Source organism: Parasteatoda tepidariorum, chromosome 8 (genome assembly GCF_982258835.1).
Source record: "Parasteatoda tepidariorum strain Cologne lab strain chromosome 8, Ptep-v5.0, whole genome shotgun sequence".
Lineage (NCBI taxonomy): Eukaryota > Metazoa > Arthropoda > Arachnida > Araneae > Theridiidae > Parasteatoda > Parasteatoda tepidariorum.
Window position 1 is genome coordinate 55,038,390 of NC_141762.1, and position 282,612 is coordinate 55,321,001.

Below are 282,612 nucleotides of genomic sequence, written 5' to 3' on the forward strand. Positions count from 1 at the left end.
TTGCCTATGACAAGCACATTACCTGGCCTGCCAATTACTACGCTTTTTGCAAAAATCTTCATAGAGTGCAAGACTTTATAAAAAAAAATAACTTTCAAAATTTTTGTCTATTTTGCCAACATTTTAAAAGCCTAACCATTAGAGATCTGTAACCAAGTGGCGTTACATATATTCTTTTAAATCATTTATATGTAGTGGGGTGAAAAATAAGTTAAAATGAATAAAAAAAATAATACATTAAAACGGGAGCATAGCTACCGCTAGAATAAATTTTTACAAAAAGCGTAGAAAGTAGGCAGCCCTGCATTACTCACTGCTAATGAAAAATATTGTCAGTGATAGATGAACATAAGTTTTAATCTCATTGCTGTAGCTGGTTTAAACCTCTCCATCAGACGCAACTGCAGATATGTTTCACTATCAAAGTTGAATGTGAGTTTATTGCGGTGCTTTGTCCAGAACTTTTTTTTATCCACTGGATTTGATTTATTAGGGTTCGAACGCTCAGGTACTTTTTATTTACGTCGAACTAGAGCTGCACAATAGGCTATTGGCGATGGTCTGGAATACATCCCTGAGGATGATCCGGTGACAACATACATACGCTACATCCCATTTTGTTAAAGAGGACATTTTCACACACCACCCATCCATCCGTTTACAGTAATTTTTATCTGAACCAGAGCACGATCAATCTTCGACCCAGTATCCCCAGAGGTATTGATTTGTTATGGGAACTTGGAGGATTTTGTGAGCCCGACAGAGCTAGTGTACACCAGTCACCATTTTGTACACGAGGATTCTTCGGCTGCTAGAGATCGTACTCCTGATCTTTCGAACATCCTGGCCCCGCACACTTTTAAAGGGATATCCCTTGTGTTATGAAGAAGCTTAAAAAATTTTCGAACTATCTTTCATTTTAGAATTAAAAATTCAAACACTTAGTAGTACTTTATTTACGTAACACAAGATATGCACAATGGCGGCCGTCTGTAAAACGTTCCCCGAGGATGATTAGAAGACAGGCCATCCCGATTTTGATCCTCTGCAGAGGAGATAGCTCCCTCGCTTTGGTGGCCCGACGACCTGCGCTTGAAATCGAGGACTTAACTGTAGAACAGGTAGATTCTTATTTTGTACGAATGTTTTTAATGAATCGCCTAACTCGAATGGTAAAATTAAGTGAGTATTTAATAAAGTGATCTGTGCGATTAATTTTAAAAAGAAATCGCAACTCTGTGGTTACAAATTAAAATTAGAAACTTTATAATACTGAAATATCACCATGCACCAGTTTTTTATCCAGATAAATACTCTTAAGGATGTAATTGTTCTACCTTAGTTTTTAAGTTTACTGTAAAAAGAACAGTTAAGTTTTCGTATCAAGTGGTTGTAATAGTTAAGAGTACATGTACGAGTTTTGTTTCTCCAAGATAAAGTCAAGAATGAAATGATTGAATCGATGACTCCGAAAACCAGTCATCTCCACTTATTTTCAAAATGGAGATTCTTGCATTTTTAAGTTTAACCGACATAGATGCATAGCTTAGGATATACAAAATTCATGCCCACTTTCTTGGTATTGTCTATTTTGTGCAATAAAAAAAGCTCTATATATATATGAAGGAGATTTCAAACTATTCAGTTTTTTGTCTCTCCTGCAAAATTAGTTTTGTTGGAGATTACCGGTTTTCGAACTCATTGATTTAATTGTATATGCTAATTGTACTGATTCAACGTGAGAAAGTTTCTATGTCTTAAAATTTGATGTCAAATAAGTGTAAGGTAAAAACCCCTCCAACAACTACGTAATTTTTATACTTTCTGAAAATATTTTTCCTACTGATAGAAGTTATACACTATTTAATGAAATCAAAGTTTTAAAAAAAATTATCTACCACTACACATAAAATAGTTTTAAAAATTGGTTGCAGTTTTAAAACCATTCCTTGCCAAAGAAACAGAAATGTTCCTCTTTCTATTGATGTGAGAAGTACCTTAATGAAAAAAGTAGTAAGATACTTATGCTTAATTTGCAGCCTTAGTTTTTAAAAGTTCGCTTGTTTCTTTCATTCAATTAATTCAACTTCATTAAGCCTAATGAGTCGGCAAACCACCACATAATTACTGGGTTCTTACCTCGTTCTTAGTTTCCGCAGTAAGTAATATTCATCTTAAAAGCATAATGCAATTAATCAAAATTTATTTCTCAGCTACAATTTTTAAGAAATTCAACTTACCAATCTTTATTAGTTGGAAAGAAAGAGTTGGTCCCAAAATATGAGACTGGGTGCTTAAAGGGTTAATTCTGACAAAAGTTTAATAAAAATTTGATTTGTTTTAAAAGCTTTTGCTTTAGTTCACTACCACTGGAAAAAAATATTTCGCAGAAACCTCAAATGTTGGAGATTGACAGATTATCATCATAAAAACATACTTTTCTGTTTTCACAAAAAAATGCAGCCATTTTTGTAAATAAAGAAGATTTTATTAATAAATATAAAAACGATCAAACATTAAAACAAAGTGTTTACATTTTAACAAACAAACTATGAATGGTAAACATTTGAAGCTCGTTTATTTTATAGCTCATCGGCGAAAGTCTTTTTTTTTTTAATCGTGACATCTGAAAATAGGCATGATTTTTTTTCTTCTTTTTAATGGAAAGAAAAAAAGAGGACGGCATTTAACCCTGTTTTTCCTCCATGTTTATAGTTCTTTCGGTCCAAAATTTAGACGAGCACTTGTAAGAGCATTTTGTTAGACTAGTCTTACAAAATGCTCTTTTTCTCACAATTTAGATATTAGTTTGGAGACTAATGTCCTTTCGATATTCGTTTGTAATTTATTGACTCATTATGTTCTGCCAAATCGTGCCAAAGACATTTTAATGTTACAATAGCTGGTTTACAATAGCTGGTTAATGTTACAATAGAAGTTAATAATCAAATCTGAAAAGAAAAAAAACTGATGCTTTTTTGCGAAAAATCCAGCCAATTAGAAGAGTTACACACCCGGCATAATATGTCAGTTGAATTTCACAACAACAAGCTTGAAGTAAAGCAACAGTTGCGTTGCTATCAAAAACATTTTCAATGTTTATCAAAGTGCATTAGAAAATCGTAAATGCCACATATTAATAAATTTGGATATTCACACAGTATTGCACTAATGGATCGCCACAACATTTTTAAAGTAGTAAAAAATTTGAAAATGTGGCTGGTGTCGAAAATGTTTTTTATATATTTTGCTCAAAAACCAATCAATTTTTATCGATCCGTCATTGAAAAATTGCACAGTTGATTGGCTAAAGGTCGTTGATAACGAGGGTGTTATCATTTATAAAAATTAAATGGTTGTTAAAACTTTATCTTTTATTATATGAAATGCTTATTCGGTATGATTTTAATATATAAAAACGACATTACTTACTGGTTCCCCTAATATAAATACAACATAAGACATTTTTTCAGTCAAGATCTAATACTGGATTCTAAAACATTTGTGTGATACTAAACTGATAAATACTAAAGTTTAACGTATTAAACTTACACTTAAAAACCAAACAAAAGGGAATTCCAAAAAAAAATTTATCCTACAAAAATCTTTCTCTCACGCCAGGTAAAAATGAGAAACATCAAAATCTGCAAATGATTATAAGGTTGATAACATTGAAGGTGGGATTAAAACTACAGAAATAAGTTTGTGTCAGGCATGAGGCAAATTTCACAATTCTTCCTTTTTTTCGATTAATAAACTCGTTCATATTATTTTAATTCCACCTACACAGTGAATCGTTCTTGGCATAGTTTTTAACTTTTATTTTTTGAATATTAATTTGCGATGTGCAGATTAAAAAAACTTCATTTAGACAAAAGTTTTGAACTTAAAACACTTAATAACCATTAATTTACATAAATACTTTTTTTTAATTCTCACATACTAGAGCGTAATTTAATAAATAAAACAATTTTATCTACGATTTTAAAAATGTTTTGCCGACAACTTGTTCACTTATTTCAAACAGCCGTTTCGCTTGCGACTTGTCCTTAGCATCCTTGCTGATTTTGGCTTCTTTACAATCAGAGAAATATTTCCCATTTGTTTTTTCCAACTTGGGATCAACAGCTAGGCGAATTGTTGTCTGTGCACCTTCTTCAGAATTCTGTAGAATAGGATATATTTCAAATAAATACATAACTAACTAAAAGTCAAACATAGAGAATATAGAGTATATATAAATATAAAATATATAAACAAAAATATAGAGAAAACATAGAAAAAATATATATTTTAAAAAAAAGAAAATATTTTTAAATTATTTTAATAGTGTGAGGAGTACCAAAAAAATTTTGAAACGAATAAAGAACAAATTAAACAAAAAAATGCAAAATAAATACAACAAGCAAAAAATAGAAAATAAAAATTCAAGAAAATACAGAATAAAACACAAAATGTAATGTATACAGCGAGTAACGAATTCATATGCACTTCCAAAATGATTAAAATATTTTCGTAACATGTTTTCCAGATCACAAAATATGAAAATAGAAGCGTAAATAGAGGATAATGGGGTCGTTTTACGGTGCGTTCTTATGAAGTACAGGAGAGCGTTTGATTTGGTTGTTACCTTGGATTGGCCCGAAACACATTTTCGATTTAAAAATTTTTGGTGCTCCTCACATTATTTCACTGATATATTTTGCTTTGGCTATATTATTACAATATTAGAAAGCACTCTTTTTGCCAATATAATCGTGAGAGCTGATGACGAGATTATATCGCTTATTTATTTTCTTTTCCGGCTTTTTTTAATTTCTTAAATTTTAGATTTTTTAACTATATTTTATTTAATAATATTATATTTAAATATATTATATTTTATTAATATATTTTATTTAATTGCTCTTTTAAAAAAATCTTTATTTTTTCATATTTTCGCTGTATTAACTGATTTTAACAGTTCTATGTACTTGCCGCTTATGCGCAGTAAATAAATTATAAATTATATTTCTTAATTTTATTCGTTAATCTCTCTTTTATACTTTGTCTTTTTTGTGTTTATATATATATATATGATACAAATTCAAAGAAAACAAGGAAAGAGATCGTTCAATCGTTTCATTTTCTTTATTTGGTACTCCTCACATTACTGGATTGATATATTTTGCTTTGGTTAAATTAGTACAATGTAAAAAAATACTATTTTGTGTATATAATCAGTTGCGCTAATAAAAAAAATTTATTTTTTCGTAGTTGTGTTCTCTGTCTTTTTTTATAAATTTTTAAAATTTTTATTTTCTAAGAAATTTTAATTATTTTTAAAAATAAATTTCCTTTTTTAAAAAATTTCCTTTTCTCCTTTTTTTCCTTGTTTTCTTTGTATTTTTATTTCATAATTTGGATTCAAAACATTTGCAACTTATGCACAATTAATAAAACGTAAATTCGTTTTTTTTTAAATTCACTATAGTTATTCTTTAATTTATGATAAAAAATGTCTTTGTCTACAGAACTATTTATTTATAACATAAAAGATCCTCCTAAGCTGAGAAACTTACAGGGGTTTAAACATCAAAGAACATATGAAATATAGTTGGAACTTATAAATTCGGATAGTTGATCAGATTTAAGAGAAATAACAAGTATAACCTAGATCAGTGTTTCCCAAACTTATGACTTTTGTGTACCCTTTCTAAATTTTTTGCAACGCTGTGTACCACTAATAAAAAAATGAATGTATTTTTTACTAGAAAAAAATTGCACAAAAGTTAAAAATCACAACTAGCTGTTGACACCACTAATTATTAACCGTTGACTCAGCAAAAAATAGCCAATAGAAAAATACGTAATCGTAACTTTTCATGGCTAGCTTTTTTTAAATAAAATTTTTTGAAATTTTCGTTTGTTGCAAGATATTTCGCATAAGAACGCGTACCCCCGATAAACTGTTCCCGTACCCCTGGGGGTACGCGTACCACACTTTGGGAAACACTGACCTAGATCATGTTTCATGTTCCTCCAAAATACTACAGGCTTCAAGGGCCCATCATATCATTTACAGGTGAGATAATGTATCTGTTACGACTAAAGCTCGGAAGCCGTTCCTGTGTACATTATCTGAAAATTAACTAGATTGATCTGTTAAAGAGCAGAATCAAAAAATTTTCACAATTTATTTAGATAATGTACCCATTAATGGTTTCAGTATCAAATTAAGTTTAAAAATTTGTTTCTCTCATTGTATGAACTAGTTAATTGATTATCTGATTGCATAGACTTGATTTTTTAGATATTGAAAAATAAATAAATGACATTATGTTAATTTCCGTAACTGTAATGATATATTAAACCGTTCAATTCTTTGAATTATAGTTTTAAAGTGGCTTTGTTTTATTGTAGTAACTTGATTTTGTTTAGATATTTAGATTTTTTTTTTAATAAATAAATGTTAATTTAAGCATACAGGAACGAGGCTGTTGTTCCAGCAAAAACGTACTTTAACGCGTTCACAATGAGTATCCAAAGGTTATGTGCTGACTATCTAGGTAGTGTGCAGATTACCGAGGTAATCTTTGGCACTTTAACGAATCACTCTAGTAAACTAGCTAGATAATCAGAAAAATAACTAATTCCTACATTCTAGTGGTAACATATGCAACCTTGTAGGGATTTTGCTTCCAATGACAACTTATTATATGACAACTTACATACTGGGTAGTTGTAGTTGTAATTCATTTACGTCGCACTAGAGCTGCACAATGGGCTATTGGCGACGGTCTGGGAAACATCCCTGAGGATGATCCGAAGACATGCCATCACAATTTTGATCCTCTGCAGAGGAGATGGCACCCCTTCTTCTGTAGCCCAACGACCAGCACGTAAAGTCGAGCACTTTGCGGTAGAACAGTTTAACGAGGACCAATATCGCACACCCTCGGTCCCTACGCAGACTGATACAAGTGGACTTATATACTGGGATCACGTCCAATGACAACTATATTTAACAGAAAAGAAATCTTTTCATAAGTTGAACTTGAAGCAAAACGTGTTTTAATAATTTAAAATAGTCAGTGAGGATACTTTTTTGGTTTGTATAAATTAAATATTAAGGGTGGACTTTACGGGACACCCTGTACATATGTGTTTGAACTATTGATGATAAATAAAACAATTTTTAAATTAAGATTTATACAACAAAATATAAATGTTGCCTGCACTAAGAAACGTGTGCCTCAACCATTTGGCAACTATAAGCAAATCTAAAACCAAAATCACAGAAGATATTAGCCATTTATGCAGTTATGACGCATTACGTTAAAACTACAATAAAATTAGATCAGATTTAGTCTCACTATATATACTTTGTCAAGAGTTTGTCTTCAGCGCATGACATCGAATTTGGCATGGAAAACAATAGTACGTTAAGTGCTCCTTGAAAGCAATAGCTAATGGCAAAATATTTTCATTCGCTAATTAGTTTGTAGGAGAAATACTGACATAAATCCAAATCAAGACTTCCACAAAATATTTTAAATGGAAAATAATTTAGGTTTAAAAAATATTCAGCATGATCTAATTTGAAAAAAAAATGACATAAATCTTAAAAATATTGAAAAGAAAAAGAATTAATCCACTGCCCTTAACAAAACATTTGTAGTACTTATATCGATATCCTCCATTTCTTTATTAATATAATTGTTTCATAGCACAACTCAATTTTTAGTTCTTTAATTATTTTTAAAATATTTATCAAAAAAAAATTTTAATTAATTTATGAACGAACATTTCTAGAATTTTTTATCATAACAGATGTTCCAAAAATGACTGGCGATAGGAAAAATTAATTCAAGAAAAACGGAACAAGATAGAAATGCACGATTTGTGGCGTGCTGCTAATAAGGAAATTCATTCTCAGCAAATTTCAAAACCAGTAACGAGATGCCAGCGGTGAAAAACTGTAAGACAAACATGTTTTCAAGGTCGCAGCATGGGAGCAAAATTAACAGACGTTCCTAAAAATAAATAAGACTGAATCGTTTGCATGCAGCTGAAACATCGTTTTAGTTTCTACAACACCATATGTAGACAAACTTCGAAACTAATATTGAAACTTGCTGAAAGGATTGCTTATGAACATACCTTTCCTACAATAAAAAAGAGAAACTTGCTGAGAAGAGATATAATATCAGTCTTCCCTCTGAAAATTGATGTCTTAACACATCCTGGATGCAAAGCGTTCACAGTTACTCCTGAAAAATAAAAACTTATCAACAAAAATAGTACTTCTACTGATAAACAAATACAATGAAATTAATAAAATTTTCAAATAGAAGACGTTAAAAATATTTTATTTATGTGCAAAGAAGTGATTGTAATGCAAAAGTGGGAAAACAGATGTCTTGAAGTTCATTCTTAATCACTATTTTTCTGAAAAGAATTGTCTACATATATTTCAAGATCTTAAAATGCTACAGCAAAACAATTAAAGTGCGTCAAAAATTCCTCATGTATTCTATTTTACTATGCAATAATTTTTAAAAAATGTATAAATTTGATGCAGTAGATAAAGAAAAATGTTCATTGTTAATAATGATTGTCTTTATAAATCTTCTATTTTTTAAAAATTCATATTGATACATTTTTTTTCTTATTAATGCTGCAAAACAATTAAAAGATAGTATAAGCTTTTAATACGAACAAGCTAATCTTTGGAATTTGCATTTGCTAAAATCTGCACTAAAAGTTTAGTAAATTTTACCTCTTTTTCTTAGTTAGCACTTAATTTGGCATAAAAATTCACGAAAGTTAACCATTTTTAAATGCAATTCTTCATTTATATTTCGAAGTTGATTTTTAAAATTAAATTCAAGATGATAATACTGAGCGTGGGAGCTCTTCCTAATATAAAGAGTAGCGAAAATAATGATAAATTACAATAAAAAAGAGAATTATACGATCATTATGGTATAAATAAATAATGCTCATATAGTGGTTTTGAAATCATGGTAAAAATAAATTTAAAAAAAATAATAACTCTGTGTGACCTAATTATTTCAAAAAAATTTAACAGAAAATCTAATCTTGACCTATTCAAACGTTAGCTATTAAGTAACAGTCAATTATTGATAATAATTCAGTTGTAATATAGCCAGTGGTTTAATAATTATTATATTCATGAGAGTATTTTATTCATTTTCATTGCTAACCACTTTAAACTGCCCAGAAATAAAAATGAATAAAATACACTCATGAATATAATAATTATTAAATCACTGGCTATATTACAATTTAAGACTTATCAAGACTTAAACGTTAAATAAAACAAAAATCTAATCTCAAGAAAAATGTGTTTAAAGTTTTAAATAATAATCATACATGGATGTCAAATTAGCATTCAAATATCATACCTGTTCCATCTAACCTTTCAGCTAACTCTCTTGTAAATAAAATATTCACCAATTTCGAATTGCAATAAACTAAACCTGGTCTCAATTGTTGCCTATTCGTCAAATCATCCAGATTTAATCTTGCAAAAAGATGAGCTTCTGAAGACACATTAATAATTCTACTTGGAGTGCATTTTTTTAAAAGATCTATCCAAAATAGAACAAAAAAATTATTTTCAATTAATTATAACAATTAATTATAATAAGTTCCGTACATAAGGTGGATTAATTAATATTAACTTACCTAAAAGCAATAATGTGAGCAGAAAATGACCAAAATGATTAGTCTGCATGAGAACTTCGCACCCATCTTCTGACAGACGTCGGGGAATCCCTAAAATATAAGATGGTCATTTGTAGATAGAATCATGCATTGATATATCAAGTAATAATAAAGTTCAAGCAAACAAACCTCACAACAAGCAGATTTTAACGTACTTATGGTTCTCTACTATCTTGATAGTCGGATGACTAACTTTGAATATGCTAATAACTTTGAATATGCTAATTAATCAATACACACGATATATTAAATTAGAAAATCAGTAAAAAAATGGCCTTTCTCTTAATATACATCACAGTTTCAATCTGCAAAATATCATCACCGTTGTTAACCCTTAAAATTAATTTCTTTTTTTCTATATCTCTGGAACTAATGCAGCGAGTAGAACACAGATAAAAACTAGTGTATCCAAAGAAAATTCCGCTTAAAAATTATTTTTTTTAATTATTTATAGTAATAATACTAATACTATAGTAAGTTGATTATTATAGTATTGTTCAGCAAATCAATTTCGAATTCATTTGTGTAAGTCAGGCAAATCTTTTCGTCTTCTAGTAGATTTACTAAAGTTTAATGAAAATAATAATTTCAATATAAAGTAAAAAATTAAAATATTTAAAATATTAAAGAGCATTAGTTACTTAAATAATAACTATTTTAATCTAGAGACTTGTGGAAATAAATTATAATATTAGCTGCCTTATAGACTGTTTCATTTATTTTACTAATAATTATGTTATACATAACAAAAGTTTGTCTGTATTTACGCGAAGTTTTGGTCTTTTAATTGTAGGGGTTATTCATCAAAACAGTTGAAAGAATTATTCTTCATTCTTTTGTAAAAAATGGAAAGCAATAATCTAAATCTTCTCTAAACTATAATCTCTTATTTAACTTACTAATTGTTGAAAATACTTTGAAGTTAAAAAATACAAAAAATTTTACATTAATTTTAATCTGTATAATTTAAAAAGAATTGAAGGAAATCGGTCATACAGTTCCTGAGAAATCGAATTTTAAAAGAGTTATAGTTTTAAATTTGATTTCTCAGGAACTATTCGACTGATTTCACTCAATGTTTTATTTTTCCATGCAAAATTGCCATGAAATGATGTAAAAAATTGTATACCTTATGTACAATATTCTTTCAACTATTATTAATTAAAATAATAATGAAAAATAATAAATATTTACTAAAAGTTATTTTTTGTTTGGAATTATGGTTGAATAAACGAATTTCATAATTATGTGCAAAAAAATCTTCAATTCGCTTAACAAGTTCGAGATATGGTGAAATACGCAAAAAGTAAAATTAACATTAAGGGGTCCAAACTTTAGACCACTCTCCTGACCAAACAATTGGAACCATATTTCCCAGATTGAGGGAAATATATTTAGTGGGGTCAGAAATCTGAATCCTTCGGAAAAAAAAGGTGAGCATATTCCGTATATGCGCTTATTCAGTATTATGTGTCTACTTTTTAAATCAAAATATTGTTTACACTAATAAATTAGCTTATTTGAGATCACCCTCTCGAACTATTAAGATTGAGTGCTGGAAAGTGAAGATCCAATAATTAGCCATTTAGGGTGGTCCGTTTTCTTTTTTTTCCGCATTACACTTTCTCTTAATATACATCACAGTAGTCTCAATCTGCAAAATATAGTCCACAGTAGCTTAGTATAATCATTAAAATTAATTATTGTACTTGTTTGTGTTTACGTAATTTTTTAATTTGATAATAGCCGAAAAACCTTTGAGTTGTTAGATACAAAAAAATATATACACCATTTTAATCTGCATAATTTTAAAAGGAAAAGTCGAAAATTTAAAGGGTATCGGTCGGATAGCTCTTGAGAAATGAAAGTTTAAAAAAATCGAGCTTATTGAAACAGCGAAATCCGCAGAAAATAAAATTAACAAACTTTCCACACTTTCGATCGCTGTCCTGACCAAACTATTGATATCGTATTTTTCAGATTGAGGCTAATGTCCCCACCAACTAATTTGAAGGTCAAGAAGTCAATTACCGAGTAGGTACGTTTTTATGCCTTATTTTGTAACTTCGTGAAGACCCGATCGTTAGATCAAAAGTTATTCAGGGTAGTCAATTTTTTTATTTTTTTATTGCGTTTTGGACATGCATAATAAAAATAAAGGTCCTTCAGAAAATAAAATAAAAATGTAACAGAAAAGAATAAAGGATTCTTGTTCACTACAAAATAACAGTTATGGAACCGTGATGGCTCATGGGATAAAGCGTTCGCATTCCAATGAGGTAACCGGGTTCGAATCCCAGCAATGGCTGGTGGATACGAATTCAGCATTCAGCTTGCATCGACCACAGTGCTGAAGTGAAATATCCTCAGTGGTAGAACATGGATTAAAATCCCTTGGCCGTCAGGCTAACCGTGGGAACTTCTGGTGGTTTACTCTCCATGTAACGCAAATGCGGGTTAGTTCCATCAAAAAGTTCTCCACGACGGCAAATTCTCCCAATACTTGATCCAGGAGTTCCCTTGTCTTCTGGACTGGGTTCAAAATTACAATGCTACGAAATTGAATATTAGTAGCCGTAAACCCTAAATTGGGTCGGCTATTCAACGACGATTATAAAATATAAAATGACAGTTATGAGTTTTTATTATACATTATGAGTTAGACATAATTTTTTTTAATGTCCATACCAAATTTAGTAATTAGTATTTTTTGTCCATTTTTATAATAATTATTCTTGGTTACTATTGTAGAGCCTTCCTTTTGGTGTCAGCTATTCTTAATTGTCTCAAATAAAGAATTAATTTTGAAATAGAAAATAAGGAAATGCGCTGAACCTTCAGATTGGCATAGATTTATCTGTTCGTATTCTTATGTCACTTATCATTAAAAGAACTTGTCACTGATTCCCACAGTTGGTCTCTCAGAAAGAAAAACATTTTGTTAACAAAAAAACGACAGCAATAAACATAGTGTAGTCTAAAAAACAGAAAGGGTACTTCAACTTTTTCAAATGATTTCTGCATTTTATGCAACTTATTATTTCACTACTAAGGATAATGTCATAGTTTTATATACATAAAAAAAAAAATCCGGAAAAATATGTTTCAACAATTATATTTTCTTTGTGTTTGTTTTATCTTACATTTTATAGTTCCCAACGGATTAGATATGATTAAATTGAAAGTATTATTAATAGATCATACACAATGAAACTCCGACTTGAAAACTTCAACAGTTATAGCCAGAGATTTTTTTACAAATGAATTAACTTTTGAACAGATCTCAGTGAATAGTGAAATAATATTCTAATACATTAAGGAGGGGAGAGAAACGCTAACCTGAGAAGTCCAAAATCGTTGGAATTGGAAGTAAATTTTATCGTTTAAACTTTTGAACAGGCCTCTGTGAATAGTAAAATCATAGTCTGATGTACGAAAGGGGGGAAAAAAGAGAAACGATGAACTGGGGTGCATCGCGGTCGTGGGGCCATGCTTACAGAATGAAAAGAACACTGCCTGAGGGGAATTAAACTAACAAAGCAATGACTAAAAAAAAAAAAATCCAATTAAAAATATCATACCTGATATTCCTGCATTATTAATTAATACATGTAGCTCCTTTTCATTCTTTAGAACTTCTTCAGCACACTTTCTAACCGATGCAAAGGAACTCAGCTCGAGATGATAGAGGACCACGTTGTGATTACCTGATGCTTTTTTTATTTCTTCTACAACTTTTCCAGCTTTTTCAAGATTTCTACAAGCCATTAACACTCGCGCATTTCGTTTCGCTAGATCAAGAGCAGTAGATTTACCTATACCTATATGTAGAAAATAAATCGTTTAAATACTTACTAGTATTGGGATAATGCATAATAATTAACTCTTCTACCTTAGTTTCTTCCCATCTTAACAATTTTTAAATAGAGAAATTTTTAAAGTTTACTAAAGCTGAATTTAGCGCTTACAAGGGGGAATTATTAGGAGGCAAATCAGGGTAGAGTAGATTTACCAGTAGTATAAAGAAGTGTGGAACTGATATCATTAAATAGGCAATTTATATTCATATGAAAGAAACAAGTCTTAATAGTATGAAGATAAGTTGATGAGACAGGTATGAAAAGAATTTTGGCGTTATCAAGTTTAATTAGTGACCCAACAATGTACGACAATAGATGATTTGTCGAATTATTGACGACTGGTTTGTCCAATGTGGCCAAAGGTGGATTGACATGGTGCAAAATAAATGCCCACATAGAATATCGATACTGGTGGAATGTATAAAAGATTAAAAATTATTTTTATTAAAATGCCAGGGAATGACTTTAAACAAAAAAAAATGGGGCAGGATATTAGCAATTTCGTAACGAATGAAGAAGAATAGTGGTGTATTAACTAGTCCACAATACGGATTAGAAGAAGAGGTGGGTTTAGGTCTAGTAAGTTCAGAAAAAAGCTGAATCAAGTATGAAAGAGTTATATCCATGATTAGCAACAAGTGAGAGAAGGAAGTTAAGTTCAGAATTCTAAGAGGAAGTCACAGCAGGGGTTAAATGAGCGGAAGAAGAGAGTATGAAATTCGGTAATATTTTGGTAATTAGGGTGATCAGAATAAAATATTTTGGTAGAGGAAAGGTGAAGAAAAGACAAAATGTTTAAACAGAGGTGGAAAATGATCAGGTTGTTCAGTTACTAGAACATCTAAAAAATAGCATGGTAAAATTAACTTCCGCATCTTCTAAAGCAAATTATTTATAAGCTAACTATTGTCAACCGAAATTAAAACAGAGAGAAACCCTTGAAGTTCAACATCATTGTCTACTAAGACAAACGTATCGTCAGCATATCTCTTTTACTTGATGTTTAAATGTTTTCTTATAAATTTTACAAACCTTAAAACAATGTTTTTTGCTCATGTCGGACCATTTAAATTCAATTTTCATGGGCGTCTGTTAGTTCTGATCTCTTAACATTATAACATGTTATTTACGCCGTGTTGTTGGTACTGGCAAATGGTGATTACATTGAAAACATAGTTTTGTGTTTTTCCAAGTTAAAAGTACAATCTGACATCTTTTGACGAACTGAGTAACTAACTTTGAATTTAATTTTGTGACTAATTTTGAAATTAAATTTCTGGTTTCCTAAGTTAAGCAGTAAATTGTTTTTATTCTTCAGTTTTTTTTTCCTCCAAAATTTCAGGGTTTTGGAGAAACTCGGTAACACATCTCCATTCCATTCACATAAAAGCTGCCAAAGTCATATTCGTCTCAAATAGTATCATCGCCGATTTCTAAGGAAGCATTGATTAAAGTATGCCTCACAAGAAAATAAATTAAGAAACTTATTTCCGGAAGAGAGCCATGCAAATGAATTAAATTGCTATGCACATGCGTATTTATTTCAATCAATCGTTTCAGAAGTTTCCCATGTAATTTTTGAGCCCCCTGTATACTCATATACCAGAACTAACGTAACAGACAGATTATTAAATGCATTATATAATTGTTAAATAAGATATTCTGTTATGTTCTATTTGTTTTGTCGGTAGCTAGCTACTGTTTGAAATTAGGATTAATGCTATGTTTAAAACGTGGCGTAGTTGCCAAAATTGTACCTCGTGTGAGATCCTTAACTGTACCGCACGATTTAGAAGAAAATTCAAGACTGATATATAGATTATTAAGATTATTATTATATAAGATTATTACGTTGTAGTGTTTAGTATGTTCAATATGTTCGAAAACTTTAGCTAAGAATAAAAAAAATAATCGCATCATTTGCGTACGATTTTTACATGATGTCGTGTTGTCCTTTTGAATGTTTGAGAAAATACAATTCTGCCAACCTGTTCGCGTGACGAAAAGGGTTTTTAATAGACATAAATCTGTACATTCAGGTAAGTAATCATAGTTGCAACACAGAATCTCTAAAATCTCTCAGCTCAGGTTTATATTATTCAGATGTTTACTCTAAACGTTGCGTTTTCTCTTAGGAATATTTACGCAAAACTTTTACTTGAGTAAAAAAAAAAGGAATTCATTAATGAGCAAAAAAAGTGTTACAGTAATGCAGTTATCTAAAATCTGATCTAGTAATACATCGTTATGCGAAAACTTTTGGTCATTACTGCACAAATATTGGTACGAAAAAAAATAATTTAAGTAATTGAATAACCATATTTCAAAACTAGAATATTTCAATAACTTCAAGTGTATTACGATTTATAAAATTTAAATGTAAAAAAATGGTAAAATTTATTCAATTTTCCCCCATTTATTAACCTTTTCGGAACGTATTTTATTAATTACTCAATAGGAATTGGCGGTTGAGAACTGCCATCCATAAAATATAGTGACCAAAACATAAAAGTTTCGTTCAAGTTTAAGAAAATTCTATCAACAAATTCATTTGAAATAAGATAAGTCTTCTTGATACTATAAAAATCTTATTTGCTTCATAGTTCCCACGGGCCGTGGTAGCTCCGGGGATAGAGCGCTATAAATGAGCAGACAAGAGTTCGAAACACAGCGATGGCTGGTCGATACGAATCTCGCCCCGATCGTAGTGTTGACGTAAAAAGTCAACAGTGGTAGACTGATTGTGGATTGAAGTCCCTTTGCTGACAGGCTAACAGTAGGAGGCTTATAAAAAAAAATTTAAATATTCACAAATTTTTAAAAAAAAATAAAATTCAAATTCAAAAAATAAAATTTTAATTAAATAAAGTAAGGAAATTATATAATCTCGTCATCAGCTCACACTATAATGTCGGAAAAATAGTGTTTTCTAATATTGCATTAATATAGCTGAAATAAATCATATTAAAATACTAGTAAAATAAAACTTATTATTTTTCTCAATTTATTATCTAATTACGTTAATCTGTCTTTCTTTTCTTTTGTGCAAAGAGTATTTATATATTGAGTAAGTATATATATATATTATAAGTATATATACATATATATGGGTCATTCTCACGAAAACTGTCATTTTTCAGTTCATAATATCCCAAAAAAGTAAAGTGAATAAAAAGCTCTGAAACTTTTTATATTAATAGAAATATGTAATGGCATTATAAAGAAAGTATATAGCCTATAAATTATACTTAATATTCAAATTAATTAATTTTTTAAATAATTAATTTATAATTAATTAATTTATAATAATTAATAATTAATTAATTTAATAAATTAATTAATTAAATTAATTAATTAATATAATAAATTAATTTATTAATTTATTTTTCAAATTAATTAATAAGTAAATTAATTATTTTCACTATTCAAAAAGTGAGGGAATGACACTAATAGTGAGGGAATGATATTTTATTTTAATACATGTTTTTATCTAAGTTACATCTACCTAAAGTTTGAAAATTATAACATACTAAGTATATCTAATATTTATTATAATTTAGTCTTATATATTTAATAGTTTTTACAGGTTTGGGAAATAAAATTGGCTGGCACGATTGAACAAAAAAAAAGTTTGATAATATACTCATCTTGAATCATTCCCTCACTTCAGCGTCATTCCCTCACTTTATACACTAGTGAGGGAATGACGAATTCAATAAAATTTAAAAATAACAGTTAGGCCTAATTAATTTCTGAAGTCAATCGCATACAATTATATTCATACAAGAAAGCAACATATAATTATCCACTTTCTCGATGAAGTTGTATTTTATTTTACTCTAAAAAATTACATGAGGGAATGACGAATGTAAAAAATTTTACCTGATTTGATTCATTCAAATTTATTCCACAGCAAAGCTTCTTTAAGTTGAAGATGTTGTTGTTGTTGTTAATTTACGTCGCACTAGAGCTGCACAATGGGCTATTGGCGACGGTCTGGGAAACATCCCGGAGGATGATCCGAAGAGATGCCATCACAATTTTGATCCTCTGCGGAGAGGATGGCACCCCCGCTTCGGTAGCCCGACGACCTGCGCGCGAAGTCGAGCACTCTACGGTAGCACAGTTTAACGAGGACCAATACCGCACACCCTCGGTTCCTACGCAGACTGATCCAAGTGGTCACCCACCCGCACACTGACCGTAGCCAGTGATGCTTGACTTCGGTGATCTGCTGGGAACCGTGTCTTAACGATCAGTCCACTGCGGGACTTAAGTTGAAGATGGAAACATACTGCAATTTTGTTCTATGATGCCAGTTGTTAACTTCTGAAGTTTTTATTAAAATATTTTTATTCTAAGAAGATTGCAGGTGATAAGAACATTGCTGTGAGGGAATGACGCGAAACACTGGGGACAAAGTTTAAAATAGTGCTGTGTTAACATTTTTATCAGAAATTAAATTTAAAATTGATTTCCTGAATTCTATATTTCAGTATTCTGAAATAAAAAACACGAATTTGTAAAAAAAAAAATTTTATTTCAGAAACAATTTTTTTGTTTTTTTAAATCAGCAGTGGGGACAAGTGAGGGAATGACATTTTGGTATATTTTAATTACCTAAAATAAATAATAAATAAAAATTGATAATTTTATTTCTATTCTTTTGTTAGCTTGCATTCTGAAGGACACTTTCCCTGAATTTTTTTTCTTCGTAAGCTGTAAAACAAACATAAAATATACTGGGGACATGAAAATGACTGTTTTTGTGAGACTGACCCATATATAAGAGTATTATATATATTAGCAAATTTGAGGGGATGTCCCCAGAGTTGGATGGATGAGTACCCCTGCTTCAAAAACTTAGGAAGGTGATAAAAGTCGATATGTTTCGAGAGCTCAAAAATATGGTAGACGTGGGTGAGAAAAACAAAAGCAATTTGAAACAGATCCTAGAAAAAACCGAGGTAATGCAATGTGGATCAGAAAACGTAAAGTATCCAACGAAAGATAAAAAGTAAATAAAAGAGAAGGGAAAAAAAAATTTTTTTTTTCATTTTTCGTTGGCTACTTTACGTTTTCTATTTTATTCTTGGCTACAGCGGTTTTTCCAGTTATGTTTTTCATATTTAATTATTTTCATTTTCGTTGGTAACTTTAAGTTCTGTCTCAAATCTCTTATGCTTTCCTAATTCATGCCAAGATAGCGCCTAATTTTGAGTGCTCGAAAATTTTACCGCTCTCACCACCGTTTTTGAAGCAAAAGAAGTTGTTTTATCATCAAGTATACTTTTTCCGTATCAGTTTTTTGGGATCATTCATTTATAGAAAATCTTTTTTCATAGGTGTACGATTCACTAGTAACCTTAAATTCCGGAAATTTAAGGTTACCTTAATTCTGGGAATTAAGGAATAAAATTTTTCGGAATTTAACATTAAATTCCGAGTAATTCAATTCTTGAATTTAACTCTTTATTTGTATAAGAAAACCTACAGATAATTGTACTTAAAAAGAAGAAAAACTCAAACAAATTATACAATTCATTTCAACTTTGAACATATAATAAACGATTTAAACCATTTTACATAATCTCTGCATTAAAAAATATTACCGTCTGAGGCTCCAGTAATGAGAACTGTTTTTCCATCCATGGACTGATCATCTTCGAATCGTCCCAAAGTCAGTCGGCAATAAAACCTCAGTAGTATTCCAAATAATATGACACTCGCAATTAACGAATAGAGAGGATATTGGACAAGAATGTAAGAGAGATCTTTTGTTATCATGAGTAACAAGTCCATGACTGTTACTACATTATACTTCAAAATATCGTCTCAAACGTACAAGGTCTATTTTCACTTTCTTCAAAATTATCTGTAAATGAAATACATTTTATTTAAATCGTATCAAAAATTATCTGCATATTAAGCGCATTTATTTTTCTTAAATCGTATTATAAATTACATACACATTCTTCCATTTTTATTATTAATTGAGGTTGCATGTATTAAACCCTGTAACGAACCATTCTAACTAGTTTTGATATATTATGGAAAAACTATTTCTTTTGGGAGAATATGCCTAACAGATTATTCTACAGAGTTTTCAAACTCTAAGATTTCAAAAACATTATTAAGGACATATAAAAAGCATCTTAGAAATTTGGAATACGATCAACAAACTCAAAAGTTATTTATTCCTTTTGAAACTACTGTATACATTCAGTTTTGGATCAAACGGTTTTTATATATTAAAACCACGAATTTTTATATATTAAAACCACGAAACACACGAATAACACGATAAGGTTAATATAAGGTAAACACGAATTTTTAAATAAAAAAGGAACTTCTTTGCACTTCCATGAAATGTAAAACAAAAGAAATAATTTTAAAAAAAGCAACTTTGTTAATTTAATTTTTTATATGAATTGGAAATTTTTAAAATTAATTTCAGAACTTCGATTCGTAAGTAAATTTTCGAAAGTTAAGTAGTTAAGTAAAATATTTTTAAAAATAAATCATAGCGATGTATTTGAAACTTTATTACTACATAAAAGCTGCTTCATCGTAATACGAAAAATTACACATTTAGCCTAAATTTATTGAGTTATTTTTCTTACAACACTTTAAGTGAAAAAAGTAAATAAAACAAATTAAGTTGCCTCATATATAATGATAAGTAAACAATCACTTTAATTGCAGTTGGACAAATATTGTACTATGGCATAATTTAACCATTTATTAAAAAATTCATCCTATAAGAAAAAGTTATCTCAATTTAATCACTTACAAAGAATTTTCGATACGATATAAGGCTTTCTTTTTATTATTGTTTAAATTTAAAAATTCAGAAATATATTTGTAATACTATATTTCTGAATATGGTTTTGAAGATTGCTTTTTAAAACCAAGAATCGGTATTTTTTTCCTCATAATACTTTATATAGGAAACTCCATATTCAATTTAAGAATTTTTTATAGAAAGGTATAGTGAAGTTAAGTTAATAATACCAAATGTGGCATAAATACCAGGAGTAATATTATTTGTGTGTATTTCATGTATTGTATCACGTATTAGACTTATCTAACTATCGATTTAAAAAAATTATTAATTTTTTTACTTTCCCCTTTATTGGCATTCTGAAACATGCGAATAGATTTTTAAAATGCCATTTTTAAATGGTGAAATTCATTACCCGCAAAAGATCACTTAATACTTTGGGGGCAATGATTGGGCAATAATTTAGCCAATTGAAATTTACTAATACAACAATAAGCATTCGCTTCCTATTAAGAAGCCTAAGTTCGAATCTCAGTTGAGTCTGGTTGATACGGATTCCGCTCCCGATTCGCACCGACCACAGTGCTGACATAAAATATTCTCAGTAGTAGACGGATCATGTGATAGAATCTCCTTGCCGTCAAACTAACAGTGGGAGAATTTCGTAGTCTTCCTCTTCATTAAACATAAATGTTGGTTAGTTCCATCAAAAAGTACTCCACGAAGGGTGGTTTGTCCAGATGCTTAATCCCTTGTTTTCTGGGTTGGATTAAAATTACGAGTCTACGGATTTGAACATTGGTAGCCATAAACTCAGAATTGGGAAGGCTGTTCAACACCGGTTATAAAATAAAAATAAACATTAAGTTAAAAAAAAAAAAAATTTAAAAAAAAAAAAGCAATATTTGAAATGCTTTTTTAAAATCTATTGATTTTAGTCCTTTTCTTTAAAGCAGTTGATTTAAACGAATAAACCCTGTTTTAAATTTGGGAAGACCGTGACAAGTCTCATTATGTGCTGTCAGGTCATTACAATAAGATAGCCTTAATTATAGCTCGTTCACCAGGAGTTGGCACTTGGCTCCGCCTTCATTACATGGTATGCGACGATATTATTTCGCTATTTTTGGGAGAAAGTCGTGAACAATCCTGAGCAAGGTTATTTGGCGATCGTATGGCAAAAATATTTATTTCGCGAACTTCATCTGCATTTTTTTAACATTAAATATTTCATAAATTTGATAATATTTCGCGCAATTTTTTATGATATTTCTCTCTTTAAAGTGAATATTTTGTCCTTTTTAAGATATTTTGCCGGGAAAACAGCAGTTTTTAAGTTTAAAATATATTTAATTATCTAGAGAACGAAAGGTATTGTAGCAGATGATAAAGAGAAGTAAGTGACTGAAAAAGAAGTCACTGTTTGTGTTTGGCTCGCATTAAGGGTTGTCTCCATTTTAAGCGCGGAGATGTTTTTCTTACTCCCACGCTAAAATGAACTCTGCGTCGGAGGAGGTGGAGTCAAGTGCCAACTCCTGGTGAACGAACTATAGTAGGACACTAATTAGATAACGTAACATTATTTTTAATAGAATAAGCATATTAAATACTTTTATTTAATTTCTCTTTACACATAAAAGCGTTATTGCATAAAACAGTAATTCATTGTTGACGGTTCATTCATATAGGCAAGAAAATCACCTCATAATCCAGTTTTCCCACATGAATTTCCAGATTTCTTTGGTTATCATCGGCATTAAATTAATAAAAGTTATAAAGGTGATTTTTGCCTATAATATATTTCTGCATCCCTTATTTAAAGGTAGTTACCTGAAATATTCCTTTCTCTTATTCCATACTGATTGCGTTTTTAATTATTATTCTAAATTGAAAGTTAAAAACTAAAAGCAGTGTTACTTTAATATAAAGTAATTGCAGGATATTACCTTATAACGCATCACAATCAACAAACAACACCGTACCTTATCTAAGTATGCAACATTTTGATATATTAACATATTTAAATCGGAATCTAAATTTATTAACTGTTTTAAAATTTATTGTGTTATTTTAAAGTAAATTACAATATTATATTATTATAAATTAGAATAAAAGAGAGTTCTTAAACAGTTAAGAACATAAGAAGCTTCATGCACAATATGATGTAAGCTGTAATTAATATTTAAGTCACCAAATGCTAAGTCACCAAATTTGTTATGACAATAAACAGTTCATTTAAAATGTAATTTTAATAAATTGATTAAATAGAAGATTATTTTTACTAAATAGTTTTAATAGATTCATAAGGAAATTATTCGTCGGAGAGCTTTTTATTATTGCGTATTTAAGAAAATTAACACGACTTTGACACTTTTTAAACACGCATTTCGAGTTGTGTTCATTTTCTTAAATACGCATTTAGAGCTGTGTCAATTTTCTTAAATACGCATTTAGATCGCTATCCATTTTCCTAAATACGCATTTAGAACTGTGTCCATTTTTTAAAATACTCATTTCGAGCTGAATCCATTTTTCTAAATACGCATTTAAAGCTTTATAATTTTTTATATACGCATTTCGAGCTATGTCCATTTTCTTAAATACGCATTTCGAGCTATGTCCATTTTTTAAAATACTCATTTCGAGCTGTGTCCATTTTCTTAAATACGCGTTTTGAGCTGTGCGTCCTGAGTAAAAAGCTCTCCGACGTGTTTTTACATGGAAAGTGAGAAGCACGAGCAAACAGATTTTTTTTAAAAAAACATGCATTTTAAGTTTATAATTTAAACTTATGAAGAAAATATTATTTTTTGTGAAGAAACCAAAGTTATTGTAAGCGGGATAGGATCGAGTGTTCAGCCGATATTATTTAACATATTTTCAAAGTTTAGTTATAGTATAATTTTTTAATTAGTAATATGTACTCTAGTCATATGAGATAAACATTGGAATTAATCGTAAAAGAAAAATTAACGCTTGGAAATCCAATAACGATCGTTGTAACCATGACAATTTCTAGATATAAACATGTACATTTTTTTTATATTGGTTGATTTTAGAAAACTATATTTCTCACAAAAAGAAATGAAATATTTTTATTTCATGCGAAAACCAGTTTAAAATTTCACAAACAAATGATCAAATGAATATTTCATTGTTTGTCAAATGCAACAAAAGAAAAAGAAAACAATATTACCTTGATTAGATTAAAACCTACACTGATAAAATGAATATTGTTGCGAAAAGTAAAACAAACACATAAAAAAAATAATTCTCCACTTTAAAATATAAACTCGGAATATTTTTTGCTTTGTTAGATTTAATGTATTCGCTTTAAAGTACATAAATGTGTATTTTTCAACATTTTTATGTTTTATAAAATTTAAAGCAAGATACCAGATAATCATTTAAAATATTACTCAAAATATAGTCCCTTGAAATATAACTAACTATAAATAATAATTGCTATTATTTTACTTAAAATATTGCAGTTCAGCAGAAATTATTGCTTTAAAATAACTTATGATGCAATAAATTTTTAAGAATATGACTTTAACAGGCTATAATATTAATAATTTTATCTTTTAAAATTTGTTTAAAAACTCTTTTTTTAAATACTGCTTTTCTTTTTTGTCTAAATATAAAAATTCTTAATTTTTAATGGATACGAAGCAAAAATAAAGGGTACTCCTCGGTTAGCCGGTTGCAAGTAGCTTCAACTATTTTTTTTTATTGATTATTTTTATTTATTTACTTTTTCAAATGGTTATAGCCTAAAAATAAATAATCGCTGAATTTATTTACAATTGGCTGGCTAATCGAAAAGTAGCTAATAATCATTTATGGTTTATTTATTTTGCAATGAAAATTAATTTCTTTGAGTATTTTATTTATTTATTAATTTTTTTAAATGGCTATAACCCAAAAATAAATAATCGCTGAATTTGTTTAAGATTGGCTAATCGAAAAGTAGCTAATAATGATTTATGGTTTATTTATTTTGCAATGAAAATTTATCTCTTAGTATTTATGCTTTACAATTAACAAAAAAAAGGTTGCATCTTTCCTTTTTACTCATTAAAAAAAAACACTTTATTTAGTACATAAATAATCATAACTGATTTCAAATATAATCATAAATAAAATTTTAAAATTAATTTTGAATTTCCAAAAAAAACTTTGACACATTATATTTTTAAAAAAATGATTTTGCAACACTTTACGCCAATGAAAAGATGCACTAAAGGTTAAAATTAGCTTGTCAAAATAGAATGATTAATTTTTTACAAGTATACAATTACTAGGTATTAAGTTTATTGAATAGAAGCCATAGAATTTTGTACAGTTGAAAAGCCGGTAAATTTGTTTGAATCAGACTGCATGTAGTATTAAAAATGTCACTCACCTCAATTATTTTAGAAGTAACCTTGAACTTTCTAAGTAAATAAAAGTAACGTCCTCAGAGTAAGAGTAGCTTTCAATTTAGCTCTTATCAACGCCAACGTTAACTCTGAGACCTTCAAGCGATAAGTAAACCGACATTTTTTGTTTCAGAAGCCAACAGCTTTGATCGATTGCACTGCCATCTATGTGCGAAGCTGTTGTAGTTTCCATGGCAACGAGTATTTTTCTTGTTTATCTCTCTAATGAATTAAATATGAAAATGCAGAAAATGGCAGAAGAAGAAACCACCTTCAATTTTAATCTCGATATCAAGGCTCAAGGGCAAATCTCTAATTTCGCTGTCTCATGCTTATAGTAAAATGATCTTTGTTAACACATGTACCCAACTAATCGTTCTCTTGCCTTAAACTTGATTTTTTTAGTGAGTGAAAATGAAATCTTAAGGGGTTTTAACCACTTGTATACAGAACAAAGTTTCCACCTACCTACCTCTACCCGATCTCCATCTCTTCCGTTAAAAACGCATCTCATGTGCATTTCATTTTTCTTATTAAAAAAAAATATATATATATATATATATATATATATATATATATATATATATATATATATATATAAAAAATTTTTTTCATTTTGAAAATGCCTTGTATTAACAGTTTTTGTAATCGCTTAAAATTTTATTTATAATTTTTTTTTTTTAAATGTAATCACTGTTAAAATTAATCAAACTGACAGCTGAACAGTATCAAAATTTCCTAATTTTACTTTATGCTTTTTAAATGCTACGTGGCTCGGATATTTCTTTATAGGCGTGCGTGTACTTTTGATAAAAATCATGTATTTTGTTATAAGAGCAAAATTATTTATTCTCATAATTAATTTTATTTATTATTTCTTTTTATTTCTTTACATGTTTATTTATTCTTCTTTTTATTTGTTTATTTTTTTTTTATTTTTTTTTTTTTTTTTTGAAAAATTAAAAGCTTAAATAAAGCCCATTTTAAAGACTAAAAATGTCTAGTTTTGTTTTTACGTAATTGAAAAAGCCTCAAAAGTTAATTTTTCTTGCATTTAACAAATTACACGGTCATAATTATTAGAATTTTGTTTCACGTTGTTATAATTATAAATATACAAACATAATTATAAATATGTTTGTATTTTTTATAGTGGTCGGTAAATTTTTTTAAAATGATATTTATTCAAATTTAAAGAAAAAAAACATAAAACTTTACATTTTGTATTTATTTGGTAAAAAAAATCTTTTTCAAAAAGCATAAAAGTTGACTGTTCTGGCTAATATATGGACAGCGAAAGCAACCTTTTCCCCCCAGTACTATAGATACCGTTAAAAGGCTTTTCCAAAACTTCAAGGAATTCAAAGAGCTTTCCAAAGATAAGGAGATTATCTCTTTACTTAAAATCACCATTTTCTAAAAGCAGTGATTAACATACCAGTTCTTTTGCCAAGCAATAAAAGCTTTCAGAAATTGATAACGGTAACACGTTGGATGCTGGATCACGCGATTTTGCATGACAAAATTCTTCTCTCGGATTTGTGTCAATAAAACAGATCAAATGGTAGAAAGATGCACATTACCATTCAACTACTTTTTGCATAAAATATAATGTTTTCTCATAATAGAAACATGTTGTTCATTAAAAAATAGAAACTAAAATGGTTTCTAAAATAAGAAAATTTATCATTGATTTTATCTTTCTAGATTACCTTTCTTCAATGATAGATATTGTAGCATATAATCGATTGACAATGGTGAGGTTCTAAAAAACTAAGAAGATAATACCAATCATGCTGACATTATCGATCAGGGAAAATTGTTATGGAATGGTCATAAAATTGAACTTCAAATTCAAGAAGATTCCCTTTCTTGGGAAGATCAAGACATGTGCAACTCAACTTTCTGCTGATGAACTGTTGAACATATTTTCATAATCTTTCTATTATTTTCAATCACAATTATTCCTGAGTGCTGTAATTAAAATAATTAATCAGAGACTTAAGTATAGAACGTCAGGTACTTCATAAATTAGATATAAGGGGCAGTATATTAATGGTATATCGCTTGGAGGGGGAGAGGGGTCCTGAAATTGAGTCAGTTCATGAAAAAGGGGATTGAGTGGGTAACAAGGAGTGTAACACCACCCATTAAAAAGAAAAATCTAAATGTTTCTGTATTTTTTTCCAACGTTCGTTAAGTTTAAAAGGGTAAAAAACTTTATCCAAATAATTTTATTTTTTATTTTTATTGATTTATTTTTGTATCAAAAAACAAACGATACTAATTAAGGCTTAGATTAAGCCCTAATTTAAAAAATCTACTTCATTATATACATTTTTTACTTATCATACCTACAAATAATTTATATTCGAAACATAAATTTATAAATGTTAAGATAAATTAATGTAATAAATAAAATGAGCTGGCAATTTGATTAATATAATTAATATTGAGACTTCTTTTTAAAAAAAAAATTAAATATTTCTAAAAGCACTCATACTGTAGCAATAAGATTTAAAGCAAAACGTGTCAAAATTCCAAAATGCCCTCGTTTCCTTATGAATATTTTATTGGTACTGTATATAAATTATGTTTCTTGTTGTAAACCTTATTCCTAGTTCGATCAAAATAACAACACATGTAATCAATATTATTGTTAGACTCACAAATATCTTAAGCACATAGTTAAAGTTTAATAACAAAACATTAAGGATGATCTAAAACGTTGTGTTCTATTTGAACTAAAGCCCTGGATTACCTAGTTTAGAGTTAGTTGCTAAGTATCCAGGGCTTTTATTTGAACTACAAGATTATCACACAATGTAATGTTATTATGCAATGCTATTATTATGCCATGTTATGCAATGTATATGAAGGGGGTCCAAAATATTGAAAAATATTCTGACACCATTTATGGGGAGCCCCTAATTGTTATTTCAAGTACGTGGAAATCTTTAGAAATTTTAATATTGGAGAGGTTTGAAAATTGAAATGTCCCTTAAGAAATAACAATTGTATGAAAATTATCCTCAAAAATGACAACTGAATGGAATATCTAATCATAAGTACCAAAAACTATTTTTTTTTGGGGGGGGAGGAATTCAACTTTTTAGGGTTCGTCTAACGAAAATGGTCTTTTACCCATGATCCTTCTACTCTTGGAGATTTTTACAGCAACACTGTAGGAAGTACAATCTGGGAACAATGTATACATCGAAGAGAAGTTATTTCTATAAAAGACAAGCACGATGCTCCTTATTTTCCCTTTTAATTTTTAATCTTAATTTCCCAACATAAAAACTTAAATTTCTTTACATCTAAAATTTCTGATATTTAGCAACTTTATAATAACTAAGATAAAATTTATTTATGTCAGAAATTTTTGATACTTGCCAACTTTGTAATAACTCTGATTAAATTCATTTACATCTGAATTTTTTAATAGTTGGCATCTTTATAATGACTTAGATTTAATTTCTTTACGTGGAAAATTTTTGATAATTGCCAATTTTATTCATCAAAATTCTTTATTTCTCGGGTTCTTGATTATTGTGCATGTTGTTTATTGATCATGTTCTTGCTTATTGTTCATGCTGCCTATATTACTTATGGATTGATTTTCGAATAACTACATCAGCAAAAAAATATTAGAATGTCCTTTTAAAAAAATATATGACATCAAATAACAACTCGTAGGCACGAGAACTGGTTTTTCAGAACTTTAAGAAGTATAAAAATCGTTTTAACTTTAGAATTTAAGAAGTATCGTTTTCATATAAAAAGACATTTTCTTGTATCTGTGTATCACACATTTTCTTACAGCTGTTTGTAAGTAGATGCAAATACCTCGATTTCACATCATTTTATTTTACTCTCATTCTTCAAAATAACACAAAAACATTTGGGACTTAAAATACATTACAATAAAATAGTATTTCTGAAAATTCGTGATAATAACTAGTTTCAAAATATAACTAATGTCAAATCAATAATTTAGTTGATAAGTTAATTATTTCCCTTTCACACCCACATTTATGCAAACCCGGAAGTCCTAGCACCCCGCTATGATTAAATTGGTTGTGAAATAACAATTAATATAATCCTAATTTAATTTTTCCAGCACTTGAGAACTTCTCTATCCTGTTCGCAGCTCTGATATGATAATATATTGTAGACCTCCATTATATAATCTTAAACTGATAAGATATATTAAAGGTCAAAATCATTGTAAATCAAATTTATTAAATTAGAACTAAAATTATACAATTTACTATCACAATAAATATTAAAAAATAGTATCCCATTTAAATGGAAAAATTCGACGCAGCTGTTCATTCAGAAGAAAAAAACTTCGTCGACAGCTTCCTTTCTTCTTTAAATAATTCGACGCTGTTTTATTAATAAATATTGTTCCTTTCTCTTCATTTTTTTTTTTTTTTTTTTTGTTAATCAAATATCCTGGAGATAAGATCTCCATTTTGATGGTGACAAAAATGAAGTGGAGAAATACAATATAATGTCTGATTTTATAGACGTTATATCGTCAAGTTCAGAGATGCCAACTGCTCCGGACACGCCAAAATAATTAAAAAAACGGTAAATACATTCAAAGTAAATTTTGCAAATATTTTACTATTTTTCTTGCTTTTTAAAAGGTAGCTTGACATAACTATTATAAAGTAGTGAATTATATAAGGCTACGAATTATTTAGAAATAGTGGTGGATAAAAATCTACTAAATTGAATTTATTAAACCAAGAATCACAATTGATAAACTACCACTTTAAAATATTTATTTGCTGTCCGGAGCAAGTTGGCATCTCTGCAAGTTATCTGGTAAGCACAACATTCAATTTTTTATAAAGTAATTATCCTCTCAACTGCATTTTTCATAAACCAATTATCCTCTTAACAGTATTTTTCATAACAAAATTGTGCTTTTCCATGAAGTAATTATCCTCTAATCTGAATTTTTCATAACTCAATTGTATTTTTCTAGTAATTATCCTCCCAACTGTATTTTTTTTCATAACTCAATTATATTTTTCATAAAATAATTATCCCCTTAACTGTATTTTTCATAATTTAATTATGTTTTTCTTAAAGTAATTATCGCATGGTATAATCCAGTTTCCTCACTCGTGGACCCAAAATTCTTTGGTAATCATCAATATATTAATGATAATTGTGAAAGTATTATTTGCTTACGAAATACTCCTTTAGCTCTAATTTAAAGGTACCTGTAATATTTATTTATCATCCCTTATTATTAGTATTTTCATTAGCAGCTCCTCCAAGAGAAAATATTATATGAGATTCTCATCAGCGATAGACATCCTTTATAATAATATTACCTTATTACGCAACCTTTATGATAAACATACTTAAATTCGTATCTGAACGTATTACAATTATTGAACAGCAATTAAGTTATATATACTTTTATTTTAACCTTCTAATGGGCCATTTATTTCTAGGTTACATTTAGATACTTTTTGAATTTCGATGAAAAAATTCATTTATACTAAGTTGATAAAATTTAATTTGAATTTAATAAAAAATTTTATGGTAAGTATGTTTACTGCCACCCAACAGGTGTTGTAAAAAAGTAAGAAACTTAATGACTTTCATTTCTTTTCATCCATAAAATAAATTTTATAATTACTCCAAACTGAAAAAGGAAATCATATATTATAACTAGAGCCCGTATTTTGATGACCTAAAAAATCTCAACTAATGCCCTTAAAAAGTGCAAAAAATGCCTATAAAAAGTGCAAAAAATGCCCTTAAAAACTGCTCTAAAAATGCGAAAATTTCGCTAAAAATGCCTTATGACATGACTTAAATAATGCAAAAATATTGAACTGAAACAATGTTTTGCTCTTTTAAATTATTATGAGCCATTTCAAAAAATATAAAGCAGCGCAATACTTGTTCTACGTTCATTAAAGTTTGAAAAATATGTTTTATATCCTAAAATAACAAAAAAAGGAAAATGTATTGACTCCAAAACATTTTCATTTCGTAAAGAAACTTTAATGAATATAACAACTTCCATCTCATAATGTTACTAAATATCAGAATTACATTCGATTATTAAATGATTTTTGATATTTTGAAATGTAAACGAGTTTCTCTTTCTTGAAAGTAAATTTTTATACCTGGAGAGACTTCTATCAACGTCTACTGATGTTATTGGTGCGTACTTGAAAAAGACGTTCTCACTTACGGACAATTCTTCTTCAATTTGAAAAGATGTTGCTTCACCTGTCAATATCCTAGAGATTTTCTTCATTGTTTGGAAGCCAGTTTCCTTCTCCAAAACTTTGTTCAATTTAGCTTCTACACTTTGTGCAATCTTTCCCCTTGCTTTTTGCAACACTCACTACGTCAATATAATTTATTGCATCGCAAAGCTCCAATTCTTGTTTCTCCAAGCTTGTAATTGTCGAGGACAAAATAGCAAAGTTAGACTTGATGAATGATAAGTTTCCTTCAATATTATCAGAGGCCAACACGTTTTGCGCTATCGTAATTGATGCAGCATCTTCTGAATCAAGACAAATCTTTCATTTCATGTAATAAAAATGCTCCGAAAAGTAATAAAAATTGGAAAAAATTAACAAAAAACTTAAAAAATGCTTCAAAATGCAAAGTGAGCCCCAAAATTTTGAAAAAATGTCCCATAAATCTAAAAAAATGCTCTGAAGGACAAAAAATGTCCAAAAATGCAAAATATGCAAAAAAATGCAAATTTCATCAAAATCCGGGCCTTAATTATAACATATTTCAAATTCCCTAAAAACAGGCATATTGTAACTAATTTCATTCAATAGTAATTCACCACAGCTGAAGTTAATAACAAATGGCATACCAAAGTTATAGTGGTGGTAAATATACTTACCACGGCTTTAGAAAGGGTTAAGTTTTGTGACTATACTACTAGTCCTAGTCCTAGTGTTTAGATTTTACTGGGCACCTGGGCCGCGAAGCGGCCCCTATCCCATTCATCTGGAATTTTTGAACAGTTTTGGTTGAGCAATGAGGTAAGCAGGCAATGGAGTTGCTTTTATGAATGTTTCAAGCTCTTTGCTTGAATAACTAAAAAGGAATCAAAAATAAATTGAGCAGCTTGCTCTAAACTGTGTTTGTTTGATTTTGGAGTTGTTCAGAATTGTATCAGCATGAGGAAACGTTATTTTCAGAAAGGTTGATGAAATTATTTGTTTTGATAGTTATGATATGAGGCGTCGGAGGTGAAATGTGCAGCTATTGGTCTGTAGTTTTTATCTTTGATATAATTTTCAAATTTAAAGATTTCATTAAAATTTGCTGTTTTACATTTTATGGCTTTATCGAAAAAATCTGCGTTTAGCTTGTATATATGCTGTGATAGAGTTGGTATTTTGAGGTCTGCATGTATATTGGTATTCCGGATGAACCATCTTGCACAGGTTATTTTTCTAAGGATCTTGTTTTGGCATTGGTTTAATTTCTTCAGTAGATGTTGAGGTATCGTTGTCCAGGCAGGTGAGGCATAGGTAAGTATTGTTCGGATCATTGCTGTATATAGTCGCTTCTTTAGTTTAAGTGACATATTCTGATTATATATTAATGGTTGTATGGCTATTATTGCTGCATTTGCTTTATCTATTGTGCTTTTGATGTGATCATTCCAGGTGAGTTTGCTATTGATTATAAGGCCAAGATAATTTGCTTTTTTAACTATTGGTATTGGTATGTTGAACATTTTTGGTTGAAGTTGTGGAAGTATTTTAATTCTTCTTTTTTGTATAATTAATATTTGTGATTTTTCAGCATTTACTGCAGTTTTCCATTTTAAGCACCAGTCTTCTATTTCGTCTATATGGTCTTGTAGTTTTTGAAGAGCATGATTTGGGTTTCTGGATTTAATAATAATACCGGTATCGCCTGCGTAATAGGCTGTTATGCTGTTATAATCGGCTTTGTTTATAGGAAAATCATAAGTGTATAATATGTATAATATCGGTCCCAGAATGCTGCCCTGTGGTACTCCGGCTGTGATGTTTCTCTTTGTGGATTTTTTGTTTTTGATGGTGATTTGAATGACTATACTACTAATAAAAATTTACTACTATAGCATTGCGAATAATAAAAATGTATCACTATTTTTCTCAAAAAAACGTTGAGCTTATAACTTTTGCTTATACCCGATACCAAAAATGACAAACCTAAGGCAAACGGAAACGTTCCACGCGAGAATTTACCTTAAATCACTTTTATTCACTAACATTGACTAAAACAGATTCAGGAAAAAATACTATTTTGTCTGACAATCTGAAATTTTCTAAGAAGTAAAGCTGATTATTTCCCTTCTCATTGCGGAAGTCGGTGTTTTAGAAAAGTTCTATAAAAATTATCTTCTAACATTAATTACCTCAATTTCATTTTGTTGCTAGCCACAAAAAAGGCCTGATTTAGAACGTTTCACCCTAGCGTAATATTAAACTAAAATATTTCTAAATCACTGTTTGATTTCCATTCGAGACGAGTTAATAACTAAACGGCAAATATGGTTACACATAGTAATTCTATAGTTGAAAATCAAAATAAATGGTTTACAAGTTACTTTTTAAGAAGAAAATTAACAAGCGGCATACTCAGCAAAAAATTATAAATCATGATTTGAACTGACACATCAATCGAGAGATTCGTCACCGCGACCCAATACCAATGATTTTAATATGGAAACTCTGCAGGTTTTAAGTTAATTTCAATGTTGTTTGCAAGGATGCAGCGGAGAACTACGTTTCGTTTTTTCTTTGTTTGATCTATTTAGTTATTTATTCGTAACTACCAGCATGGCTTATAAAGCGAATTATTCATATTTAAAATAATAAACTGAAAGGCTGTCAATAGTAAACTTTAAAAAAATAGGGAAGTAAAATAACTAATTTTAATTGATATCTGGTTTTTATATTTTATTGCTCATTATTTTAAAAACAAATTTAGTAGCCCGTGGCATCCCTGTGTTTGGATCCAAGCCAAAGACATACCTCCAATAAGTTAGCTAATGTTAAGCTATTCAGATTTTTTCGATAATCGTTCATCCGTCAAGGACAAAAGAAATGAAGAATGCTGCACGCAATACAGTGATTTTATTGACGGCGATTACATCTATCTGGTTCACCAGCTTGTAAGTTTTGCTAATTATGAAGTAATTTAATTATTTTATTAGGTACAGAACTACCAGTGGTCCGTAAAAACAGTTTAAGTGCCAACACTTTTATCATGAAACGTTTTCTTTCAAAGGACACTGTTACCCGTAAAACAGAAAAAATTAGTAGTAAAATCATTTCATTTCTAAATCGTTTTTAAAAAAGTAAATATTCATGACTACCACTATCTTTTTAACAATTATAGTATCTATATTTAATTTGAACTTTAATTATTAAAATGCGTGATACAATTGCAAGCCTGTCATCTCATCCGGATATTCCGACAGATTTGAATTATTCCAATTACTCGATAGTCACATTAGTGAATCCGAACTTGATTCTTGATATAATAAAATTGAATTAAAATTATTCTAATAACCGTTTCATTAAAATAGTATAAACACACAGGTGATTGAAGATTTACAACCCATCCCCATCGTTTGATGATTCGAAGAGCTGGCAAATAAAAATCCAGCTTACATTGTAAAATCAAATTTTATTTTACTACCACTAGATAAAAGCTTCTTTGAAGATCTTAAAAGTTGGGAGGTAAGCAGTTGTTAAAAACATACTACAACTTCTAAGATATTTAGGACCTAGAATACGACAAAACAGAATCGATGAATCGGTTAGTGGCGCTTCGCGCCAAACGCCGAGATAACCCCAATATCCAGCATCCAGTTGTTAAAAAATTATGCTAAGCACGGTTATTTTACTATTCCCGAAAATAATCAAAAAACGAAATGGTTTTACTTCCTGTTTTTTTTTTGGGGGGGGGGGTAATATTCTGCTGTGTTTTTGTGTAACTAAATTTGGCCTATCGGCTCCTTCCACTTTTTCTAATAATCCTAACATCAACGGCGAATCACCATAGAGTATTCGAAGTCAACAACATACAGCAGATCCCGATCAAAATCGAACGATTTCGAGGAGGTCTAGGACCTATACAATGTTACAACTGCCAAAATTATGGACATACGCAAAGCTACTGCAATGCACCTGCAAGGTGTGTGAAATGTGCTGGAAACCACAGGTCACATGAATGCAACAAAGACAAAACAACACCTCCAAAATGCTGTAATTACTACAAAAGACACACAGCCAACTATACTGGGTGCGAGACCCGCCCCAGCAGAAGGAGCCCTCGAGCAACACCAAATTTGACGCCTAAACTTGCTCACCGATTAGTGTCATTAATCAAAGAATTACAGGAATTGCTCAAAAATGAAGAAGTATTCCGCCTTCTGCGGGGAATCATCGGAGAAACATTTCAATCGCAGTGAGTTCCATTTTTATTTTCAAGACTCTAAAGTTAAATTCACTGAACTTTTCACTGCAGACTTTTACTTACGTTAAATTAAATTACATTATTTTCTGATAATATAGCCAATTTATGAATACATATTTATTAACTTATGCACGGTAAATTCTTCTGCAAATTCTATTGTATTTAAAGAGCAATATTTCTCTGATAAAATATATTTACTGCATTTTCTCCAAATATGTTAATTTATCATATATCAAGGTATGACTTACCTATATTCATCAATTGTGTCTTTCATTTTTCAAAAATCAATTATTGTACAGTTCGCAAAAAAAAAAGATATCACCCTGAATAACTTTTGTTCTAATGATCGGATTTTCACGATCTAAGCGTCGATCTTAATGGTTCCCGGGGGTGACCTCAAATATGCTAATTAATTAGTGCTAACTATTAATTAAGTTACGAAATCAGACACAAAAACGTACTTTCTCTGAATAAACATGTATTTTTTTTTTACATACATATTTGGATTTCTAAGCTTCGAAATATAGGGGGTAGCCGCAATCTGGGAAATATGGTCCCCATAGTTTGGTCAGGAGAGCGATCCAAAGTTCGTACCCGTTAATGTTAATTTCACTTTTTACGTTTTTAGTCATATTTTCAAAACTAATGAAGCAATTTGAAGAAAATTGCGCCCACTCATAAAACTCATTTACCCAAAGATAATTTCATGAAAAAAATAATTTTTAGTAATTATTAATTATTTTTTATTATTTAATTAAATTGAGGATGAAAATATTTTGAATTATAAGGTATGAATTTTTTTATACCATAATAATCTACATATTTTTCAATACAAAAATCTAAAGTTTCAACTGTTTTTATTTATTAGAAGCTGAAAAAAATTAAAATTAATTATTTTTGAAAAAATAATTTGGCGACAATAAAAAAATGATTAAATGGGGCGATTAATATTAAAATGTGATAAACTTGCGAGGAACTTGACTTCTCGCGCGTAGTGTAAAATTTCATTCATATTTTTTTCGCTAATAATCGTTTGCCAATCCTTTTATTTTTATTTCTTTCAAACTATAAAATACGATGTTTCTTTTTAGTCATTTAATAATTTATTTGTAATTTAGTAAAGAAATTATAAATAAAGCATTTTGAATAAAAAACACTTTATTCAACGAATGTCTAGTTTTATAAAGGCGTGCTTCTGATAGAATATGATTATGCACCAGATTGTGCTTACTTAATGTGATTATTTTTTAATTTTTGATTTTCTTTTTCAATAACTGATACAATTTCAATAATATACATACGTATGCATAGATTTGGAATAATATATTTATCAATTTCTTGAATATATATTTTATAATTATTAATACGAATGCGTAGTCAACATTTTTAATCATCTTAAAACTTCGCCCGGTGGCTGAGCGGTAGCGCTTCGCGCTGTCGTTCCTCGGGCCGGGCAAGGCTGACTCAGCCTTTCATCCCTTCAGTGGGTCGATAAATAAGTACCAAGCATGATTGGGAACTAAACACTGGGGGTTCCGCGTTCGGCTGACCACCTGAACGGAACATCTGCTCCTGCACCCCAGAGCCCTAGGTCCAGAAAACTGAGATGGGCACAGTAGGCCTTGGCCCTCCATGGGCTGTCGTGCAGCTGAGTTTAGAGTAGAGTTTTTTAAAACTTCTTTACATCTTATATATCGCCTTAATCTTAAAATAAATTTGTAAATTACCTGTCTGTGCGTGTTTCGCAGAATTATTTTTCTAACTTTTTTATTGAATTTTAATGCAATTTTTTTTAAATTCTATTGTGTATATTTTTGTCCAATAATATATTAATCAATCGTTTAAGTACTTTAATTTATGTTTTTCTTTAAAATAAAATTACTTTTTAAATTATTGTTAAGTTCTTATTGAAAGAAAACTTAGAATTATTGCCAGCTATCTGAGAATTAAATCTTGTTAAGAAATTAAAAATATTCTACTGATCACACACAATATCATTCGAAGCAGAACAGCTGACTATTTACTAAAAATACTATTGTTTACGAAAAATGAAGATAAATTATTAATTTTATTTTTTTTATTGCTTCTTATTTATTCGAGTAATGAAAAGTAAATGCGTATGTGCGCACAGGGGAAAAATTTAACAGATTGTTTTGTTTTTTAAATGAACAAAAAAACTATGGGCATGCAATTTTAATTCAACATTCAAAGAAAATCTTGTGCGCTAACCCTTTTGTCTTAAAAAGTTGAAAATATTTGCTTTAAAAGTTGTTTGTATGATTTCTCAACTTTTGCACAGTTCAAAAAAATATTGCTATATCAGGAAAATGTTTGATATGCCTTGTTTTGTTAAACAACTACTAAAATAAAAAATTGTAAAAAGATTAGAAAAACGTGCTATTTTTAGAATCATCATCTCAAAAGTTGTTCTTTTACTCCATTTGACTTTCTTCTTCTTAAATAACTTATAATCATTGTTTTAACACACGTTTTGAAGAAATTATGTAAACAAATTCCTAATATTTCGTAATAAAAAAACAAGAATATTAATGATTTATTTTTACAGTGAAACCTGCCAAGTTGACCACACTTGTAAGTTTTACATCTGAATAAGTTGACCTCAATTATCAAGAACGGAAATTTTCCTACATAATAAAGAAGCAAAACCTTTGTAACTTGACCACCTGTCTATCTTGTATGTTGACCACTGAAATAAGTTAATTTTGTCTAGGAGTATTATGAAATTCTATTCTAAAACCCTCATAAGTTGACCAGAAAAAAAAATTCAGAAAAGCTTCTGTCATTTTGCAATGTATGTTAATATTTCACTTGTTTGGTGAAATAGTGTAAAAAGCTAATCTAAACCCTTTTGTGAGTTGACCATCTGGGGAAACTGTAGGGACTCAGCTTTTGACCATTCATTGAAAACAGGTGTGTTAGTTGAAAAGTTGCTCTTTCAGTTGCAATAGTGAGCAAATAGGCTTATATGTGTAGTAATAACAGAATAAATTTTGAAGTGTTAAAATAATTTTGTTTTGTTAAAGTTTTCAATGTTTTCGTGTTCTGATATTTTAAGAAATTATTTTATTAAACACTTCACATGCATAACTAACAAAATAATTTTTTTTAAAAAGTTAGTTAAATATTAAAATTATTTCTGTGTAACAAATTGAAGTTCGTTTAGGTTTAAGCACATTTCTTGAGATATTCATTTGGCCATTTGCTAAATCAAATTTTTAAGTCAAGTAAAAAAAATTTTTAAATGTATAGCAACATGTAGGAAACGAAAAAGTAAACAATGTCCCACCCCTTCTATAAGTTGACCACTTGTCTACGTTGGCCACTAAAACAATGCACATGAAGTGATCAACTTACACAAGTTTTACTGTAATTGTTTCATTGAACTAGAGTAGTTAATTGTTTTCGTAATAATCGGCCTTACAACTATTTAACTTAGATTCTTTGGACTAGGCGTCACTTCATGCATGTCTTTCGAGATTGAAATTTCAAAGATAAAATGTAAAAATTACAAGAATGCGTAAGCTGGTTTCAATTAACTAAAAAAAAAGGGACAAAATCGTTGGCAAAAGAAGTTATCTCATGAAAAGAGTGTCAGAGTTGAAAAAGTATTGTAAAAACTGTAACAATTGTTACTCTTGTTTAATTAAGGGTATTATAAACCTAATTTTCTTTTAATCATGTTTTTTAAAGAACTAACGAAAGGAGTGCGTAAATAACATCAACTCGTAATTTTCTTCGTGTTTTTTTTTGTTTTTATTTATTATAATATTGATATATATATATATATATATATATATATATATATATATATATATATATATATATATATATATATATATATATATATATATATATATATATATATATATATATATATATATATATATATATCAAAATGCTTTTAAAATGCCATATAAACTTTATTAAGTTATTAAGTTTTACAATTTTATCGAAAATAAATACCGTGATTTCTATAAAATTTTGCGATTATGCATCAGAATAGCTATCTTTTTTCAGGTCCACCTTTGCTTGATCACTTTTTTTTCCTTTCCTAAGAAACTCGAAGTGAGGGGCAAAAGCATTTAACCCTACAACTCTTCATAAATTTATGATAACTTATGAAAATTGGTTTTAATTCAAAACTGTCCTACAAATTACATTAAAACAGCTTTAAAAAAATAAATAATGTCAGATAAAAAGTCAAAGATTCTATAATCTTGGAGAATCAAAAATAATTTATTAATTTATTTAAATTTCCTTTTTAAAGGAGATTTAAAAAAAAAAAAAAAAGCCCAGAAAGCAACGCGAAAAATTCTTTTGGTTGCTTAGCAACGAGAAGCACTATCTTTTCCCATCTTGTCATTCATTCCGTTTCTTTATGGTTGTTATAAATTATTTCCCCTTCTATGGCGAGGTAATTTGGCATATTTTTAAACCATCGCCAGATATATAAATCCTTATTGCGACCTAATTTACAACCCATTTTTTTCGAAATTTTGTCTACCCCCCCCCCTATTTTAAGGGTCAGGATTCCAAATATGTAAAAAAAAATGCATGTTTATTCAGAGAAAGTACGTTTTTGTGTCTGATTTCGTAACTTAATTAATAGTTAGCACTAATTAATTAGCATATTTGAGGTCACCCCCAGGAATCATTAAGATTGATACTTAAATCGTGAAAATCCGATCATTAGAACAAAAGTTATTCAGGGTGATATCTTTTTTTTTTTGCCGACTGTACATATCAAATCATATTTAATCTTTATTTTTAATTTAAGTCTACCATCAATATTTCTAGTGTTATGTATTAACGCCAATTTGTTATATTGAATTTTTTCATTGTTTTATTATTTCACAAGTAAACGGCTTGATTTTTTTATGGCTACCACAAATCATTAAAGCATGCTAGATGGCGCCACTAAGGCTTTGCAAAATTTATATAGAATCTTCATGATTTTGAATCCCGATTTTCTGTATATATGCTATCATCAATTTTTAATGCTCAATTCCAAATTTCTACTGCAATTAATGTAAATTTCACAGATTAAGCTCGTATTTCATGTATATCCATCTAATCATGGCTGTATTCATTTTTCAATGGCAATTAATGTAAATCTCCGATCAAGTTTGTACATATTTCTAATCATGATTACTTTATTATAATGTTACCACATTGTTGCATAATTCAAAATGTTTTATTCACTGTATATAATTTTCATGATGAATGGGGTAGGGGCCGCTGCGCGGCCTAGGCACCCAGTTTTGTTTAAATAAAAAAGAAAAGAAGTGTAACTAAATTTATTTTTAAAAGTTCCGGAATATCACAATAAAAATTTAACTCAAATGACCTATAAAATCTTGATTGTGTATGAAAAATAAATTTAAGTGATTGTCAAATCAGATAAATTTTCATTTGCTTTGATGAGTAAATTACATCCTCTTTTATATTTTGTATATTTAAAGTAATAATGAAAACGTAGCTCATTTATTTCATTCTTGGATTTATAAATTTAATTAGGAATGATTTTATAGCGTATAAATTAATTGAATAATATCTCCAATTCATAAAAATTTTGTGTTGGAGATATTAAGTTCTGGCAAAAACATGCAATATATATTTCTCTATGATTAATTTTTCAATTTACATTTTATAACCACTTCGCAAAATCATATTTGGAAAGTTGGCAATCGTATATTTTTGCCTTTTGAACACATTATGATTGGTGCCTTCTCGGAGTTCGACCGCACTTGAAAATTTGAAAAATATGTTGTAACATTAACCAGTTTTGTCCCGAATTTATATATTGAAATGATGCAAAAAGTGGTTTTATGGAAAAAGTGGTATAATATATTATCGAAATTAATTGGTTTTTCTACTGTTATGGCATTCAATAAGTCTTTTTGATCAAAAAGTACTTGCCCCTTATAATTCTAAATCTAATCAGAAATATTTAAAGCATAATGGTATCTGAGAATCTTTTAATTCACCCAGATAAATGAAAATGCTGAAAAAAGTTTCCCTTCACAATGAATGTCTTTAAAAAAAGGAACTGTCCTAAATGTATGACGCTGGGCGTTAACCGGTTAAGAGGAAAATTTTGGTTTTATGTATTTGCTTTCAGACTATTCTTTGACATTGGATTTAAATATTTCATTCTATGGTGAAAGCTGTTACTACAGGGTTACTGCTGGCCTTGACAATTTTGAAAAGCGGTAACAAAAATAAAACATATATGTCGACATTTTAATTTCTGAGTAACCATCACTAAAAATTGTTTTCTTAAGAATTTATACATGCACGGAAATTCTTGCTTCTTAATCATTTAACGATAAGGATAAGGTAATATATTAAAACAAAAGATACTTTCTAGCGTAAACCTAATATACTACCACTACTAAAACTTTGTTAAGGACCGCGGGAACCCTGTACTAAGAAGTTTTCAGCTTGTTTTCTTTAACCCCTTAACTTGTGCGCTCGAGTTAATTCGAGTGCAATAAACAGGCCAAACTGTGCACACTCGAGATAATTCGAGCGATGTTGTATTTTATGCTGCTATAATTTTTCACACTCGAATATAATCAAAAATTGAAAATTACAATGTGAAAGCTAAGGAAAAAAAATCGTTTTATTGATATTTATCATTTGCATAGGATTGTACGCTATAACACTTATTTATTCAAGAATAAAATACAGAGATGCCAACTTGCTCCGGACAGCAAATATATATTTTAAAGTGGTAGTTTATCAAGCGTGATTCTTGGTTTAATAAATTCAATTTAGTAGATTTTTATCCACCACTATTTCTAAATAATTCGTAGACTTATACAATTCACCACTTTATAGAACTTACCGTTAGAACTTAGTAATTTAGTATAGAACTTAGTAATTTGCCGTTTTTTTAAATCATTTTGGCATGTCCGGAGCAGTTGGCATCTCTGAATATAGCCTTTTTCCATAGAACAAAAGCACAGTAAATCAAAATTGTCCACAAAGGAAAAGACAATGTTCTAAAGTGTGTTTTTTTACAAAAAAAAAGTTTTTTTTTACCGATTTTTTTCCAAACAATCTGTGCGTTAAGGGGTTAAAATTGATACCAGTCTTTAATTTCTTTCAGAAGATATAAACCCTGCTGCCTTAAGAAAACTCAAGGTATCTACGATGAAGCAAAAACCAGCAGCACCAGCAATTTTAACTCATTCCTAGATATAGAACTAATTGACGACAACACTAAATTTAGCCCCATCACTGCCTTTTTCCTTAGGGATATGTAGCCCTAGCACACGAAATACACTCAGCCCCAGCCGACTCACACGAACCCCCTCTCGATTTTTTGGTGCTAAGCACCCCCTCTTCTTCCCATCTCCATTCCTCCTCACTACTCCTCATCATCGATTTATTACTACAGATGAATCGGTTAATGCCGTTTCGCGGCAGGGCACCGAGATTTATGTCATTTCTACCATTCTACCAAACTCAAGGTATTATAAGAAAAAATGTAAATGAAGTTTCCTTTGTTATTGAAGTTGGCTAGACACTTACTCATCGCTACAACTATGGAACGTTAGACATTTTCCTACAATATTTTCAAAGTGAATTTAAAAATTTTAAAATTCATAACCAGGCATTACAGATGTGATCTTCAATTATTCATTCATCATATATTCAATGTAGATTAAACCTCCTAAAACATTAGCATCCATAAAAAATAAATAAAACATGGAATATGCATTGGACTTAACTCAAAGCTCACTTCATGCTGCCATTTAACATCCCTTTTACTCATTTTTGGGTATTTTCATTCTTTTCTGTTTTCTGTTGCGACTGTATAGCAAGGTTACCATGGGTATCTGCACTTGCGATCAAGATATGAGTGGAAAAACAGTTCTCATCACCGGAGCATCAGCAGGTATGATGGTTTTCTAATTTATTCAATATGGTATAAATGAGAAAAAGTTATAAAACTAAATTCCAACTGCATCTTATCGCGAGTTGGAAAAATTAAACGAGTGGTAGCTCTCAAAACTAAAGAAAAAAAGTTTCAATTTAGCTAATTATTTGAGAATTAGGAAATAAGAACTGGAAGTGGAAAGAAAATTACAGAGCACTTGGCACTTTTGTGCTTATCTCCTGTAGAAAAATTGCAATTGCTTAAGGACATTAATTATCTTAAGGTAGAAGTTATTCTTGACAATTTCAATTTAAGTAATAAATTGAGTAATCAATTACATAAGCTAAACTTGACAAAGAAAAAAATTCAGTTCCAAGATCCGAGCAGTCTGCTGTCAAGCCTGGTCTGGTGAAGGACCAGGTATTAGGTGCCGCCTAAAGACCATAATCTTAACTTTAAGCCTGTAGTTTAAGGAGTACGCAAAAAAATAAATTTAATACCCAGAATAAATTTTGATCCTAATGACGTACTAGGTAATAATTTTCACGTACTAGGACTCAATCGTAGTGATTCGATAAAGTGACCTCAAATACGCTAATTAGTTAGTACAGACGATATTTTAAGTTGGAAAATCAGACTCAATAGCGTACTTTCCCTGAATAAACTTGCCTTTTTATCGACGTATTTGGATTTCTGATCCTTAAAATCTAGGGAGTACCTGCAATATGATAAACATGGTCCCGATAGCTTGGTCAAAAAAGAGGTCGAAAATTTGAACCATTTAATGTAAAGTTTATTTTATGTATATTTCGACATATCTTAAAAATTTTCGATGCGAATTTGAATATTTCTGTACACAATTATAAAATTCGTTTATCCAAAGAAAATCCCATGCAAAAAGTTAATTTTTAATAATTATTTATTATTTTATTTCATAATAAACGAAAAAATGTTGAACTGTAAGGTATAAAAATTATTACATCATTTTAAAGAATGTTATGCAGTGTGGCTAAATTTGAACGAAAACGGTCGAATAGTTCCTGAGAAATCGAATTTTAAATCTATAACTTTTTTTTAAATTCGATTTCTCAATACCGATTTCGTTCAAATGTTGTATTTTGCACTAATTAAATTGATGCATAAATTTCTGTACCTAAAAACTCCAAAATTTTTCAGCTGTTATTAAATTAAATAATAAAAAGTAATTATTCAAATTTATTTTTTATATGAAATTATTTATAAATGAACGAATGAATTTTATAATCGTGTGAAAAAATTTCTCAATTCGATCAAAAGGTTCTCGTGATATGGAAAGTTCGAGGGAAAAAATGAAATTAGCATATAGGCCACACTTTTGACCGCTCTCCTGAGCGTACTATGAGGACCATATTTTTCAGATTGAGGCTCAAAAAAAAAGCATGTTTATTCAGAGAAAGAACGTTTTTGTGTCTGTTATCGTAACTTTGAATATCATCTGGGCTAACTAATTAACATATTTTAGGTTACACCCTCAAACCATTAAGATAGAGTCGCGTAGTACGTGAAAAACCGATCATTATGATCAAAAGTTATCCAATGTGTTTAATTTAATACTTATTTATTTATTTTTTAAGCACCGTACGTCATAACTAGGACTGGGCGATATTAGAAATTATATATCGTGATATATCGTCAGTTTTGCATCGCGATATAGCGATGTATCGCGATATAGTATCTTTGAATTTCATTTACTTTAAGGCACAGAAAGTCAGATTTCTATCAAGACTTCATACGCATATTGATTTAAATCAATTTATAAATTTGAAAATATATATGTTTTGCTAAAGAAAGATACTAAATAAATTGACTAAGATGTACAAATCTTACTTAAAATATTTATTGAAAAAATGTGTGTAGATACAGAATGAAATATTTGCACTTCTTCATCGTTTATAAGGTATAAGCAATCTTAATTTAAGTTAACCCCTAAAACACTCTTAATGAAAAAAAATATTGTTATTAAACAAAAGCTGATTTTAAAATTTCAAAATATATTTTAATTAAAATAAAAGTTAGATTGACTAAAAGCCGAAGTTTAAAATTAAAAATGTTCGAATTTTAAACTAAAAAGTAAACATAAGAATTGTAATAATTTCTTAAAATTTTCGTTCTCTGAAAGATTTCTCAGTTTAAAAATAAAAAGGGAATTTTATAAAGATATCTAGCTGAAATTATTGAGAGAAAATTTAAAAAAAAGTTTGTTAAGAAATTCATTATACACTTAAAACAAAGTGTTAAAAATATTTTTTTTTTTTTAAAAAAAGAAACTTTTTTTAACAAATCAATATTTGCTTGTACTATTATGCGTAAATAATTACAGAATTATTAGGTTCGATCGTAATGTTCAAATTCTTAATGAAGAAGTAAACACAAGTTTTGTTATATTTTCTAAAAATGATCACGCAAATAACAAAAGATTTCTTAGTTTAAAAATAAAAAAATAAATAAAAGTGAAATTTATCAATATATTTACCTAACAGCATAGGAACAAAATTTAAAAAATAAGTTCGTTAAAAAATTATTTGTATGCTTAAAACAAAGAGCTAAATAAATTTTAGAAAAAAAATGCTTCTTAAACACTATTTTTATTATTATTTCATATAAATAATTAAATTAAATTAAATAATGAACGAACGAAAAACAAAGTAAGGCAAAGTTTCTTAATTAAATTCTTAAAAATAAAAACAAAAGAATTGTGATATTCGGTAATATATTTAGCTAATTAACTAATAATATAAAACGAAAATTAAAAAAAAATAATGATTTTACTCTCTAATAAAACGAAGTGGTAATTGATAAAAAAAAAAAAAAAAAGAAATGAATAAAATTCGCAAACTTTTCAAATTCTTTTGAACAAATAAAGTTTATTGACTTATGTCCAAAAAATAAGTTTTGTTTTAACTTTATTTCTAAAAATAAAAACAACTCAAGATTTATAAATTTAAAATCAGTAATAGAAGCCCATTAAATTATTAGAAGTTTTATCCGAAAGGTTTTTAATAAATTAAAAGAAAGTAAAAAAATAACCTAACAAATTTATTTACTTTGTAATTTAATTCCTTATGGGTGTCTTAAATTAGATTTCCGATAATTTTCACATTTAAAAATAAAAAAAGTTTTGTCAGAAAATAAATAAAAAACTTATCTAATTAATGAAGAAACTTTTCTTTATAAATTCTTTTCAATAATAGATTGCGTTCAGAACAAGGTTACGACGGCGATCACGAAGTTAATCCCATTGAAAATAATCTACAAGAAACGATTTCAAATCGCGAAGGTGCGAAAACGAACATGTGATATAACGATATAAAGTCTCAAAAGTGATTCTGATTCTACCGCTCATCAGTCAAGGCCGTCTCAACATAACGAAACAATATCGTCTTCCACAGCGCGAGTTGGCATCGGAACGTAAGCGAAAGTCCTTGCGTGTATCGCTATATCGTTATATCGTCTTCTTCACTCGACGGCTTAAATCAGATTTCTGATGCATCGCTTGGAATGAAAGTTGCTGTATCGGTTTGCCGATATAGGCGTTAAATCGATATGTCGCGATATATCGATTTATAGCCCAGTCCTAGTCATAACTGATCAGTTGATATAGTCTTCCATAGTTTACTCTTTTTAATAAAAAGTTAATAATGAGACATTTATGTAGAATAGTTTTTATCATCTTCTGATAAATAAAAGTAATAATTTATAATTATATTTACTATCAGCAGAAAAAATATTTTCTGAACATACGGAACTTCTGTAGGGGTTACGAGTTCGTTTGGTAAAAAAAGAAAAAAGTAGTGATGAAAAATGTTTGATGACGCTAATCGCAATTTTTTAATTTACGACTACTAATGTTCAACTCCGTATCCTTGTAATTTTGAACCCAATCCAAAAGACAAAGGAATTCATGGATCAAGTATTGGAAGAAATTTGCCTTCTAGGAGGACTGTTTGGTGGAACTAACCCGCATTTGCGTTACATGGAGAGGAAAAAACCCGAAATCCTCCTATGGTTAGCCTGACGGCAAGGGTACTCTAACCCATGATCCGTTTACCACTGAAGATATTTCACGTCACCACTGCGGTCGGTGCAAGCCGGATGCGACCAGCCATCGCCGGGATCGAACCCCGGTTCACCTCATTGGAAGGCGAGCACTCTATTCCCTGAGCCATCGCGGCTCACATACATACAGGGGATTGGACAAAAGTATGGAAACACTTCTATACTAACTCTGTGTAAACAATCTTTCTTTCAATGTTTTAGAAGATTTTACATGACAAAACTGTTAGCACAATTTGAAAGATCATGCTTGAAGTTTTTAAAAATGGTATCGTTTTTACCCATACAAAGTTCAGATGGGTAAACTGAGACGAGGAAGTTAACAACTTTTTTTTAATACTAGAAATTTTGAAATTATTATTTTAGGATTGCAATGTTTATATTTGAATGGTTTTTTAACTATAGTGGTATTGAAAAGGGAAAAAAAGCTTTCAATCTCTTGCGTTCATTTTTAACGATTCAAATTTTTCATGAATAAAAAGACCCCAAGTAGCGTATCCCTACAGTTGACATTATAATCGTTAATAAATTTAAAAATATTGTTTCGATTGGGACTAAACTATATTTAGGATGAATTTTAAATCAAAACAATGGTTCAAATTATGGTAACAAAAAACCTCTTTCAGTATTGGATATCAAACATTGTATGGAATTTTTTTTTAATGGCAGGCACTTGGAACTATTGTCCATTGGCCACAGAAAGAGCCAGAACTGCTACTCTCTTCTCGTTACCCAGTGGGCACCTGAGGCGAAGCCACGGTGGTGGAGCAGCGTCGCCCACGTCACACAACCACAAGCCCGTTTGTAGGGGGGCTCACATTCACACACAAAGGAGAAAGGACATAGAGAAAGAAACACAGAGAGAAAGAAACATCTTTGCTCTGAGCGGGATTCGAACCCGCAACCAACGGCTCCGCAGTCAGGCGCGTTAACCATTCGGCCACTGGTCGGCTTGTATGGAAAAATAACTGAACAAAAACTTCCACTGGCTTTTTGAAAGGACAGAGATCACCCGATGTGAATTTGCCCATTTCAAGCAATATACAGATCAAAATATCAGTTCCATGGACTATTAGCCTTAAGGAATAAAAAGGTAGTTTTTAGATCTAAACCCAAATCGATTGTTTGAAACTAGCTAGAAACTAACCATGTTTAGTGATAATTATGATTATTTTCCAGAGCATCAAGGAAGTATGCACTTTGAAAAATCCAGGCATGGGCCTCCAGGAACTCGAGGTGGTTCTCGAAACGCTTGTAGACCTCATGGTTCTCCATTGATCACCTGGATACGAGAACACGTTTAGGATGCCCCCCCCCCCTAACGAAACCGCGTGTAGACTGGCTAAGCAAACCGCCGATGCGGCTCGAGCTGTTCCATTTATCTCTTCCGAAGACTTGTCACATTCATCATGCTTAGACACAAACCACGAACCCAATAACCTCTGGATCAACTTGGAATACTACAAGAGGCTTTCCCTTTGGTCACCCAGTTAATAAAATTTCTCTCAATCAACTCCCTCACCAACCATACGACATTTTAATCTCGCGTCTCTGAAGTGACACAATTCAATTAAATACAATTTGGAACAAGATCGGACTCGTGCGTGGACTCCCCTTCGTGTGATCCAGAATCTTCAGTCCCCAGAATCAGTGAACCACCTCCTCTTTGAGTGCAAAAGATTCTTCTCACTGTTTACTCGTCTACTCAGCTATGACCAACGCAAAAATCTTTTAAAAAACTTAGTGTTCTTTTGGGGTTTAACTAGACGGTTCTAGTCCCCAAACTACTAATCTCACATGTTTGTAAAGGCAATAAATTTTTAATTTCATTTGCCTTCCTGATCGCTTGAGGAATTGTGTTTCCGTTAAGAGTTTTCCTCTGACGAATGCGAGTCTCTCCAAAAGTATTAAAAACACCAAATTATGATTTTGAATTGCCTTTGCATCGAATTAGTAGTCCTTCACGATAATTTTATATCTTCACTTCTTCATTATCATCCAATTTAAACTCTCCAAAAGTGTATTGGAACTACAAAATCCTGTACTTTGATTTTTAGGAAAACTGCAAATTATGCATTGAATTAGTTTAAAGTTTCTTCACTGTGATCATCTTGTACTTGCTTCTCTGTCAGCATCAACTCAACTCATCACCCTCAACTGAACTCTCCCTTACAGCACAGAGGATAAAAGCGAAGAGCAATGATCCTCTTCTTCATTCAACCCAAGAACCCTTCTATTACCCTCTTCTAAAAGCTTCTAGCATGATCTTTCGAATTGCGCCAAAAAATTTGCCTTGTAAAATAATCCGAAATAATTGCTGTTGAAAAAAAATTCGTTTCATCGAGTTAGTATGGAAGTGTTTCCATATATTCCCCTGTATTTCTCACAGTTTTCATGTATTTGTTGGCTTAAGAATTGTAAACAGGAATTATTTCACTTCCTCCAGCACTTAATATTTATAAGAAATACTGTTAGAACTTATGTATAATTAAAATTGCTTAATAGAATGATCGAAATCATTATTCATCAATTGTTAAATGAAATACATATTGAAATAATGTGTAAAAAAGTAGTAGACGTAAACATTAAAATCAAGTTTTTTTTCTTCTTTTGTATCTTAGCTATCGCTTTAATTTTTAAATGAATCATTATTAGAAATCGCTGTTGGATCAATGTCATTATTCTATCTCTGTTTATAGATATATATGCTTTGTCATATCAAGATAACAATAAATGATTGTACTACAATTATTTTTCCTTTTAAAAGAAAAAAAGAAATCTCCTCAAATGAGGTCACTAGGCATTTACGAATTATTCAAGGATAAAATTACTAATTTATTCATTTTGTCACAACTTTAAAAATAAAATCTCCTGAGAAAATCAGGAGATTCGACAGCTATATAGTTTAATAATAAAAACCAAAATTTCTTTGCTTCTTTTAAGACAACCGTGATATGCATACCTGCGAACTTTTACGCATTTGGCGTGAAATTTTATTTCTATACTTAAAGTGGTGGTAAAATGTGTGCTTTCTATATATTCCTCGCATTTATAAACTTAATTTATAATCTTTTTGACCCACCACTATTTTTTAAAAAAAATTAATTATATATATTATTATGTAATACTATTTTGTTAATTATTCATGACTTGAGCTGCTCATGCAGATACTACGAGCCGCCCACTGCCTTGTACTCCTCCCTTTATCCTTTTCAATGCCAATTATACCAGTCGCCCTAGGGCAAATTATACCAGATGAAGAGGTCAGGTGCCCGCTGACGCGGGCAGGCACCTCACCAAATCCAGATCGTCGTCGTCGACTATTTTGTTAATTCGCGAAGCTTGTTCAAAATACAACGTATGTTCCTGCCTAAAATTGTAATTTGAATTCCATTTTGCTCCCACTGAGAAAAATCATTACCGAAAGAATTAAAAGTTTGTAGGTATGGATATGTACTATCATGAACGACATCAACTAGTATGTATGTACGGCTAAAAAGCACCGGAGGACAGCAAATATCTTAAAAAGTTACACACCAGAATAAAACAGGGCGTCTACTGGTCACCCCCGTTCGATTCAGGTGTGTACGAAATTTTTCGTGACCTTTATTCCTAATTCGGTGATTTGAGGGTTAACTAGTTTTTAAGATACAATTATTCGAACGAATCTGATATTTTGGAATGGGAATTAGTTTTTAAAAAGAAGTGGTAATAGACTGCTCCACTAAAATAGGTTTTTTTTTCTGACTGTAAGATACTCTGTTAAATTATACTTTTCTAATTTTTAATTACCTATTAAATTATTTTAATTAGAGAAGGGGAATCGCAGAGGTTGAGAAATAAAAGGAAAATTATGAGAATCGACGGTATAAATAACTGGATGGTTGTACTGAAAGAAAACACAAATAATTAAGATCAAAAGGATAAAACTTCTTTGAAAAAAACGCGCTAAGAAGCAGCAGAAATTTCAGAAAAAAGTATCAATACAAAACAAATGAAATAAAATAAAAATATGACCACCGAAGCCGACGTCTTCAGGGGGTACCGGCCCCGGTAGCCATTAAAAACAAAACCATTTCTATTTGAGGGAGAAGCAAAAGCTTAAAATATCTCCCTCAGTACCCCGATGGTTTTGTATAGAGGTCCAGGAAAAACAAGATACATTCAAAAGAATAAACAAATTACGAAAAGAAAATCAATAAAAATCATCAGAAAATTAAAAACTCACAGTCACAGGTCAAGAATAAACTTCAAAAGCAAGTGGAGGAAAAGAAAACACTAAAAACTGAAAAACAACGCCCCCTATAATAATGCGCAGTAGAAGTTTAAAAATGAAATGAAAAAGGTCAGGAGAAGGAGATACGTAGATAAATTAATAGAATGCTTAACTGGGACTGCTCAGTTAAGACTAGAATTGCGCCCTGTTAAAAGAAAAAATATATAAAAACTTAAAAACCATCAATCATTTTTTTAATTAAAAAATTAACATTACAAAAATTAAAAGGAAAATCATTTTTACTCAAATTATTTAAAAAATTATCCACAGCTTCCCGAAAACTTTCAACATTATTACAAATTTTCTTGATCCTAACTAATTGCGAAAAAACAAGATTTTTGAATATTTTACTACACAAATTAGTTTTAAAGTTGCAGAAAAAAATAACATTAAAATTAAAGGCTTTTCTTTTATCAAACACACCAATTTTAATAAAATTGTTAACAATATCAATTTTAAAATCTAAATATTCAATATTAAAGCAATTTTCATTAGTTTTTTTCAGGACCAAATCACCAGGATAAATAGTATAAATAAAATTATAATCGTCACAATTAAACAAAATCAAATCATCAATGTATCGGAAAGCATTAAGTACTTTATGTTCAAGAAATTTAGCCTCGAAAAAGTGCAAAAAAATGTTGGCAAAAGCCACAGAAAAGGAATTACCTTGTGGAATTCCAATAATTTGTTTATAAAAATCTAAACCATTAACCCTTTCGCGCCGACTGTCACAAATATGTGACAGCATAAAACCGTATCAATCAGGGTAAAAATATAAAACTGGTAATCAAAGCATTTCTTTAGCAGTTTATTTGTGGGCGGAGTTATAATTTTTTGATTTATTTAATTCACCATTACTTTGTTCAAAATAAAACTATTTAGTTATACTTTGAATTAACATTGATTTTATATATGATTAAACTAACAATAATTAAAGTAAAAGCAAAGTAAGTCTGTCAAATCAGCAACGACTACATTTAAGTTACCGTTTTTTATTTAATTACAACTTGATTCTGATTTTGTACGAATGCATTTCTGAATCACCCGTCCCCAAGGGGTTAAAAAGAACATTCTCAAAAAGATTAAACTTGCATAAATCTAACCAATTAAACCTATCAATTTTTTCATCAAATAAATACTTGTCATAAATACCTTCACAAATCTCAATAATTTTTTCCTGTGGTATGCTGGTATACAAATTTTCAAAATCAAAAGTGTTAATGCTGGAAATATCATTACTTTTAATAAAATCCAGAACTTCAACATTACTTTCAATAATAATATTTTTCTCTTTTTTAATTTTAAGCAAAATAATTTTTAAAAAACAAAAAAACCTTTTACTAATTTCAGAATTATAACTATTAGTACCACATGCTATAAACCTAAATTTAATCGGATTTTTATGAAATTTAACTATTGGAAATAAATATGGAAATGTAATCCTATTTAATTTAAATTTTAATTTTTTACTAAATGCAATAATTCTTTTTTCAATAACTTTTTTTATCTTCTTTTAACTTTAAATAGGTATTATTTGCATTATATTCCCCAATAATCAATTTTTTAAAAAAATATTTACACATAATACAGAAATTATTTGAAGCTTTATCAACAACAGTAACAATGAATTTATCCTTAAGATTTTTAATTTTTCTAGATAAATCATAATCAATAAAAGTACCTTTAGGAAATGAACTAAAACTGGTATTAAATAAATTAAATTTAACCCTTTCAATAATTTTAGCTTTCCACTCAGAAAAATCTTCAACAGGCCAATGATATTTTCTGGAAATTTTTGCAATAAAAAAATCTAGATCTTTTTTAATGGATAAAATAAAATCTTCTTTTTTCATCTTAACTCTGGTTCTAAATTTTGAACCCTTACTTAAAATGCTAATTAGATCCTGATCACCCACAATTTCCAAATTTCCGGTAATAACATGTCCATAATCATTATCAATAAATTTTGAAAAACCCTCCTCATTACAATAACAATCAGATTTAGAAATACAATTAAGATTTCGACTTAAAAAATTATAATTACACACCTTTTTCCTAAGTGTAGAAGAATATTTAAAAGCAGCAGTAACCCTAATTTGTTCTAAAGGAAAGAAATCAGAAAGACCATGAATAATCTGTGGTAACTTAGCATTTTCAAAATTCTTATCATGAAAATTAATCGTACAAAAAACCCTTTCGACTTTAGAAACATTATTAAAAAGCAAATCAGTTTTATTGACACCAATTTTTGATTTAATTAAATCCAAAACTATAAATTTAACAAGTTCAGTATCAAATTAAACCTTCTCCTGACCTTTTTCATTTCATTTTTAAACTTCTACTGCGCATTATTATAGGGGGCGTTGTTTTCAGTTTTTAGTGTTTTCTTTTCCTCCACTTGCTTTTGAAGTTTATTCTTGACCTGTGACTGTGAGTTTTTAATTTTCTGATGATTTTTATTGATTTTCTTTTCGTAATTTGTTTATTCTTTTGAATGTATCTTGTTTTTCCTGGACCTCTATACAAAACCATCGGGGTACTGAGGGAGATATTTTAAGCTTTTGCTTCTCCCTCAAATAGAAATGGTTTTGTTTTTAATGGCTACCGGGGCCGGTACCCCCTGAAGACGTCGGCTTCGGTGGTCATATTTTTATTATATTTTTATTTTATTTCATTTGTTTTGTATGGATGGTTGTACGTGCGTCACGTGTATTTTTGAAAAAAAAATAAAGTTTTCAGAAAAATGCCTGCAGTAAAGAAAGTTTTTTAGAAATTGAATAACAATAAATGTATGTAAGGTAAGTTCCAAATGATTACATGCAATAAGCTTTAAAAAATCACTAAATTTAGGTTTGTGTAATTTCAATTATCTTTGGTTTAGTTTAAATTTTAATAAAAAAATCGCTGATTTATCAAGAAAATGGCGCAGCTTAATAAACCCACTTAATTTGATGTACTCAAGTTGGATATCAGTGTTTGAAATATTAGATGTATGGTTGAGAGTCAATTAAACATCTATCTGTAAACAAAATTAACTGCAACTTAAAGAGTTCTCAAAGCTTTAAAAATCAACTCTAAACTGGTTCTTTAGAAGGTATTTCTTTCCTTATTTACTTTACTCAATTCTTCATGGTATGCAAGAAAATGACAAAGCTTAGCTTTAATTATTCGTCGAAATTTATTTGTGCCTATTTCCTGAAAACTTGAATTTGTTTGACAACAATACCATAATTATATGTTGGGGGTCGAAGGTTGAGAATCTCTATGTTTACTTTATTCATTACATTAAAATTTTACATCCCCTATTTGTTGAAGACTATGATAGGTCTTTGACAACGTGATTTATAAAAGGTAAAAGAATGTCACTATTTCTAAATTGAATAGGTATCTCATTTACTTCGTTTCTTTTTCATTTTTTCAATTCCTTCTGCATTTATAATTCTCATTCTTGTATAACTATTTGTACTATTACTAATTTATGGATGACAAAACTATCTTTTTTATGCAAAATAAATTCGAATCTTAAAATACTGCTCGTACCGCTTCTTTTATTTTTTAAAAGGACGCAAACAAAAAATGCATTATTTTGTTAACGTTCGCGTATTAATTCTAAAGTCATAAATGAAGTGCTCACGATTAAAAATTTGTTACTCATTAACTAAATAAACGCTTGCTACCACCTTCAAATCAAATTTTGAAATTATGTATATAAATTTGCATTCTACCTAACTTGCATGCGTTTAAATGTAAATATAATCATAATAACGCGTGAATTTAGATATCATATGCAGGAACTATTTACTGCTTGTGAAAATCTGCATAAAAAAATATTCTTCTGTTTAAAAAAAGTTAACTAGTTATTAATTTCTTTAATTTAATTGTAAGGTGGACAAAACAAAGATTTTAGGAACTTATACATTAAAACAAAAATGTTTTGACTGCTAAGCACGCGTGCGAGTTTGATGCATTACTAGGTCTTAAGAAGTTAAATGACAAGATACATATGAAATAATTTCATATAGTTCGGCAGATTGGTAAAAACAATTGACGGTCGCACCTTTATTGATTGGAGCATAAAATTTAGTACACACATATAAAGCTTTAATTTTGGACATGAGGTTATCACAGATTTAGCCCTTAACAAATAACGGTGCACGCGTAAAATAACGTATTCTTTCAGACTAAACTGAATAAGACCAATCCAAAAAAAAAAAAAAAAAAATCTAAATTATTAATTTTATTGCCTTAAATTTTATCCCATTTGCTCAAAAGAGGGGAAAGAATACAGAAGAGAGTAGAGGAATTTTCGAGTATCATTTATAACAACATACCTAGACTTTTTGTCAACAAAAAAAAAAAAGCTTTAAAAAATAATTTTTCAGAAGTTGTAATTCTTGGCTTAATAATAAATTAAGGTAAATTACTTACTATTAATCAATTCGCAAAATTTTATTTAAATATGAATACTATTAATGAAATATGGCAAATAGTATTATATATCGAATAATACATTTAATGTGACAATTTGCTTATCACCAAAAAACCAAAATAATTGAGAAGTAATTGGGGAACGAAGCGAACAGGTGACACAGTGAGCTGCATTGATTAAAATAGAAACTTGCATACACAAAATATCAAATTCAATCATTTCTTTTATAGATATCATTCAAAATTGTCATAAAACATTTAAAAAGAACAGACCGCCATTTGACAGAGACCGCCATTTTGAACGTGCACCATTATTGTTATTGGCTAAACCAGGGATGGGGAAACTACGGCCCGCGGGCCAACTGTGGCCCGCCGGAAGGTTTTATCCGGCCCGCGGATGGAATTTTAACTTGCTGATCTTTGGCGAATATAAACAATATACATCCATTTTCTTGTCTACTTCGTTTAAAGTTATTTTTCTTTCTTTTTTAACTAAGTACTGCGGACCTTTTAACTTTCTCTATTTTTGTTCTACAAAATAATAAATTGATGGAGGCTAGCACAGACAGCTTCAATTGGTGAACTGAGCAGAAGTTCTTTATAGAATAGCCGTAGATTGGTGCCATCTGAAGCAATTGCTTCTGAATATGCCAAAAATTGAGTTTTACAAATCATTACCAAAAGCTAGTTTCCCAAATACTTCATGCCTAGAAAATCAGGTCTATGTTTGCTTCCTTTTATTTATGTGTGAACAAGTGTTTTCATCTACAAACCTGAGAAAAAATCATTTCGGAAGTAGTTACCTAGAAGTAGTTTACCCTTGTTCCTTAAAATAAGTACATCTCACTTGGAACCTTAATATAAGGAACTTTTAAAAATGAAATCGCAATTTCATTCATCTCATTAAATATTTACATTGAAAATTGCATATAGTATTTTTTTTTATTTTAGATGTTTTTATTTAGCCCACCAAAATTTTTTTTCTTCTATTTTTGGCCCTCGACCAGAAAAGTTTGCCCATCCCTGGGCTAAACCATCACCTCCATCATCAGAAGACCTCCACGCGGTTATTTATAAGTATTCTGAACGGACTATTTAAAAAATTAACCGGTTGTTCGCATGAACCCAAATTCCATTTTAGGAATAGGTCTGGTCTGTTTGGTCCAGCTGGGCTCCTGAGGTCAATAATGGCCCTTATCCCATTCATCCTGTAATGAGAACATAAGCAAAAACAATAGACGGATTACATAAAATGCAACAAATAATGGCACATGTATTGTAGTCCCTGGTTCCTCCAAACTTCCTCCAAGTGTAAGAGATGCTTATCTATTATGCTTTGCCAAGAGCACTTTTCACCCGAAAGAAACTCAAATAATATCACTTACCTCCTTTAGAGTATCTTCGAAAATAATACATTTAACAATATATATGAATATATTTAAATAAGACCAAAATAAAAACTCTCCCCGAGAAATCTTAACTTTTTAATAAATGTCACTTTCCTGCTTTTTCCACTCAGCTATTTAATACGTAACGCTAACGGGACTGAGACTCATTATTTCAGTTTTTTCAACTATTCAGTTCAACTATTTAAGTTTTTGTTAATGTTTATGTTTTCTTAAATGTTTATGTTTTCCTCATAAGGAAGATGATCCCCGCAGCAAGGTAAGAGGTTCAACCGGTTCTATTTACGCAACAAAATCTGCTGCAAAAACGGCTTTTGTTTACATTCAGAACAATGATGAGATCTTTATGAGGAAAATACTTACGTTTTGGCTTCAACCACGGTTAACAGTTAACTTATCTACGCCACAAAATAAAAATTTGTCTGATAATTCACTGTCATATCGCTAGCTCACTACCAAAATTCTTAACCAGAAAGTAATATAAACAGCCTCTATGCATTTAAAATGTGTGTTTTTGTATTCAATTATTACTTTTCTATTCATAGTCTAAGAAACACAATGCTTTACAATACCAAGATGTTTTTACGAAGGTTATTTCGCTTCCTGCTATTTATCGAATTTGTTGTTTATTTAATAGGTGTAGGGAAAGCTGCTGCTTTTGATTTGGCCAGGAGGAATGCGCGAGTCTTGCTAGCTTGCAGAAACATCGAGAAAGCTAACAAAGTAGCCGAAGAAATAAAAAAGACGACGGGCAATCAAAACATTGCAGTCAGATGGTTGGATCTGAGTTCTTTCGATTCTGTAAAAGGTTGTGCAAAAAGCGTTTTAGAAACCGAAAGCAAACTGGATGTCTTAATTAATAATGCAGGAATATTAGGTAATATATTTCTTATTAGTTATAGCTCGAGTGTTATACTTCTTGCATGCCCTCCAAACGACTACGGAATTTTCGTATTTTTGGAAAATATTTTTCTTAAAGGGTAATGAATTGATATTTTAATAAGTTAAAATAAAAAACATTTTACCTAGTACTTCAAATTAATTTTTAAAAGGTATATAAAAAGTAAGCTACACAACTGGTCACGTTCATTTGATCAGTTCTGCTCCAATGTCATCCATTCCGCTGCTTTTTACGCTAAACAGTCTCAGTCGCTTCAGGGCTCAATACAGATAAAGAAATGAGGTGCCCGTTACAGCGGAGGCATGTACTTCGTGCCAAAACATATCAAGTCAACTGGTCATAAATCTTTACCTCTGGGGGTACTGGATTGGGGATCGATTGTTCTCTGATCCAGATCAAAAAATACGATCTGTGGATGAATGAATGGGTCCGCCTTATAGACGGGTATGACGTGTGTGTGGCTGAAGATGGGCTCACTGAAAAACAAGAAGCACACCCTCTGCCTTAAATTTGCTCGGTTTCACCAAGCAGGCTTACTAGTGTGGCAAGTCGCATTAGAAACAGCAACAACAACAGTTTATCAACAGTTAGAACTCCCCCCGCCACAAAGTCTGAGGTCGTCTGCTGCTATGGAAGCAAGAATAGTACATTTTAGGGATGGTAGCTTCTCTTCACTCTAGGGCTAGACCGAAGAAAAATATTCTCTTTCTCTCAGCGATCCAGGCCAAAACATGTCCTAAACAGTGACCTCTATTTGATACAGTTATACCTCGTTACCATAGTCTTCGCCACGGGTTCAGACAAATGACATGGGGAGTTCTTACTTTAGACAAACTATATTTGAGTCCTCATAAAGTTTTGTAAAAGTTTTATTTCATTTACTTCTGCACACTAGCACTTGAAAAAATATCGCATACGAACCTTCCATGTTTAGGCCTGCCAACTACTACGCTGTTTTTCAAGATATTTTATAGAGTGGTAAACATTTTAAAGCCATGACTTTCAATATTTTTGATAATTTCGCTAACATTTTAAAAGGCTCACCACAGCAATTCTGGAACAAAGTGGCGTTGTATCGATGAATTTTTAAATCATTTATATGTAGAGGTGTGGAAAATAAGTTCAAATAAATGAAAAATAATACATTAATATACAAACTTAAGTAGTATCTTACTAGAATAAATGTTTACAAAAAGCGTGGAAAGTCGACAGCGTTGAAAGCCTATATATATGAAGACAGAAAAAAGCAAAAACTGGTACGAAAGACATTTTATTCCAGCATTTTTTTCGAGAAAAAAAAAATATCTGTAACTAACAAGATTTTTTTTTTTCAATTATAACATATATATAAAATTACTCCTTTCCCGAAAATAAGTATATATTATTAAATAGTTTAAAAAAACGAATAAGCTCACTCCTCCCTAAAACTGGCTTTAAGTAAAATGATATAACCAGCTTTTCTTTTTTTCCATATCGCGTTCAACACTGAATGATTTTAAGTATGACTCCTCGTGTTTCTTTTATTTGTCCACGTTGTGCTTTTTGCCCAGCAATAGGTATGTCAGTTAAAAAATAAATAATAACTTAACAAACTTTAATTAATAACAATGATAATAATGAAACGACGAAGAGTTAAAAATGCGCTAACTTAAGCTATACATACTAAAAAAGAACTTAACAATAAAAGTTTTAAAACTTTGGCTTTGTGTGCTTAAAAAAGTAAAGCAGTGTTAAGTCATTGAGGAAAAAAACTATAGCACGTTTGTTTAGCAACTTTTTCCCAAAGAATATCTAAGATTTGCTCTTTCTTTCAGAGGGTGTCTGAAAAGTATAGAAACTATTTAAATATCTCGAGAATAATACGCATTGGATCAAAAATCTAAAAATATATAGGTGAAATATTTTCAAAAGGTGCATTTAATGTTAAATAGAAGACCCAATTTATTTTTTATTGCAGATTTGGATTCTCCAGAAAAAAGTACCCCAATTTATCTGGCAGTTTTTTAAATTTTGGTTTTAGCAAAATATATACATTCACACTTTTCTTCTTCTTCTTTTTTTCTTTTTTTTGAATTAATACGATTTAAAAGATTTTGTTAATTAACATTTAAATAAATCAAGCATGTATATGGTAAGCCTGTTAACTTTCTGAAAATATGTTTTCAAAACTCTAAAATGGAACTCTGACTTAACGCTTACTGATCCGTCAAATCGTGACTTACAATCTCCAGTCTGATGTAGCATCTCCCCACCATTGCTAGAGATACTTAAAAGCAGGGCTCGAAAAAGCTCAGAAATTTTACCCGTCCCCGAGGACGGCTTGTCCAACAATGCACCCGTCCTCCGTTGAAACTAACCCGTCGCTTTTAAATAAATAAAAATATAATTTTTCCTAATTATTACAAACATTTATATAAATTACACAATGAATTAATCGTTACTAGGATTACATTATACAGTAATAAAAGAAATACTAGGTTACTAATATTAACCTAGTATTTCTTTTATGAAATAATTAAAACGACAAAGGTCAAGTTATCTGGAATGTCAAGTTATCCGAGGGTACTGCGTTTTTTAAATGAATCGAATATGACGTTTGCCAGTTCCACAATCAAGCCAATGATTTACAGAGGTTTCTGAACAGAAATCTGAAAGGGGTTTTCCATTTAGGTAGATGTTCATAATTGCTTTTAAAGCTTCTTGTTCAAGACCAGTACGTATTGTGTTTTTTTGTAAGTTTGTTGCTGCAAAGCCCCTTTCAACCGCTGCAGTACTCGCAGACAGAGAAAACATCAATATAAGCGCAGTATGTTGCTGTATTGTGGGTCATTTTGCTGTGTTGTAACTTACAAGACTCTTGTAAGATAACAAAAATTGAAAATGTATCACGAACATTAACGGGAAAATGGCGGTCCGCGCGGACGTCGGATTCGAGAAACTCGTTATCCGCGGAGAATTTTTGACCGTCGAGGACGGGCGGACGGGCTGTTTTTCGAGCCCTGCTTAAAAGATGTCAGAATAATATACTCGGAAAAATTCGATGCGATCACAGAGCCAATTAAATTATCGGAGTTAATAACAATTAGAATATCAACTGCAGCATCAATCACCTGCATTGTTATAAATATAATTTGTGTGTACCAATAGTTGATTAAAATAGTGAAGGATTAATTAAATTTGTGAGATACGATACCTTCATTCGTATAAAAATGTAATAGGGGCCTGCTTTTAGCCTCTTCAACTAACATTTCAGCTTTAAAAATATTGTTTTAACTAGCAGCTTAGCATTTCTTTTTTGTGTGTAAAATTGTGTATTAAGTGACACTAATGTTTCTGAAAGGATCTTTTATTTAAAATTTTTGTGTATGATAAAAGAGGGAGCTCTTCTCATTATTCTGAGTAATTTATTTTGGAATACATTAAGTTTTTTTAACATATACTTCACTAAAATTGCACCAAGCAAGGGATGCATAGCTAATTATTGGTTTGTTTTACAATAGAAAATGTATTTTTGCTTGTTTATTCACACCCACAACTTATTATTGTATTTAAACTTGTATAATTACGTTGTGACTCACTTTATTATACTTTAATGCTAAAAAGTATTTGTTTTTTCCCTTAAAATAAACATAGAGTATTTTTATTTCAGGTGTAGCAGGACAAAAAATGACACCAGATGGTTGTGAATTGATCATGCAGTTCAATCATTTTGGACATTTCCTTCTCACACGTTTGCTCTTAGGTATAAAATTACGTCATTCATTCATTTACTATTTACATTTGGGGCGAGGCCGGTATAGCCTGGACGGTCGTGAGTTCGATCCCCGCAGGCCGACGACTCCCGGCGTAGTAAAAGGTGACTGGTACACGTAAATATGCCTGATCACAAAGTCCTCCATGTTCCCATAACAGATCAATATCTCTGGAGGTACTGAATTGGAGATTGATCGGTCTCTGGTTCAGGTCAAAATTACGATCCATGGATGAATGAATGGGTCCGCCCTATAAACGGGCCGTGACGTGTGTATGGTTGAAGTCGTATTCTTGGTCATAGATGGCGCAAGAAACGCACCTACTGCCTTAAATTCGCTTGATTTCACCAAGCAAGCCTGCTGGTATTTGGGCGTTTTATACACAAGCGAATTAACTTTACCTCTGATTATTTTTGAAACAAATTTTTAATTTAAACCTTTACGCTCCGTCAACAGACCATCAAAAGACACCACTATAAAATAAAATAAAAAATTTATATCATAATTAATAACCTTAATATTTAAAAAATGTAAATGTAAATTATGTAAAAATATTGTATTGTGTATTTTAAATGATTTAGTGCTTATATTAACTCAAACAGCATTTTAAAGTTACCGGAGCAAAAAGGGTTAAAAAGCTTTCACAAACTTCAAAGATTTATATTCAGGTATATTTAGTTTTACATACATATTCCCTTTTACTCCGACTTGGAGCATAGGACTTCTATCATAGCTTTCCATCTCACTCTTTTTGTTGCCATATATCAATCTCCATGTCTTTCCTATTGTTTTTCAATTCGTTTACTATCATCTTGCGCCACGTATTTTTATGTCTTCCTCTTCTTCTTTTGCCTTGAGGGTTCAAAAGTTAAATTTTTTTATTTGGTTTTATTGTTTATTTGATTTTATAAGGTTTTATTGTTTTTTTTAAATTCTATTGTTTTTTTTCTTCTTAATTTATAAACTTTTTGACCTCGAATACCATGATTTCCGTTAATTGCTTTACGTTTCCTTGCCACTCAGAGTGAAATTATTTCTGTTTTGAATAAAACAAAATGTAAGAGAAATTCCAAATATAACTGTTCAAGCATTTGAAAGAACATTTGAAATGAACAATATCTCAAATAAAACAGATTAAGGAGATAGAGAAAACACAAATAATAAAACATATACTGTGGCATGAAAGTAAAACAGAATTTAGTAGAAATTCACGAGCCTTCAGCTCCAAAACAATTCTTTGTCTGAAGACATGAAAATAACGTTATAATTTTGTAGTGTTAAGGTCTAAAGGTCATAGCTACAAAATGTCGCTTACCCACAAAACATTGTTTTTGGATTGGGTGGGTAATATTGCAAATCTTATTATTTCGAGAATGAAAGTTGTTTCTTAAAAAAGTAGATTGCTGCTCAAATTACGCATGTACCGTCAAAGTTACAGTTAACTCAGAATTCATACCCACCTGGAAAAAATTAAAAAAGTGGTAGTAATGTAATAATTTTTTTTTAATGTTATATTTGTAGCTAACAGAATATTTTATTTTCTCTAAGTAAGATCCAAAGGTGGTAGGTAGGAAATTATATTTCCATAGTGGAAGTTAATATTAAGAAATTTTAGGTTTCTTTATAACAAAATTGATACCAGTTATTAATTTTACTAGGTGCGTACGAACCCTAAACTGATACACATTTATTGGAAATGTGATCGTAATAATCCAAAAATTTAAAATTCGACAAATTGTTCAAAAGTTATTTAATGTATTTATTTTGTTTTATTTTATTGTATATAAATATAGCTCGCCTTTTGCAGAATATTTTATAGAGTGGTAGAACTGAAGCTTTCAGAATTAATTTTGTTAACATTTTAGAAGCTTTACCACGAGAAAGTTCGAACAAAGTGACGTTATATGTCGCTCATGTCTGTGCGTTATGATGTTTTATGTCGCTAAGTGACGCACCTTTGAATCATTTACATTTTGGGGCGTGGAAAAGAACTTTAAATCAAATTTACGAAACAAAGAATCTATTAAAACATTAACTTTGCTACCACTAGAAGAAATTTTCACAAAAAGTGTAGAAAGTTGGCAGCTTTGTAATTAATATAGAAAAAAAAATATTTTCATTTTTTACTAAATTTATTCTGATTCACCCTATTTTAAGTTATATCCTGAGCTTCTACTTGTCCTGAAAAAGATCAAATTATCAGGTATTAGAAACATTTCTTCCGGGAAAAATAAACTAGCTATAATTATGACTTATTAGACGTTAATTTTTTTTAAAAAAAATTAGAAGTTATAATGCATATGCAGTTAATATAAATGTTTTACATGTTAATAAGTAGTGATGGTAGTCACGGAGGATTGACTTTTCTTGAAAAAGGGTAGAAACGAGTTGTCCTTTCTATCATTTTATCATCTCTTCCAAATGATCAGCACAGTCTTGGTTATATCCTCAGGTCTTCTACAAAATTGACTTGATTCGCTTTAGCTCTGATGTCTCATTTATTTTTTTTATAACTCTAACTGCTAAAATTTTCTATTTCTGTTCTTAGATTTGATGAAACGCAGTGCTCCGAGTAGAATTATCGTAGTGGCATCTTCGGGTCACAACTTTCACAAATTTGATATCAATGACTTAAACAACAATCGGAATTTACATTTCTTTTACGTTTACGCTAATTCCAAGCTAGCAAATATCTTATTCACTAAAGAATTAGCCTCCAGACTGGAAGGAACAGGTAAAATCTATTATTATTATTTTAGAAACATCGATAATACTTTTTTTAAAGCAAAAAAGTAATACAATTGCCATTTCATGCTAGATATATTCTTCAAATACATATATGAGGTTTCGGGTTATAAAATCTTCAGAGTCGACACCAAAGAAAAAAAAATTATCCTTTAAATCAAAATATTATACGGGTTTTATGTGAATGCGCAAAATTAGTTGTTCAGGTTATAGTTTCTGCTACAAAACTTGATGTAATTTAACACTAATACCATAACCGGTCAAAAGACCTGTTTTTGTAGATTGTCTTGTAAAGTGTTAGCATGTTAAGTGTTACAAATTCTTTAAAAAATCACACGAGTTATACTTCTGTTACAAAACTGCTGATTCTGTAAATAGACTGTGGTTTTTTTATCAACTACATCGCAGAGCCGCCAAATCTTTTTGAATTTTCCAGAACCTCTTATTTTTCACAGATATAGTTTTCCGCAATATTTTGGACTTTAGATTACGTAAAAACATTAACTGAACTACCACTGAAAGCAAGTTTCCCAAAAAACGAAAAAATTTGGCAGTCCTCTAAGTGTGTAAATAGTAAGTTATGACTTATGTCTGGGAAACATTAAATGGTTACACTAGTTCATTTAACCGTTGAATGAACCTAGAAATTAATAAAGCATCAATTGAATATTTAATTTAGATTAATTAATGTTGTGTCCTTAAACTTATTCAAAATGTACAAGTGTGTATGTAAACATTCAAAATAGCCCAAGTTTATGTAACTTACGTTGAATGATGTTGCTTAAATTCTAATCAAATTTAAATTAATATTTGTGTTTCAATGCTTTTTTACCGCACTTTTTTAAGTTTATGTTTAATTTGTATACAATACAATAAACGGGAGAAATGCAGGTACTATTTCGTTTTCGAAGGCAGGCCAAGTTACTATTGACATCTGTGATGCTTTATTAACTGTGGACTACAGTTATTGTGGTATTAGATAGCTATATAGGTATTGTGTTAATAGATTTTTACAGCCCTAGTAAATAGAACAGTATCAAAATGTATTTAAATCAAAAGTTTCATAGACTGAATATGCTTCATATTTTTAGAGGTTTATTCAAAAAGAGTATTAGCCCACATACGAAGCAGAATTACATGCATGATCCATTGAATCCAGCTTTTCCACCGTTAAGGATTTCAAGTTAATAATGCATCCTCAAATAGAAATATTTTGAATTGGTGTATGTAGTAAAAATTCCAATGAAATTATTTCAATTCCCTTTTCTTCCCTGTGATGGACAAAAGTTGAAATCAAAAACGAGTTATAAATTGAGAGTTTAACAATGAATAAAAAAATTTAACAATAAATGGACAAAAAAAAAACAAAAAAAACAAGAAATGTATGAAACATTGAAAAAATTCAATTTAGAAATAAGAAGCGATTTGTAATACATAAAAATTTGAATACCAGATTTGAAAAGAATAAACATGAAATATATTTTTGCGGGAAGAGTCATGCATATATAAATGTACTCATTACAATTTCAGAAGTTACTGTTAATGCTCTGTGTCCGGGTTCAGTAAAAACTGATATTTTTGATACAGTGGACAGTTGGTTGACCTTAGGAACGGGATTTACCCACTTAATTGTAGGCAAGGTAATTATTTTACATGTGTTGGGGATATTTCCGTATCATGATTTGTTGCACTAACTACTATCGCAACGGCACCAAATAAATGTTAAACATAATTTTTTTTTAAATTAAAAATCATGCTCATATTTGTCCGTGGGTGACTACGCGTTATACCCTTAGAGTTGGTCCCCTTCTTTGATAATTTTTTTTCTTCTCATGGGCTATTGCTTGAAAGTTGGTTGCAATTATTCTGCCACAGATCACGCAACGGAAATCTCCCAAATGTATTTTTTGTTCTTTAAATCTATTAATATTTTTGTAAAATATGCTGAAAAAATTTCTGGTCCAGTTTTCTGTTTTTTAATGACTTAACTTATAAAGACCAATGTTTTATGTTGGGAACTGAGCTGGCACCTCAATTATTTGATTCTTAAGAGGTTAGCCTGCTCGGGCAATAGGAAAAATATACATATTTTAAGAATTTCGTTATTATAGTTCCGTTATTGGTTTATAACTTATAAAGACCAATGTTTTACTTTGGGAACTGAACTTTCACCTCGATTACTTAATTCTTAAGAGGTTAGGCGGCTGCTCTGACAACAGGAAAAACATGCATATTTTAAGAATTTTGTTACAGCAAGACGATGGAATGAATTAAAATTCGAAAAAAGGTCTTTCATTATACAACTAGCGAACATTTTCTAACCTCTTTGCTAAACAAAATGGCAGCTGCAGTTTTTCTTGGATGTAGGGCTGTCCTTCCACCGGTTGAAGGATTGTTCATAGGGCTAGCAACGCCAGTAATTTTTAACAAAATTTAATTTGATTGTATACAAGAACAGATACAGAGAATATAACGCAGGAATTTGTTTTTAATATTTAGATTTTTGCAAACGGTGAAAAGCAAATTTTTTTTCCAACCCAAAATTCTTCAAGAAGCAACACGATCTCCGGAATACTGTACAAAATATTAGGCAATACAATGTAAAACTCTTAATAGATAATGCAATTTGAAATTAAAATTTGAAATCAATCAGTGAAAAAGTTTTAGAGACGAATTCAGCATATGTGAAACACATAACCAAAGCTTTCCTAAATTATTAAAGAGAGCGCAGGTTATTTTTATACTTTCACTGAATTTTCAAAATTAACCACCTTCACTTTTTATTTTCAACAGACCTGTGAAGAAGGTGCGCAAACTACCATCCACCTGGCTGTTGATCCAGCACTTGAAAAGACTACTGGTAAATATTTTGTTGATTGCAAAGAGGCAACCATTGTAAAAGAAGGCCTGGACAAAATGTTGGCTAAACGAGTGTTTGATATTAGCGAAGAAATAGTTGGCATAAAATATTGAAATACTCCTATTGTATTTTCTTAGAAGTATTAAAAACTTTTGTACAGTCTTCAAAATTAAAAATATGACTTCGCATCACTTACTTTTTATATATATTTTATATATTTACTATTTAATATATAATAAAAACAAACGTGTTTCGTAATCATCAAAATTCAATATTAATAATCTTAATAAATTTTGATGTCTGTAATAAGCCTGAATTAAGGTATTGAAATATTTTTTCCATTATAGTGTGTGCTTTTTCACTTATTTTTATAACATTTTGTTGCAAATTAGTATCACCTTAATTATTCAAGTTTTTAGTCTGAAAACTTCAACCAAAGTAAATTTTTTTTCTTTACATGTTTCTAAGTATATGTGCACTATCTTACCACAATGTAAATTGGTATATGTTGTTAGTAATCATCCATATGTATATGTTGGTAATCACACATACCCTGCACAATGCTGTCCACTTGTATTTTATTAAAAAATTCAAAAACTTATTTTGCTTAAACTAAAATACTATAGCCCAGGTTGGGCTATGGGAATATTTTATTTAAATTGAAAGCTGATTTTCATTGTCATAAGATTGCTCTAAGTTTTTACAGTGCAAGAGTAAGAAAAAAAACTTTATTATTCTTATGATTATTGTATAAATAAAATTAATAATATATATTTATTTAAATGACTTGTGAATATTTCTCTGGGTTAATTTAAAATATAGAAATTCGAAATTGTCTCTAAAATTTCAATAAATCGATGTCGTTAGAAAATGTAATTCGTGTCATGACTTAATAAGTCTATACAAATAAAATTAGTCGACTGAAAAATATAATTCAATAACATCCCCATTGTAGTAGAAAATTTTAAAAGAAAAGTGTTACGAAAACTTTAAGGGTTGGTAAACCCACGTGTTAAATGTCATGTATCTAAATGTGTTGTGTCGCCATGTAAAGATAGCTCGCCAATTTGGCGAACGCTTCTTAATGTTTGTGTTTATAATTACTTTGTTCGTTGAGGATGCGCTATAGCGAGCATCCTGTAATAAAAAACTTGGATATCAACTAAAAATATATCGTTCTTTCGTTTGTTGAGGGCATTCTATGGTGTATTGTCCTTTATTAAAACCAATCGCTAAATTTACAGTCCATTCATATATTGTCATAAAAGCAATCTTTTTTTTATAACTTGTTGACTTTTCACCTAAAATTTTTACTAGTTTTTTTTGTTCATAAAGCTTCAATAAATTTTTGCACTTATAATACATAAGTTTATCATCAAAACAGATCTCCCTCTCCTGTTAGAACTGACTCTGACATAAAGTTTAAAAAAAAAGTAACAAAAACCAAAAAATATGGTTATGTTACGTCAAACTAAAAATAAATACCTAAAAAAATAACACAACATGCACATGTCAACAAATCAAAATGGTACTAAAAACTGATGCAAAAACAAGAAGAAAAAAGAAACATCACTGGGACACTTCCGGGATTATGATATCCCAATTTATCTAGAGATGAATAATTAGTCAGGGAGTGCGAGCTATAATGAAAATAGTAATTACTATGCAATTGCTAAGAGTGAAAAAGTTCAAATTGTAGTATATCTTAGTAGCACCAACATTCTACTAGGTAATGTGAAAAACAAGGTGTAAGATCATGTTCAATCCCATGCTTAAACCTGGACTAATGGCGTAATCTTAAAAGCACTATTTGAAAGGAGCACTCTATTGGGATATTCAAAGTGCAGAAAAAATATATTTAAAAATTTTTAAACTCTTGCACCCATTTAAATAACTCTATAATAGATCACGGGTAATTTTTTTCCTACGCCCTAAGCAAGCATCTCTTCCCAGTTAGTGATTCCTATATTGTTGTAAAAGCAATGTGAGCCCCATAAATAATGAGGGTAAAGATTAAGTTGGATATTTTCTCCCTGGTGATGTTTAGAATTTTAGAACATAGCAATGTAAAAATTATTAGTAAAATAACAATGTAAAAATTATTAAAGTCAAGAACATATGGAAACTGGCATGTAGATTTTAAAACTGCAAATTGGAAAAATTAACCATGAATTTTGATTTTAAAAAAAATTATGTTGATGTATGTAAAAGTATCAAGTAAACAAGACATGCCTTTGCACTTAATTTAAATTTTATTTTCTCAAATGATGTATACAATAAAACACTGTAAGCTGCCGAAAGCACTTAAATTATATCTATATTTATAGTTTCTTTATCATTTTAAATAAAGCTATAAGCATCTTCATAAAAAAAAAGCAATTATTCAAAAATATAAACTTCACAAATAAAGAGTAATAATAAAAAATAAACCGACCTTTAAGACCAGTGCAAAACATTTAAATCACAACAGAGGAACATAAAGCTATAACAATTGACATTTTAAAAATGATTACCAGAAACTGAAAAATTTGCTTATCTGACAACTTACATTTAAAAATAGCTTTGGAAGAGAATGAGACAAGATAAAAACTGGGCAAATGCGAAAGAAAATAATTTAAAATACACCGAGTTTAGATGATCTTAACTAGAAATAACAATTAAAAAGAATAAACTACATAAATCACTAACTATTCATAAATTTTAAAACTGAACTGCAATTTTTAAATATATATTTCTTCTTTCTTAAAGTAGACTGCTATTCCAAGCAAGAAAATTGTTTCGTGTCTCTTCCACTGTATTTACAAGCAGGGTTGCCAGTATTCCATTTTTTTTTTTTTTTTTAACCGGCCACACCAGCGTGCAGACAACTGAACTCCAATGGTAATGGTTTAACAATAAACATGAGGTGAACATTGTAAATGCATAAAGCGATTCGGAATGAAAGAGTCAATTAAGAATCATAGACACTATATCATACATAAGAATTGAATGTCCAGTTCTTTTGTTTTAAGCAGAAATTTCATTGTCTACAACCTCCTCCACTTCCAACGTTATAGACAGAGAGCAGCTGGGTAGAAAGCTGCAATTAAACCAGCAGAAAACTTCGATTGCCACGAGAAGGAATGATTGCAGATGAGGAAAGTGTCTGCGTAGAGGCAGTTGTAGATAATTTTTATTTTTCTATAGATGCATTTTATTTATTTTTTTATACTTTTTTTTCATTTAAGGAAGTTGTCAGAAAGGGGATGCTGGTCCGATGCATGAATAGTCTTTCTGAACAATTGGAGTTTTCTGTAGTGGATTAATGAGTTCACTCTCTAAACACAACAACTGCTTTATTTTTTCTTGAGGGTGAAGAAGCCTTTTTTCTTGTGCTCATCCTTCTTTTCACCGGCTGGGAGGGTTTGAGAGCGTGATGGTCCCGCGGAGCCTTCACTGCCAAAAGCAGCTTGTAATCGCTGTAGCCAAGTGTTCATTTCATCCTATAGTCAGAAAAATTCAATGCAAGGGGATGAGAGTAAGAAAAATTACTTTTAAAAAGAAAGCTAAATGATATTTAAGATCAACAAATCTTTTTTTTTTTTTTTTTACAAAAATTAATATTGCGTAGTTTATTAGCCTACTTTAGTCGCTTATGATTGAGGGATTCAAAACTGTTTCAGTTATAGAAAAAACTACAAGTAAATGAAATTTATTAGTTGCTCACAGAGGACCATTACGCTACTTTACTTAACCTCTTCATTAGCTCTGTCAACATACAGGATATCTGCTAAATTTAGAGTTTTTAAATCCATGACTTCCTTCAAAAACTTTTCATCACTCGTGCAGGTTAATATTTTATTACTCAATACAGTCAAAAGAAAATCGTAATGAGTGCAACATTTTCCCGATGTGTGATCTCTTTAAATCACACAAATTTGGATCGTGATGAGGGATTTAAAAATTACATGAATGTGGATCACGATGAGTGATTTTTAAATCGTACAAATCTGGATCGCAATGTGTATTTTTTATGTGATGTGAATACAAATTGATATGTGTGATTATAAATTTGCGCAAATATGGATCACAGTGGTTGATTTTTAAATCACACAAATGCAGATTACAATATGCTATTTTTAAATCATGCAAATACAAATCGCGATGTGGTATTTTTAAATCCCCCATTAAGGGCTCTAATACCATGACGAACTGGGAGTTTCTATGATTTTTTAGCATTTATCACTGAAAATCATGACTTTCCACAATATTTTTTAATCAAGGTCGAACAATGAATTTCTATGATTTAGGTGAGTGGATACCCTGTTATATGTGGACCTTTGCTTCTAAAAACACACTATAAGAAAATTTATAGTTCTACTCTCACTGAAACATTCCTGGACGTTTTAGATTACTGGGGATTGCTTGATGCAGAACATTTAAGTCATTTGGGTAGAATTCCACTTAAACAGAAGTGATTTTCAAAAAATGACGCCAAATCTACATGCTCGAAAACATAAATAATTTCAAATATTATATAATTAGTTATTCTAAAAACAATTTTATTTCTTTTAACTTAGTAGTTCAATAACCTGTATGAAGCTTTTAAATTCATATTTACTTAGTATTTAAAAATATACTTATCAGGAACAGTCAGATAAACATATGTGTACCTTCATATGTATGGCAACGTAGTAGTCAAGTAAAAACTCATTGTATTACGAATATTTAATTTTATATCTATTTAGTATAGGTTATAGGTAATATTTTAATTAATTGCTTCATGTTAAGTCACATACATACATTTAATAACTTTGAATTTTTTTCTTTCATAATTCTGAAATTTTAATCAAAAGAAATAGATATTTCCTTATAAATGTTAGATTCTTCTCAAGTATTATTTATTTCGCGCAGTTTGCATAATTAAAGTAGTGTTAAAACTGCGATTCAATTCAGTATTACATTGTGCTTAGATAAAACTTCATATTTTTAAAAATTCATTTTCTTTTTCTAAATAATTATTATATCTATTCATCATTATATTTAAATTACCTATAATATAACAATATACATGTTTGCTCTTACTTTATGTGCAATTTAGCATTTGAAATATTTATATTCTTTCACTTAGTTAAATCAGAAAGCAATATATGTACCAAAAATAATTAGCTCCTGGCAGTATAATTCATATTTTGTTAATCTTATTATGACATAAGACAGTAAAATAGAAATTAGGAACTTTATATTTCAGTAGTGAAAAAGTTAAATTCAAATTATAACACAAAGAAAGCAAAATCTAAAATTATTTTTAATAAATAAGAAATGTAAAAAATTTCTTTCGAAATATGATATACAACTATAAAATGTGAAACAATAGATACTTACATCATCTTTAGCTTGGAAAAGATATTCAGCACCATTAGATAATCTAAAAATAAACAATTTAGTCAAAATTAGTAATATATAATTTTTCCAGCACAAAAAGTGTTCCATCTTCTTTCTTTAAAAAGGTTTTTATTTCCAATTTTAAGATTGGTCAGAACTTAAAGCAAATTTATTTTTAAATTGAACTTTTTTCTTCAAAAGGTCAGAAAGTAGAAACTTTTATTTCCTTTAAACAATTCAAATTGAATACAATATATTAATGAAAATTTTGAAATACATTTTAAAAATAAGGATATTTTCTTAACAAAAGATTTACTATTTTAAAGGTGTAAACATTAAAATTAGCACTCAATTTAGTTTACAGTTAACTTTTGAATGCAACTTAATATAATAATTCAAGTAATCTTTTCGTTAGAAAAGCATGTGTTGTCAAATCACTTAGATTATTTATACAGATAGAATAGTTTGAAAAAAATCTCACATGCAGCAACTAGCAGAATGAAACATGAAAAATTAAAAAAGTTGATTAATTTAAGAAAAAAAAAGGTTACTCATTTTTTAAAAGCAAAAAAATTAACAAGTTAAGTTTTTTTTTATTAAGTCTCTAAAGGCATTAATGCGATTTGACTGCAATTCAAGTAATAGTACAAGGGTAAATTGAAGTTGAAAAAGTTAAAATTATTGTTAACAAGTTTTATACACTCAAAACATTATCAGATTATATAGTGAAAAGTTCATAAAGAAAGAAAATCTAGATCTAGATTTGTATTCACACTCATTAGAGATCTAGATTTGCATTCACATAGATTAAGAATTTTTCCTTTCCTGACATTTTTGATCAAATCTATGATATTTCTAAGCTTAAACTGGGTCGCACTTTCTATGATTTATTGAATTAATCAAAATTTCCTGGCATTTATAATTTTTAAGAAATAACACCAGTTCGGGTTATATAATTCCTAGGGTTCAACTGTATTAAATATGTTTCAACAAAAAGCAAACATTGAAATTATGATTTTCGTATTTTTGAAACAAAACACAATATATTTAAACTATCAGATAAATTTTATTTAGAAAGTTTGTATATGAAATTATTACTTAAGTCTAAGAACGTGTTTCCTTTTAGTATAATCTGAAGGAACTTCTGCAGTGCCCCCTCTAAGATCAATGGGCTGTTCATTTCTATAGTAATTTTCAGGCTCCTGTGAGGAAAAGTAAGGAACAATTAAAGTTTACACATCATACAAGTCACTGAAATAGTTTATTTGAATAACAAGAAGGCACTCACCTGTTTGTAATGCCTTTGGTCCTTATAAGCGAATAATTTTTTGCCCTGAAGAACAATGTATATTTTGTCCCATGATCTACAATGCAAAAGTTAAACATAGTAAATTATGTTACATAAAAAATAATTGCAAGCAAATAAATACTTTTAAGACTTAATTCATAATATTATAAAACTTTAATTTTTAATAGAAGTTAAATATTCTGTATGTATATAATGACAAAACATCACACTTTAATTTTGTGTAGATAAATAGTTGATTCTCTGAAATCACTGAACATGATTTAACAACTTTGAACAACATGATTTAACTGAAATGCGAGATACACATCTTCAAGTCCAGTCTACAAGCTTTGAAAATGCAAAAGACAATAAATCTATTCAATCACAGTTTTTACTCCTTGACACGCACTTGATTCAGTAAGCACTAAACAGTCAGAATTTTTATTTTCATAACAGTATAATATTTGACTTTCACAGATTATTCTCTTTGTAGTCTAAGTCTATACATATATGCATGGTATATGCTAGGAGTTATCAAATATGTACTCTAAAGAAACTTGGATATCCAAAATAAATATGACTCCAGAGAAACGAACACAACGTTTATTCAACATAGACAGCACAAGAGGGAATAAAAATATAACAAAATATGAGGAAGAAAATAATTGGCACGGCGCCATCTATTGATATAACTTTAAACATAAATTTTAGACATTATTTAACAGTAGTGGCACAGCATAAACTTCACATTAGATACTGATCAATGATCTTCACATTAGATACTGATCAATGATCTTCACATTAGATACTGATTAATGATCTTGCTTAAAATATTTCGTCTATTATTTATCAGTTATGCACATATCTTCAAGGATACAAATCAGACAGAATGCAATATAATAATTTCAAAATATTTTTAAAAGTCTACTTTATGATAGCATTTCAAATATAAATTAATATTTGGTATACTTATAAGAGCAAAAATATCCAAATCACATTTTGAGATGGTTTAAATACAATTTATCCTTTAAGCAAGAGTATCAAAATGGAAAAATTAATTTATACTCTTACATTTTTGCAGATAATTGTAAAACTTAAATCTCATTATCTTGAGAGATTAATTTTAAATCTATCTCGCTAAAATTTTATTTTGCTAAGCACAAGGAAGTTTTTATCTAGCTATGACCCTGGTTAAACTGATATATATTTTCCCCTACTTTATTACTATCAATGAGCATCAAAAACAGTGAAACAACCAGTACTCACAATATCAAAAATTAAAAAATCATATTTGTGCTATTTTATAAGAACTTTCAGCAATGGCATGGTGTGTTATTGAAGTGACAATTCAAGAGTCATTAATTTTAAAACAATTTCTCATATAGTCTACCCAAAGAACCCTTAATAAGTTTAATTTTTATAATTGGATAAAAAAGTGGAAAATCCCATAACTGGAATCGCCAAGTCTTCGGCAAGTAGGGAAAATAAATTTTTCTAGGTAAAGTCCTTAAGGTAAACAAACATCAATTTCAATCAACCTATAAATCCGTGGTTTACCAATCGCTATTGTTGCGTCATAAAAACGTACCACTAATTCCAATCATGTATTTAAGTTAGAAATAATTTCTTGATTCACTCTATTAGCGACGATTCCACAGTGAATCTGAGCAGTTTTGTCAATCGTTTTTCTGGCAGTTACTAAAATGGATTTTCACTTGGCTTTTAAAATCTCAAAATTTTAAGGCACTGTTATTTTGTACAACAAACATCGAATCTCACATTTCGCACTCTTATTTATGATTTACCCACAATTACATTTTTGAAAAAGTAAAAATAAATTTTTTTTGATTGTTATAAAGCATCCCAAAAAAGACCCATACCCTTCTGGTACATTGACGTCCTGATATCGAACTTTTTACTGTAATAATGAAAGCCGTTGATAGCATAATTCAACTTTCTTTTCTTTATAGCTATAATTTAGTGCAATACTATGTCAATTCAAAATGCTCTATTCTTGAAAAATAATAAAAAAATGCTTTTATCTATTTATTTACTAGATAAAACACTAGGTCACCATAAAAATTGTTTTATTTAACTAAATTTTTATGATAACCAGACTTAGATAAAATGAAAAACTTTCTGGGAATACATATCAATCAAGAAGCTTTCTGCAAGCAATTTATTAACTCTTGTTACCAGTTCCAACCCTTTTGTTCCCAACTAATCGAAATTTGTTCAAAAATCACTGATTTTTTCATAAGTGTTTAAAATTTTATAATACTCTATATTAATTATTAAACATACCAGCATATATTTCTTTAAATTTAGTAGTTTTGTCAGAAATGGATCTGCAGAATTGAAAATATATGATAAATCTATCACTGCAACATCTTCCTTTGTGTTTTTTAAACTGCAACTTTAAAGCAGTCTGTTCAGACTTAATGTCTCCTAATTTCGCTCAAACCTTTTTATAAGCTCAAGAATAATATTTTTTTTTTTTTTTTTTTTGTTTCCTTTTACTGAATTTCCAATAAATAAATCAGAATTTTCCAGAATATTTTTTTTGTGGAAAATATTGACTAAGGGGTAGAATAGGAGAATTTTGACTTTTTAATACAATTGTAACAAATTTTCAATGAACAGAGTCACTCATTCATGTATAGTATTTTAAGCTTATCTGATGATAACTAATATAATCCAACCTTTCACCGCTCAAACCTTTTTATAAGCTCAAGAATAATATTATTTTTTTTTTGTTTCCTTTTACTGAATTTCCAATAAATAAATCAGAATTTTCCAGAATATTTTTTTTGTGGAAAATATTGACTAAGGGGTAGAATAGGAGAATTTTGACTTTTTAATACAATTGTAACAAATTTTCAATGAACAGAGTCACTCATTCATGTATAGTATTTTAAGCTTATCTGTTGATAACTAATATAATCCTATATGTAATAAGTTTTAAAATAAAACAATTACCTGCTGCTTGCTCTTTTGGTAGTTGATTCCCATTCTTGCTTACGTCCTAACAAGCCTTCACATTGAACCTCCTCATCAGGGGAGGTAGCTGTTGGACTGCCTTTTTCTGTAGTAGAAAAAGATTACATGAGACACTTATAATAATTACTCTATGAAAAAAACATTAATTTTATTAATTATCATACTAAATGCCTTAATCTCTCAAATGAAAATCAAACTTTAACTGTAAACAGAAGGTTTCAATTGGCTTATTATTAAGAATAGATTTGAATACTTGAGTGTTTTAAGAAGTTTTATATCGCTCTTTCAGTATTTATAGATAGATATTTTTGTGCTCATTTATTTTTTTAATCATAAATAGTAAATTCATATGCTTCTTGGAAACTCTGCATGGTTGCTAAGATTTATTTATTTTCTCATTTGTTAATTCAATTTATTTCTGTTAAAATGGCACATTTTTAATTTACTTTTTAGTATGAATTCTATGAAAATATTTTATTAGAAGTATAGACAAGATCTTTCTCACAAGGTATCTTAAATTTAAAGCATCACTAACAGTTGAGAAGTGCAAAGATAAGTAGAATTGGAAAAAAAATGGTAGTGTGGCAAATACTAGTTGAAATTATTTAAAATTATTGCCATAATGTATCACCACAAAGAATGAATTATAAAGATTTATTAGACTATGTAACACTTGATAAAACTATCTTGAGAGCCCCAAACCACTGTAACCAAAATGCCTCAAGCTTTTCATCTTTCAAAATCAAAACTCAGTCCATCACCATGATTTGAAGAATTCAGCCACCAAGGTCACCATATATAGCCACCACCTTTTACCAACCGAATAAAGCATTTACCAAAACTATCTTCATCATCACCAGTGGATTTCTTTTTTCGCCAGCTACTGAACTGTGATTTGGATCGCGACCTTTTTTTCTTGTCCTTATCAGGAGAAGGGGCTTATGAAAGGCATAAAAAATTTTGTTATTTTTGTGAAAAATCTTTTTTTTTTAAATTAAAGGCTACATTAAAAAATATTTATTGAAAAGAGTAAATTCCAACTTACTGCTTGGTGCTGATTGAGATTCATGGGGGAGACTGGATGAAGTAGTTGCTGTGACAACAGATTGAAAAGATTAACAAAGGATTATTAGCTTATCATGGAAATTAAACTTTGAACTAATAAACATAACTAGTTTTCCATAGCTAATAATTAAGAATTCAATAACATCAATTACTCAGAAATACTGGCAAAGCTAATTATTTGTAATATTTATAAATAAGTTTAATATTAACGTCCATTAAGCTCAACTCTTTCAGAACAGTGATCACATGTGTGTGGTCTCCCTTCATGGCATCATGTATGAAACAAACCTTTCTGATTCTAGAAGCCCAAGATAACATGGAAGTGATCTCAATTCCATACTCTTATATTAGTATGTAAACATACTTTTTAGTATGTATAAACTAGCATGTGAGCTAGGGATAGAACTTTTTCCTTCTGCCGTCATGAAGAGGTTAAATATGTCACGCTGTTCGAATTTACAAAAATTTTAATATACTAAAAATTTTTTTTTACAGAAGGATTATCTGATGTGATTTTTCTATTTTGTCTAGCCAAAATTATTTTATTCCTCATCTATGATGTAACCAATTGGTGGCAATACTTGATGAATGTAAAAACAAAATTACACTGGGAATGTAGGGAATTTTGGTTTAAAGAGGTTCAGACAGTCAAGTTCTCAAGCTTTTTACATAGTATTACAATTCTCAATTACTTGAAAATATATTAATCCTATGTTATAAAAATATCAATCAATTACCTCAAATAATATATATATATGCTAACTCAATTAGGAATATTTTTAAAACAATATTATGTTGTCACACATCTTAGAAAAAATTCGCACAAAATGTTTTGTTTGAAACTGAAAGAAATATTTTAAAGAAAATGTTTTCTTTTTCAAAACTAAGAACAGCAATTAAAAATTAGGAGGGTTTTCTTAGAATTTAAAATTATACTTGATGAGCGAAATAATTTTAACTTTAGCAAAAACATTAAAGCATACCAAAACTACTTCATAATTTTTATGAATCAGCCAACTAAATAATAAAGACAAATTAAAGCTTAAAAGCAAAAATGAAATTAGAATACTTTAGGGTGCATTTTTATGCTAACATGCCCGCATGCTAACAGGATATTCCTATAACTATTTTCATAAAAATAACTTGACCCTAGCAATACAAAACATGCAAATTAAATCAGGAAACCAATCTTTAAAAACAAATTCACAATTAAATACAATATTTGTTTCAATATTCTTAAATATTTACCATATACAATTCTAATATGTAGTTTAAAAAACAATTTAACAAACTAATATTAAAATTTGGACTCCACAAAACTTAAAACAAATGAAGCAATACCTGTCTTTTTCGTTTGAGCAGTACCAGAAGTAGCCTTCTTAACAATAGGAGAAGCCTTTTTCTTCACTATGTATGAAATGAAGTATAAAACACATGCACTCATGCAGAGAAAACAGAAAAACATGCACCATGCTCAAAGACAAAAAGATTTCTCAACAAAAAGATAAAGCCCATTAAGTTTATTTTATTTAGAAAAGTCATTTAATGTAACAAAAGTTTAAAAAAACTGATAAACCAAACCGAAAGAAGCTGTTAAAAAGTTTGAGAAATTCAGCTAACATAAAAGAAATTGTTAAAGAATTTCGAAAATAAAAAGTATAATATGTTAGATTTTCAAAAGAAAAGTATAGTTTACAGTCCTGAATGTGATTGCCTTCAATTTTTTTTCTAAGTATATTGGTTTTATTTGTTGCTGTTTGTTGTTTCTAACCCCCAAGAGGTCCATCCTAATTAGACCAATTCCATAAGTCCAAAAATGTCCAGAAAGTCTAAAAACAGATGAGGTTTTGAAAAAACCTCGTCGATCTTAAAATCGATGCAGTTTAGAATATGCTCGGGCGAAGCCTGAGCAGTCTTACATTTAGTGCAAAGTCCAAAAATCTTTTGCCCCTGAACATACGAGAGACACCTCAAGTGACCACTTGCAAAGCGAGACAAACAAGTCTGCTGGCTTCTAGGTCCCCCAAAAAGCAAGGCACTTCCAGGTTGTTTTCTGAAATACCAATTATGCGGAGGAGGAACCCTCCAGAGGTCCATAAACATTTTTTTGCACTCTGCAAAGACCTCATTGAAAGTGGAAGGTTAATCTGGCTGTAAAGGTTCTAAAGAAGCATCTTTAGCCAGTGAGTCCGCCATCTCGTTACTTTTGATTCCAACGTGTGATGGAATCCATTGGAAGTGTACCCCAAAGTCCGCTGAGAGTCTGAGGAGCATCCCCAAAATTGAAGCCGCAGCCCTGTCTCCAACATTCATCCAGTTCTAAGGTGTTGGATTGAAGATTTGCTATCCGTCAGTATCCATATATGCTTAAAGTCAGGCTCAACAATATTCTCAACATGTCTTAGGCCATTTTCAATCGCAATAAGCTCAGATCGGTTTTATTTCTTTATAACTTATTAAATAAAAAACAATGTTTTTTTCTTCTAGTTTTTGTTTTTTCGTAACATAAAAAAGAAAATTCTAAAATAAATCCAAATTTGACTGCTTTTTAAATAACTTAAAAATCTTGCAAAATATTAAATGCAAATAAAATTCAAAGCTGTATTATAATATAAAAATTACTACTTAAGTATTTCTGGTATCTATAATAATTTTTCTACCACTTTATATAGCGATTTTATATAAATTAAAGCTAAAGATTAATATTTGTATAGATTTCCGAAAGGATATTTTAAATAAATTCTTTGCAGGAACAAAAATTGTAAACTTACCTTCTTGCATAGTTTCTTGATCACCACTAACCGATAATGCTTCCTTTTCTGGGGATTTTTCACCATCAACTCTAAAAAATTTAAGATTTTTCTTTCAGAACAATAATTACATTAAAGGCCAGTGCAAAAATTAAACACAGGTTTTTTCCAAAAAATACAAGCCATTTTTTTTTTTTAAATCATCGATGTCATTTTTTTTTTTTCGTACCTTTACTGCAAATTTGAATTTTATGAGTTTTAAACAAATAATTTGTTGGTTTTCTAACTTTTTTAACCATTTAACTTTAAGTCTTTTTACCTAGTATCTCACAGTTTTTTCAAGCAGCCTTAATAAATAAATATTTAGGTGCATTTTTCACAACCACTAGTTTTAAGCTTTCTTTCGAAATATGTTTACTTTTTGTGCTTAAACTAGCAAATTTTGACTTTTTGAGTGTAACTCAATCTGTTGAAGTTACAAACAATTTGCTTTGTTCTTGGCGATTCAAATATATACGAAAATAGCAGCTAGAACAAATATCTTCCCTGCTGTTACTTCTGAGCAAAAAAAGTTAGATCTTAAGGGAAGAAAAAAATTCATTCAGTTAAATTAAAAATAATTTGCATATTATCGATACACTATATTTAGAACAAATGTTTTTTTTCTTCTTCAAACGAAACATAAAATCCATGAAAGACTTTAATTGATTAACATAATTTTTGATGAATATAATGTAACTGTATTTAGCACCTACTTGCTTCTTTTTTATTTCAAACAATGATAAACAATTTCAAAAAGTATCCAAAAGAATAATTAAAAATATTTAATGTGTAACAGAAAGAAAAAATACAAAAAATTCCAATTTTGAAGCAGCACTAAAACCAAACTCTATGAAAACAAACATAAAAATTGTAGCTTGTGTAATAAGACAAACAATACATTGTAAATAAAAGCAACTATCCTATTGTAAGAGACTTAAAAAATGATTTTTAAATTTACCTGTCTGCTGCAGGTGTTTCTTGTGGTGGTGGTTCTAGGGCAGCTAATCTAGCTAATTCTTCTTGCCTTAGTCTTTCAGCTTCTTCCTCCTCCTTCCTTCTGAAATCTTTCAACTCAAACTACAAAATAAAATTAAAAATTATTGAAGCAAATTTTGTCAGGGAACTATTGAATAACTATTATAAAAACTTTAACCTAGAGGTATAAGCAGTATTTTTTTACTGGATTAAGTCTCGATTTTTTCTACTTTATAAATATACAGGCAATGTTTTATAAAGAATGATAAGCTTTTACGAATCCTAGGAATACTACACAATATATATTTAAAGAAACTTACAGTTGTCATTCTTTCAAGGGCTGCAAATCTTTCTTCCTGTGCTGCAGCTGACTTTTCAAATGCTTCATGTTTTTTAATTAGCTGCTCTACATCATCAATTGTATGCTGAAAAAAATTTTACATTATAGCAGAATTTACTAACATATAACAATGTAAGAAAAATCACAGAAAAAAACTAATCCTTTTCAAACTTGTGGGAAATTTAAGTCACTTTTAGTGTTAACGAACAAACCTAAAAAATTAAGAAAAAAATTAATTCCAAGATAAATAAGTTTCCCAAAATTTTCTTACAGGAGTTATAAGAATAATAAAATCAATCCTAAATTCATAAGGAAAGAAAGTAATGTCTAAAATTGAAACAAAGTTGAAAACCCATTTAGCACATTTACTATGCATTGGTATACACTAAACTAGGGGTGCATATCCATTTTGAGTGAAGGGCCACATGCACAGCAGATTGACCAATGAAGGGTTGCATGCCAAAATTTTGGACAGACATATTGACAGCAATGGTAGGTAGTAATTGTTATATAAAAATAATTGTTCTAGGCACTAAATTCTTTTTGTCAGTTAACCTTATAGTACATTTAAATACTTTCAATTATTTAAAATTAGAATATCGAAATTTTAAAAACCAAGCGGAAATGCGTAGCAATAACTTCCGAAAAAAGGATCAAAAGTCATTAGATTTTCCATGAAATTTGCTCAAATAAAGCATTTCATAGCTTTCAAAAATCGCGATTTCAGAAACTACGTGAAAATGGGTAGCAATAAATACAGAAAAGAAATTGGATTTACGAGGAAATCGGTACACACTAAGAGCGTCAAAAGTGATAACTAAAATTTGAAATTCATATATTGTAATAATGACGTATTAAAAATATTGGGATTCTCAAAGCTATGTGTAAATCCATAGCATTAAACATCGGAAAAAAACGACCAAAAAACTGCAATGATTAATATTAGGTGAGTCAAAAACTTAAATCTGTAAATTTCTCAGTTTCAAATTTTTTTTCTTAAAATTTTTTTTTTGTTTTGTTCAGATTGCGGCCGCGGACCACACATCGAGGGTTGATGGGCCGCAGGTTGTGCACCCCTACACTAAACAGAGAAAAGAATAAAACATGTTTTCACAAGAACAGCTGATTTTAAGAACATACACAAGACTCTTAAATGACTAGCCTGAGAATTAAGGTGCGTTCATATGCATATTTGCAAAATATCTCCTAAGACTAGAAAGCCTGCACACCGCTGGAACAAGAACCAGGTGTGTTTTTTTTTTTTTTTTTTTTGCATTTGTCAACACACAAACACTAAATATAAATCAATAAAACTTTGCACTAGAGCATAAATTTATTCATCATTCATAAAAGTTTAAGACAAAAAAAACAAAAGCGTTTCAGTAATTTAACTACTGCCATTTAATCTAACATTAACTTTATATGAAAATTGCTTTATGTACTCGAATTAAAAACTCTGTAAATTGATCTTACAACTATGGATTAGTTATTTATTTCGTTTTAATATTATTAAAAAGATATTTTATTAATATTATTTATGAGAAGTATTTAATGTTCTTTAACATGATTCACAAAAATATCAAAATAAAAATTCAATTTAAGAATGATTAAGAAAAATTATTAGAATAGTTTGTAATAAATTATTTTAGAGTTTTAAAAAAGAAACCAATATAAAATTTATCACAATAGGTTTTTAATAAACACTAAATATTTTATATTTCAACAAAAAAAAAAAACATTAAATATTTTATTTAACAAAATACTAATATAATGAAAGCATGGAAACATTTTACTTACTCCTAATTCCTGACTGAGCAAATATGGTTCTTGTGCGACTAACCATGCTTCTGCAACAGCAGCATCTCTAGCAAACTGGTACACCTCCAATACTAAAACCGAAACAAATATTAGTAACAACCATATTTGGAATTTTTTTTTACAACAGCTTGATTTTAAAAGAAAAACCGATATGTATTACGATATATATTACACATAACACTTACTTAGCTGCAAGTGCTCCCAACGTTCTTCCCATCGATTCATCATTGAACTCCTTTGATTTGTCAAGGATAAGAGCCTTTCTTTGATCTAAAATAAATTAATTTTAAGTAAATCAAAAATGTTATCAAAGTGTTAAAAATAATTTTAATAAAATAGACTAACTTCATTAGATGCATAATGGTTCCTGGAAAGAAGTTCTTTTCCCAAGTTGATACAAGCTGAAATATTATCTTCTCTAGCATCTATTTCAGCCTTCAGACTCTGGTGATTGTTCATTAAGAGTTCAACACCTGATACATCTCTGAAATGGACACAAAGTGAATGAGTTTTTAAAATACAATTTTTTAGTCAAAATTTTGGAAAAGAAAAAGTAATAAAGAACTTAAAAAACTTGCCAACAATATTCTACTGCATTAAAGTATTAAGCTTCACATTAATGCATTATTTAGATTTCATTAATGTGTTCTATGTATACTTTTCAGTATTATCATTTCGCTATGCATATGAATTTGTGTTAACAAAATAGACTTAAATTGCACAAATAGGATATTTTTAAAATAATAAATAAAAGCACTAACTGCAAATTATTTCCACTTAAATATTTATTGGAAATGTAAGATTATATATGCTTTATATTAAAAGATTTATTACATATAGTTTCAAAAAGATTCATTTAAGTCGCCCATTAATAAATACTTTCTCTCAAGCCTATCTCATAAAAGGTTGAGGACAACTTCATATCAATGTAATAATATTTTCATATCACGGATATACAAAAATTAAGAATATCAGCCATCAATTTTGCATGTACCAAATTGTTTAGTCTACAAAAATCTCATAACAATAAAAATTATTTTATTTCATTTAGATTTTTGATTAGAAAACTAAACACTATTTTCAGATTCCATAGTAACTTTGTTGAATGAAATATTCCTTTCTTTAAAAACTTATATCAATTATTGCAAAAAACCATCACATTTTATAATAGAACAATTGTGAAACTAAGTAGGGGAGATTAGGGTGACTTGATCCCTTGGGAGACTTGATCCCCAGGTCTTAAATCAAAACTGATATGTAATTAAATTTTTTACACTGGCAACACTCATAAAGTTATTCTTTATCAACAAATCTGGCAACAAGATTTCATTCAGCCCTTTTTATTTTGATTGTTAAGATGGAATTTTTGATTTCTTAAAATTAAATCTTCTTTTGAGTAAGTAGTTTGATTCATTTAATTTTTGTTACATATAATTCAAATAATAATCTTACTGATATAATAGACTATCATAGTTTACTGCTTAGTTGATGCTATTTAAAACTAAAATAGTTTGCTTACTTTTGGTTTAAGAATAATTTTTAGAAAACATATGCATAAAGGGACACTTGATCCCCATAGTATGGGGAGACTTGATCCTAGGGATCATGTGTCCCCAGGATTAATGTAAAATAGTATAAATAGTTTTAAATACTTTTTCAATGATTAAGTTAAATTTAAAAGGTTTTTTAATGTAATATAATTTAATTTGGGATATTATTTTATTCTTTTTATGTTCATATTTTCTCTACAGATATGCCACGTATTTATATTCGTAAAGAGGGTGTTCAACCCAGAAAAAATATCAATGCTGGAGATTTGCAGGCAGCAGTAAATGCTGTATTAGATGGAGCCACTTTGAAAGGTGCTGCAAAAGCACATAATATAAATGTGATGACTTTAAAATGTTATGTAAATAAACAGAAAGCTCAAGAATGTGACATTTCCTACGAATCTAACTACAAACACTCCCAAATATTTTCTGATAGGGAAGAAGACCTTTTGTGTGAATATGTAAAAACATCGAGTAAATTACACCATGGACTTACTCCCATGCAGTTGAGAAAATTAGCATTTCAATATGCCATAAATATTGATAAGAAAATTCCAGAATCCTGGAAACCAGAAAAGTGTGCTGGATACGACTGGTATCGAGGCTTTATGGATCGTAATAAAACATTAGCACTTCGCACACCTGAGGCAACTAGTCTTAATCGTGCAATTAGTTTCAATAAACATAATGTTAATATATTTTTTTCAAATTTGCAAAAAATATACGAAGAAGAAAAACTGGACCCACAATGTGTGTGGAATATTGATGAAACTGGTTTTACAACTGTTCACAAGCCTCCAAAAATATTAGCTATAAAAGGGGAAAAACAAGTTGGAACTGTTACTTCAGGAGAACGAGGAGAATTAGTAACAGTTTGTGCAGCTGTAAACGCAGCTGGGAATCACATACCACCATATATGATATTTCCCAGAGTTAAGTGGCAAGACCGAATGACACAAGGTGCTCCACCAGGAACAACAGGAGTGCCACATGTAACAGGCTGGATGAATAGTGTTAATTTTGTAGGATTTTTGCAGCACTTTGTAAAAAATTTAAGATGTAATCAAAACAACAAAGTATTAATCATTATGGACAACCATGACAGTCATATAAGCATTGAGAGTTTGAACTATGCAAAAGAGAATGGAATAATTTTATTAACTATACCCCCACATACATCCCACAAGTTGCAGCCACTAGATCGTACTGTATATGGACCACTTAAAAGGTACTTTAATGTAGCAGCTCAAGACTGGATGACTAATCATCCTGCTCAAAGGATAACAATTTATCAAATATCTGAATTAATCGGAATTGCCTATCCTAAAGCCATGACACCAACTAACATAATAAATGGATTTAAAATCACAGGCATATATCCTTTGAATAGAAATATTTTCTCAGAAGATGAATTTTTATCATCTTATGTTACAGATCAACCACAAAATCCAACAAGCAGTAACACACCTACAGGTGAACCAAATATATTAACGCCAGAAGATATACAACCATTTCCTAAAGTTTCGGTTCATAGTATGAGACAATCGCGAGGAAGAAAAAAAGGCTATTCAAAAATTTTGACAAGTACACCAATTAAAAGACAGATTGAAGAAGAAATACAAGGTCGTCAGCAGAATAAAAAATCAAAATCAAGAAAAATTTGTTTTAAACCAAGTAAGATTACTAAAAAAGAAAACTCTGAATCTTCCGAAAGTTATGAGAGTTACAGTATTCATGATTCGACAGAATCGGAATCATTTAGTGGATGGTCAGATGAAACCGATGAAGATCCATTAATTGTTTCATTTGATGTAAATGATTTTGTTATTGTTCAATTTCAAGGAAAGAAGAAGATCTCTCATTTTATAGGAAAAATTGAAAAGAAAATTTCACCATCTGAATCTGAGGTTAACTTCTTAAGAAAACGAGGACTTAATTCAAATCAATTTATTTATCCTGAAAAGATTGACATTAGTGTAGTGGATAATGAAAATATTGTGAAAAAATTACCAAAACCAACTATGCTTGGTGGAACTCTTCGAACTGCTACAGTTTTAACATTTATGTTTGACTTTTCTTGCTTTGAAAATATTTCTTAATTAGAATAATTGCTTATCATCCATATAGAAAACAATTTTCATTAAATGTAGATTTTTCTTCATGAGTTTTTCCGACTTTTATTCTCATTTACAAATCATGTGACAATAAATTTGATATAAAACAATTTCTGACATTTAAATGCACCAATATTTCAAGAATTAAGTCTCCCTTGGAAAGGGATCAAGTCACCCTGTTATTAGGGAGACTTGATCCTTTTTTCAATGTTTTTTTAAAAATAAATTATTAATTTAAAAATGATTTTATAAAAGTAAAATAAAATATTACAGCATAGCAAATTGTTGAAGCTTTAATAACAACTCAACACATTTGACTAAAAACTTTTTTTTTTTCAAAATAAAAATTTAAAATTGCAAAAAAAATGTCAAGGGGATCAAGTCACCCTAATCTCCCCTACAGTTGGAAAATGATAAACACTTGAAAAATAGAGGGTAATTAAACCAAAGTTGAAGCTTTTACAAATTTAAAATTCGTCAATTGCTTTTTTAAAGCAATCGAAAATTTTAAAACATAGGCTCAAATTAAATAATAATCTAGCAAAAAAATAGGCATTGTAATGATTTTAAAACTCTATAGCAGGGGTGGCGAACCTTTATGCACCAACGTGCCATTTTTTAAAAAAATTGTTTAATGGGGTCATAGACGTGCTGTCAAATAATTTTGACTTCGTGATTATTGGGAAAATAATAATACTAAATACTATCAACTCAAAACTCTTTATTTACTATGAAAAAAAAAAAAAAAAACATTTTGCAATGTGTCAGTTATCAGCGTAATTCAACTTAAAGTAACATCAGTGTGACTTCTGTTGTTGTATATTAGATGACAAATAACTTATATTAGGTTGTAAGATGTTAGTTTAAGCAGGACTGCTAAATTTTTTTTGCCGACTATTTATTATTTATTGCTAGCTTGGTTTTTATGGTCATAAATTGTTTTTTTTGGCATTAATTGTTAATTTTTTTGTTAATAATTGTTTATTTATTTTGTTTGTTTTCTGTGAATTTATTTTAATTGTTAATACGCTTCATAGTGAACTTTGTGATCGCCGTCGTGTCCAGAATGGTGTGTTGTGTGCCATTGGTTCGACATTCCTGCTCTATAGTATGTGTCTAAACACAATTATTTTCATTACCTTGGTTTTTCAGATGTGTTCATTTGTCGAACAATATCTTCCATCCACAGCATTAGGTCTCTGACCATGTTGAGGAACCTGAAGAGATCATTGGTGTCTGCAAGCTTCAACTTTCTTCCTTCACACATGCCCAAAAGCTTCTGCCATGCACCCACAACTTCACCTTCACGATTGGTGATCTCTTTGGCTTTGTCACCAGCATAGGCACTCTGCAAGTTCTCTGATTCTTCTTGGATTTGTTGAACCTTTACAAGTGAAAGATACAGAGTTTAAGTATGCAGAAAATAAGTATCAGACAATTTTTAAGTGCTTTTACATAATCTAAATACTAATTTTAATACATAATCTAAAATTTTAATAATCTAAATACTTATATAATATATATATACTTACAGCTGCTCCAAGTGTCTGTAGGTCATTTTCAAAATTGGCATGTTTCCTTTGTAGGCTGGACACACTAACTCCATCTTTGCCAAGTTCATCTGACATGGAATTTTGTTTCTCCTGAAATAAAGAGTATTGTTACATGAAAACTTTGGTTGATATAAAAGCTCGAAGAGATTGTAAGCACTCACAAAAAAGAGCAAAGTTTGAAGAATACTACTTTTATCACATTTGAGTGATCCAAACACAAAACCTGTTAATTGCTCTTTTGGGGGGGGGAATAATGAATGTATCATTTTATTTTAAACTTTACTATTAAAACACATGTGCTTCAATTTATACCGGCTTTATAAAACTTAGTTAACTTGCTTTGTAATATTGTGTATTATGACATTTTCATAATTTTTCCTGTTATATGTCTAAAAAGCAATAAGTAGGTTTTTATCAAAATTACAATTACAAATAAATCAGTATTGCTTATTTAATGTTTCAATAATTATAGTATTGCTTATTTAATGTTTATGTAACGTTATATAATGTTATTACATTAAAGTTAATATGCAAGAGTTGTAATAGATCTTTATCATATTTTTAAATATATTAAAATAGTTGATTTAATAACTACTAGTTTATTTGAATTTTTTTTTTTTAAATATTACAGAACATTTATATGTGACTAAGATCAGCATGCTGGTATTTATTACTTATGCATTAATGTTTTTAATTATTTCAAAATATGAGTAATTTATGTGTTAAACCATACCATATTAAATAAAAATTGGTAATTCAACATGATACTTAGCTTAAAAAGTTAAGCTAAAGAAATAAAAGCTAAATTAACACTCGAAATTAAAGAAAGAAAATCAGGGAAGGGTACACTAATAAACTACTTTTAAAAAAATATAAAATTGTCAGCACCTGTTCTCAAATTAAAGATTTCAATTTTTTTAAACATTTTGTATGATGAGTAACAAAAATACCAACTATATGGTTATTTGAGCACTTCCCATCATTATTAAAACTTTAAAAACATCAAAATTTGAAAATGTAATACTAATTTTAAAAAATTCACACTATAATCAATCATAAGATATAGACTTATCACGACTTTTTTGTAATACTTCTAAATTATGAACTATAATGATTCACAAAAAGTATTACAAAAAATAAAAACTAAGGTAACATGCAAAAAAAATCCATGTTATCATAATTGTAAGTAGGTTGTACATAAAAGTTTTAACTTACTAAAATTCTTCCTAGAAGATCTTTGCAGTCATGGAAGAATCTGTGAAGCTTCCATGATGCAGCCAACATCTGTGTCCTTGTATCGATTAGTTCAAGCAAGTCTGCCCAAGCTTCATTCAAATTGTCCTTCCATTCGGCTATTGTTGCGCTATCTGAGTGACCAGATGCTATTAGCTGATCAGCACTTTCATTTACCTCCGCTACTCTCTCCGTTCCAATGACTTCAGTGTCCCTAGCGAATTCTTTGAACCGTTCTTGTAACATCTATAAAAAAATATTAAAAAATTAAATTAATTTTAGCAGATCTCATTTAAATTAAATATTTTAAACAGAGACTAAGTAGATTCTGATTAAATAAATAATCTAAGAATAATTTCGAATAATGAATAAAAACTGCAGACAAAATATTACAAAATTCTACACCTTTTCAATATTTTTCCAACATATTTAAAAGGTGAATAAAAAAAAAGCCATTTTTAGCAGATTTTATACAACACCAATAATCAGGTAATCGCTTGACTAATGGTAACAGTTAAATCTAAAAAAATAATAATTTTTAAAAATTTTTTTATTTTAACAATTTAAAGAGTATGCTTCAAATTAGCGAACATTTACCTTTTAAAATAAAACAGATATCACTTCATTTGAGTTTCCCATCAATATTGATATAGTAAAATAATAAATGTAAATTTTTTATTTCTTGTAATTTACCACACATAAAATATTTCTGATATCCAAAATTCTTATTTACCTTCATTGTAACCCAATAGGTCTTTTTTTTAATTAGAAACATTTCTTTAAAAAAAAATTTATGCTTACAATTTTCAAACTTAAAGTGTTGAATTAAAATGCAATTTTCATAAAGTAAAATAACAAATTTTAATTTAATGATAACAGCATTCCACTTAAAGAATAATCAAACTGACAAAACCATAGAACTCAAGAGCATTTTCAAAATAGTTATGTGATAATTAAATCAACAGAAAAAAGTTCATTATTTTGATAACTTATTAATTTAAACTTATTTTAGAATTATTACAAATTAAATAATATTTAACAATCGCAATTTTTTCAAAAATTATAAATTTAACAATATTTATTGCTGTCTAAAGTAATATCTTAAAATAATATCTTTATATGCGAAAAAAAAATAATATCCCTCCCTTTGTCTTTTAAATTCTTATGACAAACTGCAAGACTTAATTTAATAAACACTTATTTTATTATTTAATTTTTCAATGATATTTTCAAATTTAAAATTATATATATATATATATATATTCAATTTTTTAACCACACATTATCCATTGTATAGCCATGGAAAAATATTAGCAATGTAGAAGACTTCCATAGAAAAAAAAAATTTCCCCCCACAAACTGACAAATTTTTTTGTTTCTAATGTCACTCGCCATTACCAGCAAGAATTTAAGGCAAAGAATGCGTTTCTTGTTTTTCAGTGGCACTATCCAAGAATACGACTTCAGTCACAAGCCATCGCACAAACATCCAAAGATCGCAACTTTGACCTGAACCAAAAAACGATCAACCTCCAATTCAGTACTCCAAGACGTATAGATTTGTTATGGGAACTTGCCTGAATTTGTGACTGATTGAAAGATTTAACATGCACTAGTCACCATATACAACGCAGGGAGTCTTCAGCCGGCAGAGATCGAATTCACAACCTCGAATGCCCAACACCCTACCAACCAGGCTATACCAACCACAAATTTTCTTTGTTTATAAAATAGAATAAAATATAAATTAATAAATTCATTGTTATAAAATGTTGCGAATTATATCTGCATAAATGCAAACTACTTTGTGATTCTCATAATAAAAACACAGTGAAAAAAATCTAAACATCAAAAACTACAACTCAAATAAAAGTATACACTCACAACAACATGATCATAATCTTGTCCTAGCTCATGAGACCCAGCAACTAATTCTCGTTCTGAAATCCATTGCATTATATCGTCAACTTCTCTCTCTAGAGAAAATAGTTTCAGACCCTCATCCAATTTTGCTCTGCGTTCTAAGGCAAGATCTTTCAAACCAGCATACAACTTGTCTACTTGAGACTGTCGCACTATGATCGGGTCACTGCAAAAAATATGTGCATTGTTGTTAAATTATTAACAGTATGCTTAGTTAATTTGCAATTCACATGATTCATGACACATTTTATCTAACCTTTCAGGATGACCCTCTGAAGATAACTGTTTGGCAGTCTCACCCAACTGTCTAACCGTCTCAGCATAATCTTCCACAGCGTTCTCCAGACTCTCATGCTTCTTCTTGAGATTCTGGGTGCTGATTTCATCTTTGCCACGATCTTCTACCATCATGTACAGTTCTTGCTCACTCATCCAAGCCTCAGCTTCACTGGCATCAAAGTAATACTGTATATAAAAAGCAAAACATTGTTATCACATTCAAAAAGGCTGAACAGTTTGAATGAAGCAAAGCACTTGACTTCAATAGAAATTAACTATTATTCATGTAAGTTGAAAATTTTAGTTATCAAAAGAGTTGTAAATTTTAGTTAAAAATGTATTACAATACTTGAAACATTAATATGTATGCAAAATAAATGAGTTAAGGTTTCAAATTTGTATATACCAATTCAAAGTTTAAAAAAAAAAAAAAAAAAAAAAAGGAGAGATAGAAAAAATTAATTTTTATACTTTGACTATCAACATACTACTCTGGAGAAATAATCCTCAAAATACTGAAATATGATTCATGAAACTAGCAAATAAAAACAATTAAGATTGGAATACTAATGCCATTTTAAGCATTCAAATAAATCTAAACAAAATAATTACAAAGAATTGCAGTGGTTACCATATACACTTCAAACATTTACAAGTCAATTCTAAGAGAAGTGAGCAAAATTTCAATAACATAGATACATTAATTTATTACAAATTGCGGAAATAATTTTGAGAAAACTATTTGCACTGCAAGCTAATCAAGCCTATTATAAAAATTTTAGAAAAGATAAAGAAAAATTTAGTGTTAATGCTTAAATTTATATTACTTATTTAAATTAATGGGGAGACTAGTTTAATTTTATAATGACATATCTAAACTATAAAGTAAAAAATAGAAACCGTAGTATAATTTTCAATAAATTAGGAAAAATGTAATAACCTTCAAGTCACAAAACTTTATTTTTACCTGTTGTGCTTTTTCAGATTCTAACAATTTATCTTCCCTCTTATCAAGAGCTTTCTTCAAATTATTCCATTGTTGCAGTAAGTCGTCAATCAATCGCTGGAACTCTGCAGAATCTTCATGGTCTTCACTAATAAGTTTTTTGCCATTTTCACAGATGTTCATAATTCTTGGCTCATGATTTTCAATTTCAGTTCGCAAAGACTAATTTAAAAGAATGAATACAAAATGCATAATTATTTTAAACAAAACAAGATTAAATGTTTCAATATTGAAACAAAATGCATACTTGATTTTTCTTTTTCAGCATTTGGACACTAAAGAGACTATTTCCATAGTCACTAGATTCTGTTAGAGGCTTCTTTTCAGATATCCATAATTTCTCATCTTCAATATCTCTTCTAAATTGATATGCTTCTTTCTTCTTAAGAAGCAAGGCTTTCCTTTCAAGCAAAGGAGCTTGCAGTCGCTGAAATCTAGAAGAGAATTAATTTGCTCTAAGTGGAAACATAATACAGTGCAGACCCTCTTATCAGGAAATCAGAAAACCGGAAAACCAGATAACCGGAATGAAATTCGGAACTGGAAATTAACTTTCTTCCACTAAAAAAAAAAAATCAAGATTTTGAGCCAATTTTGTTATTTAGAGCGTACGGCGTATCGAGTTGACGAAAGAACTGATTTAGAGGATGGATCAAAAGCCGTTTGTAGACGAATCTCACATAAGCACAAATAGCTTATATATGTTATTAATGTTAATAATAACATTAATAACATACATAAGCCTGTATATAATTTTTATTTCATAATTTCTTTCCTTATTTAAACTTAAGTGTATTATTATTTATAATTTTTTATTATTTCTAAAACTATTTCAAAATAATTTGTTAGTTTCGTTTCATAAACATTAAAAAAAAATGGCATTTTGTAGCGATTCAGATAACCGGAAAAATCAGTTATCCGGAATCGCGATGGTCCCGATCGTTCCGGATAATCGGTTCTCTACTGTAATTTCTAATAACATAATAACTTCGAAACATAATAATAACATAATAACTTCTAACTTTCTATTAATGGTTATGCCTAATTCTCTTATGAAACAGGGGTTATAATAATAACATGCTTGCTTCATTTTTTTTTTTTCATAGCTCAGAATAACCATAAAAAAGAGTGCAATTTGTCGCTGAAAAAATTCTATCCATCTAAATGGGTCACTATAGACCGTGTTTACATTATAAACTATGTTTCTTAAAAGTAAGCCACTAAGTTTAAAAATTTAGAGGATCCCCGCTCTGAATTCTCATGTAAAATTTCACACTGGTCTTTGATATATTTATTCATTTGAAATATTTATTTATTATTTTCTTAAATATAAAATTTTGTATTTAAATCTGCCTTTCTAAACAAGTAAAATAAATAAAAATAGAAAAAAAATTCCGTATGCATAAACACAATGGGAAAAGTAAGGATACTAACGTGTATGCAGCCTTCAAAATCGAATGACTGCTTTTGAAAATAAAATGAAACAATGATTTACGTAGGTACAAATAAACATTGAATGTTAAATAAATAAATAATTAAATTTATTAAAAGTATGAGAAGAAAACTGTCTTTAGCCTACTAATTTTTTTTAAAAAAAGCATTACACAAATGTTAGTAGATTTAGTTTCTTACATATATTAACTTGTAAATATATTTAAAATTTGAAATATTTGTTTTTTAAAAAAAAAAACTACAATGATTGTTATACATTAATGTGACTTAGAAGGAGAGATTTTACTAAATCAATTTTTAATAATAATAATAAAAAAATATATGATTTAAAAAGGAGGACAAAAGGCTTTTACATTCAAAACTGATTTTAAAAAAATAATGCTTAAGATGCACATAATATTAGACTTTTCTCTGCAGACAAATTAAGCAGTTTAAATTTCTTATGCAGAAGGTAAAAGAATTTTATAAAAGTCTTTCTCCCTACACAAATTTATTTACACCGACTAGATCTCAATTAGCATTTTTAATATACTTTTAACTTGAATTAGACTAGTTTTATCTCAAATTATTAAAATAAAAAAAATAAAAAATTATTTTAAAAAAAATTTTAAAAATTGAAACAACTGCAAACCTATCGAAATTAAGGCTCGAATTGTTTTTAGGAATTTTCAATATCACTTAAATTGAGCAATGGAAAATTATGAATAACTTAACCACAAATTATCTTGCTGCAAAAGAGACTGAACTATGCAGTTTGAGGACAAAAAATCTATCTTCAAAATACCCATTTTCATCAAATGATTTTTAAGATTGCTTTAAATATCTTACCTATCTTCAACATAAGATTTCTTGACAACAATCTCATCTTCCTTTGCAGGATCCATTTTCTTCAGATATTCCGCTTGACTCTTGAGTTCTGTTACTTGTTGTGCTTTCACGGCCATTTGAGTTTCAATCATCTACAAAAGGAAGTGTGGATTTAAATAATGAAAAGCAAAATTGGTAAAATCTATTAAGCAAACTCAACATTGGTGTTCTATTTTTAATTTTAACAAACAAAGAAATACCTGTTGTTTCTGTAGAATAAGATTGACGCCAGTCAAACTGATAGCTTCTTGACCAGGCTCAGCAGACAATACTTGGTTTTCTAGTTCACTTATCCAGCCATCAATATCATCACAAGTCTGTTCATAAAGCACTTGCCTATTAGCATCAAACAGTTTTTCGCCCTTTTCAGTTGTTGTGTTCTCAAGGTCATCAAACTGTCGGGCAATTTCACCAAGTTGAGGTTCAACCAAAGGTGTTAACTCTGGCTTTTCGGTAACTAAATCTTTTCCAGCCTGGAAGAAATTAAAAATGGGCAATTAAAGATTTAATTGCTTAACCATTTTTGAAACTCAAATTAGCTGAAATTTCTATAATTAAAAAAAATTATCAGTATTAGTTCGAATGCCCAAAAAATATAAATCAAATTTACAACTTAAAAAAATAATAAATAAAATCATTAAAAATAGATTAAACTCTTTAAGGTTTACAATTGAAACAATAATTGTAAATATTAACCTTTAAGTATGAAAACTGAATATAACTGATTCAATAGACCCTTCAGAAAGAGTGAAAATACAAATCAAATCCTTAATGAAAACAAAAACTTCCCCATCATAAATAGTCAGGACAGTATAAGCTTTAATACCCCAAATTTCATTAAGTCTTTAATTTGTAGCACCATATTTAGCCAGCATCCAATCACTGCCATGTGAATGAGCTCAGTATTTAGCCGGCATCCATGTGAAATTGTGTGTGAGAGCCTCGGATTTAGCTGGCATTCACTTGATGTGTGTACAAGCTTCGTATTTAGCTGGTGCTCGTACACGCAGAATAGTATTGAGCGTGTTGAAAAGTAATTACTGAAATGCCAGATTCAAAATTTCCTTGTTGTAATATCATATTAAAAATTTATTGTTTAAATTATTCTTTTGCAACAACTCAGAATTTACAACAAAATTGCTACTCATTAAACCATAATTTTAAAAAAATGGAAAGAAACAATTTATATTAAGAACGATCTTTTAAATGTTTTCCATTTCAGAATTACTTTTTAAACTAACAATTTTATGCTTTTGTATTTTCCTTAGTAGTTCATGCCTTAATCTAGCCAAAGCTATTAGGGAAATTTTTTTTCTATCTTGTGTTCTCTCGAATTGCGTTTTTCTATAACAATTCTGTGTAAAAATCTATAAATAATGTCTCGTTTACGCGATTTTGCGAAAGTAACACAATTTGAATTTAAGACTAGCAGAATTCCGAGAAAACTTTGTCTGAATATAAAATGTTGATCCGGGAAAATCTGCAAATCAACAGTCTTCAGATTAGCGGAATTCCGTGAATTAACGGAAAAATCATACCCCTGATATATATTGTTATGTAACACTTAAATAAGAAACTCTGAACATCAGCTTAATGACACGAAGTGTGCACGGTGCACTGTTTAGTGGCATCATTTCAACAAGCAGTTTGTCATAATGAAAGAGTCAATTACGTATAAATGTATAAGTAAAAGTGGTAAAATATAAATGTAAAAGTAGTAAAATATATATTAAAGTAGTTTTAATGTTTACCTGCTCTACTTGATACAATCTATTTTTATTGGAAGCAACTTCAGCGGCAAAAGCTTGATGCCGCATCCATTTACTGTGAATTGTTTTAGCACTTCGATAAGTTTCATCTTGAGCAATTATAGATTTCTCCTGAATCCATTCATTCAACTATAAAAAAAATAGATAGTAAGCAACTAATCAAATTCTAAAAAACTTCTTTAAAGCACTGAGCTTTATAATTTCAGACTAAACAGTTGAAAAAAATTATGATTGTAATAGTTATTGTGACTTTATAAACTGAAATACTTTAAAAAAAACAACAAAAAAAAAACAAGATATAGTTTCAAGGTTAATTTTCTGACCTCTTCGCAGTCTTGAAGGAAGTGGTGTAACATTAATTGGTCCTTAAGTTTTTCCATCATCTCAGCAGCCTGTGCATGATTGGCATTTCGTCTATATAATTAAAATGTTTAGTAAAAATTAGTAACAAAATTCTCATAGATTCAATGTATTTTTATAATTAAAATGAAACTGTATAATAGTTCCTTCTCTACGAAATATTACAGTGCGAATTGGATTTAAAAACACAGTTAATAATAAGAAATTGAAAGCTAGATTCTAATATATATTTAATGTCATATTAAAATGTAATTTCAATTGACAAAGCTCATAGTCTGGGGAAATTTGATAAAAAGCCAAATGAGAATAAAAATTAAAAGGTGTAAAATAGAGCAAAATAATTTTATGTTCTTAAAAAATTAATATTTCAATTCATGTGTAAAGATAAAATCCATAATGCTTTTTGCATAAAAGCATGAAGTGTAAACTCAAGAAAGGATATAGAAGAGAAACTTATGCATATTTTAGCTTAGAAATTTAAGAAATAAATAATGAGCAAAAATAGATTTACACTTAACAAAGCTTTAAAAAAATAACAATACTGTTATGGTATTCAAAATTTAATTCAGGATAAAAATCACAAGTTAAATCAGCCTACCCAAAGAAAAAGAAGCAAAGGAAAATCTTTTATACATTTTTGTCAGGGCTTAAAGTTTAAATAATTTTAAAATTCAAATTTTTCTTTTAACTGAAAATAGTTATTTACCTTTCAGTAATATTTTCAGCTTTCTTGTGCACTTTATCAGCTTCAAAGTTACCCTCATCACACAGACGTTGAGCAAACATAACAACTGCGTTAATTTTTTCATCATTAGCTTCCATAGTAGCCAAATAAGTTTCATGTCTTTTAATTAAATCTTCAGCTTGTTCAAGATTAGTCTGAAATTTTTTTAAAAAAATTTATGTTATTTAAGGCATAATAATTTGAAACAAATCTTACAATCATATTTCAATAATAACGCAAATTGTGCATTAAGAAAAACTGATTTACTAATTAAATTTAAAATAAATTGTTGTTAAGCCCAAATCATAGATGAACAATCAAATCATATTTACTTAAACAATCATTTGAAAATAGGCTTTTAAAATTTGCAAAATTTACTAACAGTAAAAAGTATTCAAAATCATAAAGTATTTTATAAACAAAAAATACATCCTGATAAAAAAAAATTTATTCAATTCAAAAATAGAATTTTTTTTCTTCTTCAAACAAATGAAACTGTGGCAGTTTAGAAATTGAATTCTAATTTTTTAACTTTTGTTTCTACAATAAAATATGATATAACAAGACACATTTTGGTTTAAATTGTTTTACAGCAATGTGCAAAATTTGGAAGTTATTTCTTAGTAAAAATGTGAAGGTCATAATTTAACAAAAAAAGTAATCATAAAAAAAATTTATGTAATCATAAAAATTATGCCTGGCAAAAATAAATAAACTAATCCTGCTCGATAAATAGGTAATAAAACAAAGAGAAACTTAAACAGGAGATACATACTGGTACTTCATCTTTAGATAAGTAGTGTTCTTGTTGATTAAGTATGACCTCAGCTTGTTTAGCATCACGCATAAACATTTGTAAGTTCAAACTCTGAGACAATAGTTGCTGTCTATTCTCCCACATCTGGTGAAGTTCTGTCCATCCATCTTGCAATGACTTTAGTCTCTGTGGAAAAAATTGGTATAAAGATAATCATACATTTTCTGTTTTTATTCTTTGTTTTTGACATTAACCTTATAAACAATATTAAAATAAAAGTATAATAATTAATCTTAAAAAATAAATAATTAATGGATTTAATTATGTAATTAACTTTAAATTTAAAAGTAATTGTGAGGTTAAAGAAGATTAACTTTTATTAAAGAATGAAAAACAATTTTATGAAATTCAGAAATGAATTATCTAAATAAACGCATCGAAGGAGCTTGAACTGATTAAACTAAAAACTAGAACAACTGTAAATTATAACACATTTTCAAAGTAGTGAATACTATAATTACTCCAAGTTAATAATAAAAAAAATAAATAAACAGAAAAAGGCTGGTTTAATGCCGAAAAGCAAAAATGAGTAAAAGCAAGGATGAATTCCATTGATAAAATAAATTCAATTGAAAAAAAATACAAAAAAATACTGTATACCTCTCTCAAAAACATGTATTGAGGATCAGTCTGGTCTTGAGTGACTCTCTCTCCATATTCCATCATTTCGTCGTAATCTTTAGTGTAATTGTCAATCTCATCCCTAATCTGTTGATGTTGACTAAGAAGTCGCTCAGCTTCAGATAAGCTAGTTGGAATATCTTCAGAGGCAACATCAGTCTGAGTCTTGGTAAGCCAAGCTTGGAAGTGATCAAGATCTCGCAAAAAGCGATGGAGGTCACCAGCTTCTTCAAGTTTAGAATCACGATCTTTAAGCTGTTTTGAGACAAACGGGTTAGCCAATATTTTGGTATTTTAAATTTGAAAAAGTTGGAAAGTTTATAATATAAATATGAGCTTACCAGTTGAGTTAAGTCTGCCCAAACGGTCTTAATTTGTGTGATTTTTTCTCGGATGGCTTCAGCTTCCTGTAAAATGAAAAATTATGCTTTAAAAAATTAGATTTGCAATGCAAACAAAATATTTAACTGTTAATCATCAAGTATGTTTTTTAATCCAAAAAGTTAAAATTGTTTTATATCTAACTTATTTATAAAGTGTTAATTGATCACACAACAGTTGTTCTTATACAATTTCAACTAAATTTTTAAAAAATGTATGCATTCCACTAAAGACAAAAAAAAAATAAGAATAATGCAAAACCTTTTTTTTTTTGCTAAATAAAATTTAAAATTTCTTTAATTAAATCTTAAACTACATGCATTAATTAGAATGATAGTTAATTATACTAAATTATGGTAGACATTAATACTAAAAATAAATTTTAAAACTGCAAATTTTTCCACTTTTAATAATAGAACAATAAAGAAAAATAAGCTGGTTGAAATCTTATTGCTTTCAGTTAAAATTAAAATTTTAACTTCTCCAATAAATGTCTAAAAAATAAAATTAGCATTTAATTACCTAATTAAACAACTTAAAATGAACTGAGGAAAACAAATAATTTGATAAATTTTTTAAACTACAGCACAAAAATTAAAAAAAATAATTAAACATTTTATTACCTCAGGATGATCACCTTGTATTTTGTTTGCTTCTTTTTCTAATGAATCCAGCTAAGAAAGAGATTTATAAATCAATTCTAGGAACTTTTAAACAAATAGCATCCAAAATAAAAAATATTATCAACTTCAAATTCAGGACAAAGATGTCATCTTGGACAAGAGAACTTTTCTGATTCTCTAGTTTGCCAAATCATTTAATTTACTCGCTTTTAATGTCTTAGTTTCCTTTCCTGCCTCAAAAAATTTTGTTAAAAAGTAATCCCATCAAAATAAACAAAAAAATTGATTTTGCAAAAAAATACTTTAAGTAATAATTTTAAATGCTAGAAAAATATTGTGTAAAAAGTAATGCATAAAATTTATAATCAATTGGCTGGTTAAAGATTGAGGTGGTTAATATTTAGTCCTTAACTAAAAAATTACTTGTGGTGGAATTATTAGCAATCCAACCAAGTTTTTTATTTTCTCAGAAAGCTTTAAAATAAGCATAGCTTAATTGAAAAAAATTAATGTCAAACAGCCAATGTATTTGATCCTGATTCTCATAATGCTTTTAAACAAAAGTTTTCAAGAAAAAAAAGTCTTTTAATTGGGCAAGTTCTGATTCAAACAAAATCATTCTCCTCTTACAGCAAGTATGAGGACACACAAAATGTTGTAAATATGAAAGGATTTTTCTCTATTATCTTGATGTAAGACTATTTTCAAAAATCTGTAATAAAGGAGACTTAATACAAGATAAAATATGTGCACTTGGCCAATTGTCAAGGCATGTCCTGTGACATAAATAATCATTCAAGAGGTTTTTAAGCTGAATAAAGAAATATTTTTATATGCTTCAATTTTGATTTTAAAATATAATTTACAGATGAATTAAAATTAAATATGGCTAAAAATTAATTTAAAAGATCTATTTAATTTCACAAACTCTTTAATTAGACAAACAATAGCATCAAGGGGGAAAAAATCTTATCAAAAATTGAATTTACAAGCTAATTTAAAAAAAGGAACCTTATAAATATATTAATTAAACAAAAAATTCATTTCACCATTAAAAATATTTTACTATAAATATATCAAGAAAATTTCTATCATCAATAACAATAAAATATATTACAATAATGAATTTGTTACCTTGGCTTGAATAGCAGCCAAATCTCGTTCCATACCACTCAGTCTTCTTTGTAGCGTCATTATGCCAGTCAAATCATTACCAAGTTCCTCTGTAGCATGAAGTAGTTTAGTTTTTTCTTCAATCCAAGTCTACAAGAAAGAGTTTATGAAATATCTTAAAGTGTTGCAAATAAAGTTTTCTTTAACTAAAATTTATAATAATATAATATAAAACATTTGAACAACATTATTACAACCGAGAACAATCCAAAATACTTATTTTAAATCAATAGATTTTTTACAAATATTTTGTATAAATAACTCATCTTTAACTATCAACTTTCTGTTTTAAACAAATAACAATTAAACTAAAATAAATACTATTTAAGAAAAGTGCTACTCATTAACAGAAATACAATTAATTAGATTTTAAAATTGCCAAAACTAGTTAAATTAAACATGAAAATGGAATAATAAAAAAAGTTTAGAAAATATAAAAAACTAACAAGCTTTTCAAGTTATGAACGAAATTTTCAACTTACAATTGTCTCTTTACATTCAATATGGAATGTTTGAACCCCATGATTAGAATTAATTTCCTCTTTCTTGTGTTCAGCAACTTCTCGAAGAGAGGACCATCTACATTGAAAACATAGAATAGTTAGAAGCACTATAAACAATCTAACTGTGGTAATTAAACATTTAATATTGAAATTTTAAATTATTTTAATAGCAATAGATTTATTTATCATGAAACCTTTTAGTACAGAATAAATATCATGCACTAGTTGACAACAAAGATAATTTTATCTTATATGTTCAGAATCTTAAGTGAAAGATGGATAGCAAATATTAAATTTGTTGCACTAATCACAAAGAAGTATTATGGGAAAACTTCAAGGATGATTCTTCTTATTCTGAAATCTAACAATTGGAAAAAATCCAAATAATTACATAAAATTTTGAAAATAAATGTGATTATTTCTACTGAATAAAGATAGCTTTAAAACAAATTTTAATATCCTTAATTTTTTTTTTTTTTTAATTTTTTTTTACACTGACTCTTAAGAGTTTGTTTATATGGTTTTGTGAAACAAAATTTTATGAAAACAAAATTGGGCACCACATGTTAAATAAGAATTAACATCAAATGAAGTAAGATATTATTTTAAATGCCTAGGATAATACTTACGATATTATTTTAATTAAATTAAAATTTTATTTAAGGTAAAGCAAACTTGGGAGGAACAAACTGAGATGAGATAGTAGAAAATCCAGAAATATTAGTCATAGCAAAGCAATTGGCATATTGCTTTGCATATATTCACTGGTACATACACGTAAGATTGAAAACCAAAGTGTAGATGTTACAAGAAAATAAACATTACAGAAGCAACAGCGAGATAGATGAGAAAAAGAAACTTCCCATTTCACTTTCTCATGTAAAAACTATTTTGAATAACATTTACTTTACAGAGATTACTGACAGCCATTAAAGGAATAAGACGTCTCCTGATGATGTATTTAGATTTTGAAGAAATAATTGTCATTAATTAAAGATCAGGTTTTCAGTTTAAGATTTTTATTATTATTATTAATAGTTATTTATAAGTTGGAACCTTACACACAAACATACCACTCAGTCTTCTTTGTAGTGTCATTATGCCAGTCAAATCATTACCAAGCTCCTCTGTAGCATGTAGTAGTTAGTATATATATCAGAAGTCTGTCCAGGCCAAATTTACTACTGTTTTAGCGGTACCTTCACAAATTAAAACTTAAGAAAAAATGGTAGTTTCACAAAATACTTTCTTAAAATTTTGTTTTTCTATCTTGTAAGAAACAATAAATCCATATTATTGTGTTGATATTTTAATATAATTTTTAATTTTCACAAATTATGTCTTAATTTTCATAAAATAGGTACCTCTCAGAAAAACCTAGACAGATCCCTGCAGATATAAAGAAACTAGTACTAAGTAAAATATTTTGCTATACTGCAAATTGTGTAAAATATATTTAGCCAAAATGAATATTCATAGCATCTTAAGATAAATGTAAGCTTGCATAAAAGCAAAATCTACAGAATGTTAATGTTATGATAAAATATTAAATTTAAAATACCTTTGATTTAGTTGGTTTTGGCGAGCTAAAATTTCTTCAGAATTTGGATGTTCCACGTGCAACAACTGTCTTGCCAATTGGTTTACAACAGCCAACCTAGTAGCATTCGAGTTCATTTCCTGTTCAAATCCTTCAAATCTATGTTTCATTACTTCAATATCTTCCATGTCTCTGCTCATCACCATGCTCTCCATCATCTTGTCCTACAAAAAAAAAAAAGTTTAAATAATTAAAAAAAATGTTTTGTAATAACCAAAAATAATGAAATTACAAAAAAAAGGACATATATAACAAGCATAGAGGGAAATGAAATAACTAATTTTAAACAGGCAGAAAAATGCCAAAAAACACCTAAGATTTAGAAGAAGAAAAAGTTTGCTTGAAAAACAAGACAATTCAGTGCAGCAAATTTTTAAGTATAAATATTCTTGTCTCAGTCTTTGAATTGACTTCAAATGGTAAGCTCAATCAAATTCAATGCCATGATAATTAGAATAATTTTTTAGCGTTAAATAAAAAAAATTATAGATCATTAATATATCAATAGTTTAGAAAATCATGTTTAAAACATTTTTAAATGACATGTGATCTCAATCACACAATAAACTTCAAAATTTGATCAGTCTTTAAACATTAGGAAAAAATTTTAAAAATTATTTTAAAAAATATTTCTTGCTATTTTCAAATCTTCTCGGTACAAAAATTAGAAAATAATAAAAACTAAGAAAAAAAACCTTTTTTTTTTTTAAAAAAAAAAGGTAAAAATCAGGTCTGAATTATACATGCCTGTATTTTAATTACCTGATACATTAACAATTGATCCTTAATTCAACTGATTTAACCAACAACTATAACATTAGAAATATAAAAAACACTGATACATATATTAGTTAGATACAAAACAGTGCTTTCATCATAGAAAAAAAATGGGTGAGAATTTCTCACCCTTTCTCAAAAACAGGGTGAGATTTCAAAAAGTTAAGTGAGATTTCTAAAAACACAAAAACTCTTGAAAAAAAAATCATTTCTTTAATTATAATACATTTTTAACGTCTTCTATTTTTTAAAGCATTGAATATTTTTGGTGCATCATCATAGAAGATTTTGCCTTTACAAGGTATTTGTCCATCTTACATAAGTGCATAAAAAATTTGAACGTCTTACAAGAAGAAACCTTACCTACGGTAAACACGTGGTTGCAGAAAAATGTGTTCTGCTGTTCGGAAAGTTTCTGAACAATACTGGTAAATAGGGAGGCTAGATAATGGGGCAGATGTTGAAAATAATTAAAGATCCAGGAAGAAAAGTGAAACGGATTTTATTCTAAATGGCGTAATTTGAAGCTTTTTCCAAAATGCGAGAAAATGGCGAATTTTGAAATTGATTTATAGAATGCGCGAATTTCTCGCGGTAATCATTTTTTAATGCGAGAAAAGAAAAAAATATGCGAGATTCTCGCGTTCTCGCGCTGTAGTGAAAACACTGCAAAATCTAATGAAAAGTACCACTTTGACACTCAAAATATTTATAACCGAATAAACAGAAGAATTTAATATATGTTCTGATATGTTCAAATTTCAAACGATTTTGGTGAATTAGCAAGATACAAAGCTATGACAAAAATTCTTAAGAAAACTATTTTCACGAAGCATTATATTTAAAAATTTAAACTAATGTTTAATTCTATTCTTTAAGTTTTTGATCAGATTGCAGTAAGATTAAATTAAGAATTATTTAAGAATTTAAATGGCATTTCAAAAGTTAATTACTTCAGGGGTAAGTAATGGTAAAAAAATATATCCCAGTGGCTAAAACATTAAAAAAAAAATTTAAAAAAAAAGATCCAGATAGCAATGATATTGAGTTGACACAAAGAAAAATTTAAATTTTAAATAGCATTGAACAAAAAGATTTATATCTTTAATAATCGGTTGTATTATATTTAAAAAAAAAATATGAGCTCTTGACAATAAATTATTTAGCAGTTGGTTGAAAAATAATTAAAACTTAATTTAATAAGAAAAAAAAACATTTTTACTGTGTCTCTTTAAAATAAAGTTTATTAATACCTTTTCTTGAATCCATTGTTCTACACCATCAGCCTCATTAAAGAGTTTATACAATGAAAGGGCATCTAACAGTCGTTGCTTCCTTAATTTTGCAAGCTCCACAAGATCCTTGTATCGACGATCAATACTTGCCAATCTCTCCAGAACTTCTGGAGCTTCCCGGTCCTGAAATTGTGAACAATAGTTTTTAGACAAATTTGATTTTTAAAAAGACTTTATAAATATTTAAAAATTATAATTAATTTTTTTTTTCAATAAAGATTTAAACTTTGAATACCTTATCTCCAAGACCAGATGCTTGAGTATGCAGAGCATCAATAGTGTTTGCATAGTTCTTCAATTCATCAGTAACATCCTAATAATAGAATTTAAAGTTAAAATATATCAGGAATATACAAGAACTTTGTAAAAATTATACTTTACAATTTAGTAAAGAAAAAATTGTCACCTTAACATATTTTACAATTGTACTTTTAATGGGTTCAGACATTGAAAAATTAAGGTAGAGGAGTTACTTAGCAATAAGACACCAACCTTTTAAATTTTTAGCTAAGATCCTAGCTTATACAAATTTTTTGAATAAGTTTTTTACAAGGGACTTAAACAAATTTGTATTATTTATGATACAATCTACATTTAAATCAATAATAATTATATCAAAATGAGTGAAATCAAATAAAAATAGGCCCCATTAATAAAGTTCAAAAAGCTTAAAAGCTAGAGCATCTTTAACTGACAGCAAATTTATTATAATTTTTTCCAATTTACAACAATTCAACTATCACACTAGCCCCTTATATTTTTACTAATTTTTCTGATCAAACATTAATCTCACATTTACATTATCATTAAATCATAAAACAAAACATTTGACTAGGGTAATCTACAAACTACATATTTAATAATAACGATAATAATTACAAATATTTTAGATATATTTAAATTCCAATATTTCATAAACATGGTTATGATCATTATAACATACTATATTTTAATAGTATTAAACTTATAAAGCAATTACAACAGATATGATTTTAAAGTATTTCAGTGGAAGAAAAATTAGAGTTGTTTATTGTGAAATTCAAATAAATCCGCAATAAAAATTTTAAATCGTGTAATAGTTGGTTTAAGTTTTAAAAAAATTACTGAAAAAAATTTATTTAGTATTTTAAAAAAAAGTAAGTTTTTCTTTAAATACTATGTATTTAAAAAGTAATTTTAAAAGAAAACTACCTTGTGTTTTTTCAATAGGGACTGAACATTAGCTTCATCACAGCCAACGTCTTCACTGGAAACCAATCTAAGAGCATCCAACATCCAAGTGTCAACATCATCGGCATCAGCAAAGAACTAAAAATAAAATCAAAAAATAATTAATACAATAATAAAGACAGTATTGATTTGGAGAATAAAAACAAAATACATACTTGATGATAATCAACAGCATCGTACAGGCGTTGTTTTCGCTGAGCCAGCAATTCTTTCAAGTGGTCCCACATACTATTAACTTCACCGATTCTATCACCAATTCTATCAGAGCCAAAGTGATTAGCAGTAATTAAATCTTCACCCACTTGAATAACATCTTGCAACTGTTGCTCATGTGAAGCAATTTCATCCTCCATAGCCTAAAATTAAGATAATTCTTGTTTTAAGACCTTAAATACTATTTAAAATTGTTGCAATTTTTTAAATACTGATTATAAATATAGTGAACGATGCAATATCTGGATGAACATAAAAGAGCCTATCATGTACATTTGTTTCAACAACCTGAATAACAAATTCCTGAAGATAATGCTTTCAGAATAACAATTCTTTCAAGGTTAATAAAAACAGATATACAATAAACTGATGCTAATTAAGAATCAAAAGAATCGAAAAAGTTGACACAACTTTAAACTCTTATTTTTAACTTAAAATATGTTGAACTCTGAAACAATATAGCATAGTTGCATTCATGTAGATAATACTACTTTTTAAGAGCTAATATTTAAAATTAAAATCATAGTAGTTATTAAACATGACAAAAGTTAAGAAACGTTTGCTATAAGGTAATATCAGATAATTATAAACTGTTTTAACTATTAATATCCGTCTTCTATTCATATCCGTTCTTATAAGAATCCAAAAAATTCTGAAAAAAATTTATTTCCCAATAAAATTTATAAGGCAATTTCACTGTTTTTTACTACAAGTAATACATAAAATTTATTTAACATATTGGTCAAAAAACATTTCTAAAAAATATAAAAAAAGCTTGAAATATCATAGCCCCAGATATGAAAATAAATATAATTTTGTTTTTATTCGTAGAAACTACATAAAATTATAACTCATAATTTTCCCTCTGACACGGAATCGCCCTATTGCATTCATTATGCAGCCCATGATTTATGCAAACTGAGTAAAATAGTTATTACAAATTAAAATCTCAACTGTAAACATTACCTTGTTTTTGCTAATGAGGAGATGAACTGTAGTCAAGTCATGACCTATTTCTTCAGAAGACAAGATTTGCTCTTTTTCTTTTATGTAAGTTTCTTCTTCTGTCATATCCCAATAGAACTGCCATAATTTTCGAGACTCATCAAGCATGTTTCTTCTTTCAAGAGCTAAGTGGACCAGCTCTGAATAAGCAGCTTCTAATTGGTCAATTCGCTCAGTTACTATCTTAGGATCACATGGACGATAACCTACACACATACAATAAAGGAATAAGTCACTATAATAATTATACAAAAAAAAAAAAAAAAAAACATTTAAATTGTAATTAGATTAAATAGGGTATCTGTTACATTTTAGATTTTCAAATTCATGACTTTTCATGATTAATTCCAAGAATTTTTCATGACTAAACGAAGTTACTATTTTCTACGACAAATACACAACAATAAATTTAAAAAAGCATTATAATAACATTCATAGAAAAGACAGGTATAACCAAAACTGCTATACTCTGCATCTTCATTTCTACAGATTTTAAATTTAAAAAACAGTAAAGAAAGAGTTGAAGCAATAAAATAGCTGAAAAAAATACAAAAGCAAAAAAAATTTTTTCCCCCTACAGAATTGCATTTTAAAGATATTTTACTTGTTCATCGGAAAGGAAAGAAATACTCCTGATTTTTCTGTTCTTATTTCGGAATACAAAAAATTCGCCAATGACTGGCTTGCTTCAGCTAAAATCTTAAATTGATAAAATAAAATTAAAATAAATAATAACAGAAATTTTGAAATCACAGAAGTTTAAAAGATAATTCACTCTAGAAATGTTAGCACGATAAAAACATTTTATATTTTTTATTTCTAGAGCACAAAAAAAAAACATTTTATATTTTAATCAAATATGACTCTGAGTGGGGATATTGCAACAAATGCAGATATTTGGAACACCATGAAATTGGGGGGATTAAACATTTCATTTTAAAAATAAGATTCTTCGGCGACCTAAATCCATGACTTTTCATTATTTTTTCAAAAAAAATTGTTAAAATCATGACATTTCATGACAAATTTTGTTCAATAGTGAAATTCATGAGTTTCCAGATGTGCGGATACCCTGTTAAATTAAAAAAGGGTCACAGTAGTGCATTGATCAGTTTAAAAATACATTAAAGCTCATAAAATATTTAAAAAAAATTTTTTTTTTTAATTTCAAATTTAAGTTTTGTTAAGAACCTAACAATAACCTAAGTTACAACTATAAGCTTTATATTTCCCTCTTAACTATTTTCTTACAATCTTTAGAATTAAATCTGTGTTTAGTATGGCTAATTCCTGCTTGTAAACAATAATTGTTTAGTCTAATGATACTATACATTCTGTTACGAAAATAGTACAACAACCAAAAATAATTTGTTACTGCATCGCTTAAAATTAATAGTTACTCAAGGTTTTCTTCTCAAGAATATCAACTAAAACACTTTAAAAAAATGATTTTCACAAAAAAATTGCACTTAAAGGTTTCATGATGTTTAAAAAAAATACCTTCATTGAAAAATATTTGAATTATAAAATTATGTAGAAATTTTTTAAAATTATAACAATTTTATATAAAAAATATAAAATGGTAAAAAAGTGCAGCATTTAAATTTATTTTAAAACATACATATTTGTTCCAAATATATTTTACAATGAATATTTTTACCTCGTTTCCAACAAATATAAAGCTATAAATTCAATAAAATAATTGATTTTTCACACCCAAAAACTAAAATACACTTTTAAAATATTACATAAACAATTTCATTAAGTTTTTTAATTTATTTTTTGTATATTTTCTTTATTTTATTAAACATTTAAGCAAAGATTTTATGCAAAACCATCTTGGAATGACACATCATGGGTGCAAGTTGGAAAAAAGGCCAAGACTGAAAATATTTTGACTGAAATACCTAACATACAAAATATCCCCTCAAATAATGCAAACTAACTAAGAAAGCTTTACCATAATACATCAAGTTTAAATACTGTACAAAAAATATTTATTCATCTGTCTTTTGATAAAATAACAACAGGACAAAAGAAAGTAGACCAATAACGTAGACCTAAAAAATATTTTTACGGACAGAAAAGAAAATTCCGATTTCCGTCTTCGAGTCAGTCTTGTTTCCGTCTTACTTCCGTCCGCGGACATTTTCGAAAGACGGAAATCCGTCCTGTGGACGGAAGACTTGCACCCATGCGACACCTATAAAAGCGGTTTTGAACTCACTGCAAAACTAATTTTCCTGTATTAATAGGTAAAGGGAACCTGAACAAGATAGAAATAATCTATTAAATTTGACTAAATGCATAAAGGGCAGGGACAAATCAATTATAGACATCTCTTACCATGCTCTTCTTCGGTAACAAATTTTTGAGAATGTTGTACAACAGCTTTCACCCTCTCGCCTAAAACATTTATATCAGCTTCTACCAGACTATGCTTTTGTAATAAGTCTTCAACTCCCATGAGATGTTTGCCATAATCTTTAGATAACAATCTAGCCTATTAAAATAAATTCAAAAGCATGTAAGAAAAAAGAAACAAAAACATTAATGGCAGTTTTAAAAATTACACAATATAAGTAAATTAAAAATTTATTAATAAAGAAATAACATGTTATAAGTGGTCCTGATAATGTTTAACTCTTGTATCTTTACAACATATTAAAATTTTATACTGAATCCTTAATTTTGAAATTTTATTTATTTTGTATTCTTTCTTATATTATTGATTGCTATACATTTCTCTAAGATGCTGTTTTTAAAAATAAAACGGATGATATTGTTTTTAAATCTATTGTTAAACATGGTATTGTCAAACAAAAACATTACTAATAGCAAATTTTGAAAATTAAACAATGAAAAATATAAATTGTAATTATAAACTTTATCAATAAAAAAAAAAACATGTTATAAGTAGTTCAGACAATGTTTAACTCTTGTGTCTTTACAAAATGTTAAAATTTAATACTGAATCTTTTATTTTGAAATTTATGTTATCTTTTTGTATTCTTTGTTATACTTTTGCTTGCTAACATTCCCCTACAATGCTGTTGTAAAAAATAAAATGGAAGATGGTATTGCTTAAATTTATTTATCAACTTCTCTTGAAAAAGGTTCTGCCTAGTTATTTTACGAGTTTTTCATATTTCAATACTATATGTATACCTTTAACAGAACAAGATCATTTTAATGAATTCAAAGAACCTGTTATAATGCAAATCATGTAACTGAAGAAAACTGTAATATTTACATAATTTTTCTTGCATAAGAAAAAAAATAACTCTGATGATAGCAAAATATTTAAAAAAAATAGTTCTGTAAATAAAGTTGATCAATCAAAAACTAACTAAATAGCTAATTTTAAAAAATCAATGCTCCATATTTTTTAACTTACCTTGATTTCTTCCATAGAATCTAAAATGAATATCATTTCTTGGAATGTCTGTTGTAAAGCTATAGATTTTTCTAGTCTGCTTCTGCGAGCTCGTAGAAGTTCTAGTAAATAATTCCATAATCGCAAAACATTGTCTTTCCTAATTAGAAAAATTTAACAAACAATTAAAAATTAACCTAATAACCTTAAATTTTTGTTACAAAATTAGTCTTAAAATAAGTGAGCAACAGAAAAAAAAGATATTTTTTAAAAAAAATTAGGGCCAAGTTCAGAACATTTTTTTAGAAAAATACATACTAGACCAAGTAGGGTAAACACGCTGAATATTACACTTAGCATTTCAGTGCAAAACTAATTTAGTGGATGAACGCTCTATTCACCATTTTAAAATTAGTTTCCTTTAGAAATAAAATATTTAGCAGTAACTAAAATTTTAATAGGTTAAATAATTTACTTGAATAGTAACTAAAATTTTTTACACATTTTCAATATGATTAAGGTAGTTTTCTCTATATTCAATATATAACTAACAATTTGAGTACAATTCAATGCTACTCTAAGATATTTAAAAGCAAAAACCAAGCTTAAAATAAACAGGAAATAAAAATGCCACCAACCTGGCATTAATTCTCTCAATGTCATGATAGTTTTCAGTCTCTAGTTCTTGAGCAACAGCAACAACTGCTTGTACTCTTTCTTCATAAGCATAAATATCAGTCTCTATTGCTTCGTGTTTTTTAGCAGCTGCTTCAACTGATGCCAAATCAAAGCCGAAGTTGTCTTGTGACACAAGGCGTTGGTTTTCACTTAGCCAAGCTTCTCTCATTCCAGCCTTACGATCAAATCTGGCAGCTAATTGTTCCAATTTTTCTTGCCTAAAAAATTATTTTTTATAATTAGAAAGAATAAGTTAAAATCTTTTACATTGCATGAAATTGAGATACGAAAATTCATTAATATTGGCACTCAAAGTTTACAAACAAAATTTAGTGTTCATACACTAAGGTAGGTCATTGTTTATGGAACCAAAATTATAGTATGTCCATTTCTGCACTTTCATTTGCGCTCCATTCACCTTTTTATATTATTTAGTCTACAGACTATTTCTTTTATCCTTTAAGTAATGTTCGCTGAGACTATGTATCACTAAGCTATTCTGAAAGGTAATTGAAACACTTTTGATAGAAAATTAATCTAGAAGTTTTTTTTTCCGTTTTTTTAACTACCTTTTTTTTTTAATTTTTTGAAGACATTATTTTGTAAAACAAAATAACGAAGTTCAATATATATATACAAAAAGTAAAAAAAATCTCAAAAAATTTTTGTGAACTAAACAAAATTAAATTATTTATGAGACATAACAAAAGAACAAGTTTCAAAAAGTGAATAGAATGTTTCAAAAATCACATTTTTAACTTTACTAGTGAATTAATTCTAACAAATAAAAAAATTATTTTAGGAGGGATAAAAAGCTTCAGTTAAAGAAAAAATTTAAAATATAATGGTCAGTTGATTATGTCGAAAAAGTTACATAATTATTCTCAGTAGCTTTTTCATATTTGAAAATAATTTACCTTCGATTTCTGAATCTTGTTATTATTGAATAATACAAAAGAGAAAAAATTCAACAATTTCACAAAACGAAAAAAAAGTTTTTCCCAAATTACCTGATCAATTCTTCTCTCAATGCCAACTCTCTTTCATGTTCAGCTTTTTCAAGACGTTCCCAAGCTCTATTAATATCAGCAATCATCATACCTTCTTTTGGAGCATATGGTTTCTGGTTGTTAGCTCTCATTTTACTTACTAAAGTAAACAGAGCTATTTCAAGATTACCTTTTTCAGTGAATCTATAAAAAAATAGATATATATATATATGTAATTCATCAAAAGAAAGAACAATTTATATCAACAATGCAAAACAAAATATTCTTTACAACCATGAAATATATTTTAAAAAATATTTGAAACCTCTTGCAGGCAAGAGGTATCAAACTAGCTCAGTATATTTTAATGCATTTTTTAGCATTATATTTAATGTTTAATAGCAAAAATTCAATATATTTACTTTGGTGGTTTTTCAGCAGTTCTGTAGTTATTAAATGCAGACATTTGTTGTCTCACACCAGTTAATGAATTGGCAAACTTTCTGTCAGATAAAGCTGTTATTGTTTGCTCAATCCATTGAAGAAGATCTGATGTTAATGTTTCATATTCATCAATCAATTGGTCATTTTCCTTTGCTAAACCTATGACCTAAAATTAAAAGATTTGCAAAGTTAAAGAAATAGGTTAAACTAATGACAAAATGATGCAATCATTAACTAATAGATAAAAAGTATACAGGTAATAAAAATATGTTACTAAAACTAAAATAAAAAATTCAAATTATTTAATTTAATATTTACATCATTTCATTGTAACTCAAGAAAAACAAATATTGTAAGCTCAAAGTTACCTTTCCAATTCTTCTACCTTGAACTGTCTCTTGCTTCATTTTTGAGAAGTAATGGTAATATGTGACAACATATGTAATGATAGATTTTTCATCCGGACTCTCCACATAAACATCTAAAAATAATTAATTTCAGAATATAATGCTAACTTACTCCACTATAATTTACAAATATATCTCACTATCTTCAAACTTTATGCCTTGCTTGTAAAAAAAATATCACTTTTAAATGCAAAAAAAAAAACAGGAAATATTTAAAATGGCTTTAATTACAAGAAACTTAAATCTTAAAAAAGAAGCAAAGAAATGAAACTTGAAACATATAGTAATTCTGAAATAAGTAAATTATCAAAATTGCAGGAGAATGCACAAAATCTATCTTTAAACTTAATGCCTTGCTTGTAAAAAAAAATAAGTTCTAAATGTAAAAAAAAAGCAAGAAATATTTAAAATGGCTTTAATTACAAGAAGAAACTTAAATCTTAAAAAAGAAGCAAACAAAAGAAACTTGAAAGGTATAGTGACTCTGAAATGATAAGTAAATTATCAAAATTACAGGTGAATGCAGAAAAAGTTCCGATGTGTTCATTTTTTATAGCTAAACCTATTTGTGATAGACATTTTTTAACTTTATTTTGTATACAAAATATAGTTAACAATAAACATACGTATAAAACATACAAAAAAATTTTCTGAAACTTAATATTTTTTGCAGGCACTTCAAGACATAATCATGTAAATAGAATATATATATATGTTAATAACATTATGTTCAAATTAAATAACATAAGGTCAAGGAACATAATTTTTTTTTCCAGGTTTAAAAAACAAGCAACCATATTAAAATACAAATGTTCTTACCATTAAGAAATATTTACCGAAACAGATAAGCTGGGTATGTAAAAACATAACTAAAACAAGGAAGGGGAAAAAACTAAGTATTATGGGTCTGAGAAACAATATTAGTTGTAATATATACAAGAGTTGTTTAATAAGTGAAGATAAAGATTTTGTTCTAGAATTAATCAGACAAACAGTACAAGACATTTCAAGAATTTGAATTAATCTGGAGTTAGCCGTATTACATAATTAACTGCTGTTAGTTAATCTTAGATCGAACAAAATTTAAAAACTTCTTCGATTGCTACGAAGCAGCTTCCAAAGTTAATTTTTTAATAAAAAATGTACAATTAACAAAAAAATAGATATTAGCTGCTTACCTTCAGCATCCAACAATCTTGTAACCCCGAGATTTTGTTCAGCTGTAGTAAATGCATTATTCAAATTATGTATCGCATTAGATTTTGATAACTTATCATACTGTATCAAATCAGGTCTGAAAAAAAATTAATATAATTAAGAAACAAAATTTATCTCTATTTCAAATTAAATAAAATATAAAAGCAAGTATTGTTCTTCTGAATTTACTCAAAAAAGCCTTAAAACTAATTCAAAAATTTCCAATGTTTGAAATGATACTTATGAAGCTAAATATACCTGTGCTTATGAATAATAGCATTGAAAGCTAAACCATCTCTCCAACTTGTAGTGAAATTCCTGATATTTACATTTGGATAACCTGCTGTTTTCATTTGGCACCATAATAACAATGCATCTTTAGCAGATTTAGTTTCTTGATTATCAACTTCCTCAATTGTAATATCTTGAATCTAAAAAATGATTAGATGGTTATGATTAAAATATTAAAAGGACTTTCAATAAAAAAAAAATAATCTTACAAAGCAAATTTTTCAAATTTGCCAAAATTTATTTCATTTTGTATTCAATTCAGTAAAGCACAGAACTGAGGGGGCAGGCTTACACTTATTCTGGTCTAAATAACAAAACATTTGTATTGCTCCTTATAAAACAAAAAAAAAACTTTCAAACCCTTAAAAAAATTGATGGAAAATTTTACTCACAACACATATTCGAAAAACCATCATAAATATATATATATATATATATTTTAATAAAGCTGAAGCTAGCAAAAACCATGCAATATGTTTAATCTGGTACAAATTTCATTTATTTAATCAAAAATATAAATAAATAAAATGGTTATTTAAAAATATGTAAGGAGTGAGTTCTTAAAGCGCAGTTTATTTTAGAAACTAAAAATTTGACATTATTATTTTGTCTTAACTTGCGAAAATATTAAGTTTTCTCGTATTCCTCCATTGGAGAAGTAATTCATAGATTATGTTGAAACTTACCACCATCATTGGTGAACATACACTAAAGTTTGATGGAGTTTATTCCAACATTTTGTGACATAAGAACAGAAAATACAGTTGTTAAAGTATATTTTTACCAAATTATCTTTACATTTATTACGCATGAAATTAGAAATGAAATTTTACTTTCTTTTAATTAAGTGATAAATATTTTTCTTTTAATTTCTAGCAACTAGTTTCTGATAAATTTGCAGCAAATGCGTTGAAAATATAAGCATTAAATAAAATTTTGCTAATTAAATGCTCTAATTCAGGGATGAGATTAAACAAAATGCAAAAAAGCTGAATTTCCATGATAGTAAATTTTACGCAAGCGCAACTCTTTAATAATAAATTCCAGACAGTTTAAGGTAATAAATAATGTGTTGACATACAAATGTGTACTAATCTATTATTATATAAATGATTGCATTGATACTTAACATTTAGTGAAAATAAAAATTACCAATTGAAAAAATATAGCTGGAAATTATATTTTTCCTCAGTTCACATAAGAGACAATTATTACTTGAAAAACTACCTGGTTTAGCAAATTAAAACTACTGAGAATATACATTAATATTTCATTTCTTTTAATAAATACTGTTATGTGATTTATAGCAAATATATCAGCAATATTACTTTTTAAATTATATTGGAAAAAAAAAACTTTAACAATGGACCGAACTAGAGCTCTTTGAAACATATCAATAACAGTGAAGTAGAAATATATAGTAACTCCTTAACATACAAAAATTGCTATTTTAGCTTGAAAAATTGCATGACAATCAGCAACGGCTTAGATAATTGTTTTTATTTGATAAGAATTTTGCATTTTATAGCATAAATAACAGCAATTATAAATAAAATTTTGATGATGAGTTAATTAACTCCTTTTCCAAAACAAAAAAAAGAGAATTAAATTAAATCCCTTTTTAAGTGATTGCTTTTGTTTGCTAGATTTGGTCGTTAGTCCATCTACAAACATCTTGTGACAAATCCTATTTTTTCTTCTTTGCTAGCACAGAATGTAAGTTTTGAATATATTCACTTCCAGTTTCTCTGATGTTGTAACACTTACATATACTAATAATCGTCGTTAGAAAAACAGTCACCTTTATAGTAACTAATTTTTAAAAAAATTTACTTCTTACAAGAATCGCGATAGTTGATCTTAAAATTGCCTGAATATGAATAACAATTATGGATTTTAAAAACACATGAATATGAAACTAGATATACGATTTTGAAAATGAGGAAATACAAACTGGGATATAGAATTTTTAAAACGTGTAAATACAAATTGTGATTCATAATTTTTAGATCGCGTAAATACGAATCATGATGCGTAATTTTTAGATTACATAAATAAGAATTATGATGCATAATTTTTAGAATACGTGAATGTGAATCCCAATGCCTTATTTTAAAATTACGTAAAAATACGAAAATCAATGTTTGATATTATAAACCGCATGAGCAAATCAAGACATTAATTTTAAACTTGCGTGAATACGAATCGCTACATAGGATTTTAAAAAGGCGTAAATACGAATCACAATATCGGATTTTTAAATCTCGTAAATAAGAATGGCAACACGCAAATATGAAAAGCTATGTTTGATATTAAAATCGTGTGAATAAGAATCGAGATATTAGCAGATTCCAGGCTTGGGACCTCTAAAAGGCTTGTCAGAAGCAGCGTCGTTTGAACTACAAAAATCGGATCTATCTAGAGGGCGGGTAAAAAATTCGGAAAATCTTATCTGCTGCGAGTAAAAGGGAAGAAAATAGCTATAATAAGTAAAAATGAGAAAGGATTGGTAGCTATGAAGTTTGAATTTTCTGTTTTTTTTTTTTTGAAAATCTGTGAATTTTCTGAAAAAGCGGAATACTTATAAAAAAAAGTGAAATTTTTAGAAAAATCTGAATTTTTGATTAAAAAACTGAAATTCAAGAGATAAAAGTGAAAAAAGCGGAAATCCGCTAAAAAGCGGAAAAATCTCATCCCTGCTAATTGTATTGCCTAGGAAAAAAAGGTACAATAATTCAAATAAGATTTTTTTAATTAGAAATAATGATTTAAATTTTAAAGTAAAATAATCACATACATATTACATAAATGTAAGAAAAGAACTAACATGCTATATAATACAAGTTTAACTTTAAAAGTTAAAATATTTATGCTATATTGTGGTTAAACAATGCAGGTATGGATTTTAACAATAGTTATCAGAGAACTATATTACTTGTATTCTTGTATGATGTGTTCCTTATTATAAAGTATTCATATAATTTCCAAGATATTTTTAAAAACAACATAGTAAAATTGATTGACTCAATATTGAAGTTGATTATACCATAATATAGAAATAACTATCATAACAATTTAAAAATAACTAGACTCCAGTAATAAATTATGAAAAAAAAAATTTAGGCAAATTTTTATTCATCAAAATAGTTAAATCAGGTGTTAATTAATGTAATTAGGTGTAAATTACCTGAAATCTCAAAATGATAGTCCATATAAGGCCAAGAGTTAAGCGTGGGTTGCCATCTACAATATCATGAGAACCCAAATTTTCTAAGTGAACACGTTGGTCCTTTAAAAACTGTAGAGCTTTGTCTACATTTTCCAAACAATGTATTCTCATTTTGCCTTTAGTAGGTTTCGGCTAAAAAAAAAGATACAACAATAAGCAAAGCATAAGAAAAAATAAAACATAAAAATTAGAAAATTAATATTAAAATATGTTTTTAAACGAACCACATCGAATTGTTTATCTTTTAGATATGTACAAGCTATTTTGAAATTTCAAAATAACATAAGACTAAATTTCACTTTAAAACTCCTTGTCAGGAACAGCAATGTAAATATTGAATCTGAAAATTGTATCCTATATAAAATCTGACAACTCAAACCAAATTTTTAAAAAAAATCTGATCACTCGTTCGTCAGTTTAGATAAAACAATAATAAGCATGATTTAACTATATATGATTTGGTTTAGGCCAGTCAAAGAAATTTTACCCTTGAAAGAGTGTTCGATTCACTTTTATGTACTGCACTTAATATTAGGCAATAGGAAGTACAATGACTTACATTGGTTTATAAAATTATCCGTATTATATTTTAAATATAACAGAATAAATGCAATATTAAAAATGTTCAAACCAACCCTTAATAAAATCAACTTTATTTAATACAATCAAGCTTTTAGAGAACACAGGGGTGATTGTGAGTCTAAATCAAAATTCCAAAAAATTTCTTAAATAAAAATTTAAATCAAAATATTAGAAAAAAATTTAAACAAGATTTTTTCATTTTTCTCAATATTTCTTAGTTTACTTAAAATATATTTAAAATTTTACACATACCTATGATGACCTGGAGAAGTAATTGAAATTTACAAACATGTCTTTTTTTTTGAGTTTATGATTATAATAACTATTCACTGATAAAAAATGAATATTAATCTTGAATATAAGCTTATAAAATAGCTGGCTCACCCTTACAAACAAATAAAATAAACTGGGTTTTTAAGTTCCACCTTTGAAAATTTGATTTCCGGAAACTTTTGCGATCAATGATTTTTTGAAACGTTTGAACCTTCGATCTCCGGAAACTTCCGGATAATGGTTAGCGAAAAAATCCGGAAATCCGGATTTTTTCCGCAGCAATTTAGAGTTTTCTTTTATTTAAAAAAAAAACAAAAATTTGAATTCTTTACTTAATACTTTTATTTTAAACTTAGAAAGATATGTAGCAGATAGATATCAATTCAAACCTGAAACCTGCGAACTAAAACAAAAACTCTACAAGTCTAAACACTTTTTGGAAAATTGAATGGTCACAGTTAAAAAAGAAAAGAAGCATAGAGAGTAATGAAAACTGCTTATGAATTAAAGAAAGCTATGGAATACCCATCAATATCAATATAATCAATAACTTAACCATTTATTGATACCTTCATGGTTGAAAGTATGAAACTGCCATAGCAAGGTTAAGAAAGTATTCAAATGTAAATAAACTAAGAAAAAAAAAGATTTAATGTCCTACTTCAATGAAATAAACCATTTATATTCTGTATAATAAAAAATATTAAAAAAAGTATAAGATAATATGATTGAACAATTTTAAACCAGTTAGCTGGTCAAATTATAATTCAGCTATTAATCAAGTTTGAGTTTACATTTATTTTAACATAACCTAAAAATTTGAGTGTTAAGGATAAATTCAAAATGCTTTTTCAAATTTATCATTGAATCTAAATATAATATTAGAAATAATTTAAGTTTTTGCAAACTATCAAATAATATTGAATTTTTAATTTAAAATTAAGCATATCAAACAATATGCTACTATTTTAAGACCCTTCAGTAAATTTAAAAAAATTTAGCTCATATTTAAACAAAATATTAAATATAAAACAAAACAGTTAAAATAAGGCATAAATATGGTAAGTTAAGTTTTTATTAAATTTTCAAAGTCTAACTTAGAAACTTTTTTTCTCCGTAAGAATAGATACACCAGTTTACAAAATAAACTGCTCTGTAAAATGAAACATCCTCAGAAGAAAAGTTTTTAAAAGTCAAAGGTACTATACAAGCTTAAAAATCTGCAAAAAATTTAATTAAGTCTAAAACTTTTAATTAAGCCTTAACTAGTTAATTATGTCAGCTATTAAAATATTTTTATTAAATTACTTTTTGAGATATAGATATCAGATTTAATATAAGTTGCCAGAAATCATGACCTAAATTTCACTCTTATACAAAGTTAAATTTCACTCTTATACAAAGTTAGTAAGTGAAAGGAAAGTAGATAAATTTGCTATCTTCATTTCTACTACAACTAGCTTATAATTAAATAAGATCATAAATCCTTTTCAAACATTAATGTGAATTTTCTATTCATGCATTGCTACAAAATTAGAATAATTCATCAACAAGACATCAAGAATTTGAAATTCATGATAGGAAATACCTATAAAAAACATTCTTTATTTTCTTCGTTATTTAAAACAAATTATGGCAACAAAATTTGTTATTACTTTCTATGTTAGTTTCTCAAGGAAAGGAATCAATTTTAGACACACCATGCCAAAAATTCACCTTACTCACCAAATATATTTCTTTTTTAAACCCAACAGAAATGATATCTAGATAAAGTGTCATTCATCAGAAAACAATGTAATACAAATTTCAATACAAGGAAATTTAATACAAAATGTAAAACATTTATTAAGGCAATCAAGATTGAGCGCTTATTGACAGTTTTAATAATTCAAGGAGAAAGGAATTTTATTTTTAAAACAGTGACTTTTAAATTTTTGACAATTCTCATTAAAAATTATTTTAATAATAAATAAAACGAGAAATACTCATAAAAGATTTTTAAAAAATTGAATCATTGTCACATTTGGTTAAAAACATTTGATTTATAAAAAAATTTCAACAATTCATAAAATAAAAACTATGTATATTTGTTTCAAGTAAACTTGTTTCTATTTTTTCTCAACTCTGGTCAAAACACTGATTCTTGCAGGAAAAAAAATAATAAAAGTTGAACAAATGAATTTCAATAAATTATTTTAAAAATTCAAAAAAATATCTTAACAATACTCAGAACCTTAAAAATATAAATAATATGAATTTGGAACTCATTCAACCTCACAAATGAAATGTAAAGTCTGTCAATATTATAAAATAATTTAAAATTTTACTTCTTTTTGCTAAATTACATGAAATATAAAATTTTAAATGTTTAAAATTCGGCTCATTTTTTTTAATTAGATAAATGTATTTCTTACTCAAGTTAATAGCTCAGCTCTGGATTTTGCAATCTTAATAAACTTTATCGTTGAGCATAATTAATAAACTATGATAAAATTTTAATATGGATTAAGAATTTTTTAGCATAAAATGAATGAAAATACATAACAGAGTTCTCCCTAGGAATAAAAAAGGACAGGGCACTTTTTCTCTAAATAGGAGACCTTGAGTTTTGAAAGGGCACTCACTTAACACCGTAAAAATTAATCAAACTGTATAATATGTAAATAACTGAATATTTTCCTCAAAAAATTTTAAATTACGTTGCATACTAGTTTATGTGCATATTTCAAAAAGTAATTTTCTCTTAGAGAAATTAGAATAAGAGACTTCCTTAGAATAAGAGAAAAATTTTTAAAAATAATTGAAGGCGTGAGATTTTTTTTCTTCAAAAAGAATAATTATCATAAACAAAAAATGATAATATAATGATATGATAAATAAAAAAATAATAATTAATTATAATTTAAACTGAAAATAACACGAAAACAACCATTTAAAGGTGTATTTTTTTCCAAAAAAAAGGGGGGTATATTTAAAAAATAGTTTTAAAATTTAATATCATTTAAAAAATGTATTAACCCTCCAAAAAAGGCTTAAAAAACTTAATCAGTCGAAAATAATTCTAAGAAGGTAAATATTTGTGCTAGCAATCAGAGTTAAACCTATAAACACTGATAATTTTACAAGTGTGTAATTATTATTTAAAGAGTGAATTAATTTATTTTTTTTTTAAAATGGAACATGAATAAAAAAGGCAGTGTTCTTAAGGGATGGTGGCTTATTTTTACAAAAAGGGCGAAGAGGGTGAATTTATTAGGAAGTGGGAAGGGATGCCCTTCAAGAATAAATGCCCTTCAGAGAACACTGTACATAATTTGACAACACTAAATTGAACAAAATATTTTATTGTAAATTACTTACTAATCTTTCACCAGATAGAATCTCTAAAAGCTTTATTAACATTTTTCCATCTCTTAAATCTGTGTACAAGTCTGATATTCTACTATTGGCCCTCACAAGATGAGAATTTACCCATTTACAAAAGGTTTTCTTTTGTACAGCTTCTCTTTCATCTGCAATACAGAATTGTTTAACATATTTTAGTATTTTACAGAAGCAAACTTTGCAGAATATGTTTAAAGGATAATAAGAAAAACAATTATTTAATGTCAAATACAATTTTAAGAATACATAAAATATAACATTAATTTGCAAAATTCTGCAATTTTTTAATTTTTTTTCACTAATTAACAAAGCATTTTTCTCTTAATAGTAACAGTAGAATAGATGGGAAAAAGACTTTCACTAAAGTGTTTATTTAGAAGAAAAAAGTTGGAACACTTTTTAAATAGATACAAATCAAGTTTTGTATTTAATTTATACACAAATTAATAGCACATAATTTATACACTTGTCTAACAACTTTTTACTTACTTATAAAACTTATTAAATTTAAAAGATAAATCTTGTGAACTTGAATGACGAACAACTTGAAAAACTGAGCATTTTGCTTTAATTTTCTGAGTTACTGTGTATTTTAACTAGAATTTTAAGCTATTTAACCATTTTTTATACTTATATAACAAACTAACTTCTCTTCATGTTATTCAATAAAAAAAAAGAGGTATATATATGTTGAAAAATTCCACATAAAATTATTTGGATTTTGAATGCTTTTAGGATAATACATATGAAAATTCAAAATAAGTAATCCTCGACATTCTGTGATGTGAATGTCAGCATTTAGATAGTTTTGATGAAAATTCAAAACAGTTGTTAAACCTCCCTTCTACATACATTGCATTGCGCATGATGGCAAGTATTAAAACTGAAAAAATAATATTATTGATTTAAAAATCTGCCAGTAATGTTTGTGAAAAATTAACATTAGATGTAAAAAATAAAAATTTTTAACAGAGTTGAGACAGACAGAATAATGCTGACATTCACCCTAGAGAACCTTAACAATTGTAAGATTTTTTCTTTCACAAAGATATCATACAGATTTTAAGTTCACAGTGACATTTCAAATATTGGTTCCTTAATACATAACCTAAACAAATATTTAAAAAAAAAAGCATTGTTTAACTCCGAAAAAATTATTTTAATATGCTATTAAATGTAAATAAATATTTCCCCAAAAAAGTACACATTTTTTACATCAATACATTAAACTAATTGCATTTAATATATATCAATACACAAAATTTCTATTAATAACATACATAAATTTATACTCCTTTATTTCATAAAAAGTAAAAATAAAATTTTTAAAAAAAATTTAAGAGTGGACGGAGAAGAGTAGTTCTTAAAGCGAATTATGGCAGTCTTCAAGCATGCCTAATTTTATATGATTAAAAAATAAATAAAATTTAAAGAACATTATAGAAAATAAAAAAAAGACTAAAATATTCATTATAAATAACATATTAATAGCAACAAAAAAAAATTTTAATATTCTCGATGATCAACAACTGTAATTCAATCCTATTGATTGCAATGTGGAATATTTAAAATTTTAATGTTATTTGAAAAATATAAAAAAAAATAATTTGAATAAATGACCATTAAAAAAAGGTTGAAATTTAACAATTAAAAAAAATTAATTACATTCAAACATTGAAAAGTTCTTGCATGTTTGTATTCTCCACTTGTGTCAACATAGACATTTAGAAAATACAGTACTTGGAATATTAAAAATACATACTATATCATAAAAGATATATACCTGCTAGTGCTTTAATTCTGGATCTTTCAAACAACCTAGATGAGCTATTTCCACCATCATAATCATAGTCATCCAACTCCTGTTGATTAACAGGGTCCCACCGGACAGCAACAGATATATCTGTTGTCATGGCTCACTTATCTAATTTAATATAATTAAACATAATTAGAAAATATTTTTATTATATTGATACAATAATAGACAAATCAGTTTTTAAAAATATAAAAATTAAAAGAGTAAATGACACATAAGTGCTTATTGGGAGACCAAATAATTATTTTTGGTAATAAAAATGAAAAAATCTGATTATTTCCTGAACTACAACAGTTGCATAAAATTATTTTATAGTCATTCCAAAAAAGTCACATTTAATGTTTACCTTAATAATAAAAATTATTTAAAAATAATAATAAAGGGTTTAATATTTAAAAACAATGAATGAAACAATTTTGCATTTATGACAGAACTCATACTATAGGAGAAACTAAGAAAAATGCTGTATTTTTCTAGTCATTATGTGTGTGTAAAGAAGATAATAAGAGAGATAAAGATTAGAAGAAAAAAAATTTCTTTCTTTAGAAATAAAAATTATAATTTTCAGAATAAAACATCATTTAACTCTTAAAAAAAAAAATTTGAAAAAATTCTTATTTAAATTATAATTAATGAATAATTTTGACTGAAATGAATAATTTTGTGGGTTTTTATGGGACATCAAAAAATTGTATCAGCAACTATGAAAAAAAACTTTTTTTAACAGTCCCTTTAAAGCAGATATTTGATATTCATGTTAAAAATTATATATGAATTTGATTCTTGATATAGTTTTTAAAAAAAATGATTTATAACTAAGATTCCAAAAATAAAGATAAATAAAAAAATTCTAGTTTTTTAATAGTTTTTTTTAAACCAAAAATGAATAGTCATCATTCTAAAACTTATGAGTCAGGTTTTTGTTTCATTTAAATAAATTTATCTTTATCAATGGCACTTTTACATAACTAAGAAGAAAAAAAATGAATATCTTCTTTATTTCTCAAAATATATATGTACCTTCACTAAATAAAAACAAACAAACAAAAAATCATTAATTTGTCTTTATATTTACAGATAACAAGACAGGATGAACAAAAGGAAGTTCAGTAAAAAGAATCTTGAGACCAGCTCTGCAGACTCATTATTTAATTCAAAAGAACTCTACAGCTAATTTTGGACCTGAGTCATAAAAGTTTCATGCATCTATGACTTATCATGGTGATTATTAAAACAATAGGTTGCAGTAACTAGGGACTAAACAAAAATTAAATTTCTTTCTCTTTATAAACATACATATTTTATATGAAACTTTTGTGTGTACATTTGTGCAAAGACATAGATTCTCATTCAATAATGGCATAGGTTAGTTTGCTAATTTGTATAATTATAGTTTATTGCAACTATTTAGATTTATTTGGAATCACTGCATGAATGAAACTTGAATAAAATCTAGCAAACATGAACAGAAAAGATTTGAGCAGTTGACAGAATGGTTTTGGACAGGATGGTAAAAACCTTTGTTTTTAACCCGTACTTTGCTTTTTTGTTCATAACTTTGCCAAACCTCCACAAAAATACTCAATATTAAACTTGTCTTTCATAATTAAATTGTATGGTATTAATTTAGTCTCACTACATAAATATTATAAAATTGTAAAAAAAATTAAGATATTGTTTTTTTTTTTTACAATTATCCATAATAGCAAAATATTACACATAAATTGTGTTAACTTCACTTGTATATTTCAATACTAATTCAATTTATGAAATACTTAAAAAATTATATTCCTTTAGATTAGTTTTAAAAATAAATAAAAGTTCAGTATCTTCTTTTAATTTCATTTAAATGTAGTAATATTTAAATGTATCAACTAGTTAGTAAATTTAGTTTTTTTTTACTATACATTAATATTTCAGTATCAAACTATTGAAAACTTAATTTGTTATAATATTTCAAAATTCAAAGAAAATAAATAAACATAAGATACTTGAAATTTAAATTATTAAAATAAGACATTTTACTCATAACAAAACTACAGAAGATGGAAATTAATTTAAGGAAAGATTTCTGTATTGTTTTCTACGGCAGAATAATCGCCAAGTCTTGACTACTTCCGGGCAGCAACCTGGGAGAAACAATAAAAATATCACAAAAAGAGAACAATTCAAAGGGTATAACTCATAGTAAACCTCTCCATGTTTTCTAATTTTTCCCATTTAAAATCTATTTGGCTCCTTGGCAATTTTAGTTGGAATAGCAGATCACGCTACAGAAATATACCCCAATTTAATATTATTTTTCCCGAATGTATAGAGTACCACAGACTAATTTTTAACATTTTTAATTAATAACTTCACAATTTTTTAATAAATAATGAATTTCTATTCTTTTTAAGTAATATAATTGAGATCAAATCAAATAATGCAAAAAAAATTACATATCACAATGATTAGGAAATAATCCAGACTAAATTAAAATGCTATTTTATTTTTAATACTTATAAAAGTGAACCCTTTGAAGTAAAAGCTTTTACAACTCAAAAAATGATCTAAACTTCTTTATCAGATTTTTAACATAAGTTTGGAAAAACATCAAAATTTAAATTGTTTCATTAGAAAAAAAAAACATTTGCTTTATCAAATATTGATAAAGTAAATTAGGGGTGCACAACCTGCGGCCCGCGAGCCAAATGCGGTCCATCGGCTGTTGATGTGTGGCCCGCGGGAACTTCTGAAAGCTACAGAAAATTTTTTTTATTTTGTTTGAACAATATTAATTTTCTTAAATTAAAATAATTAATTCAAATTTATATTACTCTAAAATGCCTATATTTTTTGCACTTTCATTCTGCATGCTTCTTTTTGGTTAGAATTTATATCCCCCCTAATATTTATGTATATCTATATATATTTGATAAATTAATAATTGTTCAAAATCAAAAAAATTTTTTGAAAAAAGTGTGTTTTTTATTCAAATAATTAAAAGCATTTAATTTTTTGTTAATATGTTATTAAGTTAACTGATAGAAATATTAAGTACATAGAACACTAATATTTAGATAAAAATTATCATATTTGCCGCTAACATGACTAAATATGCGTGCTGCCCTTCGTTAATCTACCTGCTGTGCAAGTGGCCTTTTACTCAAAAAGGTTGTGCACCCCTAAAGTAAATTGATTTCTTTGATTAAATTTGAGATTTAATCAAAGAATTTCAAAGTAATTCCATTCTTTGTTCCAGATTGTTATAGAAACATATAACCATTAGTAAAAAAAAAAAAAAAAAAAAAAAAAAAAATTTGAAGAAATAAAAAATTTACATATTGTGTATGTATTTTAAATACCTTATTACCAAAAGTGAACAGATTATAATTTTATTGATATTCATATAAAAGCATATGTATATTGTAATTGTTGATATTTCTATAACACGAGCTATGTCTAAATAATCGCCAAATCTTTGCAGCTTCCAGGCAATCGCTGTCTAAAAGAAAATGTCACGGAAGGGGATCAATTCTAAACGTATAACTAAAAATAACCCACAAACAAACCTCTACATGTTTATTTAAAAATAAAAAATAAACTTGCCGGCTTTCTATCTGGTACCTTGGCAATTGTAGTTAGCCTGATAGATCACAATAAGGAAATATACCCCCTTTTTCTTAATGTCAATCTGACATGGAATCACCCAACAATTATCATGAAAACTGCAGTTGGAACTATAATAATTATTGTAATATATTTATCAATGAGATATTTCCCTTGTCAGCATTAAATACATAAACAAATTTTATCCTTAATTAGAGATTTTAACAGCTACAAGAGAATGAAATTAAATCATGATACAACTGAACAAGCACACAATAGGATCTAAAATTTAAATATTAATATTTTCACAAACATACACTTAAGTTAGAATTATAAACTGCTTTAAGCGATTAGTACTAACCATCTGAGGCCTTTATATATATTATGATTTTACAGAAAAATAAAAACTATAATTTGTCCACATTTTAATAACTACAATTTTATTCAAGCTTTGGGAAGATTAATGTATCATGATCTGTGGCAGAATAATTGGCGATTCTTGGAAACTTCCGTGCAGTGGAGAAACTAAAAAAACATCAGAGAAAGGGAACAACTTGAAAGATATAACTCATAGCCACCCGCGGGCAAACATGTACATGTATCTTTTTTAAAAATTTGCAAGTATAAAATCTATTATTTGTCACCTTGGCGATTGTTGTTTGCGCAACAGATCACATAATCCCCAAAGTTTTTAAATAAAATTACTTTAACAACAGCAATAAACAACAGAATTAAATAAACTTATTCTCCATCTATTATTTCTACTAACAATATTATAGATAAAACTTGAAAATTTTGAATTCATTTCGAATAATAAAATAGCAAATACTACAAATTTAATAAAATTAAATATATAAAATAAAATATCCCAAAAATTATTAAATAATTTAATAATATTAATTACATTTAAGTCTAAGAAACTTGAAAATCTTTCATGCATTTTGTATATACAGTGAGATATTAAATACAAATACTAATATAATATTCTTTATACACATGAAATATTTTAAAATAACTTTATTTTTCCTCTAACATTATAATAATATTACATTGTTCGAAGCTTGAAAATATTGTATGAATTTCAAAACAGTGAAGAAGCAAAAAAACAACTACCTACTTTAATAAATATGCTGATTGCATGACTCAAAAATGCTAATCATAGACATGACATAACAATAGAGTAATGAAGACATTTTTAAATGATAAAATTAAGTTGAAATTAAAAAGTAAGCTGGAAATATATAAACATTAAAAAAAATTAATACATCTGACTTCCCTGACCCATAAGTGTGACCGATTAAATAGGACTGTATATGTCAAATCTTTCTGTAAGTAACGTAAAAAATAAAAACTATATCATAAAAATCAAACATTAAAAGATATTCGTGGAAAAATGCTTCAAATAATACAAATTTAGAATCTTGGTAAATATAGCTAGCAATACACGGATGAGCAAACTTAATAAACCCGGTGTTGACCCCACCCATTATTTACTATATAGAAAGGAAAGATAGCTTTAATTACTTTAAGCCTAACGATAAAATCGTTTTCTAACAATTTATTGTAACTTTAAATAACATATATTTGTATATGAAATCGCATAGATTTCATATTAACTTACCTTCAACCACCACACAAACTATGAATTTATAAACAGACAGGTTAACAGTGAAAACAACCCCAGCATCAAACCAGAACAGTTGACTGCGGTACGATCAGACCGCTGTTGCGGAAGAATATTTTAACCCCACCCTTCGGAAGGAAATTATATTTCTTGCAATAGTTCTAGAAACAATCATCTAGCAATAAATAGATAGAAGATGCAGGAAGAATACTTCCGGACGATGCTTAAAATTTTACAGCTAAATTTTCGATGTGCATTTGGTAAAGAGACTCTGGGAAAATAGGAAGTCTGACGTCACACTTTAATATAGAAACTAACCTATCCCGGCGTTCAATTTTAGGAGGTGACGTATTGTCATTGGCTCTGACTATGTGATGTGTAAAAACTGTAGACTAAAATAGTATAAAAAATTTTTTATAAAATATCATAACCAAAACTGAGTTTTTTTATAAATGAGAATATAACAATAATGCGAAAGATTATGATAAGCTATTCAAGACCGGACTATTGTTTCCATTTAAATAAATAAATACGTTTTCCTTCCCTTTAATTTTTTTTTTCTTTCCGATGCTGTTATTAACATTTCTTCAATGTTTTTCCTAATATTTTAGGGAAAAAACCTAATTAATACCTAAAATTCCTCTAAAATTTTTTTATTTATTTGATAATCATTCCAGCATCAGCAGAAAGGTCTGCCCCCTCCTCTCCATAGAAAAATCTAAGGTTGCGTCTTTTTTTTTTCACGAATTGAATTTTTGAATGAAAAAAAATTTTTTTTCACTGGGTTCATTACCATGACTTGGCATTTATAAAATTCTGTTATGCAAACTACAGGCAGCCGTTAATTTATAAAGTGCAATTCCGAGAAAGACTCGTTATTACTGTCCTTACCACCGCATTTTTTAAAATTTTTTATTTAATTAGGAATTAAAAGCAAAAAAATATTAACCTGTTATTTTTATTATTATTTTTAATTATCAATTTTTGATTTAATTTTTTTAACTTTCCGTACAAACTTAATTTTTATTAATAAAACAAGTATAAATTTTATTCAGCATTCTACAAATTAAATGGACGTAATTATTATGCCCCTCACTATAATAATATTGAGCATAATAATTCTGAACCTATAAGTTTTGTATGCAATAAACTTGTCCTCAGCGACTTGTGAGTCAGGGGCGACTGGATGGAAGAAAGCAGGAGGTCGTTGTGACCTCCCAAAGATTTTCACTATCCATTTTCATCAAATTTTGTCTAGCCGTTCGGCATATTTATGAAATTACATTATTTTCTCTCTCTATTTCTTTCTCTCTCTCACTCTCTTTTTTTTTTTACTTTTTTTTAATTTTTTTTATTATTATTTTTTTTGTAGAAAACTCGATTGAAATTAGTCAGGCTGGTCGATACGAATTCCGCATCCGACTTGTACCAACCACAGTGCCGGCGTAAAATAGCCTCCGTGGTAAACGGATCATGCATTAGAGTCCCCTTGCCGTCAGGCTAACCATGGGAGGTTTTAGTGGTTTTACTCTCCATGTAACGCAAATGCGGGCTATTTCTACCAAGAAGTCCTCCAAGAAGGCAATTTCTTCCAATACTTGATCCAGAAATTCCCTTGTCTTCTGGATTGGGTTCAAAATTACAATTCTACGAAGTTGAATATTAGTAGTCGTAAATCAAAGAAACAATAGGGTCGGCTGTTCAACAACAGTTATAAAATAATATAAAATATTACACCTTTAATTTTTAACTAACGTTTTTTAAATAGCGATGAAAAAAGTATTCACAAATATCGTCTCTGGTTACCAGGGGTATCCATTCCCTCCCTAAGCCTGATAGGGGGATGCCCCATCCCCCTATATTTGAAAAATCTTCCCCATTTTCGCAAGCAATAAAAATACGTATAAAATTTTTATTTAAAGCAATGACTTTTTTTTACTATGTCTGATCTTTCTAAAATAGATTCTCGGTTAGAAATATTTTGTCAAACATTATTTTCAGATGACGAAATCAACATTCTGAAAAAGAATTGGTAAAAAAATAAAAATAAAAAAACGCTGGAAAAAAAAACACATTGTTATGCAAAACTGATATACAAAATGGTGATGTGATCTTTAAATATTATATCAATTTAATGACCAATTCGATTCAGGCCGCTGATCCCAAATTTAATTTAATTAAACATTTCTTCAATTGGAACTAGATTTTCATTTTTAAAAAAAATCTATTTATATTCAAGGATTAATTTGAAATGGATGGAAAAGAAAATTTTAAAATTCAGCATTTCTTTTATTTATTTATCTCCAACGATAGTATAGTTTCATATATTATGCATCAATTATTAGCAATATTCTCTGAGTGTTAATCTTATGATAAGTCAAAAATATTTACAAAAATTATTTCTTCAGGATACATTTTTTTTAAAAAAATTTTTTGTTTAAAAAGTATCCTTTTATATCAATATCATATCACAATACGATATGTATTAATAGTGATATTAGAAAATTCTTACAGCTTATATAGGAGTGTGAAATAAAAGTCCTTACAAGTATGAAACGCCAAAGGATCCTTCGCGCAAACTTCAAACTAATCCTCATAGAAAAATTATTTTTAAAATATTATAGAATTAATTTATCAATATTTAATTAGTCAAACTAAACTTTAATTAATTTTTAATAGTTAATTTTTAATACTTTATTAATTAAAATAAAATTTAATTAATTTTTAATAGTTAATTTTCAATACTTTATTAATTAAAATAAAATTTTATTAATTTTAAGGATTAATTTTTTAATAATTAATTTATAATTTAATCAATTTTTAATATTTAATTATATTATATTATTTAATTTATTAAAATGAAATTTAATTGATTTTTAATATTTAATTATTGTTAAATTTCTTACAATAAAATTTAATTGATAATTAATATTTAATTAATTTACAGCATTTAATTAATTCAGGCTCGATTTTTCTCTGCGATGTTTTTTTTCCGGTTTTTTTTTTTTTTTTTTTAACTCGATTGATTAATTGAAGTGACTAGACTTATAAAATTTTTCAAAATCCACAAGTTTCTCTGTTTTGCTTCTAACTCTTCTTCATTTTATTCAGAAAAATCTTTTTCTTCCGCCTTTAACAAGATACTTTATGTTATTAATGTTGCAATTAATTTCCAATAGTTCGTAACCTGGTAAAAAGGAATTTATTCTTCTATCAAAATTCAACAGTTTCTCCCTTAATATTAACTTTGAAAAGAGGCTTGTTAATACTGCACTGCAGTCATAAAAAAATAAAGATATGTTGCGTAAAAACTTAGGTTTCTTTCAAGACTTCAACAACTTTTTCAACTTTTGTAATAAAAATGATCTAAATAATAACCCCACTAAAGAAGGTCCCTCAGAAAAAATTAAAACTAATGTTTTTATTCAATAAATCAACTGATTATAAATGTGCTTCACTTATTATGCAAATTTTGAATTGAAGATATAATGAACACGGCTGGAAAGATTAATCCGCACTACAAATGAAAATTCAAAAAGTATTCCCCGACACAAAAAAAGAAAAAAAAAAAAAACAGATTTTTTTTTTTTGAAACCTAACCTATTAACCAAAAAAGCTCCCCTTCCCCTGGAACTAAACCAAAAGTTACCTGATTAAAGGCTTCATTTGCTTCAAAATTACGCAAAAAGTAAATAACAGTCGACATGTTTCGAGCTCTTCAAAAACAGGCGCCAAATTTCAAGACCTGTCAAACGTGAATGAAAAGAAATCAAATTTCATCTCATTCACGTCTGGCAAGTCTTGAAACTGGGCACAAGTTTTTTAAAAGCTTGAAACATGTCAACTGTTATTTACTTTTTATGTTTTTTTGATGTGAATGAACTTTTCAATCAAGCAACATCTTACCGCTTCAGTTTCTTGGGATTATTTATTAAGTTGTAAATGCAGATCTCTTATTTGTTTTTTTTTTGTAATTGTAAAGTAGAACATTGATGATACAATAAATTTGGCTGGAAAAATATCATCCCTCCAATATTAATCCCAAACTTTCTCTGGTGCTTGCGTAAGAAAGTAGCAACAACTTAACCTCCTGTTTTATGCTTTAACATTGACATTTACTATAGTAATCTAGTTATGGGATAAAATTCAAATAAAAGAGATGCACCTTCGTATATAAAATTAAGTTCACGTTCTAATTAAGTTCATAAAATTTTGAATGGAATATTCTTTAGAAATCTTTTCTTTTTATAATTCCTGACCTAAATAGAAACTCTACAAAGAATTTTTTTTTCTTTAATTTTCTCTTTCTCTAAATTCAATTTATATTCCACACGTGATTTTTTTTTCATGTGCTATTATTTTGCTGCATATTTCATTTTACATTTAAAAAAAAAACTTAAAAATAAGGGAATTAAGCAAATAGCAGCCACCCCCTCCCTCTGTTAGGTGCTTAATTAATATTTGAACTGCCATTCCTATAAAGTGAATTTTAAAAATACAAATTCCTACGACATAATTTGACTACTAACTACTATTATAAATTTATGGAATTCGTGGCAACCTTATAACAACGTTTGATATTTAAAGTATTTTTAAAAATTCTAGTGTGCTAAATTTACTAGTGTACTTATGTTAAAGTGATTTATGGAAATCGACGATATCACATAACGAATTTATTTGGAATTATTAGTTTATTCTTAAAAAAAGAACAGTTTGAATAACGGAGAAAAATGCTTCGTCTATATTTTTTAAATAGCTATGCCTATTTTCGTAAGCGCGCATTTCAAGATGCATCCATTTTCCTAAAAACGCAACGAGCTGCATGCAAAATAAAAAACTCATCGAAGATTGGTATTTTAAATGAAGATGAAATTGGAAGAAATCATATTGAACTCGCTTCTTTGCGACTCCCTAAATTAATGTCTAAGAAAAGTGCAATTTGGCAGAATAAAAATCTTACAGAAGATTTGTCATCTTGTGCCTTTAGTGTATAGATCTACCAAATTAGGAACCGCATCAACGAGGAAACATGAAACAGGGAGTTCTTCAAGTAAAAGTTCATTCACGATTTCCATCTATTCAATCGACGATTGGTAATTTGAATGAAGATGGAAGTGGTAGAAGTCGTGCTCTCGGACTCACTGCTTTGCGACTCCCTAAAATAATGTCTTAGCGAAGTGCAATTAAAGGAAATAAGAATCGTACAAAAGATTTGTCATTTTTTGCCTTTGTAGTGTATGGATTCATCATATAGAGAACCGCATCAATGAAGAACCATGAAGCAGGAGGGAGTTCTTCAAGCGAAAGTTCGTTCACGATTTCCATCCTTACAACCGACGAGAGACGTAATAGAGATGGAGATGGGAGTAGTAGAAATCGTGGTGTGCTTTACGACTCCCTAAAATAATGTTATGAGTAAAATGCAATTTGGAGGAATAGAAATGGTACAAAAGATTTGTCATTTTGTGTTTTTAAAGTGTATAGATTAGCCATATTGGAAACCATATCAATATCAATTAGGAACTGACGTTTATTCTCATGGATTCAGAGCTTTGTTGCGGAAGGCACAACTGGTTATATGGAATAGTGAAGGCGAAGGCACCATGAATGGGAGTAGTATTTTATAATTGATAATAGATTTATATATACATTAATATCTTTTATTTACCATCTATATTTATTAACTAAATATCAATTTAAGTAATTATATTAATTAGTATATCTATATACTAAAAAATCAGCTGAAAATGATGACTGATTCGTGCATTATTCTCATTGAATATATAAATTCCAAGGCATGATCTAGTTTTTCTCCCTGAAAATCCACGTTTCTTTGGATATTATTAAAATTACTAAGCTCAAAATCTAACTACGTTTACTCCGAGGTTAGAAATATGGTCCCATTAGTTTGATCAGCAGAGCTCCCCAAAGTTTTGATCCCTTAATGTTAATTTTACTTTTTGTGTATATTTCGCTATATCTCGAGAAATTTTTAAACAAATTTTTAAAAAAATTGCGCACATTTATACAATTCGTTTGTCTAAAAGATTCCATACGGAAAATATATTTTAGCAAATATTTATAGTTTTTTTTTATTTTATTTAATAATGGTCGAAAAATCGTAAGTAGTACATTTTTTGCATCATTTTGAAGAATATAATTTTACACGGTAAATTTCAAAATTTGAGCGAAATCGGTCGAATAGTTCCTGAAAAATAACATTTTAAATATCTGCCTTTTTTCAAATTCAATTTCTCAGGAACGTTACGACCAATTTTGCTCAAATTGGTCGTATTTTGCTGTGTAAAATTTCATTCCTTAAAATGATGCAAAAGATTATGTACCTTATAATTCAAAATTTTTTCGACCATTATTAAATAAAATAATACAAAAAAAAAAAAAAAACATTTATTAAAAGTTATTTTTTGCATGGAATTACCTTTGGATAAACGAATTTTATAATTGCACGAAATTTTTTTTTCAGTTCGCTTGAAAAATTTATAGAGATATGGCGAAATAACGTAAAAAATAAAATTAACATTAGGGGGTCCAAACTTTGGATCACTCTCCTGACCAAACTATGGGGCCGTATTTCTCAGATTGCGGCTACCCGTTTTACTTTTGGGGCCAAAAGTCCGCATACGTTGAAAAAAAAAAGGTATGTTCATTTAGGGAAAGTGCGTTTTTGTGTCTGATTCCGCAACTTAAAATATCGCCTGCACTAATTAATTAACATATTTGAGCCCCCCACCCCCGAAGCATTAAGAATGAGTTCTAGAACATAAAGATCCGATTCTTTTATCGAAAGTTATTAGACCCGCGAAGACTTGTATCAATCAGATTTGTAAAATTAGTTGTGTTTGATCGTTAAAAGTAGTAGCCAGTAGGACTGGGCGATACATCGATGCATCGGAAAACATCGATGTTGTGCAATCATCGCCGATCCGATGCTTAGACTGGCCTCCTTTTCGAAGCATCGTGAATTCCGATGTGAGCACGATGTTTTCCGATGCCAGGTTGACATCGATGTTTCCCGATGCCGCGAAGCACGATTCTCCCTCTCCAACATCGATGTTCGCAAGCACGCGCGATGAGCATTTTCCCCCGATCATGCGGCGACATCGATTGTCGTGACGATATTTTCCCCTATGTTTCTTCCTTCGCGAAGCATCAAGTAACGATGTGCTCACACGATGATTTCCGATGTGACTAGACGATCTTTCCCCTTGTGTTCCTTCTTTCGCGAATTGTCGAGTAACGATGTGCTCACACGATGATTTCCGATGTGACTATAACTCATCGCCAATGAAAGATGAAAAGGTGCTTTCTTCATTTCGTGTAAATCCAAGAAAAGAAAGTGATTCTCGGAGGATTATTTATGTTTTGTTATTTGACAATACTTTTAGATCATTTTTGTCTTGTTGAAGAAACGATCGTCTGTTTCGATAAGACTTTTTATTTATTTACTTTTTTATCTATTTATTTTTCTTTGTTAAATCTGAAGAATTGCATTCCCTCAATATGGATAAAATGTTTTCATTAATAATTTTATATAAAGCTGCAATTTTGCATAATGACCACGTTTTCAATTATTAAAAAATGATTATTATTATTGTTAGAAAATATTAAAAAAAAAAAAAATCTAATATTTTTGCAAAAAATCTTTGCAAACGAGGTTTTGAACCGACAACTTCTCAAACGCAAATTTTCTTTTTAAGACAGTCGTTTCGTTTTTATTTCTTTAGCATTTTCTTTTTCGACACGACTGCTTTTTGATCTTTCTTATTTATAACAATTTTAATAAGAGTGTGCAGTAAAATTTTATTTCCACGAAATATAGTTTATCAACTTAATAATACATTAGGTCATCAATAATTTTGAAAAGAAATTTTCAAATAATTGATTTTTACAATATTGAAGCCATAATAATTTCTATAATATCCTTTTTCAGGAAATTTTGTTTTTATACTGGTTTTTCTCAATTTCCTCAATTATTGAAGGTTACTACCTTCAATAAGTTATTGAAAGACATTCTTCAAGAAATTCTGGAGAATGAAAGGTCAAGAGGTTATGCGCATCGACTGTTCTAAGTTTTCTACCTTTCTCAATCCATATATATATTTTTTTTATCTTTTTCTATTACGTTTTTTATTTTTCCGTTTATAAAGATTTTTAAATTGTTGGCTCAATGCACATTTAAAATTTTATTTTTATAATTGTATCTATTTTATTTTTACAGTTGGCTGACATAATTCGCTTATCCAAAGATAATTTTATGTAAAAATGATTTTAATTAATTTTTTTATTAGTAATAGTCGAAAAAAGTTTGAATTGTAAGGTATACAAATTTTTTTAAAAAACATAACGTTTTATTTTAAAATAAAAAAGTTAAAAGAAATTAGTTGAATAGTTTCTGAAAAATAAATTTAAAAAAAATCTGACTTTTTGAAATCCAATTATGAAGTCAACAGTAATTTTTTTTTTCATGCACTGCACTCAATCCACAAATATCAAATATTAATTGCTAAAATATCCATGTTAAGATAAATTTATTACAATATGAGAGCTGAAAAAATGCACCAATTTCTTCTAATTTTATTTTCTAGAAAAATTATTTCTTAATGTAATAATTTTTTAATGTGTTTTTGTCTAAGATACCTAACCATCTTTAAGAATGTTGAAAATTAACGATAATTTTTGTTGGCTAAGGTTGAAATACTATTCTTTTTTTTTAATTCATCCTTAAAGATAATTTCTCATTTTTTTTAAGCTGCATGTAAAATTTTAATGAATTATTCGTTTCACTAGTTAACTATTTATTCAATACCCTCTTTCTTTACTTTAAAAACTTCCGATTGTTTTCAGAAAAGTTTGAAAAGATGTGTTTTATTTAAATTGAAAAAGACAGTCTATCGAATTATTTTAATACAAAAGAAGAAAATAATCAATTTACTAAACATTGATATACCCGGATATAAAGTCATATATTTAATTTACTCCTATCTTTACTTTTTTCTCTTATTGATTATATAACTTTATTGAAATTAAATACCTATAAAATGAATATAGTTCGTATAATGTAAATTTGATGCATTTTGGCAGATTTTCACATTTATAAATTTTTTCTGAATATCCCCCTTGAAATCTTACTGTCCTTTTTCCACAAACACACGAAGTTTAAATTCTAAAAATCTAATATATATAGTAAAAATTTTAGATTTAGTCTTACTTTACAGTAGCATCAAATAAAAAAAAAGTAAAGGTGTGCAAGAATGCAAAATTTGGCAAAACCAAATGTGAAATAGTAATGTGACATCACGATGTATCGAAACATCACGATGTTTGAGTGGCGTTTCATCACGATGCTGAAATCTTAACATCGCCCAGTCCTAGTAGCCAGGAATCGAATCGCTGCAAACTACTGTTCTTTCGTCTGTAGCTCACCTCTAACTCCACTACGTTTTTTAAAAGTACCACACTATAATACAAACCATGAAGAAAAAAAGTAGTGATTGCAGTAGCTACGCTGATCTGATATAATCTAACATGACCGGACATCAAAGAAAATTTTCAAATTAAAAGAACTGAAACTTATTTTGAGCAAAAAGTAAAATTTTAAAAAGAATAAAAATAATTTTCTGAATATCACTGGCGTGGGGCCCTAGACTAGAAACCTAAAAATCTTGCCAATTTAAAAACGATTCTACTGTAACAACTTAGTTTTCAGTAGTGGTATGTAATCAATATTTCTATTCACCTAATTTATTTTTCATCTACAATATAAGGCAATGGTTTTCAAATAATATGCTGCGAAACCCTAAGACTCCCTGGAAGAGTTAAAGGAGTTTTAAGAGTTCGAAGATTTGTATTAACCATTAACCTTTGCAACCATTATAGTTAGAGCCAATCAATAATACATTATTTAGTCCGGGATATCCTGGTTGGTAGGGCACTGGGCCCATGTCCAAGAGTTCGTGGGTTCGATCCCAGCCGGTCGAAGACGTGTTGTAAATGGTGACTGATGCACGTTAAATCTGTCGAGTCGCAAAGTCCTCCATTTTCCCATAACAAATCAATACCTCTGGGGGTACTAATCCAGGAGTGAGTATCCTTGTCTTCTTGTAGTGGTTCAAAATTACAAGGCTACGGAGTTGAACATTAGTAGTCGTCAACTCAAAATTGGGTAGACTGTTCAACGACATATATATATGTATAAAAAAATAAAGCATTATTTATTTCATGTTTTGGTTTACCTTATGAAATTATTTAATGTAAAATGGCTTTAAAAAAAGGAATGAATAATTTTTTTTAACAAATATACATTTTTCTAATTACAACATATCGAATAAGTTATAAAAAAGATAATACAAAACTTCCATTATTTCCCAACATGCTTTCCAAATGAAAATTACCAAATTTGTTGCTAAAGAAGTATGTTTCCCTAATAACATTCCTTAACATTTACAGCAATTCGTTTTAGTTCTTATTTCAAAGTAAACCTTATTTTTGTTTATTTTATTCAGTTTCAAGTATACATTACACCAAAAAATAAATTTATAACTACAGTTCTGTAACTTCGAATTTAACTTTTGGACATAAAAACGAACTTAAGATTATTAATGATAAAACGATAAAAAATTTCATTATTCTTATTAAATGTTTTAAAATAAAGTCTTTTATTGGTAAATAGGTTCGCAATTGCATTCATTTACTTTCTATGAATTTGAATTCGGGATTTGATATCGATGAATTTTGGATTCCACTGAAAGAGTTACTCATTTAGGGTTCCATTGCCGGAAAAAAATTGGGAATCGCTGGTTTAGTACATCGGACCGGAAATGATTGAGATTTTTCATTATACCATATCTAATCTATTTGCAGCTGTGAGACAAGAGATAAATATATCAGTGCAAATATTACATTGCTTCCAAGATTTAGATAAGATATTTTTACGAAGAATAACGCTAAAACTTCGATTAGAATTTTATATGAAAGTAAGACTACATAGCAAAAAAAAAAAAAAAAAAACTCCTTCTCAAAAGGTTTGAAAAAATTAGAGGGTATATTGAATATACTCATTGGTATAAAATTATTAAAAGATTCATGACAAAATGTTGAATTACTTAAATCATTCAACATTAATTTGAAATTGTAATTTAAAATTAGTTAATATTATTGGTTATTTTCGAACACAAAAAAGTAAATTTGCGGTAACATTTTTATAATATTTTCTCCTGAGCTGCTTACTTTTCCTAATTCCCAGAATTGATTACATATAGTTCTTTTCAGAACATTGCTCTCACTTATCTCGCCTTATTTCATTTTATAACCGGCATAGAACAGCCGACCCAATTCTGAGTTTGTTATTATCATTGTTCAACTCTTTAGGCTTATAATTTTGAACCCAACCCAGATGACAAGGGAACTCCTAGATCAAGCGATGAGACAAACTAGTCTTCGTAGAGCATTTTTTTATGGAACTAATGGCAATCGCGTTACATGGAGAGGGAAAATACCATAGCTTCCCACGGTTAGCCCGAAGGCAAGGACCATGATCCGTGTACCATAGAGGATAATTTATGTCAGCGTCAGCACTGTGGTTAGTGAGATACAAGAACAGCTCGCTATCGCTTGTCAAATCTCGGAACCATTTTTCTTTTCAGATTGTTTCGCAATCTAAACTAGATCACTTATATTTTAACTATTTTAAGTCATAAGAATTTGTCAAAAGAATGGTCAAAAATGTATATTTAAATTTTGCTAGAAACGTAACAATTTATTTCCATAATTAATTTCAATAAAAATTATTGTAATTTATAATGTAAAGAATTTAATTAAGACAAATTATAAGTAATCATGAGTATAAAACAAAGAAACCGTTGAAAGTTATTCTCTTTAAGAAGAAATGAGCGCCGTGCTTAAGACCGAAGATCACGTAGATGGAGGATCTGAAAGCAAAGAATCTTCGATCGAAAGACAAGATTTTATCGATATTAATTTGTATAAATATTAATCGAGACAATATAGACGATAATCCATTTTCTATTTCTTTTTTTCTTAGGTGTGTTATCTTTCCAAAATCTAGAAAATTATTAGTTTTTGCTAACACTTCGGTTTGTATGAACATATTTTGTCGAAAAAAACCGAAAACCAAATTTTAAAGTATAATAACCCCAAAACTAATTCAAACTTTTTTTTAAAGAAAAAAAGCGAAGAAACAAATTAAAAATGTAATAATTTCAAAAATAAATAAATGATTCTTAATATCATAATTCCACAGCTAGTAATTTTCGCTAAACTGAATTACAGAGCAATAAAATGAGGAAAAAAATGGCATAAAATTATTTGAATGTCCATAACAAAATAATTTACAAGTCACAATGTGCCTTGAACATTTCTCCCAACTTGCGAAATTTCCAATTTTTTAAATCTTTAACATTTGTGTAAGAAGCTCGCGAGCCAAAAATTTTTTTTAACATTGGAGGATACTTTAACTTTTTTTTTTTACAATACATTAAGATTTGAATTAATTTTAAATCAATGTATAGTCTAAATAAACAAAATCAGCAAGAATAACAAACTGTAAAAATAAAATGAAAATCTGAGAAAAAGTATTCGTTCACTTCAAAAGAGCTAACAACAAAATGGACAAGTTTTCAGCTGCCTAAAAATAAAACTTCGGTGATTAGTTTTTTCGTATTATTATTGTATGAAACGGAAGGGAAAGGAATGGAATACGATTTGTGGGTTTCGATTTCTCTTTCGTATCATTATTTAAATCTTATCTAGAATTTGGTTTAAGTCATTAGCTGTGAAGTTCTGATTTATCAATAATTAAAATAAACAGAAAATTTGTTATCAATTCAGTTAACACATCGAGATAATAACCGGATATAATTAAAAAAATCTTTTTTGTGAAACAATGACAACAGCAACAAGAAAGATTTCATTATGATTTTATTTTTATGTCGGGTAAATATTTAAGTCGATATTCTGTTAAAAATATTTCATGGGGATTTCGATCTGTTTTGTGTCCCTAATTTTTCCCCGGATACTGATTAAAAACGAAATAATTTTTCATTATTTTTTTTACATCTTTGAAAAAATCGAAGTTCTGAAAAACATCCAATTTGCGACATTTATAGGGAAAAAAAAATAACAAACCGAAATATCAATATAAAGTTAATCCTCGCCACTTTTCTAAAAAAAAGTACCTTGTAGGGATTATTCCACAAATAAAATAATTAAAATCGGATAGCATTCATGGCTCAAATTGAATCGATGAGTCTAAAAACCAGTCAATTCCACTTTTTTTCAAAATTGGGATTCTTACATTTTTAAGTTTAGCTAGGATATGAAAAATTCATGTTTACCTACTTGGTATAGAATATTTTGTGATGTTAAAAAAGCTCTCCCTCTCTCTTTATAGATAAAGATACTTAACTACTCAGTTTTTTGTCTCTTCTGTAAAATTAGTTTCGTTGGAGATGACCGGTTTTCGAATTCCTTGATTCAATTATAGACAAGATTGTTTTAAAATAACTTGCAGGTCTTTTGCAAATGCACATATCAGTATGGTCACTTTTAGTCAAGAACTTGAGAAACAAATAAAACTGGAAAAATTTTTAACAATCAGATCAGATGAAATGATTTTGCCTTAAAGTACAATTTTAGTTTAAATATTTTCGAACGGTTGCGATAATAAATTGTAATATTAACTTGAAAAAAAAAAAAAAACGACCTTGAGCTGACTAAAGTATTATGCTTGATTCTCTGTTTTTCCTTTAATTTCAAGTTTCATTTTGACATTTCTAAAGATATATCAGGGTGTGTAGCCAAATTTTTCAACGAAAAATAAGCACCCTTTAAGCACTTTTCAAGCACTCAAAAAATATGTTTAAGCACTTTGAAAAATATCATAATTAGACAGGGTTGGCAAGTTTTTGACAATTGATGGTTTTATTTACAGTGACGAAGATAATGGCGAATCACAAACGATGAAATTAACAAGAGAAATGAAATTTTCTATCGCTAATAGAGAAAAAAAAAACTGACAATGTTTAGTTGGTCCCCGTAATCAGCAAAAATTTGAGATTTTTCGATTCTATTACAGAGGGCGGAAAATGAAGTCTGAAAATGAGAATCTCTTGCAAAATGCAGCAGGGTTGCACACGAGAGACAAAAATCCTTACCACTGAATCCAGCTCAGTATTTCATCAAACGTGTAAAACAAATGGTGTTTTCATACACTACAGACCGACGGTAATCCGAAATAAATTGGGTTTGAATTAATTGTGAAAACGTTGAATAGGACAATGTCTTTTTTTGCACATTTTGTGGCGAAAATCAACAAGGTAAAGAAAATTATCACATTTCGGAAAAGGGAAAATTAAGCACTTTTCAAAAACACCCATGGAAAAAAGCAGCTTTAAGGGCTTTTAAAAAACGAAAATAAGCACCTTTAGGTACTGTTTAGAAACGCTACGCACCCTGTAAACTTATGGAAGTCCCGTAAAAGATTTCTGTATTTTGAGAGAATTATTTGTAAATTTTGAAAGCAAAATGATAGTTCCATAATTATATAACAGTGTCAGTGGCGTGCCAGCCGGGGGGGCAGAGGGGGCAGTCGCCCCCTCTGAAATTTTAGTGAGGGGGCAAACAATATATTTCGCCCCTCCTGAAATTTAAACATTCGAGAAAATAAAATCAAGTAAAATTCCGAGTAAAAAATAGTCAAAAAGTAAAATTTTAGAAAAAAGTAACTTTTTAGTTAAACTTTGTAGCTATTTTCCAAGTAAAAAACCTAATTTTCCTCTGAAATTAAAGTAAGAGGTTATAATAAATATGAAGGCAAGAAGTAAATTTAGGTAAAATTGGTAATTTTAGGAAAAAACAAATTTTTTTTTTCAATTTTGAAGCTATTTTTCAAAAAGAAAACCTTATTGTCTTCTGAAATTTAATAAAAGGGCCTATATTGCGTTTCGCCCCTTCTGAAATTTAGACATTCACAAAAAAAAAGTCAATTTAAATTAGTAAACTTAAAGGAAGAAAAAAACTTTTTTCAACTTTGAAGCGATTTTCTAAGAAAAAAAACTTTATTTAATTCTGAAATTTAAATGAAGGGTGAGTAATGTACTTCGCCCCTCTTGAAATTTTGCCATTCGTGATAATAATGTCAAGTTAAATTGATAACTTTAGAAAAAAATAACCATTTCTTTTTCAACTTTAAGGTTATTTTCGAAATCAAAAATTACTTATTTTACTGTGAATTTAAATTGAGGGGGCGAATAACGTGCTTCGCCCCTTCTGAAATTTAGCCATTCTTGAAAACATAGTTAAGTTCAATTGGTAATTTCAGAAGACGAAAAAGAACTTTTTCTCAACTTTGAAGTTTTTATAAAAAAAATGTAAGAAAAAAAACACTATTTTCTTTTGAAATTCAATTGAGGGGGCGAATAGTGTGCTTTGCCCCTTCTAAAATTTAGCCATTCGTGAAAATAAAATTAAGTTGGTAATTTGGAAGGAAAAAAAAGAACTTTAAAAAAAAAGAAGAAAAAAAAAATTTGTTTTAAATTTAATTGAAGAGGCGAATAGTGTACTTATCCCTTTACAAAATTTAGATATTCGTGAGAATGAAGTCAAGTTCAATTGGTAACTTTAGAAAAAAAGATCAATTTCTTTTTCTACTTTAAAGCTATTATCGAAATTAAAAACTTTATTTTACTGTGAATTGAAATTGAGGGGGCGAATAATGTGCTTCACCCCTTCTGAAATTTTGCCATTCATGAAAATAAAGTTAAGTTAAATTGGCAATTTTAGAAAGAAAAAAAAGAACCCTTTTTCAACTTTAGTTGTTTTTTTTTTTTTTTTTTTTAAGGCACTATTTTCTTTTGAAGTTTAATTGAGTGATATTTAGACATTAGACCCCTTTTGATATTTAGACATTCATGAGAATGAAGTCAAGTTAAATTAATAACTTTAGGAAAAAAGCACTATTTTTTCCCCTTTAAAGTTATTTTCTGAGTAAAAAACTTTATTTACCTCTGAAATTTAATTGAAGGGTGAAAAATGTGCTTCGCCCCTTCTGAAATTTAGCCATTCGTGAAAATAATGTCAAGTTAAATTGATAACTTTAGAAAAAAAGCCCTATTTTTTTTTCCTACTTTAAAGTTATTTTCGAAATCAAAAACTTTATTTTACTGGGAATTTAAATTAAGGGAGCGAAAAATGTGCTTCGCCCCTTCTGAAATTTAGCCTTTCGTGAAAGTAAAGTTAAATTGGTAATTTCAGAAAAAAAAAAATTTCAACTTTAAAGTTTTTTTTAAACATTTTTTTTCCTCTGAAATTTAATTGAGGGGGCGAATAGTGTTCTTAGCCACTTCTGAAATTCGGAAATTCGTGAGAATGAAGTCAAGTTAAATTGGTAACTTTGAAAAAAAAGTACTGTTTTTTTTTCTACTTTAAAGCTATTTTTGAAATTAAAACTTTTATTTTCCTCTGAAATTTAATTGAAAGGCGAATAATTTGCTTTGCCCTTATTGAAATTTAAACATTCGTGAAAATAAAATTAAGTTAAATTGGTAATTTCAGAAAAAAAAACTGTCTAAAAAACTTTCTAAAGACAAAGACTTTTTTTCCATGTATAACTTTCTATATAATTAAAAGAAAATCTCATCCCAACTTCTTCTCTTTTGCCCTTCCCTGGCGGAAAGAGTAATAAAATGCAACCTTCACAGATAAAAATTGGTTTCAAAGCCTCCCCTGACCTTCAACAATTTCCTTTCCACCCACTTTGGCATATAATTCTGGTGGCCAAACCCCCCACAAAGACAGTTATCTGACTCCTCAAAAACAGCCACCTCATGTTACACACTGTGGGTAAAAGTACTTTGCTTCTTAAATTTTCATTTTTATGGCCTTTTGCTCCTTTGTCCTCTTTTTAAAATGTCAGATATCCGCAGAAACATATCTTATTTGGATATCTCTTCGTAAATCGTCTCAAATAAGCAATTATCTAGATTTTCTGAGAAAACAGGTGTTTTAAGCTTTTAAGGGATCTAAACTGGGGAGGACTTGCTGACATTTTCTCTGGTCTGGTCTTTTTGTGATGAGACATTTCTTAGACTAACGTAAATAAACGCTCTCTGTTATTTTTTTTTTAGCTCTTATAATTACATAATTTAAGTTATCAATTTCAAAAGAAAGCATATTTTTTTATTTTGTTTAATTGTTTTAAATTATTTGGTTGTTTTTTGTTGTTGTTGTTGTCGTTATTTTTTTTACAACAGTTTGATAAATTAAATAACAAGGAAACGTAAAATAGATATCGAAGGAGGTAAGCAAATGTTTTCATTTCATTAAATTATTTAATGCTTTAATAATTATGCATTTGTGTACTATTTGAATTGTTTCAGATAGTTGTTCGTATAGCAAATACATTTAAATAGTACATTAGTTCATGATTTTACCGTTTGTTGTTGGTGTATGGATTAGTTTATGTTACGAATTTAATTTTTTTTAATTGTTAAATAATATTTTGAATTCTTTTTACTTTTAAAAACTTTGCTTTTATTCGAAAATGAAATTCAACCTTTAATTTGTAAGAAAATCCTAGTCAATAAAAAAATAATAAATAAAGTACCTTGAAATAAAAAATTTGTTTTCGTATTTTCGATTATTCGTTCAACTTTTAGGAGGTACATTTTAATATCGGTTCCTTAAGATCATCAATGCCTTTATTTTATTGAAATTAATTTTCTTCTGCTCTTTTGGCACAAAAGTGATATTCATTGCAGATTAATATACTAAAAATAAATAAATAAAAATGACTGAAAAACTATTGATTCTAAAAACAGGAAAATAACACGATTGAGAATGCATCATATCAGCTCTGAAAGGTGTTTTCCTTTTTCTAATTTTTTAAATTTACTATTTTATTTTTTTCTTATATGATAACTATTATATTATGTATATCATATGATTACGTAGAGCAGAACTCTAACACCAAATCTGTTATACATTTACTCTCTCTCTCTCATGTGAAATAAACCAATTAAAAAAAAAAACATTATACACCAACAATAATTTGCATAAATAAGGATAATTCGTTTAAATAATGATAATTTTTATTTTAATACAAACAAATTAACTACCATTTTTATTTTCATCAATAAAAATGCTAAAAAATTATTCTTTAAAAAAGGTTTATTAAAAATTTTCATAATATTTTATTATTCTCAGTAATAAAAACTTTAATTAAACAAAAAACTTATTTTTAAGAATGGGGCAATATTGGAGGGTAAAACACATTCCGTAACATAGGAGGGGAAAAAATTATCCGCGTAATTTTTGTAGTCTTTTTTTTTTTAATCATAATTTCATAGGATGCTGAAATTGTGTTAATTAACTTCGTGAAAGCTTTTTTCATGAATATTTCTTCTGAATTTAAAGTATTAATTTTCAAAAATTTTAATGCTGAAATTATAAATGCTGTTGATGGAGATTAAAAAATTAATGCGATCAATACTATTGTAATTCATCATTTCTTAAAAATGTGAATATTTCTCTTTATCAATTGAATATTTTTATTTTCCGTTTTAAACATGACAATTACGACTTAAATCCAGATAAATTAAACTGGAACAATATGAGAAAAATACTACACATAAAACTACTTAAATTTCATTTATTTTTCCGCATTTTGTGTTATATTATATGTTATATATGTATTATGTGTTATATATGTAATATATATGTTATTGTGTTATATTTTTGTTTATTTTATTTTTCTCTTTAAAAATCCGAAGCAAATAAAATTCATTGTCAAGACAAGCCATTAAAAAGAATTTTTTATTTAGGAAAAAAGCTGTATAACCTTTTTCTTTGGTATTATATTTGCTTTGGAATTTCAAATAAATAAATAGTTCCCTGTCATGATTGTTTACTCATATATGACGTCGCGAATATATATATTTACATGCCTTTCTGATCAGAAGTTTCAATAGGCAAATTATTCAAAAAAGAATCTTCTTTGAAATATAGCCATATTTTTAGGTCCCTGTACACACTGGAGTAACGTAACTTTATTTTTAGCTCGATGTTAATTATATAACTGCTGAATATTTTTTTTATAGTGGCTTTTTAAAAGGAGAGCATATGTGATACATAAAACCGTAAAATTCCATCCAATTTCTATAAAACGTGTTGAAAATTTTTAATTTGAAATCAATAAGTAATTTCATTTTTTATAACTATATTTTTAACAGATTCAAGAAGTTTTATGAAATTGACACTTCATGACTTGCATTATGATTAACTTGTTGACTAGGGATACTTTATTTAAGACTTTTTATGATTACTTTATTTATTTAATTTTAAGTTATGAGCTTCCATTGCCCATAAGTGATATATGCGCCAGTTTCATAAACTTAATTTATGCAACAATACAGATATTTACTAAAATTGTCTGAAAAATTAAGTTTAAAAATAATAATAAAGTAATAACTTAGTTAATTAAATTAGCTCCAACTGTTATTATTCTTATTTTACAATATCATCTAATCTAATATGTCATATGGTAACCATATTATATATAGACAGAGCTATACTTTCTTCAAAGTTTACATTTTATATTAAATCCAGTTTTTGATTTTATAAAACCTTCGAAATACAATTTTCAGTGTCTGACCTGTTAATTCCATCATACCTGTCTTTCTGTATACCGGATAATAATAATAATCTGAATCAAAATATTTTGGTTTTATTTGATGGCCTGTAGCCTTAATAGCTTTGTTTTAAAAAAATTTCTTTGATAGACAATATCAATGAAACTTTGGCGTTAAGATTGTTGTTGTTATAAGATTGTTGTTTCATCAATTAACATAAATAACGCACGTCGCATGTCGTTTTTATCATCAGTTCTCAAATTCATTTTATCCAATTTTAAAAGTTCTATAACTAATTTGTTTTTCGTTTAGTTTGCGTAACTTAATAAAACTATAACCTATAGTTCAATTAAAAATTAACTTCAGAAATTTTTTTAGAATTTTGAAATTTATGTACAAAAAAAAAAGTTATTTCTTATAAAATAATTTCAGAAAGCTAAAAATATGCAAAAATGAATATAGAAGTATGCACCAAAGAAAAAAATGGGATAATTTATTTTAAGATTTCGTCTGAAAGAGAAAAAAGAAGTCCCTGGGCAAAGTAGAAATCGGGAGCCATCACCGATTTTATAGTTAATACATTCAATGTCAATTTCTCTTCTACTAATCAATTTTCAGGATCTCTTAAAACGAAAATCTTCGCTTAAGTTCCAATTGTTCATGCGATTTCCTGACAATTTTGAGGAATCTCAACTAAAATTATTAATTGTAGCATTTAGAAGAAGCAAACACATATTCATCGTCGACATTGACACCCAAATCTTAAAGAAAAGTTTAAAACATTGCTCAATTTTATAAAGAATTATTAAAATAATTGAATATCCATTTATTAGTAAATTATATTTAGTTTTTTTGCATCACATTATTTTTACTAGAAAAGCGATAAAAACAAAGATAAAAGAAAGCTATTGTCTTTTCATATTCTAATTGGTCAGTTAAATGTGAAAATTTACGGAACATGTACAGAAACGGCTAAACCGTGCAAACACAAATTATTATTTTGTTCAAATTTGAAAGTTATTTCGTTACTTGAGTGGTGAGGTTTGGCACTTTCTTGTAATATCTCGCATGCTCACGCACTTTTAATTTTTGATTCTGTGCAGTGCAGGTAATAATTATTTATGTACGTGAACTAGCAAGAGGCTAAAGTCTTCTATTTTGTAGCAAAATAAAACAATGTATTGAGCGTAAATAAATAAATAAACAAAGCGAGCACTCTTAGATCAAACAATCGCATTTTCATAGGACTCAATTCGGATAGTTCGGGAACCTGACTTTAAATATGCGAAATAATTAGTGTAAGGGTAGACGATTTTAAGAGTCAAGAAATTTCCCCCACGAAAACGTACTTGCTTTGAATAAACTTTTTCAATCAACGTATGCAGATTCTTGACCCTTAAAATAATGGGATAGCTGTAATCTGGAAGGAAAAAAAACAGTTCGACAATTTAGTCAGAGCAGTTAGTGCCTTCTTATGTTTGCGATTTGAATATTTTTGTTATACACAGGGCTGACCATTCTAAGGTTGTTCAGTGATGATCAGTAATCTTTTAATTTATTCCTTTTTTTTGTGCGTCAGACATAGTTTAATGCATTTTTTGCAGGTATACCTGGCTCAGTAATTACGATTTTTGTCTGACATTATTTACTTTCTATATTTAGTCTTGTATTATTGAAATGCTTTTTCCGAACATTTTAATTTTCAAACTTCGTAGTTTACTTTGATTATTTGTCAGTTATTTTTAAAAATAATTTTTTTTCGGATTTTTATTTTCTCTATAATAATTTCTATTCCTCTGTCCTTGTTATTTTTCAAACATTTTTAAGCTAAATGGGAATTTTTGTGATTAATTTTGTGACCAGTAACTCTTTATTCTCATTAAATAAAATAATAAGTCTTAATAAAAACTATGTTATAATACAACAAATTTTTAATAAGTACAGCAAATTTTTCAGATTTAGTCTTTGTTTAGTTGTAATAATTTTTTTAGATTTCATTTTTATCGGAATTTTGCTTTTACGCTTATGTTAATGATATTTTTGTTAATTGTTTTCTCTATATTTTGTTAGAACATTTTAAATTCTTTAAATATATTTCATTCAATTTATACTTGTAAATTTTTAAATATTTTAAAAGTATATAACATAATTTCCCAATATCATTTGGTTTTTCGAAAGATTCTTTTAAATTTCCATTAGTCTTTTTCGCTCTACAATTTTGTTTCGAATAGCTATAATTCAAAAAATAATATTGCATTGTTAAGTTAAAAAAGCACGTAGCCTCTAATATACAATAAAATTTTTGGTCATAATTTTATAATGTGTTTAGATTATACTTCTGTAAATAAGAAACATATTTAAATATGGCGAGCTGGAAATTAATTCCTTCATTTGTTTTAATTTTTTCATCCCTAGTCCTTTATCATGAAAACTTAATATGATAAAGTTAATTCTACTTCATTAAATTACTGCATATTTATATGCTTAAAATTGTATTTTTTTTCTTTCTATACATTTTAAGCTTTACGTTGGAATTAACCAGAAAAATCAGAAGACTTGTTAAAATGCAAAGTCATTTTAAAGTAAGATTTAATTTTAGAAATCAATCTCTTTTACTCCTTCATTTATTTTAATGTTTTTATACCTTGTGCTTATCATTAAAATTATGATAAAGTTAATTTTCCATTTTTTTGTAAACTGAAAATTTATATTCATGATTAAATTCAAATCTATGCTAGAATCAAAATTTAAATAACAAGTTATTTTTAATTCAATATGTTTTTGAGGAGCGAAAAACCATTCTATGTCATTATGATTAAAATGTATCGACAAAATGTATTGCTCAGCATTAACAAGTTTAAAGGAGTAAAATTACAAAATTCATTAATTAAATTTTTTGCCTTTTAATACACTTTTTTTCTTTTTAATTAGTTTCGGATTGATAAATCATTTTTTGTTAACTAAATTGGTGTGGATGTAATAGTTAAATCATCGTCGTCATAAACAACGGAAATAGTTTAGATAATTACAATTAGACAAATTACAATATTAAAATAATACAACTAACTTTAAAATATTAAATCAAGCAAAGCTTATGACTTTGCATTGGCTCGCCCCCCCCCAGTCAAAAAAAAGTTGGCACGCCACTGAACAGTGTGAAATAACACCTAGTTTGTCTAGTACTGTAGTAATATTTTAGTAAAAAAAAAAAAAAAATAGTTGAAAAGATGAATATCTTTGGTTAACACAGTAAAAATATTTTAAGGGTAAATGCCATCAGTTATATAGTTGTGGAATGCTTTGTAACACACAGCTTAGTCTTTCACGGCTGGGTGACCACTTTAACTTAGAAATATAACACACTACACAGATTATAGGCAGATTGGGTGGGTAAGTTGGAAACTTGGGTATTTAGGCAGCTCTCCATGGGCATATGCATTTCGACAACTTCTTCATTGTCAACCTGAATATGATATGAACATGCACAAAATTCTGATATGAATCAGTAATGAGGTGGGCTACTAAGTGCCTTAGCTGATAATGGGAACAAAACCCCCAACCTAACCTATAAATCTGAAAATTAGTGTGTCCCTTTTTTTCAGCAATGATCAACAAGCCTTGTTTTATAAAATGTGATCGCTTTGCTTTATAAAAGTTAAACCTGTATAAACCCAGGAATTGGATGGTGATTTCTAGGAAGCGCTGCTGACTCTTTACTGCCTGTACTTACGGGTTACTGTTTCGGTGTGTTTTAATGCCATTTGACTCACAATGTATTCATTCTGTTTTGAAACTCTCTTGAGTAGTATTTCTTGCATACATAGTCAGGGGTCTGTCCAGGCCGAATTTACTACCGTTTAGCGGTACCTTCACAAATTCAACTTTAGGAAAAACGGTAATTTCACAAATTCAATTTTAGGAAAAACGGTAGTTTCACAAAATACTTTCTCTTAAATTTTTATTTTTGTATCCCTTAAGAAACGATAAATCCATATTTTTGTGTTGATTTTTTAGTATAATTTTTAATTTTTCACAAATTATGTCTAAATTTTCACAAAATAGGTACCTCTCAGAAAAACCTAGACAGACCCCTGATAGTATTTGTTACCTGATTAATTATTTACTTTTACAATGAGTTCTAAGTCTGTAACCCGAAGCGGCTCTTGCTGTGTAGTTTAACTAACATTTGAAATAAAGAAGCGTCATAAAACACTTATTATCTTGTCAACAACATACCAACTTCGAAATTTAAACTAAAATGTTTCTTTTTAAAATAAACTTAATCTCGCAGCTTGAACAATATGCTGACACTAATGTATGATGGAGCAAGGCTTGCTATAAGAACAAACAGTAATAAACAAGTATAAAAAGGCCAAATCCGAACTGCAAAAAAAAAGCAAATTTTTTTTAAATGTAGCAATTATTTCATCTTTTTAACAATATATCTATAAATAATTACAATAAATTTTCACTTTAAACTCACTAAATATCGTATGATATATAGTGGATTGAGCCCAGAAATTACACAATTTCTTTTGTTGAAAACAAATTTATCGGTTTGAAAACATAGCCTCACAGAATAGTAAGCAGCTGTAAACTTTCTACCCAAAAAGTGAGCAGGTCAAGAGCTCGAGCTTGTTGTTTACATTTATATTGAAAACACCATCCATTAAGGAAGCTTAGTTTACTTTAACAAGATATAAATTTTGAGACAACTAAAGGGTCATTAGAAAATTGAAAAACTAAACAGAATCTTCAGAGGAAGGCATTGGCCCACATTGAGCTGTCTGGCCAACTATGTTGATGATGATGAAATAAATTCGATGCTCTATATTTACAGTCTTAAATTGGAAAAATGTAATGCTTTTTGAATGCCACAGCTTACTTTTTCACCATGTTCTTTAATTACTTCCTTTTAGTAATCATCAATAAGCTTATTACAATTATTTAATCTCTTTTACACATGACTTTCTTGTAAAATAATTATAAGAAATTATATTTAAATTTCACAATGATACAATAAATTTTGCCTCGTAACTTGTTCTATCTCAAAATTTCTTTTTGCTATCACTTTACAGGGCTCAGAGTAATTTCATATCAATCAGGGGGAAAGAAGATCAAAATATTTTAAGAAATAAGTTTAAACAAATATAGGTAAAGAGTATTCATATACACTTAAAAAATACAGCCTAAATTTTTGATATTAAGTCATTTGAATATAAAATTTCTTAGTTTTTGAAGAGACATGGTTTCTGATGCCAATAGGAGCATGCTCTTTAAAGACTGTCAGTATTAATTTATGAAGCTTCAAACACATTTTTTAGATAAGCTGAAATGATGCTTAACAAATCAGTTGACCAAATTAAGTAAATTTTATTAGGTACAAATTAGGTGCTCTCATGTGATAATTCCTGACAATAGCTTTTTAGATGCAGTTTTTGAAATTAAAAACTAAGTACATTTTACATTAATAAAAGAAACCCACTTTTAAATTAATAACTTTAAATTATTATCTAATTTTACTGTTTTATTTTGAAAGCTAAAAAAGCTTTTAATGCACACACTAGAAAGATCTCATACAGAGAACTAGGTTATACATTTTTTAATAAAGGATACTTGTAAATAAAAAAGCATTCTGCAAAAAAAAAAAAAAAAAAAAATCATATTTATGTAATGAAAGAGAGAATTTGAATAAAACTATTATTAAGGAGAATTCTTAGCACTTTTAGCTCACATTACAGTGCAAGTTAAAGGAAATGGTATTTCTTCAATAGTATGATCTAAGTGACATTGACTAGGAAATTTATTAACCAAACGCTACATATTTACAGAACTATCACCAGACTTAGCAAGGACTTAAGCAAAATATTTTTTAGGGACACTGGAAACATAATTCACTTATTTTTGCTAAATTCTTGTCTTATTTAATCAAACTGATTATTTGATTTCGTCTTACAGATTTTATTCCTAAATATGGACAACTAAAGTATTTTTAATATTATTTTCAAATTTAAAGTATAATTTTTATCACTGATTAATGATAATTACATTAAAATGTTTCTATATTCATTAATTTTATGATATATATATATAATGAATAAAAATCTGGAGGTGGTCTCTAGATTTTTACTTAACACATCTAGCTTTTAAGAAACACATCTAGGTGTTTGTATCTATCATTACAGTAGTAAACATAGTTTTCAAGCTTTGAATAACTAAAATAAAATTGTAAAAAAAAATCTGGATATTACTGGTGTGGGACCTATTACAGGGTATGGTACGTATGGGATCTTAGGTGAATGCCCCGCTTGCCTAAGTCATACTGAAAGGCAGGAGAGAGACTGTGAATAGACCCAAAAGAGTTGAGGGCCCAGTTAACATTATAAAATAAGGTTTTCTTTTTTTTATATATATAAAAACTATTTTCAAAGTAAAAAGCCATCAAAAATTCTATGCAATATGAAAATAAGATTTTTAAGGTCTTAAAAAAAGGTTCCACAAAATCTGTGTCCAGCCTTGTCTAATCCTTAATGGCATATTCATAAAATTTAGTCTAAACAGAACAATTCATGATTATTTTCCACATATTTGCTTTATAAAAATGTTTACAGATACAGTAGAGCGGCGATTATTCAAACGTCCAATTATCCGAATTAGTTTTTTTTTTTTTTTTTTAAAGTTTAGAATACTTTTTTAACTTATCAACAATTTTTCTAAATTTCTGAACCAGTAGATCTTCTGGATGAAGAGATGCCAGGTTATGAAGTAGAAGAAATAGGAGACTGGAGTTGAGACACTGAAAACGTCCCAGGATTTCAAATGATGAAATTGTGAATGAAATTCGGAACTCCACGGACGAAAAGGGAGAAGTAGGTGATCAAGTTCAAGATAGAGGACCTTTTCATATAGAAGAATACAATGCATTAGATATTACAATGAATTGGCTAGAACGTCAAAATGATGTTGATCCAGTTTAATTGATTTATTTAAAAAGAATAAGGGATATGGCTGCTCAAAAAAGAGCATCTTCTTTGAGACAAAAGTTTTTGCTGGATTTCTTTTGCAATGGAAAATACAGAAAAATGTGGCAAGATCAGTAATTGACAAAAAAATCATAAAAAGCTGAAATACGATATATGTAAAATTCAAAATGAAAAAAAAGTTTTTAAAAAAATTATCACAAACGGGTTGGTTGCTATGGCCTCCGGCCCCGCGCCAACCAACCAAACTCACCATAGTGATATTTTTCCTTCACTTGTTGCTGAGGGTGGCAACGGGTGACTGAGATGGGGCCATGTGTTTTAAAATGTAACCAAGTAGTGTGTTTTTTTTAGAAGGGAGATTTAAAAAACTATCTCCTATAATTGTATGATGTATAAATTGTGTTTTAACATTTTTAATAAAGTCTTATAACTGAAGCTTTTAAAAGTGTTATAAAATAAATAAATAATACAGTGTAACGTCCCATATCCGGACGTCCCTTTTCCGGAAGGGTCAATTTCCCGGACACTTTTTAACAATCAAAATAAACAAACATTTCTTCATCTTCCCCACTCTCTTCAAAAAAAAAAAAAAAGTATTTTGACAGGTTTTTTCCTTTCTTAGCTTCTAGTGATCTATGCATTAAACCCATAAATCAACAGAAAAGAGAACAGAAGATCTACCAAGACCGTACCGTTAGTAATGCTCCTCCTCTGGAATGCAGGAAAGGGGGGGGGGGAGATTTGTTTTCAAAAGAGCACAATTGAGTCCCCTCCCCCCTTCTTTCCTGTGCAGCTGGCTAATAAAAGAGGCATTTCCTGGAACCTTATTGATAAAGTGTTAGGGAAAGAAGTACTGTGAAAAAGGGTAAACACAGCAAACGTTAAAGTGGAGGGGGAATCCCCTTTAGTCACACAAGAAAAAATAAAGAGAACCCAATCAGCATGCCAGGCCTTTAGGCTTGATTGATAGCCAATGACAGGAGAGAAAATAAGAACTTGTCACTTCCCCCCCTTCAACTTGAATGACAAGTAAGAAGGAAATGAATTTTGCTTCTTCACCTACCCACCTTAATGAATGAATGACGAGAATTTCCCCATTTTGCTTGAAACGTTCTAGTTCAAAATGGCGGAGAGAGCAATTAATATTTTCATAACTGTAAATTTTTTTAGTTTCCTATATTTATTTTTATAACAGCAATAATTATTTTTTTTAAATATTTTGTTTTTGATTGATTAGATATCATTCTAATTCTAAAACATTATTGCCCGAAAAATAATGTTATTTAATTTCTGCTTTTTAGATTCAGATCATTTTAATCTCTGTTTACCTTGGGGGTCTATTATACGGAAAAATCGATTATCCGGACTTCGGAAAGTCCCGCCGATTCCGGATACGCGACTTTCCACTGTATTTGTATAAAATTGAAAAAATATAAATACAAAATTGAAAAAAAAAAAAAAACTTTTAAACAGAGTTATTTTAGATAGTACTACTATTCCTAAACCTGGAAAAAATGGGAAGGGAAGTTAGTGCATAAATAATAATCATTTAAGCTAGATTTCAAACAACTTTCCAATTATCCTAACTTTTCATTATCCGAACCATGTTTGGTCCCGGGCAGTTCGGATAATCGGCGCTCTACTGTAATTGTTTAAGAGAAAATAGAACTAAACCTCATAGTTTTAACTTTTAATTATTCATCTTCCCTTACAACATAAATAGCAAAATGTACAATCACCAATAGGAGAAAACGAATTCTCAAGACATCTAAAAAAAGTTACAATATTAAAGACAGCAACATACAATTGCATTTCTTAATGATTACAAGATAAATGAGCAGTGGTTTACATCACTGAAGATAAAATTCGAAACATGAAAGTAAAGGAAATAAAAATAAACAAAGTATGAATGATTTTTAATTAGTCTTTTTTCTTCACAACTTGATAGTTAGATACATTTTAATGGGGTATTGAGGTTATTTATGTGTTGTGATTGGTCGCACCATTTACAAACTTAAATAATAAATCTGTAAAGGCTTGCCAATAAGTTTGAGTTCGCTTTCTTCTGTGATGTTTGTTTTAAGTTTCTTGCAGTCTGCTCTCCGGGAGTTGCCAAGACATGGCATTTACTCTGCCAAAGATCATGATACGGATATCATTCTGTTTAATCTATTTTCTTTCCTGAATAGTTAAAAATATTTTCTTATCCTAAAAAAATTATTTTCCTTATACAGGAGTGTGCTTGCTATAAATTACAATAACCTTTTTCACACTTTGAGTTTATTTCTGATGAGTTGGTTTTCCTCTCTTTTATCTAGAAAATTAATTTTATTTTATCATGATACTTTGGGAATAAAGTTTTGTAATAGAACTTTCACAGATGTGTACCCCATCAAAATTTTTAAGAACACAACTGTCATTGATTTTTACAACATGAATAGAAAAATGCACTATCACCAGTAATCAGATCAAATATTTTTTCATCAATAAAATAAAACTTAATAATCATAAAATGATATCAACACAATCGAACTGTAGCAACAGTAATAATTAATCATCACAATAAAATTCCTTAATGATTTTGCCTTCGGCGTAGTGCTCTCTGTTTATCAAACCTAAGCTCCATTTCTTCTAATACTTTTGGAGTGTAACGGACAACAAGTTTAACTGTTCCTTGAGCAGCTTTTAACAATTCAACAGCTTTTTCATGATTTTCGCCTTCGACGCTTACCCCATTAACAGACAGTAACTGGTCACCTCTTTTTAAACCCCCATGTCGATCGGCAACCCCACCGGGAATAATTCTTGATATGTATATAGGAGAATTTTGCTCTCTTCCTCCCATTACATTAAATCCAAGACCTTCATCTGTTTTCGGTAATTCAACAACTCTAGGATGGGCGTGGCCCTCGCTTGCTGCAAAAGCGGCAACAGTAGCTTTTGCAGTAGCACTGGCTCGAATATCTGGACTCCCAGATATATCAACGGTTTCATAGACATGTTCATATACTTCCCTTACGGCAGTGCAGAAATCACTTTGTAGAACTTTTTGCAGAGCTGCTAATTTTTGATTTGGTAATTCACCACTCTTCTGAAGTTTTTCCAAAAGTTCAATCGCTCGTTTAACATCTCTCTCGAGGGTTAATGGTTCGGCTACAGAAGCCATTATATTTCCAAAAATGTTTCTATTAATAAATCTGGAACTTGAAATAGAAACGAGAAAATTTTGTGACAACAATCAAAATATTTTTGTTCTGTTCTTGTTACGGTTATGGTCAGGAGTGAATTGTACATTTCCTGGTTTCTTATTGGTTATTTAGCATCATGTGACTAAGTTTTATAGGAAGAATTTTAACCAGCTTATAAACATATTAATATATGATTATATTTGCTTACATAAATATAAAAAGTTTTATGTAAGTAAATAAAAAACAATGCAATTATTAATACTTAAATCTAAAAGTTCAAGTTTAAACCAACCAGAAAATAATTTAAGGACCATTTCAAATGCACGCAATTTACGCATCTCTAAACGTCACTGGCATAGAATGAGACAAACTGACGCAGTTGGATGGAGTTAATTGGTAAAATTTATTTTCGCATGAAAAAATTTACCAATCAAGTTCTCGTTTTTTCCGTTCATGATCAGAAATGCGTAAATTGCATGTCGTGAGAATGGTCCCTTATTCAGCTGCATTTGAGGGAGATGGATTAAACTGTTTAAACCATTTAAATTCGATGCAAAAACTGAAAATTGTCATAAGTCATTTTCATTACTTTTGTTTGTTATGTTACTATCACTTCGATTATTGCCGGTACATTAAAAATATTTCATAATGGCTGCGTCTGTTTTTGCTGGGAATTTCAACGTCAAAATACCAACTGTTGGTGATAAAGTTTACAAGGAGGAATGCATTATCTGCTTTCATACTCCGGTATAAAAAGTGCATGTTTTCTCCTCAGAAATATAAGCTACATAAATCTTTTTAAAAAAAATTAAGAAGAATTTTTTTTTATCTTAACGAAATTTGTATTAAAAGTACAATTAATGAATGTATAATGTACTACTGATATTTACAAATGTTTATTTAGTTCTTCGAAACGTTTTGCCTTATTGAGTAATAACTCTTTTAACTATCATTTTCTAACTCAATACATTTTTGCTAAACAGTTGCTGAATTCTAGAAATAATTGATAATACCTAAATATTTTTAAATAAAGCTAAGTCCGGCATATTATTTAAGTATCTGAATTTCTATCTCATAGGGAAAAAATTTTGTCTAAATATTTGCTCTTTATTTGGGCTCTTTTAAAAACCAAGAATCAATCTCAGAGATTATATACTATCCATTGCAAGAATCTTTATCATTCTAAGCATTTGATTATGATTACAGAATTACTGCTTTCTTTGCTTATGATGAATGTTTAATTTCTACATTATCATTATAGTGTGTAATTGAATTCAAAGATTTTTGTGAATTAATTAGATTTTTCTTAGTTGCAATAATTTATGGGTCATAACTGTGTGTATTACCTCATTTGTAACATAAGATTTTTGCACAAAACTTACCTCGTATGAAAACAGTAAGATTTCTGTTTAGTTCAGTGATGATCATCTGTTTCATAGATCTATTCCAAAATTATCACCCTTTATGACAACTTCTGGGTGAACGACTAAAAAAAAAAAAAAACGTAGTTTTGGACCAACTATGATATAACTTGTAGACATTCCCGGTCAAACATCTACATATTTTTTAAACTCATTTTTGTAGGTTTAAATTCCTTTGGGGCCTTGGCAATTGTAGTTTGTTCAAACAGGTACCAATATGGAAATATTCTAAATTTCTGCAATTATAATAAATAAAATTAAACAGCTAGATTGTAGCATTTAAAAAGAATTCTTTTCATGATTGCTTCAGTCATATCTCACCTATCTTGAATTATATTTCTAAATAAATTAATAAGTAACAAATCTATATTTTTTGTTTGAGTCTGTTCGTTAAAAATTTTCGAGGCAGAAAAATTTGAATTTTTCTTTTTACCTTATATCATTTTACATAATGAAAAAAAAGGAATATATATTATATACATATTTTTATTACGTTCCCTTACCTTTGTATTATTTTAAAAAAATTGTTATTTGTTTGTAATCAGACAATGCTTGTGGGAAGATTTCAATTTGGCATCCGTGCCAAAATAATCACCTAAGTCACGGAAACTTCCGTCAGTTGGCACAGGATAAATTAAATGGATTTACGGAATGGGGAAAACTGGAAATGTAAAATTATTATCTATCCTAGGGACGAAAATTACGGCGGAAAGTTCAGTACCTGAAAAGCTTTGGGAAGGCAGAAAAATATGTTTTTCTAAATAATGGGTCATTAAAGTAAACAAAGATCAAAACATGCATTATTTAAAAAGTGATAATTTATATCAACTGCTGTTGTTAATGATTAAATGGCATTTATTTAACTGTACAATGTTTTTGTTATTATGATTATCACCTAACAAAAAAAACCAGGCAGAGCAGATTTTTTGTTTCATAAATAAAGGTAGTTTTTTTTAAATCTTTTTTTATCATGTAATCTGAAGAATTCACTGAGCAGATATTATAGAAAAAAGAGGTCAAAGAATAATTAAAAACAAGTTTATTATTTAATTAAAACATTTCTAATTTTAACCAAAATAAAGCTTGTCTGCTGGTGTTTCAATCAAACTATTAATATTAGTAGCTTATTCCTATTACCAAAGTTGGTTTTTCTTTTTCTGTAACTGATTTTGTCTTTTCTACAGATTTTTAGATTTTCTAATTAAAGCAGTTTAGGTGATTATTTATTCTAAATGCATCAAGAGAAAATGAAAATAAAAACATTTTTTTTCCTTATACATAAGATTCAGTAATGAATTCCGGTTTAAAAGAAAGGGAATTTGTTTTAAGTAAGAAAATAAAGTGTTATAATTGTGGGCAGTGTTCTCATTAAGAGTTTTTTGAATAGCTGCTCTTTCATAAAAATAAACTTTGCCTTTTTGCAACAATAAACTGCCATCCCTTAAAAACACTGCCTTTTTATTCATATTCCATTTTTAAAAAAAAATTTATTCGCTGTTTGAATAATAGTGGTGAAATTAAAAATTAAACTGGTAATAAAATCAGTGGTAAAATTATCTGTGTTAATAGGTTTAATTCTGATTACTGTTACATATATTTATTTTGTTAGGATTGTTCTCAACTGGTTTAATTTTTTTAGATTCTCTTACTGGTTTAATTTTTTTAGATTAAGTTTCTCTTTTTTTTTGGAAGTATATTAATTAATTTTTTAAGTGATTTTAGATTTTAAAATTATTTTTTAAATAAATACCCTTTTGAAAGAATGCCTTATTAAATGTTCATTTTCTCATAATTTTTAGTTTAAATTATAGAAAAAAGTTTTCAAGTTGCCTATGCATAAATTTTTCTTCTTCAATAAGTCGTAGTAAGCAATAATCAACTTTCGAACTAAAAATAATGAAGGCGGAAGTTCAAGGTTTGTTTGTTTTTACGTTACGTACGAAAACACCATTCATTACCTCAAAACTGCTAGTATCTATGTAACCACAAGTAGTTAGGTAACAATAATAGTGGCATAGCTGCCAACTCTACTGGATTTCGCAAGTTTCTCCTGGTCTACAGGTTTAATAAAAATTCACCTGGTTTTTGTGCATTTTAGAAAAATCCCTAAAGTATCCTTAAAGGGTCCATATTGAAATAGAATCTTTGTGTAGACTATTGCTTGCTTGAATATTTAAATATGTGTCACTAATACATAGTGAAGCAAGCCTCATTTATAAAATTCAGCTAACTATCTTTGAGGAATTAAATGCCTATTACTATTCAAAATTATGAATAGACATAATATATAACATTTCAAGTTTATTTAATGTGAAATCATAACTGGAAAATATTGCAGTTTTTCTATTTCAATGACTATAAAATTTCCTATGTGTAATATATTTTGCAGCAATTATCATGAAATTTATATTTCGTAAAATCTACTGGATTTTTTCCTATGTAGTTGGCAGCTATGTAGTGGCAAAGGTTTTATGACCTTCTGTGGCCATTGTTTCTAAAATGAATTTTCGTATCAATGTGTTTTTTTTAAAAATTATATGATTCAAATTATGATTTTAATTACTTGATATAAATCAGTTTCCATGTAATTAATCTATATTTTTAAGGTATATAGATATTTTAATAACTCTTGTTCTCAAAATGATTCCATTTTCTAAATTATTTTATGGTCATAGCTGTATATAAAATTTGTAATTCTACAAATGAGCGATGATATCAGTCAAGTAATAGCAACTGTTACTCATATAAAAAGCTTAATTTTGAAAGCTTCTCTTTCTAAGAGATGCAACTAGCAGCTTAGCACACATTATGTAATCATGTTTTTTTCATCAGTATCATTTAATTAAAAAGATATTTAATTTTCACTGCATTTGGTTTTTAAATGTTAGTTAATTATTTAGGAAAATGTTAATTTAATATTTTTTAAATATTCAAAGCAGTTGTATTGCATAATATATAGATTTGATACAGAGGCCTCACTTAATTTGCATGTAATACAAATTCTTCAAAATTTCTTATGTTCTGTTCATATTTTTCTAGGAATCTGAAAATGGTCTATATGTTTGTATGAACACTCTCCTTGGCTTTTGTAAAAAGCATGTGGAATTTTACTATTCTCTTACTGGAAATGCCTTATTCCTTCACCTTCTTCGTTTCAAAAAAGAGGTATTTAAGTGTTAGGTTTATCAAAAAATAACTTGATCAGATTAGTTGCTTTATTTTAAGTTTAAAAATAATTTTGCAATGCTAAGAAATATACAATCCTTTTTCTTTTCTTTTGCTAAATTCATTTTATAAAAGAAATTTTTTTGTTTGTTAATGGTAAAAATATAGTATGGTTTTATATTAAAGTGATTACTAACAAGTCACTTTTTTAAACACTAATCTGTCAATTTTAGCAAGCGTTGTCATTGAAATTAAAAAGTAAAGAAAATGTGATTAGAAAAAGATTTATTTGCTGTTGTCGTAAAAACGCAGATATTAATATAAAAGTAAATGTCTGAGACTTTTTAAAGTGTGAGTAACAAGGATAAATGCAGATATCTAATGTTTTTCCTATTTTTGAAAATTTAGATTACAATTTTTGTATTGTGAATCATATTGTGTGTTTATTTGAAAATCACATGCTTATTTTGTTAAGAAATATGCTTTTTAAGAAATAAATTAAGTTAATTTTCCGAAATTTTTTACTTTACAGATAATTTAATAAAAAAGGCATTTTTAGTTCTGAATTTATAAATGTTTTTTTTAAAAATGTCTAAAAAAAATTCTATCAAGTGTGTTAATTACTAAATTAATGATCTTATATTTAAAGTTTACTAAATGAACAATCTGTTTCATATTTAGGATAATGTTTTTTATTTATTATTCCATTATATAATTTTGGTTATTATGAATTTTTTCATTACTTCATTGATTATCTTTTTATTACAATAAAATGTACACTTGAAATTGTCTATCGCAAGATATTATTTCACATTATTCCTCTTAGATGCTACTAATTGAAGAGCTCACTGAAAAACCCCATTGAGTGACATTTTAAAGGATTTATATTTTTGAAAGAATCTAGTTTTAAGAAAAAAGATAATAATTGATTGTGACTATAAAATATTTATCTGCTCTGTCAAATATTTAAATCGTTCAGTAATAATTCAAATAAAGATGTTTGAAAAACAACCCCACCTTTTTTTGTTGCAGTTTTTTTAAATTTATTTTTTACTTAACCTGTTTTTTCAGGAGAGAATTTTTTTTCCAAATTTGTTACTTTTTTGGATATTTCTAGAAATAATTCCGTATTTGAAGGGTTTTTTATCTGCATAGTTTTAAAAACATGTTTGTCTTATTTATTGCAAAAATAACAATTTTTTTAATAATGTTTTAAAATTGTTTCTCCTCATACAATATTCTATTGTGTGCGTTTCATTATTATTTTTCGTGTGTGTGCTATAAATTTATCAAGCTTTTTATAAATCTATTTTCAGATTGAAGAAAAGTCTGTTCCAGAAAGTGCTCCTACCAAATTAGCAATAGGTATTTATTTTTTTTCATCTTAATTTTTGTTTGTTAAATGTTTTAATAATTGACCCACTATTATAGTAATCTTAGTTTATTCATATTAATTCTTAGGTAAAACAGTTTCATAGATAATTTTTCTTTTTTCTGAAAGAAATTTTATTTTTAAAGTTAATATTAAAAATTAAAGTATCCTTTAATTTGCATGTGTTCTATAAAGTATTTATTAACACTCATAATTGGCCTGGTTTATTTTATTAGGCCTTGAAGGTGGATTTGATGTTAGTGGGAAAAAATACGAATATGAAGATCATAACAGCGTTGCCATTTTGCCACAGTTCCAAATTTTTCCTCTTCCCTGTGCAGATCTACCAGAATCAGTAAGTAAAATGAAGTGAGGATGAGTTTTATTTGCTGTGTTTAATTTAATTGAAAAACAAAGTCGCTTTCATTATTTTCTTACTTAGTTTTTATTAAAATTAATTTTGTAATATAATTTTCAATGCAGCTCTGTCTGAAAAGTATTTCTATATGGATTTAGAATTTTAATTAATAATCTCCTTTATCATCTTAACATATTAAGTGTCAATGAATATTCTATCAGTGTAAGACTGAACCAACAGTCAGAGAAAATAGGTTTGACTAGTCATTCTTTTGGTTCCATATAAATAAAATTTGTATTTACAAATATGGATAGATAATCCTAACAAATTTCTGAAACTCAATTCTATGTTTATTCTGTAATTGAAAATCATATTCTATGAAACATAATATAAGCAGGTATCCGCGCATCTGGAAAGTTGTGAAAAATCATGGAAAGTCATGAATTTTGGTATTGAACAAAATTTGTCATGATTGTAACTTTTTTTGAAGAAAAAGTCATGGAAAGTCATGAATTTAGGTCGCCAAAAAATCTAATTATTAAACTGGAATTTACCCCTCCCCCAATTTCTTGGTGTTCCAAATATCTGAATTTGTAATAAACTACCCACTCATAGTCATATTTTTTTTAAAAATATAAAATGTTTTTATCATGTTCTTTAAAAATTGTGTTCTTTCAAAAAATGAAGGAGAAAAAAACGTCATTTTTAGAGCAAATTATCTTTTAAACTTCTGTGATTTCAGAATTTTTAGTATTTATTTTTTTATTTTATCAGTTTTAAATTCTAGCTGAAGCAAGCCAGTGATTGGCGAATTATTTTTATCCTGAAATGAGAACAGAAAAATCAGTATTTCTTTCCTTTCCCTTGAACAAGAAAAGTATCTTTAGAATATAATTCTGTGGAAAAAAGAAAAAAAAAATACTTTTGAGCTATTTTATTTAGAATCTTTATTTTCTCTGTTTTTTTAAATTAAAAATTTATAAATATGAAGATGCAGAGTATAACAGTTTTGGTTACACCTATAATTTCAATTAATGTTATTATGATGCTTTTTTAAATTTACTGTTGTGTTTTTGTCGGAGAAAATAGTATCTTTGTCAAGTCATGAAAAATTCTTGGAATTAGTCATGAAAAGTCATGAATTTGAAAATCTAAAATGTAGCAGATACCTTGTATAAGTTTTATACAATAAAGATATAAAGTGAATAAAGTCTTAGGTAATGAGTTATGAAACAAATTTATAAAAGGCATTATGCTATAATAGAGCTTAATACAAGCTTAAAATCGGTATTTCAAAGACCAGTATCCTCCTATTTTTGGAGGTTTGGCAAAGCATTTTTTCTTGTTATAGACAATGGAAAAATTTCTAAAACTTAACAGAATTTTGTAATTAATATATAATATTAAGAATTAACCAAATGTCTCTCCTCTCATGTATCTATCTTATGTGTAGTGGTGATTAAAATTCCTTTCCTTTTGGTTTATTGAAATATTAATATTTTGCCTAAATTTTTCTTGAATTAATAGATTTTTGTATTAACTGAAGTTATTTTATAGTACTTTTCATATAGTACTTTTTTCTTTCTATTTTTTTAACTATATACCAGTTCTATATTTACTAAATTTAATATTTGGCTCTTTACACTATTGAACTTTCAATCAACTATATGAGGTTCAAATTAGAGCCAGATTGTGTTTCCTTAGAATAAACCAGTTTTTCTTTGTGTTATTAATTTCATAAATGCCTGTAGGAAGGAAAGTATTAAAACAAATTTACTGTATTATTAAAGTATTAATTCTCAGTTCAGAAATTAAGTAAGAAATAAGAAGCTTATTCATGCTCAGGTTGAATGTTTCATCTAATTTATTTTCTAGGTTCAATTTAGTATCAGTGCTATTCTTAACACAGATGCTGCTAGCGTTCAAGAGGAGGCTGATGCTATGGCTGGGACTTGGGATGGAATGCAGAGAGAAACCACTAAGTACAAACTTTTATATTTTATAATAACATTGTGTACTTATTAAATTGCTCTTTTATATTGGAATATATATTTTGCTCCTTGCAAGTCTGACAGAAGCAGTAAGAGGCACAGCAAAAGAAAAATGTTGTGTAGGAATTAGGTTTTTTTTTCTTCAACCTAAGTAGATGAAATTGGAAGAACTCTTCTTAAAACATGAATTATCTGAATTTTTATTTTATAAACGTCTCTGAACAGCCAATCCAATTTTTAGACTAACAATGCTCAACTCTTTAGTCTTGTAATTTTGAGCCTAATCCGGAAGGGTCCTCTTGGATCAAATATCAGAAGAAATTTTTTCTTTTCATGGAGGACTTTTTAATGGCATTAACCCGCACTTGCATTACAGGGAGAGGAAGGCCACGAAAACATACCACGGTTAGTAAGGGGACTAACCCATATGTCTACTAACTGTGGATATTTTACCTCAGCACTGTGGTCGGTGCAAGCCGGATTATATAAAATATTAAAGCAATTCTTTTGAATCTTAGTCTAGTTAATTGTTAAATTGACTTTATAAGCTAGTAATTTGATTATGCCTGACATTAAGAACTAAGATACGGTCAAAAAATTTCGAAACAGATTCAATGCTATTAAAAGAATTATAAAGAAAATTTAACCTGTTGAGGAAGATCGCAATAAAATAATTTTTTTTAAGAATAACTATCAAAATTAAATATTCTGTGTGAAATTATTTGCTATGTATTAAGAGTATCTGCAGTAAACTTAAAAAAAAAAAGTAATAACTAATAGTATGCAGAAATTATCCAATATCAGAGCAATTTTTGCTTAGGAATGTGGACAGTATAAATCGTATTTAAAAATAATTTTTAATAAAAGCTTCATAATTAAACTGATATAAGTAATTTAGAGATACAGTAGAGCGCCGATTATCCGAACTGCTCGGGACCGAACATGGTTCAGATAATTGGAAAACTGTTTAAAATCTAGTGTACATGATTATTATTTATGCACTAACTTCCCTTCGCACCTTTTGTAGGCTTAGGACTGGTAGTACTATCTAAAATAGCTTTGGCGTGCTTAAAAGTTTTTTTTCCTTCAATTTTTAATTAACTTTTTTTAAAACTTTTTTTCATTTTGAATTACTTTTATCATATTTCAGTTTTTTATAATTTTTTTTGTCTATTACTGATTTTACCACATTTTTCATTATTTTCCATTGCAAAAGAAATCCAGCAAAGATTTCGATTCAAAGAAGATGCATTTTTTTTTAACAGCCATATATCCCTTATTCTTTTTAAATAAATCAACTGAACTGGATCAACATCATTTTGACGTTCTAGCCAATTCATTGCAATATCTAATGAATTGCATGCTTATATATGAGAAGGTCCACTATCTTGAACTTGATCACCTACTTCTTCCTCTTTGTCTTTGGAGTTCAGATTTTCATTCAAAATTTCAGCAACAATTTCATCATTTTCATCCGAAAGATCTACTGGTTCAGAAACTTCAGTTTTTCTGTTAAGAATTTTATTCCAAGATTTATTATTCCAAGCACTGTAATCACTAATCATTAACCATAAGTGACAACTACCCATTCCCCAATTATAAAACTACAGCACTTATCTATTCATAAAGTCCTTCTGCATTCCAACCATTGTATACCATCAAAATGAAGCTCGCATTCTTGGAAGAAAATGTTCAGTTGTAAAGGGGTAGGTAGGTTTAACTGTATCACCATACATGTGGCTAAGAAAACTGCTAAAACGGTTGTAAATTAAATATGGTCTTCGGATGTCGGGAATATTATTTATTCTTCTTAATTTAGAAAAATTTTCAAGAGGTTAAAAAGTATTCTAAACTTTAAAAAAAAAAAAAAAAAACTAATTCAGACATAGTTTGTATAATTGGACGTTCGGATAATAAGGGTTCGGACAATCGGCGCTCTACTGTACTTATTTTTTAAAAATAAGTAAACTGAAAAAAAACTTAACTTTTTTGTACTACATTGAATTTTATCCATTTTATTGCTCATTTTTAGTTGTTTCTTTTTCTTTTTTCCAATTTCTTTCAGTGTCCTAGAAGAAATCTAAACCCCAATGCATAGGGAATCAGAATTTTTTTCTTTGTTAAATTCATTTGAAATTCATAATATCAGTTCATTTTATTTCACAGATGTAAGAAATGGCGTTTGTATTTATGCAATTTTAAAATCCAATGTCTTGATTCGTATTCATGCAGTTGTAATATCAAACAGCTATTTTCATATTTATACGTGATTTAAAAATTACTCATTAGGATTCGTACTCACGCAATCTTAAAAATATACATAGTGATTCGTATTTACACAATTTTAAAATTCCTTATCGCAATTTGTACTGTCGCTTTTTCAAAATCCAATATATCGATTCGTATTCATACGATTTTAAATTCCAAGATCGCCACTCATATTTGCATGATTTTAATATCCATTTTTGCAATTCTTTTAAGAAGCAAATTTTTTCTTTAATTAGTTACTATAAAGGTGTAATATTCATTATTAGTAGGTAATTTATTTATAAATGTAGTTCAAAAAATTGTGTTAAATATGATTGGTATAAACAACAACTAAATCAATAATAAAGATTTTTCCGTGTTTCTGCTTTGAAAAATTAATTGCACGAGCATGTTGTTAAAAGGTTTAAGGGATTCGCTGACATCGCTTAATATGTGAAATGTGCGTAAAAATTAAAGTGAGAAATACCATCTCAAAGTAACTAAAATACAGATCAATAATCAAAAAAATTTTTTCAATGCAACATAAATTATTTTAGGCATACTAATTTAGTTCAACTTGATAATGGAGTAAAGATTCCACCCAAAGACTGGCAATGTCAAGTATGTGGCCTCAAAGAAAATCTGTGGCTTAATCTTACTGATGGTGCTATTCATTGTGGGAGAAAGTATTTCAATGGTCAAGGAGGAAATAATCATGCTATAGAACATTATGAAAAAACGAAATATCCATTAGTTGTTAAACTAGGAACTATAACTTCTGAAGCATCAGGTATATTATGCATGGAATATTTTTAACTGTTAGTTTCAATATTTGTCCTTTTAAGCTTTATAAAATATTTGCATATTATCATGACACAAGATGCTTTTTATTTTTTGTTCAAAAAAATGTTAATATACTTCATTGTATGAACTATATAGATCATTATTTTGTTAAAATTGCTTATTAGTTTGAAGATTTGATATGATGTAACGTGCAAAATATAAAAAAATAGCACCTTAATAATTTTTAACCTTGTGATTAGCTTTTCACTTACTAAAGTATAATTTTTGTAGTTTGATTTTAAATATTCTAATTAATTTATGTAGACAATATTTGAAGCTCCGGAATCAAATACAAAGAACATTTCTTGAAATAAAATTTTTTTCCCACTGAATTTGGATTTTTGACTCAAAATATGGGTGCCCGGAATCGTTTAGTAAAACCACAAAAATTAAGACTGCATTGAAAATAGAAGAGCCGTACCAAAAAACGAAGATAGAACACAGCAGCTATTTATTTTTAATTTCTTTGTTCTGACAGCTTATTAACAAATGATTTGATTACATAGTATCGGCATCTATCGATCATTTTGATTAAGAGGTGTTCTTGACATTGGGGAATAGGAACAACCCGTTAACTATGGTGCTAATAGTTTAGTGTAAAGAGCGGTTGATTGTTTGAACTCCATGATACTAATTTGCTGTTTTGTATATTTCTCCATATTTCTAGAACAATTTAGACTAATGAAAAGAAGAAAATGCTTACAATTGCGAAACTAACTTATTAACATATAATTCCATAAAGTGATAGAAATTCATAAAATTTAATTGCTAATTTGTGGATTATTTATTAAAAAGTATTATAGTTCATATGCATTGTCACTGGTTCTTTTACTTGTTCCTTTCAGGTTTTTCTTTAAAAAATTTTAATAATATGAATGTAAACGAAAAATTACTATGCAACGCTTGTTTAATGTTCGCGATTATAATTAGGGCTGCAAGTTTGTCGCGGGAAAAAAGACCCCAAATTCGCGGAGAAATCGTGGGAAATTTTGAAAATTACACAAATTCTAAACATAAAAAAATTTATTATATAAATGATGCAAAAGACAGAAATTGCGCAAATAATAAAAAAAAGGCTTAAAAATACACAACAAAAGTATTTCTTTGAATTTCAAGCAATATTAATACTTTTATTTAAATGAACAGAATTTTGGTACAACATATTGTACATTGTCAGATTATTCTCATTTATCCTTCGTCTTTCATCACTTAATGCATTTTTATACTTAGAAAACGATCTTTCTGCATCAACGCCACTTTAGCCAATTTTGGAGTGTTCGATCTTAAAAATCGATCAATTTTCCTTCACCAAAGCGCAATTCCTTGACCGTTGCTTTGTAAGAAGTAATTGCTGTGAAAACTCAAACATTCTACATTCAAACTACTAGTTACAAGTCCCTACTAACTACTAGTCCCCCCCCCTCTTCATCTAAAAAACTGATCCATATTTAAGAAATCACAAGAAGCCGCTGAGGAAAAATTAACTGGATATGTAGAAAGGCAGTAGAAATTTCATTGCCCAGTGCAAAAACATGTATAACAATTTTTCTGTCAAAGATTTGATTTATAACATTTTCCTTCTTTTGTGATTCCAATTTCTTTTGTACTCCTACTGACTTCAGGAAGGTAATTACCCTCCCTAAGTGTAAAAAGACCACCTTAGTTGACAAGATTGTGATTATCTCTTATCTCTGAACTATTTTCATGTCATTTTGCTATTGATTCACTCCCCAAAATATCTAATCAATTTTACATGTTCAATTTAAGGTTCAGGAAAATAAAAAATTCTGTTTAATAAAAATAATAAATAAAAAATGAAAAAAGAAATCAAATTTTAAGCAATTTTTGCGCAAGTCAAGACATATTGAGAAATTTGCGGATTTTAGGAAAAAAAGATGACAATTTCGCGGAGATTCGCGCCGCGACAAACCTGCAGCCCTAATTATAATTAAATATTCTATTTTGTGACAATAACTCGGACCAAACACGAAACTGAAACTTAAAAAACATTAGAACGTCATTTTACATCTATTGCTGGTTATGGGAAACACTAATCATTACTTTAAGGCAATCCTGTTGTCAAATTTTAGTGGTCCTAGAGCAGTGAACCTCCATTGATTTTAAACCCTGATTTTATATATATATTTAAAATTTATTTTTTAATTTAGTACTAGTCAAAAATTGTATTGGGGGGTATACATTTTTTTATTTCTTTTTAAACTATGTAATTTTCAATGCCAAAATGTGAAATTTAAACAAAACTGGCTAAACACTTTCTAGATAATTTTAAAAAATGTCATTTTTCTAAATACTTATTTTTGAAAAATTATTTAATTGATTTCATTTAGTTTTTGAATCATAGTATAATTAAGGTTAAATTCTAGAGCAATTAAGATTTGCCTCTTGGTGGGAGAAAATCCAATCACTAGATCAAAAGTTATAAAAGTCTTCTGTTTTTTTGCATTGTGCATCAATGGTTTAAAATTATGTTAATCATAGTTTTTTCAACTAAAAAAAGTAACAAATAATTTTAAAAAAAACTCAGTGTTAAGTATTTTTGATATCCATTTTTATTCAAAAAATTCAGTTATTTTACCACAAATAGCACTTGTGTACAAACTTTTTTAAATGATTATTTTTATAAATATGTTTCATAGATAATAATATTTTATTTCAGTGACATTCATTCATAAGCTTTCAGTAACATTCATTCTTGAGCATAAGTTTATTTCTTTTTTTTCATTTTGCAATTTATTTTTAACAGATGTTTATTCCTATGATGAAGATAATATGGTGATTGATCCAAATCTGCCGCAACATTTAGCACATTTTGGAATTAATATTAAAGATCTACAAAAGGTAAAATTTTAAATTGCCTTTCCAAAATTGGAAACTCAAAATATTATTTTATGTCTTTATTTCTAAATTTACTTTATCTTTCTTATCCAAAATCTTATTTTAAAATATTAAGATATATACTTTTTATCATAGCCTTTTATGTTTTTTAAATTGAAGTTACTCAGAAAAACATGTAATAAATTACTACACTTTTTTCAAAATGGGCTTTTTCATTATTATCATATTTTCTAAAATGATTATATATATTTTATTTTTGTTAATTTTTTCTGTTTCTGATCCATCGTTATTGCGAATAAGCACTGAAATATTTTTAAATGTTAAAGTTTAATTATATTTTTCATATGCATTTTCTTTATTAAAATTTGCATATCATTTGTATCTGTTATGCATTGTAAAAATGCTGTATCTCCATATCTTTAATTTTTTCTTCTTCTTAATAGTGACAACATATTATAGTTATTTTTATACATTGTACAACACAAATTAATTCAAAGACTTTTACCTAGACTGATAAATCTATGGTGGAGTTAGAAATTGATTTGAACCAGCGTATTGGTGAATGGGCAGTAATACAAGAGGAAGGAACAAAATTAGTACCATTGTATGGGCCAGGTTATACTGGATTGGAAAACTTGGGCAATTCATGTTATTTGAATTCGGTAATGCAAGTTGTTTTCAACATTCCTGACTTCCTAGAATGGTTAGTACTGTTTCTTTATGAAAATGAAATAAGAGAAGTGTGTTTAAATTATTTTCACAACATGCTAAAGTTTAGTAATCAAAAATATTAAATTTAAATTAAAGGCAATTGACTTGGTAATAAAATACTATTCTCTTAGTAGAGCCTATAGAGCACAAAGGGAGAAAATATGCATGTATTTTTTGTAAATAGTGTACAAAAAGTAATTATGTATTAAAAATGCACCAAAATATATTACTGATATTGAAAAAATCATTACAATGAATTTTCTCAGGGACGACCACTTCCACAGTAAAATGGTCCTTAATGGAGGTTCAAAAAAATTGTTCAAAATGTTATTGAAGGTACAGGATTTTTCACAAGCAATTTTAGTTTTAGTGAGTGCCATTTTCTTGGTGCGGAATTACCACTTGTGTTGGTGTCATGAAAACGGGATCAATGAATAAAATTTAGTGTCGATGAAAATGACACCTACTGATACAGTTATGTGTAAAGCAAATTTATTAATTATGAATGATGGAACTATTATTAATAAACAATTATGTTTTTTGTCCAAGTTCGTATTTAGTTTTACAACATAAAAATTAGTTTATGTTAAAAAATAAGAAAAAATGATTTTTAAATAACTTTTTTTCTAATTTAGCCTCTAACTCTAAAAGTAAACCATTGATAGTGTCGTGCACTCTGCCTGGAACATAAGAATTTTCTATTTCTTTAAGAGATCCTTAAAAAGAGCTCTCTAAATAAGAGCCACTTACAATTATTTTGCATACATTTGAATCTTCTTATTTGTCTTGTTAATATTTTTGTTTTCATATTTTTTCGTGTTTCCTTATTTGATTTTTCCCGCATTTGGTGTGGAGGTTCGCCCGATCACTCGAAGTGGTTTTGATGGTCTGTCCTAAAGGTTTTTTCTCACGCAAAGTCTATGAAAATAATTTTGTGCCTCCAAAAGTGGCCGTAAGTAAAGGAGGTTGCTACACAGAGTACTTGTACATTCAGTTATGTACGTTCAGTTGCACAGAACACTGTACTTGTTTCTTTTAAAAGAAAAAAAAAGAATTAAAAAAAATGAATTTTCTCAATATTTATTAAAAAAGTAAAGTATTAAAGAAAGGTTTTTGCGAAAAATTTCATAAATTTTGTTTGATATTTTTTCTAATATATTACTTTATTAATTGTCAAGTATATTTTTTCGCTGTAAAATAAGTATAAATAAGAAAATATGTGCTATACGGAGCAAGAACAAAAAGGAAACAAATTAATTTTGGCAATACCACACTCAAATTACTACACTATAATATATTAAAAGCTAAAACTAAGAATGATTTAAAAAATCAACACAATTTTTATTACTAAGATCATGAAACTCACTTAAACAAAACTTAATTAAATAATTTGATTATTGCCATTTTTATTTGTTTTTGATATTTAAAAAGTATTTGATTTTAATTTTCTCTAATTGTTTCTAGCTATTATAAGAATTGTGAAGAAATATTTGCTGAGTCTCTTCTTGATGCACCAAAGAATTTTAATGTTCAGATGTAAGTATGTATTTGTGATGGATGTCAAACTTGTATTTTTTATTTTTACATTGGCTTGTTTTACTTTACTAGTTTATTACAAAACAAGTTTCTTTTAAAGAAATAATTACTGATAGTTATATTAATAGATAATTGTTCTGGTTTTTTCAGGGCTAAGCTTGCATATGGTTTATTAAGTGGAGAATATTCCAAACCTCCTGAAAGAAAAACGGATGATCCTCAAGAGGCAGTTGTGGTATAAAAACTATTTTTCATAGTTATATACTTTTTCTTTAAAGACTTTGTGAAATTTACACAATATTTTGGTCTGCAAATTATTGTTGCTGCTGTAGAATCTTGATTTTAACATTTTCTAGTGTGTGATGTTCATAGCATTGTCAGGTCCTAATACAAGTGATTTTACTCAGTTCTTTAATGCAAATTGTTCTGGTAAAAATGGTACCTTTAAGAAAAGTGTACAAAAAAATCGTTATTTTTGCAAAAATCGCAGTTATACTGGTAAAATCCACACCTCCCCAGAAAGAATAAAAATAAACTATATCTATAAATTTTTATTAAATGTAATTCCCAAAATTTTAAAAGTCACACGTGGTGATTCATATTCAGGTGATTTAAAAGTCACATGTGGTGATTCCTATTCATAAGGTTTAAAAACTGCACAGCAAAATTCATATGCATGCAGTTTAAATATTGCATATCATGGAAACGAAAAGTTTGCTATGAATTCCAAAAACTGATGAAGTTAATAATCCTAACCGTATTACTGCTCACTTCAACAGCTTCTGTAGAAACAATTTGGTATGTTCTAAATTGATTAGAAGTCATTCTTAAAAATATTCATTTAATTACGTAAGAGCTCTCAGATAATTAATTACATCAAATTATCCCAATATTTAAGAATTTCGCTAATCAGAGGATAATTATTTAGAAATTTTTTGAACCATTTTCTACCTGATGAACCATTTCATTATTAATATTTTTTTAAAAATAATGTTTTTTTTATTGTTTTTTTTTATATTTTAAGGACATTTGTCACTGAAAATTATGAAATGCTAAAAGTTTTTTTTAAAAAATAAAATGTTGCTAATGTTTTTACGAAAATGGGCATTAAGTTAAAACTCTTGGATTAGCCCCTGATTGCATAAAAGTTTCAATTGAATTAAAATTTTTCACTGTCTGGGTTTTTGTATCGATATACAAAGGGTTTCAGGCACCTAAAAAATCATAACTGGTCCTCTTTTTTTTTTAAGCCTAGAAATTTGGATTTTTTTCCGACTGCGGTCTCCTAGGAATTGTGATTTTTTCTTAACCCTGTTTGTGAATATATGTAACTGGGATTTGTGAATATATGATACTGTATGAAATCTGGAGGATGTCTACTTTTGTAGCGTATGGAAGTGCCAATCATTTTAAATGTTTGATGAAATACTTGCAAATCCTCATATGCTTATTCTGAGCTGGATTTGGTGAAAGTATTCTTGCACTCTTATGTATAGCGGCCCTTTGCAAATTATTCTCAATATCAGGCTTTGTTTTCCGTGTTCTGAAATCGAATCGAAAAAGCTCTATCATTTTTGCTGATCACGAAACATAGCCATTTTTTTTTCTCTCTAATATTCCTTTTAATTTATCGTTGGTGAAGCACCATCATTTTCATCACTGGCAAAATACCTTACTTGAGCTCTTTACTTATAGGTCAGTACCATAATCCTTGAACTTGACTTGGGGATCATTCACTAATAATGTATTTTCCTGTGGGTCACGAGAGCAATCAAGAATTACAAAGGCTTATCACCTCAAAATTTCCATCTCTCTTCTATTCACTTAATTTAATAAAGATAAGAATTTGTTGAGTTTTTAATTGTATGGTTTTTATCTGAGAGACCATTCCTACTTGAATATTTTTTTATTGTACTTTATTAATTTTTTTATAACTTTTAAAATTTTCAGTGCTCTTAGTTTGTTTCATGAAGAATTTCTATAATATTTAGAAGCAAGATTTTTAAAAAGTTTAAAGTGAGGGGCTTTCACTATTTAAATACATCAAAAAATCTTATGTTATTTAGATTTGTCATTCCAAAAAACTTTTAATTCATTCTTTATGATTTGATTCAAAAACAATTGAAATAAAGAAATTCAATTATCTCAGATTTATTAAATGTTATAAGTTTAGGGACCCTATACTAATCTACTTATGACAAAAATGTTTTGTTTCAATGCTCTTATTTACGAAATGATTAAAAGAAATTTTAATCATTTCATTAGAAAAATGTTGAACCAAGTAACAAATTTTTAATAAAAATTTATTTGGGGCCATTCAGTAATTTACATTTGTAATAGCAATTTATTAAAATTTGCTTAATTCTTTATATATCTCTACATTTGGTATGAACAATAACATTAATTTTGTTAATGTTTTGTTGAATATGCTTTTATAAATTACTTTTTCTTAAAACTAAGGAAATACACTTGAGAAACTTTTTAAATGATAGTTAAATTAACTATAATTTTGAATTAATTTTTTTACCTTATTAAATAATTATTAATTTAAAAAATATAATGTTCACTCAATATAATTTTTTAATAATTTTATGGTGGCAAATATAATCAAAAAAAGAGTTCTTTGTTAGAAGCTAGTTATTCTAGAATGATCACATGAAGTTTTTGAAAATTATTTTGCATTTTGTTAATGTATATATGAGGAACTTTCTGCAATAGGAAAAAAGTTTTTCTATTAGTACGCATATCCTAATTATGATATTTTTTAAAAAGCTAAAAAATATTTTTTGAGTGCTTAAAAGATGTTTATTTTTTGTTGAAAAGTTTGACTTCATTCTGTATTAAATAAAATGATTGTATTCTTGATCTAAAATATTTATTTTAATCTTAAAACAGTAATTTTTCAAATTAACATATCTATCTAATAATGATTTACAGGAACTTTTTGATTATTTTAAAATTCACAATTATATTTGACTGCTGCATGCAATAGGTTTCTACATATCTCTCATTTTATATAAGAATAACACAGTAATAGCATCTGAAATATTTTGTTAGAAACTGTGTTAAAGATGTTTTGAATTCTTATGCTTTCTTTATTCATGAGAATCTGTATCTGTTTGTAAAAATTATATTTTGCTTATGACCTGTTCCATTCCATTATAAGAGAGAGAATCTGGGTAATTTATCATACTGGTGAAAATTTTTTTTAAAATATGTATATTTTAAATTTATTGAAAGATGTAGCCTTTATTTCTATACCTGTTTTTATATTTAAGTTTAAAGGTATCAATTTATGAACTTTTTTAAATAAAAATTTAACTTTCATTATAAACATAAGAAATTTTATTTAATCTTTCATTATATTGAGATTATTGCTTTGCTGTATATTTGCTTGTTTATCGATTAAAAAAATTTTCTAGGAACTTCCTGGAATAAAACCCCGTATGTTCAAAAATCTTATTGGTCAGGGTCATTCTGAGTTTTCAACTAAGCGCCAGCAAGATGCTCAGGAATTTTTCTTACATCTTATAAGTGTGTTAGAGGTAATTATAAATAAAATGTTCTTCATCTTTTCAGTTATCTTTCAATGTTTACTTATTTTATAACGTTATTTTAAATATCCCTTTTAATTAAAGCTGTAAGCACCTTGCAATTATGAACAAGCAACTATGTGTACAACTTTTTTTTGTTGGCCAAATAAGGTTATAGTCACTAAGTGATTTGCTACAATTTATTCTACTTGATGCTGAAATTTATTCATCTCGTAAAGATTATAAATATTAAATAAAGTTTTTTTAAGAACCTCAAAGTGCCATTAAATAATAGTATATCTCGCAAGGTTCTTCAAATAAAAGCTTAGAAATTCATGCCACACCATATTATAAACAGACATTACATTAATAAAATTTCACAGAAAAGAAAAATAAAGTATATTTACATCACAATTTTTGCTGAACAAAATTATTTGAAATTTTTATATCTTGAAATTTTTTATTTACTAGCCGGGGTAAATTTTTTATTTAATGGCCACACTTTTTCTAAATAAAAGGAGAGGTAATGGATTATTCCAAAATGTAAAGCTTTGTTACTTTAAAATGAACTGATGTGTTTTGGGGAAAAAAATCAGATTTGACGAAGAAAAAAAGATCTTTGAACCTCTTTTTTTTTCCTAATGTGAATGTTTTTGTATTATCAAGAAAACTGTGGAAAGGGAATAAGAAGGTACTAGAATGTTAATTATCTGACATGCATAGTACATGGTATCTCAAATGATATATATTTTGCTGCAACGCACTTCTCACTAACTAATGTTTTTAAAAAGTAGCGACTACAGTAATTTCAATACTTAATCCACTACCTCCGACCACTGGTCATTATAAGGATTTAGTGTCATCTTAATTGCAAACCACTCCGGTATATTTTGTTACTGGATGTTTTGTGTAATGACTTGTTCTTGTAAAATAATACTGGATGTTTTGTACTGGACTGGATGTCTTGTACTGGATGTTTTGTAATGACTTGTTCTTGTAAAATTAAAATCTTTGTAATTTTAATATTTTTTACTTCTTTAAATAGCGTCATTCACGTGGTAGAGGAAATCCTGCTGATGCTTTGAAATTCCAAGTAGAAGAACGAGTAGAATGTGCTTCCAAGAAAGTAAAATATACAACTAGAACTGATTATTTACTATCTTTAGATATACCTTTTGAAGGAGCTACAAATACAGGTGTGTATTAATTTTTATTTTATAAATTTTGTAAAAAATAAAGGTTCTAAAAATCTAATGAGCCAATTTGCCGTGACTTATTATAATTTGTTTTGTTCACTGATATTGTTATTGAGTTAAATTTAATAAAAGTTTTTTACCTTTCAACACCATTATAAGAAAACTTAATGGAATCCATTCAGTAACACACTATTCTAGACAAATATGTTTCGTAATACAGTCCACATTTGGAACTGAATCTGTAACGTTTCTCCATTGATAGATGAAGATCTTCTCAAAATTTTTTAGAAAATTTATTGCACCTTTCCTAATTTTATTAGACCACTTTGTTTGTGATTATTGTCTTAGTTGTACGTTATCACAAAGATACCAGGATGTTGAAAGTCCATCAATTGTCTGGTCATTGAGCTAAATGACTAGCCTCTTGTTAATTATTCCTAACTATGGTTTATTTGTTATCCTATTATTACCATAGTGAAACTTGAAGGAATCAATTTGGTTTAGTACTTTAGAATCCAAAATCCAATCCACACCTTATCATGGTTCAACCTGTAAGTAACCATGGCTTGAGCTTAGTGAGTAGACATGGATGAGTCTTTGCAATGTGCACCTGACTGGTGTAGGAAAATACTGACCAGTACCTTTCCAATCTTCGGAAATGAATCTGCAGAAGAGTATATATTAACATCTTCCAATTTTAATTTATTAACAAATTTTGAAAGGCTCAAAATTGGAATTAATTCTTTACTCTGACATACCGTTTATTATTATTAATTATCTAGTCAATATTTTTATTTTAATTGTACTACTTTAGTCAGTTGTAAAGTTGCTCAAAAAGTATTTATTTTTTAACATATTACAAATTCCTAGTTATCAAAATTTGTGACAGAAAAATAATTAACAATGTAGACAATAAGTTTAATGAAATAATGCCTTCAAAAGTTCCAATTATATTCTCTATTATTTTCTAATTTTATTTTGCATTAGAGAACAAGTTTGACTAATTCAGACATGCCCTCTGTTTGGTTTTAGACCTAAAGCTTCAGACTTTTCATTAGTTGTTATACTTCCGAATTCAACACAAAATGTTTTAATTGTTTCGTAAAACCAAAAAACCTGTTTCAATTCGTAAAAACCCTGCTAAAATTGAGTGATTTTATAACGGTATTTACGACTACTAATGTTCAACTCTGATGTCTTGTAATTTCAAATCCAATCCAGAAAACAAGGGAACTCCTGAATCAAATATTGGAGAAATTTGCCTTTGTGGAGAAATTTTTGATGGAACTAACTATTTTACGTCAGCACTGTGGTCAGTGCAAGTCTGATGCAAAATTGGTATCGACCAGCCATCGCTGGGATTTGAACCCGGCTCACCTCATTGGAGGGTGAATATTCCATCCCTGATTTGAAAAAAAATTCATCAAAAGTCCGCATTTATCTTCTTTTTTTTTTTAAATGTAAGGAAAAAATCATTAATAAAAGACAGAACATTCCTCACTTAACATTTAACGAAAGTAGAATGGCTGTTAAATGGGCAAAAATTGGAAATTTGTTCAAATAAAAAATATGAGCTGTTGATTGAGTTAATGCTTGTTGTCTTACTCCCGCCATATAATAATGTGACATGGAAGAGGGTATTTAGCGTTGTCTCTGAGACAAGCACACTCATTTCCATTTTTAAATATCAATTGAAAATTTGGTTAGTTTATTGATTGTTAAATCAAAGTGAAAATTCCTTGTTTTGAGTGAAACTTCAGCAATGTATTTTTAAGAAAAGCGAAATATTGGACTTTTAAGTTTTCATTAAGAATAAAAATTTTGATTTTTTTTTTCAATCTATTAATTTATATTCTTCAGAGTTATGTGTTGTTTTCATTGTTGTTGTTGTCGTAGGACATTAAGACAAAGGGTGTGGTTGTTCTTGTTTTCCAATGACACCATTTATGGCAAAGAATTCGACTTCTGCCACACCCGTGTTATAAGGTGGACCCATTCATACATCTATTCATTGATCCACAGATTGATTCGTCTCTGGTTCAGGTTAAAATTACAATCTCCAATTCTCCCATAGGTAGGATTTGTTATGGAAACATGGAGGTCTTTGTGGCTGAACAGATTTACTACATGGGGAGTCTTCGGCCAGTGTGGATCGAACTCACGATCACTTGGACATGGGCTCAACACCCTTGCAACCAGGCTATCTCGGACTCTATGTAAAATATTCGTTACAAAACTTTCCAATTCAGTATCCCCAGGGGTATAATTTGTTATGGGAACTTGGAGGATTTTGTGACCCAACAGATAATACATGCACAAGTCACCATTTACTGTCCTGGAATTTTCAGCCAGCTGGATTTTAACTCAAGTTCTCATGAACGGGAGTCCAGTTCCCTGATATTCCCCTCCACTCCGTCATGGAGATTTTCATCGAATTTAGGGGGGATGCTTTATCTGAATTTTATAAGATATTCCTGAAATAACTTGTTTAAGTTGAATATAATTTGTTTTTGACCTAAAAAAGGAATTATTTAAGAAAAATGAATGTTCTAGAAATGATTGTTTATACTATACGTAATATTTTATATGCTTAATCTTTTGTGAAATATTTTATATCTGAATTATGTATGTTTAAGTTTTTATATTTTTAATTTAAAGGTAAACTGGCTTTTTTTTAAAAAAAATACCATCAGATTAATTAGTCATATTTTTTTATTTATCTAGAGGAACTAAAGGAATTTGAAAATAAAAAGGCTGAAATACTTGCTAGAGGAGACCGATTGTAAGATTTCTTTTATTTTTTTACCTTAATCTTTACTGTGTTTTTCCTCAGATGAATTTAAGTTACATGCTTTTATGTAAGGGTTCTCATTACCACTTATGTAATTTTTCTATTTTTTTACTTTATCTCTGTTAAATGTTTAAGATTCTTCCTTTGGCTTTAGAAGAGCAAAAAACTGTTCCCCCCGATCATTTATTATTTTTTTTAGTTTTTTTACTTATGTTTTTATTTATTTTTCTGAGAATGTTAAAAAGTAACTGTACCGCTAAAATTTTTCTTTTATGTATTATTCATAACAAATTAAAATTCTTTAAATAAAACTGTAAACCAATTGATTGATAAGAATTGAGGTGAAGTGAGGAATAAGAATTTTAATATTTCAATTAGGGATCATTTACTCTTTTTTTATGTGTATATATTTATGTTATGATGTATATTTGGCAGAATTTATCAAAAATAAATTTCTTTAAATTTAAAGTAGGCAGTTTATATAATTTTGAATTAATATAGGCATGAAATCATCTATCAAATCTACGATTTTCAGCTTTTTGTTTATTTATTTTTTTGTCTATCCTGCTAAAGTTTACCTATCATGCACTTTTCAAAATCTATAAAAATTAATTTTAAATAGATACATTTATTAAGATTCAGGTCAGGTGCTTGCAATGTGGATTTTACAATATGACTTTTGACATTGCTAGTTAAGTTTTGTAAATTAATATGCTGTGTCAATTAAACGGTGATTTCTATTCATAGGTTTGTGATGTAAATCTTTCATATTTATATTAAGTTTTTTTTATCTGTAGAAATTCAATTTTTTTAAAATTAAAACTTTGATACAATTATTCCAGCATTTAAAAATAATTAGTTTAAAACTATTGATTTAAGTCACAATGAATGTCACAGTTGAAATAACTTGATTTAAAAGGAAATCATTTAAATTTGACTGTGATTTTTTTTTAAATTGTTACTTTAAACCAGGGTTGGCAGGTTTTTGACGTGACAGTTTTTGACCGTTTAAACCATGGTTTAAACCGTCACGTCAAAAACCTCACTGTCGAAAATGTCAAAAACCTATATTCATATGTGAAATTTAATTAATACATGAAATTTATATATTTTTTATAAAGGATAGTGTTTCTAAATATGTTCTAGAAAAAATAAATTTAAAATTTTGAAGAAACACTTATATTTTGAATAGTAACCAAAATCTTGTACTTTTGAAAGCTCACATCTTTTGTAATATTATGTATTCATTTTCATGTGTTATTGAAAATCTGCAGTGATATTATTAAGAAATTTATTTATAACCAAATTTAGTGTATAGTATAGATTATACTAAAAATTAGACATTTTTAAAGATAAACATTAGCAGTTTTGTACATTAGACATCTTCTTTTAAAGAAAAATCTTTTTAATATTCTTTTAAATCTTCTTAATAATCTTTGTAACATAAGACAATACAAATTTAAGTGCTTTCTGTTAAATACACAGAGTAGTTAGTGTCGATTTACAGTATATTCAACCTATTCATTTACTATGCTGAAAATTTAGTTTATCCAAATACTTGTGAATTTCATTTTGCTGAATACTATATACATAGTTTTGTTGAATATCTAAATATTCAGCTGTTGAATAATTACTTCTTGCTTTCAAGATATGCATTATTTGTATTCTTAATACAAGTGGGGGAAAAAATTAAGAGGTAAAAATTGTTTTAAAATGATAAGTGTAATAATTATAAATAAATATAATAAACAATATGAATTATATTTATCATTATTCACAAATATAACTACTTTTAAATTCAAATTAACAATCTGGATAATAAAGATATTCGGTATAACATTAAAAAAAATTTTCATACACTTGTATCAAGTTTGTATTTATACAACATAACTTGTAAGTTCCTTATAAATATTAGTTATATGTTCCTTATATGTCAAAAATGCATAGTAATAAACTTTTAATTTTCTTAAGTATCAAAAAAAAAAATTTTTTTTTCAAAATATAAATATTTAAAAAAATTTTGTGCAAAATTTTTCTGCACATGCATTTGAATATAAATTTCTGAGATTTTAAATCTGTTATTTTACCTTAATTTTAATTAAAAAATATTTTAAAACCTGCTGATTACCTATAGTATAATTAAATTTCAATATAATGCATGGCAACTGTTGGTAGTTTTGAAGTTTATATATTTTTTTGTCAAACTTTAGTTTTTGACATTTTTGACGGGTTTTTGACGGTTTAAACCAGTATTATACCCTTGTCATGTCAAAAACCCAACCCTGCTTTAAACAATTTTATTAAAAAGTTTTATTTAATTATTAATTTTAAGTTTGAAATATTTTTTTACATGTTTATATGTAATTAATAGTTACATTCTTTAGGGTGTGATTATTTTAAAAGTGTGATATCATTGGTAATGAAGATCTTTTACTGAGAAATAATGCATGTAAATTATCATGTTTCAAAATAAGCTGGAAAAGAAAATCTAGATGTTGATAAGAGTTGCATGAAATGTATGTAAAATAATTTGCTGGCAATAAAATTTTTTTTAATTTAGTTTTATGTTTATTAAAATAAAGTAGTTTTAAAAATTATTAAATGTGCTGTTAGTGTTAATCAGTAATGAAGATAGACTTGTACATGAGACTTTATAATTGATTTTAAATTTAATTTCATTCTGTAGAAAACCAGAAGAAATTGTCAAACCTAAAATACCGCTGCAAGCTTGCTTCGAACGATTTGCAGCTGAAGAAATTGTTGATGATTTTTACAGTACAGCTCTAGATCAGAAGACAACTGCTAAAAAGTTTGTAATGTTTTAAAAAATGTTTCTATATTTTTGTTGGCTTAATTTTATTTTTTATTAATATATATTTTTTTCCAGAACTACTAGATTGCGAACTTTTCCCGATTATCTTCTTTTACATTTAAAGAAATTCACTATTGGTGATGATTGGGTTCCTAAAAAACTAGGTAAGGATGTTTTGATAGCTGTTTAATTGTTGTTGTACCTTCACTATTTTAATTTTTAATCATGCACTGGTCATCCTACATAGTTCTACATATTCATAAAACATTTATTTAATCAAGTATAAGGGAATTGGGGAGAACATAATTTGATACTAAACTTTCACTTTTTGGAGTTGTGATTTCAAGCACTCTCTGTGAAATCAGTTTAAAGATTGTAATGTTTGCAAGTGGGCTAATTTGTAACACAAAATCTCAACTAAAAAACTTTCTGCGAACACAAAAATCTCAAATAATATACTTTCTGCAAGCTATTTATTGACTCTTGTAACTACTTTAAACTCTTTTACTGCTACCTAGTTTTGACGAAATTTATTTCAAAAATCACCAATTGTTTTTAAATGTTTTAATTTTAATAAAATTCTATATTGATTGTTATACATACCAGCTTATTTTTCTTTAAACATAGCAATTTTTTTGAAGATATAAACTAGTTATTGACTTATCAAATTTTCTGTTATTGGAGGAATTATCAGAAATTAATGAAATTTATTCCACACTATCTTCCGCACTATCTCATCATTTCAAATTTGTCTGCTTTCTCAACACAGTCTAACAGAGATTATTATTGTCAAAATTCAGCTTAATGATGTAACATACATGTAGCAAAACTTGCAAGTATGAGATCCTTAAAATTTGTACACAAAACTTTATATTGTTTAAGTTTGATTAAATAATGCTTTAATAATGGAATAAATCAATAAACGGATAAGCCTGTAATTAAGTAACGGAAGATAAATTCTTTGTGTTTTGCTCTTAACGAAGTTTTCAGAATTCAGCTTTTGAATGTTTATTAGAACAAGTTAGAGATGTTTTTAAAAAGTAGTCTCAGCAATTTTGCCCCATTTATTTGATTGCTCTTTAGAAATAAAAAACTAGATGAGAAATATTCTGCAGATGCTATAATAATCTGAAATTCTCACTGCCATGCTGGAGTGTTTATGCTACGAGCTGATAGTGGTATAAATAAAAATGCGCAATCACTTTGTAATTCTAATCATCTGCATGCTTTCTGTCACTGTACATTTCATTTAAGTTATGTTCTATTAGTGATGATTTCGTCATGGTGTTGAGAATTTTCACAAACATGAGTATATATGTAACAGCTTCTAAATTTCTTTTTAGATGTTTCAATAGATGTCCCTGATATATTAGACTTGGGTGTACTTCGAGGAATGGGTATTCAACCTGATGAAGAGGAACTCCCTGAAGCTCCTTCTTCTGAAAATGGTATTCCCTATTGGCAATATATTTTTTATGGTTTTAAAAATAAGATTGCAATTTTATAATGTTGTAGGCGTTCAGATTATTTTTATTAAATTCTTACTACTATTAAATTATATGAATCCTGGATGCATTGTTGAGATGAGGGCTAATATATAGTTGCTGGTGCTGAATATTTCAGAAAATTTAAACTGTTCTTTTTTCTTTTCCAATCTAATTTTTTTTGAAAAGCAAAGTTTTCCATTTTATTATTTCATAACATTCAGAAACTTGCTTCAGATCAGAAAAATTCTTAAAATTTGTCATTCCTATTAACTCGGATAAATTCCACTTCATTTATTGTAATTAAATAAAATAAAAAATAATACAATTATCTTTATGTACCTTCTTAAATTTATTTGCTTTCCTTTGTGAAAATAAAAGGCTGCTATGCAACCTTTCATTAAAAACAGGCTGTCTCCTAAAAATCGACTTAAGCCCCTGGAAATGTTGTAGTTTTTTCCACTCATATAACAACAGATTTTTAACTATGAACTATTTACAATAGGCAATACTTTATGCCAAAATTTTGCCAGCATAGGGCAATTTCTTTGATCTTAACAGTGGGTTAATGATATCAATCTTAGTATCATCCTAAAATGATCTAATATTATAATCTTAAAATGAATATCAATCGAGGTTTGAACAATTATTTGAATTTCATGCTGATTCAATGCTGAGTTTATATACAAGAGCTGTGGAGCCGGCAGTTGGAACGTACGATTCCAATTATTGACTTTTTGGGGATCTCAACTTTAACATATACTTTTTTTTGACATCTTACAAGTTGTGTCTTTTGATATGATATATTAAGTTCTTTACATTAGAAAAATATCTTATGAAATTTAAAAAAAATTATCTTTACTTTTAGAGTTTCAATACAACGAAGCACTTTTGTACCAATTGTCAGAAATGGGTTTTCCTCTGGATGGTTGCAAGAGGGCCTTGTATGAAACACAAAATCTAGGTATTGGTGCTGCTATGAACTGGGTAATGGAGCACATGAATGATGAAGGTAAAATTTTAAATTTCTATTCATGCTGCTTTATGGTATTAACTCTTTAACGACCTAAGCAGATCAAAATTTACCACCGTTAACATCCTTAGTTTTTCAGAAGGGAAAAATTGCAAATGAGCTCTCCCATTTTGTTCTGAGTTTTAGTGGGTCGTTTGCTTTACAGCAGGTAAGCAAGTCCCCTCCATATCACTAATAAATCAAAGACGTGCTTTACCTGTCAGAGGAACTTTTTGGCATTTAAACTGAACCAAGAATTTGATTTTCCAACATTCCCTAGTTTTTTTCCCAAGAGAAAATTTTTTGAGGAATATATAAGCGCAAATGAAATAAATAATAAAAAAAAATTTTTTTTTTTTTCCTAATCTGCTTTTTATTAAAAAAGTGTGTTGTTTCTATTTGGGGTCATTAATTCTGAAAGCAAATTATTTTATATGTGAAATTTATTTTATTATTTAAAAAAAATACATATACATTATAAAAAAATTTATTATTATTATTATTTTTATTTTTATTATGTCTTATTTAAAAAGGTGTTGATCTGCAAAGTAACAAAATGTTTTTATTAGTTGTACATGAGTTAATAATAACTGAAATTAGACTTTTCTTTAGCTATATACTTCGAATAAATTTCTTGTAATATTGAAGCTTGATAGTGGGAATATGTGAAAATATGTTTGCAGTAAATAATTACTTTTATATTTCTTTAAACTGATTTCATGATTTAATTGAATGTTTAAAAAAATAAATTTTCAAATTCTCAAATATTTAGTTGTAATTGTTATCAGATATTCTAAAACTGGCAATTACTGTTTCTGAAAAATACTATATAAAACTGTTACAAATTGGTGAGCTTTAGTAAAAAGGAAATTTAAATATAGAAAGTGAATATAGAAAGTGAATATAGAAAAAGAAAACAGATGCTTAAAATGAGCAATGTGGTCAAAAATTAAAATTTTCAGTTAATATTACTAAATTTTCTCCAACATCAAGTTAGTTATTTATGATACAAGTTTATAAAATTTATTTGTACTTGTTTCGTCTTCCTTTAGAATTTATTTATTTTCATTTGAACCTGTACTTCATAGATTTTGAAGGTATGGTATAAGTCGTTAATTTTACTTTTTGCATATTTTGCCACAGTTTGAGAATTTTTTAAGTGAATTGAAACATTCTTGTACATTATTATAAAATTTATTTATCCAAAAATATTCCATCCAAATATAATTTTTTTTATGATTAATTATTTAATAGCACTCTTTAAAATTTTTACATAATTTTGAAGAATCTAATTTTGAATAGCGAAGTACAAAATTTGAAATAAATAGTTAAAATAGTTTTTGTAAAGTTAAATTTTAAGAAAGTTGTATATTTAAAATTTGATTTCTCAAGAACACCGGCAGATATTTTTTGAATTTCGTATTTTTTAAAATTACGTACTTATATTATTATTTCACATTATTTATATATTTTGATAGCAAATGTAATATCTTGTAGTTTTTTTTATAATCATGATTAAATTCTAATTGTCCCTGAAGGCCATATTTGTTCAAGAGAGAAAATTACAAAAAAAAAAAATTCTGAAGCAAATATGGAAAATTATAGTTAAGAGGAAATTAAAACTGATGCATGAATATGTTCGGTTAAAAGCTGAATATTAGATTCATTTCATTAACTTATTTTTAGTTGTCACTTTCTACTATGTTAATCATGCTACCTGAATATGTCTTTGCTATCAAATTGACAACAAAATACAGTTGGTATGTACTAATACTAAGACTAAGCTGTCACAGATATATTTTAAACATTGTGGCAATATAGCCACAATTCAAAAATATTAATTCTGTTTTGAGACTATGAATAGTTGTTTAAAATAAACAAATTCCAAAATTGGTACATAAATGATCTATTTGAATTTAGATTTTGATGCTCCATTTCATTTACCTGGCACTAAACAGAGTAATCCTAATTTCAATGCTGATCCTGAAGCTATAGCAACTATAGTGTCCATGGGATTTACTCCTGCACAAGCTCTTAAAGCCTTAGAAGCAACGGTAAGAAGAAATTTTGGTTATTCAATGATTATTCAGATACTTCATTTATATTTTTGATGTACTACCTAACTTCATACAATTTTCCAATTTTTATTTTCTCATCTACTAATTCTTATTTTTTACTGGTTATTAGTAATTATTTTAAATGTTTCCTAAGTATTATGCACAATTCTAAAATTACTAAAACAATATGACTGCTCTTTTGGGAAGGAGGGAAAAATTTATTTTCAAGGCAATCAAGTCTAAAAATTCATAAAATATTCAAATGTTGTATGTTTTTAGCTGGAACAATTTTCCTCAAACTCTGATTATTAAAAGACCTAATTTCATGAAATTTTGTTACAAATTGTTTGAAAATTTACAAACCTTGCTCTAGAAAAAGATGCGATTTTCATTCAAAAGAAAGGAAAACAAAATTCTTTATGAAATTGTTTGTAAGTTTGACTGTTCTGAAAACTGCCAGTTTTATTTGCAACTAAAATTAAATTAGTTTATTAACAAAATTTTTAAATCTCTACAAAATTGTTTTCTGCTATCAGCAATTAGACGACCATTATCTTGGAAATAGCTGCCAAGAAGTCAGATCCTAGTCTCCTAAAGGTACGATTCTGAAACAAGTTTCATTCCTTTGTAAATCCACACGGTTTTGTTAACTGTGTTTTCTACAGTTATTGTTATTGGTTTTCATACACTCCATGATTACCATTAAATCCTAGTTTTTGTAATATGAAAAAATTATGCCTCACAAATTGCACATTTGAGCTATCACTTTTGGACACTCTTGATTATCTAAGATTTTATCTTAAATCCACATTCTTTCTTATCATGTATTGCTACGAATTAAGACCAGACTTTTACTATCAAGCTTTTTATTAAATAAGGTATTATGGAAACACTCTAGTTTTGAAGGCACTGTGAATCTGAGAAAAGTGCAGATAAATTGAGTTTTATTTTTCAATTAAATTTGCATTATGTGTTACAGAAAGCAAATTACTCTTTAATTGTCTGATAATTTAAAATGAATTATTTCTGGCAATTTTATTTTCTAAGCAAACTGTTTATTAATTAAACTTTTCAATTTCTGACTGATTTTTGTAGAAAAATTGGTTTTTATTTTTTAAAAGATAGAATTGAACATTTATTTTTCATTTATTTATTATTATTATTCAGGGAAGACACTAGGCTTTCAAAATCCCGGGTCCCTGGGACCCATGACTTTTAAAAAACTGGGTCCTTTTGAAAAAAAATGGGTCCTTTACATAAATTTTTAAACAAATATAATCTTTCTGAAAAATACTTAATAGATTATTAGTACATGAATTATAACAATTATAATGCTGTAATATGCTAATATTGAAATATAATAGAAAAATAAAATAAAACAAAATCTAAATTTATGTAAAATATTTTTATTAGTGTGCTTCCCTCTCTACTTATTTACACTGCTTCCCCCTCTACGTATTTTACAAGACTGAAATATCTTATGTGCTCTTATAATTACATCTTGGGAATTTGACATATCTGGCCCTTCAAGTGTAATCATCATTAATGTTTTCAGTTTTCCTTCAGATATCCTATTTCGAGCACATGTCTTTATTCTTTTCATGGCTGAAAAGCCTCTCTCAGCATCAGCTGATAAAATTGGCAATACTGAGGCTATCTTTGCTAATTTAGAAAATTCTGGAAATTCATCACTATACTGTTTGATGAAGATTCTAAGAAAGTCTTTCATACTCATAGATTTAAAGTTTAATATGATCTGTTTAAAATACTGAAAGTTATTTTTAAGTTTATCACCAGAAATCAATTCTCCAAATGTTCTAATCAATAAATCAATATCTTCTGATCCATAATTCAGTAATTCCTCTGAATTCGTTGGATAATTAAACGGGTTTAACATCGAATCTAGTGATTTTAATACATCTAATGACTCCGCTGGGAAACGAAACTTTAAATTACCTACAACTTCAGATATAAAATTAGACTTAAAATGTTCATTTAAAGTTTGCTTTCCAAGTTTTATATTTTGATAAACAACATCATCTTCATCATTAGTACAATTTTCAATATAATTATTTTCATGCTCCCCCTTATTACCTTTAAGATTCTCTAAAACACTTATACAACTGGATACCATTACATTCACCTTAGAGAAAATCACATTTTGATGCTGAAATAATACATTTTTTTACTGGCTCTAAAACGTCCAGTATGATCGCAAGTAAAAATGGGAAATTGGCATTCTTTATTTTTGACAACAAACCTTTTGCTTTTACAGAGTTTAAACCGTTCTTTTTTTCGGCGATATGCTCAAGTGCCTCTACAATGGACCCAAAGCACTGTATTACAGCGCTCACCGCTTCATACAAGCTCAGCTATCGAACATTTTTGGGTTCTTTCAATTTTATTTCCGATATTTCATTTATTTGAAAAATTTGACGTAGCACAGATTCTCTGACAGGACTATCATCGAAAAAATGGTAAAGTTGCTGCAAAGTATTCTCCAGGTCTTTAGTCTGTTTAATATTTTTCGCTGCTTGTGAAAAGGCCAAAGAAACCCTGTGAGCAGAACAGTGAATTTGCAGCAAATGCGTTGCACCAGCAGTCTTTAATCGCACACCAACACCTCCTTTACAGCCAGTCATTACTGCTGCACCATCAGTGCCAAGACCAACAATTTTATTTAAATCAATGTTTAATTTTTCCATTGTAGATTTTAAAGAATTGACAATTGTATCAGCCTTTCCTTCATTTATGTTTAATATGTCCACAAACGCGGTTTTACCATACCCATCTTCATCTATGTAAGTTAAATACACAATAAGTTTTTTAAAATTTGAAACGTCACACGACTCATCACAAATAATTCCGAAAAAAGATGATGGTTTAAATTTCTGTATCAAAAGTTCCTCAATAGCTTGGGCGGATGCTGATGTCATATCAGAGATAGACTGTTTAGATTGGTAAGTACTAGTCTGAAAATTCACCCCATTCATTTTCTGAAATAAAAAAAATATATATGAATATTTAAAAAAAAGGGGGGTTTTAAAATTATTTTATCCAAACATGTGTCGTAATAAATATAAAACAAACAAAATAATAAAAAAAATTTTTAAGTGTAAGTGAAAAAAAAAATTCTATTAATAAAAAAATTACAATTCTAAAATTGAATTATATATTTTGCAGTGTACAAAAAAATAATTAACTTTAAATTTCTTATTCATTGTAGTCAATTTATTAAAATTTAATCTAATTCATAAGTAGTTGCAAACCAATTATTGACTTTTTTTTAAAAAAACAACTTTTTTTTAATCACAAAAATAAAATGACATAATTCATTTCTTAGAGGAATAAAACTATTATAAGTTTTTTTAATCAATTATTTTATTTAAACAATCATTAAATGATGTAATCTACACAGAATCTATAAGCACTACAACGAAGATAAAAACGGTAAAACCATCAACCTATCAATAAATCCCACGAAACTAAAATTCAAACTTTTTATAGAGAAATCTTAGCTAGAATAATCATACGCATTACAGAGAAGAAAAGATGGCGAGATTCCATTCTTATTTAAGTATTATAAATGATCGGCCCCTTTAATGAATCCCACAAAAATAAAATTCAAAGTTTTTATAGAGAAATTTTAGCGAGAATGAAAATACAAATCACGTGTAAGACAAAATGGCGCAATTCCTTTATTTAATTATTGTAAAAACGAATCCCACAAAATTAAAACTCAAAGTTTTATATAGAAATCGTAGCTATAAAATAAATACGCATTACAGCGGGGACAAAATGGCGCAATTCCATTATTTAATTATTCTAAACGATTTGCCCTTTTTAAAAAATCCCACAAAAAAAAAATTCAAAGTTTTATAGCGAAATCGTAGGGAGAAAACAAATACGTTTTACAGCAAAGACAAAATGGCACAATTCGATTCTTATTTATTGTAAACGACTGGCCCAATCAATAAACCGAACAAAAAAAAAACTCAAAAATTAATAAAAATACGCATTACAGAGAAGACAAAATAGTGAAACTATGTTCTTTTATAATTAATTATTTTTGAAAACTATCTTTCTGTTTTTTTTTATAAGGAAACCCTAAAAGAGAAAAAGTGGCTCTTATTTGAATAATTGAAAGCTGAATTCCGTATCACGGCCTGTGGTGCGGAAATACAAAAATAATTAATATTTATAGCATTAAATAAAATATATCCTATTACACTTTTCTAATTTATACTTAAAATGACCATTTAAGTTAATATTTAAAAAAGAAATTTGACACGTGGTCACGACTCAAACCGTATAATACGGCCCTTGCGTAACTGTTATTTAATTACTTGTATAAACATAAAAATTTTTGTAAATTATAATTCTTTAATAATTAAAATAAAAACTTACCTGCAATTCAATTAATGCGGGGAACTTAGCTTCTGCTATTTCTTCTTTAGCCATCCAATAGACCGTTCGCATTTGTGAATAATCTTGAACACAATTAGCAATTTGTTTTTCAGATGACACTTTAAAAGACCGTTGCTGTTCTAATATATTAAGAGCACGTAAATGATGAGCAGAAGAGTCTTTTCCCGATGTGTCAATATGCCGGACTAGTGCGCTACGTTGAAAATTCTCACAGCCAGTGGTGAATGCATTTTTTATTCGTGCCTTGCGGCATATATCACAAAACATTTTACCATTTTCGTAGACTAACCAATTAAATTCAGTTTTCCACCTAATATTAAAGTTACGTACTTTAGGCATCGTTTAATTATTGCACATGTATTAATTATAAAACAAAATTAAAAGTTTGGATGCGTAGGTCAGGTCATTAAAAATGTTTGACTCTAACTGAACTAAAAGTAACATATAGCTTAATATAACGGTGCGTAAGTACCTCCTTCGAAAATAAAGGGTAAGGGGCCACTAAAAATGTGATTGCATGACGTAGGTATTAAATAACCAATCAACCCTAATCTTCTGCGTGTGTACTATGATATTTTGAAAATAAACCCCTTCAATTTTTCCCACCCCTTCAACCTCTTTCTTTCTACTTGCTCATTCGAGGTCACTTAAATCCGGTACGGTCATTTCCCCCCCATTCAATAACACCTGCGTCCCTCAGTTCCGATGACGTCACTGTTTTCAGCAGAGAAAAGAAGTTTGGGGGGAAAGTCTTGTAGGATGTTTCCTGCTATAATGGTCAACATTTTGAGTCATAGAACTGGTTTCCCACCTGTGTGTCTAACATGTGTTGGTCTAACTCTGGAGACAGGTTTTTTTTTTTTTTTTTATACCGAGGATGCATACCGATTTATTTTTTGCGTCCCAATTTTTCGATTTTATTAAAATGTTTCGATATCAAAGATTAAAAAGTCGGGAAATTTATAAACTTTCATCAAAAATTTACGCGTCCCTCGGGACGCGTAGCGGTCATTTTTTTGCGTCCGATTTCAATTTTTTGCGTATTTTACGCGCTATAGCGCGTAAATGTCTTCACTGATTATTATTTACTTTTTAACTTGGAAACATTTATCTTATTTTTTTAAATGTGGTCTTCAAAGTTTTTGCAACTTTCATTCTAGTAAAGAATTAGTTATCTACTTTCTGTGCATAGGTATTTATCACTTACCCAATTGTGTTTTTTTCCCCCTTCCTTAAAAACTGTTGGCTAGCAGCTTACTATTCATAACTGTTGGAGTAAAGTTTTAGTTTACTTCATCTGATATAGAGGACCATAATGCTCTTGAGTTTTATATTTGATAAATCCGTAAATAAATGTTTCCTCCAGTTTATCATCTGTATTTAAGTGCTTTCTCTATTTACTTTAGAATAACAGTTTGGAGAGAGCTGTTGATTGGATCTTTAGTCATGCTGAAGAAATGGAAACTGATTCTGTTGCTGAAACAGAAGTGAAACCTCATTTTCGGGATGGATCTGAAAGTATGTATTAGAAAATAAATTTTTTTTCGACTTTTATAGTATATTTTATATTTACTATCTTTACACGATTGTGGAATCATATAATTTAAAACAAATGCTGTAAACTTTGTCCATTTTTTTTTTTCAATTTGTTTTTTTGTGTGGCTAAATTGCAAAATATTTTGCTTGCACAAATGCTTTTGGGACCATAGTTTTTCTCCTTTAGTAACCTAATTATCCTGATTTTTTTATTTTATTTTCATGTTAGCATGTGAAATGATTTTTTTTTTTTATAAATTTTCTCACAATGTATTTTATGGAATGCAAATTAAACAAGTTTTTTTTTTTTCAGGATATAAATTGGTTGCTTTCATAAGTCATATGGGAACCTCAACAGTCTGTGGCCATTATGTTTGCCATATCTTAAAGGAAGGAAGATGGGTCATATTTAATGACAACAAAGTTGCATTGTCTGAGCATCCTCCAAAAGACTTAGCCTATTTATACCTCTACCAAAGAATACCATCGCATTAGGATTCTATTTGACTATTGAACTTAATATAATTTAATTATATTGTGCATATGTAACATTTTCTAAACTAATAATAATTTTTCTAGAGAGTTTATAAAGGTCTGTTTCTTTAATTGTTTTGCTTTTCTACAAATTTTCCGAATTATTTTGACTTCTATTGTCTTTTCATTGATAACTTTTGTTAAACTTGGAATATAAAATTAATAGGATACAGCAAGCTATAGAAATTTGTAACTTTCATTTGCAAAATAATGTAAGCATTTCTAGGAATTAAGAATATTTATAAACCATTAAAACTGATAAGTTTAAAACATAACATATTATTTAGCATTTATGAATTTGCTTTCACTTATAAATTTATTAAAAATTCAAAGTTACTTTTGTGGGGCAGTGTTAGGAAATTTTGTTACCAGCTCGTGGCCAGTTGTAGCATTTTTAATAGTAGTCATAACATGTTGCCACTTTTTCAAAAATTTGAAACTATTAAAAAAGCTATTGATATCATTTATGCAAAACATTTCTAAAAATATGGTAAGCACTACAGTCATATCTAAAATGGAGAAAAATTTCCCTGATCTCTCCAATTAAGTTTGTAAATTCACGTAAAATTTAAGTGTTGTATGTAACATTTTAAACTGATAAAATTTAAAATTTGAGGTTTTAAACTAATAATGCACAGTGCAAATTAAAGTTCATGTTTATTAAAGCATACAAGTATATTCATTTTGAAGTATCAAATAATTGTAACATGTAATAACGTTGAATCATAATGATGAAATTATATAACTTGAATGGCATTGACCGTAAATTAAAGAAAAAAAGTAATATGAACTGAACTTGAATTTAAATGAAAATCTTATAACCAAATTTTTCTGAAATTTTTAATCCGTGTTAATTAACTTTAATGTTCCAGGAATGATTACAGCTTTATTATGTTTTAAATAATACAAGAAGTTGAAATCATTTGTTTTGGAGCACATGGGGCGCATTTTTGGCAAAAAAAAATGTGGCAAGTGACAAACAAATTATATTTTCTCACCATGTGGCAGGTAGTCCTTTAATTTTCCCCTGTAGTCAAGTCACTTTGTTAATTTAATCACCTATTAGGTAGATTATTTTTTTTTTAAAAAAAGTCTTTTGAGCACTTTATTTAGTAGCTTTGCATTTTTTGCTGCACAAAAACTTAAATAGCTTTGACGTTTGAACAAAAAGTATTTCAGAGTGTATATTTCAAATTTATTTAAAATTATATTAATTTTTCTAGAAGAGTTGTTACGTATTTAGAGTGGATAAAATACTACAAAATGTTTTCAAAACTTATAATAGCTAGAATCATAACATTTTTCAATTATTCTGGAAATATAAGACTTAGAGAAATATTATTACCGTTTTTCTGTTATTCCTTTAAAGTTATCAAGTATTAATTTAACAAAAAGTTATACTTTTTCTGTTCAATCTTTATTTCATATTGTAAAGATGTTTTCAACAAAATATATATACATTCAGCTATATTTATAATAAAAAATATCGCTTCCTTCCATAGATATTTGTATTTTCTTTTTCCTATTCTGCATTCACCCTAGAATCTTAACGTTTAAATAATAATACTTTTTAAAAATCTTTTCAATTTATATAATATTTAGAGAGAGAAAACTGAAAGAACATGCAAAAAATAATTACACTTAATTTTTCTTCCGCAATTTTATGAGATTGGCAGGAAAATGAGATAAATTACACGGAAACAAGATTCTCCCCACTAAAAATAAAACTCACTCAGTATTCTCTAAATTTCTAATATGAGCATTAATTACTCTAATATCATTTTAATGAAATGCTCTCGTCTAGATTTTTTTTAAATGAAATCCTGTCTTAAAATATTTTGTTTCATTTGAAAATGTAAAAAACTTAATGAAATTTTGGACACAAAGCAAAATGTCAAAAACACTATCAAAATCTTAAAATTTGTGAGATTCCAAAGAAAAATATTACAACTGTATTTTCTAATATATTTTCTAAATAAAAAGTGACTATACAAATTTCTTTTCTTTCAGAAAACTATTTTGTGACATACTTGTAAATAAAAAGGAAACATCAATCAAATTTCATCTATGTAAAAAAATAAATAAATAAACCTTTGAACTTAGAAGCATTTTAAAACCATTCCTAAAAAAGGACTGTGCATTACTGAAATTTATACTGTAATTTAATTAAATTTACTTACTATATTGTAAACAACAAATATTTGAGTTGAACAGGTTTTGGTATTAAAAGTATGTTTTCAATCAATTTCAGTATTAAACTACTGTAAAACTAATTGCTTTATTAATAATTTTGAAAACAAATTTAAATTTTTAGAAATTTCCTAATAGAACTACAATTATACAAGGTCGAAAAATTAATAAAGGAAATAAGCAAACATAGCATTTTTTTAACTTATAATTCAAAATATTAACTGTCACCACATAGCTCTAACTTTTTCCTTCGTCTATCCAAAAGAAAAATATGCTTCTACGCAAGCTTAATTTAAAGTGTGTCAGTTCTGTTGTGAAACGTTTTGTGATTTTTAATACAGTTGTATTAAGCCTTTGCTTCCCTATGTTGAAGATGACTTTATATTATCAGTAAAAGAATACTTACAACTTTAAATAATTAAAATTGCATATGCAAAAAATTAAGTGTAAGTAAGCTCTTACTTATATTTAAATTAAAAAAGTTACTTTTAATATATTGCGTTTTTTAACCAGATAGATAGCTATCGAATATGAAGTATTAGTCATCCAAATTCAATGGAAATTTAATCCTTCAACATCTCCTTTATGGGGAATAATTTCGAAAGGATGGTATAAATCATGAAACAACTACTGTGCCAGATTTTAGGCAGATAATTTCTTAACTTTGAAGAAATGGTGAGTGTACTCTACAATTATGAAGCCTACCATTAACGACAGACCATTGTTGAACGACAGACCATTGTTGAACGTTTCAGAGCAAGGAAACGAACTTATTCCTTTAACCCCAGCTATGTTTCTAAAAGAAGTTGAAGATACTGTACTTCCGGGCTTGAGTCATATAGATGAGACATAAATAAGAATCTGAGATATCAATGTGAGTGATGCTAAGTATTAAGGGAAAGATTTAGAAGAGAATATCTCAGATAGTTATTGCAATGTCCAGTCAAGAACAAGTGTTATGAATCTGAAAAAGTATGGTGGTGGATACTCATGGGAAACAGAACTTTCAAGCCAATGGCCAAAATAATTGAATTTTTCGTGGTAAAGATGGCTGTGTTTGGTTGGAATTGGTGAATTGAATATGACATTACATATTTTTTTCACTAAATTTCTCTACTCAAGAATTTGATCAAGATTACTGAAAAGAAGAAAATGAAAGTGGATCTGATTCATTTACATCTCATAAAATTGTGTGAGAACAAGATATAGCAAACTGGAGAAAATTCCTGCTAAGCTATTCAACTGAGATTTTATGTTCATTTTTCTTGGACAAAATTAAAGTGTCTGATAAGTTTTTCAGTTCATCAGGTTTGTTTTTAATAGACCAGTAAGACACTACTAATCAAAGGATGGAAAGAATTATACATTTTGATTGTAAAATTAAGGTCTTTAGAACAGGTTTCATAAGCAGATTACAATATTGTATTATATTGCACCTGTTTAGATGTAGCGATACATTTTACTAACAATCAAAGTGGGCTAAATCTGTGCTCTCCCCTGGGAAAGACTGTCGCGGAGACCCTTTTCCCCGTGAATTTAACTTCCTAGTCGTAGACGTCCAGTAGTAGCCTGATCGTATCGACATAGTTCCCGTTAGAACACGGAAGTCAAGCATCACTGGCTGCGGTCAGTAAGTGGGTGGGTGACCATTTTAATGAACCTGCGTAGGGATCGAGGGTGCATGATATCAGTCCTCGTTAATCTGTTCTACAGTAAGGTGATAGACTTCTTGTACAGGTCACTGGCTTACCAAAGCAGAGAAGTCATCCCCACTGAAGATCTAAATTGTCAAGGCCGGCGCCAGTAGGGGGGCAGGAGCACCCCCGTCGGGCATGGCCAGCCCCCCCATCGGGAAAAATTTAAAGTCTCGTCGGGAAAATAGTCTGGTCACATTTTTTCTTCTAAAAAATGTCAAAAATTCATTTACAAATGCCTAATAAAAATTTTTGTAGTTGACTTTTTATTTATTTATTTTTAAGAATTAGTAACAAAATTTAGTAAAATATATTGTAAATTCTATGTAATTGTAGTTTCACTGCACTACTACTAACTTTGCTCATACATTGTTAAACTAGAGTCGGGATGCGATTAGACATGTGAAATTGAAGACTTTTCGAAGACCCATAGAAATCCTTTCCCCTCAAACACATCTTGATTTTCTTGGAAACTTATCTTTCAAACTGCTATTCTTTTTTCTCCAGAACTGAGGAGGGGATAGATAATCACCCCTCTTTACTGGGAGAATAACTGACAAAAGCCTGAGGGACAGAGAGAGAGAGGCAGGTCCTCTTTACAAATTCTTTTTTATGTAACATGTTTATTAATGGTTTATGGGATCACATAATTGCTTTGTGAAATTTTCAAGCAAAATGAAAGTAAAAGAATAAAATAAAAAAAATTCAGTTTTAATTTTTTCATTTTTTTAATACTTTTAAATGCGGAAAATCATTTACTTATTCGGATTCAAGGTTTATATTTTAATCAACGCATTAAATAAGCAGTCGGAAAAAAAAGAAAAACAAACAGTAACAAAATATTTGTAATTTATTTTAATTTTTTTGGCAGATTTAATTTATTATTTTTTTTTATCATTTTCTTAGTAGTAAAAAGATTGTTGATTGATTCAGAGAAACAATTAAACTGTCCGTATTCAATATCTTAAAATATATATTAATCAACATAATAGATTCTCATTGACTTATTTTATGTACAGTGTATGAAATGGAAAAAGGGAACACCTTGATTAACTTTTGATTTAATCGTATATTCACGTATAAAGAGTCAATACCATATTTTTACGAAAAAGAGCACTAAAGCGCATTTTGTTCAGGATAAACATGCAAGTTTGTCAAAAGTTTAGTTTTAGGTTTTTAATTTTCAAAATGCGGAAACAGCCGCAATCTGGAAGATGATAGTGTCCAAAGTTATGGCAAAAAGAGAGATGGAAAGTTTGGGTCCTTTAATTTTAACTTCATACTTCGATTATTGCGCATTATCTCGAGAACTTCTTGAGTGTATTGAAAAATGTATACATTAAATTACAAAAAAAAAGAGAGAAAAAATTATGCACAAATTTTTAAGCAAAAATAATTTTAAATAATTATTTGTTATTTTTTACTAGTTTATTAAATAATAATAAAATTTATTGAATTGCATGTTCTACATATTTTTACATCCTTTTAATTTCAAAACACAAACTTTCAGAGCAATCGATCGATTAGTTTCTGAGTTCAAATTTTAAAAACGTCGGTTTGTTTAAATTTCATTTATCTTTAATTATTCAATCAATTTTATTCAAATTTTGTATTTTACAATTTAAAATTACCTTCCACAAAATAATATAAACATTTGTATATCTTGCTATTTTATTTTATTTTATCCGTCGTTGAACAGCTGACCTAATTTTCGGGTTTACGACTACTAAAGTTTAACTCCGTAGCCTTGTAATTTTGAACCAGAGCCATTTTTAAGGATGGGCTCATTGGGCCCTGGCCCAGGGCCCCGAGTTCTGATGGGGCCCCCGAAAAGTCTAAAATCTCATTGCATTAATTGTTTTTTTTTTTTTTTTTAATTCTATCTCATTTATTATTTATAACTCAAGAGGGCTACCAGATCCCACTTTTTTCTTCTTTTTTTAAAGTTTTATTTAGAGATTTATTCAGATTATTTTTTCTTTTTTACATAGTTGGATGCTTTTCGAAATCTGATCGAAGTGCTTACAAACATAAAATAATTGTTATTCTTCACTTTTCTAACCAAAAGAGCAATAAAACGCTTTTTCTACTGATGAAAATATCACCACTTTCGTAGCTACCACCCACAGAGTTGTTAAATAGCCTCCTCACTTTACACTGTGAGAATATGTTTTTAGCTTCTTGATATTGCCGAGGGGCTCTTTTCTCCTAACTTCGGAAATATCAGATATCCACAGAAACACCCTTTTGTTTGATTTCTGGTCATAAATTTCTAAGAAGAAAACATTTCTAGGGCTGTAGATAGGGGGAGGGTCTTGTTAGAATCTGTCTTGAGATTTCCATACTGTCCTTAAATTGGGACTCGCTCAATTCGAATTTTTCTCTCTTACAAAATTTAGAAGATATTTTTTCTAATTTATTATAAAAGCTTTTCTTTCCTTTAATCATCCTAAATGTTTCAACTAGCATAATTGTTTACTTTATTTAATTATTGTAGTTGATTTAATTCTGTTATTTTTCAAATCAATCGTAAGAGAATGAAATAGGAATTTCTATATCAACTTTTTGTAGGATATTAAGAAGACATAAATCTTTCACATGGAGGTAAGCAAATGTTTCTATTAAATCAATTTTGGTAAATCAATCAAAACGTGAAAGATTTGAGCAGTTTTTTATATATACATTGAGATTTTTTTGTTTTGTTTATTTATTTAAATGGCGGGCCACTATTCAATTCCCTCTTTGACTGGCCTGTTTGCCAAAACTCTTGATTTGGTCTGTTCCGGATAAAATTGATATAACAAATGTAATTTAATTTTACTTACTGCTAATAGACAGAAACAACATATGATTTTGTTTAATAAAGCATTGAAATCAAATGATCATCAGCTAAAAAAATGTTACAACATGAGAAAAAAATTGTCTAAAACTCCTGTATGATCAAATTTTCCATGTTTCCCCTAAATATGAAATATGTTTAATTTGTAATATTATAGTTCGTACATGAAATTAATTAATTTAGTTAGCTTACGATTTTATTGTTTATTGATCATTCTATTTTTAACTCCTTTTTGTTGTTATTATGTGTTTAAAGTTAATAAGGCTTCTCAATTTTTTCATTAATATGGCTTTTAAATTTCCTAATCAAAGTCGAAGCAATTTCTTAAAGTTATAAATCGAAACTATATATAAAAATTTGACAGCTTTGCTTTTATTTTAACCGTGTGCATTTAATTTAATGAAATAAAGATAAATAAAGAAGTGGAAAAAATGTAAATAAATGACTGAATAAAAAAAAAAAAACTTCGTTGTCATATCATCTTTTGAATAATTTGAGTATTAATAAGTTATATGAAAATAAGCAAATTTTTAGTTTAAAAGGTAAAAAAAAATTTGATTTGTTTAAAAGGTAATTATGCTCCATCATTCGATCATGAGACTATTTAATATCTGTTCCTAAGGATCAGAATTCTTTTTCATTTTACTTTATTGTAAAAATGATATATACTTAATATTTTCATGTGATATGCTGCAGTTTTAAATACCTAAGAGATGATTGAAATTGTCAATTCAAAAATCAATTAATATTTAAACAATTAATACGTAAAAAAATAATTGTCGCAAGCAAATTAATATTAAGTAAGAACGAAACAAAAATGATATCAATATATGCTGAATCACTAGTGAGACAGGTGGGATGAACGACATCGAAACCAATTTGATTGAATAGTAAAACTAGAAGGTGTTTCTAAAATCCGGAAATCAATCAAGCTTCAATTTTTTTTTATTTTTTTTGTCACGAAATTTATCAGGGGCTATTCGTTAGATTTCAATATGTGTTATGTTTTTTCAGAGATTAAATATTAAACATTAACAAATATTTGTCTTTTACAACCTTTCACTCTATAATAATTATTAATTCTATATTAATTCTATAATAATCTTATAATAATTATTCTATAATTGTAATTCTAAAACTAATTGATATAAAGCGTTAGTGTGTATATATTAAATGTCTTCCATCGGCGGAACCCCGACATTACGATTAAAGTTTATTAAGGTAATTACGAATATTATAACCTAAAACAGACTATTTTTAAAATATTTAATTCGAGGAACGTACATTTTTCCTCGTTTTGCCATTTTCAATCTTAAATAAGGTTTTATATCCGACAGTTAAGTTTGCAGTCCTTAAGTTATATCTAATCTAGTTTTGAATAATTTTTGGTGTATATACATAAGCTGAAAATGAATAAGATGAGCCGAATTATGGTTTACTTCTAAATGAACAGATCAATTTGGAAAGCATTTTTCAAGAATGTTAAGTATCCAAATGACTTAATTTATTGAATTTAAAAAAAAAAATTAAAAAATATCCGCAAGGCAGGTTTGTATATTTGGGGCTGATGATTATGAAATCTAACACAAAACTGTGAGATCGGAGGCTCTATTCCAGCTGATGGCAGTTTTTAATTATTATTTCTTAATACTGAAAAATGTTTTTCGTATTTTTTTAAGTATGCATGTTAATAACTAGTAATTTAACAATTATTTAAAGAACTGGAAGGCTCCGCTACCTGTTCATTTTGCTCACTAACCCTCGTGGTTGCTTCTGCATTCATTGCAGGTTTAGAGGAAAAACGGTTTATTTCCCTTTTTTTCTACAAAAATTACGATTGAATTACCATTTACATTTTGAAGGTGATTAAATTTAAGTAAATCAATAAAATTGTTACCAATCAATAAAATTGGAAAATTGGTACCTGCCGCAGAGTTTTTACTCAATAAAGTTGGACTCAAGGAATAGAGCATTCTCCTCCGAATGAGGTGCACCGAGTTCGAATCCCAGTGATGGCTGAGTGATATGAATTCCACACCCGGCTTTTACCGACCACAGTGCTGACATGAAATATCCTCAGTGGTAAGCGGATCATTTCTTAGAGTTCCCTTGGTATCAGACTAACCGTAGGAGGATTTCGTGGTTTTCCTCTCTATGTAACTCAAATGCGGGATATCAAAACGTCCTCCACGAATGCAAAAATTTCTTCCACTACTTGATCCTGGAGTTCTCTTGTCTGCTGGATTAGGTTCAAAATTACAAGGCTACGGAATTAAACATTAGTAGTAGTAAGCTCGAATTTTTGGAATTTTTTCTAGTTGTGCATAAATTTTTTATTGTTTGAGTTGCATTGTTTGAGTAGAATATTTAATTGAGAACACTGTAGAATCTTATGATGGATGTGCATATATTGTTTATTTATTCAGATATCACTTTTATATTTTTTCTTTGTTAATATTTGAATCATGATAAATTTTTTATCAGAACAAATATGTCTATGCCATATTAATTATTTTTCGTATATTAAAAATTATTGCTTATTTTCAAAATTATCTTAGCCCCCCTGTCGGGGTATTGCTGACCCCCTGTCGGGCTAAGTCTAGCGCCACTCTTGTAAATTGTGATGGCATGTTTTCGGATAATCCTCAGAGATGCTTTCAAAACCATCGCCAGTAGCCCATTGAGCTGCTCTAGCGCGACGTAAATGAAGTATCTACCTATGGTTTGTCTATGGTAAGAACTCCTTCTGCCATTAAGTCTGAGGCCGTCAACTGCTATGGAAATAAGAATAACGCATTTCAGGGAGGGTAGCTTTTCTTCACTCTAGGGTTAACACAATAGGTTGAAGGAAATTATTCCCTTTTTTTCGCCGACCCGAGCCAAAACTAATTCTAAACAATGATCTCACACCTCTACTTGAAATAGTTATACCTCGTTACCGTAGTCACAGCCGCGGGTCCAGACAAATGGATAGGGGAGTATACCTACTTTGTCGTAGAACTTCCAGACATTTTGTTGTTGAACGGCATTTTTCATTTATGCTACACCTGAGAAATATCCATGACATGAGGATGATTCGGAGACAATATACAAACGTCACATCTTGTTTTTCAGGAAGGGTTTATAAGCTTGATTTGATTTATTGAAATTACATACATTTGCTGACTTGTGTGCTCAATATAGGCTTATAAGTCATTGTCAAGTAGAAAATACAGATAGAACAATTCAGAGAAGGACATCACGAAGAATACATCAAGGGTTACGGCGGGATTCGAACCCGCTACCTCCACACTTAACAGAGCCCTTGGACCGGCGATACCGCTCGGCCAGGGAGGACCCGGTTTATAAGCTTCATGTCTGAAGCTGAGCTGTACAAAAATAGGCAGTCATAAACATTTTTACAAATAAAAATAATTTAGATTTGAAAATTGAGTGTGCATAAATTTTAGAACTTGCAGAATCCATTTATTAATCATTTAATAGCTTATTTAGTAAAAAAAGTGATATGACAGTTTGTCGATATTATCTGCAGGGCACTTGCCGGTTTGGGAATCGATGTAGATTCGAGCATGTTGATCCTAGTTATTCCCGCGATTTTAATAATGATTCGAACTATTCTAATCGCAGAAATGATTATGGTTATCAAGATCGGTATAGATCTCAGGAAAATTTTCAAGATAGAGGCAATAAGAATGTGAATCCGGAGTTATCGTTTGGCCCTCGTCGTTATAATAATTTTGAAAAGCAAAATCAAAATTATCGATCACAAAATTATAACCAATATGACAATTATGGATCTAACTATGGACAGTCGCAGCGTAGTGATTCATACGCTAAAAGTTACTATAAAGAGGACTATGGTAAATATGATACAAATCAAAGATATTCATCTCCGGAAAGACAGGGCTCTACTTTCAGACATTCAGATCCTAATAATTCATATGATAGTAACTTTTATAAAGATGATTACGGTAGATATACTACGAATCAAAGGTATTCATCTCCCGAAAGACAAACCTCAAATTCTCGTTATGATAATAGCTTTCCAAAGGGTCAATCTAAATTGAGTGGTAAGTAATTCAAGTTTATTTCAGGAATATTTCTGTATCAGTACTTGTTTGCGCTAAGTATCACTAGGATTTCTTAATTTGCATAAGTTTGAAAAATAAATAGGGTGGTTTTCTCTGATGTGGATACCTACCCTTCTGTAATGTTTTTTTTTCTTCTTTTTTTGAATGCCTATGCTAGGATGTTGCCATAATTTGACAGCTTTTTTGGTGCAAGTACCAATACAATAGTCTTTCTTATCATGACAATGAATAATAGTATATAATTTGCAAAGATACAATAACAGGGTAAGTAATCCAATGTTCTCAAACATTTAAGTACAGACCCAGCTGAATTCAATGTCAAGTCCTATGTGATCTCCATGGTAGCATATTACACTTTATTTTGCAGTACGTATAAATAATTAGTTGAAATGTTCCATAGATAATGTATTTATTTTTTCTTCTAAACATGCTTACTCAACTCTATAGCATAACTAATCATTTTAGGGTCATTTGTCAGGGGTCTGTCCAGGCCGAATTTACTACCGTTTAGCGGTACCTTCACAAATTCAACTTTAGGAAAAACGATAGTTTCACAAATTCAATTTTGGAAAAACGGTAGTTTCACAAAATACTTTTTCTTAAAATTTCATTTTTGTATCCCTTAAGAAACGATAAATCCATATTTTTGTGTTGATTTCTTAATATAATTTTTAATTTTTCACAAATTACGTCTAAATTTTCACAAAATAGGTACCTGTCAGAAAAACCTAGACAGACCCCTGTTTGTGTATGAATATGTAAAAAGTTTCCTTTAAGAGTTACTATAGTTGCTATTTTAATCAAGTTAAGTAACATGCATTGTTGTAATAATCTTATCAAGTTTAATTTCAGTACAACCCTTTAAATATTCAACTGGGATACTATCACATACAACTAATAATTTTATTTTAATAATTTTTAAAATGTTAGTCTGTATTTCAGCAGGCCAATTGCAATCACCAAAGAGATACCTCTTGGTTTTTGTACTTGAATTAAAATAAAAAATAATAGTCCTTTGACTCAATTAGCTGAAACCAAATCTTTTAAGTTAGACCCTAGAATTTCTTATGAAGGTTAAGGTACTAATTATATTGTTATAAATATGATAAGTGGGCAAAAAACGTGTGCAAAATTATGATAAAAGTGTGGTAAGTGTGCAATTTAAATTACCTAAATTAATGGGAAATTAATAAATTAGTAATAAAAAATATAGAAGATAAAATTAATTAAACTTATTATGAATATGTAAGTTTTTATATTCATATAAACTTAACTAATTTTATCTTACACTTACATTAATTACTTTTACAACTCTGCACTTCATGTTTTGGGTCATTATTACTGTCATGTGTGGGACGATTTCTCGGGCATTTTCTTTGTTGATTGTTTCATATAGTGTTCAGTAACTTTATGAAACGAAAATCTTATATAGTTTTTATGAAGTACATATAGTAATCTATTTTTTGAAGCTAATAACTCTTTTCAAAGCCATAAAATAAATTGATTATAGCAAGTTAACCAAGTGTCAAGTGCCAGACAGAGATGAAATTGCGTAAATATATTTTTTTAAATAAATCTATGATTTCATCCGATTCAAAGATATTATTTAAACAATATGTTTTTTACATTAATAGTATACTTATGTAAATAGGTCTCAATGATTTTAAATATGTTCAAATTCCTATTTTCATTGCAATTAATTTTTAGACAATAGTTTGTCACTTGTGGGACATCTAGTAAGATTGTACAATGTTCCGCATGGGAAAATAAAGAGCAAAAAAACTTTAAAATTGCTTTTATTCCATTGTAGATTTTTGTTGGGCATTAAGTAAGAGGCACTAAAATATTTTTAATAACTAATGCATTTTTTTACTTAATTTTATTAAATGCTGAATGAAAAATGGAATTTCCAAGCTTTGTTTTTAATGAAGTATATTATAAGATAATTAAGTTAAACAATCTTTTATTTTTTTTCAAGAATTCAAATTAATTCAAGATTCAAATTAATTTTTGATTAAACCTGAATTTATTATGATTGTTTACAATTATGGTTGCAGAATATTTTTTTTTAATTTGTGTTGTCTACCTAATGGGGTACATTCAAAGAAAACAGACCATTTGCATATTCCAGATGAACCCCGTTTTTCATAAATGATTAATGTATGAAACGTATGTCAATTATTTTTCCTGGATGGAACTTAACGTCATGCTATCACTCAGTCCCTCTTTTAAAGAGCTAAACTTTCAACTTTACATTTATAATTATTATAACTTAATTCTTTATCACTGGCATTGAATTTATGGTGCATTTGTTTTGTTTTTCCACCATATATTGCATGTTTTTTTTGTTTGTTTTATACCTGGTACATTTAGTACGATCTCCCAAAGTTTGCGCGTTTCAATTTAATTTTTATTTGTTTTTTCAATTTTTATAAGTTGTGGCAACTTTCGGTCAGAGGCTCGCGAGAAACTGAAAAAAAAAAAAAAAATGCAGCAAGAGACCAATTTAAAGGGTAATAACTTGTAGTCAGTCCCGTGCAAATATCTACGTGTCTCTTTTTATAAAATTTTTTTGTTTAAAATAAGTGTGGCACCTTGGCGATTGTAGTTGATATCCTGTATTAAATTAATGTTAAAAAGAGCTATGGGTAATATCTTTCTTTAATATTATTTCCTGTTTTTGCATAGATCTTAATTCAAATTGGGTAAAAGTAAAGTTTAATCGGTTTTATAGTTGCAAAGAAAGAAAAAAAAACTGCTAATTTGTGATGTCATGTGCAGGACAAAAAGTAATATGAATTTTTTCGTCTTTTTATGAAAGCTGAATAAAGTTAATATATTTGCTTATTAGTATGTTTAAATTGCTGTTTAAAAGTAAAATTTGAAATTATTATAATGATTTATTTAGTTGCAATCGAAAGAAAAATGATATTTCCTGTCACCTGTGGGACAGCTATTTAATGCAAGTTAAATTGTTTATTTCTAAAGTGTAAAATTCTTTCAATATTATTAAGTATAAAATTAATAAGTAAAACAACTTACTTTTTCTAGAAGTAGTTTGTTAATTTGATGAAATTAAGTTTAGTAGCTCAAACATGATGCGAAATATACAGATTCAGATGCACGCATTTGTTAATTCCAAAAAGCAATATTTGCCCCCTGTTGATACTCAACAGAGACAAGTTTCTAATAAACAACTTGGAATTCAGTAAATTGGAAATCTTAACTGTTAAATAATGTAAGTTTTGGTATCAGAAAATAAAGATTATTTTTTTACATTTTGCTCTCACTTTTTGTCGAATTACCCTTTTATCCCTTTTTAAATGTAATTCATGTCCAGTCTTGGTACAACATCAAGTTATTCTCCACTTCTGCACACATGACAATCCCATTTAATTCACCCTACATTGAGAAAGCATAATAATTTTTTTTGAGTCTTTTAAAAAGTAAAAAAATTGTTAGCCTGCTTCTGAAGCATTTTACTTTTTATCATAACAAATCTGAAAATTTTTCCTTATTTTTTTAGTAATCATAAATTTACTACATAACTTATTAATTTAAGCTTATATTAATGATAACTAGCGTCTTTAGCTTGATTATTACCTGGGGTCTGTCCAGGCCGAATTTACTACCGTTTAGCGGTACCTTCACAAATTCAACTTTAGGAAAAACGGTTGTTTCACAAAGTACTTTTTCTTAAAATTTTATTTTTGTATCCCCTTAAGAAACGATAAATCGATATTTTTGTGTTGATTTTTTAATATAATTTTTAATTTTTCACAAAATAGGTATGTCTAATTTTCACAAAATAGGTACCTCTCAGAAAAACCTGGACAGACCCCTGATTACAAATGAATAAGGCTATAAATTCTAAGCATTTAGTCTTTTGTTAGTTTTGTGTCCTTTTTCATGTCATAATGCAAACAACTTTCTTTTATTGTAACAAATGTGCAGTATTTACAGAGGTTCCAACTGTTATGATTTATTCATAGTTGTTACTATTTCATTGTATAAAGATCAAGGTGTTTAGAATTTTCATAATAATCTTTTAAAAAAAGGTTTTTTCCTTAATTACCAAGAGTTAGGAAATTTTGTTGTTTGCAGCAAATATTGGAAATAAATAAGTAGCATATCAGTGTTAATTTTTTATTTAATAGTAAAATCATGCATAATATTATTAATATTAGGTATATACCTAATAGAGTTTAGTAGTAAACACACCTTGAAAATTGCACTAATTTGAATTTTGCTAACGTTATCTGTATAATTGTACTTCTGTTTACTGTTAGCTAGTTTGGAAAGTTGGCACCTCTATATTTATTATTAATTTTTGTATTATTTTTAATTATTAAACTTTTTAGAAAAATATGTGTCATGTGATGATTATTTTTGAAGTTTCTTTTTGTAATTTTTCAGATTCTTCCCAATTTGATAAAAAGAAGTATGAATGGGTATCAGATGATTACAAAAAACATCATCAGAAAAAAGAGCAGACTTACCAGCAAACACCTAAATACCAAAGCAATAAAACTTTTAGTTTCAAAGACTCAGACAGTGATAAAAATGAAGACATAAATGAAGAAAATATGATTCTGGTTGAGTAAGATAATTTCTTTATTTTATAATTTTTCTCTTTTATATATGAAATGACTAAGTATTTATCGTTGTACTATATTCAGCTTCTCACGTTCTTCCAATTAGAAGTTTAAATATTTAAGAAATACTTAGAAATTTAAGATACATCATAAACAGTAATTGTTAGTTGCTTATTTATTACTTGTTGAAAAATTTTCAGTACATTAAAAGATTAAATAAAAAATTGTTTGTGTTTTTAATTGTTTCAACTTAAATTTTGAATTATTTATTCAATAGTTTTACTATTGATTTTTAAGTTTTATAAAAATTAACATAAATATCAAAAGATTAAAATAAATTTAAAAAAAAATATTTGGCTTCTTAAAATTTTTTTGTTTTCGCTTCAAAGATATTTTTAATTCCTCTATAAGCATAATCACTCATTAAAAAATAAAAATATTAAAGTTCTAGACATTGGAGTTTTCCAGTTTTGTATTTGAAATAAAAAATTTTGTAAGAAGCTTATGACATATCTTTAAAACTAACAGGAATCCCGCCCCCCTGTTTGAAACTACCTAATGCAAACAGATCAGATCCATTTTCACTGTTATGTCTAACTCTGCTATAGCAAAGGCAACATCATTGTCTATAGCTGTTTGTGAAAGAGGTTTTTTAAATGCTAAACGGAATAAAAATTTATAAAATAATTTGACTGAAAAACAGTAAGAAATATTAGCTTGAATATCAAAGCATGGACATGAATTTAAAGAACAATATAAATATTTGTGATTTCAAATTTATATACAATATTTCAAATTTGATAATGATTTAAAATTGTGGAATGTGAAAAAAAGATTCTATAAATATTTTTACGATAATAAAATGTTTTTTTATACAAAATATGTCAACTGTAAATTTAAAAAATCAAAATATTAGCATTTGTTTTGCCATGTTCTATTATCCTATGAGGTTAATGACCACATTTTTTAAAAATATTTATCTTATATATTGTTATTTTTTCAATAATTCAATAAAAATAGCCAAAACAGACTTTTCAAATACCCAAAAGAAAAAAAAAATTTTTTTTTTCTAAGTAAACCTATTTTAGTAGTCCTTTGTATTATATTTTGAGGGAAAAGGAAAAAATTTTGCATATTTTAATATGTATTATCAAGACAATATTTCATGAAGCCAGTTATACAAATTCTATATTGTATGCCGAGGGTTGAAAAATTTCAATTAGTTTAATTAAGAGGCCGGGATAGCCTGGTTGGTAGGGCACTGGGCCCATGTCCAAGAGTTCAAGGATTCGATCCCCGCTGGCCAAAGACCCCCGTAAATGGTGACTAGTGCACATTAAATCTGTCGAGTTGCAAGGTCTTCCATGTTCCCGTAACAAATCAAAACCTCTGGGGGTACTGATCCAGGAGTTTCCTTGTCTTCTGGATTGGTTCAAAATTACAAGGCTACGGAGTTGGACATTAGTAGTCGTAAACCCAAATATTGGGTCGTCGGCTGTTCAACGACAAATATAAAATAAAATAAAATTAGCGTAATTAGCACAGGTTGATTACCAATCCTTTTTAATTTCTTTTTTCCTAAATAAACAATTTTGTACTGAATTGTATATGTATATATATATTTTGCAATTTGAAATATTATATGACAATGTGCAAACTATATATTTTATTGTAACTTTTGCATAGAAAATGTTGGGAAGGTGAAAATCTGATTGGTGCAGTTTAGGTGTATTAATTGGACTTGTGCAGAAGAAAAGCTCCCTATGCGGCTGAAAATTATTAATAGAATATTATTATTTGTGAGGTTTTTTTAATTTGTTTAGTTAAGGTTAATTTTTTTCTCTCTTTTTCTTCTCTTTTCAATCTTTTTTTATAATGAAATCTGCAAGAGCGGTATCATTACAATTTTGTAGTATGCTGAAGCCACCCTTTTATCAAATCATTGTTTCCAATTTGTAAACTAAAATTTTTGTATAGCATATCTTTAAAATAATGAAATCTTTACTTTTTATTGTGTTAATAATTAGAATATTAATTTTCTCAAGTTTTGAAAGCATATAAATAAAAAAAATTCATCCTGCTTCTAATGAACATGTGGAAAAAAAAATTACTGGTGTGAATAGTAGTTCTTAGGGAAATCAAAAGGTGAGAGTTAAAAAATTATGAAACAGGGACTGTAAAGGAATCCTAATGAAAACCGTTTTTGAATTAAGAAAAATTTTGGAATGCTTACTGTCAGTGATCATTACTTATTAAATAAGTTCAATCTATCTTCAATTGATGTCAGAAAAACGCTAGATAATTTAAAATCAATTTTACTTCTTAGAAATGGGAATATTAAAGTTGCGAAAACTGTCTAACAATGTTGAATTTTAAATTTTGATAATCAAACAATTATGCTAATATTTTAAAACTCTTGTGTGAATTAAAAAAATATTGTTTTTCTTTAATTAAAATGTCAAATGTAGATTCAGTAAATTTAAATATAAATGTAATGATGAATTTATCTTATAGTTTATTTGTAAAGTTTAATTTTGAGTTTTTTTTCCAAAGTGTAGACAGTTTATAATTCTTTGAAAGGACATGATTTCAATTAGAGACCTTCATTATACATTAGCAAATCATGATTGCCCTGGTGTATGTCAAAAAGAGCTTCTTGAGCTGAACAGGGGATTAGCTTGAGGAAGATCATTGGTCTTCTGACTGGTCACTGCACCCTCAGGAGACACCTCTATATTATGGGTATTACACCCAATCCTCTTTATTGTGGTTATCATCTTGAGGAGGAGACTTCACAGCATATCCTTTGTGAGTGTGAGGTCCATTCTGCTCAGAAATTTGAGCGTTGTGAACTACACTGTGTTAAGGCCTGGCTGGAAATTACAAGATTTTCCTGTCAGATGTTTGTTGAACTTTGTTTCAGCTATAAAGCTATTCCACTAATCATGATCTAGGGTTTGGGTACAATAAGCCTCTGGTAAATGTGCTTTGCTCCTCGGAGCTGCCCAACCTCTAAGTCTAGCATATTTGATAGCAAATCTTTTGTTTGTTGAATTAGTGATGATACCTTCTTGATTTCCTTTTGTATAACTCAAGGTGATTTTTTTTCTCAAAAGAATCATTTTTATTTGAATATTGATAATATTTTATGAAGTTGCAGTTTTATTTTGTTTTGATTTTTTCAGGAGAATTAAAGAAGACATAACTTCTTGGGAGCTTGGAAATCAGTGGCCTTTTACATGTTATAGTCCTTTACCTAAAAAAGGAGATTTACCAGGATTCAGTGACATTTCATTTGAAGAACTTCGATATGAAGCATTACAAGCTGAAGAAAACAATTCTTTTAATTATTTTGTAAGTTTTTTCTTTTTTTTAAATTTGTAAATTCTCTTTGTGGATATGTACATATCCATTCATCGGTCTGTTCATCCATCCCTCCATTCTCATGAATAAGTAAATTTTTAAAAAAAAAATTACTTCCATTTTGAAATATAATTTAATTAATTATTTAATAGGTTTTTACATTTTATATTAAGTTTAAAAAATTTTTATTCACAAATTACTAGGTGTTACAAATTCATTCCCATACATATAATCACTAGGTGTTACAAATTTGCATTTATTCATTCCCATTAAAAATTTCCCAAATGCTACAAATTTATAATGAAACACTTTTATTTTTCATTACTTGCTTATGAAACTTCAGTGAGTAATTTTATTACTGGGAATCCATACTAAAAATACCAATGGATTGCATGTTTAGTCTAAGGCACAGCATTCTTTCATGTTAAAAATAATTTTCTGTGTCAATATGATTAATGCTCGATCATTGTTCTCTTGTGAAATTTTTTTATTTTATTACAATGCCTTGATAGTTATCCTGGGTAGTAGCAATGCCACATTTACCCTTTCTCATGATGCCTAACATGGTGCAACCTGTCCTTCTGGTGCACTTGTTGTACCAACTGTAATTAAAAGATTGGGAAGAATAAAAACTTTGTGATGATAATAGAAAAAGTAAAAAACCAATGCTAAATCTCATTAATATATTAACATAATTAAAATTATACAATTTAATATTATAAATAGTATATTGTATTTATGCAAATTAAAATTTAACATCTTCAGGGGAAAATAAAATATAAAAAAATGGGGGTGAAAAAAATTACAAGCGAACAGTTAGAAATAAATAAAACATAAAACTGGATCAGTTAATAAGAAATTGGGCATTGAAAGATATAAAAATACATTAATGATACATACCATCTTTTATCAAAAGAAAAACTGATGAAATAAAAGAAGAAAACTCATAATATACCACCTCAATAACTTTAAATCTACCAGGTTGTAATGGTGTCTACATCCGGAAGTGCAGCCAAAACATAAAATGCTTACATATGTTGCAGAAATGTGGTTTGATAGAAGGGTCATTAACTTAAGATGTATTGTTTTTTAAGGTGGAGGACCTGAAAAAATCAAAGTCAATAGAAGAAAAACATTGAAGAAAAATTTATATCTACCGTTATTATGGTAGATGAACTGAAATTATTATTATTATTATTATTATTATTTTTTTAAATTAGCGGTGTTGAACTATGGATGAATGCAAAATGGTGATTTTTCGATGTAATATGCATTTTGAATCTGAATTCTATTGTGTGTTTGGAGTTTTTAATATAGAACAGACTACATTTGCAAGAAATTTTTTAAACTTAAAAAATTGAGCTTGTTGATAGGTGAAGAAATAAACTTAAAACTTTTTTGAAGTGTTGCAAATTTGATTGCTGATTTTGAGAAAAATGAGAATACAAAAAAAATTTGGAAAATTAAGTTAGCATATATTAATATATTTTACTTATAGTTGATGTATTAATATATATGATATAGTTGATATATTAATATATATGATATAGTTGATATATTAATATATATGATATAGTTAATATATTTTACTTATGTATCAATCATAGTAAGAGTGAAACATTGATTGCAGACCACAGCTGTAAGGAGATTTATTTCTGCTTTTCAAATTCATGGAATATAATGATGTAAAGAACACAAACAACAAACATGTTTAAAGCAGGAAATTTCTGATTAGGAGGGTTAGATAAAGGACAATGAAAGAGGGAACAGCTGCACATTAAATGTAATTTTAGTATTAGAACAAATTTGTTAAACTCAAAAAAAACTTTGCTCTAAAAAAGTAAATAAGCTAACTTAAAAAAATATTGAAAAATGTCTTTCAGATTTTATTGATAATATTTTTTCTTTAATTATTTTTTTTATAATCAATTTTATTATTTATTTTAGGTTGAAAATATTAATAAAGCCCTACTGGATGTTCAAAATAGAAGAAGCAAACTTAAAGAGCCTACTGAAGAATTGCTATCCACAATTGTAAGCATATATAATTTTTTCTTTTCTCTTTTATTTGAATAATTTATACTATGTAGTAGGATTTTAATAATTCAAGTTAATTTATACTGTAATCAACTCACAAAATGAATAATTCTAATAAATTTACTTGGAGTTATACAGTAGGGAACCGATTATCTGGAATGATTGGGACCATCGCTATTCCGGATAACTGATTTTTCCGGTTTTCTGAATCGCTACAAAAAGCCATTTTTTTATTGTTAAACCCAACTAAAAAAAAAATATTAGGAAATAATCTTAAAAAGAAAAAAAAAACAATGAAGTAATACAGTAATGATTATTTCTAAAATGATGGTATGGTAAACATCTTTCAAAAAAGAAAGAAAAATCCTAAAATCTTACGAGGAAAAAAATTTTTTTTTTTTTTTTAAATGGCGGGAAAATTTATCGAAGCTCGTTCCGGTTTTTTGGTTTTCCGGTTTTCTGAGTTCCGGATAACGGGTTCTGTACTGTATATTTAATAGTGAAAAAGACTTCACTAGCTTCAAAGATGTAAATGAGGATAGATTAGAAAATATGGAAAAAGTTGACATGTTTTAAACCCTCCAAAACAAGACACTCTCTATTAAGACTCAATAGATATGATAGAGTAAAGCAAAATATATCTGGGAAAAAAACAGCAACAAAAACTTGCCTTTAAAGTATGGAAAATAAAATAAAGGTGAAAATCAAAACACAATATACAAGGGAAATGATGGTGGGATTGAGAGAAAAATCAAGCCAGGCTTCATTTTTAAGCAGTATGAAGGGGAGGGATGTTGTGGAACTCATGTTGTTAACTAATGAATTAACATTCATATGAATGAAACAAAATACTAGATCATCAGAAGTGAAAAGAATTTTGATGTTATCAAACTTTTTTAAGTCAGTTTTGTTTTCCCCTTTGTGCCTGTTGGGTCTTGAGCATGGGCGCCTTGCTTTCGAATGTTCAAAAGCATACCAAGTTTTTCATTCTTTATACATTTTTTTTGCTAATGATGTATTTCCTCTATCAAGCATAGTCAACTCTGTTCATAAGTGACATTAAAAAAGTATAATAATAATCCAATGTATTACTAAAGAAAATAATTTTTGGAATTTAATAAAGGTTAAAATATGCATTTTATGTCTTTACTTCCGTTAAATAAAATCTTGTAAATTTAGTTATTTTGTGGTCTCTTTTTCTTTATTTTAAAATTTCATTTTTTATTTTGAATGAGTTAAATTAATGTTAATTGTTATTTTACTAGTTGTTAATGCTTAGTACTTTATATATGTTTTATGTCATGTATATGCTCATATAAAACCAATCCAATAAAATTTAAGCAATCCAGCTGTAATTTAGAAACGAGGGACAAAAAGCAGTTAGATATTTCATTAGTCATAGTTTTTTTTTTATTGAACTCTTACTGCTTTTCCTCTTCCATATACTTATCAGTTTCTAAAGAAAGGTTCTAAATGATCATGTGAAAAACTTGAAGTCTAAGCTAAGTTTTCAGTGAATGAGGTTCATTTTAAGTAAAGAAATGTTTTAATTTTTTATAAATAAAAAAAATGCTACTCAATTTTTTAAATGTTCTAAAACTTACGTTGAAAAGGATTTGATTAATAAGTCTGAAAAAGACCAAGTATAAAAAATCAAGTAAAAAGATAGATGAAATTAAGCAATTCTATTTTTGCAACCAATCAAAAGTAAAATAATTATATGATTGGAAAAAATCAATAAGTTACTTCAAAATTACAAACACGCTAAATTTAGCAAAAAACAATCCTGAATTAGTGAATAAGACTTTTTGAAATTTCCAAATTGTATTTTGATTCTGATATCTTATCTTAGAGGAAACTTTTAAGTGCATGCTGTACAAAAAAATATCTATGCATTTCTATTACCTGAAAAATTATCGAAAGTAATCAACAGAATTTTATAACTTAGCAGATAACACTCACTTCCTCAAGAAGAGTTATACTGAAAAAATTCAAGAGACTGTGAAAAACTCTTTATGCAAAAATCCATGTGTAGGTAGAAAGATACAAAAATGAGAAAGTATTGTCGATTTATGTAATACTATTGAAAAGTATAAAATTTTGTTTTGTAATAATTAAAACCGGAAAAAATGAAATGGGTGATGGTGTTTATGAATTTAGTATTTTAGGGATTAAATACTTTTCTCATTTATTTAAATAATAATTATTTAGCTCCCGTAATCAATTAGAATTAATTATCGAAGATTTAAATTGGTTTACCGAAATATTAGATTTAAATACTTGAATTACAGCAATGTGTTGGAGGTAGCTTTGTTGACTTCATAAGGTGACAAGTCACATTTTTCACCTTATGAAGTCAACAACATTTTGCAATCCTACAATTTGGAAGAAAAAGGAAGATGTTTAAGGAACTAAATTATATTTAAACTGGGACATATGTTGAACATTAAAACATGTGTAATTTATAATATATACTACACTATTTATTTATCGGCATTTAATGAATTAAAACTATAATTCTATTTTATTTTCGAAATTTTGAATAATAAATATTTGAAACATTTATAATTTAATCTGAGGTTCAACAATAAAGATTACATTTCTGTAAACAAAGCGAAGTGAATCATAAACTATAAACAAAGTCAATCATAATAATTAGTTAGGTATGCATCTTCAAATAATTTTTTTTTTAGAAGAAAAAGAAAGAAAGTAAGTAGAAAAGTTAAATTTGAAATTGACAAATTAAATGTGTTATTTATTACCAAATAACACATTAAATTTGTATCTTAAATTTAGTGTGTTTTTTGCCAGTAAATGTTGATAATTTCACAAACTGTCTAGTCTAGTATTGTTGTGAGGAGGAAGTAAATTTTGCTTTTAATGTGGCATTAAAGGTTTGCTGACTTTATATTATGTAGAATTTGTGAATTATGGCAATGTTCATTGATATTTATAATGTAATTTTTTTTTTCAAGACAATTAACTTTGTTTGTGCTTAAATTTCAATAAAACCTTTGTTTTGATTTCATATTTTAAAATTATTATCTTATTTAATTTAATGTTAGATATGTTAATAATTTAAAATATTTTCTTTTCAAAAGGAAAAATTAAGAGCTGGAGAGTTTCTGATGAAAGCAACTGAAACTAAAGGCAAGTTTATTTCTTATTTTATGGCTCTTTTTAAACTTTTTTTAAACACAATTTTTAAAGTCATTGTGGATTAATGTAAAGAAATATCAATTCACAAAAAGAAAAATAATTACGATTGTGCCTCTCAAAAATATGATTGACATGATTAAGATAAATCATGATTTAAATCACTTGATTTTTTTTAAAATCTATTATTTTAGCCAAATGAATAAAAAAAAATGAATTCAAGTCTTAAATATATCTTACGTAGCGTAATTAATATTTTTAGTCTTATAAATATCTGATCTCATTGATGATAAACATTTTATACTAAGAAATAATGACAGGAAAATTTCAAAAAAGAATAATAATAAATTAAAAAAAAAAAAAAAACTAAAAGGGAATAAGATTGTCATGAAACTTTTAAATTTTATATTTGCTGTATGTGAAATAACTTTTTGGTTATAAACATGTTTCAATTATCCCATTTGGTTTTATGTTTAGTCAAACACAAACACTTTTAAGACTTGGAAAAATTTTTTAAAAAAGGAAAATTGTAAGTAGAGTATGTGTAGACACTTTTAGTAATCCTATGTCATTGTAATTTTAAAAAATTATTCATTTCAATTAATCATTTTCTTATAAAATACAAACTTGTGTGAAAAAATTTTTTTTATTGTTTTGAAAACTGTTTTAAAAGATATAAATTCAAATTTGTAGAATTTAAATTTAGTTAATTAGTATCAAATACATATTCTTCTTAGGTAATGGAAGGACTATGTGCTCTTAAATTATGTTTTGTTTTGTGTTCAGAGATTATTATTGCTCTAAGTTTTAATTTAAAATACACAATAAATGTTGTGGAACATAAACAAAAATATTTTTTCGCAGTTAATCCAATTTTTGTACACCTACAAAGATAAACTTTTTTTCCCTTGAGCAGATAACATATTCTAATAATGGAACTTTATGTCTTATATATCTATGACTGATAGTTCCTCAATCATGGAATGTACCTGAGGGGGAGGAACCCTCTCATATTAAATTGAAGACAACTATGACAAAAATCAACTAAACATTTATTAACAACTGAATTGAACTTTTAGGTTAAATATCCTAAAATATATTTCTGGGCAAGACTGGGGAGCAGATGCTACAACTTTGAAATTAACATACACTGCACTTATTAGACCCATACTGGAATATGGGGCACCTATTTATTCCTGTGCTTCAGAGACAAACCTGAATAGATTGGAAAGAGTCCAAATTAGTGCTGCAAAAATTATTACAGGTTTGAGGCGTAGCTGTCCAGATAAAATTGTTCTGTTTGAATCTGACCTCCAACCGTTATACATGAGAAGGAACTCCAGTCTCAAGAAATACTACAATAAGCTCATCAGTTTTGGTGACCAGAACAGAACCTCTTACTATCTCAAAAATTGGAAAAATAACCATAGACTGAAGAGAAACAGTCCCTTCTCTTTGGCTGTTTCAATTCATCTTGTAGACTTGCAATATCCCTGCCGAATTGAGCCTCACTCCTTGAGGTCATGTTTTAGCCCTGTTACTGATTTTTCAGGTATCCATTTCCATACGGAGCTGTTGTACCCGGCCTATAAAAGTAAAGACAACCCAGAATTTATGAAACAAATGGCTCTTGAAACTATTAGCCAAATACCATCAGATGCTTTACAACTGTACACAGATGGCAGCAAGAGCGACGAAGGTCATTCAGGTAGTGGGGTTTTTATTAAAACACCCACATACACATTGAGTCTCAAAATTAGAAATTCTGAATTTTGCTCAGTCTTCAGATCTGAGCTTATTGCGATTGAAAATGGCCTAAGACATGTTGAGAATATTGCTGAGCCTGACTTTAAGCATATATGGATACTGACGGATAGCAAATCTTCAATCCAACACCTTTGCAACTGAAGGAATGTTGGAGACAGGGCTGAGGCTTCAATTTTGGGGATGCTCTTCAGGCTCTCTGCGGACTTTGGAGTACACTTCCAATGGATTCCATCACACGTTGGAATCAAAGGTAACGAGATGGCGGACTCACTGGCTAAAGATGCTTCTTTGGAACCTCTACAGCCAGATCTACCTTCCACTTTCAACGAGGTCTTTTCGGAGTGCAAAAAATGTTTATGGACCTCTGGAGGGTTCCTCCTCCGCATAGTTGGTATTTCAGAAAACGACCTGGAAGTGCCTTGCTTTTTGAGGGACCTAGAAGCCAGCAGACTTGTTTATCTCGCTTTGCAAGTGGTCACTTGAGGTGTCTCTTGTATGTTCAGGGGCAAAAGACTTTTGGACTTTGCACTAAATGTAGGACTGCTCAGGCTTCGCCCGAGCATATTCTAAACTGTATCGATTTTAAGATCGACGAGGTTTTTTTCAAAACCTCATCTGTTTTTAGACTTCCTGGACATTTTTGGACTTATGGAATTGGTCTAATTGGGATGGACCTCTTGGGGATTAGAAACAACAACAACATTAACAACTGAAACATAACAAGCTAAAAAACAGAAAAGTAAAATTAAGTATGAGTGTGTGCACAGAGTAATGTTCGAAGCTTCTTAAATACTGAAGAAGGATACGAGGTTGCCGATATTGCAGCGTACGTCATCCAGCTTCTTCCTTTGTCGACTACACACCATACCTGGCGCCACGTCACTCCCCACCGGAGTTTCATAGTCATCAGATTCTGAAATGAACTCTTCTTCCATACCGAGTAACGTACTTCTTTAAGTCCGGTACCTTTTCTGCCAAAAGAGACTCGGAAGTTGTAGTTGAAGAATAGTCAGACTGGCCAGGAGAATCACTGTGGATTAAAGAATGGGGCTCGTCCACTGGCAAATACGCTGATTTCAACCTGTCACTGGAAATCCACTTTTTCTTCGTGGAGATCTGCAAAAGATAAATTTTAGATTTTCTCTTAAGAACTGAATATGGACCATCATACGGAGGTTGTAATGGTCTCTGTACGGCGTCATGTCGCACGAACACATGCATACAAGTCTGAAAATCTTTAGGCACATAAACGACTCGTTTGTCATGCCAAACAGAAGCTACAGGCTTGACCTCACTAAATGCTTTAGACAACTGAGAAATCAATTCAGACTGCGAGATTTCATTTCCCGAGTTAGTAAAGAACTCTCCGGGAACTCTCAATGTTTGCCCATAGACTAACTCAGCAGAAGAGAAGTTCCAATCCTTCCAAACAGCAGTCCTCAAACCCAGGAGAACTAATGGTAAATTATCAAGCCATGAATCTGTAGTACAGTAGAACCTCGAGTAACCGAGATTCGATTAACCGAGGCAATAACAAAGTCTAATTTTTTTTTTCTCCTGTCCAAAATGAGCTTGGAAGAAATTATACACATTATATATATTAGTTCGTTGTCGGTGTTACAGGCACTTATTCCCCACAAAAGCACTCAACTTCCATGAAATATTACACCCTGAGAAGACAACATCCATGAATGCTTTGTTAACAGTGGTCATGTGACTTGTAAGTTTAATCATGTAAATTTTGAAAATACAATATTTTCTTGAGATTTGTGTTATTTTTGAAAATGCGTCTTTCGATTTTTAACTAAGTATAGTTAAAAAAAATTCCATTTTACTTTTTAAAATTTACTACTAGAGTTGATTTCCTTTATAAATCTTTTTAGCTGGGAAACATAAGTTCATATATGTTTATTTTTATCATTTAAAAAACGTTCTATTGTTTTTTACTTTAAAAGTAGTTAAATTCGCAAGCAGGGAAGGTTTTTATACATGGTTTTTGTTAACCGAGATTTCCGATATCCGAGGTACTAGCGGTCCCAATTAGCTTGGATAATCGAGGTCTTGTCTTTTTGGGACAATGTCTTTTTGAATTGAAGACCAAACATATGTACACATAACTGTCTTTAAGTAGATCGGGCACTGATGTGTGCAAGATTATGTACAGAATCAAAAATCATTTTTCGAAATTTCATGGGAAGAATTTCATTTCTTCATCAGAATTAGGCAATACAATTAATTTAAATTTAAGATTAGTAACATCCGGATTTTTTAAATATGCCTGTAATTCCTTATCAGTCAACTGCTCAGCTGCAACTTGCACATAATCAATTTTGTCAGGAAAAGCAATTTCTTCTACCCTTGACAAAGCGTCTGCCACTGAAGTTTCTGTGCCTGCTAAATATCGTAAGTTACAAGTAAACTGTTATATAAATTCTAGTTGTCGTAAACGTCTGGGAGAGCACTTTTCAAAACTTTGGGCAAAGGCGTGTGTCAAAGGTTTGTGATCAGTTATAACATGAAATTCCCTTCCTTCCAGCATATAACGAAAATGAATTATTGACAAATAAATCACCAAAAGTTCTTTGTCATAAACGGAATATTTAACTTGGGCATTATTTAACTTTTTGGAGAAAAAGGATAAAGGTATATAACCAGACGCAATTTTTTCATGTAAAGCGCTAGCTACTGCAATGTCACTAGCGTCCGTAAACAGCACTAACTGGCAATCAGGTGCCGGGTGAGATAGCAGAGTAATGTTTACGATGCTTTCTTTGCATTTTTCGAAAGTATTTTCTAACTCTGCAGTCATCAATATAAGCAAATACAAAATCTAAACCATATAAAACTTCGTTAATAAAACGTTGGAAGGTTTGAGGTGCATTACACAAAACGTAAGGCAGATACAAAAATTCGAATAACCCAAAAGGTGTTATTACTGCAGTTTTCTTAATGTCTTGTTTTGCTGCGGGGATTTGATTATATGCTTTAACAAAATCTATAATACTAAAAACTTTCTTGCCATACAAATTTTGAGAGAAGTCCTGCAAATTTGGTAAAGGATATTTATCAGGCCGAGTACAGGCGTTTAAAGCTCTGTAATCGCTGGTAGGTCGCCAATCAGAGTTACTTTTTGGAACCATGTGTAGGGCACTGGCCCAAGGACTTTTAGATGGCCTACAAATACCGTGTTGCAGCATGAAATCAAATTCAAATTTGGCAGCTTGAAGTTTAACAGAATTCAATCTGCGAACTTTTGAAGCGACCGGAGGACCAATCGTGTTAATATAGTGCACTGTATCACGTCCGGGTCACCAATTGAGGGGAAGGAACCCTCTCATATTAAGCTGAAGACAACTATGACAAAAATCAACTAAACATTTATTAACAACTGAAACATAACAAGCTAAAAAACCGAAAAGTGAAATTAAGTATGAGTGTGTGCACAGAGTAATGTTCGAAGCTCCTTAAATACTGAAGAAGGGTACGAGGTTGCCGATCCTGCGTACGTCATCCAGCTTCTCCCTTTGGCGACTAAGCACCATACCTGGCGCCACATTCCTTTAACTATTCTTGAAAAATTTAATTGCACTCCCCCCCCCCAAAAAAAAAATTATAATTAAAAAATATTATGCTTATATTCCACAGTAAACTGGTTATTAATGGAGGATGGTCATTCTTAGGGGTTACCTCCATTGACTTTAAAATGCTATAAAAGATATATGATATTTTGCAAGCTACTTTAATTTCACTCAGTGTCATTTCTTGGTGCAGAAATACCATTTGTATTGGCTTCATGAAAACTGGATCGATGTATAAAATTTAGCTTCAATAAAAATGGCCCTTACTGATACAATTATGTGTAAAAACAAATTTACCAATTATGAATCAATGAACTATTTTAAATAAATAAACAATTATTGTTTTTTGTTTAAGTTTGTTTTTAATTTTATAAAGTGAAAAATTATTTGTTTAAGAAATTAGAAAGGGTTTGATTGTTTGAGATGCTTGGTTTTTTCTGAAACAACTTTTTTTTTCTTCTAATTTAACTGTAAACTCTAAAAATAAATCATTGATAGTATTGTTTTTAATGCACTTTGACTGCAACATGATCTCTTTCAGAGATGTCAAAAAGAGCTGTCTTAATAGCAGCAACTCTCAAATATTTGAAACTATTTATTTTAGTTAAAAAATTTTTTATTTTGATCTTTTTCATTCTGATATTTTTTCGTGTTTCCGTATTTGACCTTTTTGGCATTTGGTGCAGAGGTTTGCCGGATTGCTGGGAGAGGTTTTGATACTCTCTCCTAAAAGGTTTTCTTCAACGCAAAGTCTATGAAAAAATTCAGTACGTGCCAAAAGTGGTCATAAATAGAAGAGGTCGCTACACAGAGGTGGTATTTCCTGGAGGTTTCACTGTAGTATATTGTTTTAAGTGTATTAATTCTTTCAAATACAGTCAAACCCCGCTATAGTGAACACGGTTTATAGTGAACTCCCGGATATAGTGAACGAAATGTTAGGTCCCGTGCCTTGCTGTACACGCATAATGTTACTTTTTGTGGATATAGTGAACCAAAAAAGTGAGGAAGTTGGATATAATGAACTTTTTTCTGTTTTCAACTGATTTTTTTCTTCATTTTTTTGTAATAATTTTGAAATTTTTACTTTAAAATAAATACATATACCGATTTTTAAAACCATCTATAAAGGGGAATTTAGCGATAAGCTTCTTTTATCTCACTTTCCCATCTCTAAACAAACCAAGCAGATAGTGCACCTGTAAGGTGTCAGTGGGATCAATATGAATTTTCTGTCAGGATTTTCATCAGCTAAAGATTACTAAATTTTTTTTTTTTTTGTGAGCAAGACGAAGAGTAATGAAAAATAACATATTTTTGGCTACTAAATAATATTTTTCTGTCATTTATTTAAATAATGTGTAATAAAAGGGAGGAGTTTGGGAACCATTAGTTAAATTGCCTGCGGAACGGATATAGTGAACTCCCGGTTATAGTGAACCGAAATTTCGGTCCCTTGAAGGTTCACTATAGCGGGGTTTGACTGTTGCTTATTTACGATATGTTCAAGTTTAGAATAACATTTCTACGATGTACTTTCACTGCAATAAAAATAAATCATTTGAATATTTCTAGTTGAACATAATTTATTAAATAGTAAAAAAAAATTTTTTTTTTGCATAAAGTACGCTGATTATTTAATTTAATAATTCCACAGATTTTGTTCCACTGATGAATTTCACCCAAACTGTTTCTGAAGATATTGCTGATGAAATTCCTTTGAACACCCAAAGTTCCATGTCTGCCTCATCTTTCAGCTTCAAAACATCATTAGATAAAGATTCACCCATGAAAACTAATACATCTGCGTCTTTCAGTTTCAAAACTGCTCCTGATCAGACCACTTCTGCATCTTCTTTCACCTTTAAAGTGCCAGAGACTGACAAACTTCCAAGTACTATGTTTTCTTCAAAAGATTTGGATGTTCCTGATCCAATTTATACTCCCATGGACCAGTTGTCAGAACAAGATAAGGAACAGTTTTCTGCATCCACTTTTACTTTAGGGAAAATACCTACAGTTCCTCCTCCCAAAGTATTTTGTTTTTGATATCTTATAAAAAGCTTTTTTCATCGCATAAATCATCATTCTTTGGCCAAATACTGTCCTCAAACGGTCAAAATAATATCCTCTGCCTTCCAGCCAAAATTTTATGGGAAGAAATTGTATAAACAGCAGAGGAGATTTCATTAATGTTTTTAAATTCCATAGACTTTTAAATAACACCCAGACTTTAATTTCAAAAAGTCTAAATATTAGTTAAGGGTGTTGAAAATTTTAAATCTTTCGACATTTTTGATTTTTTTTTAGAAAGTTTTTTTTTGTGCCGTTTTGGTTGACTGCAATTTTGTTTCCCAAAACATGTTAAACAAAGACAAATATAGATAAAAAATGTATTTAAAAATTGAATGCGAAAGTGATTATTGAATAGTAAAAGAATTATGAAAATTATGCTTTATTTTTTAAAATTTACTACTTTAATTTTATTAAAAAAAGACAAAGTGTGCAAAATTTCAGTCAGAAAATATTACACATATATTATGATTTTGTAAATCTTATGTATAATTCATTATCTGAATTTTTTTTCTTCCATATTTAAAACATAGGGATGATGATTTTATTACAGTGAGAAATATTTAAATTATTATCAATTGCTGTATAAACTAAATTCATTACGTTCCATAGAAGACAATTTTTACTTCTGACGCCTTTTTCCAAAAAATATTGTCCACCTTTATTTTATTACATAGTATTTAAACCTCACATCCGTTTTCTTTTTATTTTTCTTATTTATATGATGTTGATATTATTCTTTGATTCTCTTATATAAAAGAGTTTAAGGGAAAATTATGTTTTATAAAGTGGAACTTATAGTTTGTATATATTTTGTATGATATTTAAAATAAAATATATTTTTATGAGCAGACTCCCATGCCTTTTCCCTTTTTTTTTAATATATCACTTTTTATACTGTAAATTATTTTATTTCCAGTCATTAATAGAGACTATTTGGCTGTATTAGAATTTTTAACTTTCGAGCATTATACTTTTATAAATTTTGGGGACTTGGCTTTTAAATTGGTTATTTTCAACTTGTATATAACATCTGAAAGTAAACATGTAAATATAAATAGTTCTCGCTTTCTCACATAATTTTTTTGTTGTTGCTGTAATTCCAATTCACTGAGATACAACTTGATTAGAAGATATATCTTTCTTTTTGACTGTGTGGATATTATTATTATGCGAAACAGCAATTACAATCAGGATTTTGGTAATCCTAACTGGCTATGGTTTAATTTATTTCAGATTAGCGAGATTCTACTGTTTGTGTTTAAATCGTTTTCGGGTAGAGTGTTGGTCAAAATTCATTTAAATTCAAATATTTTGATTATGAATTAATGCATAGCGTTTTCTAACACTACTTACAAACTTTTGGCACTTTTTACAGAAATTCTTCCATAGAAAATAGATGGTATCATAAAAAAATAAAACAGTAATAATTTATTTTTAGATATTTTTGTTAAGAATTTTTTTAAAAATAAAAACAACTTAAATATAAATAAAAATTATTAAATCATTTTGTAAAATGCCCTATTTTAATTCTGTTGTATTTTATACTCATTGCATCCTATTCTGTTTTTAATTCTGTGATATCATATGCTTGTTCTTATCGTGCTACTGTTCACACAAATGTATTTACGCGATGCACAAGTATCGCGCAAATATACTTTCGAAGTATAGGGTAAACTAACCAGTGAAGGAACACTTAAGCTTCGCTTGCCTTTTAAAAAATCATATTAATTTCAAAATTCGTAATTTCAGTTAAATGACAGTGTCAACATATTTGTTACTAATTGCAAACTATGCAAAAAAATTGTAGAAAACTTACATAATATTGTTTTAAAGTTTTGGAGGTTCAAATAACAAGTAGTAAGAAGACCCAGTGAAGGAACAGCTCTACCCAGTGAAGGAACACAAAATTGCCCAGTAAAGGAACACTTAATTTTGGTTATTTTTTAATGCTCTTTATGAATTTTTTAGGCATACAAATATATAAAAACAAGACTATTCGTGAAATTATAACATACAAGTACTTGTAAAATGCTAACTTTGTTCTGTAATCATGAACTAGAAATTAAAGTGATGTTAAATTCAAAATAAATAGAAAAAATCATTCTTTCTTATAATTTGACAGTCAAATCTAAATCATTATGTCATCCGATGCTGTTTATTATCATTATTATTTTATCACCTTTTTGTTTACTCTTTTCCCTCTTATTTCTTGAAGCTTTTTTTCTTTTTTAAGTATTTTTTCTTTCTTTCTCTTTTCCATGTTCTCTTGTTTAAACTTTTTTTAGATCTTTCAGCCTCTTGAAATTTTTGCCATTTCTCTGAAATTAGTGCAAAAGGTAATTTATTCGTTTTTCTTCTTATTTGACCTTTCTTTTTATCATCAATATTTGGCCAATGTAAATGGTTCTTCCAAACTTCTTCTGATTTTTCAGCAACATTTCTAGAATGCCTTTCTCGAAAATAGACGGGGGAAAGGTGTCTTGAAGTTTGAGGCAAATCCATCTCTTGTTGACTTATATCTAGAGGATCTTTAGAAGTACTAATTTTACTTCTAGAATCATTTCTTTTTTCAACTAAGAGAGGATCAGCTTGAGGACTCATTTCAAATTCGATATCTAAGATGCATTCATTATCAATACTAGCTTCAGTTCCTAAGTTTGAGTTAACCAAGTGGTCTTCTTTTAATACGTACTTCTTCCATATTGAAAAAAGTACAGGCTCTTGGATATTTTCGATATTAGACTCTTCAGTCAATGCTGCGTTAAAAACTTGCACCATATCTTGAGGGATTTTCCTCTCAAGCTTCTGAAGAAATTGAGTATCGTTTCTGTTTAACTCTGTTTTTTGTTGAGGAGCTTGCTTCTAAATTCTAACATTGTAAAGTCGCTTTTATAAATTATATAATCACGTTGCTATCCTATAATGATAGCATATTAGGAGTTTTTGGTGCAAAAGCCAGCGAAAAATTTTTCTATTCAAATTTTTATGATTATATTTAATTAGTTTTCGATTTGTAAACATAGTTTATTAAGTTGCCTAACATTTGATGTAACTACACAGCCCATTAATAAATATAAATTATAATTTTTTCATAAATTTAGCTATTAAATTAACATTTTGAACTGAAATTATTTCAGGAATTATTCATACAATTTTTAACAAAATTTTGGTTGTCCTCTATATAGCAGAATTACTTATCATGTCATATCTATATAGCAAATTTACTGCCATGTAAAATCATATTTCAAACATTACTGTTATTCCTAGTGAAGGAACATGCCTGTTTCTTCACTGGTTAGAAGTTGTTTTTTGTCTTTTAAACGGAATTTTGATGTATAATATGACTAAACGTACAAGAAAATTAAAAAATTTCTTTTATTTTCATTAACTGGGAAATGAACCCAGTAAAGAAACACTTGTTCCTTCACTGGTTTTTCATCGTTTGGTGATCCAGTGAAGGAACACGACCCCCTTATCTCAATACTTGATTATGCTATGGTGCTTTAAAAAAAATAAAACGTAACTTCAATAACTATATTTTGAATTTTCTTTTTCACAGTGAGAAAAATAAGACTACTACATGCAATTAATTCCACTTCAAACATATAAATACAAACACTCACCTTATAATTTTTTCAATGAAACAAGGTGTTGCAGAGATAATAACAGATTCAAAAGTTTTTCTAGAGAAGTCTATTTGACCAGGTAATCCAAAATATTGCTAGATGACTTCCTATTGTTTGGCAGTAAGCTATTGTTACCAATCAATCTAAAAAAAAACTTTCAAATTCTTATTTTTAATCAATATATATGAAATGTTCCTTCACTGGTTGGTTTACCCTACATACATTATTAAAAAGCTGTCTTTTTAGCTGTAAAAAAAAATCACAGGTAAAGAAGTAACTTCTTTTATTTTCTTATTTTTAGGCTCATTTGTTTGAGAAAATCTCTTATTAATAGTTAAAAAATAACTTATTTCATCTGTATATGAAGAATAAGAATTCATAGAATTATTCATTCCTATTTGTTTCAAATATGTGCTCTTTATAGGTCGATTTAATAATGTTTATAGTAAAAAGAGTATTGACAACTGCAAAGGCTTATGAAAAATGTAATATACATTTCTAATAAATTTTAACTTTTAAAAAAATATGCACAATAGCATATTTCTGTTTAACATTCTTTGTACTTCTATTTAAAATTTACTTTAAATGTATGTTGACTCGCGTTCCGATGAAACTAAAGAACTGGCAGTAAAATTTCTGAATGGTGATTCGAAAACTCACCCCTTAGGAAAATTTGCCATAGGTTTGCCATAAAAAATGCCATAGGATATTCCTATGGGGTTTTGCCTATGGCAAAATTTTGCCATACACTTTTGCCATACATGTATGGCAAAATTTTGCCATACGTATATGGCAAAAGTGTATGGCAAAATTTTACCATAGGCAAAACCCCATAGAAATATCCTATGGCAAATTTCTGCCATACATGTATGGTAAAATTTTGCCATAGGCAAAACCCCATAGGAATATCCTATGGCATTTTTTTATATGGCAAAATTTTGCCATACGTATATGGCAAAAGTGTATTGCAAAATTTTACCATAGGCAAAACCCCATAGGAATATCCTATGGCATTTTTTATATGGTAAATTTTTGCCATTAAACTAAGATTTGCTACAGCTTATGACGAAATATTTTTCCATAGGCTATGGTACACTTTTGCCATACAGCTATAGCAACATTTCTCGTTGATATTTTATCATACATCAAAAAATAGATACTTACAATAATCGTTCGCAATGTATATTAAAAATGCAAAACTTAATAATTGTAGAATAAATATATATCCAGAAAGCTTTTTTTAAGAAAAAATTCTTTGATAAACTTCTCCTGTTTCACTTGCAGAATCCTTTCTGAATGCTGTTCTCATTCAAATAAATTTTATATGGTTAGTACTAACCATTAGAAAATGGGTCCGGCCGCCGGAGCGAGTGGGGAAGGTATTGGTTATGTTGATTAGGAACAAAATATATTGAGTACAGGCAACCAATATTTGTTAAAACTGCAAAAAACAAGAAAATAGAAAGTGAGTCTGGAGGTCGGAGCGAGTATAAAAAACGTTAATTTGATTGATTGGTATCATAATTAGTTAGATAAGCGTCAGATATTAGAGGAACCTAAAAGAAAGCAAATTTAAATAATGGTCCGATGGTCGGAGCGAGTATGAAATTTTTTTAAATTTTGATATGTGATACTAAGCTAAAATTAAACAGACTACTAAAACAATAAAATACTATGAAAACTCAAAAGATAAAGAGGGGGCCGGTGGTCGAAGCGAAATTAGTTTAAAATAAACCAAACTGGACAAAAGCCGAATATGTAACGGTGCTGCCAGTGGTGGCATGTGAACAAAATTTTATCTATAAAAAAGATGGTATTGGACTATGAAAAGCTAAGAATAGAAAACAGGCTAAATTAGTTGATCCCCTACTAGTGAGGGATATAAAACTCAGAAAATTTATGTTGAGTTGTGTTAAGCACAGTTAGAAAAGAGAACGCAATATCGAAACATTGGTAAGTACAAAACATGTTTAAGACATGATTAAAATTGGTAAAATTAATAATTGCTATTTACACTTGGTCAGTGATAGTAAATAAAAATTAATTGGGTATAGGGCATCGCTATGACGAAAAAGTTGTAAACTTAAGGAGAGATTAAATTGTTAAAAGCATTTTTGGTAACAGCAGCAGATGATTTGGCCAGGGACTGTTCCGTTGATAATATTGAAGCAAAATAATTGTCAACCAGTAATCCAGCAAATCTAGTTAAGTGATGACCCTAAGCTATGTATAAATATGAAACAGAACATTGTACAAATATATGTGGATAGTTAAGAAATATTAATTGTAAGATAGTAAAACACAGAGACATGATAAAAACAATTTAATGGCAAGCAAAAATTAAACACAAAATAAAAATATAAAGCCCTAACGTATGTAAGATAATGTAAAAAAGCATTGCAAGAACCTAAGTGGAATTAAAATCAAAAACTAATGGGAATGTAAACGCTGACTTTGATATTGATATATGACAGCAATAAAATTTAATTATCACCGAACAAGTTAAAAGAATTAAAAAAAATTTAATTATTAAAGAAATGATGATCTGGCTTGATCATAAGCACTTAACTGCGTTTTTCATCATGAAGATTGTTTACAAATTGCTATGGGGAATAGAACACCATTAATAATGGAAAAGTGTTGTGACTTTAAAAATTTCTATAAAATCAGAGGTAGGGGATAAAATAAAAAGGAAGATGTCGTTTAATCAGAAACAGTTGGGAGAAAGAAATATAAAAATTTTAGATAAAAATATAAACAGCAAGATATTAATTAAAGTGTACTATGTCAGCGTTAACAAATAGCAAAATTTAACTCAGCGAAAACCTATACCCAATCGCGACACATTTTAAAAAGATACAGATAATAAAAGTACCAGACAGCCGAAAATTAAAAACTTAATAAATTCAGATAGATAATCGCATAGGCGTTTGCAATAAAGTGTTTTTGACCAAGAATGAGATGGAAAATATATTAAAATAAGTCGCCAAAGTTAGCGAAAGATTCCACTAGTAGTGGATGACACGTTAATATGGCGGTCTGATACGCTAAGCCTAAAAGAATAGAACATCGGATTTCAAACACTCAAAAATTGGAAAATTGGCCACCCAGTGGCCGGAAAAGACTCACCAGGAATCCTTTGTGGGACTACATGTTGAATTTAATTAACTTCGGGGTGAAATAATGGATATTTATTTCTTTTAGAACATGTTTTTGAGGACTCCATAGAAGTTATTGTTTCGTTGGTGGAGATCTAAATCAGCTTTTCTCTATGGTATACTGCCATACAAATCTTTAAGGTTACCATTGGCCTATGGTATATTGCCATACGAATTTCTGTGGTTGCCATAGGCCAATGGTGACGTGCCATACAAATCCTTATGGTTACCATTGGTGTATGGTATACTGCCATACAAATCTTTATGGTAGCCATAGGCTTTTGGGGTTTTGCCATACAAATCTCTATGGTAACCATAGGCGTATGGTATCTTGCCATATAAATTTCTATGGTAGCCATAGGCTTATGGGGTTGTGCCATACAAATCTCTATGGTAACCATAGGCGTATGGCATCTTGCCATACAAATTTCTATGGTAGCCATAGGTTGCCATAGATTACCATAGGCTTCTCTATGGCAAATTTTCCTAAGGGACTGTTTTACTTTTCCTATTAGAAAGATTCTGATTTTTCTCTGATGAGAATTATCTAATATGGATTCTGTAACACAGAATTATGAAAGGAAAAAAAACAAAAAAAAAACGGCAAAGCATTGAGTGTTTAAATGTCCTTTTCCATCCGTTTTCTATTTTTGTTTTATTTTTAGAATTTTATTGCAATTTTTATCAGAACTTAATGCATGCATAACTGACAATCCTTCCAGATTTTTCAGAAGTTTTTACGATATAAAGTGTTAGAATAATTTATGCTTTTTCTTTTTAATTTATGGATTTATAAATTTTTTAAATTTAAAATACATAAGTACAACACGGCAAAAAAATAAATTAAGCATACATGTAATTAAGCATGATAAATGCTATGGTAGTGTGTCTGAACTCTGACAAAATATAAAAATATTTCTGTCTATAACAGATTTTTCAATTCTCATTTCAATACTGGTGCTGGATATTGGGGTTATCTCGGCGTTTGGCGCGAAGCACCACTAACCAATTCATCGAATCTGTTTTGTCGTATTCTAGAAGGTCCTAAATATCAATGAAGTTGTAGTATGTTGATGTTGTAACAACACATGAAGTCCTTAAAGAAGTAAATATTGAGTTTTGAAGTGAAAATCATCATTGGGATGGGGAGATCCCCTTGAGTAGAGTTGTGTGATAAAGTTAATAGTATTTTGATAGTATGCAGTCTGAGCATAAAAAGGCGGTAATTGGGCTGAAATTCGAATTATCACGGATTATATTAACATCGAACAACTTATTGAAATCTGATGTGGTGCATGTTTTTGCGTCGCCATAAACTTTTGTGGTCAATTTAGCTATAAAACAATTGATATCATCAATGTTTAAGTCTTTTCTGAGTAATCTATTGCTAATCGCCGTTGGGGCGCCAGTCATTGTGCGTAAAAATTTACCTTCAGTTGTAGATAGCTTCTTTTTTATAGGTTGTTGCTTATAGTAGTGAGGGCTGGGCAAGCATACGAAAGAATTGGTCGAATCGCTTGTATATAGATAGTTCTTTTATTTGATAGATCAAGCTTTGAATTCTTATGCTGGAGGACTTTGAGCGCAAAAAACGCTCCTCTGGCTCTTTTGATTCTGTCGTTTAAGTGAGTACTCCAGCTCAAATTATATGAGATCGTGACGCCGAGGTATTCAACGTGTTTCACTGGTTTGATCTCAGTATTAAAGAGATAGATGTGGGGAGTATTTTGTTGTTTTTTCTTACTATTTGTGATTAAGAATTGATTTTTGTCGGGGTGTAGTTTTGTGCGCCATTTGCTGCACCATGTTTCAACTGCTTGTAGTTTATCTTCTCATTTCAATACTACTTGCTCGGCTGTTTGTACTTCGGAAAAGAGGAAATAAAGCTGGTAGATTCCTTATGTTTAATTTGTGTTAGAAAGGAGTGAAAAAAACTCTTGACTATCAAGATTATTAACATTTATGGCTTATGCTACTTGACTGTTTCTCGTTCTTAAGTGTTGGTATTTTATTTTATAATGGCCGTTTAACAGCCGACCCAGTTTTGAGTTTACAACTACCAATGTTCAACTCTGTTCCGTAGCCCTGCAATTTTGATCCATATCCAGAAAACAAGGGAATTCCTGGATCAAGTATTGGGAAGAAATTTGCCTTCGTGGAAGACTTTTTGATGGAACTAACCCGCATTTGCATTTCATAGAGAGGATAACCACGAAAACCTCTCACGGTTGGACAGACTGCAAGGAGACTCTAACCCACTATCCGTCTACCTCTGAGGATATTTTATGTCAGCACTATGGTCGCTGCGAACCGTGAGGAATTCTTATCGACCAGTCATTGCTGGGATTCGAATTTGGGTCACCTCATTAGTCTATCCCTTGAGACACCATGGCTCTAACAATTATACATTTTATATTTTATAACCGTTGTTGAACATAAGACCCAAATTTGAATTTACGATAATGTTCAAATCCGTAGTCTTGTAATTATGAACTCAATTCAGAAGATAAGGGAACTCCTGGTCCTGGATCAGGACCCCCAGAGATATGGATTTGTTATGGGAACTTGGAAGACTTTGTGATCCCGTCAAATTAAACGTCCACCATACACGGGTATTTTTCGACTGGCTGGGATAAGGAAATTTTTTAAGAGCAACGGAAATTCTATAGTAATTGGAGGGTATGCTTATCAGGTTATTACATTTCAACATATTGTATTGATTGTAAACAATTCGAAATATTTTTATTTCTCTTGATTTTGCTATGACATGTTTTTCTTTTTTTTTTTCTAAGAGTAATAAAAGAAAATAGCGCTAGGAAATATAATTCCAACTTCTTCGTTCAAATGGGAGATTTTTCAGATTTATAAAAATAAATAGTAAGTTTTTTGCTTTATCATTTTATTTCTTATTTAATAAATTTAATTTACAATTTTTCTGTTTACCTCTATACATTAGCAATTATAATCAAATCAATAATCTAAAATTAGTAACAAGCGATAGTCAAAATGTAAAATTTTTAAGCTATGGCAGAATTAAACAAATTAAGCTTTTCTTAATTGTTGTTTCGCTTACCCTTTAATGGGCCATTTATTTCTAGTAAAGGTAAATTAAAGTATTTTTGGAATTGACATTGATATAACAATCGTAATTGATATAAGGAAAAAAAAACTAATTCAGCTTATAAAAAATTAATCTAAATTTTATTGCCATTTTTTTTTGGTGGTAAGTATATTTACCACGACCTATTAGGAACGAATTGATTTTTATTTTTCGCTATTTATAAAATAAATTTTATAAATGCTACAAACTTCAAAAGAAATTATGTATTTCATAACTTTTATACGTTTTCTTAAACTAACAAAAGGTTACCAAATTTATTCTATTATTTAAATATATTTTTTTTACAAGTCAATAGTTACATTTTAAAATAGTATGTTGATATAAACATTGGCTTTAATTTCTTCAAAATTATCTGAATTTCTTCTCTTTTTATGCAAGATAGTTCCTCTGTTCAACCTCTATTTTATCAGGGTGGCAACCCACCTTGAAAACCTGGAATTATCTGGGAATTTTTTTATACGGGAAAAATCAGGGAAATTTGGATAAAAACCAGGAAAAATCTGGGAATTTCAAAGAAAAGCTGGAATTTTTTTCTTAATTTAAAATATTTTACCATCTGTTATATCCACTTCTATTTAGATGTAAATTTATCATAAAAAAGCTAAAATATCATCAATTCAGCAATACTTTTTTTGCTTTAAAATTCTCTTCATTATTATTCTTCTAAACTAGTATGCCATTTCAAACTCTTTTATGTTAGGAAATGAATCAGGGTTCCCACAGGTCAGGGAAAAGTTGCAATTTTCTTACAAAAACCTGGAAAATTCCTTCATTATTCCTGGAAAAGAACCAGTCTTAAAATTGTCAGTAACGATACTCAGTTATTGAGATTCGAGTTAAATAATTCTAGCATCTATTACAATTATTTATTGTAAAAATTTTACATTTTAGTCAAACTGAAATGCTTCCTTTCTTATATAATTTATATAATGATATTTATTTTACACAAAATATCTAATACTTGGCATAAAAGAATCCACATTTTCTGATGAAAAATTTTGTAGTATAGATAAAATTTGGTATGGATTTTCATTGAAATTTACCTGGAAAAGTCAGGGAATTTTTTTTCTGAAATTGAGTGGGAACCCTGATGAATGGAGAAATCTTTGACCTCTTTGGAGATTATGGGACTATGTAGTTTAAGAAAGGCAAAAATGTGGAGGAAAGGATTGGAATATTTGCTTCTGTTTATAAAAGCGTTTTTTTTCTTCCTTTTAGTCTGTGGGCTGAATTCATTAATTGTTAAAGTTTGTTCCGATGCTTTGGGGGTATTTTTTTTTCTTCTTTTTACAAAATTATTCAAAATGTTTTAGTATTTTTAATTTTATTAAATTCTGCAAATGGTAAATTTAATTAGAGATTTTATCTTGCACTCTTATTCTGAAAGCTTTTGTCCAATGAATTATTTTTCTCAGCAAAGCCAACCAATCGCTTATAGAAAAATTGTTGCATTGATGCTGATTTTCTGGATTTCATGATAACTTTTATTTTGGTATTTCTGAAATTGTTTCACCTTTTTACCCTACAAAGCTGACAAATACCAAGGAATGTATGGAAAACATGTTAAATGATGTATATACTTGGAAAGGAAATTTTTTTTTTTTAATATTTGTTTGTTAGAAAGAAGGAAAGCAAAACTTTGTTTTTTTTGTTCTGCGTTGTACAGGGACAGGTTTCAAGTCGGGCAACCAGGTGACAAAAATTTTAAACTTAATATTAAGTAAACTAGATAATGATTGAAATAATGATTTTTAACTTATAAATATCAGTTTTCAACAAGTCATAGGCTGTTAAATGAAGGGCAACTCATTTGAAATTTTCAACTCTGGTAAAGGGATCTGTAACTAAGTACAGGTTTTTTTTAAAAAAAAGAATTCACACTAATAATAGAAAATGGAAAAAAATAATAATTAAAGTTAACTATAACAAAACAGGTTGTCTTGCTTAAATATGTAGAAACATTTCTCATTTTGATTTACAAAAAATATTATCAAGATACACTTTTGATGTTTTACGTGCAACACCAAAATACATAAATAATTGTCCTGTAGCACTAGGATTTAATATAATCAAATAATTTTTTCTGTTTAAAGCAAGATTTTGATAAAAAAATATTTTTTATTTTAAATCAATAATTACTTATTTTTATACACCTCTCAGTCAGACACCACTGCTTTTCTTTTCATTACATTTGTTATTATTTATTTTTATCTCTTATTTCATCTTTTCTTTATGAGGTGAAGTAAAATATAAAGAGAATATAAGTATTCTTTAGGGTTAATTTACAATAATATATTTAACCTCAGTAACCTAAGGTTTGTATGAGGTTCGATTTTCGTTAGTCGTCGAAGAGGTGTTGGTGACGTCGTGGTCTACGGGGATCAATCAGTTTCTTTTCATTTGCTGTTGGTCGTTCTTGCGTGGATTTTGACGCCATCCTTTATCTGTTAAAGAGTATTTGAGCTTCTGTTGAAGCATTATTGTTTGTACTCAAATGAACTTAGTACTGGTAAGGATATTGAGAATGAGATCACTATTTTAACCAAGGACATTCAAGACGCCTATAATAGCGCGTCCTATAAAATGGAAATTAGGAATGATTACTATAAACTCCCATACCATATTAAATATCTTATCAAAATAAAAAACAAACTGAGAAAGGTTTTTCAAAGGACTAGAGACCCAAATATTGGGACGAAAAAATAGAGAATCTTACTACCACTGGAGTCGGAACCATAGGGAACCATTATTTTGAGAAAATATTTTTGTTCTGTTTCCATAACTTTAAATTTTTTCTTTCTCTCTCTCTCTTATTTTTACACAGTGTAACTTATTATATAATTAAAAGAAAATTAGTAAAAAATAAAATACACGCAGAAAAATACACTGTCTGAAAAAATAAAACGTGTTTAGAGAACTACAAGAAATGAACACTCAAAGTTCCATCTCTGCCGCATCTTTCAGCTTTAAAACATCATTAGATTAAGATTCACCCATGAAAACTAATACATCTACGTCTTTCAGTTTCAAAACTGCTCCTGATCGGACTACTTCTGCATCATCTTTCACATTCAAAGTGCCAGTGACTGATAAACTTCCAATTACTATGTTTTCTTCAAAAGATTTGAATGTTCCTGATCCAATTTATACTTCCATGGACCAGTTGTCAGAACAAGATAAAGATCAGTTTTCTGCATCCACTTTTACTTTAGGGAAAATACCTACAGTTCCTCCTCCCAAAGTATTTTGTTTTTGATATCTTATAAAAAACTTTTTTCATCGCATAAATCATCATTCTTTGGCCAAATACTGTCCTCAAACTGTCAAAATTATATCTTCTGCCTTCCAGCCAAAATTTAATGGCAAAAAATTGTATAAACAACAAAGGAAATTTTATTAATGTTTTTAATTTCCATAAACTTTAAAATAATACCCAGACTATAATTCCGAAAAGTCTAAATATTAGTTAAGGGTGTTGAAAATTTTAAATCTTTCGAAATTTTTGATTATTTTTTTTAAGAAAGTTTTTTCTTTGTGCCGTTTTGGTTGACTGCAATTTTCTTTTCCAAAACATGTTAAACAAAGACAAATATAGATTAAAAATTTAATGTGAAAGTGATTATTGAATAGTAAAAAAATTATGAAAATTATACTTTATTTTTTTAAATTTACTACTTTAATTTTATTAAAAAAAAGACAAAGTGTGCAAAATTTCAGTCAGAAAATATTACACATATATTTTGATTTTGTAAATCTTGCGTATAATTCATTACCTGAATTTTTTTTTTAATATTTAAAACGAAGTGATGATGTTCTTAGTACAGTGAGGAATATTTAAATTATTAGCAATTGCTGTATAAACTGAATTCATTGCGATCCATAGAACAATTTTTACTTCTAAATTTTTTTTTCCAAATAATATTGTCCACCTTTATTTTATTACATAGTATTTAAACCTCACACCCGTTTGCTTTTTATTTTAAAATTTGTTTTATTTTTCTTATTTAAATGCTGTTGATATTATTCTTTGATTCTCTTATATAAAGGAGTTAAAGGAAAAATTATGTTTTATAAAGTGGAACTTATAGTTTGTATATATTTTGTATGATATTTGAAATAAAAAATATTTTTAGGAGCAGACTCTCATGCCTTTTCCTTTTTTTTTTTAATATATCACTTTTTGTACTGTAAATTATTTTGTTTCCAGTCATTAATAGAGACTTATTTGGCTGTATTAGAATTTTTAACTTTCGAACATTATACTTTTATAAATTTTGGGGACTTAGCTTTTAAATTGGTTATTTTCAACTTGTATATAACATCTGAAAGTAAAGATGTAAATATAAATAGTTCTCGCTTTCTCACATAATTTTTTTTTTTTTTTTTGCTATATTTCCAATTCATTGTGATACAACTTGATTAGAAGATATATCTTTCTTTTCAATTGTGTGGATATTATTATTGCGAGAAACAGCAACTACAATCAATATTTTGGTAATCCTAACTGGCTATGGTTTCATTTATTTCAGATTAGCGAGATTCTACTGTTTATGTTCAAATCGTTTCTAGGTAGAGTGTTGGTCAAAATTCATTTAAATTCAAATATTTTGATTATAAATTAATGCATAGCGTTTTCTAACACTACTTACAAACTTTTGGCACTTTTTACAGAAATTCTTCCATAGAAAATAGATGGTATGATAAAAAAATAAAACAGTAATAATTTATTTTTAGATATTTTTGTTAAGACTTTTTTTAAAAATAAAAACAACTTAAATATAAATAAGAATTATTAAATCATTTTGTAAAATGCCCTATTTTAATTCTTACCCTATTTTAATATTTTATACTCATTGCATCCTATTCTGTTTTTAATTCTGTGATATCATATGCTTGTTCTTATCGTGCTACTATTCGCACAAATGTATTTACGCGATACACAAGTATCGCGCAAATATACTTTCGAAGTATACATACATTATTAAAAAGCTGCCTTTTTAGCTGTAAAAAAATCACAGGTAAAGAAGTAACTTCTTTTATTTTCTTATTTTTAAGCCGATTTGTTTGCAGAAATCTTATTAATAGTTAAAAAATAACTTATTTCACCTGTATATGAAGAATAAGAACTCATTCCTTTATGTTTCAAATATGTGCTCTTTATAGGTCGATTTAATAATGTTTATAGTAAAAATATTATTGACAACTACAAAGGCTTATGAAAAATGTAATATACATTTCTAGTAAATTTAACGTTTAACAAAAATATGTACAATAGCATATTTCTGTTTAACATCCTTTGTACTTCTATTTAAAATTTACTTTAAATATATGCTGACTCGCGTTCCGATGAAACTAAAGAACTGGCAGTAAAATTTCTGAATGGTGATTCGAAAACTCGCTGTTTTACTTTTTCTATTAGAAAGATTCTGATTTTTCTCTGATGAGAATTATCTAGTATGGATTGTGTCACACAGAATTAAGAAAGGAAGAAAAAAAATAAAAAACGGCAAAGCATTGAGTGTTTAAATGTCCTTTTCCATCCGTTTTTTATTTTTGTTTTATTTTTAGAATTTTAATGCAGTTTTTATCAGAACTTAATGCATGCATAACTGACGATCCTTCCAGATTTTTCGGAAGTTTTTATGATATAAAGCGATAGAATAATTTATGCTTTTTCTTTTTAATTTATGGATTTATAAATTTTTTAAATTTAACATAAGTACAACACGGCAAAAAAATAAATAAAGTATACATGTAAATGCATGATAAATGCTATGGTAGTGTGTCTGAACTCTGACAAAATATAAAAAAATTTCTGTCTGCAACAGATTTTTCAATTCTCATTTCAATACTGGTGCTGGATATTGGGGTTATCTCAACGTTTGGCGCGAAGCTCCACTAACCAATTCATCGAATCTGTTTTGTCGTATTCTAGGAGGTCCTATATATCATTGAAGTTGTAGTATGTTGTAACAACAAATCAAGTCCTTAAAGAAGTAAATCTTGAGTTTTGAAGTGAAAATCATCATTGGGATGGAGAGATCCCCTTGAGTAGAGTTGTGTGATAAAGTTAATACTATTTTGATAGTATGCAGTCTGAGCATAAAAAGGCGGTAATTGGACTGAAATTCGAATTATCACGGATTATATCAATATCGAACAACTTATTGAAATCTGATGTGGTGCATGTTTTTGCGTCGCCATAAAATTTTGTGGTCAATTTAGCTCTAAAGCAATTGATATCATCAATGTTTAAGTCTTTTCTGAGTAATCGCCCTTGGGGCGCCAGTCATTGTGCGTAAAAATTTACCTTCAGTTGTAGATAGCTTCTTTTTTAGGTTGTTGCTTATAGTAGTGAGGGCTGGGCAAGCATACGTAAGAATTGGTCGAATCGCTTGTATATAGATAGTTCTTTTATTTGATAGATCAAGCTTTGAATTCTTATGCTGGAGGACTTTGAGCGCAAAAAACGCTCCCCTGGCTCATTTGATTATGTCGTTTAAGGAAGTACTCCAGCTCAAACTATATGAGATCGTGACGCCGAGGTATTCAACGTGTTTCACTGGTTTGATCTCAGTATTAAAGAGATAGATGTGGGGAGTATTTTGTTGTTTTTTCTTACTATTTATGATTAAGAATTGACTTTTGTCGGGGTGTAGTTTTGTGCGCCATTTGCTGCACCATGTTTCAACTGCTTGTAGTTTATCTTCTCATTTCAATACTACTTGCTCGGCTGTTTGTTCTTCGGAAAAGAGGAAATAAAGCTGGTAGATTCCTTATGTTTAATTTGTGTTAGAAAGGAGTGAAAAAAACTCTTGACTATCAAGATTATTAACATTTATGGCTTATGCTACTTGTCTGTTTCTCGTTCTTAAGTGTTGGTATTTTATTTTATAATGGCCGTTTAACAGCCGACCCAGTTTTGAGTTTACAACTACCAATGTTCAACTCTGTTCCGTAGCCTTGCAGTTTTGATCCCGATCCAGAAAACAAGGGAATTCCTGGATCAAGTATTGGGAAGAAATTTGCCTTCGTGGAAGACTTTTTGATGGAACTAACCCGCATTTGCATTACATGGAGAGGAAAACCTCTCACTGTTGAACTGACGGCAAGGAGACTCTAACCCACGATCCGTCTACCACTGATTATATTTTATGTCAGCACTATGGTCCGTACGAACAGCGAGAGGAATTCTTATCGATCAGTCATTGATAGGATTCAAATTTGGGTCACCTTATTGGTATATTCCCTGTGCTCTATCCCCTGAGTCACCATGACTAAGAATTATACATTTTATATTTTAAAACAGTTGTTGAACAAAAGACCCAATTTTCAGTTTACGACAACCACTGTTCATCTCCGTAGTCTTGTAATTATGAACTCAATTCAGAAGATAAGGGAACTCCTGGTCCTGGATCAGGACCCCCAGAGATATTGATTTGCTATGGGAACTTGGAGGACTTAGTGATCCCGTCAAATTAAACTTGCACCATTTAATACACGGGTATTTTTCGACTGGCTGGGATTCGGAAATTTTTTAGAGCAACGGAAATTCTGTAGTAATTGGAGGGTATGCTTATCAGATTATTACATTTCAACATATTGTATTGATTGTAAACAATTCGAAATATTTTTATTTCTCTTGATTTTGCTATGACATGTTTTTTTTCCCTAAGAGTAATAAAAAGAAAATCTTACTCTTTTGAAACTGTTAACTAGTTCAAGTACTTAGGAACCTTCATCTCTAGCCACAACAACCTGAAAATCGAAATAAATAACAGAATTTTCATGGCTAACAGAAGTTTCTACGGCCTCAGAAACCAACTCAAATCCAAAATCATCAGTGTGAAGACAAAGTTAAACATCTACAAAACTTTAATCAGGCCTATAGTTACGTATGGAAGTGAGTGCTGGACCCTAAACAAAACAAAGGAGGAAAAACTGCTAATTTTTGAAAGGAAAATTTTGAGGAAAATCTTTGGATCTCTTCAAGAGAATAACGTAAGGAGAATTCTTTACAACCACGAAATTTACAAAAAATATGACAAATTCGGTGGGACCGACATTGTGAGAACTATTAAAGCATCACGCATTAGGTGGCTGTGCCACCTCTTCAGAAATTCTGATGTCAGCCTTGGCCTGTGAAAGGCTGTTGCGGTTATGAAGAAGAAGAATAAAAAAAATAGCGCTAGGAAAGATAATTCCAACTTCTCCGTTCAAATGGGAGATTCTTCAGATTTATTCAAAAAAATAGTAAGTTTTTTGCTTTATTATTATATTTATTATTTAATAAAATTAATTTACAATGTTTTTGTTTACCTCTATACATTAGCAATTATAATCAAATCAATAATCTAAAATTAATAACAAGCGATAGTCAAAATGTAAAATTTTCAAGCTATGGCAGAATTAAACAAATTAAGCTTTCCTTAATTGTTATTTCGCTTACTCTTTAACCCTTTAATGGGCCATTTATTTCTAGTAAAGGTAAATTAAAGTATTTTTGAAATTGACATTTATATAACAATCGTAATTGATATAAGGAAAAAAAAACTAATTTAGCTTATAAAAATCTAAATTTTATGCCTATTGATTGCTCTAAATTTTATTGCCATTTTTTTTTTTTGGTGGTAAGAATATTTACCACGACCTATTAGGAACTTATTGACTTTTATTCTTCGTTATTTATAAAACAAATTTTATAAATGCTACAAACTTCAAAAGTAATTATGTATTTTATAACTTTTATACGTTTTCTTAAACTAACAAAAGGTTACCAAATTTATTCAAACCCACTTCAAGAAAGATGAAGTTATTAATAAATGGAAACCTAAATTGAAAGTGGTAAAAAAGTTTACCATGGACTTTAAAAAGTGGTGGTAAGTATACTTACCACGGCCTTCGAAAGGGTTAAATATTCTTGAGAACTTCCGCGCTGGCATCAATGGGAATGGTATTTTAAATTCGCCAATTCTTTTAAATTAATTTTTCCTTTCATTTCTAAATAACAGATATCAAATCGATATTAGCAAATACATTTTAACAACTGAAGATCTCTATCGAATTGAAAACTATGCAAATTAATGAGTGGCGTAATATTTAACTAGACGTTTGTCATGTGTGATTGATTTTCAGGGGAATTATTTGCGTTCAACAATGAATCAAGATCGTTTGGCATCGCCCGCACTTATGTCTATTGAATACGACATTTTGCGTAGTTTGGAATTCGACAGCATAATACAAGATTTCGTTGAATCCAAAAATCGCAAAAAAGTAATATATTAGATCATAAGATTCTGCAAAATAATTTATTACCGAAAAATATTATATTTTTATTTGTATCTTCATAATTTTGTGCAAAATACACTTGTTGTTTTTAAAAATTATTTTTGTCACCAATTTTTTTTTCTCCCAAGTTTTTCGCAGGCCCCTGAATTTCGTAGGCCCTAGGCACGTGCCTAGTGTGCCTATAGGTTGATCCGGCCCTGATGGTACATAATTTATTGTGTCTTATACAATTTGAAAAATTGTCTGCTAGCGATGTCATTTTATTTAAATGATTTCATTCTTTGTGGACGCAGAACTATGACCAAAACAAGAGCTTAAAAGTATTTTTCATAAATGAAATAAAGAAATTCGAGACCACAAAATGCTTCGTATGTATAGTTGTCATTTAAACTACTTATTGTATCAAGGATTATAACAATCAAGGATTTTGAAAGAAAAATTCTCTTATAAAATGTTGAAAAGAAATTAAAAATGAATGGAAATTATCAAGATTTAACTATTTCCTAGATTTTTTTTAATTATTAGAGAAAATTGTTAATTTATGAATTATATTTTGATCGCAAAATGTAAGCAACAAAATTGCTATGTAAATCAAAATGTTTTATTTAGATATATTATTAAAAATTGAAATTGATAATTTTCTTCAAAAGTTTGATATTTACATAGTTGTTAAGCTAAATATATGAAGATTAAATTTTAAATAGTCAAATCAAATTCTTACAGTGTTTCTTTTATTAAACAATGTTATTAGAACATTATAATGTTTTGAGAATATTTTCGTTTAGTTTCTCTCTTATCACGATTTCTTATCGTAATTTTGTTATATTAAAACTAGAAAAATTTTACTACTTTAAGACCTAATTTCCCAAATTTTTTTATATCTTTAAAAGCATAACGTTACGTAGATATCTTATGAATAAATTAGCAACTCATAATTAATAGCTCAAATGACACATGAATTTATTAATATTTAGTTTACCATATTTTTAGATGATTTTATATCTATATATGAATGTAATTAAAAAAAAGTGAAAAATAAATAGTATAAATAGCATTTTTGGATTTTGAGTTAATTTTTCATAGAGTCACTTAATAATTCTTTAACGAGTTTATTATAAATAGCTTTGCACTGAACAATTATACTTAATAATTTATAAATGAGTGACTACGTTTTAATACAGAATAATCACAAATAGTAAAAAGAGCATGAAATTTTGAATCACTTAATTCTAGTGATGTGGAAAATAACTTTAAAACAACGTAGTTTTAATGCTTGTTCGAGGGGGATATCTCTTTCTATTATATATGTAAGATGTCAACTGCTCCGAACAAGTCAAAATAATTAATAAAAAAAAAAACGGTTATTAACAACAAACTAAATTTTGCAAATATTTGAATATTTTTACTTGCTTTTTAGAGGGTATAGCACGGCCTAACTCAGGGATGCCAACTGCTCCGCTTTCTGGTATAGTTTTAATAAAGTGGTAGCAAATTATGTAATAAAATTCGGTAAAGAAGGATAGTTATGCCTACTTTTTAATAGAGCAACCAGTAGATTGGTGCTTTAACGTTGCATTTTACATCATACTTATAATTTTTGATATTTAGTGGTATTATATTTAGTGGTTTATATATATATATATATATATATATTTTCTGCACGTTAAAATTATGAATAATGAAAATTTTTTTATATCTACATCCTTGTTATACCGTACTATAGTTCATTAATCAAGTAGTGGGGTTCGGAGGGGTTTTCGTCCCCCAAAAATAGGCCACTGCCCTGAGTATAGTTGTCTCATTGCAGTGAAGTTTGTTCGCGGCTATTAACCATAATTGTTTGTAATTAGGGCACTCTTCACGTATCCGCAATTTTTCTTTAACTCTTCATTAAATAAAAGTTCTTCAAATGTAACTTTCATCTTTACGAAAAGAGAAAAGTGATAGTTCGCTTCATTATAAGCTTTTAGATAAGAGAACCAAGACATTAGTATTCACCATAGTAAAACAGGGGTCATCATAACTGTCCTCATAAAACAAGACCATTCTTTTCTGAAACCTAAAGTTATGACTTAGCTACTTCATTTTGTGAACATCCACACCATAGCTAACAAGAACTTGAAGAGCACATAAATAAGAAACAATCTATATTAATTTAGGAGGACATTTGAAGCTTATATGAAAGAAAAATAAATTTCTTCAAACATTTCTATTAGTTTTTACTTTAAAAGCAATATATTGATATATCACGATAAAACTGACAATAAAGACCGAATAGCAATTTTTTAGGACCTTGTTTCAAAAGCGATCATACCTGCCAACTTGTGCGGTCGTTGAAAGAGATTCTACGAAGTGGTAATGAATCTATTATAAGTTTGAAAGAATTTTCTGAAAAACAATGCTATTACGACATCCAAGGGTATAATTGGCAAACTACTCATACCTTGTAGTTATCTTAGCATCTGTAGAAATACATGTTATTGAACCACCGATAGATGGCGGAGTTTATCATTAGATTGTAACCGTAACTGCAAACAAAGATTTTGTAAAAAGCAAGAACATCTACATTGTAATGTAGTAGTAGTAATGTCTACCATTGTACCGTATTAATCATCTTAACGATTTAAATATATTTTTTGTTACTTACCCCTTGGTAATTATTGAGTAGTTTTCCTGTGCCATCAAGAAAACGAGATAAAGGATATATTCACTAAAAATAGTAATAAATCTTCGGTGTATTTACCCTATTAGAATTGCTTTAAGTTGAAAAGCGAAAGCATCAGCACCGCGAGGGGCTCTAACTAATTCAACTGAGTAGGAATGTATGATAAATCGCCGGAGCGCAATTGAATGGTGAAGGTTGGGGTTCAGTAACATTTACTGAGTGAAAATTAAAATAAAATGGCAAGATTTAAACAGACAAATTTTAGAGAGAGAAGAGGTTTTTGTGGCAGACTGCCTCACCTCCCCCCGAGGAAATTAGCAAACTACTTACTTGCTTTGCAAAAATACATAATTTTTTTTGTTGATAATATTAAAAAGCAAGCTTCTTAATAATTACCATAAAATAATGAATACCACATCTTTATTTTAAATTAAATTCTCTTCTCTTTAGTCACACCAATAAGGTAAATATTAAATTTGCAAATTAATTTAAAATTTACTCTCAATACCTACAAAGGATAATAAATAGTAAATACAAAATTGTTAAAATAGAACCACAGATTGTAAAAAAGGAAACAAAATTATTAAGTCATTTAAAAATAAATGAATAGGATACATTAAAAAAAACTACCCCTGCTGTTTTGCAAGTTTTTCTAACGTTTGAATATTCAATCAGTACTTATTTTTGCACTGAATGAGATAACGAGTAAGAGCCGCTGTATTAATTTTTTGATATAATAAAGGAACTCCTTCATTAAATACACTTTGGTATTTACAAGTTTTAATCATATAAATGGTATTTAATGAGTACTATTTTTTAAATATTAGGCATTTACTATTTTATGTGATATATTGTATCTAATAATAAAGTATTTCATGTTATTTAGTTCAAAGCATCTCATACACAATTTCGTTTTTGTGAAATTGAACTTTCAATAAAAATACGAATACTAACCCTTAAAGGATTTTTAATATTTAAAACCATCTTAATATTACTCAAACTTTGAGCATCGAAAACTACTTTTGTCAAAAACTAATTGACCTTAAAACGGGATAAATTTGTGTTTATAAGAATAACAATAATCGATTCGTGATTGTAAAATTGAACTGATAAACTCGTGAAAAAGAGTGTAAAAAAAAAAATGCTAATTATTTGAATGATGTAGCAATACTGTTCTTTTCTGATTCATCTTTGTTTCTAATAATTCAGATTAGATAGGAATTTGATTCAAAACACATTGTTAATTCCGACCTTCCGGCAACTTCACAATCGCTTCTTCTAATGAATATGTTACTAATTCATATCAATGCATACAATAAATTGTGGAATAAGCAATAACAACATCCAATATATTTCCGAGTTCCACTAATTTTGAAAAATAAATCAGCAAAAATTTGAAAATAAAACTAATTTAATTCATTTTAAAGAAGATAAATAATAATTCCAGTTAATCCAATTTAAAATGAGCTCGAAAAATTTAGGAATAGTCTAGTGAAGTCTTTGCCACGGATAATAAAACAACAAACACTGATAGTTAAAATAATCATTCAATATATCTTCCTTTTAATAAAATACTTCAATATCAATTTATAATTTATGTAAATCAAAAGGATATGCATACACTATAAAGTTTACTAAGGCTAGGAAAAATCTTCAACCAAAAACATAATAATTGGCAGTATAGGGTAAAATTAACGTTTATTATAATCCCCAAAATGCAAGAGATGACTTTATATATATATATATATATATATATATATATATATATATATATATATATATATATATATATATATATATATATATATATATATATATATATATATATATATATATATATATATATATATATATATATATATATAAAGAGAGAGAGAATACTGATTTAATTTGATTTTTTTACAAATGTTTATTAATTTTTTAAAGGAGGTTCGGTTCTGAAAAAAACCTTACGGGATAACCAATTGTTTTTTCTTCTTTATGCAAATAAAACATTCTTGTAACAAACAATAAGTAATAAGCAAAGAAATTGATATGATTCCGTGTTGCCCATAAATTTAAATTTCTTTCTGACTCAATTCCGACAGAAAAATTTAAATTAATTTTAATGAAATTCCTTTTTTAGTAATTCATAAATTTTTTTTTCTTTCTAATGTGTGAATTTAATTTTTCAGAAAATTAGCATTTGTTGTTAATTTTTAAATTGCACGATTGAAATATAAATAAAATATGAAAAAAATGGAATTTTACAAAATACTTTATAGTATAGTATAATATTAATAATACTTTTATTATATCACCACCTGCAACAAAAGAAGTATTCCAAACAAAACTCAGTCCCCAATATCCTTGAACTGTGAAACAAAAGAAAAGGCTTTCTTCTCTTATATTCACTTCATCTTTCATTTTACCCATTGCGTCACTCCATGTTACCGGAATTTTTCGGTATTTACTAAATGTTATTTTTTATCAATAAGTACAAGTATTTTTCGAGTGTAATTAATTATTTGTTTTGACAAGTATGTTCAGCAGAAGATTAAGCTCTACAACTGAGCCTGACAGTTATAGATTTAATTATGTGGGCTGAAATTCCATCAGATCCTGGTAAGTCTGAATGCAAAATACACAATTACGAATACAAAAATCTTGAAACTACATATGATAATAAAGTTTTAGAGTTCATTTCGTTATAAATGTTACTTTCATTTTAATACTAATTGATCTTTTGAATCGTTAAAAAATTGAGAAGTACTTGAATGCCACGTGTCTAATCTCTAAAATAAGCTACCTTACAAAGAGAAAAAAAAAATACAATTTTCAAATTAGGGTCTCAGGATCGACGAATCCTTTCACGAATGCATGCAGAAAAGTCCGAGGTGGTTCCACAAACACTTCCAATTCGTAGTAATGGAAAATATTCAAAAATAGGACAGCCTGAGTAATAATAAGTAATTCTGTCACTATCTCTTTATTCCTATTAAACTCATGATGTTTCACGTTTATTAAGTGGTAATAGTAGTTTTCTTCCACGCTTTTGTTTTATTCATAGACTCACTCTCACAGAAATAATGTCAGTTTTTAAAACTCAAAAAATCTAAACACCCTTTTTTAGTGATTTCCTGGGAGTAGGAAAAAAAAAGAAATTCGGTTGTTATTTTTAAATGTGTGGTTCAGTTCAGATGTTCTAGCGGCTGTTAAAATAATTCGATGTGTATTTGGAAAGGCACTTCATGTATCGGTCGTTATAATTGTAGATTTGTAGTATTATGGAGAGGAGCAACGTACTAAGGAGCGTAGACTATATATATATATATATATATATATATATATATATATATATATATATATATATATATATATATATATATATATATATATATATATATATATATGGAATACTTAGCTCCTAACATCCTAATGTTCACACATATAACTTTAAAGGTTATTGGTTACGATACTTTTAATTTTAAAAAGAGCGATGTTGCAAATTTTTGCAAAATCGTAGATTGTATCATCACAAGTAAGAAAATTTTTCCAATTAGGGCACATGCATGATCGGAAATATAAACCGATTTAATTTAATTTATAAGAAATATATTTTATAACCGATGTTAAACAGCCGACTCAATTCTGAGCCAACGACTATCATTGTTAAGCTCAATAGCCTACTAATTTTGGAACTGACCCACATTTGCGTTACATGGAGAGGAAAACCACGTATACCTTGCCCGGATGGCTCGATGAGAAAGGAATTCTATAAACTAGCCGCAGTTGGGACTCGAACTTGGGTTACTTCATTGGGAGATGAGTTCTCTATTCCCTGAGCCACCGCTGTTCGATTTATTCGATTGGTCTTTTCGCAGCAATTTAGCTTCCCCGATTCGTAATTCTTCCACAGTTATATTAGTTCAAAGTATTTGATTTTTTTCCGGCCCAATCTTATGTATACAGATTTATTTTTCGCACACTACATTTTTCTTTTCTGAATTATTCATTATCTCTAATATTATTGAAAACAAAATTTACCTTACAGTTAACACCTCTAAACTAATTTGCTAAATTATTTTTTTCCTTCTGCTCAAATTAAAGGGAAGAAAAGATTTTCCCGTGCTTCGTTAGAGGTAAAGATTTTTTTTCCAGATCTGCAGTTCTTTTAATTTTCCTCTTTAACTCTCTCTCTCTACATATATATACGTATATATATACAGAGAGAGAGATCTTGAGTTATAATAATTGAGTTAATTGTGCATTAAAATTGATAAAATAATACATTTGCATAAAAATCCTTTAGTTATCAATATTGATAATTTTTCATGTACAAAACCAATTCGGCTAAACTCCGAAGCTAAAGATTTTTTAACTTACCAATAATCTGCTCCAATATTCAATTAAATAATTAATATTATTTAATAAATGTTATTAATTTTGATAAAAATCATCGAATTAAAATGTTGCATTAAAAATTCGACATTTTATTAATTATAAACTTTGAATTACCCAATACAATATATCATTACCTTGAATATATAACTTCCTAGTGACTGTTTTTTGGGAATAGTGAGGAAAAATTAACCACTTAAAATAGTTGATTTTTCTTCAGATATAACCAAAATAAAAAAAAATGTGACAATTAAATTAATTATGAAAGTTGTGGCAAATAATATATGGCGGATATTGTTTCATTATCATTAAACAACTAGAGCTCAAAAATGGAGTTACATATTCATTGCAGAACAATTAAACTTTTAATAAGGATTTTATTTGCATTCACTTTTCATCATAAAAAAAATGTTCAACTATCATCTATCTTTCTCAACAACATTCTCCAGTAAATGAAGGAGTGCTGAAATCTGTGGATTCAATTCATCTTGCAAAGAGTAACTAGTCTTCTGCTTCAGAATTAGTGATTTTAATTTTGTGACGGTATTTAGGGATAGAGGCGAAGACCAAATTACAATTTCTTTCACGTGATTCCAGTCAGCATCAGTCAGTGATTGCTTTAAGATTAGATCTTTTTTAATTCCTTTCTTAGATAGTATAAGTTTGTTTTTGTATCGCTTTACTTCATTGATGTCATCAAAAGATGCATTCAAAAGTAAGGTGGCACTTTCAAGAAAACCTTTACTCAGTGCATACTCTATACAACTACGACAAATAAGTCGAAATTCTGCAACGTTTACAAGAGAAGACAAGTTATAGTTTATAAATTTTTGTAACAAATCGCCTTTTCTCTTTGATACAATGAACGGCATGTCTATGAATCGCTTGAAAAAATAATTACCCCATTTTCGCGAAAAGTCTGCTTTAAATTGTTGAATTTCTTCTCCCGTCTTGAAATACCAATTCAGAAACTGGTCCACACGCTCATAATTGGACAAAAATATTAATGTCAAATAAATAACATATGGAGATGATAATGTTTCCTTAAATTTTTCAATTTCCACAGATTGATAAACCCATCTCAAGAAGGATTCAGCTGCTTGGATGTTACCATCGCATATCCACTCAATACAAATATGCCAATCGCTAAATCTCATAAGCCACGATATTATGAGTCTATCTTGCTCTCTTTGCTCTATAAGATTGATTTTATAGGGATAACATTCTGGTGGCAAGGTAGATTTTGATAATAGCATGTGAAGCGAACTCAGATTGCTTGAGTAAATAGCACGGCGAAATTCAGGCCGACCAAACATGGAGCAGATAAATAGTCTAATCTCTTCTTTGGAAGCATCATTTAATATACTAACAGCCATGTTCAGATTTTTTAATTTCAGGAAACGCAACAACACGACGACGCAAAGAATTTCATTTTTCAGAAATGATCGTCTTAGTCTTAATGGACTGGCACTCCATATTTCTTTAAAAATCATCATTTCATTTCCGCTTTCACTCATCTTAGAACTAATGTTCTGCATTATATACGAATAAATGTCTTCTTGAAGATTATCCAATAGTTCAAAAATAGTGGACAAGAATATTCTTTGATATGGCCAACTTTCGAACAAAAACACTAATACGCGAGAATGATCCCGAAAAAATTCGGTCATTTGAGTTATACGATTGACATGAGATAATAAAAAGCATAAAACATCTAAAGCTTCTGAAGAAAACCGATAAATCAAAGGATTTTGAACTCCCACACATCGAGCAGCTTGCAAAAGCCATTTACTCAAATGATCGTTTTTCTCCTGCTCTGACAATTTCTTCCAAAAATACTTTAGGGAAACTGCGTTATTAACATTAATCGAACAAGCAATCATATTTGCATCAATACTAAGCTTATCATCGTATATGTTTTCATGATCTGCGAGTCTAGTTAGAAAACTTCCTAAATTATTCTCGATGACACATGTCCAATATATTGTGATATCATGATGGTATTTACCTGTTACCGTAGCGATTCTACATCGGTTCCTAAATTCTTCTGGTACCTTCTCCCAAAAAATTGAAGCATATTCTCCTAAACAGTGAAAGCAGGCTAACGCATACAAACGGCAAATATCTAGGCTTCCACTATCGAATATTTCTGTAAAGGATCTCACCATGTCAACTGTCCCCTCAACTGTCCAATAAATTGTACCTCGCTTCATGTAATACTCATAGAGATTTCTTGGACATCCTGTCCAAGTACGGTAAATACGAAACGCTTTCAACATCTGCAACTCAATGGGTTGAATGGCGTATGAGATTTCGGTCTTCAACGATGAGGGCAAAGAGCTATCGAACAATTTGCCTAATATTCTTTCCTCTAACTCATTAATCCCTCCACATCCCTTATCGCGGAAGATATACGTCAGTTCATTCCTTATATCAGGCGCCGTCCATAGCCCAATTGCAATCGATACTATTGCAATACGCTGCAGAGAAGGAGGTTCTGAAAAATTGTTTATGAAGTCAGCTCTTTCAGTCGATTCTGTTTTTAAAGTCTTGAGTGTCCAGCTTCTCTTTTCTTTGCGAACTCCTTCTGTAAAATAAAATTTAGTTTTGAATTAAAGATTCGAATAAAAAGAGTTCAAAGAACACTATGCATACGTAATTTATCACGAACCTAAGTCATACATTTAATCTGTGCATGTTACTGGTTAAGCAGAAATCAAGTATTTTTTACAATACCTAGGCTATGTCTAATGCAATTTAGATTTTTGAATACCAATTATTAACTATCTCTTTGTGGTATCATGCAGTGGTAGTTCAATTAACTGCAGGTGGCTAGCATAAAATATTATCGTCGAATATTGATATACGTAAAATATATAGTATCACTGACTCTATATTTTGTTTGAATGTCTATATTTTGTATGATGAAGGATTTTAGTTTTTATCTGTGGACATTTTATATATAAAGTGATGTGCATTAAAACTCTTATTAATCGTATTTAGTTATACTAAATGTTATTAATACAGTTTTATAATTTTAAGAGAGTTGAAATCAATGAACTATGCACATTTGTGTTCACAAGTACATAATTTTTTTAAGAAATTCAGAGAAAATACGTTTTAGTGTCTGAATTCGTCACTGTTAATATAGCCTGCACTAATTGATTAGCATATTTAAGTTCGTTTTTCCTCTTTTTGCGATCTACATAGTACACCCTGAATAACTTTCTTTCTAATGGTCGGATTTTCACGTACTAAGTGTCAATCTTAATGGTTTCTAGGGGTAACCTCGAATATGAATAATTTTTTTTTGGATTCTTGACCTACAAAATATAGGGTGTAGCTGCAATCCGGTGACCCTAATAGTTTGGTCCGAAGAATGGATGGAATTTTGGTCTCCTTTATGTTAACTTCCCTTTTTGTGTTTTTAGTCAGATCCTAATAATTAAATAAGCAATTTCAAAAAAAAAAAAAAAAAAAAACTTGCACTCCCTTATGAAACCTATCTAACGAAAGATAATTTCACTCAAACAATAATTTTTAATAATTATTTAATTTAATTGTGGATGAAAAAATTTGAATTATGAGGCATACGTTTTTTTTATGCCATATAACCCCACGTATTTTTCTTTAGCAGAATTAAAGTTTAAAATGTTTTATTTAGTTGAAGCCGAGATAAATTAAAATTAATTACTTTTTAAGAAATGATTTGGGGAAAATGCAGAAATATTTAAATGGGAAGATTAAAATTTAAATGTGGTTAACTTACGCATACGAAGCTTAAAATTTCATTCATATTTTTTCCGCGAAGAGTCGAATCTTTTTTTTTTAATTATTAAATAAGATGTTTCTTTTTGAGTCATCTGAAAATTTACTCGTAATTTAGCAACGAGATTCGAATAAAACATTATATTATGAAAAATTAAAACATTATGTGAGTTTTATAAAATCATGTTTCTGATAAAATGTCTGAATGATGATCTGCTTTTTTTTTTTAAATTTTTTTTTACTAAGTTCATTGAATAGTTGATACAATTTCAATATACATACGTATGAATTGAAATGGAATAATATATTTAATAATTATCAAGAAATTACAACTTAAATGAAAATAAAAGAACTATAAAATGTATCGTTATATCGGATAAAATAGTAATATCATCGAAGATTATGTTTAATCTTGTTTTGATATTCTATGTCACCACCAAGAGAAGAGAATTGACGAATTGTGCCAAGATTTTTAAACATCTTAAAATTTCTCAACATGTCATGTATCGTCTTCATCTTAAAATAAATTTTCTAATTACATGGCAGCGCGTGTTTCACACCACCATTTGACCAAATAGTTAATTATATTTTTTTCGATTTTTAAAATGTAATTTTATTCGCTACTACGTAGATTATTTTTTCAATAATATGCTATTTTTTTATCATTTTAAATTAGGTTTTATTTTAAGTTAAATGCTCGTTTTTAAATTATCATCAACCTCTTAATAGAAGAAAGCTCAGAATTGCTGATAATCAAACTTGTTAGGAAATTAAAAAACATCCTGCTGCTTTTAAATTTTTCAATGCAAAACAGAAGATTATTATTTTTTGCATACTATTTTTTCAAAAATTGAAGATAAATTATTGATTGTTTTTTATTGTTTCATATCTATTTGTCAAATGAAAAACAGCTGTCGTAGTTGTTTCATCCTTAAGTCTGGTTCTTATCTGCCCTTCAAGCCTCTTATGATTCCTGTGCTTAGCCGGTAAACTAGCTTGGCACGATTCATCACCGAGGGTTTATTGTCAATGAAATATATGGAACAAAATATAGAGGAAGAGCATCCTCATATTTGAGATGCAATCTTTCCAACTAATTTTTTGTCATAAACTATCCAACTTAACTGCGGAAGGTATTTAGAAAAAAGAGATGCTTGAAACAGCAAAAAGAACAAACGGAATTATATTTTCAACAATGAAAAAGCTTATGCACATTTTCTTAAAATTTTATTTTTAAAAGCAATATTTATTTTTGAAAAATAACATAAATGTTAGTTTTTTTTATATTTTTAAAACAAGCGTTTTTATAGGAATTTCTTTTTTTAAAAAACATATGCATTCTTTTAACAGGGAATTCTTACTTTAAATTACCTATTTTTTATAGAAAAATATTGTTATTTTTATATATATATATATATATATATATATATATATATATATATATATATATATATATATATATATATATATATATATATATATATATATATATATATATATATATATATATATATATATATATATATATATATATATATATATATATATATATATATATATATATATATTATATATACATATATATATATATATATATATATATATATATATTATATATACATATATATATATATATATATATATATATATTATACACATATATATATATATATATATATATATATATATATATTATATATACATATATATATATATATTATACACATATATATATATATATATATTTATATGTGATAAATTTTAAAAATTACGTTTAAGCATTCAAGTTTTTAATAAAATCTAGCATTAAGTTTTATATACTGGAGTACAATCTAAAAAACTGCACACCTCTTGATCTAAAGGTTATAGACAGTGGTGTTAGTATTAAACCCGCAACCTCCGAGATGCGGGAGGGGGGAGAATGATCCAGAAATGATGCACTATGATTGGGTTTCTCAATTTGAGGCCCATGACAGCACCAGAATATAATAAGAATATATACATATATATTTTGGACAGTAAGAAAAAGTATTGGAATTTTTGAATTGCGCAATTTTTAACGTGTCAAATCTAATTCAATGCAGTATTTCGATCGCTTTTTTTCAATGGTTATCGCAACAAATTTCCGACGAACGAAATTTTAAAAATCCCATTTTTTTTATTTCGAGAAAATTATGATACGTGAATTTCAAATTTTAGTAATCACTTTTAAAGCTCTTTATCTGTGCCCAGTTTATAGTTAATCTAAGTGACTTTTCGATCGTGCTTCAAGAGTTTATTATCGGATTTCCACGCGATTTTAAAAAATACTGATATTTTTAATGCATACCTACATTATAACTACATTTGACATCTTAAAAAAAAGTATTTATCAAACAAAATTTCCTTTTTCTGAATTTAGAAAATTGAAGTACTTATGAAAATTGTTAGTCTTAAATTATGCTGAATTGCCCCTTCCTCGTTTGAGATGAATAATAATAAAAAAACAAACAATTAATACTGAACAACACTACGAAATCATGTACAAATCTGAAACGTGAATCGGGTGGTTGTCTCAATATGGGCAAGCTAAATGTAGCAGAATTTTTTTGCTTACACTTTAATCTAAACATAATTTATTTTATTTTATAAATGTCGTTGAACAGCCGTCGCACTTTTGGGTTTGCGCCTACCAATTTTCAACTCCGTAACTTAGCAATTTTGAGCCCAACACAAGACAAAAGATCTCCTGGATCAAACTAGCTGTCTTGGAAAACTTTTTGATGAAACTCACCCTCATTTACGTTATATGGCGTGGAAAACCTCTAAAACCTCTCATGGTTTGTTTGATGGCAAGAGAACTCTAATCTATGATCCTCTACAACTGAGGATATTTTACGTCAGCACTGTGGTGGGTGCGAGCTAGGTGTGGAATTCGTATAGATTAACTACCTTTAGCATCACTTGAAGTGAATATATATATATATCCCTTTCAATAGTCATTCTTATTTCCACAGTATCGATATAAAAACTGCGTATAGTTTTAATACTATCAATTAATCTTTGGCGATTATTTAAACTGCACTGAAATAGCGAATGAAATATAATTAAATATTAAAGTACGTGCAAAAAACTCTTTTCTTGATCAAACAGAACTGTAAGCAAGTGAAGTATCACATTCATGTTGGATACAAACTTTAAATGTCGATGTCTACCTTACATTTTAAATTAGGTTGAATCGTTTTATTACCATTTTTATTATCTTTTTACAAGGGACTATTACATTACATTATTGTATTAACACTTATTGTCTTCGGGAGTCGTAAAAAAATTTAAAAATTTAATCTAAAATATTAATTTATACTTTTTAACTACAATGAATATATTAAACAATATAATTTCTTCTAATCTTGTAGAAATATGAGAAAATTACAAAAGAATATAATTTTATAGACACTTTTTTAGCGATTAATATGCTGATGAAATAAAATTAGCAATTTATTAACAAAATTAGCAAAGACTATTCCAAAATGATGCTTTTAATAAATATTTAGCATCTTTGTTACACATAGAACTGCAAATTTGTGATTGAAAATTAATTTTTGAGTAATAAAAGAGAACTTGGTTAAAATCTAATGTATCATTATCAGTCCCCGCACCACATAAATTAAATAAATATCATAATTGAGAGTCTTGAGAAGAAAGCCTTCAGAAACTATATTCACCATTTAAATGTGAATATATTTTAAAAAAAAGGTTCATTGTAGACCTCGCCCAAACTTCAGCTGTCAAGATAAGGATAATTGCTTTCAGGTGCGCTAAAAAGCCCCCCTAGAACGGACTTGGCTTAATACTCCCTGGGCATGATATAGCTATTTTCTCTTGGCGATTTTCTTATAACAAGGTTACTATTCTATTATAATTTCTAAGAATGAAGGAAGCGAAAGAGCTGTATAAAAAACAGAAACTATTATCATTAAACCTTCAGAAATATTAGGCTTCACCGTTTAAATGTGAATATATATTTAAAAAAAAGGTTCTTCAAAATTTCAGTATTGAAAAATAAATAAAATAAATGAAGAGAGATGTATATAAAAAACAGAAACTATTATTATTAAACCTTCAGAAATATTAGGCTTCACCGTTTAAATGTGAATATATATTTAAAAAAAGGTTCCTCAAAATTTCAGTATTGAAAAATAAATAAAATAAATGAAGAGAGGTGTATAAAAAATTTACATTACATATGAGTTATTTTCATTATCATGTGTCTTTTATTGATTGCTTTAAAAAAAATTTCTTTCATCTTTAAGGTTTAAGGAACTTGAAATGGTTTCTCTACATAACATATATCTCAGTCAGGCATATGCCTTGAATATATGTTCAAGTACAAAAATACCTTAAAATATTTTTTCAGAAAAAAACAGTATCTTAGAAAAATTAAAAGATAATAAATTCCAGGTCCATCTGTCTGAAAAATACCACACAACCATCAAGGTATGATTTTCTAGAAGCAAAAAATTCCTCTTCGACCATATTTCATATTTGTGTAAAATACTCTAAATACAATGTCATAAGAGAACTTAGTAAAAATATAAGTTTTCGCATAGTCAATTACTGCGACTCGAGGATTTTCATTTCTCTTAACTTATTTAAGCTCTTTTAAACTAGTTATTTGAATTTTATGAATGTATGGATTCATCAATAAAGAATATTCCGGAAAGAAATGCAAACAACCATTTATAATGTCATATGTTTGGTTCATGAAGTACAAGCTTTTTACAAGCCTAGCAGATTGAACAATTTACACTTTTTAATTACCATCTAATATAACTATTAAAAAAAATTTATTTTCACGAATCGCATCATTTTTTATTTTAAACTTTGTTTCACCTTTAAACTTTGTGTTGTTTCAATATGATCGCAAAAGTGGAGTTCTCATACCTTATATACAAAGTACAAGCATGAAAGCTAAATTAATATTTCATTTTTTTTAGTTCTTATACTTTTTTCTTTTTATAATAAATAAATTGCTTAAAATAAAGTACTATTAATATATTTAAATAAAGTACTATTAGGCTCCATAACTTTTAAAAGCCCCATACTATTCATGCATTAAATCACAAAACTTTAGTAATTGTAAGTAAAATATAAAAATAATAAAGGGTGCAAAAAATAAACTCTATTGAAATATGCTGCGAAGTATATCCTAAAATTTAGATAAATTTTGGATTGATAAATAAAAATACATTTTCGAAAAATTTCAAGTAGAACGGAGACGTTAATTTGTTCGAAATAATTGACCTTGTAACTACTTAACTTTGATTCCGAGAGTGACTGTCTCATTCAACTTTTGAAATTTTAATTGTAGACATCGTTGTTTGACATTCTTAAAAAAAAATTGATTTTTACTATAAGCAGTAAAAAAAAATTATTGCATTGATCCTTTAGATATTTTTAACTAATCTTATAATATTTTTTGCAATCTAAAAGCTATAACCGTTTTCTTACGTATAACTTTTTTTAATACCGCGTTCAGTATTTTATTTTAATATACTGTGTTACTAATGTTCACGTCACGAAGTCATTCCTGTCTGGCAAGTCTGGAGAATGGGTGTTTATTTTTAGGCTCTCGAAAACTATAAACTTTTATTGCCATTCTCTGTTTGAAGCAAATATTTCATGAAATCTAAAATAGGGGCCCATCCTCAAGATTCGCCAGACGTGAAGAAGGAAAACAAAAATAACCTGAGAAAAACAGGGAAGTATCTTAAATGAAAATAGAAAATAAAAGTGAAAAGCAAAATTAGAAAAATCGCGGTAACCGAGAGGGAAACAGAGAATGAGTGCGTTGCTAGTCCAACTTTAGCTACATCGCACAAAACAGACGCGCTTCAAAAATTTGATTTAAAACTTGGAAATTAAGCTTGTTAACTAGAATGTGATAAGTATTTATGACATCTTGGAAATGGTCGAGCTTGCAACTGGACATTGAGGAATAAACCACAACAGCAATTGCTTTGCTGAACAAAGTGGAGCATCGTTTATACGACGCCGAAGGGACCACCGAAAAACGTCGTATAAACGATAACGTCGTATAATCGATTTTTACTTCTAAAACTGAAACTAACTCTGTTTTCAGTTAATTTTAATGTTTAACGTGTTGATTTACATAAATTTCTAAATTAGACAAAGCAAAACAAACAAATAACCAAAGGAGAAAAATTGCAGTGAGCAGTTTGAATGTATGTTACCTTTAATTATATTTGCTTGCTATTAGTCTCTACAATGCTTTGAATAGCGAGTTGAACTTACTGATTTCTATGATGCAATTTTAGATTTCTAATCACGGCCAAATCTAATGGCTGAAGCGCACTTGTGCAACTTGCAGGAAAAAAGAGAGCTTTTACATTTTCCAAAATAATTAGTATCGATGGGTGCGCTGGACATTGGTCGATGAATAGCAAAGTTTTTCGTTTTTGCCTCTTCATAATATTGTCTAGTTTTTTCAGTCATCTAGTAAAAATGACGGTCGTCATCCAAGCATTGTTGTTGGCACCTTTTCTGTATCATTCATGTTGGCAAATGCCGCCCTTTTTTAAAATACACAAGAAAAAATAAAAAATTAAATAAACGTGAACAAAATCTAAAAACCGACGTATAACCGATTCTGTGCGTCGTATAAACGATATATTTTTACATTAAAATGAATAGGAATGATTTGAGACCACACTAAAACGTCGTATAAGTGATCGTCGTATAAACGATGCTCCACGTATAAGATTTCGAAACTTGAAGAAAAGGTACGAAAAAAAAAAAAAAGGCTTTCATAAAGGTATGAAAAAAAATTACAAGGAGTACAATAGAATAAAAACAATTGAATTTTCGTTCGAAAATCATTATCTGTTAAACTTGTAAAAAATACCATGCTGGTTACTCTGAAACAAAAGGGAATGTGACTGCAAAATCAAAATTTGACGTGCTGAATTTATTTATTTATTTTTGAAATTCTAATTCATTTGAAAGTTTTTGTAATTGTATTTTTCTCTCTCTAATTTTTCACTCTTTTTGCAATACGTTAGATTTTGTTTCATTCTGCAAAAACAGGCACTTGGAAACTTGAATCTGCAAATTGTGAAGAAAAATGCACGAGAGAATAAAAAAAAAAAAAAATTAACATTCTTTAAATAGTTCAAGAATTTTCAACTGTTAAAATTGTAGTAGAAAATACCACGTGGGACTCTCTGCAAATTTGCAGAAATGCATTTGCTGAAAAGTCCATTTTCCTTTATGAATTTAAGACGATTTTTTTTCTGAATTTCTATTTGTTCGAAAGTTTTTTTTAATTTTAAGTGTTTTTTTTTTAGCTTTTTTTTCATTTTTCCTTGCTTTAAGAAATGACTATTGTTTTAGAAAAAAAAGTTTCCCCTCGAGATCTTAATTTTATATTTTCTTGATGTAAACTTTAATAAGAAAATAAATATAATAAAAGCGTGTTTGGTCAGATTTTGCCAAGCATAAATTTTAGCATTTGTATTGAATTTTTTAGGCTATATGAAAGCTCAAGAGAAGAAGAAAACAGCTTCCTATTTGAATTGTTACATGAATTAAAGTAATCGTTATACATATTATTATGTACACATACTATATATTTTTAGTAAGTAAAATTACTTCTTATCGTGCAACTCATTCTGTATTCAAATTTTAAATATAAAATTTATTTATATACAGAAATTTAAATTTAAAATTCAAATTTCTGTATATACATTTTTTCTCAAGTACAGTTGATAATTTTTTAAATCTAGTTATAATCTATATCTAGTTATAGTCTATAGTTTATAAACAAAATTAAGGAAAAAAAAAACCTCTGATGAAAGATTAGATCGAATTTTAAGGCAAGAAAAAAAAAACAATGATGAAAGATAAACAACTACGGGAACTGAAGATTGGAAATAATTAATAAAGAAAATACATTTAGTTTAAATTTTACCAATGAGTATTTAATCAGCATCACAGCATCCAATCATACATACTTTCTCATGAGCATAATTTAGGTGTTAAAAATAAAATAAATGCTGCAAATGACCATTCCTTTTCAGCATATTTATGTTTATCATAACAGACAGGAAACATGGTGGTTGAAATATATCTTTATAATAGTCAGAAGTCTTGTTTTTCAAATTCTAATAATACTTCTATTTTATACTATACAAAATCTAACTACAATTTGGTACAATATTCATTGGTTTGGTGTAATTTTTAAGCTTCTTCTATATATATATATATATATATATATATATATATATATATATATATATATATATATATATATATATATATATATATATATATATATATATATATATATATATATATATATATATATATATATATATATATATATATATATATATATATATATATATATATATACAGGGGTCTGTCTAGGTTTTACTGAGAGGTACATATTTTGTGAAAATATAGACGTTATTTGTGAAAAATTGAAAATTTTATTAAAAAACCAACACAAAAAAATGGTGAAAATATAGATATATCGTTTCTTAAGGGATACCAAAATAAAATTTTAGGAAAAAGTATTTTGTGAAACTACCGCCAAACGGTAGTAAATTCGGCCTGGACGTGTAATAAATTTTATTACCGAAAATAAATCTTCGCATTAAAAATTATTTATAAGTATTTTCAACTATATATAGAATGGGTATAAGTACTTACCATCATCATTTCCAATAGCATAACTTTCCATCCTTACAGTTATATACACCTACTCACGTTCATCTGAAGACACTAAAGTATATTTCTTTTCTTGAAGAACCTTGCACTCATAAGACTAACCCCCTTACATTTCAGGGCAGTTCATTCTTAAGTGCATATGTTGCCCATTCATAAATGTCGAATAAGAATTGTTCATTTCCTTGAATAGCCACACCCTTACTAACTCTCAAATGAATGGGCAGTGCTCTGTCCCTCCTAGGATTTTCCAACCTGAAAGTGGGTGGGAGGGTCATAACAATAGATATGATCCATCAATGTGTCAAAGGGGAAAATGTATTGTTATGAATAGATCTTTGAAGTGGGGACTCTTGGATTTTAACAAATGTCCACCGCCAAACATTTGGCGAATGTAACATCTCCTCAGCAACCCCTAAAGATTATACCACCACGTGTTGTCAATATCGTAATTTTAGCAATCAAGATGGAGATATTTTTTCATTATTCAAAATTTGGAGAAAAAAAATCCTGAAACATGAAAAGTACCTCTATTATTTTCATGGGGAAGTGAAGAACAAGACAGCTTGGTCCGGTATCCAGTGCCGTAACTTCACCCCTCGGGGCCCTGGGGCAAAAATTTTTGGCGGAGGCCCTTTCAAAAACTTTCAGTACTCCATCTCTAATCGTCATTTTCGCTATTTATGTATTATGTTAGCGAATATGTTTATGAAAACAAGTTATTTGTTCGCATATAAATTGGATAACAAAACATTGTAAGTTTTCCACATGGCAAAATACAAAATTTCAGCGAAATCGATTAATCCTGAGAATTTAAATTTTAAAAAAGTCGTATTTATAAAACTCAATTTCTCAAGAACTAATCAACCAATTTCGCTCAAATTTTGTATTCTCCATGTGGAATTAGATACTTTAAAATGATACAAAAAAAAAATGCCTTACGATTCAAAAGTTTTCAGACTATTATTGTCCCGTAGTGGACTGATCGTTAAGATTCGGCTCCCAGCAGATCACCGAAGTCAAGCATCACTGGCTGCTGTCAGTGTGCGGGTGTGTGACCACTTGGATCAGTCTGCGTAGGGACCGAGGGTGTGCGGTATTGGTCCTCGTTAAACTGTTCTACCATAAAGTGCTCGACTTCGCGTGCAGGTCGCCGGGCTACCGAACCGGGGGTGCCATCCTCTCTGCAGAGGATCAAACCTCAAGGTATGTTTCCCAGACCGTCGCCAATAGCCTATTGTGTAGCACTAGTGCGACGTAAATGATCAACAACATCAGACTATTATTAAATAAAAAATAATAAATATTTACTAAAAGTTATTTTTTGCATGGAATTATCTTTAGATAAAAGAATTTTATAATAGTGTGCAAAAATGTTTCAATTCCCTTAACATTTGGGGGTCCAAACTTTGGATAGCCCACCCGACCCAACTATTGGGACCATATTTCCCAGATTACAGCTACCTCCTATATTACGGGGGTTAGAAAATCGAATCTGTTGAACAAAAGTTATATTTATTCAGGGAAAGTATGTTTTTGTGTCTGATTGCGTAACTTAAAATAAAATATCGTGCACTAATTAATTTGCATATTTGAAGTCACACCCTCGAATTATTAAGATGGAGGAACGTGAAGATCCGATCATTAAATCAAAAGTTATTCAGGGTGGTACGTTTTTTGTTCACTGCACATAAATGTTACCAATTTACGGCATCTCACCGAGGAAATATGACTAGGGGGGGGAAGCTATTCATGTTGTCTCCTCTTGTCTCGCATGTCCACAGTAGCTTCCTTTTCCTCTAAATATAATGCTAATCATAAAATACCAATTTTATAAACCTGTTGAATCCGGTTACTATACCGTTAGAAAGGTCTTTTCAAGACAAAACCATTATAATAATAAAAAAAAATTTTTAGTTTCAAAACTAAAAGTTTTTGATCGCGTTATGGAAACTGAAGGAATTATAGACTTTTTTTTCTATCGGCATATATATCCACATTTTAAAAAGTCCTAATTGAAAAAATATACAGAAATTCTTTCTCTATATACATCGATTAACAAAAAACAAAGTTGCTTTACTCCAATATGGACAGGTCCCTAGAAAATATAGCTATATTTTGAAAAGAATTCGTTCTTGAATATTTGGCCTATGTATTCATGACGCCTTGTAATCATATGGATGGTTCAAAACTAAAACGACACTTCTGCACTCACTTCTCATTCAAATAACATGAGAAGATAGTGCAGAAGTGTCGTTTTAGTTTTGAATCAACGATATGTGGCAAAATTGTGACGAAGGGCAATATATATATTTTTTTTAATGAAAGAAAAATGAGAAAAAGTCAAAGCATATTTGCTAATCCAAATTCTTTTTAATGGTTTCTCATGGCAATGAATTTTAATTGCTACGGATTTCTAAGCTGATGTTCATAGCTTTTTTATTAAATTAAATGCGTTTTTTTTATTAAATTAAATATGATTTTTTTTAGATAAAATAAAGATTGCATTTCATTTTTTAATGAAAACAAAGTTGTTGAAAACCCTAAAAATTCGAAGTTCCAATTTAAAAAATTTAAAGGTCTTAATAATTTAAAAAATATAAAATAAGAACAAAATTCATGCACACAATAAACAGTAAAATTATCAATTAAAGTACTATGCAAATTAAATTTCATATACGAACATAAAGAAAAGCAATTTTTATGTTACCATTCTTATAAAAGAATTCTAACAGTATATAAATATAAAATTTAAATGTATTAAATGAGATAATGCAAACATTTATTTACCTCCTTATAAATAAATTAACATTTGGTTTTCTTGTTTTCCAAAGAAAATTTTTATTAAGAATGGGAATTATTGATATCACGATTTATGTTTGAAAAAATGAAGTAGCAAATAATTTTAAAAACTCTTAATTAAAGTTAAATTTCAATTTCAAAAATTGAACAAAACAAAAGGTAACAGAATTTATATCTGAATTAAAAATGGTTCATTTAAATGACGCAATTAAATGAGTTAAAAACTGGAATTTAACTGCAACGTTTTACGTTTGTCTCAGAAAAAATCTCTTGACAAAATGCCCCCATCCCCTTGGATCCCTTAAAAGCTTACATCCGTTTTCCTAGAACATCTAGATTGTTGCTAGTTTCAGACAACTTAAGGGACATATAGATGGTACTGTAAATATATGACATTTTATAAAAGCACAAAAGAGCCCAGGGTCATAAAAATGATTTAGGCAATTTAAAGAAGGAAAAGGTCATTTTCCCATGGTGTAAAAGGAGATGGCTATTTTTTGAGGAGTCAGATAACTGTGGGTCAACTCTGTGGGGGATATGAAGGTTTTAACACCTTCATACCACCCACAGTCAAAAGATACTTTCAAATATATCTATTAGTCTCAGTGTAGAATGCATTTTTCAGGATGCAAAACAGTGGTGCTTATTTTAGTTTTCTAAACACTTGTTATGTTTTTTTATGATGTGCTCTTCTTCTCTTTTCGTGTTTTAATAAATAAAAAGTTGTAATATGTAGTAAAAAATTGAAACAAAACCGAAGCATTTTTCTTGGGGGGGGGGGGATTTCTATTTCCATTTGAAAAATAGCTATTAAATTGGGAAAAAAGTAGTTTCTTTTTCTGAAATTCTCAATTCTGTTTTATTTTATTGTAGCGAATTTCAAATTTTCAGAAGGGAAGGCTAAAGTTTTCGATTTAGAAAATAGCTTTAAAGTCGAAAATAAGAGTTAAATATAAATTTTACTCGACTTTATTCTTGCGAATGTCTGATATTCAGAGGGGGTGAAGTATATTCTTCACCCCCTCACTTTAAGAAGAAAATAAAATTTTCTTTTTTAAAAATAGCTTCAAAGTTTTTTTTTTTTTTTTTAAACAATTTTACTGGACTTTATTATTTCAAATGTCTAAATTTCTGAAGATACTAAAAACATTTTAGCCCCCCTTACTTTATATCAGAAGAAATTAAAGTTTTCTATCCCCTTACTATAATTTAAGAGGAAAATAAAGTTTTCTATTTGGAAAATATCGTCGAAGTTATGAAACAAAACAATTTTTTTCCTCTAAAATTTTCAACTTTACTTGATTTTATTCTATTAATGTCTAAATTTCAGAAGATGAGAAGCAAATTTTTCACCCCCTCACTTTTATTTCAGAAGAAAATAAAGCTTTCTATTTGGAAAATAGATTCTAAGATGACATTTTTTTTTTTAGTTACCAATTTTTATTATTTTTGAGCACTTTGAAATTTCAGAAGGGGCGAAACACTATGTTCGCCCTCTCATTACTATTTCGGAAGTAAATAGAGTAAAAATTGGAAATAAAATACTTTTTCTACTTTTACTTTACTTTTCCAAAAGTTAAAAAACATATTAATCGCCCATAACAGAATAACTTGATGTATATCTTCAAAGCTGAAAAAGAATAGCTTTTTTTTCCCTCTAAAATTACCTACTTCACTAGACTTCGTCTTGGCGAATAACTAAATATCAAAAGAGGCAAGGCACATAAATGTTAGAGGAATATAAAGTTTTCTATTTCAAAAATAGCTTCAAAATTGAATTTTTTTTTCTTTTTAAATTACTGATTTTAGTTGAGTTTATTTTTGTGAGTGTCTGAATTTCAGGAGGGGCGAAACGCATCGTTTGCCCCGTCATCTAAATTTTAGAGGGGCCCTCTGCCTCCCCCTGGTTGGCACGCCACTGGATCTGACGCAATCAACTACATGCAGCTGTGGCCTTTCCCCTTCTCTGCAAAGCGTGTTTGTTCTTTTAAGAAAGGGAAATATTTTGTGAAAAGGTGTTTTACCGTTTTTTACCCTTCCCTTTATGTTATAGTGGGTACGCAATTACAAAAAAGACAATTTTCATCAACTCTATCTTAACACAATTTCTTTCCTACATATATATAATTAGAGTGCTTTATTTTGAAAAAAAAAAGTCTCTTCATATGGGGCCCCCTTGACCGTCGGGGCCCCGGGGCGGTGCCCCGACTGCCCCGGCGTAGTTACGGCCCTGCCGGTATCACAAAAGAAAACGGGTGTAGAGCATAAAACAGCAATTTTTTTGTTAATTACTTGAAGGTTCATTACACTATCACTTCGTTTAACAACTCCTATACATCTATCTCAATCATTTTAGTTTTGTTTTTTCCTAAAAATCGATTAAAAAAAAGATTTTGTTTTTAAAATTCTCGTTACTCTTTTAAGCACATTTTGTTAAGATTTTATTTTATTTGTTAAAAATTTATAAATATAACTTTCCATCATATAACTGTTAAAATTACTAAATGTTTAAATTTCTTTTGAACAGTTTATATTTTTAAAAGTTTCGGTAAAAATATTAACTTTTGACAGCATCAAATCAGTGTTTTATTAAAATGTTTCAGTTTTTGTACCATTTGACATGAAATACAGTGTTAGTACTCGCGTCCAAAATTAAAATTACGAGAAAAAGAAAAGAATGGATATAATTTTAAATTAAATAAAAATAAAATTTATAGCTTAAAGATGTTTTAGAAACCTATAATAAGTAATGAAAAATAACAAGTTTTTTAACGCTCTATGCCAGAAAATCAAGCAATAAGCTTGGAATTTGTACCAATTACTTAAGCTGTTGTTTTTAGTAACTGCATAATATTTCGTAAACCTAGCGTAAATATTACTGGAGATATGATGGTCTTTTTTTATTAAAAAAAAGCTAATTTTTTGTTTTATGGTTTTTTACTATAACTTTAAAAATATTCAATGGAATTAAACAAACCTTTTGTTGCAATTTAAAATTAATTACAAATGTATTGATTTAAAATTTAAAAAAATACTGCGCAAGATATGAGTATTTCAAAAAGTTTTTTTATGCTGCGAAAGCGCTAAAAAGGAATTTAAAAAAAAATTGATCTGATTTTATAAATTCAAAAAGTTTCAAGCAATTCAGGCCTCGTAGTCCATCAAAGAAAATAAGATCGCGTCATTTTTTTCTTATTTTGGAAATAGTAGACATACACCATACTATTTTTAAAAATGGCAAACGTTTAGCTATATATATATATATATATATATATATATATATATATATATATATATATATATATATATATATATATATATATATATATATATATATATATATATATATATATATATATATATATATATATATATATATATATATATATATATATATATATATATATATATATATTCTCGTAACTGAAATTGTAGAGGGCAATTTCAATTTGTTGTAACAGTCATTACTGCTTTATGCGCTTTTTCGCCAATTCTTAAACTTCTTTTACGTTGAATAATTCCTATTAAACCATTCCTTTTTTTTCTATTTTTTTCTTCTTTTTCTCGAAATTTTCATTTTGGACCGGAGTACTAACAGTGGACTTTATGTCAAAAGCTACAAAAACTGAAACATTTTAATAAAACACTGATTTGATGCTGTTAAAAGTTAATATTTTTATCGAAACTTTTAAAAATATAAACGGTTCAAAAGAAATTTAAACATTTTCTAATTTTAACAGTTATATGATAGAAAGATATATTTTTTAATTTTTAGCAAATAATATAAAATCTTAACAAAATGTGCTTAAAGGAGTAACGAGAATTTTAAAAATAAAATCTTTTCTTTAATCGATTTTTAGGAAGAAACAAAGCTAAGATGATTGAGATAGATGTATAGTAGTTGTTAAACGAAGCGACAGTGTAATGAACCTTCAAGTAATTAACAAAAAAATTGCTGTTTTATTTGAATTTCCTTAAAAACTATAGTTATGTTGATTTCGTAAAAGACGAATAGTACGAATTGGATGTTTATAATTTTTAACTAAGATAAAACATAGTTAATAAGATTGATATTTTAAAAATATAAGTTCAATCAAATTTTTGGGAACAATAATTTACTAGACTTTTAATAATATTTAATTTTTTAAACTACTCAATTTTATACAATATGACTTTGTTTAAATTTGACAGCAAAATATTGTGTTTCAAAAACATTATCAGTGTACAGAATTACATAGAAAAAATATATAATTATAATTAATTAGTAAACATGATTGTTGTAGAATATTTCATTATAAAACAATATTGATGTAATTTTAATTTTCAGGAGAGATAAATTAAAAAAGAGAGATTGTTTACTTTTTATATTAAGAATGCATTTGAACAAGATTAATAATCAGTGGCGTGCCAACATTTTTTTGACTTGGGGGGGGGGCGATGCCTAGTCCCAATTGTCCAATTTAATATTTTCAAGTTAGTTGTATAGTTGAATATATTGTTATTTTTAAATATAACTGTTTCATAGTTTTCCCATTTAAATTAGAGATATAATTAATGCTTATAAATTTTTTATGAGCGCAACATCAATTTTCTTGTGAACAAGTTTTATAATAATTGAGTGCGCACAAGTAGTTGCAGAGTTATACTTCAAAGCTAATAAAGTGCACAAATAATCTTAGAAGAATCCAAAATTTGTCATTTTTCAAACTGTGAAACTATTATTTGAAGTGGAAAAAAATCGTTCAAGGTTTATATGAGCTAATTTCCAAGCCCAAGCAAAAATATTCTTTGCCGCTCATTCACTTAAAATTAATAAATAAAAACTAGAGAATAAACTAACTTAAGTTTTTAATTTAATAACATATCTATAATAAACAATTTTGTAGGCGTTACTTCCTGTGAATTAAGGCTCTAAACCTAGATCATATAATACTTTTCGTATAAATGCTATGTTTGTCGAATGAAAGCAAAGCGAAACTCCCTACACAACTTTGTTTTTAGTAATAGGAATTTCATTAAGTTTCAATTTTAATGGTTCGAAAGTAATATGTTGACTGTTGTTAATATGTTGAAAAAAATTGTGCATACAGTTATAAGACTCGTTTATACAAAGAAAATTTAATAGAAAATATAACTTTGTAAGAATAAATATAATTACTTATTTTTAACTAATAATAGTCACAAATGTATAGAAGAGTAAAGTATGCAAGTACTCATCTTATTTTAAACTATATTATTAAATGAAAAAAAAAAAAAACATTTACGCAAAATCGGCAAAATAGTTTGGGAATATTTCCAAATCCCGATATCTTTGAAATTTCTGTCCTCAGTAACAGTTCAGACGCTTTTGTTCAAATTTTGTTACTTGAAATTGCATCATTTAAAATGACATGGAATTTTTTATGCTCTACAGTACAAAACGTTTCCCAGCATAAATTAAATGATAAATAATAATAACTAATCTTATAAATTTTTGGAAAAAGAGTTTTACATTTAGTGGAATTTTTTATCCGCCTAAACAGTTCCAGATACACCGAAAAATGAAAAAAAAGAAAGAAAAAAAAAAAGAAGAGAAAATGAAAATAAAAGGACTGGAACTTTGACTAAACAATTGGAACAATATTTTTGACATGGCAATCACTTCAACATTATGATAGTAGTATATTGTGATATTTTAAGGATTAAAAATCCAAATTCGTTAACACTAAAAATGTTTATTCAGAGGAAATATATTTTTGTGCTTGAGGTCTTTCTTAATTTAATGTAATAAAATTTTTAATTTAAAATATCGCCTGTTCTTCTTTGCCCAGGGACTTCTTTTTTCTCTTTCAGTCAGAATCTTAAAATAAATTATAATTTTTTTTTTATGTATACTTTTATGATTAATATCATTTTGGCATATTTTTAGCTTTCCGAAATTATTTTTATGAAATAACTTGTTTTTCGGACATACATTTTAAGATTCTACAAAATTTACTTTAATAAATTTTTGATTGACTAAATAATATAGTTTTATCATTTTACTTAAACTAAACAAAAACAAATTAATTATTGAACTTTTAAAATTGGATATGATGAATTTGAAAATTGATGATAAAACAACATGCCTCATGCGTTATTTATGTTAATTAATGATAAAAACAACAATCTTAATGCCAAAAGAGTTCTATTGATATTGTCTATCAAAGAAAAAAATTTAAAAGAAGCTATTAAGAATATAGGTCATCAAATAAAACCAAAATATTTTGATTCAGATTATTATTATTATTATTATTATCCGGTATACAGAACGGCAGGTATGATGGAATAGAGTCAGACACTGAAAATTGTATTTCGTAGGTTTTATAACATCAAAAAATGGATTTAATTTAAAATTAAGACTTTGATGAAAGTATTGCTCTGTCTATATATAATTTGGTTACCATATGACATATGAGATGAAATGATATATCAAAATTAAAAAGAAGTAATAACATTTGGAGCTGATTCAATTCATAAAGTTATTAATTATTACTATTATTTTTTAACTTAATTTTTCAGACAATTATGGTAAATATCTGTATTGTTATATTGATTTTAAAGTTTATAATACTGGCACATATATCACTTGTGTGCAATGTAAGCATCTAACTTAAAATTAAGTAAATAAAGTAATCATAAAAAGTATAAAATAGTCATAAACTTATATAAAGTAGTAATAAAACAAGTCATGAAGTGTCAATTTTATAAAACTTCTTGAATCTGGTTAATATATTGTTATAAAAAATGAAAAAACTTATTGGTTTCAAATCGAAAGTTTTCAGCCCGTGATATAGAAATTGGATGAAATTTTAGGCCTTTATGCATCAAATGTGCTCGCCTTTTAAAAAAGTCACTATTAAAAGAAATATTCACAGTTATATCTTTAACGTCGAGGTAAAAATAAAATTGCGTTACTCTAGTGTGTACAGGGTCCTAAAATATGACAATACTTTAAAAAAGATTCAATTTGGAATATTTTGCCTATTGAAATTTCTGATCAGAATGACATGTAAATACATGTATTCACAACATCATGCAATTATATATGACTAAACAATCATGACACGGGATTATTTTCTTCTTCTTTGAAACTCCAAAGCAAATATCATATCAAGGAAAAAAGCATAAAGTTTTTTTTTCCTAAATAAAAAACTCTTCTTAATGGCTTGTCTTGACAATAAATTCTATTTTCTTGACAGTAAATTTCATTTGCTTCGGATTTTTAAAGTGAAAAATAAAATAGTGAAAATAAAGTAAAAAAATGGGGGAAAATAAATAAAATTTAAGCAGCTTTATGTATAGTATTTTTCTCATCTTGTTGCAGTTTAATTTATCTAGATTTATATCGAAATTGTCATTTTTAAAACGGAAAATAAAAATATTTAACTGATAAAGAGAAATATTCACATTTTTAAGAAATGATAAATTACAATAGTTTTGATCGGATTAATTTTTTATCCTCTATCAACAGCATTTATAACTTCAACATTAAAATTTTTAAAAATTAATTCTTTAAATTCAGAAAAATTATTCATGAAAACTTTCACAAAGTTAATTAGCAGAATTTGACCATCCTATAAAATTAATAATTAATCATGCTAGAAATGTATGAAGAAAATTTTTAATTGTCAAAATAATTTTTGCATTGTAGTTCTAAATTTAAAAAAAAAAAAAAAAAAACACACACACACATGAAGAAATATTTTTTATGTACAGATATTTTGACTGGTACTTGTTTTTATTCGGCATCGCCATTTTTTCCGAGCTGCAACATTTTTGTAACTACAAATCATTGAAGATGACTATTTCCAACACCTCCTAGAAGTAGAAAGGCCTCAGCACGGATCAATTTAGTAGTCCGATGTGACGAAGTTAACTGAGCAGTTGACGAAAAATTAGAGAGATGTCATTACGATTACGTTAGGGGTACAAAGCTGCGCAGTGGTTGAAAATACAAAATTTGTCATTACGTTTGGACTACTAAGGGATATTTATGGTAACCCGTGCTGAGGCCTGTTCTTTCTAGGAGGTGTTGCTATTTCACGCTTCATTCATAAGAAGGCGGCCAACAGTTTCATCCATCTAGATTTGGCTTTATTTCGCTATTCTGGCGCCCACGCTTAAAGTTTTTATGCGGCAGTCGATCTTGAACTGATAGTTAATCTAAGGCAGGTGTGTGAGATAATTATTGGGTTAAACGCAGGTAGAAACTTCCGAGGATGGATAGAGCTGTACCGAAATGAATGGTTTCTTATCTACTTTTTCTATTGCTGCATTCCTAAGCAACAATACTTACTTACTAGTAAAATGACATTCATTCTGAATACATTTGAAAAGAAGACCTGTGGAGAATCTTTTCATGGCAAATTCTCAGAAAATTAATTATTATTTGACTGTGAAGAAATATTTTTTTGCAAATTAAACACAAGAAAAGTAGTAAAATAATTTAACTAATAAATCATGGAATTTAAAAAAATTAGCTTTGAATAAGAAATTAAAATTCCTTTCAAAGTTAAGGTTCATTTAATTTAAATTAATTAATTACTATTGAATTTGATTTTAATGTATTTTATTTAATGAGTCGTTTAGTATTTGACTGTGTAATTTATTATTTAATCATAAATAGAAAAAAATAATAATAGCTATCAAAACTAGTTAATTGAAAAACTATTTGCAATGTGTAGAATAAAACTAAGCAACTTATAATTCGGCATTTGATTACTTATAAAAATTCGAGTAATATTTACATAGAACCCAAATTTTTTATCAAAAGGCGAATAAAAAAATGGAAGGTAAAAGGACAAAAAAGAACAGAATGAAATATCCAATAAATAATTTTGCTTTATTTTATATTTTAACCGTATCATAGTTACATAGACAGAAATATCATAGTTACTATTCCAATTCAATAATAAATGATAAATAACGTTTAATGTTAGTTACTTATCGGGATTATTCTAATATAATTATGAATTTGAATTTATTAAAATTATATAACAGATAAATTTTTTTTAAATTAAAATTGCTGCATAAATTAATTATAATTTAGTGCTAATTATTAATTTCAGAATTTGTCTACTTGAAGTTTTGTCCTGTCAAAGTTATGTTCACGCGAATCTTTGCTCTCGCGAAGTTTTGTCCGGAGAAGGTTCAACCGTGAAGGTCTGACCCATTACTTTTACCTCAATTCACAAATCTGAATCGTATCTGTTTAGAAAGCGAGAAAAACTTTCATAATGCAAGAAATAATTTCAGTCACTTTTTCAAAAATTCATAAAAGAAATAACGTATCTTTCGTAAATAAACAAAAACAGTTTACAATAAACCCCTCCTTAAGAAAAACATCCTCTCCCTTTTACCTCAATTCACAAATCGTATCTGTTTAGAAAGCGAGAAAAAGTTTTATGATGCAAGGAATCGTTTTTGCTCCTTCTATAAAAAAAAAAAAATATTTAAAAAATCTATCGCAAAAATAAACGCTTTTATAAAACAGCTCCTAAAAAAGAAATAAGTTCCACTCGATAGCCCCCTCCATCTTATATCAATTAGCGAATCTGAATTATATATATATTAAATTCGCGATAAAAATTTTAATGCTGCAAGGAATCTTCAACACTTTTACAAAAGAAAATTACATTTTATATACATATATACACACTAATATAATACCTGATATAATAAATGTTATATATCGCCTAATTTAAACAATTGATACACGAACGAAAACGAGTACGAACCGGTTTCATTCGCGTAAAAACAATAAAGCTGTCTAGCATCACCAGATAAGTAAGACTTTACATGGACTCTTATAGAGAGTCTAATAAGTTGGACTGTAGAATAAAAAACAACAGATTCTGTATAATTAAAAGAATAAAATTATTTTAAATAACTCCCCCTTAAAAAGCTACCTTTACTATCAAACTTGGATCATAGCCATAAAAATCACTAGAGTATACAGTAGAGTAGAGGTATATATTTATCAACCTGTGGTGTGTCGTTTTGCACTTCTGGTTGTTATAAATCAGCCTCAAATGTATTTTGTTCTACCTCAGGTAATTATTTTTCAACCTCAGGTATATAATTTTATGCTTGTAGAGGTATATATTTTTCAACCTAAGGTGGGCCATTTTACACTTCTGGTTGTTATAAATCAACCTGAAGTGTATTTTCAACACTTGGAAAGGTTATTTTTTATTAGCGCCATGTGTTCCATGTTCTACCTTAAGTTATTATTTCGTAACCTCAAGTATATATTTTTCTATTTTTAGAAGTATTAATTTATCAACCAAAGATGCGACATTTTACACTTCAGGCTTATGTAGCTCAACTTAAATCTGTTTTTTTTTTAGCACTTACGAAGGTGAGGTGTTATACGGACCACCTAGTTTATTAATTTTTAGACTCACTATATAAAAAATATAATGTATATAAAGATATTATTTATATTATATGAAGAATAATGTATATCATTACATTTTTTTAACTAGTAGAGATCAGTTATCAACCTGAAATTTTTAGTATCAGACCTTCGGCAGTAATTGCTTCTTTTGTTAAGCTATAAAAGAAAGATTCAAATGCATAATTCTTCTATAATTTTAATAGATTGATTTAAATCATCTTAAAATAACACTTATGCAAATTCTACAGTTAGTAAAAATTATTTATGGAAACTCATACTCGTATTTTTAGAAGATAGTTGTC

General features: G+C 28.5%; 8 protein-coding genes across 16 annotated transcripts; 3 read left to right on the top strand and 5 right to left on the bottom strand.

Annotated features, from left to right (window-relative positions):
* Nucleotides 1–2,466: 2,466 nt before the first annotated feature.
* Nucleotides 2,467–25,247, bottom strand: LOC107439124 (retinol dehydrogenase 11). Its single transcript, XM_016051615.4, has 7 exons — nt 24,782–25,247; nt 19,205–19,467; nt 13,314–13,553; nt 9,694–9,783; nt 9,411–9,596; nt 8,143–8,252; nt 2,467–4,165 (listed from the first exon to the last, which is right to left on the bottom strand). The coding sequence occupies exons 2-7, from the start codon at nt 19,392–19,394 to the stop codon at nt 3,977–3,979; spliced, it is 1,005 nt and encodes a 334-aa protein (XP_015907101.3). The 5' UTR covers nt 19,395–19,467; nt 24,782–25,247; the 3' UTR covers nt 2,467–3,976.
* A 4,027-nt stretch (nt 25,248–29,274) lies between these two features.
* On the top strand, nt 29,275–67,836 carry LOC107439123 (retinol dehydrogenase 14). 3 transcript variants are annotated; one of them, XM_087150362.1, is made up of 8 exons: nt 33,694–33,978; nt 42,424–42,458; nt 42,788–43,215; nt 58,040–58,279; nt 61,953–62,045; nt 64,604–64,789; nt 66,331–66,440; nt 67,594–67,836. In XM_087150362.1, exons 3-8 carry the CDS (start codon nt 43,149–43,151, stop codon nt 67,771–67,773), a joined length of 876 nt encoding a protein of 291 aa, XP_087006488.1. In that variant the 5' UTR covers nt 33,694–33,978; nt 42,424–42,458; nt 42,788–43,148; the 3' UTR covers nt 67,774–67,836. The 3 variants fall into 3 exon arrangements, with proteins under 3 accessions (XP_087006487.1, XP_087006488.1, XP_087006486.1); XM_087150361.1 differs by lacking the exons at nt 33,694–33,978; nt 42,424–42,458 and adding an exon at nt 29,275–29,347 and having other exon boundaries at nt 42,744–43,215; XM_087150360.1 differs by lacking the exon at nt 42,424–42,458 and having other exon boundaries at nt 33,880–33,978; nt 42,753–43,215.
* Nucleotides 67,837–69,893: 2,057 nt separating this feature from the next.
* beta-Spec (spectrin beta chain) lies at nt 69,894–131,607 on the bottom strand. 7 transcript variants are annotated; one of them, XM_087150353.1, is made up of 50 exons: nt 131,249–131,607; nt 126,004–126,144; nt 124,197–124,348; nt 119,940–120,113; nt 116,720–116,892; nt 116,443–116,558; nt 115,226–115,338; nt 114,836–115,023; nt 114,435–114,617; nt 113,385–113,642; nt 112,768–112,906; nt 111,717–111,873; nt 109,332–109,576; nt 108,308–108,508; nt 108,114–108,230; nt 107,158–107,235; nt 106,881–107,045; nt 104,812–105,014; nt 103,230–103,326; nt 102,709–102,837; nt 101,575–101,625; nt 100,912–100,977; nt 100,550–100,825; nt 99,908–100,075; nt 99,115–99,287; nt 98,372–98,462; nt 98,031–98,177; nt 96,480–96,752; nt 96,241–96,371; nt 94,208–94,394; nt 93,922–94,122; nt 92,932–93,140; nt 92,637–92,841; nt 90,735–90,998; nt 89,499–89,609; nt 89,106–89,350; nt 84,648–84,786; nt 84,488–84,572; nt 84,282–84,373; nt 82,465–82,569; nt 82,128–82,246; nt 81,149–81,219; nt 79,719–79,784; nt 78,358–78,405; nt 78,149–78,250; nt 77,292–77,397; nt 74,313–74,388; nt 74,123–74,226; nt 73,025–73,067; nt 69,894–71,142 (listed from the first exon to the last, which is right to left on the bottom strand). In XM_087150353.1, exons 2-50 carry the CDS (start codon nt 126,131–126,133, stop codon nt 70,996–70,998), a joined length of 7,119 nt encoding a protein of 2,372 aa, XP_087006479.1. In that variant the 5' UTR covers nt 126,134–126,144; nt 131,249–131,607; the 3' UTR covers nt 69,894–70,995. The 7 variants fall into 7 exon arrangements, with proteins under 7 accessions (XP_087006479.1, XP_087006480.1, XP_087006481.1 ...); XM_087150354.1 differs by lacking the exon at nt 131,249–131,607 and adding an exon at nt 130,745–131,096; XM_087150355.1 differs by lacking the exon at nt 79,719–79,784.
* A 27,966-nt stretch (nt 131,608–159,573) lies between these two features.
* veli (L27 and PDZ_signaling domain-containing protein veli) lies at nt 159,574–161,475 on the bottom strand. Its single transcript, XM_016051613.5, has one exon. The coding sequence runs from the start codon at nt 161,062–161,064 to the stop codon at nt 160,471–160,473; it is 594 nt and encodes a 197-aa protein (XP_015907099.1). The 5' UTR covers nt 161,065–161,475; the 3' UTR covers nt 159,574–160,470.
* Usp5 (ubiquitin specific protease 5) lies at nt 161,435–199,026 on the top strand. Its single transcript, XM_087150363.1, has 20 exons — nt 161,435–161,833; nt 165,547–165,672; nt 166,989–167,037; nt 167,281–167,399; nt 169,278–169,384; nt 172,198–172,430; nt 175,248–175,342; nt 175,849–176,042; nt 177,515–177,586; nt 177,737–177,821; nt 181,009–181,131; nt 182,165–182,315; nt 185,040–185,097; nt 187,793–187,915; nt 187,994–188,082; nt 189,262–189,366; nt 190,271–190,414; nt 192,335–192,468; nt 198,306–198,417; nt 198,749–199,026. Exons 1-20 carry the CDS (start codon nt 161,735–161,737, stop codon nt 198,928–198,930), a joined length of 2,400 nt encoding a protein of 799 aa, XP_087006489.1. The 5' UTR covers nt 161,435–161,734; the 3' UTR covers nt 198,931–199,026.
* LOC147806166 (uncharacterized protein C17orf113-like) lies at nt 193,898–197,387 on the bottom strand. Its single transcript, XM_087149368.1, has 3 exons — nt 196,879–197,387; nt 194,928–195,467; nt 193,898–194,227 (listed from the first exon to the last, which is right to left on the bottom strand). Exons 1-3 carry the CDS (start codon nt 197,236–197,238, stop codon nt 193,898–193,900), a joined length of 1,230 nt encoding a protein of 409 aa, XP_087005494.1. The 5' UTR covers nt 197,239–197,387.
* Nucleotides 199,027–209,072: 10,046 nt separating the features above from the next.
* LOC107439120 (uncharacterized) lies at nt 209,073–231,206 on the top strand. Its single transcript, XM_016051610.5, has 6 exons — nt 209,073–209,762; nt 214,200–214,383; nt 217,564–217,732; nt 219,689–219,775; nt 222,880–222,928; nt 229,937–231,206. Exons 1-6 carry the CDS (start codon nt 209,198–209,200, stop codon nt 230,326–230,328), a joined length of 1,446 nt encoding a protein of 481 aa, XP_015907096.1. The 5' UTR covers nt 209,073–209,197; the 3' UTR covers nt 230,329–231,206.
* A 25,744-nt stretch (nt 231,207–256,950) lies between these two features.
* On the bottom strand, nt 256,951–269,242 carry LOC107439115 (uncharacterized). Its single transcript, XM_016051604.5, has 2 exons — nt 269,074–269,242; nt 256,951–259,180 (listed from the first exon to the last, which is right to left on the bottom strand). The coding sequence occupies exons 1-2, from the start codon at nt 269,102–269,104 to the stop codon at nt 257,013–257,015; spliced, it is 2,199 nt and encodes a 732-aa protein (XP_015907090.4). The 5' UTR covers nt 269,105–269,242; the 3' UTR covers nt 256,951–257,012.
* Between the last annotated feature and the right edge of the window lie 13,370 nt (nt 269,243–282,612).

Excerpts from the sequence above, each read along its gene's own strand:
- LOC147806166 (XM_087149368.1), bottom strand. The coding sequence starts at position 197,238 with ATGCCTAAAGTACGTAACTTTAATATTAGGTGGAAAACTGAATTTAAT. Across the intron at positions 195,468-196,878 it reads CCGCATTAATTGAATTGCAG|AAAATGAATGGGGTGAATTT; the intron begins GTAAGTTTTTAT and ends TTTTTATTTCAG. Across the intron at positions 194,228-194,927 it reads ATTTTTTCGATGATAGTCCT|ATCATATTAAACTTTAAATC; the intron begins GTCAGAGAATCT and ends TATTTTAAACAG.
- Usp5 (XM_087150363.1), top strand. The coding sequence starts at position 161,735 with ATGGCTGCGTCTGTTTTTGCTGGGAATTTCAACGTCAAAATACCAACT. Across the intron at positions 165,673-166,988 it reads TTCTTCGTTTCAAAAAAGAG|ATTGAAGAAAAGTCTGTTCC; the intron begins GTATTTAAGTGT and ends ATCTATTTTCAG. Across the intron at positions 187,916-187,993 it reads CAGAAGACAACTGCTAAAAA|AACTACTAGATTGCGAACTT; the intron begins GTTTGTAATGTT and ends ATTTTTTTCCAG.
- LOC107439115 (XM_016051604.5), bottom strand. The coding sequence starts at position 269,104 with ATGGAAAGTTATGCTATTGGAAATGATGATG. Across the intron at positions 259,181-269,073 it reads TGCTATTGGAAATGATGATG|AAGGAGTTCGCAAAGAAAAG; the intron begins GTAAGTACTTAT and ends TTTATTTTACAG.
- LOC107439120 (XM_016051610.5), top strand. The coding sequence starts at position 209,198 with ATGACAGTTTGTCGATATTATCTGCAGGGCACTTGCCGGTTTGGGAAT. Across the intron at positions 209,763-214,199 it reads GGGTCAATCTAAATTGAGTG|ATTCTTCCCAATTTGATAAA; the intron begins GTAAGTAATTCA and ends GTAATTTTTCAG. Across the intron at positions 217,733-219,688 it reads ACAATTCTTTTAATTATTTT|GTTGAAAATATTAATAAAGC; the intron begins GTAAGTTTTTTC and ends TATTTATTTTAG.
- LOC107439123 (XM_087150361.1), top strand. The coding sequence starts at position 43,149 with ATGGGTATCTGCACTTGCGATCAAGATATGAGTGGAAAAACAGTTCTC. Across the intron at positions 58,280-61,952 it reads TAATAATGCAGGAATATTAG|GTGTAGCAGGACAAAAAATG; the intron begins GTAATATATTTC and ends TTTTTATTTCAG. Across the intron at positions 66,441-67,593 it reads CCCACTTAATTGTAGGCAAG|ACCTGTGAAGAAGGTGCGCA; the intron begins GTAATTATTTTA and ends TATTTTCAACAG.
- beta-Spec (XM_087150353.1), bottom strand. The coding sequence starts at position 126,133 with ATGACAACAGATATATCTGTTGCTGTCCGGTGGGACCCTGTTAATCAA. Across the intron at positions 81,220-82,127 it reads GAAACACCTGCAGCAGACAG|AGTTGATGGTGAAAAATCCC; the intron begins GTAAATTTAAAA and ends TAAATTTTTTAG. Across the intron at positions 78,251-78,357 it reads ATCTCAATCAGCACCAAGCA|CCCCTTCTCCTGATAAGGAC; the intron begins GTAAGTTGGAAT and ends GCCTTTCATAAG.
- LOC107439124 (XM_016051615.4), bottom strand. The coding sequence starts at position 19,394 with ATGGACTTGTTACTCATGATAACAAAAGATCTCTCTTACATTCTTGTC. Across the intron at positions 13,554-19,204 it reads CATTACTGGAGCCTCAGACG|GTATAGGTAAATCTACTGCT; the intron begins GTAATATTTTTT and ends TTCTACATATAG. Across the intron at positions 9,597-9,693 it reads GCTCACATTATTGCTTTTAG|ATCTTTTAAAAAAATGCACT; the intron begins GTAAGTTAATAT and ends TATTTTGGATAG.
- veli (XM_016051613.5), bottom strand. The coding sequence starts at position 161,064 with ATGGCTTCTGTAGCCGAACCATTAACCCTCGAGAGAGATGTTAAACGA.